The sequence below is a fragment of the Erithacus rubecula genome (genome assembly GCF_903797595.1).
Source record: "Erithacus rubecula genome assembly, chromosome: 3".
NCBI lineage: Eukaryota > Metazoa > Chordata > Aves > Passeriformes > Muscicapidae > Erithacus > Erithacus rubecula.
In genome coordinates this window covers 98,001,769-98,258,519 of record NC_136689.1, presented here as the reverse complement: position 1 = coordinate 98,258,519, position 256,751 = coordinate 98,001,769, and the positions used below count along the sequence as shown (strand labels likewise).

Below are 256,751 nucleotides of genomic sequence, written 5' to 3'. Positions count from 1 at the left end.
GAGGTTCCCACAAAGATATCATTGACCAGGTTTATGGAGTCTGTCTGGGTTTTTAGTATAACTGCAAATAAGTCCAGCCTCATCTACTGAGTCATTCTAAATTTGCAACAGATCATATATTTAGAGAAAGTGCAGGGAAAAGATACAATGCTTGTCCTCTTCACCTATTTGAACTGTGCACTTTTCAGAAAAGAGACATTTTCTTTATAATTTTATAATAAAAAGGGCCCTACTAGCAGTCAGAGTCTTAAAACAATAAATAGAAATAATTAATGAAAAATGTCAAAAAGTGTTGAGGCTCACTGAGAGAGTCTTTTATGTTTGAGAACAGAATTTCAATAAATTGACTTTACTATGAAATCTCTTGCTGTATCAGGAGGGCCCAAACACCTCCCATAGCACAGGGCCCAAGCTGGAATGTTCCTATATCTTTGAGCAGTCCCATGTGTAGCTACACCTGACCATGTGGTGTTGGGCTGATGGTGATAGATATTTTACAATTTCCCTGCCATTCATGGTCCTGATAGTTGGAGTGAGTTGTTGTGAAAGCTAATCCTTCCTGAAGTGCAGAAAATGGTGTGGCAACTTTGTCCTCAATCCACAGCAGGCAAGTGTTGTGCCTCAACAAGAGCCCTTCCCATCTGAGTCCCTCCAGCAGCAGGAACAGGGCTACCCAAAAGCACCACCTCCAGCTTGAAGCTGGAATCTGGCATCACAGTCAGTGCCCACTAATGAGAGCAGCTGGGAGATTCAATATGTGACTGTCCAACAGATCCTCAGGCATCCTTAGGGAAGGAAGCACAGCATGCCAGGTCAGAGAAATCCTTCTGTCACACCTGAATAAGTACCTTCAAAACACTTTCTAAAAGTTCAAAGAATCTTATATAACAGCTCACATCTCAACATGTTATTGCACTGGGAGTTAGTCATTCAGAGCTCTTCCCATTGTTTGTTCATGAACTGGTGGGGACAATACAGGAAAGGCTGCCTGTTCTTAGCAAGGAAAAATATTTTCCTCAATTTCTTTGATTGCAGATAGCTTTCCAGTCACACACTCACAGACTGGCTCTGAGATTCTTCCAAAGTCCTTCTTGTACTCCCTGTGTGCCTTCATACAGCTCCCATGCAAACTGCTGGACTAATGAGATAAAGTGAAGCTTGACATGGTTTATGTAACACTGGTGCTATGCAGCTACTGAAACTGAGATGCAACAGTGAGGTGCTCTAACTGGAGAAGGTAACATTCATTAGTGATGGGAGCAGAATCCATTTATAAAATGTGATTCAGGCCCCTAAATTTAGGTAGGAACAGTGTAGTTGTCTATGATGAGGCAGCTGTCTGTGGCATCATTAAACATAAAGGAGGTTGAAAGTCTGTTCAGCTTCCTAAATCATAGGTGTCATGTGCTGTTTGATACTCTCAAGGGCAGCTATTGCAGAGAGCTCAAAGGGAATTTGTGTCCTGCTGCAGGGCAGAGATCCTGCTGGAGACCAGGCAGGATGACCTTGGCCTAAGGGCTCTGTTTACTCACTCACACGGGAGCATCCACTGCCATTTGAGATGCTCTAGGAAATCCAAGGTGTGCACAAGGCTAGGAGATAAGGCAGAGGACATCTGGGGGACATGAGCCTGTCTGAAATGACAGACAAATATACTTGTGTAGGCAAGACACCTGGCAACCTCAATGGGCACAGGAAAAATATTTGAGGTGATCAAATGATGCTGTGAATGTCCTTGTCCAGTCAAATGGATCACACTCTAGCCATGCAGTTGGCAATGCACATGCTGACATCCATTCAATAATCCTCTAGACCCATCCACTGCAGGGGCAGGTTCCCCAGGAGACACGGAGAGGATGTTTCTTGTGTTTGCACTAGAAGTATCTTATCTTGCCTGGTGTCCTGCTGATGTTCTAGAAGATTAAATGTCTCCTGAGGGTCCTATGTCATACACACACTGCCTGGATGTTCCAGAGACAACAAGACATCTCACTTAGCACCAAGAGCCCATTTTTAGGCAACTGAATCCTGCAGTAGCCCAAATTGGTTATACTGGCACCCTCACCACCAAACTCACACACTGATACTCCCTCTGTAAAGAGCTCATTGTTCAAGCCTGACTGGGATCTTCACCCCCAGCCCTGCTCAGAACCTGCCATGCTGTAACTTTTCAGATTACAGGCTGCTCTCTTACTTTGTGTCTATCACTGTGGCCCCCTGATCTCAGCTTCTTCCCCCAGCTATGCTGAAATAAAACCATTGAACCAAAGAATCAAATCACAGAATATACAGAGCAAGAAGATAGCCACAGGGATCACTGAATCCAACTACTGACTCCACACAGGGCAACCTAGAAGCTAACCCTGTGTATAAAAGAGATGTCTAAATGTTTTGCAAACACTAACTTTGGGGCCATGACCTCTTCTTCTGGGGCACTTGTTCCTGTGACTGACCACCCTGTCATTGAAGAACTATTCCTAATATTCAATCTGAAATTCCCCTGATGATTTAAGCCTTTTCTAGGCATCTTATCAGCAGAGACCAGAGGGAAGAGACCAGCACCTCCCTCTCATTGTGAAGGAAGTCGTAAACAGCAACCTGTGCTGGCTGTGCCTGGTGCCCTGGTTGTCCTGTGTTTGCTGCATGATGGCACTCAGGATGATCTGATGGCACTCAGGATGATCTGATGGCACTCAGGATGATCTGCTCCAGGACCTGCCCTGGCATGGAGGTCAGAGTGACAGGACTGCAGTTCCCTGGATCCTTCTCCCACCCTTCTGGTAGATGGGCATCACATTTGCTGACCTCCAGCCAGCCTGGCTCTCTGGTGAGCCAGGACTGCAGACAAATCATGGAAAGTGACTCAGTGAGCACTGCCACGAACTCCCTCAGTGCCCTTGGGTGGATCCCACCCAGACCTACAAGTTACAATTACTTTAATTTAATTAAAGTAATTAAAACATATCTCACTATTGAGAAAATAACAAGTTTGTTTGTTTGTTTGTTTGTTTGTGGCTGAGCAAATCTACCCTCAAAGAAACTGCCCCTGATCAAATTCCTATTTGTTATTCCAAGTTCCCTGCAACACCCAGGATCACAGTGACACAAAGAAAAGAGATCTTATTTTTTTTCCCCCACTCCCATCTCTTTAATTGCTTCCAAACCTCTTCAAGAGCCTTGTAAGCCTCTCCAGCTGCTGAGTTCCCAACTTTTCCCTGCCTTACAGGTTCAACCAAATCTACCTGAAAATGGATAAAAGTTGGTGAATACCTGGTTCACTGGGTACAGGTTTCAGAGTGTTCTCTGGTCTGGAGAGAGTGTCCTGAGATGGAGTCCTCCGAGTGTCATTAATTCTGCACCTGCTCAGTGTGTCCATGGTATCATCTGATTTTTTATTTTTGTACAATTTCTAACATTTCTCATTATTACCTTGGCACTTGGGGACTGTGATTTGAAGGAAGGGTTCTTTTCCAGGCCAGGCAGAATTATATTACAGTTCCAAGGCATGTTTGGCAACTGCTAATAGAGGCTAGTTATTTTTAGATTTCTTTTTTTTTTTTTTTTTTTGTTCTTTACACAGTTCAGATCTGTCCTATTTACCCCCACCATTTTTTCTTCTTTTTTAAACATAGATTTTAGATCTGTAGTAGTTTTCACCAAATTTTTTGAATATATTTTTACTGCTTTTAAAAAGGTTTTCCTTTAGATTGCTTCCACTTTGATTCCACTGTGGAATAATTATTTTGGACCCAAATCTGTATCTCTTCCATGGTGTAACAGCATCTCTCAGAATAAGGACTGAACTCCCATCTAAATCATTTGTTGACAGGGGATTATATATATATAATCTCCAGTAATACCATGTTTTGAAATCTGAATATGAGGTTTAAATCTTTATTAGGGTCCTGCCCCTCAGTCTTTGCCATTGATTTGCATGTTTTCTGATTGGCACTGTTCTGATTCACAAAGTCGAATTTAGTGACCCCCCCTCAATGTCTGAAAATGCCTGAGGCCATTTGCTGAGCTAAGAGTAGCTGAGGAAGTAGAATTTGGCACCTTCAATACCAGAAGAAATAGGTAGAAAAAAGCTGCTTTCTCAATATTATTTCACCTGAACCCCCATAGGCCCTGTGTGGAGCTAATTTTGTCTGAAACCCATGGTTCTAAAAAATAAGGGAAAAGGCAGGGGTGGGAGGTAATTTGGAGGAAAAATGTACAGTGGATTTTCCAAGGCAGCTGCCAAAGTTTTCACACAGGCATACACAGAGAGGAAAAAATAGTGCAGTAGTGATGCTTGATCCTCTCTCAAGACATTTTTAGCATCTTGCTAAGTGATGACATCCCCAAAGGAAGGGGTTTACTCTTGAATATACATTAAATGTCCCAACAAGATACAAATTATATTAATGTGCTATGAAAATTTGCCTTGCCAAAGCCAAAAACAAAGATCTTACTTACTTTCTATTTCACAGGTATCTCTGCTTTTTGATTATTGCTACAAGCTGATTATAACACTGGGGAATTGTAGACAGGCACTTCACTACGTGATAAATAAAAAAGGATCCATCTGCAACTTGCTGTGTGTCACACATACCAGAGGAATGTCTTCACAGAATATTTTCCCTGGATTATTTTTAAATCTACCTGTCAAAAATCCCCTTTTTTGGCTGCTAGAATTCTCTTTAAAGTTGCTGTGCATTGGAGCACACCAGATGATTAAAAAATCTGACCTGCTTAGTGGAGGAGTTACAGGTAGCACATTAGAAAATGGAACATGCTTTTCTTTTCCTTGGTAACTCACTATTGGAAGCTTCCCCAGTGCTGTGAAAACATTTATAAAGACTAATATTGCTGCAAGTAAATTTGCAGACAGGGGATGAGAAATAGCATGACAACTTTAAGAGGCCTCCTGCTGGAAATGTGAGGCTTAGTTCTTGCCTCTGCTGCACTTGTATAAATCAGGATTAACTTAAATTTTAAAAGAAAGAACTTACCCTGTTTTTAAAATGTGAGATCAGACTCCTGATCTGGATGGAAGAGAAAGATGTAGTCAAAAAAGGATCAACCACAAATAGTATTTACTTAAAATATTAATAAAGTGCATAAGTGCATCCGTTTGAGTGCCTTGCAATAAAGTCAGAAATTCCATACAACAGAAAGGATTGTTGTTGCAATTGTTCTCCATATCCCTGGTAACTCAGGCAGCCTCCTTGTCTGTTCTGTATGGGAGTGCCCATATAGGGCATAAAAGTCTGTGTGGGTATCCCTCAGTGTGGAAACTCAGAAACCTGGAGTTTTGAGCTTTCTCTGCTTTCTGAACTGGAGAACACTGCTTTTGACCTGAGGCCTTGGAGAAGGCTTTCAAAATCTGAGTGATGGATTTAGAGTCATGGGTGTGTAGTTAGAATAGAAGTGTGTGATTTCACATGGTGAAGGGTTTTGAATTTGAGGATTTTGTAATATAGTAATAGGTATGGGACAGGATGGAGGATTTGGGGTGTTGTCTTTTTCTGTCTTCTTCCTTCTTCTTCATGATTGCAGGTAGTAGTTTCTGGTTGGACAGTTAGTGCTGCACTGTGGGTCACAGGAGTTTGGTTATTGGGTTGAAAGCATAAATAACACAGGTGTTACTTCTTTATTGGACTGTTTAGCTTTAAAAAACTTTGTAACTAACTCAATTCATCTCCATTTTGCTCACTTTTTGCTGGTAGCTAGAATTGCTGCAAAACTCTCTGTACTCTAGATAAGATTTCATAAACAAGGCTGAACACTTGAAAATTCATCTCCTTTGTGTTTTTAATCCTGACTCTGTATGAAGACAGAAGAAAATGAAGACAAAGCCACTAATTAAATGGTGCAGTTACTACATTCACCTCAGCATTTGGAGAACCCAAGTGCTGTCAATGTGTTTAAGGGATAATATGAGGAAATCCCATCCCAGCTTTGGCTTTATCTGCTAACCTTGCTTTCCAGCCATGTGTGACACTGTTTGTAAGATGCAAGAGCAAGAGAGGCATTGTATTTCTGCTGAGGTTTCTAACAAGTGGGAACAAGCCAACCACTAGCTGCAGACAAGCAAATGATCAGCCCTGCTGCTTCTTGTTTTAAATATTAGACTACACTGGTCCAGAAACTTGCAGATGCTGCAACTCCAGTATTTGCTGGTTTTGCAACCTTGTTTTCCACCTGGTTCAGGAGAGTTTCTGAGAAATGTTGGCTATCTAGAAGGGCTTGGAAATTTTGCCATGAAATAGGAAGAGTTTGTATCCTGGTGGTGTTTTGCTAGTAAAAGAAAAGAAAAATGGAAAATTTACTTATGTGACACGCCACAGACAGTTGCCACCATTTCCCAGCTACATGTTTGATTTACTTTTTCCAAAATTAGTACTAATCATAACTCATTCTAGTAAGAATTGCCTCAAGAGTACTGTAAGAATTGCTATCTAATGGCCTGGAGAGAAAGAGCCCAAATGGTGGAAACTCAACAAAAAGTGCCACTCACAGCCACGACAGCCAGCTTCACAGGGATCGAAACAGCTAAAAAGCATATCCAGGCCATTGACAAAAAGCATATAGGTTGTTTGCTACCATACCAAGGTTAATGCAAGAAAAAGATTGTCCTTTTAGTATTTTTCTTTTTTTTTTTCTTTTTTTTTTTTTCCTAGTTACAGTCTCTTAGAGAGACTATTAATGGATTTATGTTGGAGCATAATGATGCTTCCTGTTTCACTAGTTTTTCCTTCCATAATAAATCCTGTCATTAGATTTGCCTTTTGCTTTCCACTAATGTTTTAAAAGCAGTAAATGCAGAGACTGCAGGATGTCTTTTCCCGGTGGTAACAGGTAATTAAAAACCTATCATTGTACAAGAATAGGTAGGATTCTTTTTCTCCAAAGCATTACTTTGCTTTCCTCAATTTAATCTAATTTGAACTCATTATGGGTCTTCTTTCTTAGCTCATGGCTCCTGTTTCTTACGTACATATCTGTCTTTCCTTTTCCAGACACAACTGGATATAATAATGTTGGCTTTGACAGATCTTCCTAGCATGGATATTTAAAATACAGGCTTCTTTCCAGCAAAACCAAGGCTTCAGCTGCCACAAATTTCATTGCCAGATTTCTGCCCTGTGCTCCTGGCAGTAGTTTAAAGCACTGGGATGAGATCTTTGTGAAGAGTGCCATCACGAGCAGGGTGTTTTTTTGTTCCTGCTTGTACCAGGTGTCCAGGCACTGACGCACAGCGTAGCTCAGGCAGCAGCCAGGGGTGAGTGCCTCAGCTTTAATGCAACTCTTGAGCCATGGAAAGGAAGATCCTTGGCAAGGCTTCTCATAGCTTATCCACACAGATATTTCACAGCATCCTGGTCCTGAGATACACAGTTAAGCCATATCAGGGCTGGCCCTCAACACACAGACCAGTAAATCCCTGTGGTGGCAAGGGAAAAGCCTGCAGGGCATCTAAACCTCTAAACGCAGTCAGGACCATGAGATTTATAACCTGTTCCTTTACTTCCAAAAGAGGCCCAAAATCACCTGTGTCTTGGGTTGCAGTACAGAATGTGACCAGAAATGTGTGTTCTATCATCATCTATTGAAGTCAGGTGGGGCAGTGACCCTTATCTCCGTGGCACATACTATTTGCTAATGGGCCATCTTTAAAACCAGGTGGGGGAGTCATCTTTATCTTTTCCACAACCCATCCTCCCTTCAGGAAGATATCATCTGCTGCTGGGTCATTGAGTCCCACTGTATGACTGGTAAAATTACATCATCCCACTGGGAGATGCTCCAGCCATGGGGAGAAGCCAGGCCTTTCCTACCTAGATAAAAACAGATTTTGAACACAAAGCAGCCTTTTTCCACTGGATTCCAGAGGAAAATTGTAGCTTTCCTGGACCTTCAGAGGGAAACTGCACCTTCTACAGTAGCACTGCTTCAGTTGAACAACATCTGCCACTGTAGGAGGACTGCAGCCACCATTTAATTGGATTGCTACCAACACCCTGACTGACAGGGTGTCAGGTGTATTCTGACTCTGTCAGTGTTTTGGGATTGTTCCCTGTAATACTGCATTTCTATTTTAATTTTCCTAGTAAATAACTGTTATTCCTATTTCCCATATCTTTGCTTGAGAGCCCCTTAATTTCAAAATTATAATAATAATTTAGAGGAAGGGAGTTTACATTTTCAATTTCAAACAGAAGCTCCTGCTTTTCTTACCAGACACTTGTCCTCCAAACCAGGACAACCTGTGCTCCAAAAGTGGGACTTGAATATAAAACTGCTAATGGACAATGGAAGAGCTTAGGAGGGTCATCAAGTCAGCACTGGAAGAAGTGCCACCAAATTCCTGGGAGAACATAGTCCTTGAATTTTCTGTGTCCTCAGAGCCACTGTACATCATTTATTGGTTCAGACAATTGTAATGGATTTCTCATTCCCTCCTGAAGACTGTATAAAAAGGGAATCTTGGTATCTGGCCAATATTTTGGTCATTATCAGAAGTAATGGAAAAATCTGTATTCCTCTTTGAATGATGAGAAACTGGTCATTTTAGGAGATAATATAAGGTAGATATACATTTTCATGGTCAGAAAAGTAAATTCCTATATTTTTTTCATTTGTCAAGAACTTAAATGCAAAGTACAAGAAACAAAGAATTTTCATGCTTTGTTAGCAAGGATCTATTCAATTAGTATGATTTTCTAAGGAGAAGCCTTTGAGTTTGCACACTCAAAGCACACACATGGAAAAAAGTGCAGAGAGTAGTTATAGGAGTAAACCACTGATTGAACTAAGCAGTTCACAGGGAATGAGATGCTTTGTATTCATTGAACCAGAATCTTTTTGGTACATTCTCCTTATTTTAGACACAATTTCTTTTTGACAGCACAAATAAGATTTTTGAAGCCACTGTGAAAAAACAAGCTGTCCCCCTCTCAGAGAGGGGGTTACTTGAAGTCTAGATCACTATTTTTATGGTACTGGCTTAATTCTTAATAGGTTAACTCTCAGGCAAAGTTATGAGAGGGCTGAACTCAGAATGCATAAAAGTAATCTAACTACTTACATGGAAGTGAACCTATTAGAGCTCCCTCAATATCTTTAAAATGGTTAAATTATGCATGGTGTTGGGATGGGCTGTGCTGACTGAAAGTCAACAGTGGCATTCTGGAGGAGAATAATAATTACTCTGCTGAGTTTATATGTTGACCTTGCTCTCAGAGTGGGAAAGAATGTATGTGGTGTTTGTGAAACTGTATGGAAGGAATGCAGATGCAGGCTGTTGCAATTTTTTTGGCCAAGACTGTGTAATTTCATTTGAAATTCCAAAATAAGGTGACAGTAAATTTTCTGCATCCAAATGTGAGTTGTTTTTTTTTTTTCTCCTGCTTCAGTTTGCCAGAAATGTGAGCAGTTGTAAATTTCCACACAAAGCTGAATCCAAGAAGGACAGTGCAGATTTTCCACTGCACCTGTCAGGCAGGCAGTCACAGTCACTGACTTCAAGAGATAAAAAGCTGTAACACTGAGTGCTTTGGGTATTGACTCTGGTAAGAACAGCAACTAGCCAAGTTTGAGAGTTTTTGACAGTCTCTTCTAGAAAGGATAAAAATACCAGTGAAAGAAGAACTGTTCAGAAAGTACTTAAAAAGACACAGTGGAAGAAAGATTTAAACTGCAGAAGGAAAAAAGATCCATTCTTTTCACACAAGAATTACATATAAACAATACATTCTGTAAAAAACTCTGAGTATGGTGAAATCATGTCATATGAAGTACTTAAGATGACATGTTTGCACCTGCAATTTTCAACTCTGAAAACTATATTTTGATTTTTAGATTTTCGCTCCAGTGAAACTGAAATTTACCATGGAAAAATTATGCCTCTCAGTTACAGGGGATTTTTTGGCTTTCATTGGCTTAGATTACAGCCATAACCTTTCAGGGAAATGAGGCCAGAAAAAAAGATAAGACTGCCCTCTATCAAGTGACCTAATATCTTTATAATTCTCTCTTTATATTTTTCCTTATGGCTAAATGATGAGACTAACAAGCCACTTTGTTGTTTTTCAAAGGCATGATACATTTTGATGGCCATTTATTTATAGCAAGCACCTGACTTTATTCCCAATTGGTCAAGCTAATGCATGTTACAATTTCTTTGGTATTGCTTGATTTGACATACTTGATTTTAACCAGATTTCAGCTGGAACCGTGTTTTGAAAAATACAGAAACAAGACAATGAAAAAATTATGAAAAAAGTATTTTTACCACTACTTTTTAAGAATTTGCTATTTTTTTTTCTCTTGTTTAACTTTTTTAGACACATAGTGCAGTTGAGAGATACAGTAATTAAAAGAAGTTATCATCTCAGATTTCAACAGATCATAGATTTTGATTGAATATCTGATTTAAACATACTCAGAAAATAGGAAATCAAACTCTTTAAACTATTGCTTTCTGAGTAAGAAGGAATTAGAGTTTTGACCTGATACTCCTGCTATCTGAAAACTACATAGATTTTTTTTTTTTTTTTTGATAATTCATGAGCTTATCAGAGTTGGGAGCAAATTCCAAGTTTAAAAAGTAGTTGATTTCCTCAAAAGCTGATTAGGTACCCGTGGCCATGTGACAATCAGGTTCAAGAACACCTGCAGAACCTGAATATACCTAAATCCATGGCACCTGATGAGATGCATCCCAGGATACTGAGGGAATTGACTGATGTAGCTGCTGAGCCACTCTCCATCATATCTCAAAAATCATGGTAGTCAAGCAAGGTCCCCAGGAATGATGGGTGAAAGGAACACCCTGGAAATTACTGACCTTTCAGACTCACCCCATGTGTGGTAAGATCATGGACCAGATCCTCCTAGAAAATCTGCTGAAACTTATGGAAGACAGGAAGTTAATTAAAAACAGCCAACATGGTTTCTCCAGGGACAAATCCTGCCTGCCTAACTTTGTGGCCTTCTCTGATGGACTGACTGCATCAATGGACAAGGGAAGGGCTACAGATGTCACCTACCTGGACATGTGTAAGGCCTTGGATATGGTTCCCCCAACACCATAGTCTCTGAATTGAGGAGATACAGGTTTGATGCATGGACTGCTGGATGGACAAGTATCTGTATGGATGGTTGTGTCCAGAGCTCCAGGCAATGCCTGACTGTTCAGGTGAAAACCCATGACGAGTGGTGTTCCTCTGGGGTCCATACTGGGACTGGTGCTATTTAATCTCCTCACCAATGACATGGACAGTGACTCTGAGTGCACCCTCAGCTAATATGCAGACAGCACCAGGCTGAGTGGTAAAACTGATGCACTTTAGGAAAGGGATCCAGAGGGATCTTGACAGGCTTCAGGAGTGGGCCAACTTTTTACCAAGACATATGTGATAGAACAAGGGGAAATGGTTTTTAACTGAAAGAGGATAGATTTACATTGGTCATAAGGAAGAAATTCTTTACTTCAAGGGTGGTAAGACAATGGAAGAGGTTGCCCAGAGAAACTATGGCTACTCCATCCCTGTAAGAGTTCAAGGCCAGTCTGGATAGGGTTTTGAGCAACCTGATCTAGAGAATGGCATCCTTGCCCAAGGGAGGTAGGTTGAAACTAAATGACCTTTAGACATCCCTTCCAGCCAAAGCCCTACTATGGTCCTCTGATTCTATAAAATTTTTGGCCAGTCAGACATCTCCTGAGATTGGCAAAATTGACCAAGGGATTAGCTGGGTATCTACTCTATGGATTAACAGCTCAAGGGGAAGGAGCCATTACAGCTCCTAGCCTGTCTTTAGGATGACATTTCAGCTCTTACCTTGCACATTAGTCTTAATTGTTCCGGTAAAAGAAATAATCAGTTCTTATGTTCCCTGCAGGCTGGCAGCCTGAAATGTGAGCTGCAGCCCAAGGGTAAAGATCTCATCTGAGTCACCTCTGTACAAGATGAAAACCTAAGGAACTTTGTTTTAAAATCTTCTAGGTGAGTTAAGATAATACCTGCAGGACAGCAGCTTTTTGAGAGCTAATTTCTCAGCACTGACTATATCAAATACGTGTTGGACATTAAAAACAACTTGAGAAGAAAAGCACTGATATAGTTGAGGGGAAGGATTAGGACCCCAATTTTGATCCCCAAATAATGACATCTTCCCTCTTCCTCCTCTGCCAGGTCTCTGATTCCCAATTTGGTGTCACATTGTGATGATGGTTACTCAGGCTGCAGAACCATAATCTGTGCACTGCAGCAGTGTTTACAGCTACATTTGCCAGTCACTCAGGAACCAGGTCTGTCCCTGCTTCAAGCTGTGCAGAAGGCAGGCTTCTCTCTTTCTGGGTCACAGATGATAAACAAGTATGGCCACCTCTTCTCCTGGGAACTCAGGATATTTCTGCCTGTGTCTTCATATGCTCTCACTCTGCAGAAATGATAAAACATCTACAGAGATGTGAATACTTGAATGCATTTTAAAAAAACACTGGTGACTTTCTGAATTAAAAAAAAATAACCAAAAAACAAAACCAAAACCAAACCAAGAAGATTTAATTAACAGTTGTTATAATCAACAGTGTTAGGTAGGGGCTTCAAAATGTCAATTACACTCTAAGCAGTGACTAAAAAGAGAAGATTCATATTCTACAGTAGCTACTCTTCAACAGATTCTACATTTACTCTGATTTACAAAGCAAAATAGGATTATTCTCTCTCCCCTTCCCAAGTGTTAGTTGTTAATCTCAGTATTTCAGAGGTTACAAAGTACAGCCTTTACAAAGTACTCCTCATTTACTGATACCACTCACAGTTATATGAGCAGAACAAACATTAAAAAGGATACTGATTCACCTCTCTGGCCCACCAGCTTCCCACTGTGCATTCCCTACAGTTTCTAAGCAATTGCAGAGTGTGGCAGAATGAAATTTGTCCCAGTGGTTAAAAATCTGATCACTCTGTAGTTCCTTAGAACAAACTCACTCTAAGACCTTCCACAAGTCCCAGGCCTGGATCTTGGGGTATACATTGGATGTTAGCACTTTAGGAGGTTGTAGCTGCACTCCTAAGCATGCTGCCTGCTTCTGAGAGCAGCCTTCATAGTCTGAATGTGACTGTTTCTCCCTTCCTCCTTCCCCTGTCCTTGGAGGACATCCCAACCATTATGAAATCCAGTCTACCTCCCTAGACTGGGCTGAGAAGAATGAAGGAGTACTGGTTCTGAGATGTGAGTTGGAATAGTGAAGGCAGTGGGCAAAGCCTCCACAAGCCAGGAGTTGCAAAGGAGATGGAAAATAATTAATCAGATCTGGAATGTGGAATTGCTTGTAGTGAGACAAAACAAGATGGATAAGGGCTTGAATTAAAAATAAGGTCAAGAACAGATATTTAGATGGGAAAGAGTAAACCATGATTCTGCTGCAGGAGAGGAAAGCCAGACTGAAAATGAGCAGGTAGAAGAGTGAGAAAGTCTGTGTTCAGGTGGCAACCAGTCAAAACCAGATCTACCTTATTTTCACAAACATATAAGAAAAACAGCCTGTGAAAATATCATTCTAGAGACCTAATGTACACACTACACAATACAGATTAATCCTACTTCAAGCATTGTTGTCTTTTGTTTTCATTTGCCAAAGCTAGTTTGGTCACTAGGTTAACAAATCTGTGGACTTACCTCAGTTTTACCCCAAAATAAGCAAAGTGCTGGCTGTTTTTTAAAAAGAAAATTCTTTCTCTTCAGAGGAAGCCAGTACCTGCTGCTAAACTCAAAAGCCAGATGGTGCATTTGGATGCATTTAGACATGACCCACTACACAGGAGGGAGTTCTGCCAATATAGGATGATACCTTTACCCTATAGATTTGCAAGAGGGACCAAACTCCAGCGGGCTGATAAGGCTGAATGCAGAATTATGATGAGCCCAGCACTGTTTACTGCAGGAGACTGATCACACTAGCAGTTCAGCTGGATGCATCAGGAATTTAATGCCTTCCAAGGGGCAGCTTTTTTCCACCTTAGAAGCTAATATTTTGTACAAATGAATAAACTGTAAAAGTATCTTCTTGGTCTGGTTCAGGGAAGAAAGGAAAACAGAGCCAGAGTGGATGAAAGAAGCCTGTCTTTCTTTTCACCCACATTCCTAGCTTCAACCTTTCAGAGCAATTCTTGTACTCAGTTTGGCTCTCCAGCCATATAAAAACATCTGCTCTGAGTCTCTCAAAAGGAACTTGCTAATCTGTAATGTTTCATGCACACAACAAAACAAAGCCTGGAATCCATCCTACGCATCATATGTAGCTGTGTGGAAAGATGCCTGTGGAATTCAGCTGAGCAAGAGACATGTATTTACTTATTCAGAGCAATAAAACACAAATAATGACTCAAAATGTCCGTAAGGACCTTCACATTTCTCAAGCAATGGAGATCACTGGAGTCTGCTCACTTACAGGTATTCACTAAGGTGACAGTGTCTTAGAATCACAGAATGGTCACAAGGGCTAGGTCCCTTTAAAGGACCTTTAAATGTCATCTAGCCCAATTCTCCTGCAGTGACCAGGGACATCTTCAACTAGAACAAGTTGCTCAGGACCCTATCCAACCTCACCTTGAACATCTTCAGAGAAGAGGCATCTACCACTTCTCTGGGCAACCTGCTCCAGTGCTTTACCACCCCAAAAGTTAAAAAAAAATAAAATAAAATAAAAAATCCTTATATCTAGTCTGTATCTACCCTCTTTCAACCTCAAACCATTACCCCTTGTCCTATCACTACAGGACTTGCAGAAAAGTCTGTCCTATAATCTAATCATCCATTAATTTTGAAAGGCCACAATGAGGTCTTACCAGAACATATTATTCTTTCTTTGTTTGCTTTTAAACCTGATACCAAATGATTTCACTGGGTATTCTGTAGCTTTTATATTGTGAGAAATAATGAACAGCTATTCCTCAACTCCCTCTTTGTACTACTTGTGTTATTATAAAATTTAACACATCTCTCCCCCTTCCCTCCCACAGTGTGTTTTCCAAGTTTATGGTCTTGAGATTGCTTACTCTTTTTCTTGTGAGAGTAGCTCCATTTTGCAGATCAGTGTTGCTATTCTTATCAGTACCCTTCCCAGCTCAAGCAAAACCCTTTCTAAATCAATGGCAAGAATTTAATTACATGAAAACTATTTGCAAAAACAGAATGTGAACTCCTACATTTGTTCCCCATTTTTCAACATGATATTCATCCCAAAAGGACCTTCTGGTTTAGCTGATGGTAGTTTTACATGCATTTGATGAGAAATCTTTTTGAAATATTTTTTTAAAATCCATATGTATGAACATCTGCAATTATCTGCTCATTCAAAAGACTGCAATAAACTTGCAACTAAAAAGAAATCTCAGTTGATGTCTCCCCTATATCTCATATTTACATTTTCCCACTTTCTGATTTTGTTAATTAATCAATAATATATACTTCATGCCTGGAAAATAGTTCAAATAGACACTTCATAACTAGTAATTTCAGAAATCTGTCAGACTGGGGAGACCTTTTAGCAGCCCTCCAGTAGCTGAAGAGAGCTTAAAGAAAGAGGGAGAGGAACTTTTCACAAGGGCACAGAGGGACAGGACAAGGGGATATGGTTTTAATTGAAACAGGACAGGTTTAGATGAAACACTCGGAAGAAATCCTTTACTATGAAAGTGGTGACACACCACAACTGTTTCCCAGAGAAGCTGTGGATGGGCCATCCTTGGAAATGTTCAAGGCCAGGCCAGATGGAGCTTTGAGCAACCTGGTCTAGTGGAAAGGAGGTTGTAAGTAGATGATCTTTAAGGTCTCTTCCAACCCAAACCTATGATTCCATGATTGTCTACATTGCCTCCACTTTCTTTTAGACCTCAAATCTTGTATATGGTAGATAAATACTTTCTCAATAAAGTCTGCACACAGAGATTTATTTTCTCTTTAGCAATTTCAGTCTTGAAGGGAAGGTTGCAAACCTTTCTTTCCACGAGAAGATGAGGCCAAATGCCATTTTTCTCTCATGGAAATTGAAAGGTATAAAATGCATCAACATACTGAGAAGCCCATGTCTCTACTGCTGCATTTACCTGCCAAGTCGTGGTAACAAATTTCATTTTATAAAGTTAAAAACACAAGTAAACACTAAAATCTGATCTAAAAATAAAGGATCTGATGAGTTACTGACTGAGAAATTAAGAGGTGTTTCCAAGATGCTTGTAAGGGTGCAAAAATTATGGCTACTCTGCAGTTCTCATTCAGAGGAAAACATCCACAGGACTCTCTATGATTGGAAGCACTAAATGGAAAACTGAGAAACCAGGGAACAATTTTCCTTCTTGCAGACCTCCATAAAAATCTCTTATAATCTACATCTGTGAGTTCTCTGACAGAGCAAAACAGGTGAATAGCGTGAAAGTCTGAAAAAGAAATATTTTTCTCATCTGAGCCAATATGTCATGTATCAATGCCATGCTTTGCAGAAATATTTCAGAGGTTGGCATGAAATATCCACAATTTTACAAGAGTTTTTAGTTAACATTGTCCTGACACTCAGGAACAGAGAGGGGATGAATACACTCAAGATGAAAGGTGCACCTCCAGTAATAAAACCCGTGTAAGTATAAATAAAACCCACTTCTACTTTTATAGAATATTGTATCATCTGACTGATTGGAATAAAAATATCATTGTAGTCCCTGAGATCATCATCTGCAGAATTATGTAACAGCAGAAACTGTTTTTCAGGAAAAATATTAATTGCAGCCTATAATTAGCCATGAAAACATTCTTCAGTGTTATGAGTCATGGTTCTTGTCATCAAGCTAAATGCTGTTGAAATGTATTTCCTAAGAGAAATACCCTTAACTCTACTCAACACAGTGGTTGTGTTAGCATGGTTAAATGTTCACTCTCCAACATTTTATTATGAAATAAAATGGGTACATGTGGAAGGACTTGAATGACATCACATATATTTGGACTTCCAAAGTGGAGGGCTGATGCTGCCATAGCAACAAAGCCTCTGGACTGCTTGAATTTGAAACCACCACAGTTAAACTCCCTGTTGTGAGAGAAAACAGCTGTATTGGTAGCCTGAGGTCACCTTATTTTTGCAACTACAGTTGTTTGCAGTATGGTCCATATTTGTTATTAGGGGCTGCATTTCTCTAGGATTTTGCAGGCAGGCTGGTGCCTCTCTTGTTCTTCCTCCCACCTGCCCAAGAATTTTGTCAAGATCAGATTTTCAGAAGATAGAGCTCCCTGTATATGTATTTATGCACATAGATACCAAAGCTGTGACTGGAGCTGGATGTTTCAATAGAAACATTGTCTTGATGTTGCTATTGTTTGATTGTAAAGTATAATCCCTCTGTTTCATACTTTTGAATCTTACTTTATGTATTTATATGCATATAAATCCTCAATCCCAAACTAGGGGCAGCAAAATAAGTGTTTTGCCAGACATATTTATCTGATACTTCTGTTCTTTCTGAAATCAGCATAGGTCTGGTTTAGGAGCTTGCCTCTCTGCTTCAAAATTTTGATGCTTGAAAGTTTGTTGACGAAATATTTTTAATTTCTGCCTTTTTTGGCATTAGTGTTTACAATATGATGCTTCAGTTTTTCAGGGGGTTTTCATAGTTTTTGAAGTAGTAATTATATTTATCAAATATTGACCTTGTTTCATACACTCAAGTGTTGTAGTTATCTACCTCACAGTCAAATAGCAATAGGAGAATATGCATAAATTTTTAATCCTTTTAATATATTGAGTTCAGCTCCTGGGTTACATCTCTCCATTTCTCAACTGTGAGTACTTTACCAAGTAATTCCATATTTTCTGTATGTGCACCCACTACTACTCTGAACTTGGTTCTCTCTGCTCTCAGGCTGCTTATGTCACACTGGTGGAGTAAGGGCTCTATCTAAAGGTAGATTATATTTTAATCTACCTATTTTCAGGATTTTTTGCATATAGTAATTGCACTGGGTATCTTTGAGCTGAAAGAGAATCAGTTGTTCTGGTGTATTATCTGGCCCTGCTGTAATTTGCAACTGTTCACAGCCACAAATGGTGTATTATGAAAGAGCTGCTACCTATTAAAGTATTTCTGGCGGGAATCCATTAGTGAAAATTTATGTTCCATTAGTGAAATTAGTTATGTAGCCAACATAGCTTTCTACTAAGTGCTGGATGAAAACTCCTCTCCCTCCCCATCTTGTAACTGGCTCACAAGCCATAGCAGAGTTTCCGAACCCTGCTACCCCAGGGAAATAAAATAGGAGTATTTTTGGATATAAAGTCACTGCTACAAAGCAGAAACATCCCTGTGAAGTGAAACTATCCATATAGAGATAGGAATGCAGTTACAGTTACACTGATACTTTTGACAGGGTGTGACAGCTTCTGTTGGTAGTTTCGTGATCTGGAATATTTTCAGCTCAAAGTATGTCTCTTCAAAAGCACTTTAAGCCAAAATAAAAACAAACTTAAAAGCATATAAAGGTTCACAAGACTAAAATTACCTCACTATCAGGGATATAATTAAACTAATGTAGATGAAAAATTTCCCCAGAGGAAACAATCCTTAAACAAGTTTATTAATAAAAAAGGTGGGTGAAACACAAACTCACTGTCACATAAGCTGTTGTATCTCTTGGAAACCCAGGGAATGAGATGGGTAGGCAGTGGGTATGGCATCCACATGACAATCCTGAATACAGGCATCTCAGAGGAACAGTTACCCACTGGCTCACCTTGCAGGGGATTTTTATTTCAGTTCTGGCTCTGAAACTCTGCTGGTGTTTGGGAAGCACTGGGCATCCAGGCTGCTGCATTTTCCCTGGGCAACACCAAAGGTTCCTCGACCTCGGTGCGAGAGTGTGGAAAATAGATTGCAGTGCTCAATCCTCACTCACATTTTTAAAAATAAACACTTTTTAATCTTGTGACCAGAGGCTAGCACAGACTGTTCTACTGCTCTCAATTAATTTTCATTGCCTCTTAAAACTAACCAGCTTGGGAGCTCCTAATATATCATCATCATCATTACATTTGCCTTTGGTAAATTTACCTAAAATGTCTTTCCAGAGGACTAAATTGCAGCATAGCAGGGGAGATGAGAAATTGCTATTCACAAGTTACTGCCTTGCAAAGGTTATCTTATAAAAATGTGTGCTGACTTAGGCAATGTTCTTCATTGCCATTTTTGGGATGAAGATTCAGTTACATTAAGATTTCTTAAGATTAAGAGAGTGTCCTCATACACATGTAAATAAGAGGAACTGCTGAGCTGTGAAAAAAATCACTTAGCTTTGCTTGCAGATTTTTAGGAAACTCTAAGGGCTGTGAAGATAGAAAATTTGCTTAAAATACTTCCATTTGTCTTACAAAATGTCATTTTTGGTACTTTCTCCAAGATATCTTCCAAGGATAGTCAGGACACAACACTGAAGAAACAAGTCAAGTGCCAGATCTCGGTTGACAAGTAATTTGGAAAAATCAGATACCCAACATCTGTGTAGAGATCTTGTCCCACCAGTGGCTGTTCTTCCATGGAATACACAGGATTATCAATAATGGTAACAATAATAATAATCCGTAAAAAAGGGTTGTGACAGCAGGTGGCATTGAAGTCCTTACTTGGCCAGGTTTTAAAGTTTTCTGACAACACTTTGTTTTTCAAAAGATAAAAATCAAATAGACAAAAATCTTCGTAAACTTATAAATCATTAAGTTGTCTGAAGTTGTATGGGTGTATTCAGATGTTATGGATGTTATTAACATTTTACTATGATGAAGAAAGTGCCTAGGAGTTAATCTGGTGATACAGGACTTACACATGATGATAATATGTTCCTATTATTTAGTATGATTCAAAATTTTATTACATGAAGTTGCACATCCCTAGAATTTTACATGCAAATTAGTGCTTCTTAATTCTTCCTCCCATATGAACCAGAGCATTAGCCAGACCACATTTTCAATAAGAGGAGCTCCATATGTGTACATCTGTGCTTACATGTGCAAATCCCAAAGCTCACCTTGCAGCTGAATGTTTTGGTATCTGTTATTTGCATAAAAATTGTTGTTACTAAAGGCAAAAAAATATAATTATGTTTTGCATCAAATTATAGGCTTCAGTTTCCTGGAGAGATTTATGCACATTAATTAATATAAATAATATATTGTCTGATCTGTTATCTCCTTCAGGCTCATAAAAATGGTAGAAATTTACTCTGTATTTGGGAAACAAAGACACCCAAACATCATATGCTGGCCAAAGATATTGCTGCATCATTGCAGTTCCTGAGCCACCAAAGGCATGTAGGATTGTTCAATCATCTAAAGTGGAATTGTCCTATAAAATATCAAATTGCCCTTTTGTTGCCTAATCAGTGTAAAAAAGTGCACACTCTTCCCAAAGAACTGCTGTAAATTATCTTCCTGGTCACAAGGCCAGAAAGATTTCCCTTTCCAAAAGGTAAAGAACATGCTTTACAAACAATTTTTGAGGCACAGCACTTCCTTGAACAGACCAGTTTGTACAAGAGATTATACTTTGCTCTAAGCTCTTCCTGAGCATAAAATCTTGTGCCAGAGTTTAGCAGGTTACAGTAGCATACACACGTTTTTCTTGAAAGTTATGAATTTGGTTGTAATAGTCAGTGATATTTTTAGCTCTTTTTTAGGGCTCTAATTTCCAAGGGCTGCTTTTATGCTCACTTCATTTACACAATATCTCAGCTGTTGCAGATTGTAGAAAAAATTATCTCATTCCATTGGATAAACAAAAGGAAACTAACTTCCATGGCTACATTTAACCTGTTTGAATAGCACTTATTTTTTCAGTAGGGTTTTGGGGGTTTTTTTCTAACATTTCAATTAAAGGAATCATGCTAAATAATGAAAATTATTCTGACAAAGGGAGCCACAAGATCAAGCATAGAGTGTCTGGTATCTGTTCCACTTTATCTTGAATGCTGTCATCAGAGAATAAATTTATAAACAAAGATTTTACAGGATGTAGTCCAGATTTGTGAAGAACAACAGTATCATATGTCATATGATACTGTGTGTCATATGTTCTGTAGGTTGGGAATACTATACACTGTCTACTGCAGAGATGCGTTTTGCACGTTGGGACATGATCTAAAATTTATGTAAGTGGATTTTTGCATTGTGACAATTCTCATTTTTACCAGTGTTTCCTAAGTGCAGAGGAACAGAGAGCCTGAATGAGGTCCTTCTCAAAACACTGCTCCAAGTGGCAGAGAATAAAGCCATCTATTGATTGGGGGGTACAGTAATGTCTCATTCTGACATTCACAATGCTTTGGGAGTTTATGTGCCACCTTCTCAACACCAGCATAGTTTGCACAAGTTTTTATTTTGATAAGTGCCATACTTCACAGCTACATTCTTGAGAAGGGAAAGACCTGACCCCCACAGCTCCCAAGTGTGATTCTTTTAGCTATTAAGCACTGTGATCTAGAAAGCATGTACAGGACTGTATTCCAAATTACTTTGATCCTCTCTAGTATTTAATTAAGTAGCTACCTAACAAAAACGTAGGGGTCATGTAATAAATTGCAAAATACACAACAGAACTGTCTGCTCCAACAGGCTTTATTTATTAAAAATATACAAACAATATCTGTTTATGGTAAGTCTTTATGGAGAATTTATGCTACTACGGTTAGAGTGGAAACACTTTATTACCAATAGCTTAAAAATGCTGTATACAAGGCCATAATATATGCAAAAACAGAAATCACTGGAGAAAATCACAGATTAATGCAAACAGAATCTTTGCACAGTAACAGCTAGCAGACACTCTATTTGATACATGTTATATGAAAATATAACAGTAGTCTCCAGGTTTTTGTTCAATTAGAAAAAAAAAAATTAAAAAAGAAAAAACCCATCCCCAAACTAAAAGAAAATAAAGCTCTGCCAACTCAGAGTGCTTTGATCCTGCAGGTACCTGTGTATTCCCAGCTCCATTCCCGGGTGAGGCAGTCCCCACTGGGTGGCACTCAATACCCGGGTGTGCAGCGAGCACCGACTGTGGGCTCCAGTTCCTCACTTTTTTTGTGTGTGCTTGTGATTTTTCCTGCTAAAACATGGTATCAGCATAGGCCTTGTTTTCCACTTGTATGTTAAAAAATGTAATGTGTGAACTATGGAGCTGGCTGCAGGAGGTCGCACTGAAGACCCATCCAGCCCAGCAGGGGCCAGCAGTATGCCACATTTCAATGGAGCAACCAAATAATGATGACAAATCCTTGCAGTTCCTAGCAGCCTGGAGCTCAGGCACCCACACAGAGGTGATGTTTGTGCTTCATAGCTTTTGGTGGTTTTTTTGTTTATTTGGTGGGTGTACAGATATTGAATTTATTTTATTTCCATTTTCTCAACATGAATACAACTTGCCTTTGGACACTCTGCATGGCAATATGTTTCACATTTATGTACACAGTGCATAAAAGGGGACTATTTCTGTTTGTTTTGAACAAAAAGAATATTGCTGGATGTAAGTATGTGTCAGACACAAGGAGAGAAGTTTGACAGTTTTAAATCAGGTGGGATGTGCCTAACCAAACAGACTTACATATGCTATTTGCATCATATATGATAAAAGAAGTCACAATTATTTTTATATCTTCCCTGAAGTCAGATGACTACAGCATCTGTAAGGCTCAGCTACAAAGGCTATGACCGTCATAACCGAACTAGAACAATGCTTATCCAGGCATAAAGATGCTGTGAGGATAAAGCTCATTATTTCAGGCCTTTCCAGACTGAGGGAGAAGTGTTATATCCATAATGACATATGAGAAGTACAGTGATATAAAGCACAGAGGTGAGATTCTGTGCCATGCCTGAGTCATCTTACAAGATCTTTAGATGTGAAGATGGTTTTACACCTACCCAGTTCTGAGGGTGTCTGTGCCTGAGGAGCTCTGCCTGTTAACTTACACTGTTTAAAATTCTCTCAGGCACTCACAGGGTCACAACACTGCCTCGTATCACCTCCTTCTTCTAAAACTTCTTCTATGACACAAAATACATGTTGTATATTTGAAGTCAGCAAAAGGTTCAGCCTCTTTGAACTGACTCTAGACTAAATCCATCAAGAAGCTCTATGGTTCCTCCTTTTGACAGCTCAGATCTTAGTGTATTGCTTCCTCTAGGAGTCAGGCCAGGGTAATTATGAGTGAACCTGCTCCCTTTAATGGATGGGAGAAAGAACTTTTCTTTGGAAAACAGTTTAAAGACCAGTGGTTGAAAGTTTTTTTAAAATAGAAAATACAATTAAAATCTAATTATAAAGGCCTGGAATTTTTTCACATTTATTCACAAGTGTCATTTTTAACAAGTGAAAAATGGGCCATGGCATTTTCCCATCCTAAGGTCAGCCAGAAAGCTAGGTGCAGACCTAGAGTTTAAAATTAATTTTGAATAAATCTGTAAACAAAACTAACTGGACCACATTCCTTCCAGCTGAACCTATGTGAAGCCTGTTGAATTATGTCAACAAGGAAAAAATGCAACCTATCTTGTTTGTAAAATGTTGCGCAAATACAACAAATACGTTGAGTAAACAGTTCCAGAAAGAGTGCAGCATCATCATCTAAAATATGTTCTAGGAAACATAAGGGTAGATAGTGAGCTGAAGACTTGCATCATGGAACAAAAGCTAAATAAGGATTCAAATCTGTTCTAACAAATTTAGCCTTGCTGTTCTTATTTCCTTCTCTATTTAATTTAGAACAGAAGAAAAATCTACTTATCAATCAGACAGAATCAAATTCACCTCTGGTTTAACTCAGCTGGATTTAAGACCAAGACTGAACGAGTATTTTGATTGCCAGAGGATGACACACAGTGGGCATGGGTAAAGTGCAGGATACAATTCTATCTACAAATATTGAATATCCAAAACCAATGAGAATATTGAGTGTCCAACACATGGATGAAAACACTCCAGTATTTATTTGCACAGGAGACCTGGTCTGCTGGACCCACAAATATCCTGTTCCTGTCCTCAGTTTCTGTGTGGTACTACATCCTCTGGCAGGAGTTTCTTCTTGGGTTCTGCAAATCCTGGTAAACTGGCATTGGTACCAGAATCTGCTTTTTGCCAATTTTGCAACTGAGCCCTGGGGACCACTGTAATGGAAGAGTTCTGAGAGGGTGAGCCAGTTAATACTTTAAGAAGGCATCTGTTTATGCTCAGCTTTTAGGCAAACCTCCTGTTAGCAAACAAAAAATCAAGCAATGCTTAAACATACAGACCTAACCATGAAGCCTTAGATCTACAACACTGTGACAGTGCTGCTGCATTGTGGTTTCTGATGATTACATTATTTGACAATTCTTAGCCTTCAAGGCAGTGGTGGCTGAGCTCTCCAACTTCTCTATGGGAAGCCAGAACTAAAGGGGGCATATTCTCCCTTCCCCAATCTCCACTGTGTATCATTTCTGCTTAACACAGCTTTCCTGTGGGTCAAGACCAGTCTGGTCCAAAGGTATGCTTCCTTTTCCTCTAGGTCAGAGCCAGCCTGTTCCATCTGCCAGACAGATTTTACACCCTTCTGTGTGCAGGTCCAGTCCAGCCTCTCCAGGTGGGTGTTGTGCAGACTGCATGCTGACCATCTGATTCAGGTCTTTGCAGTCTGGGTACGATTATCTCAGCTCTACTATTTTTGTGTAACTATGCTGAGCAAACAGGTATTGCACAATATTTCACTTCCTAAGTCAAACAGTCTTGTGATATGTCTGGGTATAAGGCAAGCAGGACGCCTAATGTTTCTGCTTTAACTCAAGCAGACTTGCAGCATATTTGGGTATAACACAAACAAAATATATTTCTCAAAAGGTCTTCTCACTGCAATGTTATCCCTACTCAGTCTTGCTTCCTGACATTCTGGAGGTAAACTAGGCCATCCTGCAACTGAGCATAGCACAGCATGACTTTCCTTTTTTTGGCCAGATAACCTTTTACTCAGCATGGAGCTACACACTGACTCATCTGAGAACACCCTCTACTCCTCCTCTACCTGAGCCACTGTAAGCTGCCTTTTCCAATCAGTTAAAAGATAAATGTGCATGTAAATATTGGGTTTTCTATAAAAAGGAATAGGTCATTCATATGCTTAAATGTTAAGATGATAATTGTGCACTTCTCTGACTTACAACTTGGTAGCAGTAATGATTACTAGTTTAATGAGGGCTGGATACAAATACTAGAGGGAATTTATAATCTCCTGTTCTTCAGATGTGGACCACAGCAGATGGTTTCAGTCTATGCAGATTAAGAGCACACTACCACATTTTGTATTTCCATAATAAATAAGAATAACTTAACACCAATTACAGCTAGATTGTGCAAAATAGGAAAGACAGCACTCCGAGCAGTGAACATCTACAGATTTGAGCAGATTTTGAGACAATAAATATTACATTTGGCAGTTTAGAATCATCCACACCACAAATTCAGGAGAAACTGTGAGAGAGAATAAAGCATCTGCCAAAGCTGGGATTTGGCTCTTCTTTCCTTTACATCACTCTTTGACTCTAGTCTTTACAGTAATTTCCAATATAGCTTTTTTACATTAGAACTGGTTTGGTCACTGGGACAGTTCCTCTGACTAAAGCCTCTCTTATATCCTATGTTGTCTCCAGGAGGCTAAATCAAAACATTAAACAGGAAAGGACAGATGGGGAAGTGCAAGAAAATGCCACATCAGTACCCATCAGTGTATCTCCTATCAGTTCCAGCAGTCTTAACTGTTGTCATCAGAGCAAAGAAGAACTTTAACAAGGAATATAAAGGTTGTATTAGATATTCATAGACATAGTAAATTTCTTCCTAGTGGGCAGCACAGGGCAAACATGAAACAATTGGGCAATGCATATTGTAATAGATTTTCCACAGAACCTACCTCAACCAGACCTGCACAACAGCCTGCCCAGGAAATCCCATTCACTTGGATTTTGTTCATGACTCCATTCTACAGCCCCAGTGGCTGAACTGATGCCAAATATGAGCTGGCAATTCGAAGCCAGGCAGTCTCTTGTCACTTCCCAAGGACAGTGTACAAGATGGAGAGAGCATCCCTCTGTATGACAACACCTGCAGAGGAGACAGGCCTTTCTGTTGAATTAGTGCCAAGGGAGGTCTGTGCTTACCTTTGAGGAGCTAGCAAGTGCAGTGCAGATTGAACCATGGAAGGGTCCAGGATGCAAAATGATACCTGGTGTCTCTGCTGGTCCCATAGTTTATGATCTCACCCAGTTCTTGGCACAAAATAGCTGTTGTACAATTGAATCAAAATAATTACAGGGGTAAAATAGAAGAAACTGTTCCAAATGCAGCTTGTCTTGAAAGCAAAACCAATTCTTTGGAGAATAAAGGAAAGTCAGAACTTTCCTGTATTTTGTGGCAGAATTTCAGGGAAAAGTGTTTGCAGCAATCTTCTGAATGGTTGTGAATGGGGAAAGTTTGAAATCACAATTTTTTCAAGTGAGAGAAAAGAATGTGAGACTGACAGAAATGCATAATAGAAGGCAGCAAAGCACAAGAGCAGAAGTTGTATTAAAGTGGGAATTTTTTTGATGAAACCCCAGATAGGAACTGAGAGAGGCAAAGAGAAGGGATCATAAAGCACTAAATAGGAAAGGCAGGTGAATTCAAGAGCACTATTTTAAGATAGGAGGGGTTAAATCATGCCTGGATCTGTGAAGAAGACAACCCAAAGAAGAGTGACTAGAAGGGTTGATGATGATTAACGACAGTGTGATGAGTGGGCAACAGAAACTAAAAGAGAGGATGAAATTAAGTTCTTAGGAACATGGCCAGAAGAGGAAGACAAATGGGAAATTTGAAATCTCACTGTCTATTGTGGCAGGAACAGCAAGCTGTAGATGAACAAGGGCATATGTGTTCTTGGGTCTGGAACTATCCTCTGTCTCTTCTCATGCTCTGCAGTGTGAGCATGTATCACTGTGTCAGTTTTCATGATGTTGGCACCCGGGCTGGGTGCTGGGCTCCTGAAAGGGGTGAATGTGTAGGGGACAGTTGTGGGAGGCTCTCGTGTTGCAAGCAGGATCTGTGCACCAGGATGCTCCTGTCAGCAATTTGTTTCACCACAGGTATCACAAGTGTGGAACAGCTGGATTCTAACAAATCACTAAGGTATCAAATCAGCACGTCTGTTCCCAATACACTTAATTACTCTCCAGGCTTTGGATACAAGACAAACCTAATTCCTGTGTTTGTAATTATTACCCATAGAGCTATGAAGGTAGCTCGAGTAGGAATGTATGTTTTGGTTTACATAAGGTAAAACAGATTCCTTCCCTGAGGATCTACTTTGATGAAAGGGAAAGGCAGATGTGACCTGGTGATAGCAAGAGCTATGCCAACAAAAGAATAAAGTCCTGCCAGGATCATCCAAGGTGAAGAGATCAAAGATTAAAGAAAAAATGAAAAACAGCTTCTGATCATCTAGGATAGTGTCTGTGTAATCACACAGGAGAAAAAGTTACTAAAGTACAGTATAATTATTATAATAGACAGGATAGTAGACAAGGAGGGCAGAAACTTACTGTGCCCTAGGATACCTGACAGAATGAGCAGCATTTGTTTTTAGACAAGATACTAATGCATTAGAAAGTCAGTGCCCTGAAAGTCTTACTAGGCAAAGTAAAAACAGCCCTTTAAACTGCATAATAATAACAACTGCATAATAATAATTTGACCAGAAGTCAAATTAATTCCTGGTAGAACTTTGCTGCCTTTAGGGGCAAAATGAAGATGTTGTCTCCTTTCATGCACATATTCATTGTGTTGCATTTTTTGTTACTATTTTTTTGTAATCTCAACCCCAAGAGGTGTAATGCATTTTAATTTCCTTTAAGTAGGTCACTGGTTTTCCTTTTCTGCACTGACCTCTTTCTAAAACAACTTGTAGTCTAAATTTTTATTTATTCTTTTTAAGGGGGTGGGGGGTGGGGGGGCAAGGGAAAAGCTCCACAGAAATTTCAAATCTATTTTGGCAATTCTATTGTATTCAACTTTAACCTCATCTACCCAATACCCACCAGGCTGTTGTCAAGTCCTTGCTTTTCCATCTGCTAGCCCTTCATGGAGAAGAATTTGGGGAAGAAGGCATCCCAGAAAGATTAATCTGAATACTGCAGAAATGAGGAAACTTGTTCTTAAAGACCATAACAAAGCAAGGCAACTTGTTACTAAAGCTGCTAAAGCTGTCACCATTTTGGTCATGCAGGGGTTTTGTAAAAAGGCAGTGTGTTACTGACCATCAGAAGCTTAAAAGAAAACTGCCTAAAACTCCATCCAATTGTGGACTTCCCATATTTGTCTCCACCGAAAATTACAGTTAACTCTTCTCCAATCTCCCAGAAGACTTTCAGAACTTGGTAATACAATAACTCACAAAACAGCAAAACAATAATTTACCCAGCAGGGGGTGGGGAAAGACTTCAGTGGGGGATTGACAAGAATTAGAGTACATGCAGGGAGTAGCTGATTACAGGAGGCTTCATCTCTGCTTGCTTGCCTGAAAGGTGGGGAGAGATTGTCCCAGTAAATTCTGAGCGTGGGATGCCACAGGCTGTACCATCACTGTTGCAGTAGGTCAGCACCCTGAAGCCCAGATTGTAAATCCAGGGCCATGCCACAGGGACCACTGTGTTACTTGGAGCTTGTGGAAGCAACATTCAGACTCCTATCTTTGCCAACACAAGATGTGAGGTTCACAGGCACTGTGGGAGGAAGATATAAATAATAAATGAGCTCAATAATGACAGCTAGCTGTACCTAATTATAGTTCTAGTTGCCCTTTTGAATAAAGAGAGTTCAAAGCTGCTGCAAAAAGATGTTGATCCCTTTCCTGAATGGTGTTTGAACTTCACAGATTATTAACATGAAAAAGTGAGGAGATGCCAATGGAAGCCACACCAGCCTGTCATAGTCTTGTTGAAAAGAGAAGCAGTGTCTCTAACACCAGTTTATTCACACATCAAAACATTCCTCAGCTTAAATTAATATTTAGCCTGAATACAGAAGCAATGCAAGAATTAAAATTAAATTGTGTACGTTATTTGGAAGATGTTCTTCCTTACAGCTTTTGCTTCCTGACTTGGGAGACTAATTTAGGAAAGTAGCTCTGCAGGCTATTTACATAGGGAGCACAAGGGTGGGTGAGTTAACTCCAGAAAGAGTGCAGGTCCTTTGAGTGTCTAATGCAAAGTTTGTGAATGTATTTACCTCCTCATCCCTCTTCATTCATGGAAAAGAATTTGCTCCTAGTGCCCTTCCTATGCTGCAAATCAGGGATTATGAATGCTTGATCACCATGAACTGAATTTCTTTCAGATTAGGAGAAAAACACAGACCACATAATAGGATGCCCAAGGAATTGGTGGGCTTGTGCTCTTTTCCAACTCTTGGTGACTTCTTGTGGCTTACTAGGGGTCAGTACACATTATTCTCACATTTTTCTCTGTGTAAAATAAATTTAATAATTCCTAATCATATTCTGAAATAAATCTTCATCTTTGAGTAACAAAGTTGTAATTACATACTATGATTATTTTATTCCCAGCACAAGTATCTACCTATGGGTACATTTAAATTATCATTTCATATTTCTAAATAATCTGAGTAGTATCTCAAATTAGGATTCTTTTTAAACTTTAAGTACCTTTACACTTCCATACATACTATGAAATGCACTTTTATGTGAAAGTTAAATTTAAACTGCTACAGCATATTGAAACAACTGCATTTGTAGAAATACCAAATACAATCAAAAGACTTATAAAAGTACAATACCTTTGGGCAAATACTTAACAAAAATAATTGTAGGGTGTTTTCATTCCATGTTCCACCTGCCTTCTCATTTTCTTTTCAGTCCCTGTCCTCCTTTAGTTATTTGTCTAAAGAAAAATGCTCTGTGGAAGTGGTTCCATGTACAATCTCTACACCACCCATACAGTCATCTTTTGTTGGAAGAGTTCTGTGATGCTAATAAATACCCATTCTAATTTTCACAGTTCTTTGGTGAGTGTGCTAACAAGCAGACAATTCACTGCCTGATTTGCCTCCACTTTGCTTACAGAAATGGGTCTCAGGTCATATTTCACATTAATTTTGCTCTTAGTACATATAGTTTTTGATTAATTAAAGTACATATAATTTTTTATTTTAATTACTTAATTAAACTAATCTATCAAAAGGATAACAACACTTTTTCATCTGAAACACTCCTAGGTACAGTGGTCAGTTTTCTCTACAGTGCTGCAACGTGAAGATTGTAACAGAGAATATTTTGTTTTCCAATGTTTTATGGTCTTAATTATTTCATATGATCTCTTGTGTTTGTCCCCTGTGTTTTTATGCTTCCTAAAACAGATCTCTGCTGGTTAAATACAAACATATTAATGTATATTAAAAAAAAAAAATGGAAAGACCAGAGAGATCTTAATAGCCTTTATTTTTTCTCTTTTATATAGGCGACAGCAGAGCCAATTCAAGGTGTTTCAATGGGATCAAAAACCTCTGGTACCATTTGATAGACTTTAGGTTCTCTCCAGATGACTTCCAAAGCTGGTGTGGCTTCCAAAAGAATCTCTTCAAATGGCTTGCCAACATTCACAGTGCCCACACTGCAAATTACATACTATTTCTATTCCTTAATGTTAGAGCATGTATTTGTGGATGCCCCATCCCTGGAGGTGTTCCCTGCCCATGGCAGGGGTTGGGACTAGATCATGTTAAAGTTCCTTTTGAAAGGAATGTCGCATTTGTCTTTACAAACAAGCTGTAGATCTGCTGGTAGATAAGGCTAGCACTGAGAGATAAAAGAAACAAGGGGATGGATTCCTCAGATTGATGAATGGGAAAAGATACTTGCCTTTGCAAACAAACTGTAGGTTTGCTGATAAATGAAATTGGATATCGGAAGATGAAAGAAGTAACGGGGGGAAAGTGTGAATTATAAAAGAATTAAAAATTAAAAGGTAGGGTTGTACATTAGAGGGGATTGTCAGGCGTTTCGGGAAGTCTGTGCCTCTCGAGTACCTCAGCCAATGGAGAAACTGGCGACCGGGAAAATAGGATAAAAAGGGAGGCTGCGTCCTCCAAAAATGTGAGAGATCCCAGGAGTATGCCCCATGGCCTCTCCCTCTATTCAAATAAAGCAAAAAGGACTCCTCTGTCTCCTTTTTGGACATAAACCTCTGGTGTTTGTGGATTAATTTTCCTGACACTTTCTAATCCAAACCATTTTGTGATTCTGGGATGTTCAGTTCCAGCATTTGTACTATATTAACTGGATTATGACGTCATACGAGAATATTTATCAGAGGACAAAAAGACAATCAATGTTTATTGTCTTCCCTGAAGGGTGACAAAACATATGTGCAAGAAGTTCACGCATTAAATCCCTCAAAGAACAGAGGGAACAGAACACTATTTTCCTGCTCTTTTCCGCTGTTGGCAGCTCTTGCTAGCGAAGGAACCCGCCGAGCCTCACCCCGAGGCCGGACCTCCGGGACGGCCTCCGCTCCCCAGCGGGCACGCGCGCTGCGGGCGCGCCCCCGCGCATGCGCGCTGCGCGTCTCCTTGGCGCTGCGCGGAGGGCGAGCCCGGGCCTCAAGGAGAGGGATCGGGACGAGGAGGAGCAGCGGGAGCGGGCACCGGCGCTCCTGCCGCCGCCATGCTGCTGTGCGCTGCCCTGCGCGCCGCGGCCGCACGCTCGGTAAGCGCTCCCTGCCCCCGGGAGCCGGAGAGGCCGCGGAAGAGCGGGCAGGCCGCGGCGGGGCGTGGGGAGCGGGGAGGGGTGGGTCGGTGCCTGCAATCCAAGTCTATGGTGCACGGAGCCTATAGACTCCGGCTCTTCTGCAAAGACAGATCAGCTCAGCCTTCTTAGCACCTGCAGTGTCACAGGATGGTTGCAGCCTTTGCCTGTCATACGGCCTGTCCACTGCTGGGAGCGCCCGGGGCCGCTTGGATGGGACTCGGAGCAGCCCGGGCTGGTGGAGGCTGTCCCCGCCCACGGCAGGGGCTTGGAACGACGGGCTTCAGGTCCCTTCCCTGCAAACCATTCTGTCACTCTGCTTTAAGAAATGTCAAAATTGCTCGAGGATTAAGTATAAAACTAAAAGTGATTTAATATAAAGCTAATTCTAACAGAATAAATACTTGCGGTAAAATGATAAAATCTTGCTAATACCGGCCAGAATCTAGAAATCTTGATTTGTTCTGGCATGTCAGAGGGTACAGAGAATAATTGAACAGAACTTGTGTATGGGTCTGTGTTCTGTTCATTCTTCAGGTTTGTGTTTACTTTGCCCTCTTTTTTATGCCATTAAGACACCTTCAATCAGCTCTGCTGTCAAGTATGTAAACGAGGAAAAAAAATGTTATTAAGATCTCTCAGGTCTTTAAAATTTTTTTTTTTTTTAATAGAACTGCAAAATAGTTTTCAGTGTTTGGTTCAAGAAGCTTGTAAATGCTTACTGGAGAAGAACTTAAGTAGTAGTGATGGTTTCTGCAAACCTTATAGCATATAGGATATAAAGTCACAATTTAGGGAATTCTTCATGAAACTTTGGATGAGAATTTGTGTTCCAGGCACTTAAGTATAGCAGTAGCAGAATTAAATCCTTTCATTTTACATTGTTTGAACTGGTCGAGGTGGGAGTTGAGAGATTTGCTCTCCTAATAGTACAGGAGAGACCTTACTAGTCTCTTCTTGACTTATTTTAAATTACTAGTGATGGTAGTAAAATTAATGGTTTGCAGTTAGATTGTAAATCAGATTGGTTCTGAAAGCAGCCACTAGCACTGTGTGCATTATTAATGCTGTATTTTGCTTGTAGGTAAGACAGATCCGATACGTGCACGGAACAGCAGAGCGCAATGCTACTGGAGCCTTGTTTGTGGTAAGTAATCTGCTTTCCTGTGAGAGGGATGGGTCAGAAGAGTTTGGCTTGTGCTTTTTCAAATCTGCTTAAAAACTTCTGATGGGCAGATCTTTTCTATAGAAACCCACTGGCATTTACAAAGAAGAGGGTGTTTTTCTGTAGAATCTTCTAATAGAATTGTAATGGCATATCAAAGGTTTTATTTTAGTGTTTGGCTCTTGTGTTTCTTGCCTTGTATCATGAAAATGCTCCATAATATATATGTGACTGCAAATGAGACTTTGCTTAAACTTTATTTCATAATAGGCCAGTTCTTGTTTCTTTTATTTATTTTAGTTGAGTTTGTAATTGAATCTCATTAAACTACTTGCAGGTGCAGTTTCTTGCTTTCTGAAATTTGCTGCAGAATTACCTGTGGGCTCAGGTCCTAGCTGTGTTTACAGGAGTTGAAAAGTACAGTTGATGTTCATGTTGTGTGTGATACAGAAGGTCATACAATGAGTTGTAATTGAGGCCATTAGGCACTGTCATAAAAGGCATAAACGCCAGTAGTTATTGCAAAAGGTAAAAAGCCCTTGAATTTAAGTGTGTAAAGCAGCTGTGTTGTCTACCTCTGAAGAGAACCTGAAGCATCTCAAGAGAGAGTGTGTATTTTGTCCCATTCTGCTCCATTCAGAGCTTTAGCTGGTCTGCAGTTTAACAGCTGAATAATTTGGCATTTTCCCAACATTTGGTAAAAATCAGCACTTGACTAGAGAATTTGACCACTGTTGAAAACAGGTGCTGAGGATTTTTGGATATGTTGTTGTATTTTCCTTTTTTCTTTTTTCTTTTTTTTTTTTTTTTTTTCTGCAGCTGTCTCTACAGCTTTAATCATAAAATGAAGTTAGTAGGATCTTAGTATATGATTTGTGTCCTTTTCCAGAAATCTGAGCAGGATCTGGTGATTTACAGGGTGAGAGCTGGTGCTCAAGAAGTAGAGGAAATGGTGTAATCTGGCAATTTAGGAAACTTCAAGTGTAGTTGGAGGTTGGTGAAGACAGGCAAATGATGTCTTTGGCACCCTAATGGTTGTTGAGTCTGACATATGAAGCTAGATAGCTTTGTAAATTCAAGATTTATGTAATTGTTTAAAGTATTTGCTGCAGGTAGGAGCCTGATAACAGAAAAAGGCAAGTGGAAAAGCTGGGTGTTTTGCAGATGTTTATATTTAATAGCATCATTGATGACTTATTCCACAGCAGAATTTTTGTGAGAGGAACATAAGAACTTGGTTCTGGAGGGATTATTTTTTTCTTGTTGTTATTGTTTTCTTTCCCTTTAGTTGTTCTTTAATAGGGTAGTATTTGTTCTGCTTTGAAGTAAAAGGTAATGGAAAGAAGATAGTTGGATGTCACTGTATGTGTGTGTAATTGTTTGCCCTAACTACATTCCAGGTGTTATTTAAAATGACAGATTTCAAGGGGAACTTGTCCTGCTGATTTGAGATGAAGGCATTATTTTAATCAACACCAGGTGTTCATATACCATCATAAAATTGGACTCTCCCTGGATTTCTGTAGAGAAAAAAAATGTAGTTTTTGTTTTAATTGCAAGCAGAGGAAGTGTCAAAAGTTTGTTTAAAAACTGCTTGTGCAGGACTAATGAGAATAACTCAAACCTGTTGTAGTGGTCCTCTTAGTATGTCAGTTTACAAACAAGTATCTTGGGTTTGTTTACAAAGCTTATTGCTGCTGCTCTTGCACTTTTTGTATATAAAATCTGTATGTGAGGAAGGCAAATGCATGCAGTGTATGTTGTAACAGCAGAGGACAGGCTAACAAGGGACCTGATTGATAAAATCTAGTATTAAAAGGCATCTCTGATTTACATGCCTATATTTCCCTTTACAGACATGTTACATGTTAGCAGAAATACACAGAAATAAGAGAACTTCTGCTGAAATGCCTTTGTATTCTGAAACACCAAGAAAGAGCCTTTCTCTCAATCATTAAATTCAACTAGGTGCCATCACAGGCTGCCACATCACACTTCCAGTGAGAGGATATCAAGTACAAAGTTAGGTAGATTGTTTGCCTGTAGGAATGTAAGAGCCATGCTCCAAATCTGTAAGTTCTGATGGCTAGGGAAGGCCTGATTCCAGAGATATTTATGATGATCATCTTTCTTCATTGAAACATGCATTCTCTATAATGACTTTTACGTGATTTCTTAACAGCTAAAACTTAGTCCATGTATTGAGAACAATAAAGTAGAAGAGCTGAGTTTCCTTAATACATCAACAGCCCTGATGTGGGCTTTGTCATAGGGCTGCAGGGGGTTCAGCCCAAAAGGTTGAAGAATTGCTGTATTCAAGTTTTAGTTACTTGTGAAGTTGGTCAGTGAGATACTTGGGTTTGAGAGCACTTTCACCACTCTTAAAGTAAGAGGGGTATATCTTGAGTTCTGTTGGAGTAGTGAATGTAGGGTACTTTTCCTTTAGAGGAGGAGTAATGCACATTTTTTCAATGCTGATTTGATATGGATTCTGAACAGTTTGTTGCCCTAAACATCGCCCCTGCAGCCCACCCAGTTCTCTCATTTTTGTTTACAGTGCTTTGGACTGGTGTTTACCATAGGGCATAGGTCAAGTTTCAGGCCAATTTTTTTGCAGTATGCATGGAAATGGAATTATTATAAATATTCTGTTGTAATCCTTCATGCTCTTTAATAATTTTCTGTGTCAAGAAAGACAGATGATTAGATCACTGGAAAAAAAGAAAGCAGAATAATAAAATGGCCCAGGTCAGTGTAGCAAAAAGAATATGAGGTGACCATTCAGCAGCCTTAGTGGCTTCCATGGGAGTGCCCTGGCATGTGTGGCTTGGGTAGCCTTTGCAGTGAAGGTGTTCCTACTTAAATAGGCTCTGTTCTACAATAGAAATGTGGTACAGTCAATGTATGAAAGCTTCACATAAGGCTTCAGGAAATTGGGGAGCACAAGAACAGACTTGGAACATGGAGGGAGAGTGCAGAGAATGGAGCCAGGCTCATTTCAGTGGTGCCAGGCTGGAAGCCCAGAGGCAATGGCCTCAGAGAACATCAGGAAATACTTTTTCACTGTGAGGGTGACAGAGCACTGGCACAGGTTGCCCAGAGAGGTTGTGGAGTCTCCACTATTGGATATATTCAGAAGAAGCCATCTGGACAGTCTTGGGCAAGCAGCTCTGGGTGTCCCTGCTTGAGCAGGGTAGTTTGACCCAGATGACTTCCAGAGGTTCCTTCCAACTTCTACCACTCTGTAATTTAAATGCTCTTTCCAATACTGTGTCCTTATTTCTGAACTTGCTCTCTAGAATCTGTATCCTAAAAAATGTGGAAATGCACCCATATTTAGGAGCATGTTAGTGCATGCAAGTCTAAGATAAATGGCACATTGTTGGACAAATGTAAGACTAGAGAACATATAAATTCCTAACTGCTTAGGAGTCCTAGAACTGTGTAAGCTCTTGATGAAAACTATCAAACTCTGCATGGCCCAGAATTAGACTAAGCCCTTTGAGGAAATCATAAAAGGTGGCATGACTTACTGTTCACCTCTGCTATAGCCTTTACAATATATTGTGGAAACCTTGCTACAACTACACCTGTATCTTCTAATATAAAGTCTTTATTTTTCCTCTTCACATGTAGGGCATTTAATGATATCAGTTTAGAGATGATACACTGAAAAGAACAGCTGCTCCAGACAAAGGGAGATTTTAATAAATCAAAGACATTTATTTGCAAAGGAAATTGAGACAAAGTACAATTGCTAACTATCAAATAGCAATAGAAGGCAAAATAATAGCAAAATAGGCATGCGGATTTGGGAAGGAAGAGCTAAGTTATGGAAATACTTACAATGAATCATGGAATTGATCTGTGCAGCTAAGACATGGAAAGGTCTGTAAGGGAAAAAATAATAAAAGTTGTGCAGTGTTTCCAATCAGTCTCTTTTTGAGAGCTTCTCTTAAAATTGGTAGAAAACACTCACAAAGACTAAATATGAGTCATCACATCCTTTATGTGGAAGGGTCAGTCTAAAATAATGGGAATCATGTTCCTAAAAGCTCTTTCATGTCATTTTGTAAACCCCACAATCAGCAAGAAATTAACATTTAATAAAATATTACTGTATTCAAAGGGCATCAGTCATCTTTCTGTAACTCTGGTGCTTATAGGAAAGTCACCCTTGAAGTATTTATCAATGGTATTTTTATATTGGACTTGAAACTGTGGTGAAGGCACAATGCTTTCAAACTGATGGTGGCAGTCATATTGCCTGCTTTGGGATATGGACAGGATAAGCAAAGGTAGTCCCTGGACAGACAACAGATGTAATTGAAGTATTTGCCCTTGCAATATTTCCATATTAAAATTTCTAAATGCAAGAATAGCTGTGGACCACACATATTCTAAGTTCTTTCTCTGATGATATGTACTTCAGTGTGCAAGTGTCTTGGCAATGTTAAGGTTTTTCATTCAATCCTTTGCTGCTTAGTAAGAAGACTGTAGTGTGGCAACAAACCACCCTCAGTTACTGGAGGAAATTATCCAAGTGGAAGTCAGTGGAGGGGGTTTCTTTGTTCTAAATACATTTCTAAATTTTCAATTTTATTATTGACTAGTTGTGGATTACTTTTAACATCAAGCCTCAAGCATAGCTTGTATTTTCCCACAAACTTTCCATTTAATTTGATATTTTCTCAAATTGAAAACTGTATGAAGTTTAATTCCAAACTTAACTGTAGGTATTTAAAAGGAAGAAAAATGAGCTGCTTAGAGATAGCTAAAAATTTTGTGCGGGAACATTTTCTGCTGGAAAAGTATTTTCATCGGAACTAAGATTTTACTACAGGAAAATACTATTTTTTTCAAGACCTCCAAATTTTTATTTTTTGAATATAGAAGAACTAATTAAAATTTGATGTTTCCCTAGAAGACCACCTTAAAAATAACCTGTTAGAATACCTTATTTTGGAAATACTAATTAAAATTCTGCTCCTTACATTTTGATTCAGAATTGTATAGAAAATGAAAATGTTTATGTTTATATAATGTTATTACAAATCAAAATAATATGTTAAAATGGATTAGTAATGTGTCTGAATGTGCAAATGTTTTAATTCTACCGCAAACTTCTTGGTGAATTGTGATTTTTTTTTTTAATTAATGTTTGATGGTAAAGGGAAAAATGAATTGTTGTTTTAGTGTCTTGTTTATAATGTATTAACCAGAGCATTCTTGCTTTGCCTATTGTAAATTTGAACATAATTCTCAAACTGTTTTAACAGTGTTAAAAATATGTACTTTGATGACACCACCATACTTTTTTTTTAATATAAAATTTGATGTATTTTTCAGTAAATGATTTTTTAATAGGAAGTAATAGGAATAGGTAATGTTTTTTTAAGAATGACGAAATAATTATCGATATTTTTGATAATTTTCCCAAATTTATTGAATCACTTCAGTATTATTGAAATATTTACCTGGAATATATAGTTTTTATACAAGCAGCTCAAATGCAACTGTGTAATGGGAAGGTATTTTACAACAGTAAATACGTCCTGAATCGTTTCCTAACAACACATTTTTACACATTTTTCTTCTTTTCTTGAAGCACAGAGATAGTCCTGAAAACAATCCAGATACTCCATTTGAGTTCACACCTGAAAACCTAAAGGTATGCAGACAAAAAAAAAGTTCAATACACAGACTTTGTCTTTAGAGCAGTAGTGATTTTTTTCCTTCTTTGCCTTTAACAAGCGAATAGAAGCGATCATAAACAACTACCCTGAGGGACACAAGTCTGCAGCTGTCATGGCAGTGCTGGATTTGGCCCAAAGACAGCATGGATGGCTGCCCATATCAGCTATGAACAAGGTATTTAGTACTTAATTATCTTTCAAGCATGATTTTGTTTTCTTTCAATATCTTACTAGAGTATTAACATTAATTAATGAAAACTTAGTAATAAAGGAATTTACGTGTGGCACAGAATTGTGAGAATTTGCTATGAGACTACATTTTTAAAAATAAAATGGAAAACTAAAGCAGAAAACTTAGGGCTCTGTTTACATAATATTAGCCCATATTTTAGAAACCACATACAGAAGAAATCAGAAATTAGATAAAGCCTATTCAGATAGGCTCTTCTCCCAGAATGATCGAGAATTAGAAACAGGAACTTGATTTTGTTCACTGCTGAATGTGGGGAAAGAAAAAAAGGCAATGCCAATGGAGTTTTCTTCCTCCCAGATTAATGGTATTTCACACATTGCCTGGATTATACTTAATCTTTGTAAGGTCTGTAAGGACTCTGCAGAGCAGTGTTAGTGCAGTAGATATCAGGAGTGTTGGGTAACACCTCACAAGAAGTGCCCAGAAGACTTGTCAGGTTAATTATTAAAATTGTTTCAGAATAACCAGGTAAACAACTACACTGCTCCGAAGTGAGAGGCTGCATGATAGTAACCAAATACCAAGAAATAAAAAAAAAAAAAAAATAGTCTGGTTTATATTCATTTGAATAAATCTGTTTAAAGTGTAAAGTTTTAAATTCAGTTTAAGGTGAGGATTGGGAACATTAGAGAAATGACTGAGGATGGTAAATGAGCATTTAAAGAAAGGCACGTCTGCTACAGTTTCTACAGCATGACATAAAGCCTCAAAGCTCCATTAATGCTGGCAGTGTATATTTACATATTTAAGTTTCAGGTTGAAATTATGTTTAAAATTATCTTAAGGCTTTTAAATGAAGAGATACTTTCCATGATTTGTGATTTGCCTGTTAGGGAAACTGGAACATAAAACAGTTTCACTATTGAAACCAGAGCCAGTTCTCAACTTGAGCAGTTTGCCAGGGTTCCAGGTTAATGAGATCAGGGATACTTGCACTAGAACTGGCTCCATGGAGATCATGCTTCATTCCCTGTTTATTAGCTGTGACAGCAATCTGCAGAACCTCAGGGGGACCTGCTCTATATGAATTACCATAAGCACAGTACCAGCTTACAAGTATTCCTTACCAACAGGCTTCCATGGATTAGTGTGGCCAGGTTTGTTCATTCACACAGCCGAGTGCAGTGTGAGCTGGAGCTGACAAGGAAAGCCAAACCCAGCTAACTCCTTGCATCCCCTTGGAGCTGACTCGAGCTCCTCGCTGTGCTGATCCATGGCTTAGTGCAGTTTGTGCTTGAGCAGGGTGATGCCACTCACTGGGATACATTTGTGCTTTGATACCCACCCCATCCCATTACTTACCTGTTACTGCAAACAGCACAGGTGACTTTACTGAAATGGTTTGTAAATGCCTTTACTGCTGCCCTCTGAGAATTCAATATAGCAGGTTTTTCCCGTCACAGGTTGCTGAAGTTTTAGAAATGCCTCCCATGAGAGTCTATGAAGTAGCAACCTTCTACACCATGTACAATCGCAAACCTGTTGGGAAGTACCACATCCAGGTCTGCACCACCACGCCGTGCATGCTGCGAGACTCTGACAGCATTTTAGAAGCCATTAAGAAGAAACTTGGTATGATGCAAATTTGTAATATACCTTTTGGGTTTTTTTTTTTTACTTTAATGATACTGAAGTAAAATACTTCATATAGTGGAAGAAAACACTGGCCTTGTTCAACCTTCATATGGTTCACATGGGCCCACCACATACTTTATGAACTCTCCTTGGGAAAAGTCAATTGAGAATGGTGCATCATGAGATGTAAGGAGTACTCAGGGGGTTTTGTGTGTGGGTTAAGATTTTTTTTCCTGCCTTTTGGTGATTATGGGGAGAAGAGAGGGTAAGATCAGCAACTAACAATTCGTCCCCTTCTATGAAAAGCTGTGTAAACTTTTTCTAAGAATCAGTGATGAGCTGCAAAACAGCTGTCTATTATCTGTAATTTCATATGCTCTGTTGTCTGAAAAAGGCATATTTAGATGAAATATCTTGTTACTGCATAGATAGCTTAATTTCAATTGAAACTCTCAGCTTGAGAAATCAAAGCAGTAAGTAAGTTCTGTAGCTTTTTTCTGACACAGGCTTTACTTACAACTTTTATTTCCAACTCCTTCCTACTAGTAAATGGAGGAAAACTGCTTTTCCTTAGTATTCTTCCTTCCATGGAGTATTTTGTAGAGATCAGACTCTGAGGTGCTACTTGCACTAACTTGCCTCTGGGGAAGGTCTGCATCTCTATCAGAACAGTAAGATGCCATGGATGCTATGTGTACAGTTCACTAAATCATCCTTTGTGCATAAACTTGCAAGTTGTTTATGAATTTGACGCTAACAATTATTGGATTAATTTGGGAATATTCAGTACTGTATATTAATACATTTCCTGTCAGCACATAAAAGCTATGTGTCCCTATTTTTCCATTGTATTGTATTGATAAAATGTTCTTGAGTAGATCTGTTGTGTTTTTTAGAATTGTCATTTCATGGTTATTTTTCAGTGAATCGTACCTGTAAACAAGGTCTCAAAAATGTATCTGTAAATTTACTTAATGGTTTATTAGAAATTTCTGTTTAATGGAAACATTTTGGACTCATTTAAGGGGGTTTAACTTTGCAAATGCTTTTAAGGTCAAAATACAAATAATACAATGCATGGAGTAGATTCATACTTTATTACTCTTGTTCATAACCATTGCTGAGCCTAATTAATTTATTGTTTTAGGTATTAAAGTTGGGGAAACAACACCTGATAAGCTCTTCACACTGATAGAAGTGGAATGTTTAGGTGCTTGTGTAAACGCACCAATGGTACAAATAAATGACAATTACTACGTAAGTACTGCGTCCTCTTTGAAATGATAAAGCTTCTTTGCTGGCTTACCTGTATTTTCCAGTTGCTCCAGATTGTGAAGTTGTGGTCAGTTTTCTAATTCCTCTTGGCAAGAACAAGTCATTACCTACCACATCTTTTAGTTTCTTTGCCTCTTGCTAGAACACTTCATTTGTATCAGTGTATTTTATACAAGAGGAGTGATGCATTTTTGTGATTGTGGTCTGCCCATAAATCTAGAATTTTTAAATAGGTATCTGATAAGCTTTGGAAATCACTTCAAAGCAGTCTGTTGGAAAGTATGGACTAACTTAAGAAGCATTGTTTTGAACTGTTCCCAAGGTTTTTTTGTTGCAGCAGATACCATTCTGCAGTATGTGTCATGGCATGTATGCAGTGGGTAGGCAGAGATCCAGCTCCCTAGTACCAGGAAGCTGAAAACACAACCCTTGGCTTGCATTAGTATTGTTTTAACATAATTTCTATAGCTACACGTGAAACAGATCTCAAAATTAAAATGATAGTAGACTTTTCAATTTTCCTCATTCAAGCCACTGTGTGTCTTAATGGATAGGATCAAAATGACCTGCGCTGGGGCCACACTGATCTGGTCTATTTGAATTGCTGCATTTAGCATAACTGATGTCTTTCTGTTTTGTCAGTGATTTTTTTTTTTTTTTTTTAAACAGGAAGATTTGACACCCAAAGATATTGAAGACATAATTGATGAACTAAAGGCTGGCAAAGTTCCCAAACCAGGCCCAAGGTATGCTGTATTTACAAGCTGTAATAAATAACTGCCTGTATTTATAAATAGTGTATTATATTGGTCACCTACATGAAGGGTGATTCTTCTGAGAAACTAAATTTTCCAGTTACTTGAGTTCAAAGCCTACAGCTAAAAAGCATTAAATAATTTACTGAACAGACATGCATGCATTCAAAGCCAAAACAAACTGGAAAGAACTGAGAATTTTCATGTTCTTCATGACGGACCAGAGGAGCACAAAATGTGAAAACATTAATTCTGATTTGTCTTAGTACTTAGCAGGTATTTGGAATGTTGGAATTTTTGTCTAGATCATTTATACCAACAAATTCCTGTTGGTTGGCTGGTTTGTTGGTTGTGCCGTTTTTCTTTTTGATTTCTGACAAAACCCAAAGATTGTTAAGTTAGTGAGAGGGTTGTTGTTGCTTAATTTTTCTTATCTGTTCTTTGTTAACCCACCTATGTTTCTGTCAATAGGGAAATTAATTTGACTTGGGTGTTATCTATTCCTGTTGTTTCTATAAAGATGTTTTGAATACAAGAACAATAATCTTAAAACAGTTACAGTTTCAAAAAAACACAGGAAAGCATCTATAAAAAAACTATGATAAAATTTGATGCTGCCAACCCATACATGGAATATAAAAGGAAACAAATGCTCCTACCTTGCATTTCAGTTATGAAATTATTTGTCACTACTTGAATTTGGAATCCTTCCATTTTAAGAGCTACATTACACTTTTTCTGAAGGTTGAATGGAAAGAACAAAAAAGAAATAGTGGCTTCAGCCTGAAGTCAGATGTGTGACTGTCTTCTATCCAGCGATTAAACAGAATCTGACTTTAATCAATACCAGCAATAACTAAACTGCTTTCATTTTTTCAGGAGTGGACGTTTTTCGTGTGAGCCAGCTGGTGGCCTTACGTCCCTGACTGAACCACCCAAAGGACCAGGTTTTGGAGTTCGAGATGACCTCTGAGGATTTTTGTAATATAAAATGAACTGTCTGAAAAGAATAAAGTCTCTTCAATCTCAGTAAAATTATGTACATTCTAATGTTTTGGTTTAAAAAAAAAAAAAAGCAACAGCAATTAGACTATCCAACTTACTGTGTTGGATTAAGATTAACTATAGCACAGTTTAATCTAAATTCCAGATTTTAAGAAAAGTGGTCCTGTAGACTGCATAAAGTGACTGCCTGAAAGAGTCCACTTTGGGTCAATGAGAGATGAAAAGTTGTCTCTTTTGATCTGTCAGTGAAAATTCTTTCAGCTTTTTCTAAAGCTCTTTGAAGAAGCAACAAAACTCACTATATTACAAGTCTGGTAAATGCACAAGGAACCAAACTGAAAGGAGTATATCTGACAAAATTTCATCATGTTACTTTTATTGGCAATTTATAAACAAACAAAGAAAGGTTATCTGAGCTGTGTTAAAATTCTCGCAGGTTCAGTTAGAAGAGGTTCTTCTTTAGCTTAGTTCTTCTTAGTATGATTCTGTAATCAGGAAAATGTAAAGCCCCAAAGAGCAGTAGTATTCTACTAAAAGAATAGCAAGAAAAACCAACAAACTTCCTGTGCAAGCTTATGTAGTACAGACAAGATAGTGTTGGGGGAAGACAGAATATATCAGAACAGTTCAACATGTGCCTAAGGGTAATAATATCTGACACTGGTTCTTTGATTCATAGATCCTTCTTTGACCTTATTACTGTGTACCAGCTACTTTCAAGAACTAATCTGTGTGAAATAGAGGAATTTCTTTCAATATAAAAAAGTTGAAGATTAAAAAAAAAAAAAATTGACTGCATACTGACCCTTAACACTTATGCTTATAAAACTGGGCAAATGCTTTAGCTATACGGACATGCGTTTCCATGTAAATTAGGAAATGTGGACACAACAGTCACCTGAGACCACATTGTGTTTGTCTCTTCTAAAATCTGCCATGGAACTTGTATTTGTATTACAATTGATGAGATGGAGCTTTAACTGTATAATTTAGAATTCTGTATTAGTTTGTTGTGATAGTCTGATTAATAGTACTTCACCAAACTATTCTCCCTCTTTGGAAGTAAATTCTGATTTTGCAGATTCTTACAGATTACCTGCATAACGGCTGTCTGACATGGTCTGTTCATGCATCACCATTACTGCAGTAGGCTCTGTGAAATTCCTTCACATGCCATTAAAAAAGCAGTATTACTGTTGGTAGTTCTGGGAACATAATATATCTGTAAATCACTTGTATGAGAAACTTGCTATCTCTTCCATATTACTTTATTTATAAAATGAAATTATTGAATTGCATAGAAATGGAAAAGAAAATTCAATAAATTCATGCAACCCATGAGTGAAGCAGTTTCCAAACAAGCACAAAAAAAAATCTTACATAGAAGTAGTACAGAACATAGGGCACAGGAAAAAATAGTACATGGATTGAAATCCTATCTGTCATTTAAAGTTTCTGAATGCTCTTCTGAAAGGTCACTCCATGTTTGTAATAGCCCCAGGCCTTGTAGCAGGCCAGGCATCTGGCACTATGTGGCACTTCTCTAGAGACATGAAATGAGGCAGACGGCATCTCACATCTTGATGCAAAGACAGACTCATTTTAGTATCCCAGTCTGCCTATGCTGACTGTTCCATTGCAGCAACAAAACTGTATTCTAGTTCTTAGAGCCTTACCTTATTCTAACCTCTCAAGTGTATGTTGAATACAAGTGAGGCTGTTGCATGCATTGTGGAACTATACTGTGCTGCAGTTATTCCTGGTTTTGTAACAGTGAAATCCTATGGTATTGCATAATAGTTTTGAAGGGAAACAAAGTTTTGGACCTGCCAAGCTTGAAACTTCCACCTGTACAAAAAACAAAGCTCTAGAATGCCAGAATCCACCCATTTTTAAAGCCAGACTGAATTTGCATCCCACTTTTCTCAGCAGTTTATTCCATCTGCACATGACAATTCTGATGTCTTATCTCATTAGCAGAACATGGACCTCCACAGCTCCCATATTTTGGAGATTGTTAGTGATGTTCCACAGACAAGCTGTCAGTCATTTTGATGCAACATGTGAGAATCTGCCAATCACTTGACTAGAAAAGGATAATTTACATTACACATACTGCATGGCAGAAATCTGATAAACTGAATATTGGAGGGCAGCTACAGGACTGTGAAATGATGGTAGAGAAATAAGAAAATAACTATTACTTTTCTCTCTCATCTTGCCCACTTCATTCATCAATTGTATGAGGTTTTATGGTCCTGGTTTCTCCCCAAAAACGTTTGGACAATCATTGTATTAAATGGTTAAAAAAAATTCACATTATTTCAGGTTTTGTTTGAACATTTCAAACATCTGAAGTAGAAATATGTATTCTGCATTTGCTACATGTAGCTTTTACTATATACAATAAATTATTTTCATTATTTTCACAATGGTAACTTATGCAGGATTGTGATGAGAATTAACGAGGTGATCATTATGAAAGAATTCTAGAACAGTGCAAGAATTGATACATCCAAGTTTTATGTTTTTGAATAGATAATACCTTGTGCTTGCTTTTACTAGTAGTAAAAAAAATTGTATTTTACTAGTAGTAGGACATTTTTGGTAACAAATATTAACAGGACATAATTTTCATTATCCTCAATAGCAGAGGCTCACTAATACTAATTCTAGGCAGTAGAACTAACCTGTCAAATAATTACACACTTGCAATTCTGCAGTTTTAATTGAGTGGTTAATATCCTGGATTGTAAGAGTACTGGGTGGTGAGTTAAGTAAAAAATGAGTCAATTACAGCACCAGTCAAAACATTCCTGAAACTGGTACTGCAGCAGCAACAGAACTGATTCTGTTTTCAGTAGTCTTGTTTGCCTGTCCTTGAATGAGGGAAAAATTAGCTCACATACTATATTAATTCTCTAAAAGTGGAAGATAAAGAAGCAAAAGAAACTGCACATGCTTTCACCTGGGTGGCATCTTGCAAGTTCTTATGTCAGATTTTTGTATGGCACTCAGAAATTCTCAGTTTTTCAGTTACTAGACTGAATTCAGCAATGACACAGTTCCACCAGTGCTGGACCTGTTTGTCCTAAGATCAGTAGTTCACAGGGCTGGTGACACAGGATGTTCCCCTGTGGAGGGCAGATCAAGGTAAGTCCTATGCACACCAACACCCTGCAGCTACAAAAGCATCTTGCAGCTGTGCCAGATGCAAAAGGGAGGGGCTGCTGGAAACAAGGGCAAGAAAAGAATGCAGAGTAGCAACTAGCAGTCAACTGACTGATGCTTTTCATTAGTCCAAACAGTAGTTGTTACAAAAGGCTTAAGGAACAGTATTTTTTTCCAGTTACTGATAGATATTATTATCAGATCTTAACATCTGCTGCTGCAGATACTGCTCATGAGACTCCTTCCCTGTTATTTTAGTTGCTGGTTGTGAACCTAACACACACCAAATTCCTGGAACTCCACACTACTCGTGCACAAGGACCAAAATGCAGTAACACAGTGCAGGCCACACCTGTAGCCTGTCACGTTTTACAGTGTGGATCCCTGTATAATACCATGAGAAGAAAACTTATTCTGCCTTTGGAAACTGGTCTTACTCCACTTACGCTGACATTCCATATGCTGTCTGCTATTCAATGAGTTTGCCACTGCTACAGATGGTCTCTGCCATCAACCAATTACAAAAGAATAGGAGGAAGGCAACTCCCTTTGTTACATGGTCACTCACACTGACAGTGTGTCCTGGCCACTGGACACCAAAAGAATCAAATGAAAGTGAAGGCAAGTTCCTTAACAACACAAATGATCTGTACCAGCATTTGTACAGGAAGACTGTGAAAGCAAATGAGAGAAGTTTGTCTGAACAATAAACCATGGAGCATGGGAATATGAGGGATTTTTGATGCCATCTTTTATCCATGCTTTATCCATGCATTACTTTATCCAAAGTAATCTTTTAATTCTGAAAAAAACAAAACAAAAAACCCAAAACCAAATCAACACTTTCCCGATGAATAGGAAATATTAAGGAATTTCTACCCAGTAATCCAGCAGCAGAGTGGCCACGGCAATTATGACTATGCTAAAGGATTTTGTTTAGCTGCCATGTCAAAATGCTACACCTGGCAGCCCTTCAGCACCTCCCAGAAGCGATCTGGAGAGCATTACTCGAAAACCCACGAGGACGGCACCAGTGTTCCTTAAGTCCTGCCGTATACTACTGCTGTTACAAGCAAATGCAAAACCTTCCACGAGTGCAGATGAATGACCCCTTTCCAAGGCTGCCAACTAGGGCGACATCACCAGTCAATTCCGTAACCCCTGAGATGTGTCTGACGTCTGGCTCATTGGTGCAATCAGGGCACCCCCAAAAATCTAGTCCGGAAACCCAGAGGTTGTCTTGTCCTGCTAACGCAGGCGTGTCTGAGCGGGGGGGATTGTGTCTGAGCGGGGGGGAAGGGGGATGCAGCAAGGACCAGACCCCCAGGCGCGGCGGGATCGGCATCCCACAGCCTTTCGCGACAGCCAGTGGCCACCCCGGGCTTTCTGGCGCTGCGCCACACGCACCTGCGTCCGGGGGCTTCTCCCAAACACTGCGGGGCCTTTAGCCGCAGCCCCTCCGTACCCGCTAGCGCCCGCGGATGGGATCGGATGGAAGAGGATGGGATGGAAAGAGATGGGCTGCGCCCGCCGCGCACGCGCACTACGCCGGAGAGTTAAAACTCACTGCGCCATCACCGCCGGAAAAACCCCTCCCCGGGGAGGGGGCGGCAGCGACAGGACGGGGCGAGGCAAAGCGGGGCGCTCTGGTGCCTGTAGGTCGTCTCCCGTCCCGCGGCAGGGACCGGAATAGCTCTCGTCCGCCACCTCGCCCCGTGACCAGGACCGCCGCCGCCATTTCCAGAAGGTTCCAGCGGCCGCAGCCCAAGAGGATGCGCGGCTGCCCCGGCAAACCCCCCTCGCGCATGCGCACTGCTCGCGCCTATTCCCCGTCTCAGCCCCGTCCGTCCGTGGCATCCCGCGAGCCCGTTATTTCCCGTCGCCCTGCGGGCGTCCGCGCCCGTCTCCTTCGGGATAGGGACGGCGCTGGGAATGGCGAGAAGAGGTGCGGTGCCCACCCCGCCCCGAGCGCTCTGTCGTTGGCAGCGGCACCGCTCGCCCGCGTCCCGAGCCGTGCGCGATGCCCACGTGGGCGGCGCGCGGCCAATGGGAGCGCCGCTGGGAGGGGGGCGGGGGGAGCCGAGCGGCGGCGCGGGGTGTGAGGAAAGGAGGGAGGGAGAGAGAGAGAGCGAAGGAGGGAGAGAGAGAGGGCTAGGGAGGGAGGGAGGGAGGGAGAGAAGGAAGGAGGCAGTGAAGGAAGGAAGGAAAGAAAGAAGGGCGGGCGGGGTGTTAGCAATCCCCGACAGCCCCAGCCCTCGGAGCCGCGGCTGAGCCTCAGCCCCTGGGCACTGCGAGCGGCACTCGCTGCCCTGCCCGATTCCCCGCGGCCGCGCCGTCCACAGACCCAGGAGCAGCAGGAGGAGAAGGACGCGTCCCGCTGCCGCGCTCCCGGGAGAAGGTAAGGGCTGGAGCGCACCTTCGGGGACCCCCGGCCCCACCCGGTGCCCGCGGGATGCCGCCCCCTCGTCCCCCAGCCCGGGGAGCGCCCACCCGGTGCCCGCCTCAGCGGTGTCACCGCTGCCGCCGTGTCCCCCCGGGCAGCGGGCACCGCGCCTCACGCCCGGCTCCGTCCGGCCGCGCTGTCAGCCCGTCAGCGCCGCGGCGGGAGCCATGGCCGCCGCTGTCACCGCCTGGCCCGCCGAGCCCGGCCGCTGCCCCGCCGCCCGGCGTGAGGGGCCCGGCGCCTGCGGGGGGTTCCCGCGGGAGGCCGGGCCGGGAATGTGCGGGGAAGCTGGGGAGGCGGCACGGGCGAGCGGCACGCGGGTGCCGAGCGCGGCATGGCAGTGTACACACACAGGGCACACACAGCGCACAGACACACACGCACATTACACACACGCCCCGCCTCCGTGTCGGGAATTTCGGCTGCTCCCTGCAGCCTCGGGAGTTGCTCCGCCGGTGCCGGCCCTGCCGGGCTGCTCGACAGGAGAACGCGTTCCCTGCCTTCGTTGCCAGCGCCAGGCAGCCGCCGCTGGGGATGGAGCGCGGCAACTCGCGCTGCACAGGTGACAGCAGGCAACAAAGGAAGGGCAGAGAATGAGAGGATGCAGGCTCACTTGCTCAGTTCTTCATTCTAGTTCCTGTCAGACTCTCGAGGTATCATTGATAATGTTCAGTCTTGTTTGGTTGGGTTTTTTTGTTCTGGTTTGGAGGATTTTGGGGAGGGTTTTTCTTTTTGGTTTTTTTTTTTTGTTGTTGTTTTTTTTTTTTTTTTTTTTTTTTCCTAAAGACTATGTATGCAATAAGAAATTAAAGGTTTGGGGTTTTTTTCTTTTACTTTAAACTCCGAAATAAAATAAGTATTTTGCAGAATCATAGAATCAATTAGGTTGTGAAAGACCTCTGAGGTCCTTGAGTCCAACCTAGGACCAAGCAGTGTCATGTCAAGTAGACTGTAGCACTAAATGCCATGTCCTGTCTTCTCTTAAACACCTTCAGGGGTGTTGATTCCACCACCTCCCTAAGCAGCACATTCCAGTATCAGTATTATTATTTAGTATCGGTATTATTAGCTAGAGCTCCTATGGAAATTGCCTGGACATTGTCACTGTGTTCCATGCCTTTCTTCTGCAGCCCATATGATATGGAAGAAAGGGAATCCTATGCCTCTGAATTTTCAAGGTAGTTCATGGGATCAAACAAATCTTTAATAGAGAGAAGTGAATGAGTGGTGATGCTTATAGGAACAAAAAGCTATTGGACAGATGTGGAGCCATCCAAACGTACTTATGTTCCAGGAAAAAACTGTCTAATCTTGGAATGCTAGGAAAGGGTGAGATCATGATGTCTATAAGAAATCATTAACTATTATTAAAATAATTGTTTATTGACAAGCCATGATTTGGAGGTTGGGGGCACCTCCTCTCTTAATTTTGAAACAGCAAGGGTATGGCTGTTTTTCAGTATGCAAGTTGAAGGTAGTGTGGTTGTCCTCAAGTATTGGTTGCTGTAGGTAAGGGACGTGGGTGAGCTGCTGTGCAGGTGCTGTGTAGCTGCAAGGAACCTGTGCTTTCTTTCCTTCTTTTTTCTGTAATCCTTAGTATAGTTCAGTTTGCTGGGTAAAAATCCCCAGAGCAACACATCTTCAGCATTATCTGAGGTGCCAAGGTATTTCAGCTGCTCTTACTGTTTGAGGTCTGTGCAGGTGTTTTTCTTCATTCTTTGAGATGGAAATTCAGACTCCCTGCTGACCTTGTGACTTGATCACCTGGGGACCTTAATCTCACCCTCTGTGAATTTAGTAGGTTTCTGTGCAAGCTTGAGAAACGGTCTATTCAAATAAAATTGTAGGGTTTGAGGTACATCAGAGTATTTCTTTGGGAAGGTAATGGTGAAACCATTGACTGACTGTGTCTTTTTGCACTCCACCTCCTCCCTTAATAGTTCTACTTTTCTGTATGTGTTGTGCAAGCTAAAATGTCAAGGAGTAACATTGTTTTTCTTGGCACCCAGAGGGCCATGATGGCTTTCTTGTGGCAATGTCCATTTTTCAGTGTGGTGTGGGAGTCCCTTTTCCTATTTCCTGGCTTTTCTGTAGCAATCACTGAGTGTGGGCTGTTGATCACAGTGTCTTTGAATCTTTCAGAAAGATGACAGCTCAGTCTTTCAAATATAAATATTTCTGCCTTTCTATTGCCATCACTCTGTGTGTTCTTCTCCCACCCAGAGGATTATTCAAAATTGTTTGTGAACTCAGAATACTACAGACATTAAAGCTTAGGACAGATGTTGTGTAAGAAAGCAAACTCCACTCCACAAACTGAAGTCTGTGTGTAGTTTCTTCTAACAGGCTTGCACAATAGGTGACTTCTTAGAGGAAAGGGCCTTTTAATAAGCAGGCTGCATGAGTGCTTGTGTGAAGCTTCTGTGTTTGCTTGTCAATAGATGCAGGAGGTACTGCTATGTTACCACTTAACCGTATGATTTAAAGCATACACTGAAAGTTGAATATCTGTTTATAAATCAGTGGTCATCAGTCATTCTCAAAAAACAAGTTCTTTGCACCCTTAGATGTCTGCTTAAATTGCTAGTAACTCCATAAGCTGTTGCAGCTTTAACTTAAGTCTTGGGTATCCTTTTTAGTGGAAATATAGGCACCTAGAAATGACTGATTTAGAACTTCTTCCTTGGTATGCACAACTTCTTCCTCAGTTTTGGGCATACAGGCAGGAAAACGAATTGTATTTGTTGAACTGATTGACCATGTTTAGACAATCTTAGGCCGATGAAATTGCCTGAGAGTCTAGTGGAGTTGGTCCTCTTTAAAACTGGAAAAAACTATTGATCACAAAATATGTAATGATTAACCTGCTACCACACTGTTAATATAAACACTCAGTACAACCTACTTATATTTTTTTGGATCCTGTTAACAAATTGATGGGCTGGGCATGGCTGGTGTTTCTTCTTTTCCGTATTCTATTGCAGATGGAGTATTACAAATGTTGATTGGTCATTTAGTCTCCAAATCAAACTATTTTTTAACTACATCATTAGACTCTACTTAGACTCTAGTGACAGATGGTATGAAATAAATATTAGCACAAACTAAGTCTTGCATTTTGTGTTATTACACTGAATGATTTTATTAACAGAAGTCAGAGCTCTGCTAACATTTATGTTTTTTTCTTGTCAGTTCATTATTATTCCAGAACCTAGAAAAGTCTTAAAAGTTCTGTAAGCTTACGGAGGCAGTTGAGGATCTTTATTGCCACCCTGCTTAAAGACTAAATATTCATGTAGAGACATGAAGCCCTTGAGAGTATAACTTTGCCTTTGTTTATTTTAGATTATTTCCCTGGATCTGATGAAGCATCCTTATGTCTGCTGCAACTGCTTTTGTCTTTTGCAAGCAACAGATGAATAAATGCTCATAATTTTCATAGCTTCTACACAGAGTGCTCTAGGTAGTGTTAATGTCACAAGAGGGTTGATTTTACACTGGTTTATGTTAAGAAAAGCCATTAGCAACATTAGAGACAGAATTACTGGCTATATTAGAGGCAAAAACTGAAAATGTACTCTGAGGAGGGAAACTATGCATTTTCTTCTCTGGTCCTGTCATCTGCTTTCTACCCATGAGTAGCCTGCTGGAGCTAGAGTGTAGTGGAACAGCTCTTTCTTTGCATTGTGTCTTAGATTCATGAGGCTGGAAAGCATCAGAGGTAGAAAGCACTTCCCCCCCTTCCTTTCTGGGCTTCAGAATGTATTCAGTGCAACAAACCCCAAATAACTCTTACATATTTTCAAGTGTTCTGTGGTAGATCTTGTTTCATGACAGCAGAAATGAGCTTGTGTATAAAGACATTTCCTATGGTTTCCCTTCTCTTTCCAAGCCTTTTGCATCAGTTCTTTTAAAGAGGTATCTGGCTATCAAACCTTTCAAGCTCTGTTGGCCAGGTAACTATCTTAGCTGGTTTGTGGAAATGTCTTCCTCTTGTTTGCTTCCTTCAATGGTCTGTGCAACAAACACCTAACTGAGAGAAGTCAACTTTCTGTGGTGCTTTGTGCTCTTCAGCAACCTGCTAATATGGGTTCATACTACTAGTTTAATTATTAAGGAAAAATGGGCCTTTCATTTAGTGTTATTCTCTTTCATGTGTGGGTAATGCTAATCTATTGATCTTTTGACTTCAAGAAGAAACGGGTGTTTTGACACGTTTTACCTTTTTAAAGCAAATTTAAAAAATAATCCTGGTTTTTATCTTGAAAATAATGGCTGTTTGCTTTCCAGTTCCTTCTATTCTCCAGATGACACAGTAAAACTTCAATGAAAGTTAACTGCAGTATTCACTGTAGTTTTACAGCCCTAAATAGTTATACTTGTCTTCAAACAGTATTCTGCTTGTTCTGTTTCCTCTCCATCTGTTCCCTCGCTGTCTCTTTTTCCCTGAAGAAAGATTATTTCTGTAGGAGATGACAGATGATTTTGTTGTTATTTTTGTGAGATTTAGTGATGGCCAAGAGGTGGCAATAAAGCATGTTGAATATGTTGCATGTTTTCACAACTCAACCTGGACAGAAACCTCTGTTATCCAGTTGGTAACCCACGAGTAAGCCAAGATTGCTTTCTGTCCTGCATCTTCTGCTTTAGATTCTTCTTATGAATGGTAGCACTCCAGCTACCTGTTTTACCTGTCCTGAATCCTGCTATAGCTGAAGGACTGTGAGTAGGTGTTGGCAGTTCATCTGTTCTTAGCCTGTGAAGGGCCTTTGTGTGTGTTTTAAATAATGCTCTTTGTGGCAGTGCTGCACATAAGTTGTGGGTTTTCTTGAGCTTAGATTGACAAATTAATCATTAGTTTATGAAGACTTAAACATAAATTACTGAGGTTCTAGTAATAGTGTATGGCATAGTTATGAAATATCTTGTCCTGGAGATCTGTAAGTTTCCAGAGAGAAAGTATGTTCCTGTGGCAGGAGTTGAAAATTGCTTGGCAGTAGGTTTGCTTATCTTAGGTTTGTCTAAGTACTATGTACTGATAAAAAGGCTTTTAAGTTTTATTCTGGTTGATTCTGCATATGCAATAGTCTTTCTTAATTGAAAAATACTTATTTAGTTGCATCTTTAAGTAATAACCAGTAGATCAAACCTGACGTTTACAGCTCCACTTCTCCAAGTAATTTAAAGAGTGTATCATATTAAGCTGAACTGTGCAGGTGTTTCCTTTGAACCCATAGCTCATCCTAAAAAAGACTCAAGAGGAAGCACCTGTGAACATTCAAGTTTATAGACTTGTAGCTTTAAAGGGAGGAGTAATGGATTTTGCAATAAGTGCCTTTGGCTCCTAAGAGCCAGAGTTCTTGGGCTAGCATATTTTTATTTCCTTGGGATAGAATTCCTCTTTGTAGAATGAAGGATCTCCTTTATTTTGAGAGACTATTGAGAATAAAGGGCAATCCCTTTAGGCACTCCAGAGACTCTGTGTCTTATTCTAAGAGGTGAGGTTGTTTTTCCATGTAAAAGTTTATTTTGACACCCAGGTCTTTCCCTCAGTAGGGATATAATGTTTGCATTCTACATAGTTGTCCTAATACAGTTGGGGTGTGACACCCATACTCACATGATGCACTGGTTCTTCTGGCCCCTATGTGAGGATTTGTTAGAATAGAAGCTGTCCTGACTACATAGCAGAAGTTTCTGGAGAAGACAGAAGGCACAGACCTTGTCCTATGCTGAAGGTGTCAGCAGGAGGAGAGAACAACCTGTAGCCATTCTGTTGCTGAGGTAAAGATCATCTGCATTTCTGATTCATGGGACAGAATCACAGACTGGCTGAGGTCAGAAGGCCCCTCTGACCCTCTCATCTATTCCCTCCCAGGCTCCCTGCAGGCTCAGCTAGAGCAGTGTGCCTATGGTCACGGCCAGTTGAACCTGGAATTTTGCCCAAGTAAAATATTATGTTCTAATTTTACTTAGTCTGTTGGGATTCTTTGAACTTATTGTGGAAGGCTTGATAAATTATAAAACTGTCAAACTTTTTTATTATTCAAATATGTAATACAGCTTTTTTTCAGCTGTTGTAGTTAGTGTGTTTTTCCTGCCTAATTTAATTTTTAATAATCAAAGGATGCATTCTTCCTGTACTGCCTCTGTGTGGTAGTCTTGTAAAGCTGTGGTACATTCTACTATAGTTCTGCTATGCAGATTCTTAATTAAGTAATTTATTTAAAACTATTTTAATTACTAATTAGCTGGTTGCATAGTAGGACTTCTTTGCATTTCATTTCTCCTGTTAAAAATGCAGATTCTGATATTTATTTTTGAAGAAAGAAATGTCTTCTGTACACTACTTGTGCTATAACTTAATGGAAAAAGTCTTTTCCAGTGCTTGACTCTGAGTAAGCTTATGAGTGAGAAACTGAAAGTGAAACAATCTTATTTTCAGTTGCCGAAGGAGAAATATGAAAAGTAGCTGAAGTATAGTTAGCAATAAGAGAATTTATTCAGAAATTATTATTTGAATATTGAGTCTGTCTGCAAAGGAAGTTAGTCCTTTTTTATGATCCTTTGGAATTCTTTAAAAAAGAAAAACAATTATTTATTCAATCTGTTCAGTTTGTACTGGTTCGTTCTGTTAGTTTCTTTCCAGTGATTCCTTGCAGAACAGCCAGACTGTGTGAGAACAATAATGCTAGTATCCTCCTTGAAAAGACAAAGGTTTAATCTGAGAATAGAGAAATGCACTTGAGAATAATACAATACTGACAAGTGTCCTTCAGATTCATCTTGAATTCTGGCACTGGTTCAGTTCCTTATTGGCTCACATGAAGGAATGCTGTAGAAATAGTATAAGTGGTTCAGAAGGAATGATGCCTCTTGTCACTATGCAGGAGCCACTCCTGCCACACTGAAATGAGGGTTGATGTCTGACTTCTGAAAGGAAGATTTGTCACCATTCTGGGAGAGGCAGTGGGTTTTTTTGTTTGTTTGTTTGTTTCTGTTTGTTGATAATGCCAGGAGATTACCAGAGATAACCCTATTCCTAAACATTAATTTCTTACATCTTATCCTTCCCATTTTGTGGTAGGGTGTGTGTATCTATATGCATAAAGAGAAGCTTCAACACAAGTCTCTCAGAATCAGGGAGGAGTTTCTGCTTTTAAATAGTTCCTAACCATTCTTTAAGGAAAATATCATCTGGTTTATGTTATGTAAGTTCCACAAACTTGCAGTTTTTGTACTTTAAGCTGTTCAATTTAAAATCAGTGTTTTCATAAAATGTAAATGCTTTCAATGCAGCACTTTTCCTGGTTATTGGGAGGAAATTATATGAATGGATAGTGGTAGTAGAATGGTCTGCCTTTTTTTTGCAAGATAATACCAGCTTATTGATAAAGGTTGTGCCATTCCTGTGCAATCTGGGATGCCATTGTGATATCAAGCATCCTACTGTTCTATGCTTTTCTAGAAAGTCACCTTTTTCCAAGCCTGTTGTGAAAGTTACTAATTACTTAAGACTATGGGTTTGCAAGTTCACTTGTAATATGTGTCCAGTGTACATGCTTCACTATTAAGCAATCCCACAGCCTTCAAAAACTTTTCTGAAATATTGAAGGATCTCATAATCTTAAACTGGTAGAACTGCTGTTCTGAAAGTCTGTCCTGAATATAGACATCTGTACTGTTTCTGTATAAAATCAGAGAGTACTTACTGTAAAGAGAGTTCTTTGGCCCTATGTGTTCCTTCTACTAAACAATGAATAAACAACTAATATGTAGGATTTCAGACTTGTGACACTATTTCTGATCAAAAATTAAAAAAATAACTCATAGTATTTGATACCTGTTCCTTCAGGTACCTTCTCAACTCTCTGTTTATATCAAGTATTTTTTAGGGATCCCTGTTGCAAAGCACCATCCTCCCTACTCACCTGTTTTCAAACTTGTGCCATCCTGTCTGTCCAGGTCATGTTTGTCAACATTGTTTTTCACCCTAAATAACATTATGTAAACAGATTAATTCCAAAGGCTTTTTTTTTTTTTTTTTTTTTTTTAGTATGGAAGAGAGAGAGTCATTTGGGAAAAGTATTCATCTTTTCCCTCCTTTTGCTTTTCACCTTTTTTCAGCACCTTACAGGGCTTTGCTGGCAGTTTCTTGGTGTCTTATTTTGGATGGATCTTGATGCAGTTTGGTTTACACAGATTTAGGGTCCATGAATCTAAATAATTATTTGAGAGTGTCCCATCCTTTAAAAATTGTCTTTTTGGATACTTGGTCTGCAATAATCAGTATACTGCTGTGAGATGTTGAAGTAAAGCCTACCACACTTTGTTGGCTTTTTTTCAGTTCTTCCCTGTTCAGTTATCCATGTGGAAGAATTTAAAGGCCATTTATAGATACCTGAGATCCTCCTCATTTTCCTCTGTCGTGCTCTGCTGGTAATTTTTAGGTCTTACATGCCAAACAATATTTAGTTGGTTGACATAGCACCTGCAAGGATATTTTGACAAAATGTTAGTTTTTATGCATTTTTTGCAGTTCCTTGGAAAGACATAAGCAGTAATTAATTCCATATAAGTTTACAATTGTGATACCAACAGACTGCTTTCATTTTTTATTTTTTTTAAATAATCTTGATATGTGTAGTGACATTTGCAGTGGGAGGATCTCAGAATCTGTTTGAGACTGGAAACTTCAGAGAAAGTAAAGGAAGGAAATGGGAGGAGTATGTTGCAAAAGAAGTGAAACAAGTGCTTCTTGTCTATATTTGCATGACTTCTTGCTGTGTTCTACAGTGTGGCTAACCTTCACCTTCTGCTGTACCAGAAATGCTGTCTGCTGTATATAAGAGCAGCACTGCTCTTTTGCCCCACTGCAGACAGCAGAATTCCATGATGAGTTGATGGCCCTTTGTTGACATTCCACATTAAATTGTAAACTGTATGAATCTCTGGGGTTAAATGCATTTGTGCAGTCTAGGTCACTGCTCCAAGAAGAGTCCTGTGGCAGAAGCTGTAATCAGTTCTCTAACTTAGGAGAAGATTATGGGAATAGAAGGTCCATGTTGAAGGAAGTTGAAAGCTGAGCCTGAAAATCACCTATTTTTCCAGTCTGTTTTGGAATTTGTGTGTGCTGTGGGCTTTTTATGAGCACATGCTAAGTGCTTTCCTCACATGAGGATACCTGCTTTGAGACTGACCTTTTTCCTTCTGCAGTGGAAGGACTCATTGCTGCAGAAGTTGAAAATTAAGTCAATAGTAGCTATGGTATAACCAAGTATTAATTACTGTCTAATGCAAAATAATCTGAAAAATAAAATCTTTCATGTTACAAGTGTGGCAAATTGGTCAAACTCCTCACTTCATTTTTTCTTCCCATCATTATTTCTGTCAATTTGCCATCTGTGAAATGAAGGAAGTAATTTATTTTCATCTTCCAGCAATATTGTGAAAATAAATTAATATTTGTGAAGGGAGGTGTAGTTTTGATTTATGAATAGTAATTTCTTTGAAGTAGTCTGGGATAGGTACTGCTCTCTATTTAAGATGTTGTTGGGGTTTTTTTTTAAAACAAAAGGTGAAGTAGACATTTTCTTCCCTTTAAGAAAGTAGAAATCAAGACAAGTTGAAATAGCAGGAATCATGTTAAGAGTGAGAAATAGAAATGTCTTTCTCTAGGAGCAGGTGAAGCCACGTGCTGCAGCTTTTTGTGGTCATTGGTTCCTCAAAACCTTCACCAGGTTGTCAGCATGTTGGTTTCATGCTGACAGGTAGATTTTGGAATTTTAGTTGAGAATTTATGAGGCAGGAAATGTCCAACTTACCCCAGTAAAAGTTTCAGTTAAAGTTTGGCTGACATTTAATGTAGTTGCAAGAAAACCTTTGGGAAGATGCTCAGGGGTATTTCTAATACCAAGCTGTGACATGGAAGAGGAGCTCTCTTGCTCAGCTACAGCTGTTACTGCAGCATCATCTCTCTAAAGAGACATGTGTATGAACCCATAGTATCTTTAAACTTCAAGTCAGTCCATGTAACACATCTCAAAGACATACTGGGTTGTGGTGCTTTCAATCAGTGAATAGGATTTTGTAGATTAAATCTAGAGCCAAGGTTTTTTTCTTCTTCCACAGTATGCTGCTTGAGAAGTGTTGCTGCATGATTTATAGGTGCCTACAGTCAGGAAGTTTTGTACTTTCCATATTTCTTTTACTATGTTTTCCTGCTCAAGTAACAAACCCAGACTGGTCTGTATAAAGTTCAACTACAGCTGAAAATATCTGACTGGCTATATAACAGAGACTTAAATGGACCTCTGAATATCTCTTCACCTCAACTATTCTTTAATTCTATGTACAAGGAAGTTCTTATATTCTCTGATAAGCATGTGTTTAGTTAAAATAAAATATCTTACTAAAGGTTAATCAGAATGCTGTAGATTTAGTCATGCTCTTTAATAGAGAATATTTGTTATAAAGAATTTGAGAAGTCTAGGTGCTACTACTACCACAGAAATCAATTGAAGAGTGTTGTGAAATTTGTGGAACTTGACACTTCAAGCACAGGTAAACTCAAGCTCTTAAAATAGGCATTATCAGTAGGAGCCCACAGTGCTATATAGGCAAATGCAACAAAACCACTGCAAAAGTTTTGTTTGTTTTCTGCATAGGAGAGAGTTGCATGTCCTCTCATTTTTTTCTCTTCCTAGTAGAAATTCCTAGACTATGAGATATGTTCCTTATTTTGGTAGGAACTAGTGGTAAGTTCCAGCTGAAGTATTGGAAAATCTCTCTTGCTGCCTGAGTGTTGGCTGTTTTTTAGGGACTTCATCCTATCCCTTTATAGTGTAGTCTGGCATGCAATGAGTCGGTACTTCAGAGTACATTAAAAGCTGTTCTGGAGATTGTGAGTAGTCACTGCCCATGCCTGTTTTACTGTTATACTTTATTTTATAAAGGACATCTTCATAAAATGGAATTCAAATAAGTAGTTTATTTTGCTTATTGCAGAAGGATTTGTACAATTCTTACATTTGGATCTCGATATCTGAACATTTGAAATTCAAATGTTGAAATGCTCTCTGATAGGACAATAAGTCTGTTCCATATGTTAACTAGTATCTGAGGAGTCTCCAGAGTAATTATGTATATGTCCAATTTATCTCATGGCACATATTTCTGATATATATGTTTATTAGGCTGATGCTTTTTTTTCTTCAATTTTTTTGATATATTGGCTAAAATTTGGTAGAGCAAACTGCTGCAGGGGAGAGGTAAGGCACTGTTTCTGTGATTGCACAATAGGTATAGCAAAGGACTAGAACTAATCCCAGCATTGCAAGTTCTAGGCACAAAGTTGTCTCAAGTATTGTGCAAATCTTAAAAAAAAATTGTAATAGAAAAGAATTTCTCACTTCTGAACCAAGAATGTTTTGTCATATTTTTATCGTCAAATGCTGTAGAATCTGCCAAATTTGTGAGTCATGTCTGTGATGGGTACTGCATTTGCACTTAATACAGCAACAGACTGTTGCCTTAGGCACATTAGTTTGAGGCTGTGTTGGAGCTTAGTTCTTTCATCATAACCCTGACACTGGAATGTGCACGCACTGAACCGTCGCAATTGTGTGAAAAGACCTTGTGAATATTTTCCAAATAAAAATGTTCTTGTCACCTTTCATCTGCAAAAGCCACTGCATGTCTCATTCAGACAGTGTTCTCTCTAACATACTAAATTGCTGTGCTACCTAAAGTCAGTAGTGGTTAGTAATTTATTTGCTGGTTACTTCCAGAGAACTGAATTGGGAGTACAATGAGACACCATGGAGTGCAGGGCAAAAAGAGTCTGGTAAATTGTTCTGTTCATTGTATTTGAAGGAATTATAGTGTGTACCACGTTGAGGAAGTGGTGATGGAAAATGTACACAAATAGCCTTTTATTTAATCTTTTCTTATGCAGAGTGTGTTTTCCCCTGAGCTTGTAAAGAATAATATGGTTCTAGCCTGCAGCAGGAAGCAGGCTTGCCAGAAGGGATGTACTGTGGTGCATATTTAGTCCATTATAGCTGCATATATCTAATGTATTATCAGGTTTTTAGAAAAAATGTTCTACTATCTAGATTTCATGCCTTTTAAACTTTTACTTTAGCACCTAAGGAGTTAAAATGTTCCCTAATCCTACTTGGCAGTAATATGTGCTGGACTACAGCAGCATCCTCAGCTGCTAAATGATTGAGAAGAAGTCTTTTTTGGTTGATCCATGTAATACTGCTTTCATAGGACTTTGTACAAGAAATCTAGAACTATTTCTGCTCAAGTAAAACCTTTAATGACCTTTTCAGTGTGTTCATTGTAAAGTCAAATAAACTGTTTTAATGATTATGGAATAGCTGTGTTGATAGAGTTTTCTGCAGTGAAGACCTTGGTACAAATGTTTTTCTGACTGCAGTCATTGAAATTTTGACCTTTCAGAACAGTATTTTGTATGATGTTCTGATGAGATTAAGTGCTTGCTCTCAGCAGATCTTTTACCATCGTTTTGACATTTTCATGAGACATCAGCAATGTTTGAGACTTCATTTCTGCAAGTATGTCTGTCCAAGGAGGTAGTGGGAAATGGACCACAGGGATAAGCTGGTCATTCTCCATTCAAGCAAAAAGGATGTGGAATGCTGGTGCTTTTTTACAAGGGGTAGCAGTGGCAAGACTACAGGTTTTTGTAACACAGGAAAAAAAACAGTATTCTGAGGAAAAATATTTGTGTGTTGATCATGGAGTCCTCTGTGCTTTCCTCCCAGAGACATTCCCTTGGCATTGTCTTCTCAAGTCTCTCTCTGCTGCCTCCTTGTCACAGCTGCATTGTCATTTGGCTAATCTGAAGCTTTAGACATATTTCTGTATGGGAGATACCAGGTTAAGATACAGACAGATGTTCTTTTTGTAGACATCATGTTTAAATTGCAACCCAGAAGAGCTTGGCCTTGTACTACTGGACTTCCCTGCTCTCTTACTGTGTTGTAACCTGAATGGTCTCTTTCTACACATTCCCCAGCCTCTAACTGAAATACCCTGAATAATCTCTTCTGTCTGAAGCCCTTTCTTCTTACTGGAAGGTGAAAAGGTAGATGCTTCTCACTGTAGGTGAAAAGGTAGATGCTGATCTGATAACATGTTCATTTACCTGAAGGCTTTTCATTCCATAGCAGTTGGTCCTGGTTGGGTAACTGTGTAGAAGGCACTGAGTTCCATAAGAAGAAAATAATTGGCAGTGCTGTTACATCTCCCATCACGCATTTCATGTAGCATTAATAATTAGTTAACCTTTCTTTTGGAAAGAAATCACTTCTCTGAGCTGTTAGCTGAAGGATGCTTTTGTTGTGAAATAAAATACTGAAGTCATTTGCACTTTCCTGATAAGAAGAGGAAAAAAGAACACAGAGTGTTAAACTTAGTTAAATGAACATCTTTTTGCTAAAGCTCTGCTTCTTACAGGATTTAAAAATACCAGTTTTCTGTAGCATTTTGGTCCTTTGTACTATACCCATTCCCTTTCTCCCAGTGTGTTAACCTCATCTGTCTTTGACACACTCCCACCAGAATGCAGATAACATTTGGTATGGCTAGGCGTGAGCTACCTACATACTTCTTAATTAGCCAGTGTGTACATACGGCTTGGCCAGCTGGCTTTCTCTGAACAGAATATGTAATGTTGGCTTTTGCCTGCCTTTCCCTCAGTTCAGCTGTTCTTAGACATTTCTTTTGTACTCATCCACTAACTTTTTTTCCTTTGGTAGACTCTTAATAGCTTTGAGATCTAGATCATGCCAGTCATTTCAAAATAAACTTAGAAGAGACAAATTTCTAGGGCTGGGAAGGAGGAGATTCCAAAGACAAAATCAGGTCAGTCTTAGTTTAAATCAGTAACTATCCTTTCTTGTCACTGTAGTTTAGTTTGCTGTGTAGTGTTTTCAGAGCTTGATTCCTCCTGGTTTAAGCTGAGAGTTGTGTTTAGGAATTTGTTGAATGTGGTCCAACCTTTAATGTGCATTTAGTACATGGAACTGCACTGGAAATAGTTCAGAGCAAATCTGCTAAATGTGACTACTGTGTATTTGGGATTTTTGTTACCAGCTGTTCCACTCTACAGATCTGCTCTTGATAATTCTTTACTTCTTGCTAATTTAGATGTAGCCATAGCCATAGTTGTCATTTTCAGAAGTTTAATTTTATTAAAACATTCTGAAACATTCCTGTCAACTATTTATAGCAGAAACTTGGTACAGTTGTTTCCCAGTCTGGAGTAAATCCTTATTGGAAGAGATTTTTTTGTTGTTGTTGTTTTTGTTGGTATTTGGTTTTGTTTTTCTTCTTCCCTGCAGATGCAGAAATGGGAAGTACAGGAAAACAGAGGTAGTTGAGAAGATTGCTTTACTCTAGACCCCTTCTTTTCTAAATGCAAATGCTTTCTAGAGCAGGAGAATAGATGGAAATCAACTCATCTCCTACTGGTACTCTCATAAAAGGTTAAATCTCATGTCCCCTTGCTTTGATGGAGTACTAGCAGTCAGCTAACCTTCAAGATTAGCTATACAACAGGGCTCCCAAAGAAAACCTTCCTGAAGCATCCTGTAACATTTTGCTGTGGGTATTACAGGGAAGACACTGAACCAGAAAGGAAACAAGTAATTCAGTGAGCTCTGGAATTAATGCTGCTTAATTTTGTAGCAATTTGTGTCTTGACTGACTCTAGTAATGTGCTGGTCTCAGCTGAAACTTCCCCCCTCATAACTAAGAGAAAAAAGGAAAATGGTTCAGAAAGGCCATCTCATGTGGAGTTTTCTTACAGGCACTATGTGATGAAGCTGGTATTGAAGCCTTCCCATGCAAAAAACAGTGATAGATTTTGTTATTCTTGTTATCCACTGGCCACGTTTTCCCCAAGAAATTTGTGAGTGCTTAATATATTTGAAAATTTCTGCTGCTGTCAAATTCAGAGAAAATCCATCTACAGTTTTGGAAGTCTCATTAGTGAATCATACATATGCATCTAACACAAACACGTGGGCCTTAATTTCTCAGAAGATCAGGATGAAAGATGTAAGGGGGTGAATGACAGTGACAGCAGCACTGTTGTTGTACTACATGAATTCCCTGATTTTTACATAGGTAAAGACAAGCTTTATCATCAGTGCTAGATATAAGCTTATACAAATTAGTACAGTAACTTGTTGGCATCAGAGATTTATTATATCACTGATTTTCTGTAGCTAATTATATCCGAAATTCTGGTGGTTGGTGGATTTTTTGGGGATTGTTTTTTATGTCCAAGGTTATTTATATGAAATAATCCTGGCATTTTATGTCACTGCCCATAGATCTGTCTAAATGCTTGCTTTTGTTACTTCAAGCAGAATTTTTAGTTCCTTAGTTGAAAAATGACTGAGAGAAGAGTTCAACAGTATTTCCAGTAGTATGACTCATGATTGGTAATGACTGTGCAGAAAAGATGTCCAAACATAATAACATCTGATTTTGTTACATACAGAGAAGTTTCTTTAGTAGGAAGCAGATTCTATTGTATTGAAAAGCTTGAAATCTGTTTGAGGGAAAGCACAGCTGTGCCTGTGTGTCAGATGAAAAGCGAGGACACTGCTTGTTGTGACAGAGGAGAATAATTTGAATGTAAAGAGTTTAACTTTTAATTTAGGGTTCTGGTTTAAAATGTGCCATCGAGATTGCCTAATAAACCAGTAATTGCATTAAGAAATGGCACTGAGGAAAACCGGCAGACCCTGTTAATGTTCTACATTTTCACTATGGATGTGAAAATTTGTGTTTAGACCTTCAGTTGAAATCACATTGAACTCCAGACAAATAAAAATAAAATGTCAGTAAAATCACTTTTTCCGCAGAAAATTTTAATGTTTTGTATACTGTGTAATCACTGTTTGAATAGTTTGCCTAATTTATGGGCCACCATAGTGATATTTTAATATTTTTTTTAAATCTATCCTTTATGAAAAATATTTTTTCTCCAATATGTGAAGCATTTATGTCTGTTTTAAATTTTGCACAGTGATTGTGCAACAGCAATCAGGTACTTGAAACCCTTTATGGAAATAGTGCCGTTGGTTAGTCTTAGTGTGGTGGTTCTGCTTTGATAACCCAGTATGTGACACTCAGTTTTAGTGAAGTTCCAAAACAGGTTTTTTTCCAAAGCATATTTGGCTTGGGTCAAGAATTTAATGAATTCATGTTTACTTTTGATCATACAGTCACAGACTAGGTCAGATACCACGGTGAGTCATCTGCACCAGCCTCCCTGCTCAAGCAGGGCCATCCCAGAGCCCACAGCACAGGACTGTGTCCAGAGGGTTTTTGAATACCTCCAGTGAGGGAGATTCCACAGCCTCTCTGGGTGATCTGTCCCAGTGCTCACCTGCACAGTAAAGTTCTTCTCATATTCAGGTGGAGCTTCCTGCACATCTGCTTCTGCCTGTTGATCGTTCCGTAAGGAAAATGGAAACATCCTATGCTTTCTGTTTTCATTTACTTCTATTTGTATTCTAAGCCAACTGTATTATTAAAAATACCTTCAATTGAAATCTATTTTGAAAGTGTTTTTATAATCCTCTTATCCCTACACAATACTTGAGGCTGGGTTTTTTTGTTCTATCATTTTGAAAAATAAACTGTTGCTCTCCAGGTAAGACAGGGAGTCTGGGCCTTTTGCAAAGGGCAACTCTTGTTCATGTGGTGTAACCCCTGCTGGTGAGGCAAATGAGATCAGGGGAGCCAAGCTTAAGCTAATAAATTTTACTAAGCTCATGAGGTTTGGCTTCATACACCAGGGAATAGTATATGAAAACAGGAAAGGAAGAGAAGCAAAGCAGGAATGAAGGTAGTTTCAGGGAGCCAGGTAGCAGTAAAAAAGGAAGGAAAGGAAACAGCAGCATATGCAATGCGAAATATTCAGATTAAAATAATAAAGAAAACTTTGACCTGTTGGTTTTTAAAAGTAGTTGTAATCATGATATATATACAATGGGAATTGATACAAATGAAACTTAGAGAGAAGATTTGAGAAGCTAAATGTGCAAAAGCAGATTTATGACTTGTCACTTTTTAAACCCATGGAAAAAGATATTTGCTGCTGTAGTAATACACTATGTTTGATCTAATCAGCACAGTAGTATTCTGTGAAGTTAGTTGTTGCTTCTTTTAGGATTAGGCAAAGTTGTTTGTTTTAATTACGGGACACACAGCGTAGTGTTTCTTTATCTTCTTCGAACTGATAACCATTTTTTGTTCCTGCAGCTGTTATAAAAAGCTACTAAAAACAAAAGGCTGATAACTGTGTGCTTTCATGTTCATTAAAATTGGACAATTACTCTCTGTATCAGTAGGACTGCATAAATTCTGTTAAGACTCCATAAATGAAGGGAATATGCTAATGTTTCTTTTGTCTTAGGTAAGAATAGCACCATACGAGTTTCACAATATTGTACAATGTATCATAGTGGAGACAAGATCCTAGTTATACAATGTGAGATTGTTTCTAATTAATCTCTTCCTGTTTTTCATAAGCTTGTGGTTAGTGTTAAACCCCAGCAAAATAAAAAAGCCTCATCAAGTGTAGGGGAAAGGGAGGAAAATCGCCAGACCTTAGTGCAGCATTTCCTACTTCTCTATCTCAAGGATTTAGCTTTTTCAACTTTTCTTCCCCTCCTATCTGGATGATTGAGAAAATAGCATGTTAAATTACTGTGTGCAACAGTGTTAATCTTATACAAGTATTCCTATTTTCCTTAGTTTAAGCCTTGTGGGGGATGGATGCGTGGGCAGGATGTAGAAATTTGTTTGGATATCAGTGTCTCATGTGTCAAGTGTAGTGTGCAAAATGGTTTTCTCAAACTCATCTGCACCAGATTTCTTGTCATTTAACTGTATCAAACCACCATAGTGGCCATGGTCCTAAAACAGCAACAAATTCTCTACATGGTGATCTCAAAATCTTAATGGTAAAGCAACTATAGAAGTGTTGCACCTGAAATGATGACTTGATCAGGAATAAAATTATGACAACTCAGTAAGATTGTGATCACATAAATACTTGTAACAGAATACATCGATTCAAAAAGACCCATAAAAAGTCACCAGCTCTAAAGTGCTGTCAAATGCAGTTTTACCTTTTGTGTGACCTTTCCTCTCAAAAAAAGGTGACTTTTCCTTCTGTGGAAGAGGCAAGTTGGACCTCTTCCATTATGTGAATCTGTAATGACACTTGTTTGGTATACTGTGGAGATGAAACACCACACAGCTCTTGGAGCTTTATATAGATATAAATATATATCTGTCTCTAGTGGTGGCTTATGTAATTGATTTGATAGACAGTGGAAATTAAGGTTTCTAGTTCCAAGTGTAAGCTTTAGAAGATTTTTCTTCTAGCAGGCATCTCTTGATCCAACAGAAAGCATAATAAATCACAAGACTAGATTTCTTCTCCATACTACTTTGAATATATAATATTTCAGTTTCCCAGGCTAGGAAGCTTAATTTCTTTTTGTTGCTATAAACCTTGTTCATTTTTCTAAGCCTTAGAATGTTTAACACGAAGTGAGATATTGAACCTGTGAACCTATTAAAATAGCCAAAAATGTTCAGTCTTCCAAAAAGGTAAACTAGAGGGATGAGGCAGTTTAGCAGCTGACTTGGTACTTTTTGTCATGACACTGTCCCCAGCAACAGCCATGTTAGACCTTTTGGGGTTTTGCCCCAAGATTTGAGCTGCATGAGGAAGATGCGTGAAGCCAGGTGTCATTACTTGTCATCTTTTTTGGGGTACAATTGAGCTCTGCTACCATCTGCAGTAACATTTGTCCTGAAATGACACTGCAGTGTGTATATTTATGTAATGTTGTTTGTTTGTTTTTCAGACACAGGATGAACCCACTGATACAAGATACAACTAGCTAAACAGCTATAAAATGCCCAAATTTGGGTCTACAAAAACAGTTCAAGTTGAAAATTCTGACAGCAATAGCACCATGGTGGAAAAAACAACTGCAAGAAAGGTAAAATTATTATAATGTCCATTTAATTTCAGTAAAAGCATATTTAATGATTTTTGCTGCTATAATTGGAGGAAATAAATATGAATCTGTGGTCTGGTATCTTCAGTATTAAAAAACATTGATTTAACTGTTCTACTGTGGGACAGAATTTTACTTTTATTGCTAACTTGCTAGTAAATTTAAAAGGAAGCTGGATACTTTAGTTTTATTTGATGTAAGTTAGTATATAGTCTCCATATCTTAGCTAATATGAAGTCTTCATATACTCACAAGAACAACAATCCTATTTTATTTTATTTTACAGTGTATTACTGTAACAAACACACAAAACGTTTGTGAAGGCCTGTGACAGAGCACAGACCAAAGAAATATATGTTTCCAATATTCCTTTATTACACAGGGACTTGTTCCCTCTGTGAGGGAGGAATTAAAAGATAAATTCTGTATAAAGCTTAAGAGTAGCCCCTGTACAAGGGAGACCCATCTAAAAATTGTACAGTCTACTTTTGAGTGTTGGAGAATAAAGGAATATGGGAAGTGCAGTCATGCTGAAGGGTGGTTTGTTGTTTATAAATGTGAAGTATCCCATGATTTTCAGGGTTCTGGAGACAAGTTTCAAATCACCCAGTTCTCCAGTTTGTCTGCTAAGTACACTTGTACAACAGACCACGAGCTTATCTGCACTACTAATGAATAACAGAAGCTGGAATAATACTCTGCATTGAGAAAGATGAGTGACATGTATATTGCCCTAAGGAGAGAGAATCTATTTGTTTCCCAGCAATCTTCAGAACTGTCTTCTCTAGAAAAGGATTTTGTGTGTGTGGTCATACTCGTTTATTGAAATTTATATTCTCTGCAAGGCCGTTTGATGAATGGATATAAGACAGGAAGAGGTTAAAAAAAAGGAAGATTAGAAGATTCAGAATCAACTTGTAACTTTTTGAATTCCAAAAAATTCATAGAAACCTTTAGACCTTTTAGTCTTTCTAGTTTGTTTCATTGGTCCCAGTAAAGTGAGGCAAAGGTAATTCTTTCTGCTCACTCTGATGAACTACTTAGATAAGAAGAGGAAGATAACAGAGTAAAGTGGGGAAAGGAAATTGGCATACCTAGTAAAGGGATGAAATAATGGTAGGTTTTTTTTTCCTGTTTATTCTGATCCTTGTTTGGGACAGGGTCAAGTTAATTGTAGTGTCATTCAGTAATTTAGAGGAAATGTAGAGAATGGAAGTATGACAAAGGCTGTGAATATGGAATCCCAGTGATGGACTGATTAAGCTGATAAACTGCTTGCACTGTCCAGTGTTGCTCACTGTCCACCCTCATACAGTGTACAGTTTGAGATTAGAAAAATGTAGGGTTTGGTTTGAATTTTATGATATAAAACAATGTATAATATAAGATCCTAAATAAAAACTGAGAATTATTATTAATGGAGTGTTAAGTGGTTCAGTTAATCTTCCTGTATTCAGTTTTTTAGCATAATAAACAGCGTTGTCATATTTTGAGAAGAACTGGGTATGTGGTTATGTTAAATAGTCACTTAAACTGTCACATACCTGTTCTCTAACATCTCTCAATGGATGATTGTCAGAAGTGTTCAGCTGGCCTTTGACTAATCTGCACTCTTCAGAGTGGATTAGAAAAGATAGAGGAAATATTGCCAAAATGTCATAATTTAGATTCAGACAAGAAAATTGCTGTAAATTTGACAGGCAATGGGCCAAGAGTAAAATGTGAGTTTGAACAACAAAAGGTCATGAGGGCGAATCTGTACTACATACACAGACATAGAACTCTGAAGTAAAGATTGACCAGGCCAAATCAATAGATAATTTTAGTGAAATATGTTTAAAAGGTAATGAAAATATCTGTAAAATAAATAAGGATTTTTCTCAATGCATAAAATGCATTAATTTTAAGGTAATAGTTTTTAAAGCATTAGAAGTATGAAAAATGTTAATGATTAATTAGCTAGTGTAATTGATGTTAGGAAGTCCTAAGCCCTGGTGTGAAATAATGTTCATAAAAAAAGTGCCTCTTACAAGTGAACAGTAATGCTAAAGGAAACCACTCCATTAAAAAAATCCTCATTCTTCACAAAATAAAGACTAATTACCTAAATGGCTTAAGACTATTCCAATGATTAACATAAGGTAAAAGAAAAAAAACCACTTGCAGGATTTTATTTCCATTTCATAGTTTTTACACTGTTTAACTAGTTTGGATTGTGCACTCTTAGCTGTTGACAGAGAAATGTAGTGAAGTTACTATTGTTATTATTAGACATAATCTTTCATATTTGTCCAGAAATTAATGCTTAATATGCAGCATATATTTTATATATACCATATTTTTCTGAGAACTCAAAAAAACCCCTTTAGAAATAGCATGGCTGTTAATAAGTTGAATCTATATAATGTATGCATTAGGGCACATGTATTTTTATTTCAGTTACTCATCTGGCAAGCATAAAAAAAATAGTACAAGTGTATACAGCAGCTAGACCATCTAATGTTTGCATGAGATATTTTGTAAACATATGAACATAGTGAAATTTTAATTTATCTGAATTTATACTTCATATGGCCAAACTCAGAAAGTAAACTATGGATATGTCATCCAAAGGAGAAACACATTGGAGTTTGTAAGAATTAATTCTCTCCTTGGAAGACTCCAACAATAGTGCCCAAAACCATTTAATACCATACAGAACACGCTTCAGTATGTAATTATCTTTGATAGGCAGAAAAAGAATGCTTGTTCTCCCAGGGCTTAGTACATCTGCTAGATTATATAGCTCTCTGTTGTCTCCTTTTGTGTCTTGTCATTGATTGTAGCAGTACCAGACAATAGAGCTGGAATGGGATATCAAGAAATTGTCCAGACTGCTGTTTGTTAGTCTTCTGAGACAGTTCCCGTTGTACAGATTAAAAATGTGTTCCTCATCACAGCACACTAGTATGGTTTTGTTGACAGAGAAAATTTTTCCTTGTTACTACATCCTCCAGTGAGGCATGCATTAAATGTCGAGACGTGCAGATCCAGTTCATCCATTTGCCCCAGAGTAGAATAAGCTGTACTCAGTTCCTGACAGATGTTTGCCAGACCTTTTCTTTAAAGGCTTGCCTGCTGGAAATTCCTGTCTCCTTGGGCAGTTTATTCTGATACTTAATTATGCTGACTGGCATAGAGTTAGATACTTAGTAAAGGATAAATAACCTTTGCTAGTCTGTTGCAGTCTGAAGCCATTAAACGTTCTCTAGCTGTAGTGGAAATGGAAAGTATGTAATGCTTTTCACTTTGCAGTAGTACTTGAGTTTTCTGAACATCAACACGTCTTCAGTGTTTTATCTGGTTAGCAGTTTTCACTTCAGGTTAATCAACCTTTTTAAAAAGACAACAGGATTTACAGGTTATTTTATAAAAAATGTCAACTTCATTTTAGATTGCTTCCATGGGTCACATTAAAGTAATGTAGCAGACCTGTTGATGCTGAGTTGTAAACCTTGGCTTGGACCCTGAAAAAGAGATGTTCTTGCCATTGCAGTGACCAGGAACAATTGGAGCAGTGAATGCTCACTCCTTAAAATGGAATGCCTGGTCTAGCCTGCAGGGTTTCTGCTTCCTACTTCTACTTCCTCTACTTCCTTTACTTGAAGTTGAACCCAGAATGCCATTAAGAGTTGTCTATCTTTTAACACAGCATTTTGTAATTGTTCAGTCAATTAATCCATTTGTAGGACCTTGGTTTTATCCTGGCTTTCCCTATTCTGTTTTGTATTAATACTGCTTTTCAAATCAGTCAGTTATGTTACATTCCCAGTGCCAGGACTCTTTGCTTCTCCCTCTCTTTCAGTTGTGATGATGTCTGCATATCTGATTGTATCTCTATTTCAGTATTGTCACTGAAAATAATAAATAGCATCAACTTTGTACAGACTTCTCAGACACCCTGTTTGTTGCATCTTTTGTATTGGAAAGTCCACCAGTGAATGATGAATGCTTATTTCCACAGTCGATAAGAAACAAAATAGTCCTTTTTTTTTTTCAGTTTGTGTGTATTCTATGTGTAGCCTTCCTTTTTTTATTTTCAATGTGTGCATTTTGAGCTCTCTCCCCTAATTAGATTATCACAAAATTAATTTTCAGTCATTATTCAAAAACTAGTGATAATATTTAACATTATACATATAAGCAATTTAAGAATAAATGTAAGACTATCAAATTACTTAAGTAGCTTGTGCCTCTTTGTGAGCACCTACTGATGTATTTTAATGAGGAGTGCCCCCAAAAAAGGAATTATTTTTAAAGATTACCAACTGCAAAAAGTTGTGGGTTTTTTTTTTTTTACAAAACGAGTTGAAACCAATGTTTTCTGTTTATTTTAGTTCATCCTTTCTATTGCATATAAGATAATATTCTAGAGAAAGAATTAAAATTTTGATGCCACTTCATCATATTGTGGGAAGTTCACATACATGGATAGGAGGAATAATTGGCTTGTTAGAAACAAGGGATGAGAAAGCTCTTGGTGAGGTGGGCTCAGGTGGGTAACGTGTGTGTTGTGTGGTGGAAGAGATGGGAAAAGGCTTAATGGAGTCTGGATGTGCTCTTGCCATCTTAGGGATGTATTTGGAAATGATGACTTGAGTTCCTTCATAACTAATACCACAGGCACTGTATATTCCAAGAGCTTGGGGGAGTCTTAAGGGGTTTGGGATTTTAGATTTTCATGTTTGAACATGTTAAAATAAAAAAAAAGAGCAGGGAGGGTGTTTCTTTTGGGGTGTTGAAGGAGGGTTGGCTTTTATTTTGGTGTGTAGGTTTTATTCTGCATTTTGTTTTTTTATTTTGGGTTTCTAAACTTTCAGTGAAGAAGGTAGGTGTTCTCTGAGGGTAGCAACGTTTAAACTTCAGGAATTTTGTTGACATAGACTAATGCCTTCTTTGTCATTTCCCTTGTACAGATATTTGTCTTCTGAAGGTTGTAGGATTTGTTTACAGGTTCTTTTTCTAATCAGTTCTGCTTAATTTTGTCAACATTTTAAACTCGGCATGTCAGATGATATCTTCCTACCTGAATTAGTTTGTTTTTTGTGTATTTTTGCTTTTAAAGAAAAAAAAAGGAAAGGTGTCTTTGAGAACAGTACATTTACTTAAAGTTATTTTTTAATTTTCCTGCAATCAATAAATCTTTAGATGTACCAAGGACCAGCCTTTTGGTTTTCAGTGATTGGCAAGGCTATGTATGTTGTTCTTCTACCTTTGGGAAGTTAATCTATTAGTAATTTCATCTGATCATGTGTTAACAATGATATAAAGCTGTGGAATTGTGATAACTGACTGAACTGGATAATGTGTTTGTGCAGCATGTAATGAACAGAGAACAAGATGTCTCTGCATTGCATCTCAATTGCTAGGCTAAGATACTGTGGTTTGCAGAGGGTTCTCTCAAGCAGTTTTTACACTGGTATCTTTCACATTCTTTCCTCCTGTATTAGTGAATTATCAAGTGTAAGTTAATAGTGAGCCTGTTTAGGTTTTTCTCTGTCTGTTTGAAATATGACCTATAAGGCAAAATATCTAGATTTATACATCTCAAGAATCCCAATAGATTGTACCTGTTTTTTCTAAATTTGATGTCAGTTTGAAGTTTCTTCATAGATTTTTTTCTCTAATGAAACATTGCACTGTTGAAATAGAAAGGGAGTTCAGTATTGATGGATTACCGGGTGGGAGTGAAAGCAGGGGAGGGTAATTAGAGGGGTTTTGGGGGGTTTACAATTCACAGTCTAAATTGCAGTGTGGGCTTTTATTGTGCTTTTAGTGGGATTGTTGTGGGCAGGGAAGGAAATGGGGTGGTCATCAAGACTTGGCAAATTCTTGTTCAGTTTGTGTTGTTCCTTTGCTAATTAAGCCTGTAATAGTGAACAGCATTTCTGCAGTGATGTTTCTGAAAGTAGAAATGACATAGAAGTTAGTAATTTAAAAAAGAAATGACAATTTATTATTTTGTTTATTCAAAAAATTTTGTAATACACTTACATATACACAAGCACATACATGCTCACATATCAGTCTTCTCAGTATGTGTACATTATAAGACTATCCTGCTTTATGCAAAAGTTACTTAGTATACTTTTTATTTATATTAGAGCAAGGACAAGATTGCATCCTACAGCAAAACTCCAAAGGTGGATAGGAGTGATGTGGGGAAGGAGATGAAAGAAAAGTCTTCCATGAAACGTAAACTTCCTTTTACTATTAGTCCCTCCAGAAATGAAGATCGCAATTCAGACACAGGTAGAAACTTTTTATTTCCTTAACTAATTATTTGTTGGTAAAATATGTCCTAACTTAATTAATATTCTATGTTTTTACATTGATTTTTTTTCTCTCTCTTTAAAAAGAATACTAAGTATAAGAGTTGCTTGCTTGCTTGCTTCTGATTGTTGCATCTCAGCCTGATAGGCTTTCATCCTGTCATTAGCAATGGCCAGCATGCCACCATAGTTGATCTGTATTCTCCAATTGTTTCCTAATCTCAGTCTTTCCTTCTGTTTCAGTAACAAATCATTCTTTGTATTGTCATCTCTAGAGGTCCATTTGTTTAAAGGAGTAAACAGATGAAAAAACATGTGATTTGATTTGAGACACAGCTGTCAGCCTTTCGTAACCTTTTTTGGGGAGGGAGGGAGCGTCGGGTAGATTGATAGATGTACTGTCCCTCATAGAAAAGGTTACTGAGGTGACAGAGCTAACTAAACTAGCCATGGAGAGCATACTTTCCTTTCAGTTTAAGTTCTTATGATCTATATCTTTTCTGCACAGGCTAAGTAGTTCTTCCCAGCTTAAGCTTATTTATATTTTAACTGATTTCAGGGCTTCTCTTCTTAACAATGTTCTTTTCAAATCAAGATGGAGGGAACTGGATACATTCCAAGAGATACAGTTATCTCTGGGTTTAGGTAATTAATTAATGTGTCATTGTGCAATAGTAGTCCAGTAATAGTTCACTTGATAACCAAACAGAATCCATGGCCAGCTGAATGCATTGAAATTCCTCAAATTTCTCAAAGGCTCAGCGCTACAGTTTTTTATGCATTGTTTATTGTACATTTGAATATTTCCATGACTAGGTCGTTCACTTAATATGCTTAGATTTAAATGCAAAGTAGAAGTATATACCTCAATGTGTGTTTAATTTTTGTTCAGGATTGATTTCATGCAGGAGATGTGACTCCTTGATAATACATATTTTAATTACTGTAAAGAAACTGTAGTATGAAATCCGTATTTGAAATAGTCACATTACAAAACAATGCTCTTGGCTTTAGTTCTGTTTCCAGTGGTTTTACAGCATTCTTGAGTCTTACACTATTCACGATACCATTTGATTCTGAAAAGACCATGTCTAAATTAGAAGTATGCTCCCAGCAGCTGCTTTATTGAATTTTTTGCTTGATATTAAACCATAACTGTTTTTTCATAATGGAAATAAACGTATTTAGATGTAATTATTGGTATTTATCAAAAGTTCTCTGTATTGAAAATCTTTTTTCATGTCTCCCCACCCCCATCAACTTTAAGTAAGTCATTGTCTCAAGCATCTCATAAAGTAGCAGAACTTTCTGTATGTTTTTTGCTATAGCATCTGTTGTCACAGTTACCACAAGCAAGATTGATTACTTCAGACACTTAGACATGTACAAGACAATGCTCATGCTAAAAATTTTTTTTGTCTGAAGTTGTAGCAGGGAGGTGAAATAGACAGTTCAAGTAGGGGCAAGTAAAAGTAGAAAGCACATGTTTTTTAACTATGGCAGCAAACATCAGAGCTCGGTGAACATTTCATCTTGGCTGAGGTAAGGAGACTAGAGCAACTGCCCTTTTGCAGGTGGGAAACTTGGTACATAAACCTTCCAGAAACTTTAGAGCAGGAGCATTACTAGGATGAAAAAACCGTTCCTGTAATGCAGGTTCTGTGCCTAACCAATTAGATTAGGCCACTGGGAATTAGACACTTACAGTGGTGCCAAGTTTGACATGGATTAGGACTGACATCAGTGATCATGAAATGCAGTGCTGCTTCTGGCACAAACTTGGCATTATTACATGGAAAAGGTTTGCTCTCACGGAGCTAAGTGGTTACCTCTGACAGAAGTGTCTCTCTGATAGCTGTGTACAGAGAATGGCGAATGTTCAGAAGGAAGAAAGTAAGTTTTTGGGGATAAGAGTGTAATTAGACACAGAGGAGGAAAAAGAAAAGGTAATGAAAAGCTTCTTATCAGTTTCAAGGTCTTTAAAAATACAGAGTTAAAATCCACCAAAACGTTGAAGTAGCTAGAGATACTTTAAAAATTTAATGGCTTCATAAGTGGTTTGTCCCCAAGATACATTATAGGGTCATTCCATGATAATTGGACTTCATCCTGTTTAGGCATCCTGTAAATGAGTCAAAGAATGGGAATACCTAATTTTTAAGAGTTTTTTTTAGAGCTTTCTTGGTTCTAGCTCCAGGGTGTTCTTTAAACTAAAATTTTGTCATTTTTTACTGATTTGTGTAAAGATTGATCCTTTATTCTTTTTCCTGGTGGTCTTTTTTTTTTTTTTTTTTTTTTTTTAGGTATTGTCTAAGTATTGCAAGTGATAATGAACATAGACAGCTAAAATGAATGTTGACATAGCACAGAAATGTTTTGGAGGATTTTTTCATTTGATTTCTGCAACACTATACACAAAGAGCATTCTACACCCAGTTAGTTTTGGCAAGATTGAAACCAAACAACATTTGTAGAGTACTATAGGAGTGTAGAACAATTATAACCCACCTCTTTATTTAAATTTAATTTTTTTTTTTTTTTAAGAAAATGCTGCAGTAAATTTGTATTCAGTATTTTAAGATTGAGCCTTTTAGTTACTTTCTTAATAATTTAATACCCATGAAGATTGCATCCAGTTGCATAAAGGCAGTCCTGCAATGCCAGTTGAGATGGCTGCAGGAGCTGTAAAGATAATGTGAGTCCCAGGAGAGCTGTGGCCTTCTGAGGAGGCCCCTGGGAACAGGACACACCTGGAAGGACACTCTGTCCCTGTCTTTATCAGCAGCATCCTGTTGTGTTTCTTCTGATGTTCTTCTTTGGCTGTGCCACTCCCCTGGCTGTGGTGGCTTCCCAAAACTGAGGGCCCTGTTGTGACATCCCCATTCTTGGTCAGAGCAACTACAAAACAATAATACAATGTATACATCCTGCAGGCAAATTCATTTATACTGCAATATAGCTAATTTATAAGTAAATCTTAAGGAGGAGTCTACATGCAAGCTTTGATTCATACAGCTGGATTGGATGGTCAAAGCAGAACTATTTTTCATATCTTTTGAAATAAATTCTATGATTTTAAGTCTCCCAATCCAAACCCATAAGTTGATGGAAAAGCCATCAGTTATTTAGACTACTTAAATAGAGTTATTTAAATTTTCTTAATTTATTTAAGTAATCTGGTTAGTTTTAAATAACCTCTGATGTGGTTATTGGAATAAGAACAATAGAAGTGTTGATTTTGCAGAGCTCAGATTTATTTTGCTTTCTCCAGCTTACTAGTCTGAAGAGAGAAATTTGAATTTTTCATAATAATTAAATATAACTGCAGATCCTAAAAATCTTTTCATTGTAAAGAGGGTCTTGTTACAGAATTGATTACTCAGGAACAACAGTGAGTTGCAATTACACTGAATGTGGTAATTTGATCTTTCTTGGAAATCACCTTCTCCAGATTTACTGTTAATAGCAGGATCTTGGTTTTGTTTTCTGACCCCTTCAATTTGAGTCTTTAAAGTTGTCCAGACATGGCACAGTCATATTTCTTTTAGCACTTAGTTGACATCCAGAAGAGAAAAACAACTGACCTCTTCATGTTGCATGGGTGCATCACAGTAACCCAAATTCCTGTGCTCGTGATTTCTGTAGTTAGTGAGGATGTTGGAGGGACTGTTCACACACTGCTTGCTGGATTTGGGCTTATTGTTCAACTATAACAAGTTTATTTAACTGCTTGGGCTACAGGCAGGAAAGTGGAGGTGGTTTTGTGTGTTGATTTCATTAAATAAATATGTCATAAACTTGATTAATTAGGTATCACAATAGTACCTTGAAATCTCCGCATTGTTAAATGCACTATGGGGTCTCTACATCACATTCTATGCTTTCTCTTTCCCTGAGGCTAGGAAACACAGCCAGCCATGATTTGTTTCTCTTGGAAATAACTTCAGTCAGGTTGCAGTGATAGCAGAGCTATCAGAGCAGAGCTCAGTGAACTGTGTTGCTGAACTTCGAGTTGGTCTTGACCTAAATTAATTTTGCATAGTCCTATATTTTGATCCTCTTATTCTTTAGGATTTGGACTATAATGGGAGTCTTTTACATGAAAACAGACTATCATGAGCCCTGAAGTTTGAATTTGGGGTTGTTTTTTGTTTTTGGTTAGGTTTTTTTTTGCTTAATTTCCTTTATTCAATGAGGTGATTATTTTACCAAATTAAATACTCTGTTATTTTGGCATGATTTGTTTTGAGAAATCCACTTGTTACATAACTTAATAATTTAATTTTCCAAAACATTAAAAATTACTTGAGTGGATATTTGTAAGTTATCCAATTGGAAAAAAAAAAAAGCAAGCAAACAAAAAACCAGATACATTATTGTTTGCCTTGGGACAAAATCTGTCATGCGTAAATTATCCTAAATAATCACCAGTGTCTCTGATGTTCCTCTTGCCAGTAGGTTTTAAGTATTGTGAGTGGATCTCATTGAGCTCCTTTACAAGTAAGTGCTCAGATGCTCCTGAATTCCCATTTCACATAACTTGACTAATTTAAAATAATTTTTTAAGTGTTCAGTGATAAGCTTGTGTTGCCAAGGGAAAATCTTACAGATGTTGTCTTAAGGGATTGTCCACCTTCAGCCAATAAAAGTGGTTGAACATGAAGCCACTTGAAGAGTTCTGATTTTTATTTTTTTATTAAAAGTGAAAAAAATCTCTTACGTTTTATTTCTAACCCTTATGTTTATTTCTAACTGCTGAAGAAGAGTAGAAAGTGATAAGAATGTGAATGTAAAAGAAGATATTTGTATTCCATAGAACCTGAAAACAAAAGGCTTAAAATGTAAAAAAACAAAAAAAAACCCTCCAACTGATTGTTTAATAGTTAATTTTATACATTAAATTCTACCTAAACTTAAGATATTAAACTTTCTTTCACCCCTCTTGTCAGAACCAGGTTGTATCCATGAAATCTTGGGGGGATTATCAGGTGCACCTACTATAATTTGGGACTTTTCTAGGGTTGTTGTTCTTCATACTCATTTTTGTTTATTAAGCTGTTTAGATTTACTGAAAACATATATGAAGTCTTATATCCATTTTAATAAAATTGTGTCTCTTTTTTGAGCAGTAGGTGCATAATTATAGTATAATTTGATGAGGACAGTTGTGTTCTTATTTGGTGATTTTAATTGGTAAGATCTAGAAATGCTTTGCAAACACTGTGTTAATGAAATGTAATAGAAGAATAATTTACCTCACCAGTGAAAAGAGCACTGAACATGAGGCAGGAATAATTTGTGCTGATTAAAATAAAAAGGTGAAACCCAAAAAATCAGAAAACCCCAATGTATAAAAAAGTAAAACCTAGATAATCAAAAACTTTATTTCATTTTTTTATATATTATTTTCTCAAGCTAAAAATAGCTATAAAATAGTAAGGAATAATTCAGAATGAAAAGAAATGTGTTTTTCAAGGAAAGAATCATGAGCAGCAAACAGCATATGCTAAGAAATAGCTGATTTTGCTGGTCAATCTGAAATATGTTATTTTGATGGAAGTACTAAATTAGTCAAGAGTATGCTATATATTATCTTTGCAGAGAGAACAGCATGCTGCAGTGAAAAGTTGAAAGTACAATTTTGTTGTAAAGGTTTTTTTAAATTTTCCTATGCAGATGTTTTTACCAATAGGGCACAACACAAATAGTGTTGATTTGGATATTGAATTAATTTTTTAGATATCCAAGATGGGGAGTTACCTGCCGTTTAGGAAAAAACCCCATTATTTTATTCTGTAAAAGGGATCCTGTTTCCTTTTTAAATATGATGGATAAATTTATAGAGGTTTTTAAAATCTATACATGGGTCTGTAGCTTTCCATTCTTAAATACTCTTGCTGACAATTTTTTCGCCCATGAAATAATGTATTTCTCATGGGTCAGTATGAAATTCAAGATATGAACTGTTGCTGTGCCTTCCTGTGCCTCAAGAGCATGGCATTACTAGAGCTTGTGTCTGTAATCAGGCCTAGAAAATGAGATTTACAGAAGGCTAGGAAGGCAGAGAATAAGTTGAGAGGAAACGAATGGAATGAGAAGGCAGAATTGTAGAAAGTGAAAAGACAGCTAGGAACCTCAAAGGGACTTAAACTTCTAATTTTACCTCTCCCAAAGTTCAGTGAAGTCTTCCTCAGTGTAGTCCTCTGTTTTAAGGTTTTCTGCTTTTGCAGAGGACAGAGTTTCTTGGTTTTGGTGGGAGTTTTGTTTGTTTTGTTTTTGATGTGTTTACTCAGATGTGTAATTTTAGCTCCTGGTTTAAAACATGGAGATGAAATATTAAACAACTTCCGTAAATATTGATAAAAGGGAAGAAGTTATGTATATAAAACAGCTGTATGTTTTTGAAGGATATGAATTATGGAGAAGAAATTACTTTAAGATAACAGCATGAGTTTGGGAGAAACAATCTTTTAACCAATTACTTAGCAGATGCCAATATTAAATAGTCTTTGCATAATTTTTAACATGATGTCTTGAGAGAAGTAGAAGAAAGCATAACCTCAGATCTGTATTCAATGTTGGAAGTTGACCAGCTGATTTTACAGAAATTTTAAGTTCCTGACTTTAATCTCTGAGAATTAAAGTTGTGACACAGCATTCCTTCTATGACACGGGTTTTTCATCTGTTAGAATATTTTGTTAATCCTGCTTGCAGCTTTAAGTGCTTTATCTCAGTAACTTGTTATCCTAATGTGATTAGAACAGGTAACCAACACTAATGCAAATGCAGTAAGTTAGAGGTGTAATTTCTGATTTTCATCATCTCCCGCTAATCATGAGTTTACAGACCTTAAGAGGATGGTTTTATTTTTAGAAAAATATATTGATGGAGCTCCAGTATGAGTCTTGAAATGTTCCTATTTCTAGAGAAGGAAGGTCCGGAGAAAAAGAAAATGAAGAAGGATGCTGGGAATAAGAAGTCAGCACCCGTTAGCATTCTCTTTGGTTACCCTCTGTCAGAGCGCAAACAGATGGCACTTCTCATGCAGATGACAGCAAGAGACAACAGTCCAGGTGATCTTAGAGTTAACAGCTTTCTTCCTCCTGCCTGTTTAATTCTGTCCTAGTCAGAATATTCTGAACACTGATGTTTTTCAACAGTCTTTGATATTTTTTTCCCATATTTTAAATCATGATTACTTCTGCTAAAATTTATTTCATGTGGATGATTAATCTGATGAAAAATTCTTGATCTTCTATATTTATGTGAAAGGCTTTGCACTGTGACATCTCTAAAAATTGAAAATTTAATTTCTTGCTTCATTTATTTTTGCCTCTCAGACACTGTTCTGTATGGATTATTTAAAGCCTGAATTACTTTTTTTTAAATTTTATTTTATTGAAGCTTAACTATTATCTCATTCTCTTACTTTGTAGCAGGGTTTTAATTTAGAGGAAATGGTACCATTTCCTTCAGATTTAATGGGAGAGGGAAGACTTCTTGTTTTTAATTCACCATTTCAAACTGTTCTTGGACCAGCTGCATTTAAAAAAATCTTTACATATATTTATGTTCTACAGGTGTAAAGTTTTTACAAAATTGCTATTTAGAAGCAAATGACTGGGTTTCCTTAAGGAACTATCCAGTTCACCCAGCTGTGTTGGTACAGCTGAGGATTTGTATGTAGTACAATACAGAGACTGTAATTCCTTAAACTAGCATTCCACTACATAAAAATATAGTGGAATTTTGCTGGAGGAAGGGGAAGCAGGGTAGATACTGATCTGCATGATCTCACCTTGTCATGATTCAGGAGAATTTATACCAGAGTATGTGAACTTTGTAGTTTGGATAGACTTCATCTGTGTTAGAAACTTGCTTAAAACAGTAAGATTTTACAAAATGCCCGTTTTCACATTGAAAGTCAGCATTGTGCTGACATGTGTAAGGGGTAAAATGTCTTTTATTTGAATATAATTTTTCATTGGTCATTATCATCTTTGATGGCAAGTGTTGGCAATCTCTTTAATTAACTCAACAGCGATAATTTAAAAACTTGTTTTGTAGATGGCACCTTAAATCATTCGTTACAAACAACACCAACACAAAAGAAAACTCCAAACTCTTCTTCAAGACAGAAAGACAAAGTTAACAAGAGAAATGAACGAGGGGAAACTCCTCTACATATGGCAGCAATTCGAGGCGATGTTAAGCAGGTCAAGGAGCTAATCAGATTAGGTGCAAATGTAAATGTGAAAGATTTTGCAGGTAAGTTAATTCAAGTACTCTTTCCTCTTTATAAATTAAAAGTAACACTGAAGTTGTTAACAGAGGTTTCCTTTTGTTTCATGTTGTATGCAAATGAAAAAGTATAGCTTCACAGGAATTCCCAAAATTGTGTTTTTCATTTCTATTGGTCGTGGTAGTACTGGGATGCTGTAGTACATAGCGTGTTATTACAACAGTGTTTTCATACCTAGAGGTTTCGGTTGTGTCCAGGGCCTTTGTGCAGTAGGTATTTACAGAAATCTCTGCACATTTGCTGAACTTGGTAGAGTTATGCTGGGCAGAGTTAAATGGTGAGACTGTGGGTTGTGTGAGGAGATGCAGAGTTTAGTAATGGTGGAGGTGGTGATGTGCACTGTCTTCACTGGGACAGTTGATATGTACTAAGGCAGATGAGAGTGGTATGGTTGCAGTTGTCATCTAGTCCTGCTGTATTAATGACAGCTTTGACATGTCAGTATTTGCTGTGATTTAAGCAATGATTGATGAGCTTTGTTAAGTTGTAACATATACGATATTTTTAGGTTTCTGGGTTTTCGTTTATGGGTGTGAATTATGTTCTCAGTGGGAATGTCAGAGAGGAGTTGAGGTAGCAGGCCCCTGTGGGAGAAACTAAGAACTATATAGCACAGTAAGTTGTCAGTTCAAACTTGACATCAAGAGAAGATATTAATGGGATGAACTGAAATCTTGACTTTAGGTAAGAAATAGATTGGTAATTTCTTGGTTTGAAGAGGGTAGCTGAATTTGTATTTGAACGTGAAGCTGCCCTGGACTGGCATGTAGAGGAAGAGAAGACAAGCAGAAGTAGAACACTCTGAGATCTTCAAAGAAGTTGAGAGGGGACATGAGAAGAACTTGTTGACAAGAGCAATTTTAGAAAAGGAGGGGGAGGTTCAGGGGGAGACAGGCCCATAGAAATCACTGGGAGAATAATAGAAACACTTGAAGAAGGAGATGTAGTGGGTTGACCTTGGCAGGTTGCCAGACACCCACCCAGCTGCTCTTTCACTTCCCTTCCTCAACTTGGTATGGGGAGAAAATAAGATAGAAAAAAAGCCCTTGTGGGTCGTGTTAAAGACCATTTAATAAGAATAGCAGAAGCTGTATGTGCAAGTAAAGGAAGAAGAGGAATTCATTCCCTGCTTTCCATCGTCAGGCAAATGCTCAGTCCCTTCCCAGGAAGCAGGATCTCAGCTTGGAAAGACAAATGTACAAACTATCCTCCTTCCTTCTTCTTTCAATAAGCTCTTAGTGTATGGCATGCTATGGTATGGAATATACATTTTGGTCAGCTGTCCTGGCTTATGTCCTCTCCCAATCTCTTGTGCAGTAGGAGGGAAAGAGACTTCACAAGCCCTGTTCAGCAGTAGCCAAACACCTGTATGCTGTGAGTACTGGTGTAGCTTCAAATGCAGTGCATATTACTGTATGGGTTGCTATGAAGGAAGTTAACTTGACAGCTTCATCCCAGTCTGACCTAGGGCAGATACTTAATTTTAAAGGCAGATGAAAGGAAAAGGACAATGGATGAGAGCTGATTCTGAGAATCAGTTGGAAACAAGTATCTTGGAGACTTCATTCAAAATTCTGGAGGAGGTGTTTGGGATCAAGTGAGACTTTTTTTTTATTGGTAATCTGAAGTGAGAAGCAGAGATGGCTGAACTTCAAAACACTGTGCAGAGGGATAAGTCAAGAAGAGGGGGAGGACTGAAGCCGTGAGTCACGAGTGGAGAAAAGTAGGATGCAATGTAGTTTAGAGAATTAGAGGTTTTTTTAGCTGAGGATTTGGCAGAACTAAAGGAGCAGAAAATGAATTAGTAATGGAGGAAGTAACCCTGCTCATGGAATGTATGCCAAAATGATACTGCCATGTGAGAACAAGAGTAAAGGAAACAGATATTGACAGCAAGCCAGCTCTAGAGTTAGCAGTCTGAGCATTGTGAAAGGATGAAAAAGCAAAGCAGTACAACATGGAGAAAAATAAATTATGAAGATAATTAGTACAGAGAATAAAAGATCAGAGGGCTGAGAGCAGAAAAGTGCTATCATGTTGGGTGAGTGTGAAAGGGGCAAATGGCAAGAAAATGGAAAGAAGGAGGTGGTAGCCAGACAGTGCTGGAAGTGAGTAACCCAAATGATGATTGAAGAGGAAATTTAGTGTGTAGAGAACAGAAAGAAGTGTTTTGCTTTAGAATAACTTAGATGCTTTTTTCTTTTTTCCCTTTTTTTCTTTCTTAAAATATTTTTTAACTTATTTTAAAATTTAAATGAGTGACAACTTGGAATTTGAGTGAAAGATGATGGTGAGAAATCCCATCACTGAGGGATTAGATAAGTTAGAAGTTTCTTGTACCTCCTCTTCATGGATGTACAAGGCTGCTACTGATTAGACACTGGGTTCATGTGATTAAACTCTTCTACTGTTTGTTGGAAACAAAAGTTGAATGCCTCCCCAGAACTGGGCTTTGAGAAGGCATCAACAGCAGTTCAGGTCAGGTATGAAGTGGAAGTCATCAAGCTGGGGAGAGGAAATTGAGATAAGGAATATAGCATGTGTGGGTTGCCATCTTCAGTTGGCACTCTGCTACAGAAAATGAGCAGGGAGCTTGTGGAAATCAAAATTGCAAACAATAACTAGTGGTCTGGGAAATATCAGAATAAATTCTCTGCCATTATTAATAGCTTATTATCAAGCTGCTAATGCTGTTAATGATTGCTTGTACATGTTCAGTAACTCTAAAGGAGCACTGGCTATGGTAATTTGCCACACTTACTGTTTCCAATAGTGTGGTTTTCAAATGGTTTCTATGTATTATAATATTATTTATGTCTACATCTAACACAGTTTAAACATTTACCAGTCAAAGTATCTCTAGCATGTCTACCCTAGGGATTTTTTGCCAGATATTGTCACTTTTTGATTCATGATTCCTGTATTCAGTTTAATCTCGGAAAAACTTGGAATTTGATGGGAGGTTGGAATTTGATAACGCATGTGTTGTTCGTCAGACGGGTGGCATTGCTGTTCTGCCAAGTACTGTGTGTGAGAGTCTGTTTTGAAATGTTTGGAGGCAATAGAGATCTATAGCACAGGAATGAAGAACCAGTCTTTGCTCCTTGCCCTAAACCTACCGTTCTTCACTCTAGGTTGGACACCACTGCATGAAGCTTGTAATGTTGGTTACTATGATGTTGCTAAAGTTCTGATAGCAGCGGGAGCAGATGTGAACACGCAGGGCTTGGATGATGATACCCCACTTCATGATTCTGCTAGCAGTGGACATAGAAACGTGAGTGTTCTGGGAAAGTGGGAGGGGGATAAATACTTGGTTTAAAGGCTGAAGCTTCAGAACAAATCCTAACTGTCCTCATTGCAGTTGTATGGTCTTGTAGTTCTGCTGTTTTGGGAGCATCCTAATTTTTATGATTGTCTTTGTTTCATCTGACTTCTGTTGCCAAATACTTTCTACCAGTATCTGTTTTCTTAAATAGTTAAAAGTTTCACCTTTTACTTTCTTAGTAAATAAGCACTTAAGTGATTCTTTTTGAGAAACTTTTACTGTGTAGAATTGTCAAAAGAAAAATGTTTTCTAACAGTATACTGTGATTTTGTGTATATTATACATATATGTTTATAAATATATAAAGGTATATATCCTCTATTTATTTTAAAATATTATTTATTGCATTGAAATAGAGAATTGATATGTAGATATATTCTGATTATTTTTTTAATTTACCAATCAACACTTAGTGGAGAAGATAAATGGAGCTCTATAGGTACTTTACATTAACTTACAAATTTGTTCTTGATACAAATAAGATGCAGAAATTACTCTGCTTTCCCTTTATATCTTATTTATTTCATTACTCTGTGTGTGGTCTGTTGTATAAAGCAGAAGATAGAATAAATACATCCTTAAATCAAGTACACCTTGCAAGCAAGATGTTGAGTTTGAAAGGTTTTTCTGGAAAAGCCAGAGAAATTAATTATAATCGCCTGTTAGGAATTTTCTTTTAGCTGTTTAGTAATTGCTTTTTATAGATCTCTAAACAAAGATCTTAGGTCTTTAGATCAAGTTTTCACAGAGTTGTAGTAGAGTCTTGGAGAATAGGACCTCTTGCTTATCTGGTATCAGTACAGGTACCTGTGGCCATCTCAATGACATTATGTACCATAATAATTCTGAAGCTTCCTGTTAAGGTATCACTGTCTGCTGAATTTCCACATTCTTTACACATAGGAAAAAAAAGTAATTTATACTGGACACTGTGCTGAAAATGCAGTGGCCTTGGTATCACTATAACATTAACAAATTGTTGCTCTTGTTGATGGAGAAGTTGATGATTTTGATGTATTGTGTGCAGTTGCAGGTGGTGGTTGTTTGTTCCTCCAGTAAGATACTTGGATCTCTCTCAGGGCTTTTTGGAACTGCTGGGGAAATCAGTAGTACTGTGACTTGTAAAACTTGAGTTGTTCCTTATTTAAGTGTAATAAAATTTGGAGCAAGAGGGTAGATAAAGTGCAGAGGAGTGGAGACCCTGGGGAACTAGATAAATTGTGTGAAGAAATGCTAGAACAGCAAGAACAAAAGGCCCCTGTTTCTTTCTTGTATAATGATGCTGTGTCTGTGTAACAGAGAGCAGCTGTCTCTAGTCCTCCCCTTCACTTCCTTCACAGAACAGACTATGTATATACAATCTGGACTTTGCATTTTAGTTGCTGAAGTCTTGCTTTCCAATCTCAGTATCATAGATAGGATTTAGAATCGCATATCATGTTACTCATATTTTATGTGTAACAGGGAATTTTTATTTTCCTGCTGATCAAGCAATATGTTGTGGATAACCTAAAAGTTGCTTTATTTAATGCTGCAGATTGTGAAGCTGTTGCTTCGACACGGTGGAAATCCATTTCAAGCGAATAAGCACGGGGAAAGACCTGTTGATGTTGCTGAAACAGAAGAGTTGGAAATGCTGTTGAAAAGAGAGGTGCCCATCTCTGATGATGACAGTTGCTCAGGTAAAAGTAGCTATTTAATTGCATACTTAAATGCATCATTTCACCTAAGGTTAAGTGGTCTTAATCTTTTGTGGAGTGTTAGCTATTAAGATTTGCTGCAGGTAACAGTTGATACTGCTAAGGTTGTCTTCCACTTTTATTTTTAGAAGTAATTTGTTAAATTTTTCAATTGAATTGTCTGAAGTGTAAATTCTGAAGGTTTTTTAAAATTTTTCTCTGTGTCTTTAATAAGTCATTCCCACTTTGCAGATCAGCTCTATATTGGAAGGGTGGTTTTACCAGAGAAAGATACAGAGGAAAATACTTTATTTGTTATGATATAGCATGTTTCTGAGATGGTTTGTTTCATGGTGAAAATTATCCCCAAAGTCTCTTATTTCCCACCTTCAGTAGATGAATCAGGAGTCAGTGTTTCAGATGGGTCTAACTTTATTACTCAGTGTAGAAATTTCCTGCCAGTGGGGGTACCACTGGTGTCTGTGGATGACCAGGTAACTTGCTGAAGTGGTGGCAGTAATTCTTGGTCCCTCCTGTGTTTCTGCCAATTGAGGAGTATGTAACACCTCTTGGAGCACAGAGAAAATTGTTGCCTCCTCAGAAGCAAAAGATTCTTAACCATGAGCAACTTACTTGAGTGCCAGACAGGAACTTTTCATTTGGCTTCATTTGACAGAGTCTTTTAAGTAAAAGAAATGAGGTGGATTGATAAGACTGAACACCTAGGCCAGAAAGGTGGTGATTAGTGGCACAAAGTTTATTTGGAGGCCAGTAACTGTCACTGTAGCTTGGATTAATACTGTTTAGCACCTTCATTAATAATTGGGATTGGTTTCCTAATGGCACAGAACCGGGGGTTCTGAGGAGGAGTGAGTGGTGCATCAGAGTTGTGCTGCCATCCAGAGGAACCTCACTGTGTTGGACTAGTGGGCTCGTGGGAGTATTATGTAGTTCAACAAGGAGAAGTGCAAAGTCCTGCAGCCAGGCAGGAGCAACCATGCAACAGCAGTGCAGGCTGGGACCTGACCAGCTGGGAAAGCAGCTTTGCAGAAAGAGCCCTAGGTCATGGTGAACAACACCAGCTTGACCATGAGCCAGCAATGTGCCTTTGCTGCAAAGGCCAGTGGTGTCCCAGGCTGCATTAGGAGCAATGTTGCTAGCAGGCTGAGGGAGGTGATCCTTTGCCTCTGCTCAGCACTGGTGAGGCCACAGCTGAGTGCTGGGTCCAGTTCTGGGCTCCCCAGTGCAGGAGAGACATTGACATAATGGAGAGAGTCCAGGGAAGGACCAGGAAGATGATGAAGAGCCTGGAAAAGCAAAGGCTCTGGGGAATCTTTTGGATGCATAAAAATAGCCAAGGGATGTTGTGAAGAAGGCAGAGCTGGGCTCTTGTCAGCTGTGCACAGTGACAGGACCAGAGGCAATGGGCACAACAGTGAAACACAGGAAGTTCCCTCTGAACAGCAGGAAACATTTTTTCATGGTGAGGATGACCAAGAAGTGGCACAGTCCAGGGAGACTGTGGGTCTCCCTCCTTGGAAATAATTTAAAAGCTTTCTGAGCAGGGTCCTGGGCAGCTGGCTCTTGGTGCCCCTGCTTGAGCAGGGCAGGTTGAACTAGATGGTCTCCAAAGGTCCATTCCAACCTCAATCATTCTGTGATCTGTGAAAAGCACATGAATTAGACAATCATGTCACATGATTATTAAAGTTGGTTTCTCTTTCCCAAACAAATAAATAAAATCTACCCCCAGGAATGTTTTCTATTCAAAATTTCACTATACTTCAAGGAAAAAAGTAATCTTGCCTTGTGTTATAATGTAGCATTAACACTTTTGGCATTAGAATAACCTGAGATACAGTGTGTGGCCCTTCTGTTCTAAGGGACAGTTGTGGCATCACTTCACAGAATCAACTTCAGCTTGGTTGAAAGCATTAATCTTCAGACAAATATTTTTACATACATGCAATAGAAACTTGTTGCTATTTAGTAGTTGATTCCTCAACAGTCTCTCTGTGCAGGGTATTTTAAGAGTCAGGTTGTACATGAATTATGCACAATGGGTGAGCTTTTCAAAGTTTAGTGTGTGTTACTTTTATTAGATATAAATGTTAATTGGTATTTATACATGCCTAAGTGAGAGCTGTAAAGGGAGGGGAAAACTTTTATTTCATTACCTTTTTTCTGTTTTTTTCTTAAAAAGCTTAATTCTAGTAAGAAGTTCTGTTGTGTGTTTAAAGTAGGTTTTGTTATTTTTTCATTTGTTAAGAGGTGATGGCTCTTTTGTCCTGATTGTGACAGTTGTCCCTGGGTCTTCAATTAATTTTCGGTTTCCTTACTCTAGATTCTGAAGAAACTCCATCTGTAAATCCTTCCAGTGTAGATGGGAATGTTGATTCAGAAGCAGAAAAAGACTCTGTAGCCAATAAGAGCAAACAAACAGTCTCTAGTAAGGCACCACTTCCATCTGCTCTAGATGAGTATGAGTTCAAAGATGATGATGAAGATGAAATGAAAAAAATGATTGATGACAAGCATATTCTTAGGAAAGACCCAAGGAAAGAAGATGAGACTGAAGTTGAAAAGACCAGCTTATTTGTGAAACAAGAAAAAGTTGTCCTTTCAAAATCATTCAAAAACAAAAAGCAGAAACCCTCTAGAGTTTTGTATTCAAGTTCTGAAAGTTCAGACGAAGAAATACTTCAGGACAAGAAAATGGTCTCTCCTTGCTCTGTTTCAGAGACATCAAATTCTGATGTCAGAATGAAGAAAGAATATATGGTTACAAATGAACACAAGCAAAAGGGCAAAGTTAAAAGGAAAGTAAAAAATCAAAGCAAAAATAAAGAGAATCAAGAAGTAAAGCAAGAAAAAGAAAATGCTAGAGTAACAAATATAGCTACTTCTGGGTTAGATTCTTTAGATAAAGCTAGAGAAGAAGAAACCTTTAAGAAGTCTTTCACCTCAAAAGAAGATTCTTCTTTACAACTGTTTCATATCACTGCTGGAAAATCTCCAAAGCATCCCTGTGGGTTAAGTGAAAAGCAGTCAACGCCATTAAAGCAAGAAAACACCAAAACTTGCTTATCACCAGGAGGTTCTGAGATAACATTGCAGCCTGAATTAGTTCGGTATGATCACAACACTGACTCTGATTATCTGGTAGAAAGTTCTAGTGGCAAGTCTTGCAAGCACAAAGAAAAAAGCAAGCATCATCAAAAGGATTTTCACTTGGAATTCGGTGAAAAATCTAGTCCTAAAATTAAAGAGGAAGATAATGGCTCAGCATTTGAAAATTCAGAATATACTTTGAGAAAAATTGACAAGGAAGGTAAAACACTTAAAAAGCATAAATTAAAGCACAAAGAAAGAGAAAAGGAAAAGCACAAAAAGGAACAGGATGGGGAGAGGGAGAAACACAAACATAAAGATAATGTTAAAGAGGTTCAAAGAAGTATTGAGTTTGACAGAGAATTTTGGAAAGAGAACTTTTTCAAAAGTGATGAAAATGATGATACATTGATAAATACAGAACATGAGTCTCTTTCTTCAGAAAGAAAATCAAAGCTAGAAAAATCTGTGGCAAAAGAAGATAAGTTAGTTAAGGAGAAACAGTTCCAGAAAGAGAGAAGTATTAAAGATGAGAGAGAAAAAGAGAAGAACAAAAAGGAAAATGAGAAGTTTCTTAAGGACGAAAAAACAAAAGATACAAAAGAAGAAAAAGAACTTACACTTGCAGAAAAAGAAGTAGAATTGTTCTGTTTTGGTGTTAAAGATGAGGCAGCCAGCGTGCATGTAGTAGAAGCAGATACTGAAAAGCAGGAAAAGAATTTAAAGGAAAATAAAGAAAAGACAGAAAAGCGATTCTCAATCAAAGAAAAAGATGTTGAGAAGGTAGAAAGAAAATATGGAGAAAAAGAGAAAAAGTTAAAGCATGAGTACAAGGTGGAGAAAGAAAAAGCAGAAGTAAATGAAAATACAGAGAAAGTAAAGGAGAAATCCAATTTTCAGCAAGCAGAAAGGTGCCATAAGGAAAATGATAAAGTAAAAAGCATGACTGCTCTTAAAAAAGTTGATGACAAGGAAAGAAATAAAGAAAAAACTGATAAGAAGCATGATAAAGAAAAGGCTGATAAAGACAGACATTGGGCTGAAAGCAAAGAAAAACACTGTACTGAAAGAAAAGTCAAACAGTCCGAGAAAGAATCTGAATATACTAAATCAGAAAAAAATAGAAGTAAAGAAAAGGAATTTGAAAAAAAAGACAAATCCAAAGACAAGGAGACCTCATCATTAGCAAGCTCAAAACATGTGCAAGAGGAAAGGAGATGCACTGTTACTGAAAGTAATAAAACGGTTCATGACAAACTATCATCTTTGAAAGAAAAACCAAAAGATGATTTGTTGAAAATTCCAGATGGTAGAGAGAAAGATAAAAAAGATAAAGATATAGACAGATACAAAGAGAGAGACAAGCACAAAGATAAACTGCATCAGAGTAGTTTGCTTAAACTAAAACTTGAACATGAAAAACTTAAGCCTAAACCAGCTCCTGCACCGAAGGATGCTCGGCCTAAAGAAAAAAGATTAGTCAATGATGATTTAATGCAAACAAGTTTCGAAAGGATGCTTAGCCTTAAAGATCTGGAAATAGAGCAGTGGCACAGAAAGCATAAAGAAAAAATAAAACAGAAAGAGAAGGAACGTTTAAGAAACCGCACTTGTTCAGAACATAACAAAATGAAGGAAAAACCCAAACACTCAATAGCTGAAGTAAAAGGCAAAGAACTGATTCGTTCAAAAAGTTCAGAGTTGCCAGATGTTTGTGTGAAGGAAAAACAGCAGAAAGATGCTACAAGTAACAGATCACAGTCAGTAGATACGAGAAGTGTCAGTGTTGCGAAGCCTTCCTTGGCTCTAGATAATTCAAATAGATCCCCCAAATCAGAAAGTGAAAAGATAGGGCTGAGCTCCAGGTCAGTGTCCATGGTTTCTGTTGCAAGCTCTGAGGATTCTTGCCATACCACAGTAACTACTCCAAGGCCTGTAATCGAATATGATTCGGACTTTATGCCAGAAGGTTCTGATTCCCAAATGTCTTTTTCACAGTCACCATTTTTGGCAAGTGCCAAATCACCAGCCCTTGTGGAAAAAGAGTCCGATGCTCTTGCTGAGTTGCCAGATCGCATTAAGCCACCTTTCACCAACAGGCTCCCACAAATGTATGTTAGATCAGCATCTGCTGAAGATGTTAAGTTGGTTTTAAATGACTGTAGGCCTGTTATAGAGGTTCGAAGGTGCAGCATGCCTGCTGCAGTTTCTGAGAATAGCAAACAGCCTCGAACATCAGAAGAAAACAGCCAGAACGCTCTGCCATCAGCTCAGACTCAAGGTAGCACTTCTCCTAAACCAGAACTACTGTGCAGCACACTTGAAAGAGATTTTCAAAGCAGTGTGACTGTTCTGCAGTCAAACTTCGCATCATCTCCAAATAGACCTGTTAGCAACAAGCAGGCAACAATGGGGACAAGTACCATTAAAGATACTGCTCAGATGAGCCCTTCAGACGACTCTAACATGCATTTAGAGCCATGTAGTCAAAGTGGTGTGGCTCAGCAAACCAAACCATGGGATGTGCCTTTTGACAGACTTAATTTGTTAAACAGTGACTTCAACAGCTCAGGTTGTGGTGTATCAGAGCAAGATCCTAAAAGCATTATAGCAATGCATAATTCTGAGAGCAGGACATTAAAAGAGCAACAAGTATCTGAATTTTTGCCTCAGCACCCTGAAATTAAGGGAGGTTCCAGTTCTCAAGAGTCTGCATCATTTTTGTCTTCACAGTCACCTTGTTCTTTACCTATCCAGCCACTTCCAGTTGTGTCAAAACATGTTTCTTTACCAGGCATGGTGAGTCAAGATTCAGCATTGGTACAGCAGCAAAATGTAATTCAGACTCCAACTTCTGCTTTGGATACAGATGCTATTAGTACCAGAGAACTGGAAAATGCTTTCTTCCCATCAAACATTAAGACGACTGATGCATCCATGGCTGTATATTCTGAGAGCTCTGTAAAAGATATTTCACAGAACTATGAAAGAGTGAATGATTTGCCAGTGGTACCATTAGAGAAAGATACTCCTGAAAGTGATAGCAGTTCACAGTTTAATGTGAATTCATACTCATCCAGTAAAGTTGTTTGCAAGAATGCCGTGGGTGAAGTGGATGGTAACACAACAGATACTTCAGATATTAGGAATGAAAAAGACCAACAAGAAAAGTTGGTCTCTGTGCATGTTGTTGATAGTAGAGCCAATGCTGATCTTTGTGAGCTAAGTTCAGGAATGTCAAAGGGAATTACAAATGAATTGGTTAATAAAAGCCCCTGTACTGCAGACAGAGAAAATGGGTTGGCAGGTGATCCACCGCAGTGCTCCTCTGTGTCCAATTTGGAAAATAGTTCACAACAGATTGCACAGGAAGAGGTGCATAAATGCAGCCAGACAGTTAAAGTAGAAGAAGAAGTTGCTGACGATCAGAAGATGGAACAGCAAGAAGTACCTCAAAGAATCACGAGGAACAGAGCAAATTTGCTTGCTAACCAGGGCAAGCAAAATCCTCTTGGCTATACACAAACATCAGAAAAAGAGTCTGAATCATTAGCATCTATGAAAGCAAGAATTAGATTAACTGAAGATGATGATGCTCAGGTACATCATCCACGTAAAAGGAAAGTGTCACGTGTGCCTCAGCCTGTGCAAGCGAACCCTTCTTTGCTGCAGGCCAAGGAGAAGACACAGCAGTCACTGGCAGCTATTGTTGATTCTTTGAAACTTGAAGAGATTCAGCCATACAGTTCTGAGAGAGCAAACCCCTATTTTGAATACTTGCACATAAGGAAGAAAATAGAAGAGAAGCGTAAATTGCTGTGCAGTGTTATTCCTCAGGCACCTCAGTATTATGATGAATATGTGACCTTCAATGGTTCCTACTTGCTGGATGGCAATCCCCTGAGCAAGATATGCATCCCAACTGTAAGTAACATGGTCTTTCAATTTACAGTGCAATGAAGGGCATGTTTTGGTTTTATTTTTGTAACTTCCATATTCTTTCTAAGTTGATCTGAATATTCTGCTGGAAGCAGTAAGTTGACATATGTCAAATTAATATTGATTAATAGCATCACATTTAAAAGCCCCATTCACTGGGAATACAAACAGTGATTTCACAGTCACTGGAAGACAAACTATGTATGACACCTGTCAAGGACATACAGACAAATACTGTATTTCAAAGTATGTGAAGCCTACTCTTTCAGAAGTGAAGTCAATTACTGAGAGCTTCTCTGAATTTCTGCTGTCAATAATTTTATTAAAACTTTGTATTCAAAGCTGTTTCATTTGCAGAGGGGTAGAAGTGCAGTGCTTCAAAATACTAAGTCCATTGCCAAATGTTCTAAGTAGAAGAGTGCCTCCCAGCTATCTCAAAAGCAGCAAGTATAATCTGCTGTGTCCTGGCATTTATAATCCATCAATCTCAAGTGTTCATAATTTCATTAAATAATGCCAGGGTTTTTTTTCCTTTTTACTGAAGCACATCTGTAGTTCAGAGACACTTGTTTAGATCTAAGTTCTCCATTTCTGAATAGATAAGTTATTATGTCAGCTCATCTAAGATAACTCACTCACCCTTACTTGAGAGTAAAAAGGCTTTAGCTGTTTCCATTAGTTGAGGATTTTTTTGATGAAGCAATGAATAGAAGTTTAATGTGTGAATTTAAAACTCCTTTGTTACACAGCTAGTCTTAATTCATTGTATGAGCTGTTTGTTCTCAGTTTTTTGGAATTAGTAGGCCAATTATAGTCTGAGGAAAGATGTGGATAAGATGACCTTTTTACAAGGTCTGTAAGTGAACTAGGGTGTATGGTAAGCTTCACCACAATGTAACAGGCTGTCAGTCTTCCCAAGTCTACAAATATTTCTCAGTAGCTGTTGAAGCTTCTGTAACATCTATCACTGGAGACATAGATTTCTTTTCTTTACTTTTTTTTTTTTTTTTTTTTAAGGCTGCTGCTAGTGAAGTACATACTGTTTCCAAGCTACAGTTTACTGCTTTGGTATCACACTTCAGTGCTTAATGTAGGATAAGTGGGAAGTAGAGAAGCATGGCATATATTTTTCCCTGGCCCATCTCCTACTTGAGCAATAGAATTCAATTCTGATCATAAATGGCAATGTGTGTAGACACTGTAAGGAGGGCAGAGTTTTTGGCTTATAATTCCTTCCTGTCTCTGTTGATGTGTGTAATAGGGACTCTGCAGTTAATGAAAATAAATTTAGCCATTGGAGAGCAAAATCTCAGGTAACAGGTTCAGAAAATACCAGAGATGGATGTTTGCTTCCTGTTCTCAATGACTTTTAATTAATTATTGAAAAGAAATACTGTTTAAAATGTGAATATGTAATCAAAGGATTACAGTCACTGATTTTGTCTCATTTAGATTTCTGGTTTGCTTCCTTATGCATACATGTTCTGATGGTAATTATGTTTTAAACATTTAATTGTTTTGTATATACTTTGATGATTCTGGTACTCTACAGATGTAGAGAGAACAGATGGAACTTCTTATTTCAAGCTTCTAGAAGCGAAAAGGAAGAAGATAAATTTTGAGAAGCCAAAGTGAATTATTAGGAAATTGGTGGCTATTTTCATTAGAGCTAAAGTGTAAGAAAAAGCATGAGTTTTCTTCTAAATAAGAAGATACTCTAAGCAACTCAGTTTTATTTGTGTGAAAAATCTCCAATGTGGCTTAGTGCTTTATTTAATTGCTATCACTTGTATAGATGTAAAATTGTGATAAAACCTTGCATGTTTCCTTTCAGAAAAAATAAATGTTTAAAAAATGACTAATAGTTCAGATTTAACATATTGGCAGTATTTGCTTGTGTACACAATTTAATAATTTTACTTTGTCACCATTGAAAATCACAATCATAATTCCTGTTAGAAATATCATAAAAAGGAGTATTGCTAAACCAAGGATCATTTCATTCTCAGAAAGGAGTGTTTGTTTATTGTAGACATTGTCCAACAAAGTGAAAATAGAGGCTATGCCTAGTCTGTCTGAAATTGTGAAATATTGATAGCATGTTGTAATGCCTATAATGCAGAATTGAATAAGTAATTGTAAAATTATGTTTTTGTTGAGTTTGTTTTACATATTTTTTCTTTGATTTTCTAGTGATTCTCCGTTAACCAAATTTTTGCTTCATCAATTTACATAGAGAGAAAGTAGATCCTCTTTCTTTAATTATTCCAGTGTTACAGATATCCTTTGTGTAGGTCTATGTGAAGACCATATATTTAGCTCTGAGACTCAGAATGGTTGGTGTAACATACTGTTCTCTGTATTGGAATTTTAATGATGCACTGTAGTTTATCTGATGAACTTCAAATGTGCTCTAGCTGGGAACCAGGAGATGGTGTGCTAAAACCTTGTTTCCACTGCCTTGTTTATATATTGTAATTTACAGCCCTGATCACCTAAGGCTGTGAGAGTATTCACGTACGGATTATGGCTTCCCTCTCACCAATACAAATACAAAACATAAGGTAGGAGACATCAGGTCAGTTCGAAGTAGAAGGAAACAAATCTGAATCTTCTAACAGAGTAAATTTCAATTGTACTTGGCTCTGTTGCCTGTCAGATTGTTCCATGTTCTACAGAGTTCAGTCATCTTTATCTGTATTGTCTCCTGAGAGGAGGTACCAGGATGATTCACTGCCAGCCTCCAATGGCTGTCTAGCAGATGTGTTTCTAGTAAAGTCTGATCTCCCTGGCATTGCTGTAGAAACTCAAGTGGTAAAATCTAATTTTAGGGATATTACCAGAAACTTGATTTCAAAATGTGTGAAATAGAGCATTAGAGCAGGCCAGTTGTTTGGATGACATAGAAGAGTGGAGGTTGGTAGCAGGCACAAATGGGGATTGAAGGTTTTATAGAGTGAAGAGTTGATGCTGTTGTAGTTGCTTTGAAGCATGCAAGGCCTGCAGGAAAGTTGCTGATGGATTTTGATGTTGGAGATGGGAAGGGCATGTCTTGTACATGAGCTCTTGCCAATCAAACCTGCTCTCATGGCTGGCTTCAGGTGAGCTGGAGCAGAGGCACAAGGCCAAGTTATGTCTGGCTTTTCTGGGTCATTTCTCAGACTGGGAACAGAAAATTGTCTGAAGCAGGCAGGGCCCGTTTATTTCCCTCTATTCTGTATGGAGTGTGGGCCCTTAAGAAAATAGCTTGATGTTTTGGTTATGCAAAAAAAGAGGGCACCTTTTTTTGTGGTGTTCAGTTTCATGCTCTGTTCTTGCAACCTATGTGTTCGTATTTTCCCTATGCAATTTTTTTGTATTCTCTTTAGCAGCAGTTTCCTTGACTAAAGGTCCCAGAGGCTCCTCTGGCTATTGCTCTCTCAAAACCTTTAAGTTAGACTTTCTGGTCTCAGAGAAACCAATTTCCTTTGTCTGAGTCCAGTGCTGGTTCACAAGCTGGGATTTCCAGCAGGTGGTGTACGACTGCCCGAATCCTGTGTTCAGGCATCTGAGGCTCACTCTTCCCAGGTTTCCAAGAAGAGAGGAAAAACCTGATCATTCCATAAATAACTGTAACCAAACCTAGTATTTAGCTACATTTTGGCAGGTGATGCTGGGCTGGGCAAGAGTGAAGAGTTTGTGGATGTATCTAGTGGCAATAGGGATTCTGGGGTCATGGATATTTGTCAGTGTCACACAAGTCTGAACATGATCTGTGTTCAGGGCTGAACATAATCTGCTAAAACAGAGTTTTACATGTTTAAATAAAAGTCTACACAGGTCTGCTGTCTAGGTGATCAGCTCCTTGTCAGGTTATTTCTATGGTGTTGATCCTTGTTTCTCTTGTGCAGTTAAACTATCTGTAAATTTAAGGGAATAACATGGTAAAATATTTGTCACAGGACAAGGGTGAATGGCTTCCAACTGAGAGGGAAAATTTAGATTAGGTATTAGGAAAAAATTCTTCACTGTGAGTGTGGTGAGACACTGGAGCAGGTTGCCAAGAGAAACTGTGGATGTCCCATGCCTGGAAGTGTTAAGTGTCAGATTGGATGGGGCCTTGAGTTACCTGGTCTAGTGGGTGGCATCCCTGCACATGGCAGGGGTCTTGGATGACCCCTAAGGTCCCTTCCTACCCAGACCATTTTGTCATTCTGTGAAGTTGTTCAGGTGGTATGGATGCTTGCCAGCTCTGAAATTTGTATTTCCGGAAAATGTAGGTCCATAAACCCAAAGCTTATCTATAGACAGAGTCTTAATCTTGCTTCTTATCTGTGTGCTTTTCTGTAAGCTAAAGAACAGAGATTTTGGGAGATATATTGGCTATATTAAAATTAAAGATTGATATTACTTACAGGCATCTTGTCTTTTTTTAATTGAAAGACTGTGACAGTACTATTGTACTATACCATGAATGCAAAGTTTTCAGGAAGAACTAGACTATATGAGGGTATATTTGTTTTAATACTGATGTTTTACATGAAATGGCATATGCCATAAACATTACTGGTTTGAGAGCCAAACTGTTTTCACTGAGAAAAATGAAGTGTATCTTATTCTGTAGTTTGAAATGTGAAGGAGTTGAATGTCATTTTATACCATATAATAATGTAAGAAAAGAAATGCAATTGGATATTCATATGATGTTCTATAATTCCAGAGACACTGGCTAACTTACAATTGGGGAAAAAATTGTCCCAAAATAATTTTCCAATATAGTAATAATAATTCAGGCATTTCTGGTAAATAAATCACTACTGGAATGTATAGGTGCAAGATTGATACTAATAATCTAGTTTAATCTACAGTGTGTCTGTATGTCCATAATGGATTTATTACTTCTTGACAGTTGAAGGATCTATTTTATTGAAGAGTTATTTATCTTCCTGTTTGTATTAGGTAGGAGGTAGGGTATAGTTACTATAGTTACATATAGCAGGTATGTATTTGAGCTGTGGTTTTTGAGTATCAGAGATAGTAGTTACTGTTTCATGTAGATTGAATGGGTCTTTCCAAAGCAGTGCCAGTGTTAAAGTCCATGCTGAACTGTCAGGTAGAACTGGCATAAAGAAAAGTAAACTCTGGATGGAGCCTTAAAACTGCCAAGATGTTTATTAGGTACTTCTCAAAAAGCATCTGATTTCTGCAGTTGCCAGGAAGGTTCCAGGTGCCTTGTCAATGTTTTTCTTACAGCTCAGACCAGACAGTAATTCTGGTTCCTTGTCCTAGGTGACTGTAGATGCAGAATGCTTATAGTGTAGCAAATCAGCAACAACATTGGTATGTCACTCAAGTCTATTTGATTTTTTAAAATTATTTTCTTTTTTAAGGAGTAAGGTTTTTTGAAAACTTGTTTGAATAACTGACAGGAAGAAACACTTTTTCAAGCTCCTGTCTGGGTCTCTAGTCTACTTTTTGTGTTTGCCTGTGTTCTGCATGATTGCAAGATCAGGAGTATGGTTGATTATCTTTTGTGCAGTATAAAATGCTCTTGCCATTGTATGAATATATCAAGTAGTTTGGGGGTATTTTTAGCAATATTTTTTTTTGCTTTGCTCTTGCATTTTGCTAGTCAGTTTTTATCTTCTCACAATGGACAGCTGTGCTTTAAAAAGTCTTTAAAACTCAAAGCAAGTTGTATTCTTACTGTATTCGACAGTATAGCATTTTAAAAAGAAAACTACGGAATGGTCTTAATGACTGATTAAAAACACCGAACAGCTTGGAACATTTTCAGTTGGGTTTATTAATTTTATGGTATGGAATCCTTAAAACCTTTTACTGCAAACACATTGAATTCACATAATTAATGCAAAGTGAAAAGCTCATATTTTTCTTTAAAAATGCCTTTCTTTTAGTTTCTTGGGGTTTTTTTTGATACATCACATAAGCAATGCTAAACGTTATATACATGTTCACTCTACTATTTTTAAAACTTTTCCCACAGATTACACCACCTCCATCACTGTCAGACCCACTTAAGGAACTATTTAAACAACAGGAGGTTGTAAGGATGAAACTACGTTTACAGCACAGTATTGAAAGGGTAAGACTAATTTAATTTTATGTCCTGGATTTAAGCTTTAGGAGTTTTTGCCTTTTCACTGAAAAGACTACATTTTTCTCAATTAAACAATGTTTAGAAGTAATCTTCTTTCTATACAAGTTTATTAATTGGAGAAACTTCTAAGCAGAGGGGGGAAATGGTTTTAACAGCTGTTAGCAGAACCCTCAAGTTGGTAAGAGAACAGCTTTTTCCTGTTAATTGCTCTGAGTTGTGTCCCAGATTTATCCTAGAGGCAATGGGAAGGAAGCTTCACACTGTAGTTTTGAAAGCTAATGATAGTTGTAGACTTACAGTTGTTGTAAGTTGTACAAGAGAGTTGTAGATAGTTGTAGAACCAAATGAGTTAAAAGAATTGAAGACATAGTAAATTCTGTATTGAGAGGATAGATGTGTGGCTCTAAGACTGAAATGTGCTTGGCAATATTCTGCTTAGAAACTGCCTAAAATTATACTGCATCTGTAGGCACCACTGATTTTGAGCACAGAAATAGAGAAAATATTCCTGCTTTAGGAGTATTCTTTATTTTTAGGTTGCCCTTTTTCCTTGGTAACCTAGCTTTAGATGCCAGATAGCTTGTGGGCACAGGCAGAACCCCTTTCTGGGACAGATGTATAAGGATTTCCACATAGTTATACAAGGAGCTGCCACATCAAACCTAGTGTGATGCTTTTTCAATTGACAGTTTCAATGTGACTTAACAAACCCATCTGAGGGAGGGCTTTTACCTGAATTTAGTATTTCAGTGAAAAGTATAAAAGAAGAAGCACCAAGATGGTAAACATGGTTCAAGTTTTGACTGAAAAGAATCAGTTGCAACTAAAAACATTGTGGCCAGCAGAGCAAGGGAGGTGATTCTGTCCCTCTACTCTGCTCTGGTGAGACCCCCTGCCCCCCAGAGTGCTGCATCCAGCTCTGGGATCCCCAGTAGAAGGAGGACATGGAACTGTTGGAGAGAGTCCAGAGGAGGGCCATGAAACTGATGAAAGGGCTGGAGCACCCCTCCTATGGGAAACAGACTGAGAGAGCTGGGGGTGTTCAGCCTGGAAAAGAGAAGGGGAACTCCATTGGGGCATTTCAGTATGTAAAGGGGCTTATATAAAAGGGAGAAAATGACTTTTAACACAGGCAAATAGTGATAAGACATGGGGAGGTAGTTGTAAATCAAAACAAGAGAGATTTAGATTAGAATATTAAGAAGAAATTCTTCATTGTGAGGGAGGTGAGGCACTGGAACAGGTTGCCCAGAAAAGCTGTGGATGCCCCATTCCTGGCAGTGTTCAAGGTTGTGTGGAGCCATGAGCAAACTGTTCTAGTGGAAGGTTCTTGCCCATGGCTGAGGGTTTGTAACTAGGTAATTTTCCAACCCAGACTCTATGGTTCTAATCAAAGAAAAGGTACTCCTTTTCCTGTTTTCTGAAAAATGGGAAATACATTATAATATAATGATCCACCTTATTTTATTTTGATACAAATTAGAGCCATTTTATTGTAGAGCAGTAAACACATACAAACATTCTTCTATGTCTTAAAAAATTGTGCTTATTCATAGTTATTTTTTTCATATGGGATGTTCTTCAGATGAAATCAGCTTTATACAACTGTAAGTCAAGCTTTGTCAAGTGAGTTGTATTTTTCTTATCTCAGTTTAGGAAAGAATATTTATGCAACTGTGAATTTGGGGAGTTAGTTTTTTTAAAAAATGTGCAGTATCCTGCAAATTACATTTCTGCTTCAGTTTGCTTGGCCACTGTGCCTGGAATAAAAATCTTTACACAGTTAACATGCACAAATCTGTATCCCAACCCTCTGCTCCTCCTAGCTTTCATCTTCCATCACCCTCATTGACCAGAACTTGCCTCAATAAGTGGAAACATTCAGCCATCAGTGGAGGCTGGGGCTAAGGAGATGTTTGCAGTTCTGACATCTAAGGGACACTCTTTGCATCATTAAATTGAAGTTTTGGATTTGATTAGAAGAACAACCCCTCCTACCTTCAGCTGACTATTTCTCACACTGTTCAAAAGCATAAGCCCTAAAAAGAAATGTTTAAATTAGTGGTCATTTTTATAAATGCTTAACTTACTAAATGTGTATTTATATGTTGATATGTTACTTAGGAAAAGCTTATTGTCTCTAATGAGCAAGAGGTTCTACGTGTTCACTACCGAGCAGCCAGGACTTTGGCTAATCAGACTCTGCCCTTCAGTGCCTGCACTGTGCTGCTGGATGCTGAGGTGTACAACGTGCCTCTGGATGCTCAGGTAAAGATTTGTCCTCCACAGCTTCAGACAAAAAGGTCTGGCTAGCCTGGTTCAAGCTGACAATTCAAGGTGACAATTCTGTACCCATAGAAAAATTGTCATTGATTTGCCTGGAATTAAAATTATACCCACTGCAGGTTGTTGCTTATATTGGGATTCAATTGGGTGTACAGTAATAGGAAGATATGGGTGTGTGTACGTGGTTTTTCTGTTTTGTACCATGTCTGGTTTTGTTTTACCTCCTGGAATTATGGGATGGATAGAATAAGAAAATTCCTATGCTGATTTTTTTTTTTATAGAAAACAGATTTCAGTCATAAACAGAACATGTTTTTGAAGCTTACAGTTTAAACAAGAGCAAAGAAATTATCAGCATAGATCACATTGATCAGTAATCCAGATAATTGGAATGCTGTAGTGTGTGAAGTGATGAAATTTGTTTATGAAATTTGGAAATGTTTTCTGGATGTATCTACATTATACTTCCTTCCTCTGTACAAGGCAGTCACTAGAACTGTACCTTAAAGAAAAGATGGCCAACAGTGAAATGTTGAATGCTACCAGATTAAATAACCTCTTTCAAAATTATGTCAGGCTGCATATGACTTGACTTGTGCTATGTTCTTTACATGTACAATGTGGGTATTTAGTGCTGATTAAAACATAAAATAAGCAGTGTGCTTCACTGGCTGCAGCTGTATCTCTAAGAAAAAATCATCTTGGGGGGTTGGTATTTTGTAGGCAGTTTTTTCAACTAACAAACATGGAACCAGCATTCGACACCTGTCACAGTGACTGTGAGAAGCACATAATGCAAGGAGGAAATGTTGATGTTTTGGGTGGAATAAAAGTGTTGATGCATTGATTGTTGGGTGTTTTAAAATGAAGCATATGCATTTCCAACATATGAGAGATTTTGCATTAGTTTTGGAGCCCTTTTTAGAATTATTGCAGTTTCCAGTGTTTCTTCAGTCTGTAACTACGTTTTCCCCCCAGTCTTTAAAGGACTAGAGCTATGCCCAACAAGGTGATTCAGCAGGAGATAGCAGTTTATGGAGACTATATTGTTATCTCATTTTAAGCTTCATATTGATAAATTTTTAGAGCATCATTTACTTAGTACTTCTAACTGATGGGCAAAAACTCTTCTTTTCCAAAATTCTGAATATCCTTTGCTTTATTTCTACTCCAGTTCATAGGCCTTGAGCTTTTTAGAGATAAAGAATACATGAGTTGTGCACATAACTGCATTTTTGTAGTTAAAATCTTACCTAAAAAGAATTGTAAAATGATCCTGTATTTAAATTTTGTGAAGCAAAAGGAATCTTTGTTCAGGGAAAAGTTGAGGTGTTGTGTGTGCCCCCCAAGTATTGCCATTTTTTTTACCATATATAAAATAAAAAGAGCAGTAATAAAATGCCTCTCCTTCCCCCTCACTGCTTCAACAGCTTTCTATTTCAGTCTGTGATAATTTTTCTTAGGAAATTACTTTGCATATAATGTTCAGCAAATTATGAAATAAATTATGTAATTGAAATCAATGTTTTATACTACCAACTTGATGGTTTGATTTAAATTTGTTTAATGAGAAGAATGTAGATACATAGGAAAACATTTTCCTGTTAGCCCATTAGCAAATACTAATTTTCTTCTCTAGAAAGGTCAGTCTTTGCACATTTGGTTGGACTTCTTTTTGTTCTTCTGCTGCAGTGTACAAATTCCTGCAATGTCTTCTTCCAGAACAGCAGCTTGTTGTATTTAGTGGTTATTGTTTAAATGTTAGATTGGCACAGTCTGGCTTTAGCACTATGTATATCTAGTTTCTCACAGTGGGCAGATGTGACATTCTAATCCTTATGAAATAATTTGAATTTAAAAAACAACAAAAAAAACCCTATTTCATTAAGCAGGATGTAAGACAGGTCTGCTCAAATTTTTTAATCTCCTTTTGGGGATTGTAATGGCAAAAATATTTTTTAAATTGCATTCAGTACTTGCGTAGTCAGTTAAATCAGGCTGTTTAAGTTTTCCTTTATTAAAGTTTCTGTTTTTCCCTGAGGGATATTGATTTGATTTGTTACTGAATTTTAAAGAGAAGAAAGAGAGACAATCGTTTTTGTGGAAGGATCTATCTTTTATTAGTTAAGACTTTAGGGTATAAATCTTTAAGCCTGCCACTCTAAATTTCAAAACCAGAGCACAGTAAATAGCTTGAGGGAATCTGAAAATACCCATTTTTAGTGAGTAGCTGGCTCACAGTGGAAGTGCTGGTCAACATTTATGTGCCTTTGTACTTTGAATCTGTTTTTTTCCCTGGGAAGCAGTTTGTGGGATTGTTTATTGTTATGTCCCACAGAGTAGGTTTTGTTTTTTAAAGTATGTTTAGGATTGAATCATCAAGTTTGAGTAACTTTTTATTTTGCAGACTGATGACAGCAAAACATCGGTGAGGGATCGATTCAATGCAAGACAGTTCATGTCATGGCTGCAGGACGTTGATGATAAGTTTGACAAATTAAAGGTACACTTCTTGGTTTTTCCACTTGAAAAAGAAAAATGAAAATTAATGTGATTATGAAGATGAGATAAATAAACAGCAGATTTTTGTGCAGTGTCATGGGCTTTTGTGAAGGCAGCATGAAGGAAGGTCTATCAGTATAGAAAAAGCTAACTTTTGTTGCCATGTAGTGTAATGGAATATTTTGCAAATTTCTGAATACATACTGAGGGAATTATTTACAATTACCAGAGAGGCTCTTAGAGATATTTCCTGTGTTCAAACTTGTTGCAGTCATATTTTTTCAAACATTTCAATAACTTCTTTCTCGATTTTAAACCAGACGTGCCTTTTGATGAGGCAGCAGCACGAAGCAGCAGCACTGAACGCAGTGCAGAGACTGGAATGGCAGCTGAAACTGCAAGAGCTTGATCCTGCTACATACAAATCTATCAGCATTTATGAAATTCAGGAGTTTTATGTTCCTCTTGTTGATGTTAATGATGACTTTGAATTGACACCCATATGACAACCAGTCTGGCTCACCCCTCCCCATGGACAGCTAGAGACTGAGGTGCAGTGATGCACAAAGGTCTTTTTCTTTTGAGACAGAGCACTTAATTCTGTGGAATACTACCTTTCTCAATAATTTAGGTGTTCCTACAGAGAAGTGTGGCACAGACACTTGTTCAGACACAGAAGATGGATGCTAATTTCAAATTCAGATTCCTTGTAACTGCTGTTATCTGTATTTTAAAATTGCCTGTAGCTTTAGAGCTTGTTGCTGAAAAATATGACAAAACCTGGTGAGTTTACAGCGCTGGAAGCTGTTAATAACTAAAACATCCACCAAAAAGCAAATGATACTTAAAATCTGCTATAAAGCTTTGTATTATGAAACTTCAGTAACAGTTGAACTCCCACAGAAAAATGAGAAAGCCTGTGGAAGAATGTGGAAGACTTGGAGAAAAATAATCAGTCTTATTATGTTGTGTAAATTACTGTACAGATTTCTTTTTGGAAAAAGATGTAATATTGTCTTCATTTTTAAATAATTTATTTTATACATATTGTGCAAATGTAAATAGTCTTGTAATTAATGTTCAAACCTGTATAAAATAGATATTTTAACTGTAAAACTGTTTTTGTCTAATGTTTTATTGGACCAAAGTTGTCATTTTTATTAAGTGTAGTGTGTTCCTGGTTGGCAGTTCCTCTTTGTATGGCATGCATTTGATTTAGCTGCTTGTTTCATCACCATAACTGTAAAAGGACTGAACTGTATTGCATGCTCCACAGGACTCTGAACTCCTTCCCTTCAATAACTGATACCTAAACTGTTGTAATATTTACAAAATCATACTTCATATTAGTCTGCTGTTGTAATGCCATACCTATGACTTCCTATACTGAAAATATTTTTGTGTAAAACAAAAAAACCCTTTTGCTCTTATATGGTGGTCTCGTAATAGAGCCTATTTTTTCCAACAAAATGCCTTTGAATTAAAATTCTTAAATTGTATATTGTCTATTTTAATATTAATCTATGGAAGGGATATGTAAATAGTTGTAAATATAATACTTAATAAATTTTATTGGTAATGTTATTAGTTGAATTTCTTAATATCAGAACACTTGATACATCAAACCTTACCATTCCTGGAATATATAAGGAGACTCAATGGAAAAGTTAAACTATCCGTGTTGTGAAATTTAATGCTTTTTTTATTCTTAGTACTGTTAATGAGCAGACTGTTAATTATTTATTAGTAGGAGGTTACAGATATTCATGAAAAAGATTTCTTACCCTCCAGGCCATAAATAATTCAAAAGTGCTTGGGATCTGATGTCTGTGAAATTATTTCTGAAGGAAATGAGGCTTGGACAGGACAGCTGGTTACTCAGAATAAGAGATTTTAAATCCTTGGTTTGAACTGATTTTTAATGACTAGGTGAGCTACCAGAGAAAATTTATTCCTTGCGCTTGTGTGAATGCCCAGGGGGCATTTCCTGGGGCAGAGGGCAAACAGGCAGTGAACAAAAGACTCTGTGGATAGCAGGCTCCTTCCATCTGCACATCACTGCTAGTAGAACAAACAGTAATTCAAGCACAGTAAAAGCAATTAATATGTAGTTCCTGCCCTATAACTTTTTTATCACTTTTGTTAGGTACCAGTGGAAGGAGAAGTTGTTCCTGCTTTTATTACAGGAATACCTTCCTGGCCTCATTCTGAATTTAAACTATTGAGGAAAAAGCACATTTCTTCTCAAAGTTAAATACTCTTCTGAACATAGCTGTAAAATCTTAAAATGCTGCAGAAATCTGTATTATCTGCTTGAAAAGATGAGGAAAAATGGATAAAGCTGCAAGATGTTAACTAGTAAGTGGGTACAAGTTATTTCTATCAGATACTTATAAGAGTAGTAAAAAGTAACAGACATGACTGGAAGTGGCAGAAATATGAGATAGGAGTAATTAAGAGGCTAGCAAAAAGAGCCAGAAAAGAAACTGGGTTGCAGGAGTCTTAGCTGTGTTAGAAAAGAAGTGTGTGACAAAAATACTTGGTATGCAGGAGACAAGAAAAAATATCTTGTAAAGAGATCTGAAGACAGATGTTTCTTAGCATTAGCCTGTGTCTTCTTTATGAGAAAAGATTTCCCAGTATCATGGTCCGTGCAATAATTTTAGTCACGACTCTTCGTAAGTTTTATTGCTCCAAATGTTTCAATCGCATAGATAATGATGTTTTGTCTTCTCTGATTTGAATCCAGGGTTTGTTCCGGTTTTTTTCTTTTTCCCCGAGTTTACTCTGTGGGGTGATACCTCATGTGTTGTTTAAGGAGACCGGGCTTGGGTTTCCCTGAACAGAATGGGAACTGGGAAGAAGCAATGAGACGAAATACGGTAGTAACTTGGCATGATGGCCCTATTTCCTCGCCAGGGTCTAGCTGCTTCCTGGGAAGCCCGAGTAAGTTTCTGGGTACCCAGTCAGGATCCTCTTGTTTTTCTTCCAGGGACCCAACTTGTTACCTTGGTCGGTCGGAGCTTGGCCCGTGGGAGGATAAAGCCGCCGCCCAGCAGTGTTTAGGGGTCTTGGGAGAGGCGGTCCGGACGCCCAGGGTCCCCTCCCAAGCAGGCGGCTCCTGCCCTCCCCGGGCACCTGCAGCTCCTCAGCCTTCGGGGAAGCTCATCGCCTTCCCCGCTGCCGCTTCCAGCGGCGCTGCCCCCCGGTTCCTTTTCTCCCGGCTGCCCTGTGCTCCTCTCGCCCCGGCTTCCCCGGGCTGCCCTTCCTGCCCGCAGAACCCCCGAGTGTCTCCCTGCTCGCACTCGGGTTGTAGGGGGATATTCCCTCGTCCTCCCCTGAGGAAGCCCCTCCGGAGGCAGTGGCCGGGCCGTGCCCCCGTCCCATCCCGCTAGGCACGGTCCGGCCGCACTCCCACCCCCCGGCCCTTCCTCCTCCTCCTCCTCGCGGCCCGCTCCGCGCAGCCGCCGCCCGCCGGGGCGGAGGGTCCCGGGGGGAGGGTCCCGGCGCCTGACGGTGCCCCGAGGCGGGGCGATGATGCGAGGCCGCCGCCTCCGCGCTGCCTGCGGCCGAGGGGGGAGCAGTGGGACGAGGCGCGGGGTTGCTGCTGCCGCCTCCGGAGCAGCGAGAGCCGCCGGCAGAGCGCGGGGTGCCCGGCCCGGGGCCGCCCGGTGAGCGCCGTGGGGGAACGGGCGGGGGGCGCAGGGATGGAGCCGGTGCCCGGCCAGGAGGAGGCGGAGGAGGCGGCGAAGCCGCGGCTGCTTCTTTGTGGCAGGAAAGTTTCGGTGCGGCTCGGCGCGGCCGCCCCGCTGCCTGCGTGCCTGCCGGGGGAGGAGGAGGAGGAGACCCGCTCCCCGTGCGGGGCCCCGCCTGCCCCGGGCCACTTCGGCGGGGGCTGTTCTCCCACATCGCCCTCCCTGTCACCGGCCTCCCGGCCCCTGGCAGTGCCATCTATGGGGCCCGGGCCTCTCGGGAGCTGCGGCGGGTCGATCGGCCGGAGCGGGTTTTTGGGGTGTTTTCCGCCGAGGGTGCGATCCCGGCGGGGCGGGGAGCGATGCTGTGCCGGTGCCGCCGGGGTGGGCTGTGGGAGAGGAGAGCGGCGGGCGGGGGTCCTGCTCCGGGGGGATAAAAGCCTGGGAAAGCAGCGGTCGGTGGCTCGGAACGGGAGCGGCGGGGGGGGGGCCGGGAAGGGGCCCCCTCATGAGGGGCAGCCCCGCGGCCGAGCCGGGCCGGAGGGAGGGAGCCCGGATCGCTCCCCTGGCAGGCAGCGTGCTCGCCTCGGCTCCCGGCCCGGGATGCGGCTCCCGGGTCCGGCCGGCAGCCGGGGCTCTGAGGGGAGCGCCCTGGGCTCCGGAGAGCGCTGAGGGAAGGGATCCCGCGGTCTCCGTGCGGGGCCCGGGCCGTGCAGGGCGGTCTCCCCAGCCCTGCTGGGTACCGATGGCGGCGTGCCCAGCGCAGCCAGAGTCATAGGCATTTAACAACCATTGTGAGAAGGACTAATCGGTCGCAGACTTTCCATGTCCAGATCGTGCCTTCTTTACCACTTCTTTGCTCATTGAGGGTGTTGGGTTTTGTAGTTCATAAAACAGAAAAACATTTCTAGATACCAAAAGAAAGCAATCCAGTGCTCCATTAGCATTCTTTCTCTCTTAGGAGAACAATACAGGCTCACTGTAAGCTTGCCCAAACATGGGCTGCCTTTTATTATATATTGGTACAGTGCCTGGTGCAATAGATCCTCTTTTGGCCGGGATCATACGCAAACACAAGTAAAAACTGAGCGGCACCCTGCTACTCGTGATATATTTATTGCAAATACCACCTGCCGACAGGCTGGGTTTTCACAAAGGGAGAAAGGTGGAATGCTTTGAACAAACCCGGTTCCCCTGTGTGTTTGATGTAGCAGATGCTTGTCGTCTCTGGTTGACCTCAGACACTTGCTTGACTCTTGGAAGTTATGTTGTTCAAAGTGTCTGGTACTTTTCTTTTCTTTTCTTTCTTCTTTTTTTTTTTTTGGTTTTTTTTTTTTGGTTTTTTTTTTTTTTTTTTTTTTTTGTCTATATATTTTAAAAAAGAAGTTAAGACCTTTGTGTTTGGGTTGAAAGCCTGTGTGACATCTAAGGGTCCATGTGAAAACAACTGCCTGTCTGCATTAAAGATGACAGGGACAAGTTAGCTTGTTGTCAAAGGTTGCTGTATGGCCTTGGTCCTACAGACCTGTGTGTACCTTAGGCTGAGGAGATACTACACAAAACTCATCTGTCTGCTTTGGGCATTTGCAAAACTAGATCTCCTTTGGTGGGTTTTCTCATCCGAGGCATTTTTTTATCATCGCTGCTTATAGGATGTCATATTTGATACTGCAAACTTGAGATTGCTCACCTCAAGTTTATTGCAGTTTTGATCAAAAGGTGCAATAGCAGAAAGCTTTGTATAAACAAGATAGCTGGAGGAGGAGCTGTTGTGTTTGTTGTTAAGTACCCCAATTTGAATTTTTTAAAAAATATTCATATTTATTGAAGGAATTGCAAGAGAGGAATGGAATAGAATTTAACTTGTGTTCCAATAGCCTTTTTGGTCGCTGGTTCTCGTTTCAGTGCTGGTTGAAGTCCTTGTGAAAATTGCTCACCTGCAGGAACCATGAGGTCACAGTACATCACGGCTCCCACGGTCACTGTCCTTCTGTTCCTGTTGTGGATCCCACCATCAACAGGCTGCAACAAGGCTCTCTGTGCCAGCGACGTCAGCAAGTGCCTGATACAGGTACGAGTCCTGTGCCCTTTGTCTGCTTTGCAGTGTTCAAAAACCAGTCCTGAAACGATACAAATAATAATAATACTGCTATTTTGTGTTAAGTAGTGTCTCTTTAGAGAGGTTGATTTGGTCTCCTACCCATGTAAGTACAGATTAACAACCATTTTCTAGACAGAGAAGACCAAGTGCATATTTATATGGGCATATTTCTTTTTTTTTAATTGAAACTTTTTCAAGCCAAGGATTATGTCTGTCTGAGATGTCCCCCTTAACTTCCAATTTGTCCAGTTCCTTAAATCTCAAGCAGAGGGTCAGAAGTTGACACCTGATGCTCTCCATAGCACTGGGTTTGTACAGTGAATTAAAGATGCCTGAAAACCAACCCAAATACTTATGAGCCAAACTGGTAGGAAATGGATGTTAAATTCTGATGTTACTTTTGACTCACTCCCTGTCTCTACAGTGAAAGAAACAGAGTGAGATCAGGTTGCTCTTCTTAGAGCAGGAATTAAGAGGTGTGGTGTGCAGCAGAACAAAAGCTAATTTCTAGCAAAACAACAAGCGGTTCTAGTAGCTTGTATTGTTTTTTTTTGGTAATGGTAAACAGAGCATGCTTCTTGTCTCCAGACTGAAAAAGGAGGCTTCATGTGGTCAGCTGCAGCTTCTTTAAAACCAACTGTTTCCTACTGACTCTTTGTAGATTGGAAACGCAATAACAGAGAGCACCAACATCATATGGCAGTAACATGTGAGTGTGCTTACTGTAAATGCATGGCCACAGCCCAAAAGAGTCATCTCTTTCAGAGAAGTGGCCTCAAGCATTTCCATGTTTACTTCATTTTGTTGCCTTCTGTTTAAAATTTGTCTGGGCTACAAATAAAGACACTTGCCAGGTTCACAAATCCATCCTGTGGAAGGAAGACTGACTGTAGGCTGAAGCATCTTCTTTCTGGGTTCTGCACTGCCTTTGCTTTAAATGTAAGAAAAAGAAATTGCTGCTTCTTCCAGCCCCACCACAGTCTGTGGACTTGTTAAACAGGGGTGCAAGAATGAGGTTTCTGATTTTTACCTTTTCAAACACGTTGGACACGTTGGACAATGTGCACTGTTACAAAATGATGCACTTATAAGTCCCTTCTCTAATTGTGGCATTGGATGTATGTGGCACTTAAATAGTAAATCCAGTGGTACAGATTTGTTCATTCAGCAGGAAGTTTTTGGTCCAGGTGCTGGATTTCAGTCCTGGAAACTATTGGCCTCCTGCTTTTTCTGCAAGCAAAGGGGAGAACAGGGAAGATGTGTCTTCTTTTCTGGTTCCACTGATGGAGTTCACCATCTATGAAAGAACAGCTATCTCCTCCTTGAGTATCCATCTCTTATCAAGTCAAGCTTGAGACAGCAAGCATTTAAACTATATTTTTATGGGCTAGTCTGAATAGAGCACAGCCCAGGAGGGGTGGAGTTAATGCTACTGGAGTCCTTACTCAGCTGGCAATAAATGGCTGAGGTTCAGCAGTGCATGGAAATGGCTCATGCAACTGTGCTTTCCTTGGACTGTGTTGGCATCTCTGTAGCAATACAGCCCTGTGCATGCAGAGAAGCCATTGAACTGCTTTGCTTGTGGTAGGTGTGTTCTCTCTTACTTTGTACAGGTGATGTGGAGTCCCTTTCTAAAGCATTTCCTAAAATCAAAATCATATGCAATTCTCTGAGACCCTAAAGTAGCCTAGGCTGTGAGTTGTGTGCAGTTGCGGGGTAATTACACTGGTCATTTCCACCATCTGGCTGCTGCCTTCCTGCACGTGGGCCTGACTTACCAGTCAGTATTCATTCTTTATAGAAGACCAGATCAGGTCAGACTAGTCTGATTGTGGATAGGAAGTATCCTAAAACTTTGACTTAAAACAATTTTCATCTTTCTTCTTGGCTTTTTTGTTTGTTGTAAAACTTCAGTGCTCTTGTAGCAAAAGTGCTGCACTGGTATATGAAATTCATGTTCTTTCCTGGATAGGTATGCAAGTAGGGTATATCCATGTAGTTTTTTCCCCCTCTAAACTCTTCTGGAGTAATCTGAACTTAAAAATAAAATGCCATGTTGAAGGACTTTGCTTGACTATCGCATGACATTTTTCCCTCACCAACTCTTATCACTGTTCAAGTTTGGCAAAATCCGTATCTTGAAGCCAAGATAATGTCACTGGGAGACAACTGGGGGAGCAAACAGATTGTGAATGTTTGTCATCTGCATGTGTGTGGAGAAAGCAAGGCTGCCTGTCCTGGAGGCAGAGAGACAAGAGACCTGCTCTCTCAAAAAGCATATGGTTAACATAAATATTTTTGCCAGCATGGCTAGAAGTCAGTACAGTCATTGCTGCCACTTCTTAGAAGCTGCTCTGCTTAAGGGTGGTCCCTACATAAATATTTATTTTGTTAGATCCAGAACAGTGCGTGAGATCAGCAACTCACATGGATTCAGCTATCCCTTTGCATCTTGGGCTCTAGCTTCATTGGTGATCCTCTTTTTTCCATAAGCAAAGGCCTGTAAGAAAATAGCTTGAGGCATCTCTACATAATCTCAGCCTTTGCTAGGAAACTTTGTGGCTTCCTGTAGTTGTTGAGAGAGTTGTGGGTAAGACTTGGGAGTGTAGAGAGTGAGTCCACAAAATTAGTCCCCTCCAAGGCTCTGGCCATAGCTCCTTCCCCTGTCCCTGGGACTGGAGAATAGCAGTCCATGAGCTGTGCATTCCAGGTGGAGCCCTGGGTTACATGTGCTGCAGTGTTTATTGCAGCACATCTGCTGTTGACTTGGCTGTGTGGGCTGTTTTGATGTTTCCATGTGTGGAGGAGATGAAAAGGCCAGGCTGGGCGGAGGGGAGGCACATATTGTGTCCTTGCAGCATGGAGGAAATCCTTGAAGGCAGAAACCTCGAGGATGAGATGTTCCCACAATTGTTTCTAGCAAACGGGTTTGAGGCAGGTCCCAGGTTGCCTCTTGAGGTGCAGAGCTCCCGGCAGGAGTCAGGCTCAAGTGGAAAGTTGGTGTTAAACTGGAAGCTGAGCTTTGCTGCCTCATCTGCAACACTGCTTTGAACTGTTGCTCTGCATAGGAAACAAATGCTGTTACAATTCAGGCATAGTTTTATAATCCTTCTAAAGAGAGGTTGTTTTGTGAATAAAACAGGATTTTCTATTACGAGCTCTACAGACCTGTAGCCACCTCACCTGGTGTGGTATCGTTCCAATTAAAATATCTTTTCATGTCTTTTTTTGCCTCCTGTTAATCTTGTGTACAAGCTTGTCAGCCTGAAAGGATTTCCAAGACATTTTAGCCTTGTGGTATGAAATAAATGCCACTCCTTAACTTCAGGGCTTCAACATCTAAAAATTACTTCCAGTGTGTGTGTTGTAGCTGCAGTACGTAACCCGGTTGGGTTAACAAAACAGTTCTGGTTGGTTCACTTCCAGGAGATTTTCTGTTATTAAACTGTTCTAGGAAAAAATAGCTCTCTTTCTTTCACTCCCCCTTCCAGTTTGCAGAGAGGTTTCCAATGCCTTCAGGTCCTGCTTCTCCCTGCACCAAGAAAATGCTCTCCGGAATTTCAAGAAAACTTTGAATAAAACTTCCAAACAATTTTATTTGCTCTCTGGAGCAGGAGTATCTTTATTGTACAAACATTCCTACTTCCTATTTCATGCTGTATTTTTAAACTGTGAGGCTTATTTCTTGCCTAGAAAAATACATTCTCCAATGCACCTTCAGTAGTTCAGCTTGGGAAGATGCCAAGTTGACTTATGAGTAATATTTTCTTCCACTGACGCCTCACCACCCCCAGCTATCAACAAGGAACGTTTCTTATTCTGCCTTGCTTCACCCACGTCTCATGTAAGCATTCTTTTAAAAAGATGTATCCTGTACCAGTATCCAGTGTGGATGAGTCAGGCAGGAGGACTCAAAACATGGTTAAGGAAACCATGGATGTGCAAAGAAATATATGAAAAAAAAAAATACAGTTATTGCCCTGAAGTGGCAGAAGACCAATTAATTAGCTTGTTCTTTCTTCCTTCCTCTTCCTCCAACTTTAAATAAAGAAATAATAATTCAAAAAAACAAACAAACAAACAAACAAAAAAAACAAACTGCAACCAAAAAAACCCCTATAATATTGCATTGCTCATAAGCCCTTCCTGTAAAAACAGACTTGTTACAATACAGATGGGTGTAATGATGCTGTCCCCAAGTCAGTGCTTACACACATAGATGCTAAGCAGAATTTTTTTAACAGGTTGCAAGTGTTGAATTTAAGGTAAATTCAATTCTCTGAGAATACTCTTCCATAAAACTGAAATAACTTTAGTTTAGTGAACTTTCTGGCTTCTATTCATGCATTACATGTAATAGTTCAGTGAGAATTGCCTCCTCCCACATGATGGCCTGTTGGTGTCTTTAAAATGTAGAAGTTGTTTACCCGGTTTTACTGTTGAAGAATAAATTGGATATTTTTAATGCTAATATGCATTAATACTATTCTCTGGCCAAAGTAACAGTAATCATGGTTATTTTTAAAGTTGTTTTATTCAGGCTTTTTTATTCTAAAGGCTGACAAAACCTGTTTATCAAACAGTAAGGTAAATATTTTAGAAAAGCATCATTAATTCAAATAAGTCATCTTTCTAAGTTTGTGGTGTGTCCTCTTGTGGAAAAATGTACATATTTTGTTAATCAGCCTATTTTTCATCTTTTTCTTGGAAACAGCACAGTTTGTGTGGAAACAGTGATAGATGCCATTCATAAATTTTGAGGATGAAAAAGTAATAAATCTTAGTAGTTTTCCACTGTGTAAGTTAAAATTCAATACTTATGAGGGCTGCCTATTGCAGAAATGTGTGTGGAGAATGAGTTCCCTCTCAATCAGACAGTGGGGCAAACAGGTCATAATAAACTGCAGGCCACAGCTTTTCTCACCATTAGGTATCACAAACAATAGTTGGTGAATTTTGTTTCTTTGCTGGATTCAAGATGACTTGTGATCTGGGATGATGTGAAGGGAAAAATAAGGAATCAGTGGATTTATACTGCATTAGTACATTGTTGCTTGTCTGCAGCACATTCTAGGGTTTGTTCAGTGTCAGTCCAGACCTGGGAGCCTTGTAGCTCCTGTCCCTAGACAGTCTTTGTTCTGGCCTCCCTGTCTGAAGTGCACTCCTTGATCTTGTGTGCCCACATGAGTTGGTGTGAGCGAGGAGTGGCCATTGTGCAGCTCAGCAGGCTGTGGATATTTGCAGTTGCCACTTTTGCAGAGGAAAGAGAGAACAGGGGTCATACATGATCAGGTGCAAAACTGTACCTTGCCTTGCCTTGCCTTGCAAACATGCTCCTGACATTTGGTATAAAAATGCCTCCTTTCTCCCCTACCTTGTGCTTCTTAACAGTAGCAAGCAAAGAATTATTTAAAAAGTGGAATTTTACCCCATGAGCTTCTTCCCAGGGTGCTTCAGAAAGAAACCTCACTTTGCAGGTGACATTGGTGCCTGCCTGTAAAGAGATGTGCCCCTGACCCAGCTGGCCTGGAACCATGGGTGGAGACTTTAGGATAGGAGAATTGCAAACCAAACCACCTTCCTGCCCTTCTCTCCTGTCCATGAGCATCTCCTGCAGTGTGTGTCCCCTCTGCCTCTGGATAATGGGATCAAAGAGATGGGATGGGCATCTTCTTCCTGGCCTGATGTGTAACAGCTTTGCCAGGGGTGGAAAGATCCAGTGGTCAGTGTTTCCAGTAGTGGGATTTTGTTTTCCCCCCAGTTGTGTGTAATGTGATAGTTAGACAGACGTCATCAAAACCAAATTCGTAGACAGCTCAACCAAAGGGACTTCTTGGCTTGTCTGTGTTTTGCACTATGATGTAATTCAAGGCTGGGAATTATTGTCATGTAGCCACACTCTTTTGGCCAAACCGGAATTACTAGTATGGATTTGAGTTAGAGGGAAGGAGACTGCCTGGTTTTTAGATTTTCTTCATCCATGTAGGCTTTTCCCATGCTTTGAGGTCTGCAAGTGTGTGTCTCCAGCAGGACTGCTAAACCAGTGTTTTTGAGTTCAGGTAGTAAGGAAAGAAATATTTGTCTTCATGCTTCAATGCCTTTTCCATCTTTTTAGGTTATTAATGGTTAAAGAAAAATATGTATATAGAAGTCTTGTAGGCATCCCAAGATCTCAGTTTGGAAGGATGAAGCATAGGGTTGTTTTCATAATAGCAAAAATGAATCATCTAGACCTATGGCAGGTGGGAGTGGGGGAAAATCTGGTCACTAATGTTGCAAACAGAGAGCAACATGTAACAAGTACTTGGAGATGCAGAAAATTCTGCAGTCTGAGGACTTAAATGAATAAGTTCCTCTTAGAATCCAGAGATAGGTGTGATGGCAGACATCATGCATGTCTTGAGTGGGCACATGTGGCTTTTAGTAGCTTTCTTTTTTAGCTAAATTATAATGTACAGTCACTATTTCTATATAAAGAAGCATCCTTCTCCAAGTTTCCTGTTATGATGAGAAAAACATTCAAAGAACTTGTAGATTTAGGCATGCACATGCACAGAAGTTCACACACCTTTCCCATTAATAGGTTTTTTTGTCTTTTAAATGCTTGCTCCAGATTTCTTTTCAGAATGTCACCTTTAAGGAAGAAAAAAGCAAACTTGCAAAAGATGGTTTTGTAAACTTGGATCAGTTTTTGGCTGGAGTTGTTTCACCGTTTACTCACTGTATAAGTGTACTAAGCTTTTTTAATGCCCTAATTTGAGTTGTGGCTTGAGGAAAAATCACTCTGCTGTGTAGTTATTTTACATCTGGGATTGCTGCAGTGTAATGAGTGTCTGTTGATTCTAGGAGCTGTGTCAGTGCCGCCCTGGGGAAGGGAACTGTTCCTGCTGTAAGGAGTGTATGCTCTGCCTGGGCACACTTTGGGATGAGTGCTGTGACTGTGTTGGTAAGTTTGCATTTTTGGGGGGGTCTTCTTGCATTTTTTTACATTGCTTTCTCCTACCACATGCTGAGCTCACAGTCTTAAAATAGAAATAAAACACTGGGACAAAATCTGTGCTTTATGAATCTTACAGCTCTTTGTGTGGGTATGGAATAAATTACTGTGGAGACCTAAACATCTGAAGGCTGTGTCTGCTCTTTGGAGCTGGGGATGGCAGTAGTCTAGGTCTTGCTTGTTAAATGTCATCATAGATGATTATTAATTTTGTCTCTCAAACACAAAACTCCTGTTTGAATTATCATATTGGGGAAACTCCACAGTGGGGTTTTTAGTGGGGTTGGATGCTGTGTGAAGGCTTCTGCCTGTAAAGGGTGCATTGACAGGTACAGCACTGGGACATCTTTAGGATTAAGTTGGGACTACTACTAAATATGCATGTCCCAGTGCTTCTACTGTTCTTTTATTTACAAAAAGAACTCTTTGTGAAGGGTAAGAAAGAAGCAGACAGCATCTTACTGTAGGACTAGATGACAGTCTTAAAAAGAACCCATTGCTGATGACAGGGGTTGTTTAGAGTGCCCAGATCTTTGTGAGTGCTGTAAGCTGAACCTGCTTGAGGAGGTTGCATTCTAGTTCTGTTTCTTGTTTTATATTTAACAAAAGCTTCATCTTCCTGTGGTTGTAAGTCTCCCTGTGCTGCCATCCAAAATCCTGGCTTTCATGGAGGGAGATGCATCTTGAGTGTTGTGCCTGCTCTCAGGTTTTCTAGGTCAGTTTTCTCTGAATTCATGAAGGTAATTAGTGTCAAAATGCCAATTTTCAGTGCGGGTTATTTCCATAGTTTAGAATCATTATCCGCTGTAGGAAGCAAGGCATAGTGTACTGATCTCTAAGGAGAGGAAGAACCTACCTCTTGGGATTGTGAAGTCCACACATGAACTTCTTTTCATAAATCTGCAGGTGACTCACTGTTCTGCAGCTTTTTCCCATAGTGTTTTCCAGGAAAGGAGTTAACAATGTTTCAGGTTCAGTTTCCCAGTACTGAGCAAGCTAAAACTTCTCCTGATAGTTCTTTGGGTGCCTCGGACCTTTTTGGATTCTATGACATGGTCCTGTTCTCTTCACTGTAGGATCATCCTTGCTGTAGCCTTATTCAAATGAGGAAACAGGAATACATGCCATACCTGACTCCCTGGACACAGTTCTTCGCTGATACCTGAGCTGATATTTAAGTTTCTTTATAAACTGATCACATCTAATGTAAAAGCAGACAGATTGTTGTGTCTTATAGATCATGTCTGCCTTGGGGTCAGGAATTACCTCCTGTCCTCCATCACTAACTGTACTGGTGCTCAGTTGGTGCCTCCATGTTTTATGTATGTCCTCCCTTCTCTGACAGGGAAAAACGTGCTGGCAGAGGGAGAGCAGCAGCAGCAAGACCCCATTGCCTTGAGTTAAGCTCTTCCAGTCCCTTGTGTAAAGGCTTGTCTGCTTCCATCATTTTAATAGCCCATTTCTGCATCTTCTCATCCATTCCAAAGAAGTAGTGTAGACACGTTTGAACTTTATGATAAAACTTTTTAATTTTCTTTTTAACCAAAGCAGCTATTTTGTAATATTTACTATATAAAAATGTTATTATAATTCAAATGCTTTTAAAAACAGTAAGAGTGAAGGATCTTTGTGGATGAGCATTTACCCATTAGAGGCCCACTGGTTTCTGTTTCACAACATTAATACAATGACATCAACTAAAACATACATCCCTTGATGTGTCTGTACAAAACTCTTTTCTGGTTTGTTGCCTTCCTAGCTGATTTTCATGTGGTCATCCTTTATTCAATGCTTGTTAAAGTGTTGTTAATATTAGTGCTTTTCAAATTGTGGTAAGAAAGGTATAGAAATTTTATTAAAGCTGTGAATGTAAAAAGGTCCATGACAAACAAACCTAATTGAGAGAAACAATCATTTACAGTAGGATGTTTGTGTAAGTGGAATTAATTTTTAGCATGACCCAATGTTGTTTGGAAAAGAGGCTTTTTTTTTTTTTTTCTACTCTGTACTTGGCTCACATTTTTATAGGAGCAGACTGTCATGGAGTGTTCCTATAATCAAATGCTGGTAATGCTAACCACTTGCTTAAGATTTTCTAGATCTCATGCTAATCACCATGGACAAACTTCCCTCTACTTTGCTCACTATGGAAATCCATCTAATTAGGTTGAGAAGATTATGGGTTTGTATAAGGCTCTAGTTAAGCACAATTATTTGTGAAGCTGGAGTCCTAGTGGATCTACAGGGCAGGTAATACTTTTCTGACTGTGTGAGGCAGGTAGACTTTCATGTCTCATATCACTTTTATACTTCAGGAATTGGTGTGCTTTGCAGCTGTAGCTGTCTAAACCTGTGTCTGTGAAACTTCCCAAAATTATATCCAGATGTACGAGGAAAACGGATTTGCCTGTCTCTTGACAGGTGACTTCTATCAGTATTTTATGGCTCCTGAGTTTAAAATACCTATGCAGACCCAAATTTTCTTTTTAATCTTGGTAGTTCCCATGGATTGGATTTAAATTGAGATGCCCTTCATTGCTAGTAATAAATGTTAGTGTTCAAATGGTTAACAAAAATCTGGCATTGCATATCACAAAAACATTTTGTAGGAATTGGCAGAGTGAAAACAGATTACAAGGTTTCAAAAAAGATACTGCAGATGATGTTGAAAAATAAGGAAGAGCTAACCTAGAAATGAGGATTTTGTCTGTTGTGGCCCCTCCAGCTAAGTAGCAAAATGAGGTTCATCTTGGCTGTCTTTACACAAGTAAAGTAATTCAGACTCATGCTCTGTCCTGATAGTGATCTTTCCATCTCTGGCAGATTACTAAAAAGATCTACTGCACTGCTGCAGTAGATGAGATGGAATACTTGAATTGTGATCAAAAGTTTCATGTACCTCAGACTTATGAAGATACTCCCTTTGTTCAGTCCTAACCTTGCATTCCAGGTTTATCCTCCTATTGATTATACTGTGCTTTCTCTCTTCTCCTAGGGAAAACAAATCTTCCACTTAACCTTTCATTTTCTTAGCTGTAATGCTAATACTGAAAGGGAAGCAAAGTGCTCTTTAGATGGAGTTTTTCTTCAGTCACAGGTGTATTTTGTAGGAGTCTGAGCTATCTAAAACCTGCTGTTATAGAAAGCTTGTCCTGCTATATTTGATAGCACTTCTGCTATTGGGCTGAGGAGTGGAATCAATATGAAGGAGTTCTGTTCTGTTCAGGAAAAAAAGAAGCCATTTTAATTCTCTAAATATTCTTGCCTGTGTCAAGAAGAAGAATTTAGGGAGTTCTGTATAATTTTGTTTCCTTCCTCTGCAGGTATGTGCAATCCTCGCAATTACAGTGACACACCTCCAACGTCCAAGAGCACTGTTGAGGAGTTGCATGAACCAATTCCTTCCCTTTTCCGGGCTCTGACAGAAGGGGATACTCAGCTGAACTGGAATATTGTTTCCTTCCCTGTGGCAGAAGAACTGTCACACCATGAGAACCTCGTCTCCTTTTTAGAAACAGTGAACCAGCCACAGCATCAGAACGTCTCTGTTCCAAACAACAATGTTCACACACCTTACTCTAGTGACAAAGGTAATAAGTGTAGTGTCTAAATCCCTAGCATTTCCTCTTATCTCTTCCAGGAGCCTTCTTGGTGCATAGACTATGCTTCTCTGTGCTTGCTTCTTCTTTTCCTGTAAGAAAAACCTGTGAAAGGTTCAGCCTAATTTTGAGCATGACATAACAGAAGGACTGAGGCAAAGGTGTTAAGGAGCATGGAAGATGATGTTTAAATGATTGATGCTCTTATGAGACACTGAACCACGTGAGTTTATCTCTATAATTACTCCTGTGGCATGAAGCAGTTTGTTCATGTTGTTTCATGCGCACTGACATGGTGTGCTCTCTGACCTAGAAACAGTTACCTGTAGCTTAGGAGACAGGAGAGACCAGAAACTGAATCCAAATCATGTATCCGTGCAGAGGTAGGCAACTGAAGCATGGCTTAAGAGGTCTGAGAAAACTGTGCCATAAGCACTTATATCTGTAACAGTTGTTTATTTCTTTCATCTGAGCTGGTGGAACTTGAAATCTTTAGAGATTTTATATGAAATCCAGGATTAATAGTAAACCTAAGCAAAATTAGAAGGATTGATGAAGGAAGGATATGACAGACTGTCTTCAAAATAAGTAACTAAAATAGGGGTTCAGTTACAGGTTAATTCCTCCTGTTTTATATGAAATATTTTATATTCTTACCTTAGTTTAGACAAGAGACTTCAGCATACTGTTTGCTGTGAGGGGAGGGAGGATGAGAAGTTGGAGGTAATGTTAATAGTGGTATAAAGAAAATATTGTGTTTCTTGGTTTCCATACTAAACCTGGAACACTTTTCCCCACAAATCATTACGTCAGACTTTAAAGAATTTCAAAAACAGTTCATCGTGAAATTGCTGCTTAATATGGGAAAAAGAGCATCTGATTTATTTTATTAGTGCAATTAATGCTTTGCTTCCCTCCCAACATAAACTTCAAATATTTTTAACCCCATATGTTGCTTTTGTGATGGCCCTTTCATCTTATCAATAAAAGATACCCTAATTGGTGGACATGCTGCTTTTCCATACCAGTGTGAACCATTGACCTAGTTGTGTTTCTGAGTAGGACTGCTGCTGATTAAATGGAACTGTAATGGCAACTTTTCTAATTTCCTTTGGCTAAGGCACATTAGAAAAATAAATTAATTCCAGAACTAGGAAACCAGATGGGCAGAAAGCATCTCATTCATATGTCTTTGATGTTATTAAAATGCTTGCTTGCTGTTATGAGAATAATGTACAAAGCCATGTAAAATGGAAAGCCACAAAAAACCCTGTGTGCAAAGACTACAGTACTTACAGTTATAAATTCAACTCAGGGAAAAATTTTTGTTTAGTGCAGCCTTGAATATATCCCACTGTACTTAGCTACTGCAACCCAGATGGCTGTTCCCTGACAGCCCTTTACTACTGTACCAACAGGATGGGCTAATGATAGTTTTGGATTAAACTTGGAATTTGAATTGCATCTCAAGGGTGTGGAGCAGTTTTGAGTTCAACAACACAGACAAATACATAACACTGCCATTTTTTCTTAGTCAAAAGTCTCCTTCATTTCTTTTACTAGGAACATATTAGAGATTAGGTTGAGAGTGCTCTTACTGGAATGATGACAGTCCAAAAACAACAATTTTATTTGGAAATAGTTACTAAATGCCACTGGCTTTCAGGCCTCAGCAGACACTTAAAGCAGAAATAAATGTCAGAGCTGTTCTTGTAATCACTGGCTATGCCTTCTTCATCTTAGTGACCAGCGAATAACTGGAAAAGATAGAAAATTATTTTCCACATCCTATTCCTATACTTTCAAGTATCTAAATATGTAAGCCAGCCAAAGAATCTCTTTTCTTGGACACAGTATAGATAACTTTGTAGTGCTCTGCTTTCTCAAAAGTGATTTAAATCTTGCTTATAAAAACATTGATGATTTGAGCATTGAGAACAGAGGAGGTGGAAAGAAAAATTAGCTTCTGGCCTTGGTCAGTTGATGTTTATTTGGGGTGGAAGCAGGACAGCTGGGGAATAGTGCTGGATGTTGTGTGAGCCATGGGTAGCACTGTTTCTAATGCTGTTTTGCTGAGCTCATTGGGGAAGCCATAATCAAAAGGTGGAGGGGTAGTAGGTTGGGACTGAAGAGCCTTGTGAGCATGGGCAAAGTGAGGTAGCTAAGGAAGTTCCTGATGGCTTCTGCCCATAGAGAGTTCAGTCACACAATCAGGTCGCTGCTTTAACAAGCTGGCAAGTGTTAGAGCCACTGAAAGAGAGAGAGGGTTTGTGACTGTTTATGTGTGTGCTCAGTGGCAGTGAGCACAAGCATAGCCTGCAGTGGGAAAAACAGACCATGTCTTTACCCTTTCCTTCTCCCCAAAAATGCTGCTAGGCTTGAGGGCAGGTCTTGCAAGTGCAGGTATCCCTAAGGTGACTTGCTAAATAGTTGTCTTCGGGACTGTGACAATCAGGGATTTGAAAGAATATTCATGTGAGCAGGAACACAGATGACTTATGTTTTCTTTACAGTGCTGTGCCTCCTCCATTTTGTAGTTCTGTGGTTCCTTGCATGCTTCCCTGCAACATGGTGGGCTGGCAGCAGCTTAGCATGGCTTGTAAAGGGAGAGGGGCTAATGAGAGGTAGATTTTGTAGGGGGCAGTGGTCTCTGTGCTATCTTCTGGAATATATTCCAAAATTTGGAAATGCTCTGTTTACAAATACCCCTTGTCACATAGTGTAACACAGCTCTGATTTTAGCTTTACTGCGCATTCTCGCAGGGATCACCATTAAGCTGGCCCAGGGTGCCAGACTTGCTTGATGCAGTTCTGGGTGGGTGCCAGGAAAAGCAGCACCAGCCACGGGAACCACGAGCTTTGTGCCTGAGTGGCGTGGAGCCACCACCAGGAAGGGCAGCTGTGGATCTGGGAGGAGGTGGGGTGCGGTGGGATGAAGCATTCCTTTCTCACCCCAGCCTACTCTGAACCCAGCGCCAGACCTCGAACTTGCCCGTTATTGTCCTAATGAGTGTCTTCCCTTTCCTCCTGTGAACTGACTTGTAATGTTTTAGCTGCCAAAGTTATGCATGTGCTGCTGGAGCTGCTGTAGTTCTTTTTATCAGTTGTTTCTGGCACTTGGGCCTCTACTTCAGAAAGGATTGCGATGGTTATTAATCTGGACCTGCATTTGTACTTCATTCTCTTTGCTTTACTTCTAGCTGATACCCTCAGAACTCCGAACTGCGAGTTCAGAGGTTTAAATAAGCTTAGTTGTTTCAGACGATGACAGGATGTTGGCGAGAGGGAGAGGGGAACTAGATAATTTTTTTTGGCAGTTGATAAAACAAAATCTGTGTTGTAGTTAAGGGTTTCTGACTTACACTGCTTGGTGACACAGGGGATGGTGTCTGCTCTGCAATTCTGCTCCCCTCCAGTGCAACAATGAGAGGATAGTTAGAATTCCACTGAAGAGACATCTATCTCTGTAGGTAGTCTAGGAAGGTTTTTTTTAAAACATTTATTTTTATAAATTGATTGACATAAAATTGACTTGTCTAAAAGTAGTAGATTATGTAAATTATTTGTTCATAGTCAGTTGCAGATTAATCTCCTTGTTCTTGTTTTCCCCTCTTCTCACTACTGCACTAGACTGGTGTATTTTCCAACCGAAGGTGGTTGGAACTAGATGATCTTTAAGGTCCCTTCCAACCCAGACCATTCTATGATAAAATGGTGTGACTGCTGAATGGACAGTTACCTTTTTAAAGAACTTTTAGAGCTACCAATAAACTGGCTAGCAGACAGCTGAAGTTACATAGCACATTTAGCTTCAAAGATCCCATACAGCAAATTATCATTAACTGGGAAGGTTCTCTAAGTTGCTAAATTCTTAGATATTACACAAATACAGGTATTTTTACAGCAAAGACTGGTAGTTTCTTCTGTTCATTTTTAATTTAGAATTGGTTGTTGTTTCTCCTGCTGTTTCACTGAGTATGAAGGTTGAGGGGGAAAAAGGTGAGAAATTAGTCTTCCAGGAGAAAAAGTTTACTGCTGCACCCTTCTCTCTCCCTGCATTTGCAGTGTGTGGTCCATAGTGTGTGAAAATTGTCAAAATGCAAACGAGAAAGCTGTTACTGCACTAAGTAATATTTTTTTATCTACACTGAGGGAGCCAAGTGATGACTCTGTAATTAGGTTTGTGAAACAGTTTAAGTATTCTCCCAGATCCCAGCTGAGGCTGTAGGTATGTATTTTGTTCCCCTGTGTAACTCTCTGCAGTTTATAGAACAGGATTTAGTGCTTGAGTGGAGGAGGGAACTCTCCTGCTTTCAGTAATTCAGCCTCTACATGAGCACAGAGGCATAGCTGAAGAGGGGGACCAGGAGTGCCTTGTAACATACAAAAAGTGAATCCTGAACAATCGGACTTGTTCAGGCCTGGCAAGTCTTTCAGTGAGCAAGACATCGGAAACAATTTAGTAACATCTACATGGGGCATGTCCTCCAGCTGCTTACAAGAGCTACTTGGGACCAGATGGATCTACTGCTGGCTCTGGCCTGACACATGCAGTCTGCTCTCTGCCCTTTGCAGTATTTTTATGCTCATCATCAAGAACCTAATCCTCCTGACTTGTGGGCAGGTGGAAGCAAACTTCCTTCTCCACTCCAGTCACTCCAGATTAATGTCCTTGGTTGTTGCTGCCACCATAATAAGGTTGAATTTTGACTTTGGTCTTGGGAGAGTGATTCAGGAGACCAATCTCTGCAGTCTCAGAGGAGCTGACTGATGCCACCTAGTTTTGCCAGAGTTACAGGCACCTTTACTAGGAGAGATGTCTCCCTATTAAGTGTCATCCATCTTTACATCCTAGAAATCACAGGCTCTCCTTTCCAAGGAAATTTATTTCATTTCTGCAGGAATTATCTGATTAACTGTGGATTTCACCAGGTCTTGTGAAGCAGTACTAGCACTGCTGAGGCTGTCAGAGATGAGGTTAACATGAAGGTGTGCACAGATGTCTCCTTACACAGAAGGGACTGGACATTCTCTGGTGTGAAGGCACTCTGTAAGTGCTGGGAGCAGTTAGCGCACCTCAGTCTTCCCATCAACTTCCCTGAGCTACCTTAGGCTTTTCTTTGTGCGTTGCAAGTTGGAGTGTCACAATCAACAGAGAGCGAGCACTTCTGGTGACCCCTTGGATGGTTGCTTCCTTTAAAGAGCTGTTTCACTCCAATCTGGAGATAGCCATGAATCATTTTACCTTCTCAGGACTAAGTCAGTTGGCTGGAGATGGCTTCCCAAATGGTGAATTTGCAGGAAGAAATCTTTGTAGATTAGCCAGGATTGCTCGTTTTGATGCAGAGGCTCTGTGCCTCCAGCTGACACCTTCTAAGACTATGTATGGAATTTAAGATCAAACTTAATGTAGTAACACTTCAGTAGAAAACTACTAAAAAGGTATCAAAGGACTGAATAGAGATTAATCAAAAGGATATAAAGAGTGCAACAGAGGTTTCTGTAAGGTTCTTGTCCTTGAACCCCAGCACTGACTTGGATGACTGATGGGACATGAGAGTACTGCCTTCTACTTTCTCATCCCTACCCTTCCACTAAAAACTTCCTGGGAGGGGTGAAGGGAACAGATACCTGGGTCTATCTCAGCCTTCTGGGAATGGATGGTGTGTGCTTCTTCTTGGGACTATGACCATCTGAGCTTTTTGTCACTGGTGATTAAATGTTGCCAAGTCCTTGTGCATTCCCCATAGAAGTTGGAGGTGCTGTCTGGTCTCTGAATGCCTCCTTGCCTTTGAGGCTGTGGTGGCTGCATCTCCCTACTGCTTTTCAGCTTTGGTTGAGCACTTTAGGTGTATACCTATGACTCTGCACATGGTGCCATAGCATACACTTCTGTTCAGCTCTTTCCTCTTCCTCTCTGTGAATCAAACATCCTTACTGAAGCTGTAGATATGTTGGTTGTTTTCAGGTAGAAGTTTTGTTCTTTGAGAACTCTATTCCTCTGGTTTCTGTGCCTCAGGATTATTATAAGGGCTCATAGAAATAAAAGTGCTGAGAATGGAACTGGACTCACATAGCTACAGTGCAGTTTTTTGATGTTCCCAGCAGTACTTCAGGTACTGCAACATTTTTTGGACAATAGTAGCCTTACTTGCAGCACAGCTTTTCTGGGAGCAGAAACAGCTTCAGCTCTGGGTTCTGCTTCTCCTGACCAAGATCCCTGTTGTCTGTTGCACTGTATATGGTGTCTGCAAGGCATGTGCATCAGTCTGGAGCCTGACCAGTGCAATGATGCTCTGTTGCTTTCAGTGGGCTGGCAGCACATCCTCTGACCTTCTTGCAGCTGTTTTGGTAGTAACAAAATCATTTGACAGTGGTCAAAATAGGTCATTACAAAAACCCAAACCAATCCCACTGTCTTGATTTACTATTTAAATTTGGATTACTTTTTTCTAATCCTCATTCAATGTAGACCAGTGGTTTTCTCTTAGGTGCACCATGAGTAGTAATAGGCTAGAAAGCCCTTTGACATCTCCTGCTCACAAGTTGGTCTGATGTGCATGAGAGAGACTGCTGTTTGCAGACAGCTGCCAGTTGTGCATTCCCCAAAGTGTGCCAAGTTATGCTCTGGGTAAATGTCATGTAATCATGGTCCTTTGGAGGATGAACAAAGTTTTAAAGTGTCAAAGTTTTAAGCTGATCAGTACAGAAGAAAGATGGTGGAATCTGCCAGCTTGGAGAATTGGAAGTGGATTGGGCGGGGGGTTGTGTTTGTTTTATAGTTGTGGTGGATGCCTTACCTCCATTTTGATGTTGCAACACTAAATTTCATGGCATTTCAAGTAATTGCATGAGTGTTAGAAGCATGAAATCAATACTTAGGCAGAAGGGGTTTCTTAAGATTAGTAGTAAAGCTGGTGATTGATAAAGAAAAGGAAGAAGGTTTTGTGCTGATGAAAAAAGCATTCTCTAGGTCTGCGATTTAATCTAGCTAAAGATTATTGTGGAGTTTTGGGTGGGGGAGAGAAAGAAACATTTACATCCAAATGAGTGGGTTTTCATGGTTTTTTAAAATAACTTCTCTAAACCTGAAGTTTTTTGTGGCAGCATATTATCTTCAGAGGACACATTCCTGCTTGTAATTTTGGTGTAGCTCATCCTTACACTCTCATAACTGGGGGACAAAACTCAAAAACATTCTGACCTGTGAATATAGAAGTAAGTTAATCCAGAAGAAAATCAGACACCAGGTTGAGTTGTAGATGCTGAAAAATTGAAGTTGCTAGATTTTGCCTTGCCTCTCTGCTTTTACTATTCACCTTTCTTTCTTATACCTCATAGTCCTGTCAGTTTGCAATCATACTTCTAAAGCTGCTCATTTAATTAATTTCTAACTAACATTTAAAAACACTTTAAGACCTTTTAAACCATTTTTCCCCCTCTTGGTTTAGAACACATGTGTACTGTGGTGTATTTTGATGACTGCATGTCAATACATCAGTGCAAGATCTCTTGTGAGTCCATGGGAGCTTCCAAATACCGATGGTTTCACAACGCCTGCTGCGAATGTATTGGGCCAGAATGCATCGACTACGGCAGTAAAACTGTCAAATGCATGAACTGCATGTTCTGAAGCAGGAAAACTGTAATACAGCAATACTGAGGCCAAAGTAATCTCTCTCGGTTAAAGAGACTGGGATTGCAAATACTGCATTTTGGTGGAGTGCCTGCTGGTTGCAATTAAATGTACCTGGTTGAAAAGAGGATGTATAAAATCAGAGAACTTTTTTTTCTTATTTTTTTTTCTTTTTTTAAATTCATGTAACTAGTAGATGTTTAAACACTATGTTTTAAACTTATTTTTCTTTATTTCTGCTCAGATGGTACAGTCGTGCTCATTGCTATTCTGATTGTTTTCCTTTGATTTGAAAGTATTGGCTATACTGGTTTTCAGAATGTAATACTCTATCTTGTAGTTTAGAGTAGGGAAACTTTTAGAATATGTAATGAGATTTCCATTATCTAAATTCAACAAATAAATAAATGGCTGCTAGGTTGGAGGGAGGGTGGATGTTGTTTAGGGGCTGGGTTTTTGGGATTTGGCTTCTGGTTTTGTTTTTTAACTTTATTATCTTCCAGGTTTTGAGGTTAGCTTTTTATTGTGGAAGTGTATTTGGAGAAAAATAAAAATTCATGCTTTCTCTTCAGGTTCAAACTATGGGCTGTCATGGATAAAATCCTAACTTCTTAGAAGGGCTGCCCAAAAAAACACAATGAATGGAACACTTTTCCTCCAAGTTTCATTTGCCCTGCTCTCTTTTCATTGGGGTCTATGATGTATAATTTATGTGTTACACAGAATAATCTTTTCAGTCTTCTCTTAGATCCCAAAATAAAGCTGTTAAGTGCAGTTGCATTTCCCACCTTTTGCACTGTTATCTAGGGTTATTACACCCTGTACATTTAGTCCAGTAAAGGGAACATGAAAGGCTATGATGGATTTAATGACTAAAGGAATAAAGAATGAAATGACAGGAACAAGCAAGCGGTACAGGTCTGAGCAGCAGGCAGCAAACATGTTCCCATTTAGTAATTTCCTGTGAATATTTATTCCAAAATATTTTTATTATTAAATTTTGTTTTTTCCCCCCTCATAAATTTTTGTCCATGAAGAAGGGAATATGTGTCTGCAAAGGCAAAGTTAAAGTCTTTTGAGTTTAGAACATTGTCCATTTTTCTAAGTAAGAGTTTTTATGTGTTGACAGTTACATAGCAGTTACTATGACCCATTTAAGGGCTCCAGATAATGGTACTAAGTACAAGAATAAAGTGTATGAGTAGTTAATGATCAGCTTTTTATATTTATAATAATGTGGGTTTTAACTCCTTGAAACTCCTCAGTCTAGAGGGATTAAACTGTTTTCTAGTTACACCTGTCTATCTGTACCATGTACAAATGAAAGCAGTCATATTACATTTATTTTGTTGAAAAATTTGCCTGAATGTTTTTAATTTTTTTTCTTCTCATGATACAGTTCTTTCAATAAGATGGAATAATAATAATATTAATGATAATAATAAAACAAAAAGCTACACTTGTTAAATAATGTTACTTTCTTCATTGTCTTTTACAGCTATAAAGATGTACTTGAAAGATGAATGTTATTAATTTGAACTAGTGGTTAATGGAATGTCTTCATACTTAAAACTTACAGTTAAATGATAAAAGATCATAGACAAGAATAGAAAAACTTAGCTCATAATGGAGGAGTTCTTCTTCCTATATTTTACAATTCATGTTATATTTTGTTCTGCTAGAATTTCTTAAAATGAATGGAAGGGAAGAATAAGTTAGAGTAGCTGTGACTGTTTGTAGCTGGAGGATGATGCATCAACATTCCTGACCAAGACAGGAGACACATTGCAATCAAGCAAGCAGCAGGTCACTAGCATCCTTAGGATTTTTGCAATCTTAAATTATTGGAAATATGAGGGTAGCTCAGAATCTTCTTGGGGGAGGAACAGGGCTGATGTTTCTGATCAGGCACCTGCTGCCCCATGGATCTGTGACACTGTTTCCATTTACATCCTCAGAATTTCACTGTGAGGTCAAATCAAGGGGGGGTGGGAGGGATGGGGGAGTGGCCTAACAGGTGTCCAGGAAATGCTGTGGGGAATGGCATAAAAATGTAAACACAGTTATCTGTAGTGGCCTGAGAGAAGGTAGTGCACACCTTCTGGGGCTTGCCTTACTTTTTGTAATTTCTGATGCTGTCTAGAGTTTGCTGAAAGTGTTGTGTGTACACAAATGTCATGCAGCAATACCCATTGTATTTTATGATGATGAGTGTTTTAAGAGGTATTTTAATAAAAAGACATTACTGGTTTTTGTGTTTGCTTTCTCAAGAGTTTCTCAGGGAAACATTACCAGGAAGCATATTGTAAAAGTTACTGATCTAGTTGGATAGAATAATACAGAGAATTAACTCTCCAGCAATTTTTTTCTGTACCTAAAAGTGTTGCTTTGAAGTATTTTTCTGTACATAAATAATTAGTACTCAGAATGTTCTTTCTGCAAAACCTAACCATTTTAGAAAGTTGTTTATTTAGTGTTATCAATTTTGCAGGAAAAGTCATAATTTATTTTGGGGTCTCTTATTTCACCCTACATCTTAATAACCAGCAAACCACCACCTATAGAAGAACATGTTTTTATAGCTTCTTTTAGTTAGGAATGTTCCCCAGGTAAAGCATTGGCCACTTTTATCACTGTCCTTTGGGACAGAATTGAAAATCTCTGAAGGTAAAGGGAAGCAAAGAGGGAATTCATACAGTGAGAAATTATACAAATCCCTAGTGTGTTGGGGGTCTGACTGAAAAGGGATGGAGCGCCTTTTATTATTCTTTCTTTAAAAGTAAAAAAAAAGGTTTTGTTTAGTTGCTTTAGGGTTTGGGTTTGTTTTGTTGGGTTTTTTTTTTGGTTTTTTCTGCACAGGCACTTGAGTACAAAGGTCATAATATGACATTGTTTTCCTGCCATTTCTTAAGGTTCCTGGCTTGCTTATAGCATGCTTCATGGATTTCTCATCTAATTCCCAAAAAGTAAATATAAGAACACCTGCTTGTATCTTTAATAATAAATCTATGATCACTCCAGTGTCCCTCTCAAAATTATGGCTATTCTGATACCTGGGTCCCAAGCCCCTCATCCTGCTGGCTGGAGTGACTTGGAAGTTTGCTGGTGATTGCACAGTGACACTGAGCCCACACAACACAGATACACTCCAGTCTCTCCAGCCCTGTGACCTATGGTGCCCTGTCCATGGCTGGCACTTACACCTGCATGGGCAAAGCATGGAGACCCAAAGAGAGGACAGACTGTGCTGATGAGGCACCTGCAGAGCACAGCCAAACAGCAACCTCACATTTTGCTGTTAGATTGTAATGTCTGTTGGGCTGGGCAAAAGAACACCTTTACCAAGATTTGACATGTTCCCTTGGCATGACAACTTTGACAAATCACCAGTACATCATTAAAATTTGTGCTACTTGTATGTGAAAACACACTTAGATACAAAATCTTCCTAGAAACAGCAAACCTGATTCAGACAAATATATTTAAGATGTAAGGGTGGCCAAGGCTCAAGATTTCTTACACCCTTTTCATTGCTTAAGCATTTATAAATTTTCTTCCTACCACAGAGAACTAGGAATTATTTGGCTCCGAGCCAAACCTGTTCTAGGGAAAGATGTTCCTGCCCAGGGCAGAGGGGTTGGAAATAGATGGTCTTTAAGGGCCCTTCCATCCCAAACCACTCTGTGATTCTATGGCTCCATAATACTGCTCATAGGAGTTGCTTAGGCAGAGTTCAGCATCATACACATTTTTTGGCTTTGTTCTCCTACTCTGTTGTAATTTCTATGAACAACATACCCCAAAGGCATTACCTAATTTACTACTTCTAGGTTTTCCTGTTGTATCTTCAGGGTCTCATTGTTTCACTTGTTTGTTTCAATATATGGCCAACTGATTTCTTTCCTAAGCTAAATCTTTTTATGTCTGCTGTGTATTCCTTTGTTGCTAAGAAGAATTACACAGCATATCTAAAGTTATCCCAGAATGGTACAGCCCATGTAGACTCCCATCCTTCCAAGACAAACTCAACCCTAGAACTGGCTTTCTTGAAGTAGTGGAAGGAGGAAGGAATTATTCATTAACACAGCTTTGCCTTTTCCCTTTCCCTGACCAAATGCTTTCTGAAGCTCCCCTCCATTATTATTTTAGTATTTTTATGAAGCTCAGGTACATCAGTGAAACTGATTTTCCAAGCAGAGTGTTTGCCCACCTCAGAATCTTTGCTTCACTTTTTCTTTAAAGGAGTAAGAATTTACTGAGTGAATGTGGGGCAAGCTGAGGGTGTAAGAAAGTGCCTCTGTCTGTGTAAGTTTGCCCCAGGCCACTGAATTTTGCAAGTCAGAAATCATCCAAATGTGTTTCACATGGCAGTAAATTGGTATAGTCAGCACTGCACACAATCACTTGTTTGTCCTCAAAATCTGGGAGAAGATTCATTCTGGGTTCATTAGCTGATGGACCCATTGTGTGTGAACTTTTGTTAGCAGTGGCCTCTAAAAATACACATTCTTCAGAGCTGAGAGCCTCTGGCCACTGTCACTTCAAGTGGAGATCCTCATGGGCAACCATCTCCAATTACTATGGGATGTTACAGAACTAACCCTTGTCTCTTCTTTTGCCAGGAGTGAGGTGGCCTTTATATACATCGATAAAAGAAACACATTAGCTGTGATGTTAAATTAAATAGTCTGGTGAGCCCTTGCTGTTACACTGTTTCTTCTGGAGAGGAGCAGGAAGACTGGAAGTTGCGAGGTTATGTAATACGCGGTGAAGACAATACCCCTGTGCTCCAACACTAATCGGAGTGTTTACAACCCTCCCTTTTGTAGCTGCCACTGAATAGCACGAATTCCTGTGGGGGACCTTTTACATTACCGCAGGAGGTGGCACAAAGAGCTCATTCGACGGGGACTAAGCAGCATTGAGTCTCAAGTGAATAAATGGAGCAGGTGGCACGCTGCCACAGTATTAATGTGTCCAATAGGCCGGGGATTATGCTTGAGGCTGTGGGAATGAATCGGCCCTGCTTCTGACTGAAACAAATTCCCCTGTTGATGAGCAATCCTGAAAGGGATTCAAATTATGCAGGTGCTCGACGTAACAGAAACTTGCATTGTAAGAGACAAAATAACCCCACAAAATTCCTTATAACATCACTGTAAACAGGATGCATCTTGAGATGGGGATGTGTTCCTTGGCACAGGTCACCTCCAGCAGCATCCAGAGCATTTCTCCATTTCCCTCGCATTCCAGAAAGCACTAGAGAGGAATGGGTAACTCCTCTCAGGCGGTCAGGTTTGTTATGCAGAATGCAGCTGAAGCCAGGGCTGTTCTCATGTGAACTGAGGATGTGAAATTCTGTCAGCAGTAATATCACATGGAAGGTGGCCCAGGTAGAGTCCTGTGGAGCTGTGTCAGCTCCCACACCAAGACTGATGGCTTGTGGTGTTTGCTGACCTCCCACTCCAAGTGTAATCTCACAACTCATTCGGCCATACCCATCTTTAATCACTGCCAAAAGAATCTCAAAATCACAGAATGGGTCAGGTTGGAAGGGACCACAGTGAGTTACCTGGTCCAACCTCTGCTCAAGAAGGACCATCCCAGAACACACAGCACAGGACTGTGTCCAGATGCTGCTGGAGTATCTCCAGCAAGGGAGACTCCACAACCTCTCTGGGCAATCTGTTCCAGTGCATGGTCACTCACATGGTGAAGTTCTTCCACATATCCACGTGGAACTTCCTGTCAATCTGTTTCTGCTGTTGCCTCTTAGCCTATTGTTTGACACCACTGAGAAGAGCCTGGCTTCATCCTCTCGGCATTCTCCCTCCTTCAGATACTTATAGACATTGATGATGTCCCCTCCCAGACGTCCCTTGTCAAGGCTGAACAGCTCCCTCAGTGTTCCCTTGTAACAGAGATGCTCCAGCCCCTTTATTATCTTTGTTGCCCTTCACTGGAGCTGCTACAGGAGCTTCATGTCTCTTTTGTACTGAGGAGCCCAAAACTGGACACAGCACTCCAGATGCAGCTTCATCAGGGCTGAATAGAGGGGCACGATCACCTCCCTCGACCTGCTGACAACGCTCTTCCTACTGCAGCCCAGGATCTCATTGGCGTTCTTGGCCACAAAGGCCACTGCCGGCTCATGGCTTAGGGATGCTTACGTTCTTTGAGCTCCCAGAGCAGCGACCTACTGCCGGCCGGCTCTCGGCGTCTGCTGAGGGAGCTTCACATACGTTTCTCGCCGGGATCCTCTCAGCAGCCGGACCCCGCTCCCGCGGGTCTGGGGGCTTCTACAGCGATGAGGGGCAGAGGAGCTGCAATCCCCCGGCGGCGCGCTGGCCGCTGGGAGCTGTAGTGCAGGGCCGGCAGCGACCTGTAGTCCCTTTACCGGCAGCGTTCCCCCGGGAGAACTACATCTCCCGTCGTGCTCCGCGCGAGGGAAGACCGGGCCCGCCCTCCTTACCTCCCCCGCCCTCGCGGCGCGCGGAGGGAGGCAGCGGCGCGTGCGCGGTGGCGTGAGCTCGCGCCGCTCCCCGCCCGTCCCTGCGAGCGCCGGGCGGCGGCGGCGGCGGGATGGGGCGCGAGGCGGGGCGTGCCCGCCGCGAGTGAGGCCGAGGCGGAGCCGCTGCGCGGGCGAGCGGGACCCCCCGACGGTCAGTGCGGGGGCGCGGGGGGCGGGCGGGCGGCCCGGCCCGACACCCCGGTGAGGGGCGCGGGGCCGTTCCGGGTCCGGGCGGGCGGGCGGGCGGGGGCGGAGGAAGGCGTGGGGGGGGGCACACAACTGGCGGCGCGAGGCGCCATCGCCCCGCGGCGCGAGCGGCTGCCGGGTGGGGGAGGGGCCGGCACGGGCTGCTCAAGCGGGAGGGGCGGGGCCTGGGGCGGCCACGCCCATTCCCCCTCAGGTCGCTGCTCGCCCTGCCTCCCTCTGCGCTACTTTACCTACCTCCTTCCTTTCCTCTCTGCTCCCTCTTTCCTTCTTTCCTTTCTTCCTTTCCTCCCCGTTCCGCGCTCGGGCGGCTGTCCGTGTGCTATGCTTAGGGGCCGTGTTGTCCCTCCTGCCCTTACGGGAACAGGCACCGGGCACCTTGTGCGCCCTGTTTCCTTAGGCGTTTACTCCCTTTGGATGCGGGGTTCGCTGCAGCTCGGTCTGGGCTGTGGGTTGGCTCTTTGCAAGGTCAAAGGGTTGGTTTTGGGTTTTTTTGTGGGGAGGGAGAGGTCGGGGATTCTTATTCATTTACCTTCACCTAGAGGTCTCATCTTAAAACCCAGAAAATTTACTGTTATTGTAATTTTTCTGCATCTAGTATGTTTAGCAGGTTCTGAGGATGTCGTGTTTCCTACCTGATAATGTTTAGAAAGTGTGTGTTACTGTTCATCATAGAATGGTTTGGAAGGAACCTCAGGGGCCATGTAGTTCTAACCCTTCTGCCATGAGCAGGGACACCTTTCACCAGACCAGGTTGCTCAGAGCCCCATCCAGGATGGCCTTGGAACACTTCCAAGGATATGTTAGTGGGTGATGTATGAGCAAATACATCTTAATTTTAAGTGCTAACAGATGTTCAAACAAGTGACAAAGAAAATGTCAGCAATCCACACCAAAAGTATCTGTTCATGAGAATGGTGTGGTTCGGATTTCCTCCACCCTGATGTTCCTGAGGTTAATGATGAATGTTGATGGGAAATAATAATTTTAAAAAATAGGCTAAGGCCTTTTTGCCAGCTGCATAAACCAGGGTGATTTGTGCAAGTCCTTTGCTCCAGAACAGGAAGACAGCCCTAACTGTGTCCTTAAATAAGTGTTTGATCTGGAAACAGCTTGAAGTGCTTACCATGCGTGCTCTGCATTGCCATAACCCACCATTTCAGGGATGGTGTTAAGGCTCCCTTGGATAAGACAGGATGGTAATGGATGTAAATTTATTAATAAGCTTACAGGAGAATGGCAGAGAGATCCATTCAGTCCCTTAGGTTTGGGTTTTGATGTTACTTGAGGTGTTGCATACAGGTCATGGTGAATAGTGCTGTGCTTCAGTTCATTTCAGTGCAGTCTGTGTATAATCCAGTCAGTGTGACGAGCTCTTGGGTGGCTCTTTTCTACAGAGAAATAAATAGGAATTTTAAAAAGCCCTTCCAGATTTTTGTAGTTATGGGCATTTAGGACTTCCAAGTGTGGAAATTTATTAACCCTCTTGCTGTGATGTTCTAGCTAGCTACATCAAGAATAGAGTTATTTTGAAGTAGGGAACTCTACATACCTGTCCTAGGGATCTCATTTCTAACTTAGAGAAGGTAAGTTTTCTTCACACATCTTCAGATCTTAATACTCCATGTGCAACTTTGGCATTGTTCTGTCTTAGTTAAGGTGTATTCAGGGGTAGGAGGTCATATTTTGTAGTTTGATGGTTTTTTTCCCCAAAGTAAGGATTTCACAGTGAAATCCCTGGTGTGATTGTAGTTATGTGGGAAAGAAAGTTCTTTTTCTGTAGGGCAGATTATTTCTATATGTGCACATCTACACTGGACTATATTGTTCTGGAATTGCAATGACTGTGCTCCTGCTTCAGAGCTGCACAACTCGGTTCTGCAGATGTCCTTGAGGCAAAGCTGACATGCACAAGCACTACATCTAGCTCTTTGGGCTTCTCATCTCCACTGTGCCCTTCAGGCACTCCTCCCAGTAAGTGTTAGCTGCATTTTCTTACAGAAAAGGTTTGCATATTTCCTGAGTAAACAGTGCTGTTTCTTAATGGTAGTTTTTAGACTAATATGGAAGATGCTGCTGTTGAGCAATAAATACTACCAAATGCTAATTTACTTTGGTGTCATGTAGCTAACCTCAAAAGGCCAAAATGTACTATGGTATTTATCTTCAGTGTATAGCAGTATAGTGTAGCATAATCTACCAAGCTTGTCTCTGAACCAGTGTGTCTGATCATGTTGAATCAGTGCATGATTCACTACCCTTACAACTAGTCATGGTTTGCTATGTGCATGGTTTACTATCCTTCATCAACTTCTCCTGCTGTTCCCCAGAGCCTCATGGATCATAGTTTTCAAATTGTTGCTCAAAAAACAATTAAAAATGTATTAAATGGGGCTGGAAGTACATTATGGAGTAGGAAGTTTTGCTTGGGCTGCGTCCCCAGGGGTGGTGGTGTTGAGGGGTGACTGCTGTCCAGATAACGTTTACATCTTCTGCTTGTCATGGCTAAAACCAGAAGGGCAAGGATTCAGAATGAGTTTAGAAAAAGGAAGGGTATGACTCCTTTCCTGTCTATACTTGCCCTTCTCATCCCAACCATCCCTCACCTTTTGGGCTTGACATGAGGGAATACAAACCTGCTTGAGGGTGTGGAGGTAGAGTGAAACAGGCTTTGATGGTGGCAGCAACAGCAAGTCTGCAAAACTGAGTAGCAGCAGGGATCCAATGCTCCCTGCTTCATTTTTCTTTAGGCTGCAGTAAAAACTAGGAAATGGCTGCTTACTTGGGATAGCTACTGGGAATTAAGGATTTATATGGTATTACCCAAGTAAGGAGTGATGAATCCAGTAAGTTGGCTCATTCAGTAAATTGGCTCAAATATGTCCAAGGAGTTTCTAGTTTATTCTGCCCCGTTACTAGCAGATAATGTGCTAGGAAAAGAATTATTTAGTTTTCATCAGGAAAGTGCTGTGACAATTTTAAACTAGTAAGGAAGAATTTGTGAAAATTATAAATACGAGGTACAGTGACTTCAGTGGATAATAAGGTAAAAAACTCCACTTAATACCTGAATTAGGTACATCTGACCAAAAATATTTGGAAAGTATGACTGGGTCTTGGTGTTGTTTATTATTAGTTGTGCATTAAAAAAGCTCAGAAAACATCTCTTTTTCTTATTTAATGACAAATTCCACATATACATCAGGGTAACGATGAATTCCACATATACATCAGAGACTGAAATCTGCAAATTCAAAACCATGAGATCACAGCATTTAGAGCAATCATTTCCTACGAGCAGTATTTCCTTTGATTATTAATTAAGATGTGTTTAAATAGAGAACATGATTTGGTATTTTTTCCTTGTCTAGTTCCTGTGATACTAAGTAAACAAAAGTACAGATAATTAAGGTGTCCCAGTTTCTTTCAGAAGCAGCTTGGAGTAGTATCCTGACTAAAAAATAGCAACTGATTATTTACTAAGCATATAATTTTATAATAATAAAGGAAACATGCTTGCCAGATCTGAAATAGTAATAATGTAACATGTAGTGAATTGTTAATGTGTGTTAATAGTAATGTGATATTTAGGGCAGTTTAAAAATATTTGTAGAGAAAATGTTATATTTTAAATAAGCAAATTCAGTATTATTTTCTACAGAAATAGGAAACAGTGTAGAATTAAATAATGCAATTATTCTGATAAAATACTAATAATTGAAGAATGTGATGTAAGTCACTTCATCTGTGCTGGTGTGCTCTTAATTGTTAATAGCTTGTTGTCTGTCCATTTGTTTTAAGTGCTAGGAAGATGGGCAGGAATATAGACCTTGTGAAATCGATGCAAAGAGAAAATTTCTGTAAAAGAAGGATTATGATCCTTGGTGTTACACATTAATTTGTGATATGACCTGTAGGTGATCCCTGGCTTGCTTCCACCCAGTCTTCCCTGGAGGCAGCAGGGAATGGTTAATGATTCTCGCCAGGAGCAGCTGACAGGAGCACAGCACTGGGGCAGACCCTGTGTGAAGGTGCAGAGGTGCTCTGTTTTGGCTGCTGGGCACTATATTTTTCATAGGAATAGGTCAACCCTTCAGTGCAGTGGAAGGGTCAGCTTGCCAAACAGTAGGAGCAGATTCCTCATATCCACTCTGCCATCATTATTCTCTTTCTCACCCACAAGGAGCAGAGCTTTTTTAGGCTGGCTATTCTGGTCTCTGGAGCACACAAGAAAAGCTGGGGATGAGTGATGGCTGTTTGCATGAGGTGGGAAGGGCCAGATGGTTGCTGGAGAGGAAGAAAGAGGAGTGAATGCTGGGTGGTAAGGTTTAACATTCCAAATCAGAATGCAAGTTTGGACCAAACTGAAAATTATTTTAAGGAATATAAATTTAGTTTCATGTTCTTTGTTTTGTACATTTCTTAGCAGTGACTAACTCTTGAGTCAATTCCTATAGTTATGTATAGATAAAATATATTTTTTGTACATTTTTGTCCTCTCTAGTATGAATCCTTTGCAGGTTTCTGTTATCTAGGTGAAGGCAGCTCATGAAGCTTGCTTCCTGTTTCACAGTTTAGTAGGATCTCTGGGCTTTTTCTATTACTAAAGGACAAGACATCTGGCAGAAAGGAGTTCATGGAACTGATGATAGAACTCTATTACCAGAGCTCAAAGAAGGATTTTTGAAAACACAATATATGATGATAGTTCTGTTAACTTGACACTAGTGGAAAAAAAGATATCATAATGACAAAAATTGCAGCTTCTCTTTCCCATTAAAAAATAAGTAAGAATTCTTCAAAGGTATTATTTCTCTTTAAAATCATACCTAACTTTGGAAAACAGGAGTTACACCTATGAGTTTGAAGCAATGATTTAATGTTTATCCTCTTAATGGCTTTTGTGAAATTTAACATTTAGCTCACCCTGATAATGAGGCTTGTTGCTAGTTTAACATTTCTAGCCTGCCCAGTTGTGTTTTGTAAATACAAGGATCAGCAGTCAGGTGCAAAATTTTTCTGGATATTGCTGTGAAAATAAATTTTCAGTGAGTTTTATTAGCATGATTTAAATTGAGTGCTAAAAGTAAATTTTAGTGCTAAACATGCCAGCAATTAAACTCTCTCATTTCATGGTAGTAATAGTGGTTTTCTACCATGAACACTGTGGAAGTTCTTAATTCTCAGTTATTGTTTTCCTATATCCAATATACTGCTTTTGCATACTTAATACTGAGTGTATTAATGTAGTGTATAATTACTGATAGAAGGTAATTAAGTTGGCAGCTATTTTACTGTATTTGTACTACTCCAGTAGATTTTAATATTGTGAACCAAATGCTGTATATGAAAGTGTAATGCTAATCTGTACAAAACCCAAAATTCAATTTTTTTAAAAAAATTGGATTCAAAGAAAAGCATCGTTTCCTCTTAAAACTTTCAATTATGGTGGCTTCAAAGGAGATACCATTCTTTTAAGAGCTTTTCATATTTTATGGGATATTTTTAATCGATTGAACGTACTAAAAATGTTAGAGCTTGGGAGGGAAAATGCCAAGTGATTGAACAGATTTACCCAGAAACTCCTTGGATTATTTCAGTCCAGTTTTTAGCTTTCCTTGTTCTTTAGGTGTTTTAATCTTTACAAATTCTTTAAGTTTTCTTTGTGCTGACCACTTGTAGATTCTAGATGCAAAGATCTTTCAGAGGCCATGCTTCTGAAGTTTTTCATCCTGAAATTTGGAGTTGCAGTTCTCCAAAATTCATGCACTGTGTACCGCTGGTGAGCAGATGTGTTTTAAGCAGTCAGGTTTTGAATCATTGTTAGAGGAAACGAATTTCATCTTTCCAGCTGAAAGAGGAAGTGATGAACCTGTATAGTTCTTTCCTGGTTCTGTAAATTACTGTGACTGATATACTAGGATGTGTATTTAAATGTGTTTTCCTTGCCAAAGATAATTAAGAACTAATTTTCTGGCAATGACTTTCACAAATGTGCCTTTGAATATGCCAGAACCTGTATACACCACCAAAAAGCAGTGGAGAAGGCACATCTGTTTTACCTGTGTCCCTCATTTTGTGCTGCAATTTCATATTTTATTTGATCTATCATCAAATTTGTTTGCAGTTTTCTATGGGCTTCTTTTGCTATGCTATGTAAGTTGTGCTATATAAATCCTTTAGGAAGTAAGTTTTTAATGTTATTTCAGTCAAACTTCAAAGACATCTAAAAGATACACAAACATGTCAAAGAAGTTTGCAGTTAGTGTGAATTATTAGAACAGTCAGTTCTTGGTGGATTTTTCAACACGGTAATTCCATTTGATGGGTTTTAGTACTTATGTGGAAGGATTTCAACACTCTTAAAATTGCCTTAGACTGATGGAGGCAGTTTATCTTCTTTTGAGGGAGGGATGTGGCTGCCATTAAACTATCTGCTCTAATTTTAATTAAAGCAGCATGACTTACATTTAGACAAGGCAGCACAACAGATTTGGGAATGGCAGTCAGAACTTGTTCAGTCCTGTACTATTAAATATCAAACTTTTCTTCCATGTGTGAAGCATACAGTATTTTTAATGTCGTATTTGTGTTATCATTCCATTGATTTTTATTATATTTGGCAAGTAAGTTGAAAACATCAGTGTATTTCTTAAGGTGTGGGGGATTTTTTGTGATATTCTCAAGATGTAGGATTGCTGAAAATTGCTGCAGTAGATGCTACAGACTGAGCTAAATGAAGCCTGTTTTAGGAAATATACATTAATTTAATTTTAAATTCTAAGGATGTTTATACATTTTTCTAGAAGGCTGGTGTTTCTAAGGCTGTTTGACTAGGTAAATTGGCATAGAAGACAAGACAAATACTGTGAATTTGTCCTGCTGCTGTTCCAGTAATTGGCATTTTAATGGATAACAGTCTCCTGCTTTCTCTGGAGATACCAACATTCTGTCCCATGGTGGGTGGTGCCACACCTTGCCTATTTGTGAATATTTTCTGTGTTCACATGCGTGACATTTTGCAACATCTGAGCCCTGGAGGTGGTGACGTTAATCATAATTAATAATCTGCTGAGCTTGTAAATATTTAAATTGACTTTCCCCTTGGGTATTGAGTGAATCTGGGGCAGACATGGAAAACAGAACTTGTTAATTGCATCTCTACACATGGTACTGAAAAAAACCCCTAAAAATTCAGAAATTTGCTGAAAGGCTAAGTCCTTTGTGTGGTGTTGATGATGAGTTGTCACTGGCATTAATGGGAATATGTCTGGGAAGAAGAGATGGTACAGCCCTACTCTTGTACAGAAACTTGCAATGCTAAAAATAAAAATTTTCTTTTTCATATAACATGAGTTTGAAAAACATTGACATCTATTCCCGCAGGTTCCTGCTGCAGACATAACATGGATCAGCAAAACAATTATTTTGTTGGCATGTCTCAAAACAGATCTCGAAATAAAACAAGCTACATCAGAAAAAACCTTTTGGTGGGTAGAACTGCATCTACAATAAGGCTGTGCTAAAAACTGCTGTGCTGGGAGCACAGAAATGTTAAACATCAATCCATTATTGTTAAGTTGGGAAAACATTTGTGTGCAGCCCAGTCTGTGCTTGATTTTACTCAAATTGGGCTCAATAAAGCAACCAGTGGAGGCTGATTTCCAGGTCAATAGCCATTGATGTTAGCTTGATAATAAACAGGGCTCTTAAACCAAAAGCAAAGGTGATGCAAATAGACATAGTTATCAAATAATCAGCTGATAGACATAGTTATTCAATAATCACTAAAAATAATCTGAGAAGCTGTTATATAAACAATGTTACTGGATCAAAGTGTCTTTACTTTTCCTTTCTGCTGTTATGGTAAAATGGGTTTTATCTCAACTGCCATAGTTCCACTTAATATTCATTAGAAGCTCAGCATGTTTTGCCATTGTTGCACAGGAATATGCAGGGTTTTAAACATGAAAAGAATCATACATGGAAATTGATCATCTGTGTCATGTATCACGCTATCAAGAGATCAAGCAAAACTTTTCTTTGCTTCCTCTTATGTTAGAGAGTTGTCAGTTCAAGTGACATCCTATAATTGATAGATCTTTTCATCTGTTTTCAATACATGGTGGCAAAAATTCAGTGTAAGACATAAGAATGTTAATTTTCACAGTTCAAGCCCCAAAGGTTTGTGTATCATTCATACACTTTCAGAAATTGCTTTTTTCTGGGAATAATAAGGCCATAGAATTGAATGTTCTTTGCTTTTGGTAAGGTAAACTGGATTGTTTGTACTGATTTCCCAGTGAGAGGATTATGAAGTGACTTCTGCAAAGTTAATGCTGTTTGAAAATTCTATGAATAAAATAATGATCACCTTTCACCCAATTCAGTAAAGAAGCATGTTGCTTCTAATTGTTTTTTTTCTATATCCAGTCTGAAAGATGGTATCTCAATACTGGGTTAAAAAGCCATGCTGTCTGGACTCAGCATGCAGCTTTCTGTGCTCTGCAGCAGCACCCGTGCTCTGCTGTTCCCTCTCCATGTTAAACAGGTTTATGCAGTTGCCCGAGTGTGGCCAGGCTCTGTCCCTGTGGCACTCTGTGTTTGAGGGTGGCAGCAGGTGGCTCTCGAAGGGCAAACCAGCAAATACCAGTGAAGTGATGTTTGTAGAGGGGCACACACCTCCCCTGCTTTCGCTGTAATTGGCACAGGTACAAAGAGGATGGTGGTGCAGCAGCAGTGACACCTGCCTGCACATGTCAGCTCAGTGTGATCCCAAGAGTTCCACAGAGCTTTAAGTCTACTGCTGGCAGGAGCCTCAAAATGCCTTACTACATCTCCACTGCTGCTGTTGAATTTGCCAAGTGAATTACTGCTGTTACAGAAAGGCCAGTGCATTATACTGCACATTTCTGGTGTGTGGGCATTCCCAGATTTGTTGCCACTGTTAAATCCAAAGCAAAGAGTCTCTGGTAATTGCTGTTACCCTTGCCATTTCTAGTATTCTAGCATGTGTTGGCTAAGACACTCTTAAAAACACCCCACAAAACCCAAAAAATAGAGTTTTTATAGGCTTAGTTGTTTTTTACTGGGTGTTGGAACTGAGTGTGCAGATCTCTGGCCTCACTGGAAAACTAGATTCTGTTCTCTGTTGTTTGATCTGTCACAGGAAGTCTGCAGATGCTCTTGAAAGAACAGCAGAAATGCTTAAAACTCCTGTAAAATATTTTATGCCGAATCCATTGAGGTTTTTTTCTGCTTCATTTTGCATTTTTTACTCTGAATAGCACTTGCTTTTTTAAGAGCATTTGTAGTACATTCAGCTCAACCAGTCATGGGTTTAAGATGGTTTTTTTTCCCTGACTCCACTGAATTGACAGCTGTGCTCAAGCTGGCTGCATTCAGGTAGAGGAGTGTTACTGAACAGTGCTGTAGTTTAAATCTCTGCTCGGGGAATTTATCATTAAATAAATCCAGCCCAGGAACTGATTAAAATATAGCAATCAATATTAATTTGCTAAATCATAATTGTTGTACAACTTGCTGCAGACCTTTGGGACTAGGCAACTCTTTGAAAGACTTATCAGAAAATGTGAATTGTAAAAAAACATATACAGTCCTGAGGGCAAACAAAACCAGAGGTGATACTATGTTTATAGTGATTTTTAGGAAACTAAACTGCTCGCCTTTTGTTGTATATTCCTGCCTTCTGTTAAGCAGTAAAACTTCTTGTTCTGTTTTACAAGCATTAGTGCTGGTACAAGTGAGAATTTGGAGAAGTGGACAAGAGAGGGCAGGATTGTCACACCAGGAATAATTCCAAGGCCAGTCTAAGCATTAGTGGCTATTATATATGCTGCACAATGTGGTGGTTTTAAGAAGTATAGGATGGTTCAATATGTTAGCAAGACAGTTGTAATATTCAGTTCAACTCAGTAATTCAGCTCTTATCCAAAACTACCATATTTTAATTTGGACTGAAAAGTTTTGTTTCAGAGGCTGGCACTTAATTTTTTAATTTTTTTTGAAAAGCACTAACCAAATTCTTCAAACTGTTTCTCTGAATTCAGCTAGCAATAAAAAAAAAAAATCTCTTTTCTATAATAATGAGTATTTTGGTAATCAGGCAAACCTTTTTAGTGCTACTTTTAATTTAGAGGGAAAACCTAAATTTGGTTGGAGAAGACCTCCCAGATTGCTTTGCTTATGTGTGGCCCATAATTTGCAGAAGTTTTAATGAGAACTGAGTGTGGGAGAAATAGAAGGTGGTGAGGGAAACCTGGGAAGCAGTGAGCAGCCAAGAGATGAGGTTAGATGAGACACTGGGTGTGGAGAACAGGAATGGTGAAACTGGTGTTGCACAGGTCCAGGTTGTGAGCACCTGCTTGGTGAGGAAAACATTGTGAGATAGATGATGTGCAGTCCTGATTGTGGAGGAACTGGACTGCAGGAAAGGGAATGAGGAAACAAATGGAGAGAGCCTGGGGAAGAGTGTGACTAAACCATGTACTGGGCTTGAGTACTCTTACTGGAGGTGTTGGATTACTTTGTGCTGACAAGACCATGGGAACTAAGAGCAAGATTTTCTGGGGGTAAAAACAGAGAATCCTGAACAGGGGAGTTGAAGTTTGAACATTGCCAATAAGTTTGGAGAATGAGAATTTTTTCTCAAGGTGGGCAGTAGCAGCTGCAATGCAGGGGGCTGATTAGTCAAGATACTCCTGCAGAAGTCTGCTCTGGGTGCAGTGTCTGCCTTGTGGTGCAGAGTTTAGCTTTCTGCTTGTTACTTGAGAAAGCTGCCATGCAGAGCAATTAAACAGCTTGTTAGCTGGACAGTTATTTGCAAGAATGCCTCTTACATATTTGGTTGTGATCATAATGTAGTGCACTGCTTTGAAATTGCTTCCATGGCAGTTGATTCAGATGGGGAAAGACAGGTGGGAGGACTTGCTGGGATATCCCTGAAGGATGGAATGAGCTACATGTGGGGCATAGTTTGTGTACCCTCTGTATAGGGCTTTGGTTGTTGCCCTGTAACAAAGATCTGTGCTCAGACTTTTCTTGTAGACTACTTGCTTTGGAGAGTTAGTGGGATGTAAATGGTCACAGTCTGCCTCTCCAGGGAAGTGGGATGTTACAGCAAAACAGAAGTGTGATGGTATAGTCAGTGCAAAAGGCAGCACCATGAAACGGGCTTTTTCTAGGCAGTTCTGGTCCGTCTGTTTTCAGTGTGCTCTTTCCTGGAGCAAAGCATTCAGCCATCCATCCTCTTCCAGGGATCCAATTTTTGTTTTTCCCAAAATGTGTCTCTTGGAAACAGCCTGTGAATTGCATCATGATGGGGCTTTACAGAATTTTGTAGGCATGGGGCTGTAATAGTGTTTTCCCTGAAGTGAACCAAACTGGAAAGCATGTGCTGCCAAGTATCTGGAGATTTTATCTTCATGCAATTGCAAGACTTTGTCATAATGAGATTGGAAACCTTGTTTTTGATTTTTCTGAAATGTCTGGGGTATTACTTAATTATTTAAGACTGGCTCCCTACTGATTAGATTATTGAAGAGCTGAAATACCCTCAGTTATAGGGTGTATTCTGGATGCAACTGCATATTCTAACTGTGAGCTGGCTCCTCCAAGAGCCCACTCAGGTATGGATGTGGTCTGTAGGTCACTGATTGTTGAGAGCTGAATAGTTTTGTCTGTTTGTATATCACTTCTGAGCTGGAATGGACTCTCAGAGCAGAACTTGAAATGCTTTAGATGGTGCTGTAACTGGCAGACTTTATCCATGTACAGGTAAATAAGAAACCACACCAAAACTGGTTTTGTTGCTTTTACAGGTGATTTGATGCTGGTGATTTGATTATTTGAAAAATGTACAGCTTGGTCCAATGTGACTTCAACTGTACATCCTCCTTTTGAAATGACTTTTCCAGCATTCTCATGGCATCACATATCTTGTAAAGTAATCTGATGTTTAGGAGCTGAATTCCACTAAACATTTTATATTTTATTCTTTTTATCAAAAAGATTCTGTGAAGTCCGTTCTTGAGGCTTTAATTTTTGCCAGTTATGAAGTGTGTGACTCACAGGGGAGTTACTTAATGCTGTGTTTGTGTGATTACTTGTGACTTGTGAAATTTTAAACTTGCTTTGCCTGTCTACATGAAGTACTTCCCTATTCCTTCTCCTTTCATGGCTGTGTTGCCTTATTAAGAAAGGAAAGGGCACTGATTTTGTACCTGGCCACTGGTTATTAAATGAAACAGACTGAAATGCTGCCATGCAGTCAAATTCAAAATTACATCAGAGTCCATCTAATAAGTATTCAAATGAAAAGAGTAATCTGTATTAAGCTTCTCAATGTGTTGTAAAAAATGCAATAGATACGGAACTTAGATGTGACACAGACCTTGTATAGTCTTGGTAAATAAATTCTAACTCAATCTTCTCATCTTATTCAAAATTCTTAACAGTTATATGAGTGAGTGCCACTGAAGTGTTTTGACATACTTAGCCCACAAGTCATAGCTTTTATTTTTTCTTCTTATAGTTCATTACTATCCAAAATGGAGCTGTGTTTGTTACTAGGATATTTTTTGTCCAAAAATGATGTGCCTCATTTCTGCAAGTGTCAGGGCCCTTCACGCATGTCCAGATCTTTTGGGCTGAAAGTCTGTGATGGTGAGTGAGGTACTGCTGTGCTCTCTGTCTTGCTTTTGGATAATTGTGATAGAGCAGGTACTGGTAGCTGAGTGAGTGTCCTCACTCTGCCTCCATCCTTTGATTAGTGACTTCTTGGGGCTGTTTTGAGTGTAACACCCAGGTATTCAGAAGGTGTCTGTTTGTGGCCAGATGGAATGACCAGGGGACACCCACTGTGCTTCAGATGTGGTCTTGCATAATACTTGTTGCAGAAAAATTCCACATCCTTCATTCCACCCTGAAGCTTTACAAAATACCATCTGTGCATGCAATCACCTGCTCTAATTTGCTTTTGCTGTTGCAATTATTTCCAAGGCACAAAGTCACAGTACAGACTCAGTGCAAAACAGAAATAATGGAGCCTTCTGTACTGAATGAAAGACCTGTGAATTTGGTCTTTCAGACTGTGCCTCTCTTTAATGTGTCTGTGCCCACTTAGATGATACACTGTTGAAAGTGAGGTCCATTAAAGCTGGCTGTCATGTCTCTCTGTCTTCCCTTTTCTATAGTTTTTCTTTATTTATTCAATATGTAGCTCAGACTGAATTTTTTAGGAAAGAGTTCAGTTATTTTAAAAAATGAGGCTTGAAAAACTGCATTATTTTGCCTGTGCAGGCATCTTCCTTTCTTTCCCCAGCCCACTTTCCTGTGCTTAGTCTATGGTCTAGAAAGGTGATGATGGCATGGTGGCTAGGAGATTTTGTGATAATGATGTACATTCTTTCTATGTTTAAAATCTCTTATAAAGAAATTTCATATAAAAATCTCTTATAGTCTTTCCTTGGGAGATAGAGGAAAGGTCACAATTCTGCCCATGTTCAGTGAAGGCTTCTATTTGACATTCAGTTTTTCTGAAGGCTTGACTCAATGGTGAGCAGGAAGATGGTTCAAGAAAAACTCCATTTTGGGAATACTGAAAAAAGTAGCTAGATCAAAGCAGGTGCTTGAACTGTGAGAAGCTCTGATGCTGTCATGTAACAGCATTTGTGGCTCCTGTGGAAGAAGAGTCAAATGTCAAGTGAACGAGAAGTGGTGGGAGTGAAGGAGCCTGCTGTTGGCAGTGAGGTAAGAAGGAACTTCTTGTGATACTGGGGAGAGACTGAGAGCCAGTGGGACAAATGGGGACAAGGTGAAAAGATGAGGTAGATAATCATGAGGTAACAAAAAACAGCAGCAGAGAACATTCAGGAAGAAATGGGAACTAGTAACTAATCAGATAGAAGAAACAGAGGTAGAAGAGGGAGAACTTTGTCTGCAAGAAAGTGGTGTGCAGCAGGAAAGTAGGAACTACCCAAATAAAAAACAAGATGAGGGGAAAATGGGCCACTGAGCTTAAAACAGAGTAGTAAGTCACGGCAGGAGCTATGGGAGCACCGACACTGGGTGGTAAAGGAATCAAAGCTTGAAGTTATAAACACTAAGAAATAATTAAAATCTGAGGAGATGAGGCTGTGTGTGTGGTATGACAGAACAGAGGTGCCCAGAGAGGTTGCACTCCTGTCATCGTGGTTCTGCCACTTCTCTGCTTTTCATTGTTAGTGCTTGTTGAGCTCTTCCACAAGCCAGCTCAGCAGCAGAAGCCTGTTGGAGCAGCTAGCAGCTTGAATCATCTCAAAAAGAGCAAACTGCTGTAATTGGAGGCAGAGGAGAGTTAATGGGGGGAGTAGTGTGGCCTTCCTTATGTGGCAGCAGTGAGTTATTGAATCTGACAAATGGGAACTGCACAGGTGAAGAGAAGCAGTTTGAGGGAAGGGACCTGCTGCAGAAGAGAAGCAGGACTGAAGCAGTTACAGGCTGGGAAGAAAAAGTCTGAGAGGGAGAAATTGGCAGAAGAGCAAGTCTGATAGAAATATTCCTTCTCAAAATGCCTAGAAGGTCCATGATTCTTTCAGTCTTGCCTTTTACTGCTGTCAGAAAAAAATGGTAAAAGCTAGAGGAAATGTAAAGATTTATCTGGCAGTAGAACATTAACATCCATTAGCAAAAGTGGAAGAGGTTTTTTAGTAGGCTTAAAAGCTCTCTTATGCTGATAAGTCTTGATGTAATTTGAACATCATAGAATTTCTCCCTTATTTAAAGGACTAGGAAATGATACATATAGGAAAGTAATGCTTTCTTGAAGTTGTAAAATTAAAAAATAAGAAACGTAAGTCTAGTCTTAATTTGTTACATTTGCAAATATACCCTATTGTTTTAATTTTTAGCCAGTGACTCTGCTTTGGTCAGAATAAGGAATGAACAGTATTAAATAAAGATTTCATGAATATTTTCTCATCATAATTCTACGTCTTACTGTGTCCTATTCAAATTCTGATCTGAGTAACTGGTAATTTCCATAAAGACTGTGAGTGATCTCCTGTAGGGAGATACTGTTGCATACATACTCTAAAATTTCACTCTGATCTGCATACAGTGAGTTGAAGGATGAGAATTAAAAATATTTTTAAAAAAAATTAAAATTCCAACCCCCGAAAAAGTGAAGAAACCACCCTCCCCAAAACCCACTTAGTTCATCTATAATTATTAACTGGGTAGAATAAAATATCATGTCATATTTTTTCTGTATGTTACCAGTCTGTAAATAAAAACCCAGGAGTTGAGTGATACTGCTGAAAAGTGTTGTGGAATGTATCCTTTGTGACCATTTAGACACAAGGGACCAAATCCAGCCAAGTGGACTCTGGAGGTGTGGTGTCCCATACAGCATATCCATTCTGTGGAATTTCTGGAATGTATTTGTGCTAGGAAGAGCTTTTTACTTGCGAGTTCCACTGCTGAGAATTTATGCATTGGCTTCCTTTAGCAATTTTTGTATAAGTTTTTATTTGGCCATAACACCCAAGCAAACAATGTACCAGCATCTGGGTGCAGATGACCTGATACAGCCTCTTCAAAGGGGAAATTGTTGTATACCAGAAAAGCACAATCATTATTATTTTACCTTCTTTAATTTGCAGTAGCATAATTAAAAGATGGATTTGCTTTAGCTGTATTTATTTTATTTTTCCTTCTTATTGCAACAGGCTAGGCAAGTTCTTATTTGCATCTATAAAATATGCTTGGGAAAGAAGAAAATGATCTTTGCCTTAAGGGCAGAGCCCACAAACACTCTAAGCTTCCAGGCAAATCTATTTGATGCCAAAAAAAATTAAAGTTGGCAAAACTAATTTGTAGTAAATACTACCAATCAGTATATGCAAGCTGCCTATGAATTTTGTAAGAATTATTTCAACAGCTAAAATTTTCAGATACTTTATATACATGTTTTATGTATCATAAAGTAGAAATAGCTAAAATGGCACATCTCATGTTAATATGACTCAAGAGTTAATGAACAAATCCTGCAAACACTGAGCTTAAGACGCGATGTTATGTTACTGTGTCTTGACAGAAATTGGAACTCTCATTGTTGAAAGTATTGCTGTTTATGATTTCAGGGTAGAGCTCTAAACAAAGTGTTCTGAAACCCAATGCTTAAAATTGTGTGGGTTTTCTTTTTGTTTTCTTCTGATGCAGGTGTGATGGACAGGTAGCAGAAGATTTCACTTTGATATCCAGGTGTCAGAATGACCGAGTGCTTCCTGCCTCCCACGAGCAGCCCCAGTGAACACCGTCGGGTAGAACACAGTGGGGGACTTGCTCGTACTCCCAGTTCTGAAGAAATCAGTCCTACAAAATTCCCGGGATTGTACCGCACCGGTGAGCCTTCACCACCTCACGACAGCTTACATGAGCCTCCAGATATAGTATCTGATGATGAAAAGGAGCATGGGAAGAAGAAAGGAAAATTTAAGAAAAAAGAAAAAAGAAGTGAGTAGACAACTTGTCTTTTTAATTCAACGCTTTCAAGTTCTCTTTCCTTTTTTTCTCTCTCAAAATTGCTAAGTATTCCCAGTGGGTTCTTTTAAATTTGTTTCCATAACTTGCTACAAACAGACTTTGTGCCACACCTGTTGCTTCTGCAAAAAAACTCCACACCTTAACTTTCTTTTGTTGTACAGGTACAGTGCCAAGCATGTGCCCAGAATTATTAATAAACACATTTATCCAAAATCGTTCATGATGCATTGGTAAATCCTGGCATCGGGTTCTTCTTCACATTCAAAGTGGAGGTTTTCAAATGTGTTTCCAAATACATCCATTTTTAATCCTAGCTGAGATGCTAGCTAGAATAAAACTGTATGTCTGATCTGAATTGTACATTTGTGCATTTGGAAGAAGCAGTTTCAACAACTGTAGCCCTTTTCCCATGTGTCTCCCTTATTCAGTGTTTGCTTTTGTGTACCATCCCAAGTTTTCCTGTGCACACTGCACCATTATTCAATCAGTCAAAATCTCTGTCCCCTTTTTTCTCTAGCTTCTCAGTTTAGTCCGATCATGCATTTTCCTCCAGCAGTGCCAAAGTATTATTGCAGAGGTCAAAAATGTGCAAACCAACACTGAGATCTGAATTTTCCAGAACTCACAGAGCACAGGTTAGAAGAAAGTAAAGCTTTGACTATAGAATCCTTTGTCAGTGTAACAGTGTCTGGAGTGGGAATTTCATTTAAAAAAACCTACCTCTCCTCCAAAATAACAGAACTATTACTTTCCACCTTTACATTTCTGCAGAAGATTTTTGAAGCATGTAGTAGTTTTTATTCAAGAAAGTTTTTTATATGTTCTGAAAGAGCAAAGCACTTGGAAATACTAGGCTAGCACTGAGCACTCTCAGTGCCAGAAAGACCTTTCCTGTCCAGGTCTCTGAAACCTAAATATCACAGCCCAATATCACAGTGCTAGTACATTGTAAGTGACATTTGTTCTAGCAAAATTTCAAAATGCCAGCATATCCTGCTGCTTCTTATATGTGGAATTTGGAAGATCAGAAACAGTGAGACAGCACACATTCTGTTAGAATTAATGTGGTGACTATTTGTAATATGCATGCACATATTTAAATAATGACTCCTTAAGAATCTGCTGTCGCTGCACTGCTTTTAATCAAAGCAGTTTCCTGGAATGCAAGAATTGTTTCTACCACAGTTAAGAAGGACTATTGCTATTTTAACTAAAAACAGTGTGCCTAAAGAATACTAACTCAAAAATGCATCCTCAAGTTAAAACCTGAAGATATTTCAACTGTTGGTTTTAGGAAAAGTGATTCCGTAGTGATTTTCTATAATGTAAACAACATTGACCTAATACAGATTGCTGGATTGGCAATGAAAATTTGGTATTGATTGGGTAGGTCTAAATTCAGGCCATCAGTAGTGACTTTTTTAGCTTTCTGTTAGAGCTCTGCATTGCACAGCTTTAAATCTGGAACTGGTAGGTGCCAACATTTTGCATAGTGTGGATTTCTATGTATGGAATTCAGGATGTCTCGTGGTGATAGTGTCGCTGAAGGCTGTTGTTTAGGAGGAAAAATGCTACTTCAGCCAATCCTGTGCACACTGGCACTGCTTCTGTTTTTTCACACAAGAGATTGCAACACATTTTATAGCTGATGTAAAGCAATTTCTGTTTCTTAAAAGAAACTTTGAAGGTATGAAAAAATCCTTAAAGAACACAAAAATGCAAAACATGGGAAGAAGAAACTAATCTCTTGCAGTGCTACAGTAAAAAGCATTCATCATTTTTTGGCCCTAATACATGTCTGTCATATAACTGACAGTCAGATAGAAGAGTAAGTTATATACCAAGCTTTCAGTACATCTCATACACTCCAAAAATAATCAATATTGTAAATATACCCTCAACAGACATTTTACCTGTCTAAATTGCAGGTGTTCTGTACACTTGCTTATCATGGTTGATTTTAAAAGAGTTTTCCTTTCAGAGTTGGCCTTTGTTATTCCTCCCATCCTTTTGATTCTTCGTTTTATTTTGTCTCTTCAATTCTGTTTTATGTCTTCAGATTGTTTCTTTTCATTTTTTCTGGCTACCTGCTTTGGATTTGAACAGTGCACCACTTGCTATGATCATGCAGTTTGAAGTATAAACAAATATAACCAAACATGTCAGTCAAAAAAAGAGACACCATTTTAACATTACATTATGATAGAGTGAGTGTTTGGTGAACTTGCAATATTAGTGAATTAATGACAAGGTCATTCTAACACCTAAAACTGTATCTAAATTAAATCCCACAAAAATCTTGAGCTATTTTGATAATTCTCTAAATGTAACTTCAGAAGTACTTGAAGAGCAGCAGGGAAGGGAAGGATAAAAATCCCAAAATTACTCAGTTTGGTTCTTCAGGTAAATCATTTCTGCAAAGCACTTCATTATTATTACCTATATCAAAAAAACATTTTTGTATGCTAGCAAAATACCCTTTTCTATATTTTTATATAGATATAGTTATTTAACAATTTGATTTTTTTTTAGGTTAGTGTCAGTAATCTCATAATACACAGCAATTATTCTGGGGGAAAGTTCTAAAAATGGTTTGGAGCTAATAGAAAATTCCATGGAATATTGTTTTTTATGTGGAATATCAGCTACTGGAAAAATGTTTCAGGCACTAATTTCTCCCCTTTTCTGTGACAGACTGGGTGTTGGTTGGCTGTAGAGTGAGTTAGATTAGGGGATTTACTAGGGATTAAAAGGAATTTTCTTTTTACTGGCATAGTTTTAAATTACATCTGTTCCCTGACTCAAACAGAACTTGTCCTGTGGCAGCAGGAGAACAAAAATGGATCTGTGTTAAGCAGTAATGGATTATCTGAGACAGCAACCACTGTAATTGATGTTTGAAAATGTTTAACCACCTGCCTCTAATCACCTGTTGATAAAGCCATAAAATACGCAGTTCCTTGCAGAAGAAAAATGTGATGATAAAGTACTTCTGAAGAAACTCCTCTACCCATTAGAATTTCTGTAGATAAAGAGTCTGTATGTAGTAGATCTTACTCTGCTTATTCATTTTACTTCTGAGATTGATGCTGGTGGGCAGGATGGGTTCAATATGCAGCTAGGATTTTTTTTGTTTACAAGAATCTTGGGTTTCTTTGTACAATTCTCAGGAAAATGGAGAATTGGTTGAATTTTACTAAGCTATCACAAGGAAGGTTAATAGGAACATTGGTATGAACTCTTTGAAATTTCAGGAAATATTTTTGAAGACCAGATCCTCAGTGTATTGCACAGGGGATCCAGTATGTTCCTTTGGAATGTAGATGAGGACTGAAACCAAACCACTGCTATTGCAAACAAAACATTATTTTACTGTCTGGTGTGTGGAGAAGCTCTGAATACAGTTTTCAGATCTACAGACTAAGAAGTTATTAGAATTTTCTACACCTGATAAAGGTTAAAGGCTTTTCCTATCAGGGTTTATCATTGGGATAAAGAGTGTGTTGCTATATCCTGTTCTGCTGACAAATCACTGTGTATCTCTATATACCACTGTGTGTTTATCTAGTAAAGCACCATTTGCAGATACTTTAAAAGTCTGCCTTTCAATGTCAGTGATTATTTTAACTCAAAATAAAGTGAGACGAATTTCTTCTTTCTGCTTCATTTGCTCTGCTGGCACTGTGCTGTAGAGTAATCTGAAAGCAGAATTTGTTTGCGAGTGCTGTGCTGACATCAGTGAGTCAAGTGAATATTAAAGACAAACTGATCTCATTGAAAGTTGGACAGTGCGTGTTGATAGTGTCTGTAAGGTGGAAGTTTCTGTTGATAATAAAAATGCATCTTGTGGGCAAGGAGAGGAAGTAGAAGCCATCTATCAAGGTTTCATTGTGCATTTGTTTGTCTTATTTTACTTAGAAATGCTTTACAATCTGATGACAATCCTCTGAAAAACTGACATCAGGTAACTAATGCTTGCATTGCACTTCAGTCATATTTGACCTACTAATTCTTTCATATGTAAAAGCCATCCATGTTTTCTTTCAGTGAATTAATTACAGATGCTGCAGATTTCCCTGGGGAGCCAAATCAGCTGTAGAGTTATAAATTGCTTAAAAATCCATCAAAGACCCAATGGACAAAATGTCTCTTGCAGTAGATTTGATAAGTGGCAGTTCTGAATAATGCTACCCATGGAGTTAATAAATACTAATAGCATGATTTTAGTGCTTTGTTGTGAGAACACAGGAGAAATATTTCCAAGTATGCAGATTGATAGCAACAGTGGACTCACTGCATGACAAAGATTATAATCCTGTATACTAGATTTTTCCAGAGTAACACTGGACTTTTTTAGAGGGTTTTTCATAATTCTCACTAAGATTAGGGCTATACCTGAAGCACTATATTTAAAATAACTGCAATGAAAGCATGCTTATGGAAGGAAGGTCTAACAAAAGGAACTGGCAGATTATGCTGTGTCATTATGCTGGTGAAACTGGAGTATTTATTACATTAGTAGTGTTGTCATAGATGGAGGAAAATGTCAGTGACGTAGAGTAATGGGAAAATGGGGACTGTTAGTATTGGAAGTCTTGAGGAAACAGTGAACAGAAATGCCAGTTTACTGTACTCTTGGTAATATTCTTTCCATATTTAAAACTACCTGATTTGTCAAGCACTTTTGGTCATTTTTCTTCTGTATAAATTTAGGTTGTTTATATTTCAATATATTGTATCACTGATGAAAGGGATACATCAATTTTATAAACAAAAGTATAGTAAAGAGAATTGGGCTGTTCTTGAGAGACATGCAAACCCCCTCTTGGTATGGGTGGATATTCTGCGTGAATCTGTATTAGTATATATTTCTAAACTTTGTTGACTTATGTAACTGAGACAAATTTTAAAAGGCTGGATTCGTATTTAATTTGCTCCTTCATGTCTTCTCGTGAATTCAAGAAATACCAGTTTCAGTAATGTTCTCTTGCTGGTGTTACATTAGCACGGATTTAGGAAGGCACTGGGGCTTGTGTTGCAGTGTGGAGTGTTGGGACATGTGAGCAGCGGTGGCACCGACCTCCCAGCTTGGGTCCCAGTGCTGACACGTCCTGATGTGCACATGGGAACCCCACGCTGTGTGACTGGGAGCTGTCACAGCTACCCAAGAGGAAAGACTGAGGGCAGATTGTTCTGGGAGCATCTGGCTTTCTGTTTGCAAATTACATCTCTGAAGTTCATCTTGAACCTTGTTGCCAGCCCCATCTCATTCTCATAAAATACAGTGAAGATGTGTGCTCCTGCTTTGTCCTGTAGCTGGTTGATCTGCATTGTTTCTGTACCAGAGTGAGGTTTGAATCCTTATCCATTTCTGGGTTTTGTTTACAAAAACCAGTAAATGACATAGCCAGTAAGCAAGGAGGAGATGACCTGGCTGTTGGTTGTCCTCCTGCTGTTTGCATTTTTGTGTTAAAATCTACATGGACAGGAACAATTCTACAGTCTTTTTCAGTCTTCTAGGAAAGTGTGTGTTTGGCAGTCCTAGGAAGACTATCAGCTGCAAAGACTGAGCTGATCCAACAATTTAATTATTTCATAGTAGTTCCATGCTTTAATAAATGTCTTATATTTGTTTGACTATTACAAGCTATCTTCTACAGAGCAGTCAAGGAGACTTCAAAATAGACATTCTTTTATATGCTGAAATAATGCTGAGAAATTCTGCAGTCTGCTATAGTTTGGAATTGGAAGGATGAAAGACTGAATGCCCCCTGGTTATTCTGCAGATATTTCACTTGGAAAAAATTATAGCCTGTAGTCTCTTGCATGATGTGCTCACATCTTAGATAAGGGGGTAATTTTCCTCTACCCTAAACTATTCAGGCAGCAAAAGCACTTGGCTGTCGGTGCTGCCTCACTCGAGCAGAGGCTCTGCCTGTAGGTAGTGGAAGAGCTTCCAAGGGTCTCTGGAATGGGGGCTTGCTGCCCACTGCCTTGGGGAACCTGGCTGGCACAGGTGGTGTGTCAAATGTTGCCTTTGTTGACCAGGTTTCGGGCTTACTTTTCTTATATGGGGTACTGTGTATGCAAAATTAAAATTAGTGGACTTGAAAGTTGTGTTGGATTGCATGTTGCTGGGTTTGTTTGGGGGTTGGTTTTTTTTGTTGGTGTGTTTGTTGGGGTTTTTTTTGTAATCCACCTTTAAAGACTTTTGTGTTCTTGCCTGAAGGTGAGGCAGGGCCAGCTGCAGAGGCGTAGTGACTTAAAAGCACCTGATGCATGTTTTAGACGGCACTTGGACTTTTGCTGCTGGAATGGTGTGCTCAGCCCAGGGACTTGTTTGAATCTCTCCCATGAGCTTTTTAAGGCAGATCTGCACTTTCATGGGCAGGTATTGTTCTAGTGTTACAGGAATTTTGTTTTTCATCTAGTGAAAAGTAAGTGCTAGTGCTTCTTTGGTTTTGGTTGGGGGCGGGTTTTTGTATTTTATTTGAGGCTGAAACTTTATTAACTTCATACTTGTCTTTAAATTCATAATATTCTGGAAAAAGATTGGGGCTTTAAGTGGCTGGAGTTTAGTTTTGTTAATTGAAGTTTGTTAGACTTCTGTGTATGCAGTAGATGATCCTTAACAGCAACTCTTATACTGTTGATTACAGGAACATAGAGAAGTTGCCAGACAGTTGTTTTTATTTTGCATTTCCTTGACTATTAGATGGGAATCTAGCCCATAAGATGGACATTGCCATTATGAGTAAGTATATAAAGTATTCATTGTTTAGATCGTTCAGGAGCTCTGTGGCTTATCTTTGATATAATTGCACAACTTGATGTAATCCTCGACCACTCAAGTGTGTAACAACTAAAGAAAACCTTCTGAGGAGTCAAATGGGAAGTATTTTCTAATTCATGTTTCTTCTTCCCTCTCCTCCTTACGTGCAACCTCTTGTTGCTGTCTGGAAAGTGAACAGACTCACAGCTGTCCCCTTCCCTTGTCCTGCTTTGCCCAACAGCGGAAGGTTACGCTGCGTTTCAAGAGGACAGTTCCGGTGATGAGGCGGAAAGCCCTTCCAAGTTGAAGCGGTCCAAGGGAATACATGTCTTCAAGAAACCCAGCTTTTCCAAAAAGAAGGAGAAGGATTTTAAAATAAAAGAGAAGCCCAAAGATGAAAAACACAAGGAAGAGAAACATAAGGAAGACAAACACAAAGAGAAAAAGTCAAAAGACTTAACTGCAGCAGATGTTGTAAAACAGTGGAAAGAGAAGAAGAAAAAGAAAAAGCCAATTCAAGAGACAGAGATACCTCAAGTGGATGTTCCAAGTCACAGACCCGTGTTTGGCATTCCTTTGTCTGATGCAGTAGACAGGACCATGATGTACGACGGCATCCGCCTGCCAGCCGTTTTCCGTGAATGTATAGATTACGTAGAGAAGTATGGCATGAAATGTGAAGGCATCTACAGAGTTTCAGGTACTCTGAGCACACTGACATGCAGGTTCCTAAGGGCTTACTTGCAATTTTGTTACTATTTTATCACTTCCAACATCTAGATACAGTGTTTATAGCTCCATTAATTATCCAAAAAATAATCAGGTAGCCAAAGTTAAGTCAACTTGTAGGTTTGAAGTACCAGAAAAAATTGGTAATGTGATGGTACTGCTTATTGGCAGTAAAAAGACACCTCTTTTGGTCTTTTGTCATGGGATGGTGGCAATGAATAAAACGTGTTAGTATGGACAACTTACATTATTTTTCTTGTGCTTTAGAAATACAATGGTAGCTGATTGCAAAAGCAAAGATAAGCTATAACTATTTTATTGTTGTGCTTCCCACTAAGTTGCTTTTCCCAGTCACTCCCATTGTATATTTTTTCTTGAAAACATCTTTTGTTTCAACAAGTTTGCTAATAAGCAGAAAATGCAAGCTTCACTGTTTAAGCTTAGCAAGAGCAGCTAATTAGCTGTGGTAGTTGTGTAACACCAGCTTACATAAGTGAAACCTCTGTTTTAGTCACGTTAGACAAAACAGCACCTTTATTTGTGAGCTGCACCAGAAATGCAGCTCTTGTAAGTACATCTGTGGGTACATTGGAGGGGACAAGAGCAAGCAAGGAAAGGAATTTCAGGAAAAGCATTTTGAATCAAGTTACCCAGCACTGTAAACCAGTAATGAAATATTCTAAAGGCTTCATTAGCTGTCCGTCTGCATGGTGTTTGGCAGGCACACAGAAATACTGCAGCACCTTAAACAGTTGCTTAGTCCTGCCTAGTGAAACATTTTGGTTGCTTGTTTTTTTACACACAATGTGTTGGAAGTTTTCACAGGTGTGTTTTCCTTAATTTCTGCTGTGCCCTTTGAAGGTGTTGTCCAGTGCAACAGCTCCCTCTTGTGTGTGTAGGATTGTTTAAATTGGGAGCTCAGAGAGAGCATTGCCGTGCCTCAGCAGCCTGCAGCTGTTGTGATGGCTCATTTTGGCCATGAAACTGAGCATGTTTTCCTGGCATTTTCCAGGGGCTGAGTGTGCCCAGTTGTGCTTATTGAGTATGAGCCAAGCCAGGGTGGTGCACCAAGTTGGTGTAACCCAAGTGTGGGTGTTTGAGCTGCAAGAATAAAATTTCCCCAAGCTTAGGAAGATTGGAACGTCACTAAGTTTATACAAATACCTTGTAGAAAATCTTGGCTGGGTTAAATAATCATGTGAACACACTTTTATTCATGTGGTGCCTCAAATCAATGATCCTGTGTGAGATTCCTCCACTGAGGAGAGCCAGCTGGAAATTTGGAAACTAAAAAGTATGGAGTTTGTTTTGACAGAGGAAAGCTGTTATAGGTAGAGCTGTTGCCCAGCATCTCAACAAAAATAATATTTGCTGCCTGGCTTAAGGATGGATAATTGAACAGACAGAAAGAAACTTAATGCAAATATACAATTGATCTTGAGTTTCCCAATCTTTCCTCACCCTGTTTTATGTTCCCTGATGACAAGGAATGCTGGCACTGGTTCTGATTCAGAGCTCTGTCAGTGCTTTGGTTTTGCTTCATAGGATTGAATAGTCAGTGCTTTTAGAACCAGTGGTCATCTAATTTTGAGTCACAATTTTCACTTTGTTACATGTGGATAAATTTTAAAAGGTATTTCTCAATTATGTTCAATTGTGAGGAGAGGTGAAACGCATCTCAAAAAAAAAAGTTTAATTATAACTGTTAGATATTTACAGTCAAAATTTCTCTTAAATCTTGATCTAACTATTTTAAGGAATTAAATCAAAAGTTGATGAGCTGAAGGCAGCCTATGATCGCGAAGAATCTCCAAACCTAGAAGAATATGAGCCCAATACAGTGGCCAGCTTGCTCAAACAGTACCTGCGGGAACTGCCCGAAAATCTGCTTACCAAAGAGCTCATGCCCCGCTTTGAAGATGCTTGTGGAAAGAGCACAGAAGCTGAGAAAGTTCAGGAGTGCCAGAGGCTGCTGAAAGAGCTGCCAGAGTGTAACCATCTCCTGATTTCTTGGCTGATTGTGCATATGGACCACGTTATTGCAAAGGAACTGGAAACAAAGATGAACATCCAGAATATTTCTATAGTGCTCAGCCCTACTGTTCAGGTACGTGCACCACACTGCAAGGCTTAGAGCAGCCCAAGAAGGAGTTCTTTGTAGGAATTCTTTTGCAGGTGGCAATTGGGTATTTTCTGATACAGTTTAGCTAAATTACAGCTCCTCTATGCCTCAGGAACCCAAAATGCTAGCAAAGGGGGAACAAAAGACTTTCTGCATGTGGGCTTGCATACTGTGGGTCTGATATTTGGGTTATCATCAGAGTGTTACAAAGACTGCTACCTTTCAATTCTGTCATGAGGAGAAGTCATTTAATGTTGAATTTCTTCAATAATTCATGCAGATACACAGTTTCTGTGGGGTTTTGATTCAGTGATAGTTTAGTGAAAATATTGTTGCTTAATTTTAATATCAAGCTAATGAACCCTGTCCTGCACACAGATCTTCCTGGTGCAGTAGTGACTTAAGTAAAATGGCTTTGTTGTCTGCAGCCAAATGGCTGAGGAATAAAAACTGGCTTGGTTTTCCAGTAAGGTTTTGTGGTTTCTGGATTGCTCGATTCCTTAATAGACATATTGGAAATATTTAATTAAATACAGCTCAGAATTAGTCCTGTGCATGATGAAAACATGGCATTATTGGGTGTGGGTCTTTTAGAACAAACCCCACAAGTAAGAAAAGCCTGACTTTGTAATTAAGGGTCCAGGTGGAACCCCAGTAGCAAAAGGGCCAGGTGTTATTCCTGGATCTTTTGCTGTGCCAGACACCTCTCTAGCTAGGAAAAGAAATAACAATTAGGGTAAAACAATGCAGGCCAAATCACATTTTGTTGGTAACTAGATCTTAACAATTGAAGTGCAGCTAGTGACAGAACTCTAATATTTGTTTCAGGATAATTTTTAAAATTTTAATGAAAGATAAAATATCAAAATAAATATGCTTGCTTCTGTCTCAGGTTAAAACAGGGAATATAGTGAAAGATGCTTTCATACTACTTTTTTCTGCTATATTAGGTCATCTGAGAGAGAAGCTATAGAGAATACTTAAAGGTTGGGGGAAGAGAGACAAAGTGTAGCCAGTCACCAGGTATAATACAGTAGGGTTGATGTTCCTTCTTACTAACTGCCTTTACCTGAGTACAAAGAGATTTAAAGTATTTCTATGTCTACCAGTGATAGAAATAATTCTGGCAGGTTAAGAGATGTGAAGATGCTGAGTTTAGTCTGAAAATGCCTCAGATGCACAGGTAAGAGAAACAGTGAAGTGACCTCTTGAGGCCAGCACTGCATTGTTGAAAGTAAAGGCAATTTTCAATCTAGATTTTAATCTCTAAAGATACAGTGACATGTCTGTGGCTCACAGAAAGGTTTACTAAAGGCTGCTGTTTCTGGAGGACACTGTGCTTTGTAGATAAAGATGACGTGAATAAATCATCCTAACCAACATCCTGTCTGTCCTTTGCAGATCAGCAACCGTGTCCTGTATGTGTTTTTTACACACGTTCAAGAGTTCTTTGGAAATGTGACCCTCAAGCAGGTGACAAAACCTCTTCGCTGGTCAAATATGGCAACAATGCCAGCACTTCCAGAAACACAAGAGAGCATCAAAGAAGAAATCAGGCGACAGGTTGGCAATTACTTGAGTGTTTTTCTGTTTATCTTTGCCCTGGCTTTTATACATTCAGTAGAAAATTCTCCTAAGTTTGTAACATACTCTTTAATTCCATCACAATATCATATCAGTGGAGACCACTGGGAAGAGCTTGATGATTTCCTTTCCTTTTTCATGTGTGGAAAGTTGTTATGGTCTTGTGACGTTCGTAGTTGTGTCATTTGTGGAGTGCTTTGCTATGTAGGTCAATACTTTTGTTGTGGGAGGAAGGTCAGGAGAGCCCATTAGGGAGGGTGGTTTCTTTAGCACTGCTCTTCAGCTGGCTCTGGATCTGTGCTGGGTGTGTGTTAACACTTGCTCATGGACATGTCACGGTTTGAAAGCCACAACTCCCAGCCCATTGCTACAAAGCCAATCCTTTTCAATCTGACCTGGTACAATATATATAAAGACAATTTCTTTGGCAATCTTTCTAGGAGTTCCTTCTGAACTGTTTACACAGAGACTTGCAGGCAGGGATAAAAGACTTATCCAAAGAAGAGAGACTCTGGGAGGTGCAGAGAATCTTAACAGCTCTTAAGAGGAAACTAAGAGAAGCTAAGAGACAGGTGGGTAACTTTCCTGTTTATAGGCCAGACAGCTAAATCATAGATCCTAATTCATAACAATGCAGAGACACCCAGATCAAAACACTTTTCAATCTTCTTTGCTGCTGATTTTCTCATTTTAACGTTATGTGCCTGACAAGCAATTGTGTTTTCTGCTTAGCTGGCTCTCCCTACGGACAGGGAGATCTTCACAGCTGTTCACAAAAAGATGTGTGATGAAAACCTGGTGTTTGCTAGGGCACATGCTTATTACTTGCTTAAAACATCCAAGTCCTAGAGTACCAAGAGGACTTTCTGGAAGACTTGAGCTTAACAAATCTGAGATGTGTTTTTTAAACTAGTTTATGTCCCACACATGGACAGACCATGCTCAAAATTTGGAAGGCAACTGTGATTGTGCTTCTAAATTTGAAAGATAATGCAATTTAAAAAAATCTTTCTTAGAGTAAATACAGTGACCAGGAAAGCTGTCCTTTTAAATGTTGTTTTCTTTCTCTGGCAGGAGTGTGAAACAAAGATTGCACAAGAAATTGCTAGCCTTTCAAAGGAGGATGTCTCCAAAGAAGAAATGAATGAGAATGAAGAAGTCATAAATATTCTGCTTGCACAGGTAGCTGGCAGGCACTTACCTGTTTGCCTGATGGTATTTTATATTTCATATCTATTAAACACTCCTCTGTCCTTTTGATGCAGAGGGGACATTGCAGGCTCAGAGGGGTCTCTGTGTCCATTAAAACCACAAGGCTTTGTTTTAATGGTCAGTGAAGCAGGGAAGGAGTGCTGACTGCAGGAGTGAGCCCAGAGCTGAGGAGACTCTTGTTAACAGCAGAAAGGAGACACCATAAAAGAAAAAAAGTGACCCTTGTTGTTCATGTACATAGCAACCAGTACTTCCAATGTAGCCAGCTTCAGTACTGTTAACTGCTTTCCTGCTGATCAAAGGAAATAAGGCAACTGTTTTGGCTTTTTTGCCTTCTGCAGCTTTAAAAGTGAATGCAAGGAGGAAAGTACAGAAGGGAGAAGATGAAAGACATATAATTCTGTTTTTCTAGTTGTTTTACTGGTTGGCCAGAGCTTTCCCCTGTGATTTAAGGAAAGGCAGCCAAACATACCAGAATTTGGTGTGTCATCTGCACAATATTCAGTGTGGTGATTATCTTGAGGATTTAGAACAGACATTGTTGGGTTTGAACTTTTTATTTGCTTTGAGATCTTGATGGATCAAAGTTCAAAGCAGACATGCTAACCACTGCCACTGAAAGTATTTCAGAGAACAGCATCATTGCATACTTACTGTATGTTTCTGTGGGAAATAAAGTCAAGGCTTTAAGTGAACTAACTGATCATTGCAGGAGAATGAGATTTTAACAGAACAAGAAGAGCTGCTGGCCATGGAGCAGTTTCTGAGGAGACAAATCGCCTCCGAGAAGGAGGAAATAGATCGGCTCCGAGCAGAAATAGCTGAAATACAAAGGTAAAGGGGACAGCACACTGTGATTAAAAGTACATAAATGTTTTGCTGAAAGACCACACTTAAAATCTCACCCAGTAAACATCACAGTAGAAAGCCACTTGTTTTTATTGAATTCTCAACAAATTCAAATCTTGCAGAATCTTTTCTATTGTTTTAACAATATGATCTAAAAGAAACTTGACCCCGTGCTCTAAAAGAATCCCCCTAGGAAATCACTGCTTTATTAAATTAAGCTTTGAAAGGAAAGTCTGATTTTGCTCTTTAAACCATTGGCAGATAATTGAGAGGGTGCAAGTTAAGTCCCTTATGTTGCCACAGTCGTGGCAGACTCAAGGAAGTGTTTAAAGCAGAGCTTGCCCTTGGTCTTTCAGTCGCCAGCAGCACGGCCGCAGTGAAACTGAGGAATACTCTTCTGAGAGTGAAAGTGAGAGTGAAGATGAGGAGGAGCTGCAGGTCATCCTGGAGGATTTGCAGAGACAGAACGAGGAACTGGAGGTAAGATTTGGTTCTTAGCATTCACTGGTTCTCTCCCGTGGTGGTTTTGTGATTGCACAGGTGCAAACTGGTTGGGTGCATCAGTTTTGCCCAGGCTTGTGACCCACACGCAGTTTTTAAATCACTGCTGTGTGCAAGTCCCTGTTGCTGTCTGGGCCAGCAGTGCTAAACACCCCTGAGCTACCCCTGACATTTGTTTCCCTTCTGTAAAAGATCAAGAACAATCACCTGAACCAGGCGATTCACGAGGAGCGCGAGGCCATCATCGAGCTGCGGGTGCAGCTCCGCCTGCTGCAGCGCGCGAAATGCGAGCAGCAGGGGCAGGAGGAGGAGGAGCCGGAGAAGCGCGGGGGCGTTTCCCAGCAGCAGAGAGACACTGTCCTGGAGACAAAAGCAGCCAAAGAGCAGCCAAAAGCAAGCAAGGAGCAGCAGGTCAAGCCATCGCCAAGTAAAGACAGGAAAGAAACTCCAATTTGATCCGGCTCCTTGGCTATGCATAAAATCAACCGAACTGTGCAAATTACTGTAATTTGAGTCAAACTGCACAAATTATTGGTGGCTGTGTACATTCTGTAAAGAAACTTTTCTTTTAAGCCCTGGAGACTTTTGTCTCCAATACTTGTGGCTTCTACTCATCAGACTCAGGTGAGTTTGGAGAGGCCAGAAGAGTTTTCCAGTTAGTATCAGATTATTTCAAGACTGGTTTCCTTCAGGTGATCCAAAATAATTCAGTAACAGTTTTGTTTCAAACCAAAATCATTATTTACATTCACTGGAGCAGAATTGGAAGATCTCATTTTCAGTAAACAAACAAAACCCACCCACACTTACTAATGATTTGCCTTGTGGATCTGTTCATCCTCATTCACCATTATTTCTGCTTATTAACCTAGTCACTTCTTGCTTGTGCCTTTGATACCTTTCTGATGCAGATTATATACAAGGGAGCTTTAAATTTATTCTGGGTTGGCTGAAACGGTGGGAGACTGCGGGGTATCGTGTTTACCTAACATGCCCTTAAGCTTCATTTCTGTTCTGAGCTGTACTGAATAAGTGTAAAAACTTGAGAGATGTTATTTATGTCCCCGTGTGATGGAAATGTCCACGTCCTTTAGCAGTGTAGGTAACCCACTGACTCATCATCAACCATCCTCATCACACCTGTTTGAGACAGGCCCTGTTCACACTGCTGCCATGTAGGCCAAGAGCTTTGTCTTCATCCATTTTAAATGTCTCCATCTCTTGGAAAAAGCCACTGCTTGTAGGCAGGGACGGGAGTGGTTATGTCTTTAGGACGTATCTGCCTGACCAAGCAATACAGCATTTCCCTGCACTAATCCAGCCACTTGTGATTCCAAACGAGCCCGAAGAGCGACGCCAGCAGGAGGCACCGGGGGCTCAGCAAGAGCCTCTTTCTGTTGGTGTGTCACAAACCAACCACCTCTGCCTGGGACTTGGGTTTGGTTTGGCTGTTCCTAATGCTTCTGCCCTGCAAAATCCTCCACCCACACTGGCACTTAAGGGCCCTTTAATGTTTCGGATACGCTCATTGGACTCAGCCCTTAATCCATATATAGACAGAAACTCCACAGAGTGCATATAGGCTATCTTATTTTTTAATCTGGATATTTATTTTCAGCACCTGTTGGATGTGGTTGTATTCTTTATCTATTGCACTGTTGTGAATCATTGGCCATGATTTGATTTTTGTACAAATAATGCTTTGATATGTTATAGAAAAAAACAGCATAGTATTTTTTTAAAATTTGGAAAAAAGTTTATAAACACAGAAAATGTGATCAGATTACAAATGTAAACTAAAGCATTCTCCCTTGCCTTCGTTACATACATTTTATATTTGCTGGCAATATTTAAACTTTTTGTTTGTTTAATTCACACTAATTCCTATTGAATTGTCATGAATTTTTCTAATGTTCTTCAGACAAATCTCTTAATATTGGTTAACTTTTATTTTGTTAGGATTGTATTTATCAAGCAAATAAATTCAACAGCCATTTGAAAGTGGTTTCTCCTTCATCTACTTCATAATGCAGATCACAGTTACTTTTCTTGGGTGGGTGTCTGCAGCTGAGAAGTTTCTATGAAAAATTACTCAAAGTAAGGTCTGAAACAGAGGTTACTGTTTCACTAACCCTGCAGCAATGCAGCTCCTGTAAACAGAAACTTGGTGTCAAAGCACCTGAGAGATGTTTCTTTGAATTGTTGCTGGGGCTGGGCACCTGCTCTTACTCTGCAGAGGAGCCTGACAACCCCAAGCACAGAAGCAGCTTTCTCACCCCAGTGCCTGCAGTGAAAAGCCACAGAGCAGCAGCCTTTTGAGAGCCTGCGTGTGGAGTTGTGAATCACTAGCCAAAAAAAGACAAAGCTAATTTCAAATAAAGGGGAAATTAATTACAGCACAATAATCTGAGTGTGCTGTTCAGAGCACAATATAAATTTCTCAAGCCCAAGGGACACAGAACAAAACCTGAGCAACCTGGCCACCTGCACGAAGCACATACATGTCCTGAAGGACCAGGTTATCTAAATCAAGGTATCGTTTCAGCTGACAAAGGAAGCCTCTTTCCAACACCTCAGAGCCTCTATGTGCCAAGTGCAGCAGCAGCAGAATCCCTGTCAAACCCTCTGGACAAAATACCAGACTGATTTACATTTACTGAAAAGGGGCAAGAACAGGCTCACAGCGTTAATTCCACTGTTCTGGACTTAACATTTGTGAGAGTCATTGGCTCGTTGGCTTCCTTCTTGAAACTCTGAGCCCTTCCACTAGTGAAGGGGTGACAGTGACACACCTTGCTTGTTTTGACAGCCCCTTCCAGCACAGGCCTGGAACAGACCAGTCACATCAGTCAGAAGCCCAAGGGCTCAGGAGGCACCATATGAACAAATCATTGGGATTCCTGTGCCAATGTGAGCTGTGACACAAAGCTGGGGTTTGCCCACAGCAGGTTACTGAAATCATGACAGCATTTATACCCATTGAAATGCTGCAGCTATGCTTGGAACAGCCTCAGACATTTGGCACACCAAGCAGGATTCTTCCCTCCCAAGAACTTTTTACCCTGAAAAACGGCAGCCTGAAATGAATTGATACTGGCTGAACAGCTGAAAAGAACTGAGATTGTTTTATTTTCTGAAAGATCAGAAAAAATAAACAATGAGCAGTGCTGCTCTCATCCCCACCACAAGTCTAAAAGCAAGAGCCCTGGTGGGTAACACAGGGAATCACAGACAGACCTCCAGAAATTTACTGTCCTTTAGCAGGGACATTCAAGACTCCTGTACAGGTTTCCACCTCTATTCAACATTCCTACACCAGCACTGGGGGGGATTTTTATCTCTCTGTCCCCTCAGATTAATGAGTTAAGTAGTAAATTTTAAAATCTATGTACTGAAGCAAAGAATTTGACAGCTGACCATCTAAAGCTGACTTCTTTTAATTAAAAAAGAATAGATAACAATTAATGCCTCAACCTGAACCTCTGCCAGAAAGGTTTGACAGAGCTTCATCTGTCAAGGTTTTAATTTCTCAGCAAGCAGCTCTTACTCCCCCAGTGCTTCATCTGCAGAGGGAAAATGCCTCATCCAGACCAAACACGGCTTATATCCAACAGCACAAGTTAAAACGCTCCAACAGCAGAAGCCACAGCACTGTGCCCTGTGCCAGAGCATGGCTGTCTGTCCTTCTGTCCCTCGGACCGAGCCCTCTGCTGCGGCCCCGCCCCCTCACAGAGCTGGAGATCACAGCACTGTCAGGACAGGCCCCTCCCAGGGCACTCAGCGCTGACACCAAGGACTCGCTGCCACGTTTCCTCTGGAGTTTCTTGTGTTGCTGCCTTAACAGCGTGAGCTGGAAGGTCTGCCAAAGGATCACACTGCACAAACGTGATTTTAAACCAGACAACCCCACTCCCACTCCCTGGAAGAATTCCCCATCAGAACCACAGGAGTTCTCAGTCTGGTCGTGAGCAATGTACTGACACCACTGGAGGCAGAGCAACCCTACAAACTGAGCTACTCAGCCCTTCCCAAATCCCTCTTCTCCCTGAACTCCCTAGTCCAGGAGAGGAAGCACAGCTGCTCCTAAGGCTCCCTGTTGGAGGAGGAAGGGAGCCTTGAGCACAGCCGTAGCCCTGTTCACCTACAGCTCAGCAGACACCATGGAAGTCTGCAATCCCAGCATTTTGATTTGAGAGATGGGAATAGTGCATCCCAGATCACTGCACCAATGAACACCACTTGCTGACACACAGGAGATGTGCCTGGGAGTCCTGATGAGCCCCTGCTGCTGCACTCCCACTCTGAGAGCCACTGCCTGGTGTTATCCCAGTGCAGAGCCTTGAGGAAGATGGGGGAAGGACATTTCTGCTGACAGCACGGCCTATAAGAAGCAATGTCAGACACAAAGATCCAGAGGGTGACTGGAAAAAAATTAAAAAAAAAAAAACCAAAAAAACAAAAAAACAAAACAAAACAAAAAAAAACAAAAAAAAAAAAAACCAAAAAAACCCCAAAACCCTCAGTAAAGAGACCAGAAGAAGCAACCAAGAGATCATGACCAGTACAAGAGAAATGGCCTGGCCCCCATTTGTGCCTTTGTTGGCACCTTACTCAAATTGAGTTTATTTGGGTTTTTCTCACACTACAAACCCAGACTGACTGAAAAATAATTGAAATTCCTTTTGATGTTCAAACAGTGCATCTCTCCTCCTCTCAGCCTTACTAGAAGACATGCAGAGAAGTGAGCTCAGCACCTTCACTTGTCACAATCCCAAAGCACCTGCAGGTAATCCTTTAAAGCATTTCCCACACAGAGACATTACTACATGTCTGCAGAAGTGGGTCATGGATTTAAAGCAGACAATGATCAGAGTGCTGTAAGATATTTAAACATTTCATTATTTATCTCTGCTAAGGGTATTTTGATCAGCTAGACATAGTCCAACCTCAACAGTAACCGAACCCTAAAATAATCCCATTAACTTGGGCTCTTTATTTATTTTTTCCAATCTAAACAGAACATTAATTAAAACTAACAGACAGAATCTGAAGGCACTCAGGTGGGGGGAGAAGATCATGCACATTTTAAATGAGGTTTTCTGTCATACTTTCATATTTTAAGGCAGTCTATCAGTAAGTCATAACTCTGCACATAGAAAGTGATTAATCACTTTAAATATCCTTTCCATGCTGGCACAGAGAGGCAGGCCAGCCTTCCCCATCAGTGTCAGGGAGGGCAGAGTAAGTGCAATACAAAACCCCTGCCCACTTGCCTGCCTCAGACTCCTCTTCCCGTCCTTCACAACAGAGCTGAAACCAGGTCAGAAAATGCTGCTGCACATCAGCTTCCCCAGCAAAAGACAAGGGACCAACAGGAGACTGCCAGGAGGAGGGAGCTCAATCAGAGAGTGCCTGAACCATGGGACAGACTTTGCCCTCCTGCCCCCTCCACTACCAATTGCAATCAGGCACCTCTGCAGCCCGACCCTGTGGCAGTGCAGGGACAAAGGGGTGAGCACTAACAAGGATGGAACAAGTACCCTGCTGTTCTGCTGTCCTAATGAACCCACAGGGCCAGGAATTTGTGCAGCAGCCATCTGGGAAATTCAGAGCAGTAAAAAAAAAACCACAAAGTCTCCAAGCCTTGCTCATGCCTTGATTATAAACAAACCTCCCAGACATTTGCCAGTTCTATTGGCATGAAATCTGCAGGAAAGTGTGGCGAGGAAATTGCCCTACCAAATCCTGTGGAAAACAGCAAGGCAGTGCTGCAACCAGGACATGGGAATAAAAGGGATTTCCTGTGAAGAATTCTCATGAAGAAGATGCAAGGTAAGTAAGCCAAAAGATTAAATGGCAAACAATGAAAATTGCCTGTAAGAATCAATCTGGTATTCTACCAAACAGGTGGAGGTTGAGTGATGATAAAGCTTTTGAAAACCATGAACCAACAGATGACAACTCAGGAGCTCAGGAAATCCTGACCAAAAGAGAAATGAACTGAAGTGCAGAGCTCAAATCTTTCCTCAGGCAAGGCACCCAAGAAACAGCACCCTTTAGAAGTGCTCAGAACAAGGATGCACATTTCCCCCAAGCCCACATCCTTAGAGACACAAAGAAAATTTAATTATTAACACTGCTGGCATGAGAAAAATCCCCTATCAGAGTTAAGCAATAGAGTTGAGCAATCCCTCAGGCTGTAGATCAAGTGCTCTTGGGAAATGCTGAGAATAATGCCAGCCTTTCCTTCCCCTCTGCTTCTTGGGAATCATCAAATGGAGCAGAAAAGAAGGGGATGGATCCATGACACAAAGCCACTTCACTGAAGATGATCTTCAGTTGTTACATGAAAGGGGAATCCAAGCACTCAAACTGAAAACATTTGAATCTTCCTTAGGAAAAGCTTTAAATTCTCCCTCAAATTCCTAGCCTGCACCACTGTATAAATAAAGAACCCTGAAGTTCTGTCTTATTTTTCAACATAGAAGTGTTTTACCTTTAAGTAACTAGAAAATACCTAAAGGGATCTGATATAACCTTCATTTTACTGGACTAGTGGAAGAGTACATCAGTACAGTATAGAATTAGGCTGGGCCATGTTAATTCCTTAAATCCCAAACACTGGGATTTAAGCCCCAGTACTCCTCTAGCAAATACTTGCTCCATTCAGTCAAGAGGATGACCTGAACCATCCTCTGGTCTCAGCAAGTCCTGCTCACCTCAGGAACTGCACACAATTCAACTAAAATTTAACCATCATGACACTCAGGCAAAAAATCCCTCAGATGAAGGGATTTATGTTCCCTGAACAAATTGCATATTGTTAAAATGGGAATCATCTGGTCTGGGAGAAGATGAGTCACTTTCAGGTGCTTTCCTTGGGGCAGCAAGGAGAGCTGCACTGCTCCCTGCTTCCACACCCACCACTGTCACCCTGCCCAGTCCTCCAGGGATTTTGCCAATTTTGAAAAGGTACATACATGGAAAAAAAAAATTTATATATATATATATATATATATATATATATATATATATATATATATATATAATTTATATATATATAAAATCCACACCAAAAAAAAGAACCAGATTAAAATCCCACACCTACAAAAAGTAATTAATAAAGAAATCCCACAAAAATCCTCAAGCTTAAAAGAAAAAACCCTGCAATTTAAACAATTAAACTTACCCCAAACCCACCACACTTTAAGCAGAGAGAGATGACTCTGAATCTTTACCACCTTCATGGCTGTGCTAAGGAGTACAAAAACAGCCTCTGGGGAGTAAGTAGCAACTTTCTGTTTACAAGAGAAGAAACTGCAGAATAATCTATTTTCCCAAAAAACAGGAGATGAAAAAAAGATATCCCCCTAAGGCTCAGCTGCCAGGACATCAGGTACCTGACTGATAAGTGACAATGTTCTGCTAAAATACATCAAAGATAAGCTGCCACAGCCATTTCTATCTCCTCAGGGAAAAAAAACTTTGCACAGTTTGGGTTCCTCAGGCTGGAAGAAAGGTGATTTAAATAAGTTGTCCCTGAAAGACACACAAGAGATACTGGATCAGTAATTTTAAATGAGGGAAAAGGAAAGCAGTCAATGGACTGCAGGCAGGTTAAGGGCAGTTTGAACTCACAGTTTTCTGAAAATCTGACTGAAGTGGATGTTCAGACTCACTTCCAGCCAAGATGCCATTTCACACTGGAAGGAACAGGTTCCCAAACAAAAGGGACACTTGGAAGAATCCAGCAAAACCTCAACAACATAGTCAAAGTAAATCTGTGCTGCAGCATATTCCATCTCAAAATGCAGAATTCTTCATGGTCATTAAGCAAACCCCTTGCCCCTGAAACAGCCACCAAAGTGCAGAAAACTGAAAGAAAAACTCCACTTACATTTCAAACTTGTTTTTTTAATGTCTTAAAAAGGTCACAAGATTTCTTTCAATCTTATTAATAAACTTTATTTGGACAAGTAGAGAACAACTTGTATCACAACAGCTTTTAAACAACATGATTAAAGACTGCAGCACTCCAAGGAGGCTCACAGATATGTACAGTATATGAAGAAAAAAGTTGCACCTTCAGAGCTGATCATGATCAAGTTAAAAATACCTGACTTAAAGTACATGTGCTAATAAATTTCCTTTAGGTCATGACCAGCATGAAAATAATTAGGACACAGGTACTCAGCAAAGTTTTCTGCTAATGGGTACAGCAATATGCTGCATTTAAGGATTAAAATCAGATTCTAGTTTAGTGTTAGCACTGAGCCCTTAAGAGAAATCCAAATTTCTACTTTTTCCCATTTACAAACATCAAAGCTATTCCCACTTAAGGGTGTGCCCAGCTGCACACAAATCAAGTCCTTGACTGATAAAAACTTTAGGCTAATACTGGAGGTCTCAGTCCCTGTACAAACTCGCCTCTCTGGCCATCCTGCCTATCAGCTGCTACAGAAAATACTTGCTAAGTTAACTCCTCAGGAGAAACAATGCAGGTCTCTGGAAATCATCACATCCTTTCTACAATGAAAATGATCTGCCAATTCAAGTTTCATTTGTTCAGGAAGACAGAAGATTTAAGGCTTCGGTGGCAAAAATAATCCTCTGAGCAGTGTTTTCTAAAGTCAAGCTGACACAGGTATGTTTACTTTGCCTTGACTTAAAATCCCTGGTTATCAGGTTTAGATAACATCCACCTGTTAAATCTGGCAAGAAATCCCTCCTTCCAAAGAGGTTGCTCTAAATCAACCATTTTAGAAGCATTTGAGGATAGCTTAATTTTTTTTTTTAATTATAGCAACATTCAGAACTTAGTAAGTTGATGAAGCAGTGCTCATGGCATCATCTGCAATTTTGGTACTGGCAGGGTGGATGCTTGCAAAATACTTGACATCACTGTCAACATCCATTTGAAGAGCCATAATTGTTTGTTCCACAGCTTCTTGGTGAGAGCTGGCAGAATTCAGAAAATACTCTGTAAGAGAAAATGCACAAAACTTAGGGGAAGAAAGGACAGCAGATTCTTCAATGCTAAACTCAGGGTATGCTGTGAGATACAAAATTTCAGAGGACGGTGCACTCTTACAGTCCAACTGGAATATATGAGCAGACACACAAGACACTTCCAAATATATCTATGAATTCACCTTTAAAAAAATCATTCCATGTTTCACAGCACATTTGCACTAATGATGCTGTTCAAGTACAGGATTTCTCCAGCCCTTCAGTATAACAGGGTGACAAACTCCATGGCCAAAGAGGAAGGAAAAGCCTGGAAGCAACTCCAGATAAGAGAACTCGTATTTGTGACACAGGAAAGATACCATCAACCCATGGCTGTACCACTCCATTTCCCTGCCAGCCTTGCCAAGTAATTATCAGACAGAGCTAAGATAACATGAAATAAGAGTGGAAGAAGTTCCAGCATTTGACAGTTTTGATGAACAGCAGAACAAAAGGTGCACAAAAGCAGTGTAACTATCAATGGCTCACAGGAAGATTAGTTCAGATCTGAGGTTTAAAAACTCCTGAATTGATTTTCTAAATCTGCCTTTCCCAATCTATCCACTCTGCCTAATCATACACAGAACACCTCTGAAGCACAGACTACCTGTGCCTTAAGCTTATGTAGTGGCAATGCAGAATAGAGGGGCACCATCCATGAGGGGGACACAAAAACACCAATGCCACACGAGAGCAGGAACAACAGTGACATCCTTGGCACAGTTAACAGAGGATAAACCACTGCCCATTAGCTGAGCCATCTCAACTGTCTCCATATGCTTCCTCAGAGTCAGCATGCACAAGGCAGCTCCCAATATCCTAGTGCTCTCTGGGATCCTTGGCAGTCCTCAAGGCACTGCACAGTGTTGAGAGAAGTGGATGAAGTATTCCAAGCATGGGCACTCTGCTGGTTTACAAAATAGCCCAATACTTCTAATGCTCTTTTCCCTTACAGTGCTTTGGACTCCAAGCACTGCTGACTCCTCTGGTACCTGTGATGCACAGGGATGCTTTCCTAAGCACAGTCTGCAGTATGAGAACTGCATGTCTTATTTCCCTGAAGAGAATCCAGAGAAGCTTTCTTCTCACTGCTGCCATAAAATAGAAAGCTCGAACAACATCTTCTCCCCCAGTGAGAAAACAAATGCTGGTTTGCATTTCTTTTTTTTTTTTTTTTTCTAATTTTTATTACACAGAACATCAACTTTGTTTTTTTAACTAGACAAAGGACACTGTTTAACAAGTTGCTTACTTGTGCTTTCTGATGGCACCTCTATGAAGTAGCTCACTCATGGAAAATGAGTGAAAAACCAAAAAGAGTGAAAAAACCAAAAGAACAGGCTGGCATATAAGCAAGAACTCATTTCCTCAGCATTACACAGCAGCAGGTCAGATATCACAACACAGTCATGGCTTTATGTCAGCCAAGGCAATATCTCACACCAAAGAGATGGTAAAAACAACCCACATCTGATGGTGTTTCTTCTTTCCCAGCTGAATTAAAGAAAACTGAGGGACAAAAAACCCCATGCAGTCAGCCCATTGCAACTCCTTCTGCCACTTACCTTTCTCCAAAAGGGTTTGCTTCAATGTTTTTGCGAGCAGGACTCGAACATTTGGAACCTTGTCAGATGCCAAGTGTAGTAAATGTGGCAACAGATGCTCAGCAAACTGGTCCATGGGCAGGCAGTCATCTTCAATGACAGTCTGGCAGGAACACAGAGGCCATTTCATTAAATTTCAGCACAGGGAGGATGAAATCTCAACACAAAATCACAGGTAACAGATCTTATACCTTAATCGCACCTATGCAGTAGGTAATGCCCACAAAATTTTAACATACAGTACAGCACTTTCTAGCACAAACCCAGACACAATGAAACAAACTAGAGTTGAGGAAATTCAGGCTCAGTTAGAAGCCTGCTTTATTTTATATAAAATCTGGAACTCCCTTTTCCCCTGCTTTTTTTTTTTTTTTTTAATCACTGTACCACTTGAAAACAGGTGAGAAAAACAGACGACCTTTTCAATCCTTCTCACAATTAATTTAGTCTTGTTTAAACTAGATACTATGTTGAGAGAAAAATGGTTCATCTCAATAAACCTCTCTTACACCAGAACATGTTTCTCTAAATAAGCTCAAAGCTCACATTTCTCCAAACACTTAAAAGAACTGTCCACCTGGGCAGCAGCCATGGTGGCTCCCAGTCTGCATCTCTGCTACACCTCCAAATTTGGCCATTTCCTTGGGATCTCAGCTTGTTTCAACTCCTGTTTGTTTTGCTGAGAATGCATCGGTTTTGACCAAGCTGGCTAAAGAGGAACAGGCAGCACCTACTTTATTTCTAAAAATTTATTATACAAATCTCACTTCATGCTGAGCAACAAAGCAGTTTCCCAACTCAGAGATTATTTTGCTACATTTGTGTTTTATATTTAATATCAGATTTGATGACCTGGTGCTAATAAGCTGAGCTAAAGATGCATTCAAGCTCATCTATGGAGAAACAGAGAAAAAAACAGCCAGGAAATTATTCCCTTGGAAACAAAGTTCTCAAATATTCACCAATATAGTGTCAGTAGACAGGTGGAGAGTTCCAGTCCCCTTAGTTCAGATCACCAACGCTCCTCAAACAGAAACAAAACCAAACAAACAACAAACAAACAAACCAACCTCCCCAAAACCCCCAGAATATAAATGAAGACATTTCACCTGGCAAATAAAGACAAAAGTCTGACGACCAGACCATTTGTGGCATCTACAGAACTTTTCAACAAGTTCATTCATGAGGTCCACCACGAACGTTGGTGTTGAAGCCATGTACAGCTTTTTTACCATTTCACTAACCTTGAAGAAATGAGAACAAAAAAAAGGTAAATACAAAAGTGACTCCTGACCACCACCCCTAAGAAATCTGACATCCTAAACTGGTTTAGATTGCTTTACCAGCCTGTAGGAGATCCAGCGGACAGAGGACACTTTGTCTGAACAGAGGGTGAAACCAAGAGGCCGCAGGTAGTCATAGATGTCCCTGGCACTGTACAGGTCCAGAAGCAAAATCAGCTGCCTACAGGATAGAAGAAGAACCAAAGAGAGTACATCACAGTCAGAAAAAAGGCAGCTTACTGAGTACCATCATTTATATGGCAATACTTATCAATATGCAGTGTGGTCATAATGAAGTTACTGGGAAGCACAAAATCTTCTGTTTTTCAGTGCCATCACCTTGACTGTGGGTCTCTTGCAAATATTAAAACTGCCACTTATTCACAATAATGACAATACAACTAATGTGAATTTTTAAGCAAGGGGGACATGTAGAGGAGAAGGACCATCTACTATCAAAAATGAAATTAAGAATATCACTGCAAAACATCTATTATCTGATTTTCACATTTTTAAATATCCACATAAATAAAAAAAAATCATTTAGAAAACCACATACTCAGCCAGCTCAGCACGGAAACGCCAGTTCCTAGTGTTATCAGTCACCAGGAATTCCTGAAGCTGATAAAGATACTCTCGTCTTTTGTCAACATGAAGAAGCTGTAACAGTAAATACAAACTTACATAAAGAACTGCAGGCTACTATCAGCAGATAGAACAAGAGCTTTAAATGTAACTAATGAAACACTTTTTTATTTAAAAAAACCTTAAATCTTTAACAATAGTGTTGCTTTCTTGGACTGTAATGCTTAAGACTGTAAAATCACATGGACCACTACTGCAAGGAAAATGTGATGAAGAAAGGAGGCGTAAACAGAAAAGATAGTTTTAGAATTTCTGTCTCTCAGCTTCAGAAATGAGGCACTTACAGTGAAACTTCTCCAGAAATTTGACAAGTAAGTTGTGTAGGCAGATTAGATCCCTCAAAAAAACAAAAAAAAAATTCCCCCAACCCGTTCATATACTGAATAAACATGAAAAAAGTTCTTCAGAAAAAAAAAAAAAGTAGAAGTAACACAGATCTCCTGCAACATATATTCCAGTATTCAACAGATATCTGCAGAGGTTCCCAGAGTTACATGGGTGTTATGCTAAAAAGGCAGGTGCATGCAAAGAAACAAAGCAAAATCTGTCACTGCACTTGATCAGAGCTGAACACAGACATACCTTCAGGAAGTCATGCAAGTGCTTAAGCACACCTATCCTCACTTCATCTAGGTCCTTCAAGAAGCCATTGAAGACAGGAACCAAATCTCCAGCTGTAAGCTGGTCTCCAAGGATGACAGCAAGTTCATGGATAGAAAACGCCAGCGTCCGCCGAACCTTCCACTGCAACATCAGTAAATCAGTGTGATTGATCCAAAGTGCTCCATGGAACCTGAGGGTCTGTATCCGAGCCAGACTCCCAGCAAATTCCACTACTTACAAATATCTTTACAGTGTGCCTCATGTAACAACTGAAAATTGCACTGGAAATTTTAAATTTAAAAAAGGAAAATGGAAGAGAAGACAAATGATAAGGTATCATTTCTTCCACCTGAGTACCAACGAACTATTCAAATATAAGTCATCAAAATATTTTAATCTTCTAGGTGCTAGGAAGCAAAATAGTATTCCTGACATCAGTGCTCTTGCACACATTACTTTTTGCTTTAAATTCTTTTGCATAAATTAGTTTCATGCTACCACTCTCTTGTTCTGTTTTTAATATTAAATGAGTAAGATATATATCCACAATATTTTAGCTGGGATATTTTAGCTTCCATAATAGGTAAAGCTTCTTCCAGCTTGGTCCCAGCAGCCTAAGGACCAGTGGAGTTTTTCAAATACCCTAAATTGAGGGCACATTGTTTTATTTGAGTAATTATTTCAAGTAAGCATTTTAAAAATAAAATAGTGTTTATTCTTTAGCCAGCACTTTCCAATTAGCATGGGCAGTGTTCCGTTGCCCTTTTGGTGATCCAATCTTAATTCAGATTAGACTGGTGATAAATCCTGGACACTTTTGAACACAGGGTAATTTGTTTTTACTTGTGTTTTAAATTTATTAGCTGGTTGTTTTTAATGGCTGTAAAGGAGCCTGGAAAACATGAGCAACAGGCATGTATAAAATTACTCACTATGCATCACTGAGAACTGCTGCTCTGACAGAGCAAGCAGCAAGTTCAAGAGAGGTGAAACAGTCTGAGAATATTTTAAAAAATAAAAAGAGCATCTCCAAAAAAGGAAATAAAGGAGGTCTGGGAAACAACTGTAAACTAACAGCAAATTGCAAAAGGCTCCTTACCACCTGACAACAAGGAAAATGTTGCTATTTCCAGGATTTGCTTTTAAAGCAGCAGTGCTGCTGCATGGTGATAGCAATGTTATTCCTGTATGACTAACTGGATGTGGCACCAAGGCCTGGTGTGAGGCTGACTCACTGAGCTCCAGACATGCCTGCAGGGACACGTCTGCTCACACAGCAGCACGGCCCAAATTCTCAAACCTAGGAGACTCCCAGACACTGTCATAAGATCTCAAGCATGCACAGAAATCAGAAACCTCTCCTCATTGTCCTACTGGAGATCCATCTCCCACTCTAACCAGTCCATTTCTTTACTACCTGAGCACCACACACCCCTGGATTCCTCTGAAACAACCACTGCACCTTCATTCCTTATAGGGTAACACCAGCAATGGAAGGCTCTGTGTAGAAAGCACAGCAGCCTAACACCCAATAAACAAGCGAAACCACTAGAGAGGTTCCAACTAGTCTTTGCCACATCACAGGATTTCAGAGTGTCCACTGCTCCAGCTCACCTGCATGTCAGATGCCAGAGTCTCGTAGGTGTCTTTCAGACAGTGCCAGTTCTGCCTGCCCAGGGTCAGTGCCACGCCGGGCAGGCTGTAGGCGCAGTGCTTGGCAATCTCGGTGTCCACTGTTTGTGCGCGGGACGGATCAGTCATGGACAAGTACTGATCCAGCAAGGCTTGAGGTACAACATCCTGCAGCAACAGAAAGGCAGAGCAGCCACACTGTTTTCATTTACTCCTCATAAGGCTCCCTGTAATTCCAGGGCACATTTTTTTCCCCACTTTTTTTTCCCCAGAACTATAAAGTATTATTTAATTACAATGTCTTAATAAAGGCACAACTGTTTTGTATCTGCAAAGTTCCACCAAAAGGCTCCAAAGAAACAATAACATGACTGGGCGCTACCTGAAAATAAACAGATCAACATAAGAGAGAAGCAAGTGGATCAGTCTTCTTAGGGAGCCCAGGAAATGGAAAGACTGTATTCTACCTTTCTGCAAACATTCAGATTCATGTGAGTTGCAAATTGACCATTTTATGTCATCCATAAAGACAGAAGGAACAACAAACGTGACTTGCTCAAAAAACCTGTCCTAAATCTCTCAAAATCTTGAGAAGGTGGAGAGAAGAAAACTAAATTAAAATGCCTTGGGGAGGCAGGGAAGGGGAGGGAGCAGAGTACAGTGTGTTCAGTATTGCTTCCAAACTCCTTGAACAGTCAATAGGGAGGAAGAGGCTTCTCCAGGCACAAAGAGATCCCTGATGAAGACCAATCCCTTCTGTCCACTGAGGAAATAAAGCATCTGAACCAAAATTCCCTGAAAATCTCTCAGTGCAGGCATCACTACTGCTTTTGCTTCAGCTGTGCCAGGGACTGACTCTATTAAGGAGTGCACAAGAGCTGTTTCCTAACACAGCTCAACTGACAAGAACAAGCAAGGGCTGAGGTTTCCACTCAAGGAATCACACTGATGCACTGTGGCAACGTAATACTGGACTATGGAACAGCAAACATTCAATTCCTTTTGGAAAAAAATACCAGAGGCAGTTCCAGCTTAATGCAACACTCTCAAAACTGTTCTGCAAAAAGCTATCAAGGGGTGGGGGTGGTTTCTCTCAAAACATGCAATTAAAAAAACATCCCATTTCCTCAATAATCTAATTCCCAGCATGGTTTCCATAGAAAACTAAACCAAATGAAACAGAACCTAAAGATCTATGACAACTGTTATCTCATGTCAAAATAATATTGTCATCTCTCATGCATAAATGTAACAGAAGCAACTGCTAAATGAAGCCATTAACTCTGGAAACAAGGAGTATTTTAAAACTGCTTAATTAAAAGGTATTTAATAGAAACTATATTATGTCAGAAATCACTGAATGAAAAAAGGGCATAAAGGAAATCCCTATACACATTTAATAAATTTCACTTATCTGCAACATATAAGAAAACCAGAAGTCACTGTCATTTACCTGTACTTTGGATTTTCTTTCTTCTTCAGGGCTGAAACTACTGTTAGTACTCAAATCTGAATCATTATGAATATAGTGAAGTGTAGAATCCATACTCTTTGAAAAAAAAAGAAAATAAAAGGTCACACAAAACACACTCTAAGATTAAACAAAGAAGAAATACCAGCATCAAGAAGTGCTTTCCTTGCCTCCAAGTCTATTTCTTAGATTAGAGGAATACATATTTTAATATCAAATACAATTTTGCTGCAGCCCAAAATCAAAAGGTCCGCAAGACAAATCTGCTTTCAATTTCAAACAGAAGCTCCTCTTACTCTGCTCCATTTTGGTTCCTATGAAATGAAAATCACAGGAGAGGAGTACCTCTGAGACTGCATTAAGGAAAATATAACCAACATATGGGTCCCACTGCTTCTCCCCAAATGGAAAATGAGAAAACACCTGCAGGTGATTTTGCTGGATTTGTTGCTTTGGATTTGTGCTAGAAAAAGGTCAAAACAAAGCCACCCTCACACTGAAGAGTAGAACCTGATGAGACTCATGCTGTTGCACCCTTCCTGGGGGTGATTATTCTATAATCTTCTCTGGGTAAGCTTCACCTTATGAAACTGTGTCCTACTTGGCCTCAGCTGCTGGCAAGAGTCATCACCTCTCTCAGCAGTCCAATTAAAATAATTTTCAGCAATCATTTTGGCACCCTGGCTAGACATCTGGGCCTTGAGGATAAGGGCTGAGATGCTGTTTGAGAACAGTGCAGAGGTGTGATGGGCTGCAATGAACTGTGCTGCTGGTGGGTGCAGCACCGAGGCTTTGGTTACAAGTGCAGCTCCCCAAATACAGTGGGCTTCATGTAAAAAAAAACCCATGAATTTTAAGCAATATGTGATGAGTATCTGAAAAGCAGATCAGGCTTTTTGTGGTGGAACAGGACAAAGACATTTTTACTAGATTTGAGCCAAGGTATATATCTATTCACATATGCTACAGGGGGAGCTCCTAGGATCAACACAAACAAGAAGAATATGCCTACTTCCACCAGCTGTTCAGATCATTTTGACAATGAGAAATTTCCAGCAAACTACAAACTTCTTCTAAAAAAAGCCTCCAGGATACAATCTGTCTTCCTTGGTTTGACTTCAGACAGTTGCTTTTTCCTTCTCCATGAGCTGCTTTCATCTGAGCACTGGGCTGTAATTTTAGCTGCTGAGGTATAATTACAGGTGATAAAGAATAGGCAGAGCTGTGAGACAATTGCTTATCTCTGGCACAGCAGTCCATGTCACCTGTCAGGCTTAGGAAGCAGTAGCATGAAGGTAGTAAAGAGCCAAGGAAAGAACAGATTTGCAAGCAGCACCATAACTGTGTCCAGCAGCACACAGCTTCAACTATAAAACCTCCAGAGGCTCTGAAAACTACCTGTGCAGGATTTTTAGCTTGACAGTCAATTCCTCCTTCACTCTTTTTTAGCTTTTTGTCTGTTTGGGGATTTTTTTTCCCCCCTGAAAAAGAGATTATTTTCAGCATTGCCAGTCACCAGCTTTGATGTCTTGCAAATCAAGGAATTCTGAGGCAGCCAGCACACCCTAGCCACAGTGCTTTCCATGAGTTGTCAGTTTGCATGGGACCCAGAGGTTAGTAATCCATTCTGTTACAATAAAAATGAAAGGACTCCATCTTACATTCTCTGCTACCTCAGTTACAAAAGCTTAAGCTTAAAAAAAATCATACTTTATGGATTGAAGTAAGTCAAACAACTGAATATAATGGAGGGTGTCACAGATGGGAATGCTTTTACCCAGCCACTTTAAAAGTCAAATATGCATTTCAGAGAGGAAGAGCTTCAGTAGAGAAGAACGAAAGCCATCAGTCAGTATTTAGGCTATGCAGTATCTCTATCCCTGAAAATGAAGTTCCATCTGTACTTCTTCCATGCACACACCAAACTGAGCATTGCAGAGAGCCTGGATATGAAAATTCAGCAGGGTTCAGCCTGAGAGCTTCTTGTGTACCAAATGCAAAATCTTTGTCAAGGCCTTACAGGTCTCTGAGTTAAGCTTCCCTTGGCTGTGTAACAAGAGCTCCGGGGTTGTGCTCCCAGGATCTCTGCTCTGTGCCAAGGGCTGCACACCAGGACAGGTGGTGCTGGTGTTTCCTGACAGGGCAACTGGCCCAAACAAAGAAGAAGCCAGTGTCAGGGGTCCATCTCCTCCTGGCATCCATCCTGTTCTTAGAGAGAGCCAGACAGGAGTGGGAAGGTTTTAGCCCAGTTTCTTTTCTTCCTCTACCTCAAAATAAAAACAGACTCCAGTATTCATCCCCTTATCAAACCTTATAGAGAACATACAACCTGAAGAAAATAAAAACAGTGCCTCTTGAGAAAAAATAAACAGCTACCCTCAACAAGCAACCTTCATCATGTCCCAAAAATCTTACTGGTCCATTCTACTACACCATTTATTTTCATTTGAATAGAGAATCTCTTTCTAACATGCAGCATTAACTCCTTCATGAGCCAATACAGCTGCCAAAGAACAAGCAAACTGTGGTTTTGCTTAATGGTCTAGGTGCACAACTGTGAAGGCTGCATTCAAATACAAAATGCTGGACAGTTTGATTTCTCTCAAATGTCCAGTACCCCATTGACACACTGCTATGCTGAGACTTAAAAAACCCAAGAAAAGACAAGAAGAAAAAAATCAGCACAACAACAAAACCCCCATTAAACTAAAAAACCTGAACAACCACCTGTGAAAATCAGGTCTCTTCACTGCTAGGGGCAACAGGCTACCTGCTCAACAGCTTGATCACAGCTTGATTGCCAGAATTCTAGGTCACCTCTATAATATCCACTCACTTGTAAAACGAGGACTTGACTCAGTGCCAGTAACAAACAAGAACTGACAGATTAAGAGCATCCTTTTAAAGCATAAAGCTGAAAGATGTAAAATCAACATATACCAGCTATGTGACTGGTTCTTAAATTTTCTGTCAGCACTATACTCTGTATACAAAAACATAAAATGCAGGACAGGTCCCTCAAAACACCCTCCACCCCCCAAAATTCTTAAGAATAGAAGCTAAATGTATGCTGTTATCTTAGGTTAGCATTAGAAAGAAAAGATCCCATAATAAAAAAAAGCATATTGAGCCTGACATAAAGGAATTGGGGGCAGGCTGGTGTTTTTGAAACAAACCACATCTGTAGAGTTAAATTAGGATTGTGTATTATCAGCAGTATCCAAGTAAATGTCACATTCCTGAACTCCTCATATGTTTTTGGTCTAGATGGTAACCGAACAGCTTAGAGAAAAAGTTAATTAAATGTCATCAAGAAACACTGCCCTAACTAAAGAAGGATAAAAATGTTTGCACTGAACTGATATTAACTTCTAGACATTTCAAAGATGTTTGTCAAAATTTCATCTGGAAAACACAATTTCAGTAGTATGATTCAACAAATCACTTGCTCTGGTTTTATGGAGCCTATTTTGGATCCATTGTTTTCTGCAACAGCAACAGCATTTAATACCATCTGAGCCTGTGGCATTATATGCAGTGAATGCAGTGAGTTTGGCCTGACACAGCAAAAAACAGATAAGAGGATCAAATGCCAGAACTACAGTCAGGCAGGCAATGGAGACAGGGATGAAGAAGTAAGTGCAAAAAACTTCAAGATGTTCCTGATTGCTAGAGTAACTTTCTCTTTCAGCAGTCCACACAACATCCCAATTGCAAGTCCTCAACTTCTCTGATGCAGACCAGCAAACCACAATAAATCAATTCAACAGAGAGCAAAGGGAGCAAAGTATCTCCTTCTCAAGATTCAGGGAAGGGCACTGGAGAAGAAGATTCACTCATTATCAGCAGGGGCTCTGTTTTAAGAAAGGCAATTTCACATTAATAAAATGTCGGAGCATTTAAACATCTTCAAATGTAACAGTCACAACAGAGATTTTAACTAACAGTTTCAAGAATTTAGATGGACAAGCACAGAACTGACAAAAACAAAGGCACCCAACACAACTCATTTTATTTTAGTAGCTAGCACTTCAGTACCATCCAACAAAAGGGAAAAAAGTATAAAGCATTTGGTTGCAACCCTAACATGAATGCAAATTACAGCTCTGTTACTGGAGCCCTGGAAATCCTAATGGGAAAAAAATAAAAGTACAAAACTCTTTCTTACCTCAACAGTGTCACCAATTAAAGGCACAATATCACCCAGTATAGGCTTAAAACTTTGCTGGTCATTGATGGTTAGTTCAGTCTGTGAATCTGCTCCCTTGCCAACACTAGCCATTGTCTCTTCTTGTGGATCCAAACTGGATGCTCTGAGTGCAGCAGACAACACCTCCACTTGTGCTGCAGTACATGAAATAGAAATACATGAGAGGCTAAACTGCAATAAAACTTTGAGCAAGTCCACAGATCAACTTTTAGACAGAGACTAATTAACTGAATGACGGCAGGAAAGACCACAGGAAAGGTACCAACTCAAGATGATTAGCTGTTGGCAAATCCCAAACTAGGGACCAACTAAGTGCTAGATTAACATCCCTATCTCTTCCTAGGGTACTCAACCAAACCACAGTTCAGTGAAATTTCTACCTAAAGCTAAAATAAATAAACAAACAAACAAACAAACAAATCCCATAACCTAAGAGGAATATGGAGACGGCTGTTATAGCAGGATTGGTTCTTCAACAATTTTAGTAAATATTAATGGTGCAAACACTTTTTTGGGGGGCAGAACAGCCCATGAATATTCAGTTACAGACTGGGCCATTTATGGGATGTGAGACTAAGAGAAAGAGGGACAAAGTAATTAAAATAAAGATTGAGAACACGTTTAGGAATGCACAAAGGATTTCAGTTCTGAGAGGCTGTTTCTCCCTCTATACATGTTCATTAAATTCTTACATTTTAAAAGCAACTCTGAAGCAAGATCTATATAGAAAGATGCCAGATCTGATACTTCAGCCTCCTTGGATCCTCCAAACAAATAAGAAGGTTGTGCTGTCTGATGTTCTCTCACTCATTAAAGAAGGCATTAGCACTTCATACACTGTTACCCACTCTTTTGGAAAAGATCCAAAGATTCAGTTCTGAGGCTGCTCTGCTTTCCATCCCTCTGTTTACTGCCAATTAGAAAAAGCTTTGTTGAGCAATGCTCCTTGGATATAGCCTGACCTGAGATCAGGTATCAGAGGCAATCTCAGCTGCAAGTGACACACAATTCAATGCAGATTAATCTACCCTGCCACTCTCCTCCTCCACTTCTTTCCAAGAAGGCAAGGAGGAATAATCTCCTCACTTATTAAATTTACTCAGCCATGCAAAGATCTATTCCTCATAGATTTTGTCTCTTCCAAGGTTTCTTAGATGTTCACTGTGAAATTACATGACAAACCATATGCTTGCTTTTAATCTCATATTGCCATACTAAACTACAGAATTCTCAATTTCTCCCTCTAGCTTTTTGAATATGGTTGTTAACAAGAACTAAACAAAGAAAGTTGGACTCATCTGTAGATACATGTGAAATGCAACTGTTACAAGAAACAAAAATTGTTAACTCAGCAAAATCTTATATCAGAAGCCTTAGCAAAATCTAGCAAAAACTGCAAAACACACTGTGGGTTTCACTGGTTTGTTTGTAGAGTCAGATGAGCAGGAATAAGACAATTCTTTACAACATGCAATTCTAAATCTCTGTGTCCAATTTCTGATAAAATAACCCAAAGATATTCTTGCTGTATTACTGCATTTCTCAAAAAGAAATAGGAAAGACACATTGTTAAAAACTTAAAAGTATAACCAACATTATACTAATACTTCCACTATAAAACATGTGAAATCCACAGTTTAAATATATACAATATATACTATAATTTACATAGAAATATATAAAAATAATGAATTTTACCATTTTTAATATTAATAAGAGACTGCTACAACCTTACTTTTCAAGTATTACTTCACTGACAATAAACTTATGTACTTTAAGACCCTTTAAGACTATTTGAGAATAAAAAAGATCAAGATTAATAAATTTCTCCAAAACTTAAATGTTAAATAAATCACCCTCAAAAACAGGCAAAAAATAGGTGGCTATGCTAGGGCAATAAATGTCTGGCTTATTTTCAAACTATTTTCATTTTGAGAAATCAAGCAAGAAAATTAAAAATCATTTTATTCTGCTGCACATTAAGGTGACATTTTTCTTTCATGAGTGACAACTTAATGAAAAATATGCATTTCTCTCACCTTCACTTAAAAGTCCAGAAAGCTTGCCCTGACTAGGTAAATATATACTGCTTCAACACTGTTTATATATTTTCTGAAAAATCCACACAGAGCTCCAAAGATTACTTCTAGTAACAAAAGTATCTACAGCAGTAATTGGGAATTTTCCCAGACCCATTCCCCACCCATGCCCTGCTGTCAGTCTGCACACCTGGGACCACCCTTGCTTAGGGGCTTAACAGGGTGGAGACAACACCAATGCTGGTTTCTTCTCCCTGCCCGAGAAGAAACATGACAAAAATGTGCATTTCCTCAGCTTCTGTCAATTCTACAATGTCAAGATATGGGCATGAAGGAGAAGTCAAACTCCCAAGAATTTCACTGACTGGCAAGTGCCCTCTTTCTTTCACTCCTTATTCATGGCTTCAGTGCTGCCATTCATGGAAAGGTGGATGACCTGAAGTCCACAAACATCTTAAGGTTCTAGCTGAAAGAAGAGCCAAGCATTGCTGCTGCTCTTCATCTCTCATGAAGACATTTCCTACTGACATGAGACAGGCAATGGTTTTCAGAAAATCATTTGAAATTCAAGTAAAAGATAAGGCTCCTATTTCACGAGGGACAGAGAAATGCTTCAATAAGGGAATCTGCTGGATAGCCAGCTTTCACAACTACCATCAGTAAAAACTGGAGTGTAAAGGTCAGTTTTGCACACAGCACAGAACTCAGGTAACTGCATTGCTCAGATAAAGTCAATGCTCACTACATCTTAGACCATGAATTAACTCATTCTCCACCTTTTACTTCAGGTGAGATGTATTTTTAAACAAGAAAGTATTTAGCCTTGGCTACTGTACCTGCATCCTAAAATAACTGGTACAATCTGTAAAATCTAAACCACATTTTATCTGGTCGTACTGAATTTCCTGGTTTTGAGGAGTCTCTGTCCTTTCAATAAACCTTACTGTTGTTTTCTGTTTCTCCTAATGTTCCACTAGAAGACATTGATGTTTCTTTTTTTTTCCTTTTTCCTTTCTTTCTTCTAAATGAGCTACCTTCCTTACCCTCACTTCTTACTCAGAGGCAAAAGCTATGGGCTGCAGTAATAGGTATAGAGATGAAGTAACTGAAACATCAGAACAGAGTTTCTTTTCCACTTACTCCTCACCTGTTCCATTGACAACATACTTTAGACTTTTACTGCAGGCAGTGCCAGTAACCTAGCTTATAAACATAGTTCTTTTAAGGGAATGGGATCAGTAGACCCCACATTTGGGCTGGTTTGTCCCTGTTAGGTCTCATTCTGGCAAAGCAGCTATAACTGGCTTAAGCCACAGCTAGCCTCAGTAGCCTGCAAGTCAGGCTTCCTCTATTCCCCCAAGTAATATTAAGGAAAGCTGACATTACATGATTTAGCCTTTTCTATACAGAACCTAAGATAAAGCCAGTTGAAGAAAGTGTCTGTGGAAAGAAAAATAAATAAAAACATCTGAGGAAAGAAAACAATCTTTGAAAGAAGTGAAGAAAGCAACAGCCTCAAGGAACTGGAAAAATGTGACCTGAAAAAAGACCCTGTGGTAATTTTTAAAAAGCTGGCATATTCACAGGAACGTGCAGGTTCCCATCTCCCAGTCTGAGACCTTCCAGATGTCTGGCCAGTGGATTGGAAAGGTCCTTTTAACATTACTGGGATTACAATACCAGTGCTTCACTTTGCACAACCCCTGTAGATCTGCTAGCCAGCAGTTTGACTGTGAGAAGACAGGCTGTCTATCTCAGTTGCTGACTGCTCAACCACCTATTACTCACTCAGATTTATTACTCTGGCAATAAAGCAGTTCTGGAAGGAAAGCCTCAAGGTAAAGAGTGAGATTCAGGTGAAGCAGTTTGTCCTTTTTTGAGAATGAGATTAGGGAAAAAAATATTCTACGATGGTTATTCTATGGATTTCTGTTAAAAAAAATGTTTTTGCTGGAGATCTCATCAGTCTCCATGCCTTGAAGCAGAATCTAAAGCTTGAAACAGAAACTGCCCTACTGAGGTGCACTGCAGAAAACCCCAAACAAACCAATACTACCACCCTCAAAAAAAAAACCAAAAACCAACACAAAACACCAAACCAAAACTGCTTAACCATGACCAGTGTGTATGCAAACGGTAAACTCTTAGTGTTTGGCATCCAAGATATCTGGAAGATGGAGATATGCACTGAACATGCCATAGTCTAGGCTGCACGACCTGGTGATGACTTTCCTTCGACTCTTCCCATTGGCAGGGCACATTCAGGTACTCCTCAGATAAAAACTGAGTTATTCTTTCTCAATACTTCTACTATAATGATGCAAGCAGGTGAGGGGAGAAGCAACTCACACAACAGAGAAGGGTGTAGTGAGATGTGAAGTAGAGGAATGCCAAACCCAGTAAGAAAGAAACGAAAATAAAAAAGGAAATAGGAGAGGGAATACATGTGGAGAGAAGGGGACAGGGATACAAAAGCAGAGTAGCTGCTAGGGATGAACAGAGAGTGCAAAGCAGAGGGTGGGTGGAAGGAAGGAAGAACAACAACAAAAAGAAAACCACTGAGAAAACCTCAACAAAACTGTGTTTTTCTGACTCAGAAAGAATCATTGCTTGAACTTCAATACCAAATTTCCACATGTGCCTGAGCTGTCAGGGACTGGCTCAGAAACCAACTCGCAAAATACGAATCATCAACCTCTCTGACTGAACAGTGAAGAACAGCACCTTACTGCCATCACTAGATATTCTGCAGAGTCAAATAATAAAAATTCAGTGTGATCTTAAGAAACTTCAAAAACCCTGTGCCATTATGGTTCCACACAACAGGAATTCATTTTCTTCTCTTCCTCATAAATTCTTAAAATGTTTTAAAAAAAGAAAAAACACAACAAACAATGAAAAACCCGTGTCAAGAGAAGGCTGCTGAATTTGCACAGTCAAGCATGGAGAGGCAAGGTACAGCCAAAGTCATCTGAACAACTTAATCTTATTGACACATGCAAAACATCATACACTACAGTCTCATTCCCAAACCACACTTCATCACTTCATCTTGTCATGCCTTCAGGATGCTTGGCCAATTTGCTACAGAAGCCAGAAGATGTGTACCCATGGAAGCTCTCCAGTATGGCAGGCCTCCACTTACCCACCACAGAGAACACAGCATCTTCCACTCCCATCCCTTGGCTGGGAATGCAGCAATAAAGACAGGAGCACAGCATGGAAGCAGGAGTCCAGGACTTAGGTGACAGCAAGCCAATGAAGAAAATAAGTGCAAGAAAAAGATCACAGGGATTTAAAAAGAAATAAAGAAAGGAAAAAAACCCTCCTAGCTTGCACAGTCATTGCTGTCAAAGCAAAGCCTACTCACACTACAAGACTCAAAAACATAATGGCCAGCTTTGCAGAGAGGGGAAGTGCAGGCAGGGAAAGAGCTATGGACCATTTGGGACCAGAGCTGTTTGGCATACATCTGTTAGCCATGTATATTGGAGACAATCTGTGAAATTAGGTAGTTTCATAAAATTTCTATGAAAACAAATTAAGATAAGCTTTTGACTGAATATTTATGCCATCATTTTGTAACAACAGTTTGAGATTATACTGCTACGAGCAAAGAGACAGTCAGGGCTCTGATCTTTTAGGTTACCCCCAGAGCAAGCCTACCTTTTGTCACAATTTAGGAAGTGCAAGATTCAAAACACAGGCATTAAGTCAGCTCCTCAAAGACTAAAGTCTGAATATCTACCACTTCTATGTGTGCCACAGTGTGTGAGACAAGCATGCAAAATTAATTCTACTTGCACTTTGCACAAAATTAAACTTGCAATGTTACTAAATCAAAACAGGTATGTTGTTAAATTCCAGCTTCTCAAGTATTTAGACCAAGTAATGAGAGTACAGGCAAGAGGGAGAAGAGTAGATTTAGGAGGAGTGTTTAATGGGGCTTCACTGCACAGCCTTGATCAAGTCAGAGCGGGGAAATCCATGGTATTGACAACCTAGTAACAGTTTTCCTCTACTGAAATGCACAAATGTTGGTCAACAACTCCGCAGAAAACCTCCTGACACTGGCAAGAGAACTACAAACAAACAAACAAAAAGAATTCCAAAAACCTGCTCTGAAACAAGACATGAACACACATGATAAACAAACTCGTAACACAGGACAACTCTGGATGTATAACTACATGCTTACATGAACCACTGTAATTTATGTGTTAAGGTATGTTCTCTAACTATAGACAGAACACTTTAACAAAATAAACCTTAACAGCAGTGCAAGCTTCTGCAGTTGGCTTCAGAGATGGGTTATATGAAGACTGAAGTCATTAGCAAGGGTGAAATTTTTTTCTTACCTCTCTCCTTAGTGCCCAAAGCACTCCTAAAGCAAAGTTTTATCTGCTGACTTCACAAGCGATTAAATAAAAGTACAAAATGGATTTAAGAAAAGTTATTAGCATATCAACCTACTAACAATAAAAACCAGTTGAAAGCAGTATCAGTTTATCCTAAAATGTTTTTTCCCAACTTGCCCCTTCTTTTCCTCATATTTTTTCTGGTATTGAGGCATGCTTCCCCCCTAGAGATCCTTCATCTCCAAAATAACATGGCTTCTTCCTTAGGGGTAGCTCCAAACTTTCTAATTGTGACACCTGAGCCCGATGTGCCTCAGAATTTATTCAGCATATGAATACCAAGAAAAACCTATTTCCAGTAAATATATGTAGAAGAGCCAAGTCCTTTTAGCTCAGGAGGTGTCTCTGAAGTCTTGCCCTACCACCTCATCATACTTATGAAAACCTTCTCCATTCTTCAAGAGCTTTTAAAATGGAGAATGTGTGCTCACTTCAAGAACTCAGCTTGCATCAATTATCAGCCTGATCCGACAAACTTGTCTCATTACAGCTGCCAACAAGTGACTGCAGTAACAAAGCCCTTGCGGAAAAAAAGGAGACTATTTCATCCAAAATCAAACATATTTTGTGTATAAAGAAAACCATTATTCACAGTGATAATTTAAAAAAACACCCTCTTAATTTGCCTTATTTTGCATGTATGCTAATTAAAGTTGCTTATCAACAGCTTATGCCTTTCAACCATCTATTTGATTATAATGTCAAAACAGGCAGTCAGAACTTCATACTGCTAGCTGCATACACATTCAGTTTATAAAAGGAATTCTACTCCTTTTAAACATCTTTAAACAAATGCAAATTCCCTTTTAGTTCACTATCAATTTTCCTCAATCTCTTTGAGGTCCAGAAGCAAACAGTACTTCTGACTTTTAAAACAACTAAGATGTTGAAGCCCAAACTGCTGAAGCAACACATGCATATCTCCACACATTAAAAATGCTTCAGTTTTTTTACCATACCTTTAACATCTGGATCATCTATATGGGGTTCCAAATTTTCTATCATTTCTTCTAATTCTTTCCTTGTTGCCATAGGAATGCTTGGAGACACTGGCATAGTGAGTTGCTGAATTTCTCTATCGAGTTTTATATCAGAAGTCTGCTGAAGCTCAAAGTCAATATCTATTTCAGGAAGTGGAGTCCTCCAGAAATGGAAAGAGTTGTATAACTCCTGCTCTGAAAGAGAGGTTTCCTGTGGAATCAGCCCAGCCTCCTGCAGATCTGTTGTACAGCAGTGAGAACTTCGCTCGTTCTCATCCGCCATTTCCCCACAAGATTCTGAAGGCAAAGTGCAATGTAAGGATGATTCAGTCTGGAAATCACTTTCCCCCTTGGAGTTATTCGACACTGTAATTTGATCTTCCATAACATTTTCAAGTTTCGTTGCAAAATCATCACTATCATCACTATGTGAAGACAGATCCTCTGTCCTGTTGTGCTCTTCATCTGTTGTGACATCTTCTGTGGTCCTGACTTGTTCACTGTTGAGTGACAAAGAAAATGGACATTAAAAAAACCAAAATAGACATGTTATGCTCTTGAAAATTCACACGCTTGCTGTCAACTTGTTATCTGTCAAAGCAAGTTTACTTACACTGTAACAAAACACAAATCATACAATCACAGATGGGTCAAGGTTGGAAGGGACCTCTAAAAGCCACCTGGGCCAACCTCCTTGTTCAAGTAGGGAAAACCAGAACCAGCTGCCCAGGACCTGTGTCCACACAGGTTTTGAGTATTTCAGAGGATGGATACTCCACATCCATGGACAACATTTGCCAGTGCTTAGTCATCCTTACAGTAAAAAAAGAAGTGGGTTTTGATGCTCAGAGGGGATCTCCTGTGTTTGAGGTTGTGGCCATTGACTCTGGTCCTGCCACTGGGCTTCACTGAAGAGAGCCCAGCTTCTTCCTCTTTTCACTCTGCCCTTAGGTATTTATGAACATTGGTAAGACCCCCCCAGTGAGCCCTCTCTTCTCCAGTCTGAAGCCCCAGCTCTCTTAGACTCTCCTCACAGGAGAGATTCTACAGTCTGTCATTCTGTGGCCCTTCACTGCACTCTCTCCAGTGTGTCCAGGTCTCCCTCTGGATGGCAGCATGACCCTGTGGGTGAAGCAGCCACTCCTCCCTCCCAGTTCTGTGTCACCAGCAGACCTGCTGAGGCTGCACCCTGCTCCACCATTCAGATCACTAAAGAGGATGTTAAACAGGACTGGACCCAACAGTGACTCCTCTCATACATGATCAGTTAGTTACCGTCACTACTTCACGCAATTACCTGCGTGCTGCTGATCAGTGCCCGTGGGCCCAGCCAGGCAGGCACTCCTCAGTCCACCTCACTATCTCCTTATCCAACCCAAACTTCAGCAGCTTTTCCATAAGGATCTTACAGGACACCATGTCAAAAGCCTTCCTGAAATCCAGGTGCAGTACACACTGCTCCCCCTTGTCTATCAAGTCAGTCATCTCAACAGAGAACACCCTAATTCTATCACCACAGAAAATGCTAATTCTGGTCTACAAAGATGAGAAGATCCAAATCTTTCCATTTACCAAATACTCAATTTATCCAGGAAAGTTAGATTTTTAAAGGTGCAGTTCGTGTAGAAGAAGGACAAGGAGGTAAAAATAACTTGTAGATGTAGCAAATTTACCTGTTTTCCTGTGCAGAATCACCATCTTCTGGGTTTTTACCATCTTCTTCTTTAAAGTACTGGCCACTGCTGGATGGATTAGCAAAAGTTGATATGAAAGGCCCCAGAGACTGAAAAGCTGCTTGGCGAACCTAGTGGAAAGGGTCCAAGGTGAAAAACAAAATTATATATATAAATCTTGCTGTCCTATAGATCATAAAATGCCTGCTACAGGAATTGAAAGGGTCATAAGCCTACTAAGGAAATCAAGAGCAGAGGCTCTTATCTGGAAAGAATCAGCCAGATGTATACAGACTGCCAAGTTTAGAAAAAATTTTAAGAAAAATGAAAAAGCAGGGTGAAACAGTACAATCACAGGTAACCAAACTAATAGGCTTATTCCCCAGAACCAAAGGAGGAAGAATCTGTTTAGATAATAGAAACAGGTAAATTTGAGAGCTCAGATCAGAATATTAAGAACTTGAAAGGAAAAAAATAATGTACAGTAAACAAAAATTTCCCTTTCATGAATTTTAATGATAAGCATATTTCTTTCCCTTTCCTATTTAGCTCTGCTGTGCATTTGCTCTTCCTTTCACCTATTATTTATTCTTCTCTTCTCAACAATTCTCTATATCAATTTTTATTATTTGGACTACAACTTGCATGACCTTCCAAGACCCCAAGCTCACGCTTCTGTGCAGATATCCTTGGCTCTTGGAAGTAGTCTGCTCAGTAACAAACTTAAGGTTTAGAGTAAATCTTTAAGATCTACAAATAATAAGAATTATAAAAATAATTAAAAAAACCCAAACAAACAAAAAACCAACCCAACCCTTCCCCAAACAACAACAACAAAAAAAATTCCACCCGACCCCCCCCCCAAAAAAACCCCAATCACTTAAGAAACAATAAAAATTGTATTAATAAAAAATTTCCCAACACCAACATCCAAAACACACACAAAACCAATCAGCCTCCAAACCAACCACAAATTCCACCTCCCCTCCCCCCAAAAATGTCATGGCAGTAGAAAACCTGAAGTACATCATAATTAATTTTCCAGTTCCGTTAATGATTCTCAGCAATGTTAAGTCACAGGCAATTCTGTAGCTAAAAAAAAAGCTACTCCACTGACAGAGATCTTTTCTTCTCATGCTGCAGTGAAAATGTGAGGAACTCTCTACACCCATCAATGAACTAACCAGTGTAAGAATAATTTTGCTTGAGGTGCATGGAACAGGTTAGATTATCCACACCCATAAGAAGTTCTACATGGAGCAGTAAAATCCTTCAAATATGACATTAAAAAAAAAAAAAAAAAAAAAAAAAAAAAACAATTCTTACCCATCGTGAAGGATCACTAATCAAATTAATAAAAAGGGTTGACAGTTTTGTCCTCCGGACTTCCTGTGATGTTGCACAAGAAACTGCCATGAAGCACTCAGCACAGGCTTTCCTAACTCCCCACACATTATCAGAGCAGAGCTGGAAAAACCTCGGCAGCTGTTAGGAATATAGGGAGTGAGTTTGCAAGTCTTAATAGGCAGCACTTGTTTCAAAACCAGTTCTCTTTTCACATTCATTTTCTTCACCTGGTTGTGCACCTTAATACTCAGATGCACAGTTTAACATTTGTAACACAGAGAACACACATTCAGTATCACCATGCTTCTAATCTGCTGCTTTTGTATTACTACAGGAAAATTAATCTGTCTGAAGAATAGCAATAAAACCTTATTTATACCCCTAAAAAAAATACTCCCAAAAAGCCTAACTTCAAAAACATCCCCAAGAGTAACAAAGCTATCATAAGACAAGGTCTCCTATCTACACCAATCTTTTAAAGCAGGGACAAGAAAAATAATACTAGTGTATTATTAGGAAGCAATTCTTTACTGCGAGGCTGGTGAGGAACTGGAATTGTGTGGACACTGCTGAAGGCCTAGGCACATTTTAGCTAGGCTGCCTTCTCAAGTTCTAAGTATTTTTCTCAGGCCACGAAACTTTCTCAGCCTCAGCTAGGATTTTTCCCAAGCTAGAGACTCCTCTACTGTAAACATAAGACAAGGACATAAACATCTGCAAGGTCCCTGAGAAAGCCAGGGAGAAGAGGTGTCTCCTTCTCTGACCAATAATCTGTCTGTATTGTGTTTTGCAAGAAATGCCTTATTTAAAGCAATGGCTTCTTTCAACAAATTGCTCTTGCTCTTTCCTGCACCAAGCAAGAGAGTGTCTTGTTGCTGTTTTTTCGCTGCTCCATAATCTTTCTCATGGCAACACACATTGCCCAGGCATATCATGGATGCCCAAAGACTGGAAGTGTTCAAGGCAGGTAGATAAGGCCTTGAATAACCTGATCTAGTGGAAGGCATCCCTGCCCATGACAGGGGAGGTTGGAATTAGATAGTCTTTAAGGTCCCTTCCAAACCTTAACATTTTTGATTCTATGATTAATATTTTACCTTTCAGAGACCACTTCCATTTTTTTGTACGATTCTTAGTGAAATGCAAAGGAATAGCATATTCAGAAAGAAAAAACTTCCTTTTCTACCTACACTTCTCATTGTTAGATTTATCAACTTCTGTCATCCTCTATCCTACAATGCAGGACATGAACTGCAAAGAAGAGCAGAGGAATGAGAGAAAGACAACCTAACCAAGAGAAAACATGTTTGAACAGAGCAGTGGTTTTACTAATAAAACTGAAGCATTTTGAAGGTGCTCAGATGCTTGGGGTTTTTGAAAACAGTAATGGTGGACAGAGTGCAGGTGAGGCACAGACATGCATGGCTGCCTTGGCTTGCAACAGGCAAAGTGACAAAATATGAGTAATCCAATGGCGGTGCTACAGCCTTGTTCACAGTTATTGATGCTCAGCTGTTCCTACTCTCTGTAGCCAAGTTTTTTGGGTTTTGCCTCTAATTAAAAAAAGCTTTTAGATTAGAAAATGAAGTTTTATCATTCAGCTTTTTATACCTCTCCTTTTTCCTAACAATCATCCAAGAGTAAAAAATGGCCTTTTCTGTTATAGAAAGAGAATCCCAGCTGTCCTGCCACAAGTTATTGCTTTCAAATGAAATAATCAACACTTTTTTATTTCATAGTAGTTCTAATTGCACCCTCTACAAAGTTTTAATCCAAATTCATTATGCTAATCACTAAAAAGGCAATTATATGAGAGAAATCAATTTACATCCCAAACTAGGCAGCATACGGGATTGTAAATCCACATAACTAAACTTTACTGTCAAATGACTTGAATCACTCAATAGCTAGAGAAAAATGTAACAAATGCTTTAAGAGCATAAGAAATGGCATGAGAACCACCATAGGCCTATGAGTCCCAACACCACAACTGGAAAAAGCTGCAGAGCCTCTGACTGAAGTAATTTACACTCTGCATATAAGTCTTGCATTTACACTCTGTCCATATAAGTCCCTCACTAATTCAGTGAATTGATTCATCAGCCTCTGCTGGCCCTCAACAAGCTCACTATCCATATTCCCAAGAGGAGAAAGTTTGAAAAGAGATCCCAGAGACTGCCAAGCTGATTTGTGTCTCCAAATCTATCAACATCCACCAGCTCCCGGGACCCACCATGGGAATGTGGGCACTTCTCACCACTCCATCAAGTTCCCTGCTTTTCCATTTTCAATTTGTCTCTCTTCCTTTTACTTCCCGTTGTTATTTCCAAGATTCACTTAGTTCTTTTACCTCTCCTTCTCTCCTTTCCTGCTGTTTGCAGCAGGAAAACTGACTTGAAAAGATAAAATCAATACATAAGCCTCACCACTCCCAGCACTTTATCCCCCCTGCCACATCCCTCTGTATCTGCAATCTCTCATGAACTGCCCTTCTTCTGTAGCTTGTCTGGCTCCACTCCTGAATTGTATTAAGAAGAAAAGCCCTTTAAGAAATGGCTTACCAGCATTTCTTCGGTGGCTTGCTGTCCAACCACACTGCAGATATCTCCAAAATTGGCTGCACACACCTTGCAGACAAAATGCAACAAATAAAGACTAAGATCACAGATTTCAATACAGCAAAATACAAGGCGAAAAAAACTCCCCAGCTTTTAAAATCAGAAAAATGTGTTTTGGTGCTACTTTCCATGTTTTTTAAAAACAAATAAATTTCTTTTTCTTCCAAATTAGTCAATCTCTTTTAATCACAGAAGAACCCCAGAACTTAAATAAAAAGAGGATAAAATTTGAAGGATAAAATTTGAAGAGCTATCAAAGTAAAGAGCATATGCAGCTATCAAGAGAAATAACCTATTCAGCAGCAGGATGAGACCGAAGTACAGCCTCTACACCTAAACATCATGATGGAATACTGGCTTACTTCATCTTTAATGAAGATGAACATCTTTAATTCCATCTGTGCACAGAGATATGAGCTCAGGTGGCTGATGATCTATCAGCCACAGCTGGCTCATGTATTCCTGGCTACCAACACAACCTTAAGGACATATACCCAACCACACTGCAACTGTCTATAGCATAAGGACAAGCAGATTCTTTCTTTGTTTCTAGTAATAGGGATCATGATTCTGAAAAAAAATCTCAGTGTCAAATATTAAAATCTGTGGAAATGCAAACTACAAAAGCCCCCACAGCTTTCACTCATAGAAGTCACAATTGAGATCTACCAGGAAAGTTTCTTAGTCACATTCAAGTTGCAAGCACATGACACGTTTTTCACAGATAATCTAGACCAGCTGCTCCTAATTCATACCTTACGGACATGGAACATCCTGCAGTCACAGCACATCTCGCAGAACCTGGGAAGCACAAGCCTTTCTGTGATGTCCTTTCCAACCATGGAGGCCATTTTGCACATAATCTAGTGACAGGACAGACACCAATCAGAGATGTTAGCATAACACACCGTTCTGTGTCAGCTAAGCACAGGCTTTTTACATCTGTTCTTCATCCTGATGAACATAATTTTACCAAAAACTGTGAAAAATATTGAAAACAAAACCCCATTTGAATTGAAAAGGTTTGGCCACTTTTGCAAAGAACTGTGTTTCCCATTTCCTTGTTGTGACACAACACAGGTGTAGAAGATGACATTGACCTTCCAATAAACTGAATCAAATTCCCAACTAACAAAGGTAACTAGACTCTTAGAAATTATTCTCCTGTTACCCAACAGACCTCTAAAAAAAAAAAGGACATGATTCTTATACTATTTCAATATGAAATGTATATATGTACAATAAACAGAAAATTATTGACAATTAACATGCGTAAGAGACTTCTGAGTCCTGTATGGTTTAAAATTAATTACAACACTACACTGCATATATGCAACTCCCAAACATAAAATTCCTAAAGAAATGTATCTCACCAAAAAAAGAACTCTTCTCTCTAACTGCTCTTTCATTCTAATTTGTACTAAAACTTAAAAAAAAAAAAAAAGCTTTAAAAAGCAGAAAGAATTTTATGTTTACCTTTCCCAATCATGTCAGTAGAACCATTTACATGCACCCCCCTATAATAACAAATTATGGCTTTTCTAACCTCTAGGAGGTTAATGAGGTACAAAAATTTCTGTCAACTTTCAATACCTTCCAAACTATAAAGACAGAAAAAACTAATCTACTTATACTTTGTTCCCTTATGTAGTTGTAAGCTTCATCAAGAAGCAGTGAAATTTGGTGCCAAATACAATAGTGCTGGAGCCTTTTTATAGTTTATCAGTGCAGTCACTGTAGGAAAGTAAATTGTTAAATGAGGTCCCTCTCAAGCAAAAAGAAAAGAAAAAAACTCACCCAGCAGAAAGTATCAGTATAAATTGCAAAAAACTCGAAGAAAACAAAAGGGCATACATCTGCCATTTCTCCATCATAAATTAACTAATGTGCTCACTATTTTAATTCAACACATACATTTTAATTACAAAGGTTGTGTCTAATGCAAAAAAAACCCCCAGCAATCAACCAACCATGAGTTAATCAACTCAGATGTTTATTACTTTGTCCAATAAAAGAACAAAATCAATAGAGAACAGACAAACAGGAAGGAGCAACAGAACTGAGGCATTAAAGCTTTTGAACTGATGGAAATTTTCCACACAGGCAATTTAAACTTCCATAAAATAAACAGGCAAACATTCAAAAAACTAAAAAGCCAACACAGCAGATGCTTTAGGAGTCAATAAAATGAATCCCCTGCACTGCCTTGTCCAGCCGGGCATTTTTTTTTTTTTACAATATATATAAGCTATTGAATTTAAATCTTAACTTGATCAGAGTACAACACTGACACAGCACAGAAGTTACAGATTTGTTATGGAGAGGGAATATAAGGCTTTCTTCTTAGCAATGGCTGTGCAACTTGGAAACACACCATCACTGTACTATCAAGCATTCAGGCAAACTTTTGGCAGTGTGATTTGATACTTCTGTTACTTACAGCCACAGCTTCTGTCTTCACATCGTCGTTGCTGTCTGGAGCTGTCAGATCTATCAGCACAGGGCACACTTTGGTCTCCACATCGTATCTCTCAATGAGTTCTTGCTCCAACAGCACTAACAAAGCTGCCTGGCTTGTTTTTCTTACCTGCCATAAAAAGACAAAAATTGAACCAAGAAATTCAAACAGAGCATTATTTGGTGAAATACATGTGTCCTGCATTTCGGAAGCTGTACCTATATACCAACACACAGCAGTACTAACTGCACACAGTGAGAAGACAAGTGCTCCACGAGTGCTTTTGCAAGCACTTCATGTTTGCTGTCCTGTGTTTTGGGAATTATGGAGGTGGACACCTGCCCTGGTTGACAATGTGTGGGTGTTTCTTGGGTTCACATGCAATTTGTTTTCATGTCAAAAAGAGCAGTCATGGCAAATCTCATGCAAATGCATGAGAAAAAAGCAGCGCGATTAATGGAGAGCAACAAATTTCTAAGGAAGATCAATTTTCCTAAACAAATCCTTTTTTTCTGAGATTACCAAGCAATAGGTTGGCAAGGAGAAATTGTGTTTATTTCCAATGCTTTTAAATTCTGAGACAATTTTGCTTAGTCACATTTTTTTAAAAAATTGTACAAAAATAAGATACCCATTATTGACTTCTTAGCTGCCTAACCCTTGCCTCTAAAAGGAGTAATTTCATCAGAAGAGAAAACATTGCATACAGCAAGAGACTACATATACTGCAATGCAGCAATTTTAGAAACACCTTTGAGCTCTTTGTTTCAGAGATCCACAGCCCAATGAACTATTCAACAGAAGTTAAAACAATGAAAATAATCACTGAATCTTCTAGCAGGAGAATATCAAACAAAAGTAGTGTTGTTGCATTATATGTGAATTAGTAAAACAACTACTAAGAAAAACAGGTTTGGCTAGTTATTTTTAACAAGGCAAACTTTAAAAAGGGCAAGGGAAAAAGTTACAAACTCAAGAAGCCTAAAATACTGAAAATAATGTATCAACTAGCATTAGTCTAGTCTGAAATGACTGGAGAAGCCTCAAGAAAGCTTTGGACAAGCTAACTTAGCAGGCAGAGAAATAAACTACCAGTTCAATCCAAATATTGGATTGATATACAAACACCTGATAATGAAGGTACATCATAGTGCTAAAAAACTGAATCATACAAAGGACTCCATTTTTCATTACTATCATTCCTTTTTCCAGAATTTAAATTATATAGGCTTGTCTAAATGACTGACTTTGTCCATACAATACCAGATAAAAGGCCCCAAATCAGGACAGATCACATTAGATATAAAAAACTGTCATTACATTTTCTTTAGAAGTTTTTAATACTTTTTTAAAATAAATTCATAGTACTATGTATTTCATGTCCATTCCAAATCCTTATATCCCAAAATACAACACACTTGTATGATACTAAATTTAAATAATCTGGCATCACAAAAGTAGTGAACTACAGCTAATGAACTACAAGAAACTTACCTGGTTATTCTGGTCTGCAAGGTATCGCACCACAATAGGCAGCAGGTATTTGGAAAAAGCGTAAGGGATGGAAGGTCTGTTTTCTTGACAGAACATAGCAATATGAGGCACCTGTTCCATCAGTTCTGCCCGCACTGTTGGCTCTGTAAGGGTCAAAACAAAACCAAAAAAAGGCACAATATATGTTTACAAGCATGCTCCCAGATCCTGCCAGAGTAAGCTTCTTACAGTATTCTACATACGCAGTATGTTCTCGTGTTCATGTCAGTGTGTTTGTCAAGCTTCATTTTGACCATCTTTTCACAAAACCAGGTAAAATAACATCCTGTGCTGCCAAACTACTAAAAAGTCACATCTCACACTCTTAGTAATAAAACAGGACAGTCAGCCACCAAATGTTATGAGTATCAGAATTGTCCAAACTCCCTACAAGCACCACCTACTTCACAGAAACCTCCTGCGCAGAAAGTCAGCCCAGAACTGGTATTACTGTGAGAAGAAAGGAATTGAGATGAACACAGCCTCTGGGATGGGAAAGATTCCACTGAGCAGGACAACCAGCCATAACCACAGATGCTGCTCTTCATTCTTTGCTTTTCAAGGCTACTGATGTCACTGTTAGATGGAAAAGGCCCCGCATCTTTTCGGCTGCTCCTGTTCAACCTCTGAGATTAATTTCTCACCAAAGTTGGTGATTATTTTAAAAATACTTAATTCAGTTTTTAAATTCAAGAAATGAAGCACTGCCTGGATGAATCCTAATCTCCACAGAACATGCACAAGCATCTGAGGGATGAGAGAAGAAGCAAGAAAAACAATACAGGAGTGGATTAAATTCCAACTATTAGAAAAACAGATTCAGTTTAAGAAGCAGGACCTTATTACGTGCCTAACTTCTCCATGAGGATAAAAAAAAAAAAAAACAGAACTAAGTACTTCTCCCCTTCCAGGATTTGCTGACATATGCAGTTACCACTGGTCTACTGATCACCTACAGAAAGACATAACAAAACCCAACAATTACTCCCAAATTATACTAATTTAATTTACAATATTTTAAATAGTAAGATATGTATGTCACAGGATACATATGCCTTACTGAATTTTTACCTAAAAGTTGTTCAGGTAAAACTTAATGGTATAACCTGAACCATCTTCTTGGAATATTTGTAATTAAGATGATTCATTAAAAATACAACCTTTTGTTAAACAGAAGAATGCAACATGCATCTGTATTTAACATGGCAAATGTGTGCAGCACTTGGCTTTCTTGAACACTGGCTATAAGTGCAAACTCATGTCTGAATAAAACATAACAAAGACAAAGCAAGTCCCCTGCTGTGTGCAGTCTTTTCTTCACTGAGGACAATCAGAACAGAAAAGATCACTGCACACAAAGTAATTAAATGCCTATGGGCTCCAATTCTTTCACTATAGACTTAAATTACTTTTCCTACAGAAAAACACACCAGAATCAGAGATGGAGGGGGGCCTTACAGATCATCTAGTTTCAACCCCTGGGGGTAGGTGTTCCACCAGACCAGGTTGCTCAAAGCCCCATCCAGCCAGGCCTTGAACACTACCAGGGATCCTCTGGAAAGTTTATGAGCTGCTGACCAAGTTGCAAAACATAAAATGAAGTCTGAAATAAATCAATATTGTATAGGCTTTCTGTTCATGACAATAAAGTAAAAAAACATCTTCAATCTGCTCTGTATCTCTTCCCAAATGTTATTAGGAGCACACAGGAGAAAAACGTCTTTATTTAAACTTCAGATGTTCTGAAACACGTGCAGGTTGAACTCCATAAGCAACACAGGCATCCTGAGGTTTGTATTGAACAAGTTAGATCCCAAAGAACACTACACAAACTATGTGCAAGTTTTAGCAGATCTAACAAAAATGCACACCTTAGCAAAATGCTGAACTCTAGTCTAGTGATCCAACACTAATATTTGTAGCACTAAATTTAACAGCTGACTAAAATACGCACCAATAACTAGGACAAACTAATAGCTAATGACATTATTAATTCTGAAAGTTGAAGTCTCCATATCATACTAAGGCAAAAAAAAGAAAATATTCCTATCATAGCAACTCATCTTTTGCTTCCTTATAAACATTTGCCAGAGCAGTCCTTTGAACACAAGTAAGAGAAGGTGCGTTAGGATGAAGTGTTGGGGAGGGGGTAAAGCAAAGTAGATTAGGCGCTTTCAAGAGTTAAGCTGGTAAAAATATCTATTTTACACTTAATTTAGTTCTGGTCCTTTTATCTGACTAGGCCTGGCTTCTTCAGTTATGGAAGATGGGCTTGAAGTATGTCTGAGAAAGGAACCCTTTTACATGCCGACTTTGACACATTGGTGTGTTTTTTTCCAACTGTGTAACAACCTGCCCAAAGGTGGTCGAGTTAAAAAAGCCTTGCAAACACCCTCCATTTGCAATTGCACAGTATACACAGAAAGCAGAGCAACTACAAATGAAAGAGTCCTTCCTTGCTGAGTACATTTTGAGATAAAGAAAGACATTATCTCTGCAAACAGGCTGTACACAGTCCATGTACCAAGAGCAATTTGTTTGGAAAGGGTGTAGATGACAAACAGAGCAAGAGAAACTACCAGGCTGGGCAAGGAGGATGGAAACTTAATGGATAAGAAATGGGAACCAGTGCCCAAAGCCAGGGCTGGAAGACCTCGTGCCCACCTTTCCCATAAGGCTGTTATTTCAAGACATGCCCAGGACATGATCTAGTGGTACAAGAGACTTTTGTAATACCACTTATCCCTAGGATCTTGTTCTCCCATGTTAGGACCCAAGCCTTGTTTTTTGTGGCAGACAGAAAATGACTGGGGGCAGGGAGGGAAGGCAGAGGTTAAAGGGGATAAAGAGTAAGCAAAATCAATCTGACTGAGGCTGCCTGTTTGGCAGCAGTGCTTCTTAAATGGCTTCTAAATTTGCTTCAGGCAGTTCCCACCCTCCCAGACACAAAACCCACAGCTTCCATTTATGCCAATGCTACTGTTCATGCAGCCAGACAATAAACCCTATCAAAGAACTGATCTAGCTGATGCAGCTTTTGCCTCGCCACAGCAGCATCATTAAACAGCAAGAACTGGCACTTAATATTGATCTCCCTGTGCAATCACACAATTCTCTCAAGTAGCAGAACTGCCTGATGATGGAAGCAAGCGATGGTAAAAGAAGGTCCTAGAACTGAGGGGGAAAGAAACAAAAATGCTGAGAAAGCAAATTTATTCCTTTGCTTAGTGTGAAGCTGTATAAAATGTTCAAGCCAGGCTCTTCACAGAGTTAACTGCACACTACTCATTTGATTGCAGTCTGAACTCTGTCTTGATGCTGAAGAAGTACCTCTGCAATCAAAGCGAACAAAAACTCTGTATTAAGCACATCAAGAGCTGTGCACATACTTTGGACAATAAGTACTCAAAATGGGGAGACTGTTTCCATAACTCTTTGACACCTCTACAGTTTGCCCACCCACTGGTAAAGCAATGGCAACACTCCCTTTCCCCAAATTGATGAGGTTTGCTGTGAAACTGGATTCATACATTTCTTCATGAAGCACTTCAGCAAGAGTGCAGGATGTAGCAAAACACAAGATCCTCTTCCTTCAGAACAGGGTTCATCTATTATGCAGCACTTATGTCAGCCGCCTGACAGTACTAAAGACCTGCAGATGTAAAGTGAGCCCCTTTCTTCCTGAGCTACTAAGCCCTGGCTTTGTGAAGAACACAGATGAGAGGATGCAATTAAAGATTTGAAACATTCATGCCCAGGAATGAATTAGAACTGTAAAGTCACCTTAGTTCTTACATTCCCTAACTTTTAAGTACACGGCTCTGGAATCTTAGTAAGGTCGATTCAAAGCAACAAACAAGGAGCGCTGTGTAGGGAACTGGCTGTGTAACACAACACCGTAATTCGCCATCAAAAGGCGTTTGTGCTGTTCTGGGGAATTACTGCTGCTATGCAAGAACCTGAACCTTAAGCTTACCAATTTAGATAAGAGCTCAATTCTTCCAAAGGCTGAAGCATATGTTCCAGTGTGTACTGAATAGAGCCTAATCTCACAGTCTGATGCAGTTACAGTAGAGCTTTTTTTTGCATTATGTTTCCTTAAGACCCAAGCAACAATGCCAAAAACATCCACTGAAGTCACAGAGCTTTCTTATTCCCTCCATCTATTCCTCAGCTTTGCCTTTAGCTTGAATAGGTGGCAGCTCCAAGCAGGGATTCCAGCAGGCTTCAATACACAACAGTGTCTGCCATTTCAGTTTACACTCCGTGTTGTTTAAAACCAAATTTACAGCTTGGTTCATTGCGCTGGTTTTGGCCAGGACAGCATTAATTTTCTTCATGGTAAGCTGGTTTGGGGCCATGTTTTTGATTTTTGCAGGAAACACTGTTGATAACTCAGGGATGTTTTAGTTACTGCTGAGCAGTACTTACACAGAGCCAGGGCCTCTTCTGCCTTTCACCCCACCTCACCAGCAACTGGCAAGCATTGCACCAAGAGGAGACACAGCCAGGATCCCAACTGACCACAGGGACATCCCAGACTATGGTGTCATATTCATCATATAGAGCTGAGGGAAGAAGGAGCAATGGGGGGAATTTTGGAATGGTAATATTTATTGTCCCAAGTCACTGTCAGGCACGATGGAGCCCTGTTCTCCTGGAGACAGCTGAACAGTTGCTTGCCCATGGGAAGTGATGTGTGAGTTACTCCCACACTTGCAGTGAAGATGTGAGCACTGCCCTGCATTGTTTTGTTCCCTGCTCATAAATTTAAGGCAGCTTAAACACTGTTTCCAGCACAAATCCAAAACATGGCCCAACATTAGTTACTATGAAGAAAATTAATTCTAACTCTGCCAAAACCAGCCCAGTTATCAACACAGTGAATAGTACACAGCAGTTACGTGTTGCTTCCTAAAAGCATAAGCACATCCAGCTGGGGAACATGCCTGCATTCTGGTTTTTTTTTTGCACTGTACAGTGTAGTCAAGGAGCAGGCTTTCACACAGCATAAACAAAATCCATGAGGAGAATTTCGCTTCGTGTCAAGTTTCTATTTTAGGCAGCCTGGAAAAATCTCTGTGTACAGCTAGGTTCTACATAACATTTGCCTGGAACAGTATTTTTCCGTTTGGCAGAGAAAGTATTTTTAAATGCTGATCTTCTGAAACTATCTTTTGAAAGTACATGTCTATCTGTTCCTTAAAGTAGCAATCTACTAAAAAAAAAAGCCTGCAATTTGTTAGAACAAAAAACATTAAAATAAATACTAATAAAAGACTAGATTTACTTACTCAGTAGCATCTCATTTCATTCTATCATATCTTGTATATTATCTAGGTACAGAATTACGCTGAACTGAATTTTAGGAATCAAGCAAAACTAAGAGAATGACAGAAGGCAGTGAAAATAGCTTCCATTTCTTCTGTTCATTAAATAATTTTGAAAAGAAGTTTCCAGAATAAAATGGCACAGTTCTACCTCTCTTCATTTCCAGACCACACAAAACCATCCCTATGTTCAAATCAGCGTCTCCAAAACCTGTGCAGACCTTTTTTCTGCATAAATAAACTCTCACTTTTAGCTATTTCACAAATGACAATTCAAATCAATATCCTAAACTGACTCCAAAATCATAGAAGTTATTAATTATTTCTTCTTCAACCATGAAAAAAATACATTTCCACTAAAATCCCTCACCATGTCTCATGTAAAGTGCCAGCATGCTCACTCGGCTGCTAGCACATGCACTCAGCTTGGATACATAAATGTGTAATGTTTACTTCAACCCTGCTGAGGCTTCAGTTCACTCTGTATTCCACTTCAGCTATGAGGAAGCAAAGTACCACCATCAGCTGCATACTGGAAATTAAAAGGGGATTAATTTAGAACTGCAGAGTATAATACCAACTAATTGCCTCAGAGCAGTTATTTATAAATCGAGTCATTATTCCAGAGCCACCTCACAACTGGATTTATTTCACAATGCTTTACACAGCAACATACAGTATTTAGAAAAAAGTAAGCAATGCTTTCATTATCCCACTATGACCATATAACTGACTGAAATATAAGCAGCAGTGAATTTCCACTATATTTGTGAGGAGCTGAAAGGTTTTTGTAAAACTGCGTATGAAGAACAACAACTGACGATGTTAAAGCTGCTTTAACTGACAATTTTTATGAATGTTTTAAGTATATCTGAATATTAATAATATTGCCCTTTGCTCTTATTAGGGGTTGTGAGCAACAGGGAAAGGTGTAACTGCATGGCTTTTCATTAACATTTCCATCCTACAAAAGAGTAATTCACAGAATCATAGAATGTCCTGAGTTGGAAGGGATCCAGAAGGATCACCAAAGTACAACTCCTGGCCCCGCAGAGGACCACCCCAAGGAATCACATCATGCCCTGAAAGCATTGTCCAAATGCTATGAGCACTTCCCTGGGGAGCCTGTTCCAGTGCCCAGACACTCTCTGGGTGAAGAACCTTTTGTTAATATCCAACCTAAACCTCCCTGACACAGCTTTATCTATCCTCTTCTTTTCCCAATGGTAACTTTCCACTTCCTTCTTTTTTTCCTTCTACAAACATATGTATTTTCCCTTTTGATTTCTACCATTTCCCATTTCATCTTTCCCTCTGACTTTGCTAACTCTTTCAGAGATAAAAGAAAAGCTAGACAAGTGGAAATACACTGGAACCAGACTGTCCCTTTTAGCTTAGGAGTCCAGCAGAAAGGCTGGTGTGTCTGATGCACGTGCTGCTTCAGCAGTCAGGCTCTTTTCTCCTACTAACCAGAAATGGATTTCATTACTGACTGGCAGAGCAATGAGTGAAACACAGACTAATGAGGGAGGGTAAAGTCACCGTTAGTCACTCATCAGATGCATGGAGAGACAAAAGAGGTTTACATCAAGCACAGGAAAAAATTCTTAGCATAGTGAGTGATGAGGTATGGAAAATCCTGAAACATGAAGATGGGGAAGGGAAGAAAATAGTGGTGGAGATATTAGTAGCTGAGAAAGGCAAATATTAGCATTCCCATTAATATTGCTTACATATGAAGATTTTTCTTAAATGAAATGCTGCAGTATGTGCTGTTTGACAGGTAATGTTGGCATGTCTCAAAATACCAACAGCAGTAATTGAAGCTACATTAATAAAACCATTTAAGCACACTATTAAGTAATGAGGGTTGCGAGGCCATCCACATTAAGCCTGATTACAGAGCTTCAAAACTTAAAGACCAATTAGCCTAATAATTGTTTTCAAAATCAGATTGTTTTGGAAACTGCATTTACAACTGGTTCTTTGCAGTAAAGAGATTACTTTTCATTCAGAAGAAAAACATCCTAGTTGGCTATATACAGACAAATAAGCATCATCCCTTCAGGATGTAATTTTATTTTTCCCCATCATTTCTTTAAAAAGATACCTATGTATATCTATTTCTTAGTAAACCAGATTACACATGTATTTTAGAGACGAAGATACGGACTCTCACTTTTAAAGAAACTTCAGAAAATAAGATTTAAAGATTCTGGAGCCTCTTGCACGCTAAGCAAAATGCCAATAATGCAGTAATTGTGGCTGAGGCTAACTTCCAAAGCCAGTTAATCACACTTCAGCACACAATGACGAAATCTTCTATCATCTACACCACTCACAAGCTGGTACCAAAAAAAAAAAAAAAAAAAAAAAAAAAAAAAAAAAGAGTTTGAATTATACTAATTTACTTAAGTGAAAAACTCAGACATAAGGCCCCTGTTCAAGTTCTCACAAGCCTGTGGCTAGTCTATATTTGAGAACAAAAAAGACCCAGCTGTCTTAATACAAAGATAAGCACATTTAACCTAAACAGGGGTTTATGGGGGATAATTTAAGATTTGCCAAGCACTGGGCTTATATGCCAAACTACTTCTTGGCTTGTACAGGTTCAAAGATACCATAAAAAACATCCAAGTTGGAAGTCATACCTAACATCCCTAAAAAACAGAGAAATTACAAAAAGTGACTGAACAGCAGATTCAAAAGCAGTACAAGGTATCTTTCTTAGCAGTCAGTACTCTAGGAAACTCAGTACCAAAGACAGCAGGGAAGTCCAATTTAGGACTGAAAAATACCTAAATTCCACAGCACAGTCAGAGATTTAACAGCAACACCCAACTACAGCAATGAAGACAAACACTACAGTCTTCCAAAGAACTCCTATTTGGAGAATATATTTCTTTAGCAAGCAAAGGTCTCGGGGGCAGTAAATTATTCCCCCAACGCCACTGATGGGTTTCCTGCATGGAACTGCTATTCTCTCCTGCCATGTACATACAACAGACACACACAACACCAGGGCAGAGCAAATCCTGGGTTCTGCCAGCACTTGGGAGCAGCTCATTTCCTGTACCACCTGAAGTGGGTACTTTTTCCCAGTAAAAACACAACAGTGATTTTAAGGCAACAAGCGCAAACTGGAACGAATTGATTACTCACACATAAACTGGAATTAATTCATTAGAAAGAGTCCAAACTCTTCAAAGGAAAAGCCACACTTTATATCATTTGTATGTGCAAACACAATAGTAATCAAAACTCTTTCACAAAATACAATTCACTATAACTCACTCAAAGGGTCCAAATGAGTTTCCATCAAAAGCTATTTCTTCCATTTTTTTTTTATTTTTGACAAAAAGTTTTTACAATACCAGTTTTAGAGCTGATATTTGCTTTTGCCATGATGCTTCAAAAAATGTGTCTTTGCTAACCAGCTGGTATCTCAAGACAAGTATCAATCATAGCACACCATATTCCCATAATTTTCTTCCATCCTACAATCATATATTTGGACACAGATATTTTTCTAGTAAAGATTAATTTTTATTCTATATTAATACTGTATTTAGCGCAACCAAGACGACATTTAGGTTCTTAAAGTTTTATCACATTGGATGTAGAATGAAAATGATCAGAAATTCTCCTGCTTTCAAACATGGAAATGGCTGTCTCAGCATAGCCCCAGCTTATTAAAAGGTATTAAAAACAACCAAAACAAACCTGAAAAAAAGTGGGGGGAAAAAGCCAAACCCAAAGGTGCAAACCACAAACACAAAGAATTTAAAAATAACATGTCTGCAAAACATCAACCCAACTACAAGACTTCTGAAATTGCAAGGTATTAACAGGACAGAGGACTCCCTTGGCAACTTTACAATAGCTGGCATTTCTTGATCCCTGCTTCACCTCTATTATTGAAATCAGCATCAGCAGCCCAGAAAGAGAAGAGATATTCTGCATCTTGGGTATATTCTTCAATCCCAACCTCATTATACCAACTACTGAGAAAAAGAAAAAAATGCGCAAGACTGACAACAATTAGAAATGAAGAGACTTAAACTTAGTCATAGTTTAATTTGACTTCCAAGTTTGTTTTTTATTTATTTATTTAAACGTGAAGGTTTGCTTCAGGATGGCTCTAACCATACAAATATCTTCCTCTAACCAAGCAAATGAAAACACACTTTACAATGTTTCCTTATTCCGAATTCAGAGGCTTTTACGTTTTACAGACAAATTGGAAAAAAATATATTGCAAATGGAAAGAAGCAAGACAAAAATTAACAAGCCTAATAGTAATAACCTTAAACATATACACACAGAAACCAAAACCCCTGCAACAAAACCAAAATGCCAAAACAAAAAACATAAAAACCACTGTGCTACAGTATGAATAATAGTCAAGCTCATCTATTAAGCAGACACAAAGCAGATCTAGTTCCCTAATGAATTTTTCACATGGTTTAAAACACAAGGATATTCTAATAACCTGTCTTACCGAAACCAGCCAAGTCCAATACAGCAACTGCTCGAGGCACAAGACTCACAGTTAAGTTGCAGAAATTTAATTTGCGGGGCAGCTGCAGAATCCAGTGCTACGAGTTTGGCAGATCTGAGACAACTTCTACAATGCAGGAAAAGCCTGAACTGCTGCTTTTACTGACACTGAGAAAATATCAGCCCTGACTAAAAATGTACCCCACCCTTGTTAAAGGCAACAAATTGATTTGAGCTCAACTCTTGGCTTCCACTACATTTCTGCCTAAATAAACTTCAATTTGACACACTTAGTTGGTCACCAATGAAAAGCCTAAGGCTACAAGTTGCTGCAAGAGGCCATGTTCCCTTGGCACATCTGTCCTATTTTCTAAACTGAAGTGGAGCTTCACAAAGTTTCTGGTGCTTGAAACCATTCACAGGGCCACACAAACAGGCAACTGTATAGGCAGATTTCAGAAGCAGAGCTTTGCTAGGAAAGCACTCTATAAACAGTAGCATGCCACTATTCTCAATTAAAGACACACTTCATTGTAAGTGAATAGTGACTTCTTTTCCCTTTTAAAGAATCCTTGGAGAAGTACTCAATACAATTATGTAATGCTTACAACAGGCTACTTTTCCTGGCTGAACAACGACATTCCCTCAGAAAAAAAAAAATAAACCCAAGCATTTTAAATTAAGACAGTAATGACAGAATAACAGAACTCAGCAGAATATATTTTTGCCCTTGGAAGGCATTATCTTCTGTAGTTCCAGAAGAAGGGAGAAAAACTAACAGACATTAAATAGAATACACATTTTCCTCTCATTTGAGATTTAATAGAAATTTCTCTCCATATCATTCCAACAATAACAAAGAATGACCAGATCTCTTCTGATTTTTTGCTGCTAGACCTTCTTCCTCCCGGTGTGTCAAATGTATCAGCTATGTAGAAATCAAGCCCTTAATTCTTTCTAGAGCATGTTTAAGCCAGAATTTTGTCACAGCTCTGTTCACACAATTTCTCCCTTCATCTACTCCCCCATCACTTTTTAAGCACTCCTTTTCTTTCACATGTTTTCATTCTTTTGCTTTTGCCTTTTATTCCAAACACTCAGCAGTCCCAATATATTGACTAGCAACAGACACACTGGATCTACAGAGCCCTCCAACTCATAGCAAAGAGGGTGCACAGCAAGCTGCACTGGACTTCAAGAGCAGACTTTTAGCATCACCACTTGGTAGAGTACCATGGGATAAAGCCCTGCAGGGAACAGGTGCCCAAGAAAGTTAATATCCAAGGATCACCTACTTCAAGGGCAGGAGCAATGTAGCCCAACAAAGAAGTAGTCAAGCAAAAACACCAGGAGGCCTGCATGGATGTACAAGAAGCTCCTGGACAAACTCTAGCAAAAAAAGGAAGCCTACAGAGGGTGCAAGCAAGGACTGGTAGCCTAGGAGGAATAACAGAAAAATTGTCTGACCTCCAGGGATTGGAAAACTAAAGCCCTCAAAGAATTAAAACTGGTCAGGAATGTCAAGGGCAACCAGAAAAGGTTCTATGGGTACACCAGTGATAAAAAGAAGACTAGGGAAAATATGAGCCCACTCTAGAAGAAAGTGGGAGATAGGGTTACCCTGAACATGAAGAAGGCTAAGGTGATGCGAGGTGAAGAACTCAATTATATTTTTCCCTCAGTCTCCAGTGGTAAGATTTCTACCTGAGTCCCAGAATGTAAAGGTAGGGATTGGGAGAATGAAGAACTGCCCACAGAAGAAGATCAGGTTCAAGATCCTCTAAGGAACCTGAAGGTGCACAAGCCCACAGGACCTGATGCATGCATCTGCAGGTCCTCAGGGAACTAGTGGAAGAAGTGGCTAAGCCACTATCCATCGTATTTGAGAACTGTGGCAGTCCAGTGAAGCTCCCACCAAACTGAAAAGGGAAAACAAACCTCTCATTTTCCAAAAGAGAAAAAAAGAAGACACAGGGCCAGTCTCACCTCGGTGCCTTAGCAAGATCATGGTGCAGATCTCCCTGGAAACTGTGAGAAGGCACATGGAAAACAAGGAGGTGACGTGTAAGAGCTAACACAACTTCACTAAGCTCAAATCACTCCTGGCAAATTTGTTGGCTTTATACAATGGGGTTAAAATGTTGGTGGATAAGGAAGAGCAACTAACATCACATACCTGGACTTATGCAAAACATTTGACACTATCTCCTTATGTCCTTGTTTTTAAATTGGAGAGACATGGATTTCACATATGGCAACCCACAGCAGATAAACAGCTGGCTGGATGGCTGCACTCCAACACTTGTCCTCAACAGCTTGACATGCAAGGGGAGACCAGTGCCAACTGGAGCTCCTTAGGGGTCAATACTGAGACCAGCACTGTTCAACATCTTGATTGGTGACATGGACAGTGGGATGGAGAGCTTGACATGCCTGAGAAGTGGGCCCATGTGAACCTCATGAAGTTCAATAAGGCTAAGAATGAGGTCCTGAACCTGGGTGGGACAAACCTTGGTACCAATACAGGGTTAGTAGAGAATGGACTGGGAGCAGCCCAGACAAGGAAGATTCGGAGGTGTGTTGGTTTATGAGAAGTTCAACGTGACCCAGCAATGTGAAGCTGCAGCCCAGAAAGTCAAACACATTCTGAACTGCATCCAAAGCAGCATGGCCAGCAGGGCAGGGGAGGGGATTCTGCCCCTCCCCTCTGTTCTCCATGTGACCCCCACATGGAGTGCTGCAACCAGCTTGGGGATCCCAAGATAAGAAGGAAGCAGACCTGTAGCAGTGAATCCAGAGGAGGGCCATGAAACTGATCAGAGAGAGAATCTCTCCTAGGAGAGGAGGTTGATGGAGCTGGGGTTGTTCAGCCTGGAGAAGGCTCTGGGGAGACCTTACTGAAGCCTTCTAGTACCTGAGGAGGCCTGAAAGAAAGCTGGAGAGGGACTTTTTACAAGGCAATGCAGTGTGTTGATAAGAGGTAATGGCTTCAAACTGAAAGAAAGCAGGTTTAGATTAGATACAAAGCTGAAATTCTTCACTAGGAGAATGATGAGGCACTGGAACAGGTTACCCAGGAGTTGTGGATGCCTCATCTCTGGAAGTGTTCAAGTTCAGGCCTGGATGGGGCTTTAAACAACCTAGTTTTGTGGAAGGTGCCCCTGTCCATGGCAGGTCCAACCTAAACGTTCTCTGATTCCATATTTGCACCTTTCCCAATTCTTGCTGATTCTCTTACCTTCACACCAGGCTGACCAAAAAGGTCTAATGGAACAACTTCAGCATTTAAATTCTATCAAAACCTTATGGAATTTTTGCACAGATGGTTTCCAAGTTTATTTTCAAGGCAAGAAACTAATTTTGATCTACAAATCAAAAATAATCACGTAGATCTCTTGAGTAGCAAAAGTACATAATAAAAGTTACTAAAAAGTTACTGCTGGAAAGCTGCAGTACTACCTTTTGAAGGGGTGTAAATCTGTTGATGAAAAGCATAAGAAAAAAAGTCATCTTTGTGGGATGATTAAGAAAAATTACATTTTACACTATTGTATTGAATTTGCAGAAGCTTAGTTTGAATACTGGAGAAAGAACATACTGCTCCTGTCTAAACACAGGTTCAGCACCTCTGACTTGCCCACATCAACCCAGTAAAATGTTTAGGGCTACCTACCTGAATCATCAGCTAATCTGCTGATTCTCTCCAACACAGCAATACAATCTCTTTCATCATCACTGACTTCCTTCAAAGTGTCCAGCAAACTTCGAGCCACCATTTGCCTAGTTTACAAGAAAGATTAAAAATCAGCATTATCAGCATTACGGTGTCCAGAAATACAGATAAATCAAAAAGTTGTGCAATCATACAAGTTTCTTACACCAAAGAGAATTTTATATATATTCACTTTAAAGTCAGTAAATTTAGTTAGCCCTGCTTTGGGAATTCTTACTTCTGATACCTGGCATAATCTCAAAGAACTGTAAGCTTTAAATGTAACATTAAAGTATACCTTTCATTTACAAGGATAAGAGAAACCAGTCACCAAGACCAGAAATAGTTATCATCTGCTAAGTGGGCAAACAGGAGCTCAATGTTAGGAAGTCAGAATCAGCCTTCCATCCTCATCTATGATGTCCCTAACTTGCTCCATACAAAGCAAAGTAACACTAGTATCATTAAAATGTTTCTAAACAGAATTCTGAATTTATTTCACAAAAGCATGAACACTCAAGCTGAAGATTTTCATACCAATGGTGACATTCAAGTCAAAACTTCATTTGAATGCTATGGGTATACACTGTGAGCAGTGGGTACATACTGTGAAAATAACATACTACCCAACCCATGTATACCTGAGACACACATTAAGCAAACAGAAACATTAAGAAAATATCAAATAATCATAGTCAACTCAGTTACTACTTTGAATGCACAAGAAAATTTTCTATGGATTAATCTTACCCTATTGGATAATGTGGGTTACACATCAGTTCAGAGAGCTAGCAGAATTATCCCTGGATAATGGAATGAGCCAATGAACAGCATCCAAGACACTGGTAAATCTGTTAATGCCCTGGAGCAACTCAACAAAATGCTGAAGCAGCAAGTGTCAAGTGCCAGGTATTTCCAGAACTGAGGCACAGAAACACTCCTAGGGTGCAGCCTGGTAGAAGCACTGCTGACAAACAGCAGTGCTGTAGACAAGAGCAGAGGCATACCTAAACTTTATTGTGTTCCCTACAAGTACTGAATATGAGCAGAGGTCAAAAACTGATAAGGAAACAGATGGTTACATTCCTAGCGCACAAGAGAAGCTCAAGAACTTCACAATTCCATGCAATCAGAGAAAGGCAGGAGGTTTCCATGAATTCCCAAAGATAAGCACACATTTTCTCCCACTGAAAATCAGTAATTTAAATATTTCACATTGGCCACTTGCAGAACTATCTTAAAGTAAACTGTTTTGACATAGAGATGTATAAAATCTTCTAAAAAACAAACTGAAGAAACAGTTTGCCTTTAATAAATTTCTTCTTGCTCACTCTTTTCAACTCAGCAGAAGTACATCTCCCAGCAGAGATCTTGATATACAGTTAAAATGCAGCTACCAAAACCCTAGTGTAGCAAAACAGACTGCATGACACACTAACCTAGAAGCAGAGTAGACTTGGTCTTTTAAAGGGCTGGACACCTCTGAAAAGAGAAGAGGAACAGATGAAGCAATTTCATACACCAGCCTGTGTGGACACGTGTCTCCTACATGTTAAATGTAGTCTTGGAAAATGAGAGACAAGTAAACTAAACCACTGAGTCTCAGTAAGTAAGGAACCACAGTAAATGGCACTACAACCCATCTAATAAACAGCTCAAAATCCTATCTGACTCCTGGGGACTATGGAATGGCTCTCTGCTATGCTGGGAGTTTTGAGAAGACTCTCATCTCCCCATAGAGCTGGACTGTAGTGGCTGAATCTCACAGTGTCTTCACTGGTTCCTGTGGGCTGGACATGTGGCTATGCAGAAAGCCATAAACCAGCTCAAGAGGAGGAGATGAAAACAGAAATCCTAACCTGAAACAGAATTGACCTATCTATTAAACCCATTCAACTTATTCCATGGACTAAATGTAGGATGGTCCCCACCTGCATGCAGATGACATTTCTCTGTTTAGCTTGCAAAGGAATCAATGGACCTACTTTTACAACAAGCAAATTCTGGTAAAAAAGCAAAACAACAAAGGGCACTGGAGTAAGCTAAATTCACTTTAGCAAACCTAACTGGGTAAGCAGCCAGTAAACACAGAGCAAACAAAAACATCACTCCATCCATCCATCCATCCATCCATCCATCCATCCATCCATCCATCCATCCATCCATCCATCCATCCATCCATCCATCCATCCATCCATCCCTCTGGGAGATGATGGCCACTCATGTTCTCCAAACATTATAGGCTGTGATTTAGTTCTGCCAAGGTGTGCTTGCTCTATGACTGCCACCTAAGCAGCAATACATCAATTTATTCATTAAATACTTTACACACCAAAAAAGGCCAGAGGTCAAATGCTGCAACTGTAGCATGCAGTACAAGCACTTCCAGTATTATGTGCAGAAGTGTAGGACATTTACCAAAATTCAAAATTCTGTGAGCTTGTCCTACATTAGGAAAAACTGCAAGTAGCAGCAGGTTAAAATGGGAGTAGATTACAAACACTCTGCCTTTATGCCCACATGCAGGTGACAGGTATTTTGAAGACTGTACACACAGACATAATACAGGATGAGAGAATATACTCTGAGAAAAACTATAAATATCTTTGCTTTGCTTATTCAAACTCCTTCTACATCACTGGCTCTTTAATAAATTTCTACTTTAGAATTTAGCTTACTTCTGCACAAGGAGTGCATTTAGATAATAAGCATATGTTTAAAAAACTGAAACAAAACCAGAGAAAAATAAAAGGAAAAAAGATTATTTTTTTCCTTAGCCCATTTTTTCAGAACCTGTAAATCAAAATTTCACAGAATATGCTGAGTTGGAAGGGATCCATAAGGATCACTGAGTCCAACTCTCAGCCCTGCACAAAATATTCTGAAGAGTCACAGCATGTGCCTGAGACCACCCATGACATTTTGTGTTTAAATTAATACTGACAGCAGTAACTGAGTTTGGCAAGCTCAGAGAATACTCAGAAAAAAGCTCCCAATTTCAAAATCAACATGCAGGCTAAACATGCAGAGGTACATTCAAGCATTGTTGAAGTAATTATGACTTTTCTAAGTGCCTTGGGAAAGTTCCGTCCTTTGTTAGTTCAGCTTAAATTATTTTAACATTTAAAAGGTAAAATTTCTCAAGCTATACTGTTGCATTTAAGTAATTTATTTGTATACACAGACCTGAAAATTTATATGCAAAAAAATCTGTTTTGAAGTTTGTTCCATTTTTTACTACATTTTAATTTTTGACATACAGTAGGATCAGGAACACTGAGACTAAAACAGAGGAAAGTAAGAGATCAGGATAAATAGCATACTTTGTACCAAAATGATGAGAAATGTCCCTGTCAAAACAAAGCCAGTATAGTTTCACCTGCATGTCTACAGCATGAGTTTAGCATTTCCTTACTGTCAGTACTCAAATACCCAAAAAGAAACTGCACTGGGCTAGGCTGCAGAGACAGAAGGGAAGAGAAAAACAACTGAGTTGTGGAAAATCAAATTATCAATTCACTTTAATCTGATCATACCTAAATGAAAGTAACGCAAGGTAGTCTTGGTATCCCACAAAACTGTCATAGAGAGGTTTTTTACATACATTACAGCAGGGATCCTGTAATTACAGCATTCCTCTGTTTTAGTGGGGGTGCTTCATGCATGTAAGTCCCATTTTTCAAATACACAGTTAAATGAAGTTCCTGTGAAAGTGTTACTTATAAGCTGTGAGTACACACATGTGCTCAATCCCTCTATGAGATCCAGTACACCCTCACTTACTGTTGTTTCATGAGTATTTGAAATTTGACTGTTGCCAAAAAACTTTTTTCAAAGGACATCAGGTATTCTCCCAAGGGAAAAGCAAAGATTTACTTCTACACACAAAGAAGTCTGGCAAGAGGATAGCTTCAAATTATCCACATCAATGTGCAGATACAGTCTTGACAGCCGAGACTGACCATACCCGTGAACAAGTCTCCTGCCAAGATGTGCTTTGGTCTGAAGAGAAAAAGCAGCAAATAATTCCTCATAGGATTAGGAAAATGAAGGATCTGTGTTCAGGAACTGCCTCACTATTTAAACAGATTTATTGTTGAGTGCTCTACACTCCTGAGCCTTCTTAATGAGGAATGGAAACAAGTTCATGGCAATAAAGATTAGAAAAACCCACAAGGGATTTTAACATGAAAAAAGAAAAGAGACAAAAGCCATGCTCCAAACTGCACCAGCAACCAGCAATCGGCTTTTAAAGCAAGTAGCAAAAGGGAATCATCAGCCCTGTATGTATGTACACACAACAGTGCTAGACACAAGAAGATCCTGTGTTTTAGGGTGATGGCTCTGGCTTTCTGCTCAACATCTGTTCTTGCTGCAATGTGATGCATGTTGGATTATTAAGGCATATGAGATCTTTCTCAAACTTGGTCTGGAAGCTGCTTCTTCAGTAATCACATCACAGCCAGACTCCCACTTGCCTTATTTTACAGACACAACAAGGGAAATTTATTGCAATACTTGTCAGGTTCCCCTCCATTCTGATAGACTAAGGCAACATCGGAGGTACTCATGAGCAACACCTAAGCCAGTAAAAATGTAAACCCTAACATACCAAAAGTTGTCACAAAGCAACTCCTTCCACTTGGGAAACTGTAAAAGGATTCCCTATCTCTGTCTCTCTCTCTCCTTTTCAGTTAATCCTATCAAAAATCTTACATATTTAAACAAAGAAGACATTCCAATTTCCAAGCCCCATCTCCTGAAATTTTTCAGGACACAGACACTGATCCATTTCCATCTCAAAACAAGTGGCTGAGAAACAATGAGTGCTCAAGGAATCCACTCAAAGGAGACTACACTTTTGCAGCAGTTGTTAAAAATCCCTTCACTTTAATCATTCAATACAGACATTCATCTGCACAGACTGCAAATATGCTGCACTAGTTGATGATTAACCAGACACAAAACAGTAATAAAACCAAATGCAGAGAGAAGCAATACATAAAATGAAACTTGAAGATAAGAAACTGTCATACTAAAAGCAAATTCATCCAATTAAAGGGAAAAAAAAATCTTACCCTACTTTACCCAGATTTAATGATTATGTTACAAGAGTTTGGAATGTGTAACATGAAGCTTCCACAGAAATGCAGGTTCCAGGTCACAGAAACAGCCAAAACATTATTAACTCAATCATAGTATTTTAAAACTTTTAAACTACTCATTAGTAATTTTATGTGCTGATACCATACTACAACATAGGAATAAACAAATTAATTTAATTAACCTTTTCCTATTAAATGCTCCAGTTCCTCTGCTTCGCAGAAACCCCTCCTATATTCTGAAACTGACTAATGCTGAATCATAATATATTGACTGCAGTAGTCACTATCATTTATTGTGATCTAAGTGTTACTCACAGTTACACCACTAAAAATTATCATTTGCTATTTCCTATATTTTCTTATGCTACATAACAAAATAGGCCTACGCAGACAGCTAGGATTAAGAAAACATGTTTGTACCAGCAAAAATAATTCAAACAAGCAAACACAGGAGGAAAAGAAAAATTCAGGACTACTCCAACCACCTTCCCCTGCAGGAAAGCACAGAATGCATAAAGCTGGACAGAGCAATTACAAAGATTCCAAGTTTATGCATGTCTGATATCGAGTGCAATCCATACTGAGAAATCAGACAAAGTTTTTTCTTAGGTGGGCAAGTAAAATACTAGGACCAGCATTCTTGATTAAAATTCAAGATACACAACTTGAGTTTCTCAGTTTGTTCTCCTCCCTACTGGCTTTTATTACATAACTGTCATCTGGAGCCCTCCCTGAAGGCTACTCTTCTCTCCTTCCCCATGAAAAGCCAAAACATGCAAAAAGTTAAAAAATACTAAATTGTAAAATACAGCAAACTTTGGATTTTTGGAAAAAAACAAAATCTGGAAATGAAGTGTATTTCAGTACTCATCTGTGCATACAGGTCTATGCAGGTTATAACAAGAGAAACCATTCTGCAATTTTCAGCTTCCATTCAATGGTATGTTCACACACGTAGTGTGGAATTTTAAGTACAGTTCATGTGACTAAAATTAAGAACAGGGATAAATCCTTTATGAACCCAGGCCATGAACAACAAAACAGAGGCTATCCTATTGGGTGGCTGATCACAAACATTGCTTCTGCATATTACTCTACTAAGAATTCAACATTAAAGCAAACACACTTCATTAAAAGCTTACTTGAAGCCCAAACTAAACCCTGTTCAAATAAAATACCAGAAAAATCTCAATGTTAACAGATTTCATACATTTTTGTGATTCTGTTACTGTTTACAGTTCCAATTAAAATAATCCATGGGTTTGAATTTCTTCGAGTGCAAGGGGATGGGGTGGGATGTGTGTCTGTCTATGTTACAATACCTGTGCTTTCAAATGAAACAACCATCTCAGTGGCATTGCAGAAAAAAGAAGGGGAAAATGCAGAACACAGTGTTAACTGGGCAAGTTTACCTTCAATAACCAGAAGCAGCAATACTCAAACTGTAAACTACAGAGGAGACTGATTCTGTAATAAAGTTCTTGGGTTCCTCTTGGCAATCTCTTGCCAATTCATTATGCTCTCCTGACCTTTCATGAAGTATTTTCTTAAACTCACTGTCACACAGTTATGGATGGAGTTTAGTATCACCTTACAGTCCTGTGCCAACAGGAATTTTAGCATCTGCACAAAAACCTTAACAATGTGCTCCAATTAATGAAGAAGTTCAAGAGGTCTTGTACTACAGTCACTTAAAAGGTGAACTTACGTATTTCTGTTATCATTAATAGTTTGCTCTCTCTAAGTAGGAGGTGCATGAGCAAACAGAAGGAGAGGTGGAAACTGAAGAGTTTCGTAAAGGTGTTGGGTTTTTTGAAATTATTTGTATTCCATGCAAATTAACTTCAGTCAGATTTGAATCAGATTAATAGTTTGCATAACATTAGCCAGACAGGACATTTAAAAAGCATACCTGTTAAATATGTTCTCACTTGCAGCGTACTTGTCCAATCTTCCCAAAGGCGTCAACATTTCATCTTGTGAGACAAAGTCCAGGGCTGAAGGTATAATAATCACATCAGACTCTGAGCTGTAGTCATCCACACCAACTATCAGAGACATCAGAAATATTCCTTATAATCACAGTAGTTTGACACTAAAATGATGTCTGTTGTTGGTCTGAAATACAGATTCTAGGCAAGGTCCCATTTAACAACGTATTTAGTAACTGCATCACATTGCTCCCACCAGCTTCCCCAGCCCCCATAAAGTCCTTTCTATACAAGTATGACTGATGATGTATAAATGGATTTTGAGTCACTTTCTCTAAGTTTCCAAAGTAAGATTCATCACTAAACTTGCTGAGTATTTTTATACCTTATGTTTTTCTCAAGCAAATGACTTTTATCTAATTGTAAAGTCAATCTTTTAAAGACACATACTTAAACCATAGTTGCAGGTAGCCCAGAGTTTATACATGATATAACAGACCAAAAAGACCTTGTTCTAGAACAGAAGAATATAAGCACGTAAAAAAAAAATTAAAATCAGTGTGTTGCTAGATCTGACTACTAAATAAAATGGGCACAATTCACCTACTGCGTAATTATTAACCAGCAAATCATCAGAGAACTTCACATACTGACCGCTTTATCAACACAGAACCAAAGAAGTGGAAAGAAGTCCAATCTGTTCTGCAGAGCTGTTTAATAATTAGGATTTGAATTACCACCTTTTCAGTTTTCATATGCCCTCAAAACTGCTCTAAAACTCAGTCCCATAGCAAAGACACAATTCTGGCTGCAAATAAGATCACCTGTTTGAAAAGTCACTTCCATTAGTCCTGAAAACACAACACTACAATAGACTACCCCTACTCTGCAGTCTAGCCAAATCTCTCTGAAACACCTCCTCATAACTTGCAAATAGAGAAGATCAGAAGACAGGTCTACAAGCCAAACAATTACCTTTTTTAAATGAACTCTACAAAAGGAAGAAAAAAATATTATTGTCCTCTTACTTTGCATACAATTACGCTGTGCTATATAAATTGCTTGCCAAAAAGTGTGTCATTATTTTCAACATTCAGAATACATAAACAGCAGATGCATTAACATCTTCCTTACTGTACTTCACATGTCAAAAGACAAAGACTGAGCTCTGGGAGAGTTATATTTTTAGTCATAAACTAAGTTAATGGCATCCTTCTACCAACAAAGTAATTTTCCCATTTTCTACATAGAAAATCCATGGGCATCAACTGGTCCCATCTTGCACAAGGCACCAGATTTTGCAGTTGCCGATAGGACATGGAATTCTTGCCAGAAATCAAATGAAAAAGTGATGGGGAAAGAGCAAGTGTGTAAGAACAATCTGAGATGGGAGAAAGGAAGACAGTGTACTAGGAGCCAAAGGAAATGGAAGAGCAATCTGAGAAGAGGAATTATTGGTGTTAGGTATGTCTAAGGTAGAGAACAGAATAACAAACTGCAGAGGGAGGAAGGGAAGGTTGAAAATAAAGATCAGCTGCAAAAAGCTATTGCAACACAAAGGGAAAGTGTTTAGCAACTCCAGGTTTACATAACTGTTTGAACTTGTGTTTGGTTTGGGTTTGTGGGTTTGTTTGGGTTTAATTTTTGTTGTTTAGTTTGGGCTTTTTGCAAGAATCAGTTTTATTTTCACAGGAAGTGGGAGGCGAGTGAAAACGAACTCCTAATGCAAGCTTGGACTTTATGCCAGGTTAAGTTAACAAGGAACAGGCTACACCCTTTCTTCCACAGGCTCCTAGGCCTTTAATTCAACCCATCAATCCAACTGAGACCAAGGATTTTTCTGTGTTTTTAGTTCTGCCACCTCACACCTAGACTATTTCAGTTGAAGTTATCTTCAGCTACCATCCAGTCCAAATGCCCAACCAACTCAGGGCTGACCAAAAGTTACATCACTTCCCTCTACACTTCCCATTCTCAGGAATCTACAGAAAGTGATGAAGTCACTCCTCAGCCTCCTTCTCTCCAAACTCAACACTGAAATTAATTCTGTAACAGGGTCCTATTTTTCTTTTTCAGTGTCTGTTAATCATACTGTAAATTTAAAAAAATTAATTTAAGGAACTATGTTAAAATACTGACATAAAAATAACTATACTGTGGACAAAAATTATTTAACTATCAAACTCATGAATACAAAAAAATAAAATGCTGACCATTATATGCACCACCAATTTTACTCACTCCATTTCTTTCTTCTCAAACTTAGCTTTGTTCTATGTTCCTCCTTGTACCCTCTACATTTATTTTCCTACATTTTTTTGCCTCATTAAACCAGTTAAGTCAACCCTCCTGCTAAATCCACTCTATATCAAATGTAAATACCAATGATAAAAATATGAGCATCTGCTTACAATTTATCTGTTTGATGCCTCCTACTAGCTCAAACAGAGAGTTGTGTAGATTTGGCTCTACTGATTTTATGAATTGTAAAATCAGGCTTAGCACTATACTGAGCTTAATGTGCCCCTGCTACCAAACAACATTCATTATTTAAATAATTCCAGCATCTCAGCTCATAGGTCATTCAGATGACAGCACCTTGATTAACACAACTATAATACAAGGAAAAAAAGGGTGGTAAAAATCAATCAATCAGCACATGAACAGTTCATAGTTCTAGTAAAGTGCTGTTACAGTTACATATTCATTTTCACTTTCATGACACCTATCCAAGTCAAAAGATATAGTCCATTCTAACAAAGAACTCCCATTCCAACAAAACCCTTCAAGTGGATGTGTGTCTGCAACTTGCCACAAACACAATTCACCAACATCTAACCACTCCTCATGTAAAATGCTAAAGGACACACTTGGCATTATTCAATAAACCAAGTCACTTTGCTGTTCCCTTCACATTATACCAAAACAGCTACCAAAAAGACTGTTAACTGAATATTGTATTGCCTCTTCAGCCCTACTCTGCTTTCCATCCAACTTTGAACACTTGACTAAGTACCACAGAACCTTCTGTGAATTTTACAAATGCAAAACACACCCTTAAACAACACAAGTGTACTGGCTGGGACAGAGTTGAAGTTCTTCATAGTAGCTACTCAACACTGGGAGGGCACCATGAGGAATAGAAAAGGCCATGACAATGTTTAAGCCCTGTCTTCAACAGTAACACATCAGTGATTTACCAATACTAGTTTCAGCACAAATCCAAAACATTGTTGCATACAAGGTATAATGGAGAAATTGAACTCCCTGCCAGTCAGAATCAGTACAAATTTTTGCTAATTCAAATGCAGAACACACAAATTTTGTCCCACTTCAGAATGTGGACCAGACAACAGGACCACATATTACTTATCTACTGCAGAAAAACTATGGGTCAATTTTCTTGTTTTTCTCAACTTTTTCAAACAGGTACAAGCATGGACGAAATCTACAGAAAGCACGTAAGCTACAAGACACCAATGAAAACTAATGCAAGTGCAGAGTCTTAACTACCTTCTAATCTGGTCTTACATGGTCACACCAGCATGCAAAAGCAGGGCCAGAGAAAACAGGAGTTTCCATAAGAACACACTACCCCAGGAGTTCAAAGTCACTAGTGGTGCCAGAAGGAGAAACAGCAAATGCACAATGATGCCACAAGGAAACATCAACAAGACAGGCACTATCTTTTGCTTCCAATCTGTTATATTACAGAAGCCAAGTAACTTCTCCTCTGTGTACCTTTATTTTCCTGTCAAACAATTTTTGAATGATTTTTGGTAGAAGCTCTTCAAGCTTGCCTATCTTGCATCTGGTCCATACTGCACCGTGTGAAAATATATATTAACATTCACTGCTTTAATCTCTCCTGTTTCCTTTAAGCTCTCCTCTGTTTTATGGCAAAGATACAACAGTAACTTGACACAATTATTAACTAACATGAACTATAGTGCAATCTTGCTGAGGCAGACTATGTTTGGAGGTGTTTAGTCAACCACTGCCAAGCTTGGCTGAGCATACAACAACAAAACAGAGGTCCATTTAAAACTCAGTCCCCTATAAAACCACAGCCTCTAGGCCAATTTTCAAGGGAGTTGGTTTTTCTACTACATATCTCATCCTCACAGTATCTTTCACACAGACCTCTCATACTGAATCTTTTACAGAGAGGTACACAAAATCACATTTGAAAAAAAATGACTATTTCTTTCTTTTTTAATAGTGCAGGAACAATTCTCTACTATAGACTGTTCAATAACAAGGCCTATATGTATTCTTTTTGTTCTTCTGTATTTGGTGTGAGCTCCATGGCAGAAACATATTCTTCTTTGTTTTGGTATAGAAACTCAGTGACAAGAAATGTATTTTCAAAAAATAAGCAATTTTCAATTCTGAAAGCTGAACAATAGACAACTTTAAGAATTCAAGATTTCTAGCTAATTTTAACAGTTCTCTCATTTTATCTTCTGCATCCCCAAAGAGTCCTCTTTCAAAGATATACTGCAAAATCTATATGGCAGATAGATCTGCTAAATTTGACAAATTTTATTCCATTTTAGTGTAAGTTTACTGATCACACTCTACATTGATTGTTATCTATATGGATGTTCAGGATAATACAGCACTCATATGTAGAAAAACTGAGTTCTGTTCTGCTGTTCAGGTAAGTTTTCTGCTTAACTGTAAAGCAAGAATTGTAATCTTATGAGCTCAGACATTTGCTATCATGACCACAAAATAACAGCAGCAGGTTTTGTTCCAAATTACTGCCCTCCATGCTACAAAAGAATAAATTCACCTTAGATTCAGAGTTCTGCAGAATACAAGTAGTATTCTCAGCCCTTCAATATTGCAAACACATTCATTTCTATATAACTTTCTGTAAGAAACATCACTTTGCATCTGGTGTGTTGTAAAGAGAAATTCACCTCAGCATGAGCACTACTAATGCTTAAATATCTTCATTTGTTCACAGCTGAACTCACTAATCTTTACCCCTTCCTATTGCACAATGTCTCAGCTCTTGTTCTGTGGTGACAACACAGACTAAAGCATCCATGACACTATTTCAGATTCATTTGCTACCACATATTTACTGCACTGCTTCAGTAACATTAACCAACAGCTATTTGAATGGCAATCACACAAATTTTATAGAATGTGCTTGCCATGCCAAATCCTACCACCCTGCCTGCCCAATCCAGGCATCACTCACTGGAAATCACAAAACCCACCATCAGTAAGTAGGAGGTGTTTTTTCCAAGGGACACTTATGAACTACTTTTTCTGTTTTCCTCCTGCTGTGGCCGGAGACTGGAAATGCAACTGAGATGCAACAAGGTATGAGACTCTACTCAGCAAAAGTCATCACTGCAAGTGATAATCCTAGAATCCACCCTACCTACCATATTAGCAGAAACAAGAACCACCCTTCTTCTGTGTTCCTCCCCTAAATTTGCCCTTCAAACCATGGAACACTATTGGACTTGAGCCTCTTATGAATGTCAAGTTACCACACCTGTATGCACAGACTTTCCTGTCTGAACTCCAAGTTTGGTGGGACTGGGTTTGGGGGTGGAGCAGAAGGAGTAGAGAGCCAGGAAGAAGATAAGAAAGGTGGAAATGCAATGCAGCTCTGATGCAATTACTACATTAGCCCCTAAGTAGCACTTTGACAGCAGAGTTTGCTAACAGCTGGAAGCAGAGACACAGCAAATCCTTTAAAATAAACCTTCAGTAAAAGTTTGGAGGGCTAGGGGCAGGGAACATTTAGCAGATGAAAGTCACATGAATCAAAAAATCAGCAGCTGTTTACACACAGAACTAATGCAAGTATGGCATGGCAAATTTAAAAGACCCAGTAGTCTAAATGAAACAGGCTATGAGAATATTTTCATTTAGTAAAAGCCTTCATATAAAGATAGCTATCAAGCTGCCACACAAGTCACATTTCTCACCAAGCATCAGAGGAAACAAGGGGCAGTACAAAATTCTTTAATCAAGGAGAAGAGGCACAGCTATACACAAGTTTGTTTCTCACAGCATACACAAGCAGCATTGAAAATTCTGATTTGCTCTGAAAAAAAGGAATAGTTCTATCTCATATTGCTCACTAGTCATTTATTTGCACAACAGATGAATGTACCTTCTACCGGTTAACAGTTTCACTGGAAACAAACGCTGCTCCAGAGGAAACTGAAACAAAGAGAAGGACATCCAAGCTACCAGTTGAAACAACAGTTTATATCCTGCCTGCCTATTTCCTGTAGGGAGCATGTGACGCCCATCACCAAAGCACTCAAGCTCCCTGCTATTTAAGTCCCTGTCTTCTACCCCTTCCTAACAACTGCAGCACTTAAGAATTGTGGAAAGAGGCTGGAGTGAAGCAAAAGCCAGTTACTGCAAGTAGGAACCTCCTCTAAGGTACTTTTTCTCCTCTGCAAGGTCATTACCACCAAAGAAAGGCATCCCTTTTCTCTCTGCAGAGCACTGCTGTTCATGGGATTTTTAACTGACCTCATGACTGACTGAGAATTTTGTAGCACTGGGAGAAAAATCCTACTTCCATCTACAACCAACCTACCACATGGTCCTACCACAACAGGACACATGCATTCACTGTGCTCGGGGCAATGCTCAAATTCTGCCACAAGACTGGGTACAGACAAAAACACCAAGTTCCAACTGTATGTGCCTTAACACTGGACTAACTAGAAGGAAGAGAGATAGGAAGCAAGCAGCTGAAGCTCAAACACTCAAAAGACTTGTGCAAGCTTTGCAATGCTTGATGTAACACCATGAATGATGGTATATCAGCTACCAAGTGTTGCTCCACTGTGCAGTGACTTCAACAGCATCATCACAGTAACTAAAATACACTCACTTAGGCTAAACACTGCAGAGAAGGCAAGCTCTACAACTAGTACATCCATAAGTTATAAAACATGTCTTTGCAACATAAATCCCTTTTAACTTCCTAACTGCATTTTTCTTCTCTCTGCCTAAATCCCAGATAATGTTCTTGAGGTGCTGCTTGACAGCTTTCAAAACTCTTGGTGGCATAAAACTCTGTGTTTTCTGGGTATGTAGATAAATTCTTGCTGCAACTCTCCACACTCTTCCTGTCTGTGCTCAGTATAAAGTATAAAACTGGTCTATGGGAGAAGGTTGAGCAGTACAGAATGCAGTGGACTCACTCTTAGAACAAAGAACAGTCATGGGTGCTCATTTCAATGCAATTTAATGTTTACATTATTTGCACAAGCAAGCATCCCTACAGACTAATCAAACTATTCCTCCTGTAGGCTAGAGAGGAAGGAAAAGGTAGCCTCTCCCCTATTCAAATATTTGGGAACATTTCAGGCACTATAGCAACACCACAAAAAAAAAATTCCCTAAGCAGATTAGTTTATCAGAGAAAAATGCTTCAACGGTCTGCAATATTATTCATATACCATATCCATTTTATACATTAATCTATTTAGTTGTCCAGAAACTGTACAGAGAATAACACATATTTATGGTACTATTTGCCTATTTTCTTTACCATAAAAACAGTGAGAAAAACCCACCAAACCAGTGGTCTCAACTGTCAGCACACTTGTTCTGCTGTTGCAAACAAACACCCTTCACAAACATACTCTGACACTTTCAATCTACCCAGCAGGGTTTTAACACCCTACTGCCAGAAAGAACTGTAGTATCCCTCTCAAACCAAACAATAGCCACATTTTTCTCTTACACTGTACCTTCTAAAGCAGACAGAGGAGCCCTGATATTCTGGCAACCTTTAGGGGCAGCTGTCCCTGCCTCACTCTTCCAAAGAGAAAACTGTTCCTCCAGCTCTGAAAGCAGAAGCTATCCTTTCATCCAGTTCTGCTCATGTTGTAACTCTTGCAATGAAAACTTCCTGCCCACACAGAGGGAAAGTCTTAGCAGCAAAAGGCACACACAGGAAAGAAAAGCATTTTATCTTTAAGACACTACAGTCTGCCACCTCCACAATAGGTCAGCAGCCATAAATGACTGCAAGCACCAAGGTTTCACTATCTTGACTCTAGGATTTTGAACATTTCCAGCTCCTTCGTCATGACTCTTTCACTCCCTCTGTTTTTCAGCTGCAAGTGGAAGCGAAAGGGAGAAGGAGGAGAATACCCAAAGCCCTAGAAGGTAAATCATGAGACAAAGCAAAAAAAAAAAAAAAAAAAAAAAAAAAAGCTGGCAACCTTAATTGAGGATCCCTGCAAGAGCTGGGATAAAAGGTGGCTGGTGAAAAGCACATTCCCAGTGCTTTTCAGAAGTGGTGCTAGTGGCCTCAGAAAGCTGAAAGCCTAGAAAATTACTTCTTCAATCCTCTAGGTGTAAGAGAAAAAATGTGCAGCTGCATGAGGAAGGCTCATTAGCCTACATCAAATCAAGCACAATCCTTTCCCCACATCATTTTCTTTTCTCTAGGATCCTAAGAGGTTGCTGGAGAAAGAGAGACTAAGCATTACCCACCTGAGACCTCTAACACCAGAATTCCATGGGGAGACAACCATCCACCTGAGTCTCCCAGTTTCTATGAGGGTCAATCATCACATTAAAAGACAAAAAATGAACTGAAGTGTTGGGAGAATTAAACCCTGATCTCCAGGGAAAAAAAACAGACTTAACACGTGTGCTTCATTAGCATTAAGGAATGGTTATTGGATTCCCAAAGGAGCAGAATCTCAGTCACACCAGAGAACTGATTCCAATCACTACAGAAAGTCTGCCATTAATTTCTGTTATTACTCCTTTTGCAATGCTGAAATGCCAACCCAGTAACTCAAACTATCTCAGCACTCTTTCACCAGAGCTCAGACACTGATGGGACCAAAAGGTCAGTACTGCAACAGGGCATTTGAACATCATGCTGGAAATTGAGCTATACCCAAAGCTGGAATTAAGTCTAAGAAGTGACACAATGTGCAGCCTTATACAAAACAACTACCACCATAATAAAATCTGTTAATTCTTATTCTGTGATGAAGGAACAAAGAAACCACAGTGCAAAAGCTTCTGGTATTACTATGTACAGCTGTGGGAAAGGGAAGGTGAATTTTAACATACTGAACACATGTTAAGCCAGCATAATTCACTGGCAGAGAATAAAAACTACAACACAGCATCAAGCTGTGACTGTGATTTGACACCACAGGGAAATACAGACTGATTTTATATAAACAAAACAACAACAAAGAAATAAACAATTTTTTTTTTACTTAAACCATCATTTTAAAAGGCTTAAAAAATAAATTTAAATTGGCTTCCATTTGGAAAAAGACTTGTGCCCTAGTCAAAGTCTAACAGAATAATTTAATTGAAAGCATTCAACCAGCACAAGTCACTGCTAATGCCAGATGATTTGCTCATCACCTGGAAAAAGAACATAGCATCAATGATAAAACAGCTTTTGACATCTGCAGATGCACAAAGAGAATTTTCTTCAGCTCAGCTAAATAAGTGTTTCACTCACTGAGAAGCCTGTTGGGAGGAGTGGCTAGAAGACCTGTCCTCCCTCTTTAATCCATAGAAAAGAACTTAGTAATAAAAAAAGAGCAATGTTGGATCAACACTACTGTTTTTAGTTTTTAGAACTTTTTCATCCACTACTAAAACCCAAAGAGTAACATTAGATTTGCCAATTGTAAAAACTACCTTATTGCTGAATTTTAAATCGATCATATCATTAAACACTTGTGTTAAAGAAAACAAGTTTACACACAGATGTGTGTATATATATGTACAAACTCACGTAACAGTTCTAATCTAAAACTGTCTAAACAATGTGTAGATATTGAAAGTCTGTTTTCTGCATTTTTAGTTAAAACATCTGGACACTAAGTGTACAGAAAAGGAAATTCACTATTGTCAGCATGACAAAAGGTAAAGTTTCAAAATCTGAGTAAGCTACATAACCAAAGTATGCATGTATACTTGCAACTACCAGAAGTCCTGCTGTTGCATGGAAATGCAGCTGTCAGCTATCACTAACAAAGACTTTTCCCCCCCCCCCCAAAAAAACCCAAACAAAACAAAAAAGTAAAAATATTAAAACCAGATATGAGATCAAAATTGTTCTCTCCTGATTTCAATCACAAATAAAATAATGAGTTGAATAAAGCTATCCCCTTTCCAAATCTGAATTCTAATTGCAGATGGCTCTATTTTTTAGAGCACACATCCTGCACACATCAGTGGTCAGACTGAAAGACGTCAGCATCATGGTACGTTTCATTTCATCTATCTGCACTGATCAGTTCAGCCTTCAGAAACAGCCAGGGGAGGGAAGAACACTGTCTGGCAAGAGTCATAAAGAACACTTTATTTTCCACAAGCCCACGTTTGCTTTTCAACCATTTTTGCTGCCTATCTTCTTTTTTGTTCTATACTTATCTTAGACAGTTATACTATTCTATTTCGATTGTGTATGCACAAAACAAAAGATCTGAAAAAATGCCAGATTTTCCTGACTTGTTATATACTGTATAAGATTTTAGACAGAAGAACAAGGAAGCCAACAATCCAAGCAATGGCATGGAGATTCTTCTTAAAGCTTCCACTTTGAATTTTTAAATTTTCACTCTATTGTTTTTAGAGTAAGGTGCCTTTATTTCTTTTTTTCTTTAATGGATAATTTCACACAAGGATTTCTCTTAGGTTTATCTTCACATACATGAAGCGCAATTTTATGTTCCTTATTTGGGGAGATTAGAGTCAATTAAGTTGTCTTTCATGATAAGAATTCATATCTAGGAATTAATTTTTCTTTTATAGCCTTCAGTACATTCAGCCAGGGTACACTCACTGTCTTGGTTTTGAGTTATTTTTCCATTTACTTCAAACAAGCAAATAAGGAAAAGCCACTGGCTAAAAAATTCTGGAAGAACCAGAATTTCTTCAATTATTATCACAGCCTTTGACATCAGGAGCTATATCTACAGAAGTGAAATATCAGCTAAAATGAAAATACTGAAATGCTATTTGCAAGCTATGTAACTACTTAAAGCAATCAACTGTTTCATGTACCAGGTGTAAAGTATGCATTCACCTCAAGGAAAAAAAAATCAGAGCTTTCCAGTGGTTACCAAGCAACCAAGAGCAGAAAAATAATACGAAGCTTTCAAAATAGAAATGCAAACCAAAGCTGAAATTAATTATTTAAAAGTCAGTCCAGCTGGTTTATCAACCCTTCTCTGAAAGCCTTTCTTATAAAAGCTCTTGTTTAATCTCTGACCTCTTAAACAAATCAACAAAAGGAAGGTTATTTTTTTTAAATAAATGCCTTTCACAGTATAAATTCTGAAGGTCTCCACTACTCCAACAGCAGATTTACTGCTCTCTGTTGAAATCTAGGAATGTTTCATTAACCTAAATATTCATCAAGTTTTCTCCAGAGAAAAGGTAAACTTTGTTTCACAAGCAGCTATTAAAACAGTACTCCAAAACCATAATATTTTACTGTTCTATATTTCAAGTTAATTAGCATCCAGCAAGTTGGCATAATGAATGAGGAGAAGAACAAATTGTACAGTTGTACAAGTTGTTGATTAAACTCCAACTTCCCAGTAAAACACTTGACTCCAGAAACCTTAAAAGACAAAGATCATAAAACAGCTGTTCTTCACTCTGCCTATCTAAAATATGCACAGATGCTTGGTTCATTACTTTCAGCAGGAACTGTGTATGGCTGTTTGCTCAGCTCCAGGCCTTTCTCCTAATGCTTTAGAACATGAGCAACAAAAGGTATCTCTTAAGTCACCTTAATGATTCCTTCCTTAAGGGGAAACATTGAATTACACTGAAAATTCTCATTACAAAAGGGAAAAAAAACCAAAACAAACTATATGGCAATAACATGATTCAGACTCAAACCTAGGCTCACTGATGAGCTCCAGAAGAGCTCACTACCTAATCCAGTGAAATCTTCTAAGCCATATGCACAAAGACTCAGCTTCAGATGTCCAACCCAGACCTGACACATGCATCCAGTCTTAAACACTCCTGATTTCTCCAACACACCCTCACACATCTCTTGCTATTGCTTGGTATCAGATCAGTTAAAAGCCCAAAAATTTTACTGAAAACATAGTTCACTTTTCAAAATAACCAGTCAATCAATCATACTCTTTCACATTTATCTAATTCCTCCTCCTAAATTATACAACCAGGGCTAAAAGTATGCCTGCAAGTGTTTCTCTCTTACTTGTCCTTAAATATAGCTTAAAACACTTAATAGCAAGAATGCAGCTGGCAGAATCACACAGGCATAAAGCTGCCCATAACTTCCAGTTTTATCACTATTGCAACTCTACTGCTTCAGTAATACACTCTAAACCAGTGTCTAACTTGAAAGAGCTGAAAACATTTGAAATATTTACAACAGAGAGATACTGTAGGGTGGGGTTCAGGCAGGAGTTGCAACTTTCTGTCTTATTTAATTGTCTGTTTCATAGGTGCAACCAATCAATTGGAAATACTTTCATAATTACGTAAAACATGTTCTATATATGCATAAAACGCAGCTATTTCAAATAATACTGCACAATAATCAGTATTTTTTACTAGATACGTACAGTCTCCTTGATCTGTATTATTTTTGCTTGGCTTAGACACCACCCAAGAACAAAATCACATACAATTTAGAACCATGAAATCAACTGTGAGACTGAACTACATCGAGACAACACATATTGATTCATACACAGTCCTGGCTTTTTTCTCTTAAAATACCAAGAATGTAAGTATTGAGACATTTGCTTTTATCTACTTCCATCAAAACCTCAGTAATTTTTAATGAGGTTTCAAATCTTTATATTTCGATGGCTTCTGCCTTCAGGATGCTCTCATCTGGACTGACTCATATCTCCAAGCATAATTTTTTTCATTTTTTAAGACCATAACATTAAGACCAGCACCAGGAACCCACAGCTTCAGTCTCTCCTTCAATGACTACAGATCATTTCAATTCCTGTCCTACAGTCAACTCAAACTATAATCTAAGTGGAAACATAAGAATGCTTTTTTTTTTTTTTTTGTGAAGTGTGTCCCTTCTGAAAAAGTCCTCTGTAATCGCAGAGAGTTTTCAAACAGTGACTTATCACGCTGAATTTAAAAAAAAAAAAAAAAAAAAAAAAAAAAAAAAAAAAAAAAAAAAGCCTGAGGGAAAGACTCCCTCTTTGTGCAAGGCAAAGCACAATAGGAGCCTTCTAAGTGTCAGCTGACAAAAGTGAAAAAGAAGATGTATCAGTTAAATCCTAAAAAGTTTAAATAGCTCTCCTCTAAAAATGTAAGGCACAAAACACAAGGTTTTTTTCCTGCACTCCAGCCCTGGTGAGGGAATGCCCTGCAGACTGCACAGCAGACAAAACACCTTCAGGCAGCAACCAGGGGTCTGCATACCCACAGCAGGCACCTGCCTCCACCCCCATTTTCACTTTCTACCCAAAATTCATCCTCCTCTGCTTCCAAGAAGCTCCCTCAGTATCAGCACGATCAACAGACACCTTCTCACGTCAGTAACATCTCAGTCTGCCATGCTAAGGCTTCTCAGCCCTGTGTTAGTAATTTTTGCACCACCCCAGTCGCAGTTCTGCTACTTTGCACCCCGACATTAACTCTTCTCCAGATCTCTCCAGCAGGGTCAGGACTCTCTGAACCAACAAGGCGTGAAAAGACTCCTGAGACCATCACCTCCAGCCTGTGATGGAACATCACCTTGCCAACTGGACCATGCCACTGACTGCCAGATGCACTTTCCTTAAACACCTCCGGTAACAGCGACTCCACCACTTCCCGGGCAGTGAATTCCAGTATCTAATCGCCCTTTCTGAGGACAAATCCCTCCTGCTGTCCAGCCTGAACCTCCCCTGGCGCAGCCTGAGGCAATGTCCGCTCTCCTGTCTCTGGCTGCCTGGGAGAGACCGACCCCCACCCGACCACAACCTCCTTTCAGGCAGCTGTAAGGAGCAATAATGTCCCTCCTTGAGCCTCTTTTCTCCAGGCTAAGCATTCCCAGCTCCCACAGCCGCTCCTCACAGGACATGTGCTCCAGACCCTTCACAAGGAAGGGAGCCTGAGAGGGAGGGATGGGGGGGGGGGGAAGATGAGGCACAAAAAAAAGGTATACAAAATAAAGAGATATAAAAGGAACGAGCAACCCACATGCCGCTGCAGATGCAGCAGCCTTAGCCTCCTCCTGCTCCTCCCCGACGACGCCCTGCCGTGCCCGGGCCATGAGGGGACGCCGCCCCGCAGGCACAGCCTCCCCGGCTTCTATACCTCCTTCCATCCCTACCTCCCTCGCTCCCTCGGGGCGGCCGCTAACGGCGCCCCCGCCCCGCCCGCCGCCCAACGCACCCCGCGGGACCGCCCGGCGCAGCCCCACGCGCGACCGGGACCGGGTCATGGACACCGGGAAGCGCGGAGCATGGCCATGGCTTCCTCCTCCTCCTCCTCCTCCTCCCGCCGCCTCCCGCAATGCACCCTGGGCGCTCCCCCGCGGAAGCCACTTCCTCGCCCGAAAGCCGCCCCGCCGCTCCCCCCCGTCCCCACTCACATCCGTCGATCTCCTCCTGCAGGTCCTCCTGGAGCAGCGACAGATCTGCGGTGGGGGAGACAAACACACACACGCACCATGTGCCAACGCGCCCGCTGACCCACGGTGCCACGCGTGACCCTGCCCCGCCCGCGGGCTGCGCCCCCCCGACGCGACCCACCCCGCAGCCCCTGCGCTCCGAGCCCGGACAGCGGCGGGCAGCGCTCCCGAAGCCGGGGCGGGGGAGAGGAGAAGGAGGGGGGACAGAGGAGGGAGGGCTGGCGCCTCGCCGGGGAGGCGGCGTGTGCGGGAAGGGGGAGGGGGGCGATGCCTACCCGCCATCTTGCTGCTGCAGCCCCCGCGGGGCGCCCGGCTACATCCAGCCCGCGGCCGGGCGGTGGGAGCGGCGGTGGGAGAGGGCGGGCACCGTGCGGTCCAGGCCCCGGGCCCGGCGGCGCCGCTCCGCGTCCCCGGGAGAGCCGCGCAGGGTGGGAGGGAGGAGGGAGCGGGCGGAGGAAGGCGGGAGGAGGGGTCTGGGCCGGACACGCTGCCCCCGCCTCCACCCGCCGGAGCCGCTCTCGCTCGCTCGCTGCTCGCTCGCTCGGGCGGCCGCGCCTCCCCTCGCCGCGCTCTGACTCACGGCCGGAGCCGCCCGGGCTGGCCCTGGGCTGGAGAACGCCCGGGCTCGGCCGCACGCCCCGGCCCGCTGACCTGCCCTCCGCTCAACCGCGGCCGGGGATCGGGCTCCTCCTGCCGCCCGCCGACGGGCTGAGGCGAGGCGCGGAGCTTCCCCTGCCCTGAAGTTTGGGTGTTGTGGGCTCACCTGGAGGGAGGGCCCCGAAGGTGCTCCTGGTCTTCCTAGGGTCGCTTCCAGACGCGATAGCCGAGCCGCAGAAATCCTTGCTGCCGGCGTCGTGGGGTTACCTGGGGAGAAGGGTTCCGTGACCTACCAGAGCAGTGTGTCCAACTGGTCCAGGGAGGGGATCCTCCTCCTCTGTGAGCCCCGGTGAGGCCACATGTGCAGTGCTGTGTCCAGTTCTGGGCTCCTCAGTGCAAGAGAGACAAGGAGCTACTGCAGAGGGTCCGGCGGAGAGCCACAAAGATTATCAGGAGTCTGGAGCATCTCTCACAGGAGAGGCTGCAGAGCTGAGTATGTTTAGTCTAAAGAAGAGAAAATAGAGGGATTCTCATTAATGCATGTATAAATATCTCAAAGGCAGGTGGTAAGAGAGTGATTCCAGACTCTTTCTGGTGGTTCCCTATGACAGGATGGGGAGCAATGGCTATAAACTAAAACACAAGAAGTTTCGCTTCATGAACCTCACTTCACTTCTTTACCTTGAGGGTGGCAGAGCACTGAGCAGGCTGTGCAGGGAGATCGGGAGTCTCCCTCTCTGGAGACATTCAAACTCCAGCCGGAAGTGTTCCTGTCTCACCTGCCCTAGAGACCCTGCCTTGGCAAAGGGTTTGGAGCAGATGATCTCCAGAGGTCCCTTCCAACTCTAAGGATTCTGTGACAGGCAGCCATGCCACCACCACCGTGCAGCCCATGAGCATCTTCCTCACGTGAATTGCCAAGTTTGTGCAGCTGAGATCCCACGGATTAAACACACTGCACTGCTGTGCCTTCTGCCTTAAAAACAGGTTTTGGTTTTATTTGTTCAATAGTTCAGTGATTAAAATCTCCATAGTCATTCATTCTCTTTGCCATGGTGAATGAAAATGTGTAATCTTTTAAAACCCATACATCCCTTTCCTTACAATCATGGAGAACAAGCTCTGTCCTATTTCACACCTGTTCAATCTGCACGAGCCACTGGGGCCTACTGGATAATGATTGTTTAACATTTTCTATTGTTCAGATATATAACCTCAAAATCGGAGTAAATCAAGCAAATTCACCATGACTAGGTTATATGAACCATGCTATTCTCTGCCAGTGTAATTGAAGAAGAGATTCAGGGGAAATATTTGACATCACAAATCTCTGACAATGCTGGATGGGATAGCAATAGACTTAGAACAGAGAAGTTAGGTGTACTTCAAGATCCTATTTTATCTTTATTACTGCCGGTTATTTCCAGGAAGTTTTCTCCCACCTCCTCTCCATTCTTCACCACAATCAGTTTTGCTCCCTCTGAATTCAGTAGAATGAATCTAAGAATCTTTCTCACAATTAAAATTGGATGCACTTTATTTTACTGAATGAATCAAGGTGTCTGACATGTTTTTCCAACCATTAGGAAAAGACACTAATGCCCACAAGCCATAGATTACTGTGGTCTGAGAGCACCAAAGCTACCTTAAGCATTATTAAGAGTTGTCATCATAAGGAGAACTTAATGAGATACATCTAACTGGGTTTACAATGACCAGAATTACTGCTCTTAAAAGTGTATTAATAGTGTTAACTATCACCAATTAATTACTGTCCCATATATAATTGTCTCTAGACTATTTAGGAATATATTATGTGTGTATTTGTTTAAAGAGAGGAAGTAAAATTTATTGAATAAAGCAATGAAAATTGCAAGCAGTCATATTGAACATAAGATCATATAAATTAATTTTGAATCTTCCTATGTGCTTGTGAACTTCAGTGGTTGGTTCTTTCTCTGTAGGCAGGACTGTGTGGTATTTAAATAGCACATAACAAGCATCAGTGTGTTATAAATTATAATTGTTCAGGAATTGCAGGGCTTTTTGTGCTTGGTGTTACCTGTAGAACATCAGACTTTGCTCTTCAGGTACAGATGGTTCCAGCACCATCACTAGGAGCCATCAGGAAAGGTCTCATCTTCCCTGAGTAGGAACTCTGGCAAAACCTTGGCTCATACAATGACATATGCTTGGTAGTGGTGAAAAATAATTGCATTTTTAAAAACTGGCTTTGTGCCAACACACTATAAAAAATCATATTTAATAAATAAGTAACCAGGTATTTCTAAATTTGTGGGCCTCAGTAAATCCAGAGGTACTCTTTCAGGGCCTGATCCAAAGTTCAAGTTGATGATAAGATTCCATGCCACTGGTCATGGATGAGGCAGACAGAGAGCCTTCTAAGTGTAGGACAGATGCTGACTCTTGCAGATGAGTTGCCATTCCAAACCAGCACACCTAATTATGGAAGAAAATTTTCATGACAGATTTGCTTTATTAAATGAGATGTGTTAAGGAGCAAGGAATATAACCCTGCCAAAACATTCTAACAGAGTTTGTGCTGGAAGTCTCATAGTCAGCTTAAGTACCCTTACAGGCACTGGGAAGTAAAGAACTGAAGAATGATGAACTCACATTCTCACACTCTGTCTCAAGGAAAAAACACACTACAAGCACCACGCCACTGCTTCAAGCTAGGGATGGAAGGATACAAATGGAAGTCTCCTTGACAAGATCCTTTGCATGTGATAAAAGACACCTGCATTGTTATCTACAAGATGTATATCAGAAAAGTCCATAGCAATCAACAAGACATTTCCATAAAGTATAAGTGTAGTATTTACATAAAGGACCACATAAATCCTTGCAAACTTGCACGTTCAACACAAGATATCCACCTAGACATACTTACAACAAGTTATTCTGTAGTTTGATTTGTGACATCTTTCCAGTTAAAACTGTTATGGGTGTAAGGACCTCAGGTTCAAAAAGACTGCTGCACATGGAACTCACCCATGTTTATTTATTATCTAAGGTATTATTATCTATTTTTGTTCATTTGCTTGAAGAAGCAGGTCTGATCAGATAGTATCAGCTTTCAATGTCCATATATTAACTCGCTTTGCATTTCTCCCAGGCTACCTTCATGTGTGGGAAGTGCTTCCCATAAACATCTCTCAGCCATCTCTCTATCCTCCTTTGGATTCCTTTGCAAAACTCTCTTTTCCTGTAAAGCCTATCAAGAAATGGATCAGGGTTAGACTGCTGGTGCATCAAGGCAACTGCTTATCCTCTTGAGTAATCCTTACTCATCATCTTCTTGGCCACCCCCAGGATTCTGCCTGCATGTGTTGTCCTTGATGTTCCAGCCAGTTACTCTTTGCTTTGTGGACCATTGTTTTGTTCTTTGCAGTGTTTAACCAAATTTGGCCCATATCTAAATATACAGATTAAGATACATATACACACATAAACACACACATACCTTTTATATGTATGGATACATATGAAAACCCAGTAGCTGAAGTCAGGGATTTGCTGTTGATTTTCATTTGAAAATATAGTAAAGCATCTCTGCTAAAAAGAGGTGTTCGTCACAAAATGTTTCCTTTCTTCTCCCTTCCCTTTGCCTTCTCTTCTTCCCTTCCCTACTCCTTTTTTTCCCTCTCCAGTAAAAATACTGGAGAGCGTTCGTTAGGGTTTTGTTTAGTTTGAGTAATTTTTTTAAAATATATTTATATTCCTTTATTGCAAAAACCTTTAATTGTGTATCACTCAGCTTTATTTAATTTTTCCTGTTTCCTGGGCAAGAGTTTGAGCTGGTGACTACTGGCAATCTTCAGCATTAAAGTTCAGTTACCACTGCTCTCAGATAAGGCCTTGAAGAAGGATTTAAAACACACAGTATGCCAGTCATTAATAAATTAACACCTAAATTTGCTGAGAAAAAGCCTGGTTAATATAAATTTTGCCTTGTGGGTTCCTCATGTCATTCCAGGTCAGCAGCAAATTCTGTAGCAAGTTCAAGTGACGCTCAAACCTTTTAAAACTGGGAAATATCCACCTGAGGTACATCCCAGTGTGGAATTCAGGCTGCACCTGGAGCTTGCAGTGGCTCTTGGCATTAATTTGCAAGCAAATCTCTTGCACTGGTGGCATGGAGATGGAAGCTGTGTGGGCAAAAGGAAGAGAGGCATGCAAGTCATGAGACAAGTCCTGATGCCTCTTTTTTCAATTAAGACAATGACCAGTGGTGATATTCACATCTCCTTTGGCCAAAGACCAAAGGGAGAGTGGTCTGTTGTCTCAATAGCAGTGACATTAAAGTCACTGTCTGTATCTGACCCTTCAGGTGCTGAAGTTGATGGTGAAAAAACACAAAGAATTACTGCATCAGAGACTGTTTCAAAGAGATGGGTCTCAGAGTTTGACTGCAGCACATGTGCAGGACTCCTCATTTAGTAGCACTCACCTAGACACAAGTTTTCCTATAAGAATATTTAAAAGAAAGTTTTCCTTTAAGAGCACTTAAAGTGCTGCAGCTCTGAGATGTTCTGCTTCAGGAGTCATGATGTCATGAATATGTATGTTACAGGAAAACTGAATCACTGATCAAACAATGTGGAGTTCAGGTTGTACTGCCCTACCTTAGCTCTGGATTTCCTGCTTCTCAGAGCTGTCTATCTCACAGTCATATCAGAAGGGAACAAGACTGAGCAACAAGAAACTGAATCTTCTCCTCACTGAATTCCCTGAGGAGGGAATTTGTTGGGTTTATTTTTTAGGGGCGGGGGGGAGGGGGGGAAGAAGCATTTGTTTGTTTGTGTTTGTTTTATTATTTTGATTTTATTTGCTTTGGTAAGAGAAAAAAAGGTGAATTTGGCATTTTCAAGAAATTCCAGCAACCATCTATATATGCAGCTGGGACACTATTGCAGTAGATACATTTATCCTTCAACCTTTCATCCTAGATCTCCAAATCATTTTGAAAGGAAATAAGTTATTCTCATCTTACAGGTAAAGAAACAGAGAACAAAAAAAGCAAAGTGATCTGCTTGATACTGCTTGACGCCCAGGATGGCAATTAGTGCATAAAATAAAATAAACAAAAAAAAATCTGTGCTATTTTTTGCTATCTGATACAATTACATATATGACAGTAGCAATCTGATGCATGGTTCCTAATGTGCCCACTCTCAGTTATGTCCCTGTTAGATTAGCCCTCAGGCCAGCCAGGATCTCCAGCCTTTTCTCAGCCCACGCAGTCTCCCTTCCCCACCCAACTAGTCCCTGCCCGGAAATACCTAACCTGATATTCAAATTAATATATTTGCATTTATTCACTCCTTTGCTTCCTGGTCTACTGAGTTTAAATTTGCATCTCTTTAGATCTACTTAGATATTGGCACATGTAAGCTGATGGCTTGCATTCTTCTGAACCAGAGATGAGTCACCGAGATCCCAGAATGTATCTCAAAGGGACAAATGGAACTGAATTATCACTACCCCTAGACCTCCTTTTCCATGAGTTTCACATCCCTCCAACTGGTCCCTTCCTAAGATCCTTTTTCTTCTTAATTTAGCACTAGCTCTACCCACTCTCTTCCATCCCAAACTGCTCTCAGCAAGCTGCTGTGTACAGCACATTTAATTCTGTCCTTGTCGACAGTTTTTGAACCTTCTTGCTTATTTTCTTATACTCACATCGCATTTTTCCAAAATAAAACAGAAACAAAACCTAAATCCTGGCAGAAGTGGAGTCTGGCACCTTGTCTGCAGACCCTTGTCATATTTTAACTGGACTTGGGTCAGACTCAGGAGTGGCACTCTTTCATAACCCCCATGAATACGAGCTGGCTGCAAGTCTTCTTGGCACCCTGTGCAGCCAACAACGGTGTAATCCATTTAGTCAGGGAGGACTGGGTACATACATGCCTGTGCAGGCAGCCAAGCTCTTTTTTTGCTGATCTGAAAGGTGGTAGGTGCCAGTAGGAAGCATGTTGGGAGAATGATTGTTTTGGGACACGGCTTGTTATCCTGGTCTGTGCAATCACTAGGACCTGTCAATCCTTAAAAATGTGAGGGGTGGAGAAGTCAAGAGGTTACTTCCTAAGAACCCTTTGTTTAGATAACCCTGGCTCTTGCAGGAAGAGCACTGAATTTCAGGGTCAGTAACACACGTGTATTTTAGACCTCTGGAGGAGGCAGCCTTCAGATGTGTGTGTTTGTACAGTCTTTTGAGGGCAAATGTGAACTCATTCTGGTTCTGCTCCAACTCAATCAGCAACTGTGTAATTACATGTCATGTAGCACTGAGCCCAGACAGAGGTACGGACAGACTGTGGCACAACATTTGGAGACTAGTCAAATATATATCTGCAAAATATAGCAGAGGTCCTTTCACTGAAGAAATAATTAAAACTGAGACTGTTGTTCCTCTCAAAGTGGAGGCTGACAGTATCCAAAAAGACTCAATGCTTATCTTATTTACAGTGTTAGAAAAGGATTACAGACTATGAGGAAAGGATTATGTAACAGAGGAAACAACCACCAAAAAACTACCCAAAATAAAGAGAAGAACTGAATGATGGTTCTTGACTTGTACTGGTTCCTACACAAAAATCTTCAGCTATTGAACTGGGAGGGAATCCAAAGAATTAAGTTTTTTATCTGAAATGAATATACGCCAGACTAGAGGAGCTACAACTACACACAAAACCCCATGTATAATTTCTGAAGAAGACAGTGATAAAGTATGAGTTAAGAAATCTGGCTGGGTACAAGGACATATGGTTTATAATAGAAGGTACCAAAAGTTTAAAGAGCTGTCTGGTCCAAAAATAGTTTCTCTGTTTAATTAAATTAGCTAAGATGTGAAAGAGCAATTACAGCCCTAAAGCAGCTTCTGACTAGGCTGATTCTCTCAATAATTTCCAAATCAGCTTTGCTCACTTGATATAAAAATGATTATTTCCTTTTCTTTTACCATCATATAGGGCTTGACCTCCTGGGTGCGGTACAAATGTAAGCTGTAATATTTTTTACCTGTGGGAACATTTAAAGGGTGTCAGGTATATTAAGAAGCTTTACATTATGCATTTCAAATTCTTCTTGGATTCAAGCACTGGCAACATTCCAGGTTCCAAGGTTTCTGCTTAAAATGAGATTTAATGTACATATACTGTGGCATTGCCAGTAATATATTGAACTGGGTGTGTTTTATTGAGTGATTCATAAAGTAAGCCTGACAAAGTATGCTCAGTGGTATTGAAATTTGGGTGGGATCAAAGTACTGATTTAGTGTAATATGCTTGTCAAGCACAGCATACAGGAAATCTTCTTTCTGAATGAAGATGGATTCAGCCCTTGAGAACCTCAGTGTATTTCCAACTGTCATTTATTCCAGTGAACCCCCCTTTGAAAATATTAAAGTAAAACTAAAAAAGTTGCATCACTCACCCTCAGATATTCCATTGGCAACGTGACTACAGTCAGACTTGTTGGAAGTAAAGGACAGGAAAACCATTAAAATTAATAAAAATAACATTGATTTAAAGGGACGCTGTCTACAGTTGCAACATAGAAGAAAATTCTATCAGTTTCCTAACAGAGTGGGGCAGCAACATTTTTATTTAAATGCAGTTTTGTTGTTAATTGAGCATCCATAAGCATACTGAGCTGGGTATGCTGTGATTGTACATTTGCATGCATGTACCTCACCCTCCCTACACTCTTCCTGTTTGCATCTCCTTCCAGGCAGTGTTTTGAAAACCACAGTGCTGATTTTGTTTCTGAGACTAAGAAGCCACTCGTGCTGAGAACAAGGAGCTCTAACACTGAGAAACTGAGCCCTGCTTAGAGGGCTGCATACTGGTAGGAGGGAAAATCCTGTCCTGAATTTCGTTATTAAAAATCAAGCTGTTTAAATACATTATGTTTGATTCTTCTTTGACTCCTGATCAAGAATTATGTCTTTTTACATCATATACTGCTTGCTAAACAGTAGGAACAGAGTATTCTGCCTTTATCCCTGCTTTCTCCACTTGGATGCACTTGGACGACATAACCACCTTGTTAGTCTGGCCCTGCCTAGTCCTGCTTCCCTTGGCAAAATCCATGCATTTGTGAGGTAGGACAGCTCACTGAAATAAAAGGGAAACTAGTGAAAGGAAGGCTGTGCATGCCCTGTTTCACAAGGAAGAGTTTTGTGGAGGAGAAGAAGCTTGCAAGACTCGTACAGAATGGACAGAATGGGACAAGGTGAATTCCCCTGGTATCAGGAGCAAAAATGACTCCAGGTCTGCCCCTAGCGCTGGAAAGGACTCAGTACAGCAATCAGTGCAGATACAATGCTTTCAGAGGGCTTTCCATCTTTCACTTTGAAAAGTAGCCTGCTGTTTTGCAAGACCTGTGTATAGAGAACTAATATTCCAAATATGTTATTTAGTTCTCAGACTTTCCTACCAACCGTGATTTTTTAGGGTATGAATGCTATTAACCTATAGGTTAATGGATTAGCTTTAAATAACATAGTACATCCTTTCCCTCAATTGTATTTCAACATTTATATTAGATTAAATACACAGGGAAGATTTTAGTTTGTAATTTGCCTCAGTGAAAAATAGATTAAATAGAAGGCTGTGCTTGCTGTGTGTGGTGTCCTTCAGCTACCCATGAAAAAGTTAATCTGTAAAGTTGTCAGAAAATGGTCATGGAACAAAATTTCAGAATATTAAGAACTTGAGAATAAAGGAAAAATTCTTTCTCCTGGAAAGCTCTAGTTTATATGCATTAATTATCTCATGATACCTTTTGATAAGCAAACACAAAAGCAAGAAGTCTATAGCATGCCAGTGCAAGTTAGAGGAGAGGCAGTGAAAATTTGGCTTATCTTGAAAAAAAGAAGCTGTAGCATGATTTTGTTCCTTTGATCTGCAGACAGATCCTTCATGAAGATAAGAGCAGGGAGCAGCATGTCTTGCTTTAAGGTAGGATTTAGGTAATCTTATCTCCAAAAATCTTTGCATTCTTTTTTCTTCCCCATTTTGCTTCTGATATGCCACTAACACAGCATATGTACATTGAGCCTGATTACTTGCCTATCACACTTCATCCCTTGGACTAGATAAACCAATCAACCAGCTCTCAGTGTGAGCTTATTTGTTGGGTGACAAGTCCAAGAATAGGTGTGCCATAGGTATCCTCCTCAAAGACATCTTTACATCCTTGTTCCTGTGCTGGAGTAAATAAGACATTATGAACTTTCTGTTGCTGTGGGATAACACACCCAGGCAGCTCTGCATCTGGATGGAAGTCTTTGAACTCAGTACTGTTAACCTTATCTTCCTGCATGATAAAGCCAGACTAGTTCAATTTTTTTTTTCCCGTCCTCTGTGCAAATCATTTGGGACCCAGCTTCCCAGATCCTTTCTTATTTCCAGTGCTCTGATTTCCTTACTTTCCAGGCTATTGGAAATTGCTGTGACCTAGGTCACCTAGAAGCCCAAGTGCTCCCATTCTCCATGTAGGAGCCAAAGGGGATATTCCCATCAAAATGCAGTTCAGCTAAGCTTTTTCAGCAGAGGAATTACAGTCAAGTCACATGCCCAGAAGGTAGGTGAACAATAGTGGCTCACATGAAGTCCAAATTGCTCCCAAGCTATGCTCTTCCCTCCCTTGCTAATGACTGCATGAACACCTGGATCAGAGGGTCAGGGACCACATCACCATTCCGGCCACCTTACTGAAAGGAATTACTTGGCACTACTAGCTCAAAATCACTTCAATCAAGAGTTGAATTAGAATTTTTTTATATGTTCTAACATCAAAATGAGACTTACTACTCTTTCTGGGTTTTGGTGAAATGATATTTTATCTCTGCCAGAGCATCAGATTTATTTTCTAATCCATTTTACTACCCTCCTGATATCAGAAGAAAGATCATGACCATGGTAGCTTCTCTTTAAGGTTGTTCTGCAGTTAGACCATCACTTGGCTGATTCCTTTACTAAAGATAATTAGTACTAATTCTCTTAAGCTATACCTTCACAACTTACTACTTTTTTACTTTTTTTTTTATTCTCACCTATTCTTAAAACTTTTCTAACTGTGAAAGGGAGATATATGATTCTGTGATCTGTGTGTGATGAAGGTATGTCTGCAGACCCTTAGAGTGCAGACCTAGTATAGAATTTTTCTTTGCATTTAATTGCCCTAAAAAATAACATTTAAAGCCTCTCGGTGTACTGCAGGATTTTTGGACCCAATACACCCATCATCTTTAAAGAAACCACAAGAACTGATTGAGAAGGAGGGTAAAATAGTGAGACAGATAAAATAGACTGCACTGTGCATATTTGCAGTTTCTGCTGCTCAATACTGTTTCTTAACTATTAGTTATGTCAGGGTAATCAGCATCTCTTGGTGCAGTTAAGGTCCTGTCAAGTTACTGCTTATTTGAAGAGATTACTATATTATTACACCTCATTAGGAAATTAAAGCTGTTGATCAAGTAGTGCATTTTTTCCCCCTTGTAAAATATTTTATTAATATAGATCTAAAAACCTACCAACCAAAGCACGCTAACTTTTTGTTTATTTTTAGGTTTGAACAAAGTCAAATTATCTGTTTTGGAGCCAGATTCTGAGGTCCATCAACAGGCAGTACTACCACTGCTCTACAAGGAAATTGGAACAAATATTAAGGAAAGAGTTGTCCTGAAATAAAAAGTGTCATCATCATTAACAGCAATAATTATAAATTGTGTGGTCAAAACTTGCAAAACTGCAGTTTCTTTAAGGGTTAATTTATCCCCATAAAGGGCATAGATCCAAAAAAGGAATTTGGAATTTACGTCAAACATCCTTTGCATTTCAGGGCTGTTTAGACTATTGGTGGGAAGAGGTCACAGTCCCAAAGTCAGACTTAAGCTCATTTCAACACACAAAAAAGGTTACTCATAACAGAAACAAAACAAAAGGGGAAAAAGCAAACAAAACTCTGTTCTATGATGTAGATTTTTTTGATTTATGAGAATTTCTTTCTCTAATCAAAATGATCAGATTTTTCTCCCTCTGAAATTCCTTTCTCATATTGTTTTCCTGGTTTCTTGGGAGTGAAAAGATCTCTCTCACTGTTAAATCTAAACAAAGGGATCAACTTTAGTATATAAGACTAAAGACTAAGACATAAGATAAGTCTCCTCTGTCCACCTAGCTTACAAATGGATTTTAATTTCTCCTTTGCAGTTGCCTCATGATTTTTCCTAATGAATACCCAGTTCCACTGATGCAGATAAAAAGATAGGAGTGACACCACAATCTGGCTGTAGACACCCTTCTCACTGCCTAAACTACCATAAGATCAGGATGGATAGATGCATTTTCGTTTGAAAATTTTCATTTGAGCTTTGTTTGGAAGGTCCCTGTTTGGGTCTTCTGTAACCAGAGGAAGCACCCATCAATGTGCATTCACTGCCTGTGGGTTTAATGAGAAAAATCAATGTGAGCTTCAAACCTTCTCTGGCTGGCAGCACATGCTGGGTATGTTTTAGACAAACCTGATGCTCACTTGGCAGGACAAATTTCTGAGAGTATAAGAGCCCTGTTATCTCTCCTTGGCAGTATGCACAATAAAAGCCTGCTTGCTTGACAGTAGAACTTTGGCATATATATAAAACCCTTTTCATAGTTTATAAGGCTAAGCTTAATTAAAAGGAGAATTGTGTATGCTCTCCTTTCATTTGGTAGTAAACACCCCATACAAAGCTAATGGTAGTAAACCAGATACTGCACCACTTTATACAAGAATAGTGTCTGTGGAATATACTGCTAGAAGGAAACAGCATGTCTATTCAGTAAATCCAGTTTTAATTTATGAGGACCTCCCTGGGCTGCCCCTGCAGAGAGCTGGAAGGCAAGAAGGCATCACTGACCTGCTGCAAAGACTCCCTGAATTTTGAAGATCTCCACTTATCACTCCCACCAGACAACTGACAGTTGGGTGAAGCTGATCTTCACATTCCCTTTCCAAGTAGCAAGTAACAGGTGTCACCTATGCCAGAAGCACGATAAGAACCAAGTAAACCAATGTCAGCATCACCAAAGTAAACTGAGACAGTTCTTGTCATCTCCAGGGACTCATTCAGAACAATCATCACTTTGTCTTTACAAACTGCTCTCAAAACTGGCAGCCCAAAATGAGTACCTTCAAAACAGAACATGTTACAAGAGCTACAGACATGACAAAATTGCAACCTTGAATATCCTCCAGTCAGTGACCCCTGTTTTGAACTGTGCCTTGGTACAGGAAATCACAATGGCCTTTTGTTTGGATTGGTGTTTACACTGCAAACACCTGCATGCTCAGGCATGGCTTTGTATGGAATGATACATGGCAAAGGACTTGTGCATCTTTGTGGGTTCACATTAGTATTTTCATAAGATTCATGTGGAAAGTGAGTTTGATAATTAGATACAGAGCTTTCATCGAGAACTGCCTGTATAAATTCATCCAGTATAAAGAACTTACAGGATTCATCAACTGGATTGATTTTGCTGGACTGATTTAATAAAATCACACAGATTATTTCAATCTCAGCAGAATGAGCTCTAACTTGATTCCTTTGTGACCCAATGTCCAGCTTCAATAGTCAGTGTTGACTGTCTGTCATGGTTTAACCACAGCCAGCAACCAAGCCCCAGGCAGCCACTTACTTTCTCCCCCACCAGGGGGACTGGGGAGAGAATCAGAAGGGTAAAAGCTGGAAAACTCATGAGATCACATAAAGACCATTTAATAGGGAAAACAAAAGCTGTGTACACAATCAAACCAAAAAGGGGAATGAATTCACTGGTTCCCATGGGCAGGCAGGTGTTCAGCACTTCCAGGAGAACAGGGCTCCATCATGCATGGCAGTGACTTGGGAAGACAACCTGCATCACTCCAGTTGTCTCTTCCTTCCTCCTTATTCCCACACTTTATATACTGAGCATGATGTCATATAATCATTCCTTTGGTCAGCTGGTGTCAGCTGCCCCAGACATGTCTCGTCCCAGTTTCCCACATGCTCCCAGCCTCCTCCCCAGCGTGGCAGTACGAAAACAAGGCCTTGGATCTGTGTAAGCCCTGTTCAGCAATAAGAACATGTCTACATTACCAACCCTAGTAATTTGTGCTCAGCACAAATCCAAAACACAGCCCCATCCCAGCCACTGGGAAGAAAATTATCTCTACCCCAGCCAAACCCAGTCTACCGGCCAATTTACTTAGCAATATGGCCAAATAGTCTGTTGGATCACTGAGTCTTGACTTCTGCTTTTACAGGATATCTCAGAATTTTCTTTTTACCTGTATAAGGCTGTACCTTTAAATTAGTTTCCTTTTCATTTGTTGCCCTGACTGAGCTTTTCAAAGCCTTAGAAAGCCCTACTCCTAACTTACAGACTAAATCCATTTGAAGCCGATTTATGTCTATTTTCTAATTGAGCCAATATTTTGCTTTAGCTAGTTCTTGTCCCTCCTTGGTGCTTAATTTGCTATGGTATATTTTTTTTTATTCTAAGCTGTACCTCAACTTCTTTTTTTCCGATGTAAGCAAAAACCTCTTTTTTTAGTTCTTTTCCCATCTATCAGTGGAGAAATGTTGCACTATCACCAGCTTGAGGCTATGGGGCATCATTTGCGAAGAATAAGCAGTCATACATCACTTTTCACTCCTTCCATAGGAGATTGCCTTGGGGATTAGCAGTGAATAAGCAGAGTAAACTTGACCCTTTTGACAAATATACATCTCTACTGCCAGAGATGTCAAATGTTTCCAAAGAACTTTAGGAACAGTGCATCTGTTACAAGGTCCAACACGCAGCACGCTGGTAAGCTTTACACAAGCAACTCCCAAGTTTCACTCAACAGCAATAACACTGCTTTTCAAAGTTCTTGGCAGTCAAAGCTGCAAGTAGGATCTTGCAGAGGTTTACTCCCCTCTAAACTTTTCCAGCAGATTTTTCTCTTCAGAAGGGAGTGACTGGACCATCCAACTGCCATAAACAGGAGATGTTAAAACATGAAGCAACACTACAACAAAATGAAGTAGCAGCCAGCTACATAGTCTCCTGGCATTATTGCTGGAACTAGTGGGTTATAAAGAACCTAATTCACTTTTTGCATGTGCAATGAAGTGGAATAACCCTTCTCAAGCTAAAAAAACCCAATAAAAATCAAAGTGGCTTAAGACCTGTGTAGCTGAAATCAGAATCATACTCTTATTTCCACCAGGTCATTGCTGTACTTCTCTGGTTTTCATGCCTCAGGACACTCATGATGCTTTTCCAGGGCAGTCCTTTTCTAGCCTTTAAGTAAGCAAACTTTGATTAAATAAACATTTATTTTGATCAAGTAAACAAACAAACAGAAATAGAATCTCCCAGAATTTTAGCCATTTCATAACCACTGGATTTTGCATGGAATCTAGGAGCTGGAAGCTGCTTCTCCCACTCAAGGAACAGCTTGCTCAGCAGCAGCTGCTTTCCTTTTAAGAGATTTTGGCAGTTTCTTGGGCAAGCACCAGAAAGATTTCTGTGGTGGCAGTCATTACTGTACTGCAAGTTTGTGTTGTCCAAGGGATGCAGAGGCATTTCTTCCTAGGCAGCAGGGAGTTAACTTGCCTCGTGTTCCCTGCCTTGGGAATAAGAGCTGGGATAGCAGCCCACAGTAGGAGGATCTGGATTGAATTCACCAGTGAAGAGGAGGGATAACATTTTTGTGTGAGAAAGATGCTTGCCAAGAACTCGAGAAGGGAAGTAACATGGAGAAAGGAAGTAACTCATCAGTGTTTGGGACAGACAGCAGCAGTTTCAGGATCTGGGTACACATCAGGGTCTTGGATGGATCTTTCTCTACCTACGTCACTCACAGAGAAAGAAAGCAGGAGGAGGAAGTGTAGATGCCTTCATAAGCTTGCAAACACTGCCAGAACCTCAAAAGCATCCAGTTTTCTACAAATACAAGCTTACTAAATACCACTACACCACTTCTAGAGAGGAGGAGACTGAGGTCATAGAAAATTTTTAAACACAGCACTAGTTTTCTACACATTGGGGCAGACACATGTGAGCAGGGGCAAAGAGAAGGGCAGCAGCATCCCCAGCTGCCATTTTTCCAGACCACTGGAGGACACCATGCCAGGACATGAAGCTCTAGAGGAAGGCTGCTGAAAACCAAAGTCACTTGGCATTGTACTTCCCAAAACCAAAATACAGTTGGGTAGAAAGAAGTGAGGTACACCATAGCTTCAAAACTTAAAATTATTGATTGAATAAAATGCTACAAAAGGAAGGGGGGGAAAAAAAGAAAGAAAGAAAAGTCCTGGTATGCAAAGACTTGTTTTCCTTTATTTCTAATCAGTGATTGAAAAACACTGCAACATGACCAATTCTGCAAAAATGTTTTCCTGACCACTGTCTTTCATGCAGACAAACACAAAGATGATGCCAGTTCCTGGAAGAAGCGTCAGTAGCTTTTTTAAATACTGGAACATGTCTGTTTGTTGTTTTTCTCTCTTCTTATCTCCCTAATTTTGGGGATACCTTTTTTGTTGTTTTTGTTGTTCATAGGCTCTTTGTTTAAACAAATACTATATGTTACTTTCCTTTCTGGTTAATTTTGTTTGGCTCTTTAGATTTTTGACTGTACAATAAAATTGCCCTTAACAACCTCTCTTCTGCTACTTCAGCCTGAACAACTTCCACTGGATCATCTTTGTGCTACTGTTTTAAACAGTTTGCTTGTTTGTACCTAGCTAATTAGTTATTTTTTCTATTCAACAAAAAATTTTTGAGGTCTGGGATGTAACTTATTTTAGTGAGAGCTCTTGTTTCACCAGTGTGTATTTTAGAAATTTCCCCAGGTAAATAAAATATGGGAATCTGACTTGCTTTCCTGGGCAAATATCTCAAGCACTGTTTTGCATTTTGGTGGCACTGAGTCATGACAGCAAGTGGACATGCAGTAATATGGCTTTGAAGTTGGTGAGATGTATTAATGTCTGAAAAATGGAAAGGTATCCCTGCCCATGGCAGTGGGGCTTGGGACTGGTTGATCTTTCAGGACCATTCCAACCCAAGCCATTCTATTATTCTATGATATAGTAACTCCAGTGCGTCTTGCTGAAATTAATTCAGATGGTATAATGTTTCACGTATACAGAAATGAAAAACTCCCAGACCTCAAGAATTACAAAATCTGGACCAAAGGAAAGGGATAGATGACTAATGGGATACATGAAAGACATAGAATTTTTTTAAAACATCATGAAACCCCCAAAAGAATCTATTGAAAGGTGATCCTGAACCACAGCTCTTTCTGTGAAAGAACGGAGTGGGACAATGTAAAACCCTAAAAATTTGTATCTCCTGTCAATTTCTAGAACTAATTACTGACTGAAATTTGTAAAACTAATTAGAAGCTGCTTTAAACTGAATGTTCTGAGTGCGAACTGTAATTTTTCTACATCAGAAAGTGTATCCCGTTTGCTTATTGAAAT

At 39.6% G+C, this 256,751-nt stretch overlaps 5 protein-coding genes across 13 annotated transcripts; 4 read left to right on the top strand and 1 right to left on the bottom strand.

Annotated features, from left to right (window-relative positions):
* Window positions 1–31,657: 31,657 nt before the first annotated feature.
* NDUFV2 (NADH:ubiquinone oxidoreductase core subunit V2) lies at window positions 31,658–43,605 on the top strand (the record flags this gene model as incomplete). Its single annotated transcript, XM_079300134.1, is given in 9 exon segments — window positions 31,658–31,742; window positions 31,745–31,812; window positions 32,936–32,998; window positions 38,625–38,687; window positions 38,771–38,887; window positions 40,369–40,537; window positions 41,688–41,797; window positions 42,485–42,561; window positions 43,450–43,605. Coding segments are annotated over 9 exon segments (846 nt in total). The 3' UTR covers window positions 43,544–43,605.
* A 5,229-nt stretch (window positions 43,606–48,834) lies between these two features.
* TWSG1 (twisted gastrulation BMP signaling modulator 1) lies at window positions 48,835–132,112 on the top strand. The gene is made up of 6 exons (XM_079299677.1): window positions 48,835–48,844; window positions 109,430–109,505; window positions 111,433–111,599; window positions 118,476–118,575; window positions 121,950–122,216; window positions 129,677–132,112. The coding sequence occupies exons 3-6, from the start codon at window positions 111,477–111,479 to the stop codon at window positions 129,856–129,858; spliced, it is 672 nt and encodes a 223-aa protein (XP_079155803.1). The 5' UTR covers window positions 48,835–48,844; window positions 109,430–109,505; window positions 111,433–111,476; the 3' UTR covers window positions 129,859–132,112.
* ANKRD12 (ankyrin repeat domain 12) lies at window positions 48,865–107,420 on the top strand. Its single transcript, XM_079299676.1, has 12 exons — window positions 48,865–49,144; window positions 68,122–68,259; window positions 74,421–74,568; window positions 81,516–81,662; window positions 82,657–82,857; window positions 86,026–86,168; window positions 87,757–87,901; window positions 90,243–94,933; window positions 100,935–101,033; window positions 103,173–103,316; window positions 105,742–105,837; window positions 106,157–107,420. The coding sequence occupies exons 2-12, from the start codon at window positions 68,173–68,175 to the stop codon at window positions 106,340–106,342; spliced, it is 6,087 nt and encodes a 2,028-aa protein (XP_079155802.1). The 5' UTR covers window positions 48,865–49,144; window positions 68,122–68,172; the 3' UTR covers window positions 106,343–107,420.
* Window positions 132,113–136,359: 4,247 nt separating the features above from the next.
* Window positions 136,360–168,893, top strand: RALBP1 (ralA binding protein 1). Of its 3 annotated transcripts, none has more exons than XM_079300292.1 (10): window positions 136,360–136,523; window positions 152,798–153,091; window positions 160,135–160,593; window positions 162,380–162,729; window positions 164,146–164,307; window positions 164,769–164,900; window positions 165,403–165,510; window positions 166,253–166,374; window positions 166,746–166,869; window positions 167,083–168,893. In XM_079300292.1, exons 2-10 carry the CDS (start codon window positions 152,848–152,850, stop codon window positions 167,344–167,346), a joined length of 1,965 nt encoding a protein of 654 aa, XP_079156418.1. In that variant the 5' UTR covers window positions 136,360–136,523; window positions 152,798–152,847; the 3' UTR covers window positions 167,347–168,893. The 3 variants fall into 3 exon arrangements, with proteins under 3 accessions (XP_079156418.1, XP_079156420.1, XP_079156419.1); XM_079300294.1 differs by lacking the exon at window positions 136,360–136,523 and adding an exon at window positions 159,781–159,875 and having other exon boundaries at window positions 152,952–153,091; XM_079300293.1 differs by lacking the exons at window positions 136,360–136,523; window positions 152,798–153,091 and adding exons at window positions 159,417–159,558; window positions 159,781–159,875.
* A 5,890-nt stretch (window positions 168,894–174,783) lies between these two features.
* PPP4R1 (protein phosphatase 4 regulatory subunit 1) lies at window positions 174,784–240,185 on the bottom strand. Of its 7 annotated transcripts, none has more exons than XM_079300132.1 (20): window positions 239,887–240,185; window positions 239,573–239,617; window positions 224,973–225,108; window positions 217,917–218,023; window positions 204,375–204,517; window positions 202,863–203,009; window positions 201,178–201,285; window positions 200,366–200,431; window positions 197,784–197,942; window positions 196,458–196,588; window positions 194,764–195,284; window positions 187,306–187,481; window positions 183,120–183,215; window positions 181,649–181,834; window positions 180,014–180,175; window positions 179,346–179,446; window positions 178,847–178,967; window positions 178,613–178,747; window positions 177,465–177,606; window positions 174,784–175,870 (listed from the first exon to the last, which is right to left on the bottom strand). In XM_079300132.1, exons 1-20 carry the CDS (start codon window positions 239,891–239,893, stop codon window positions 175,707–175,709), a joined length of 2,853 nt encoding a protein of 950 aa, XP_079156258.1. In that variant the 5' UTR covers window positions 239,894–240,185; the 3' UTR covers window positions 174,784–175,706. The 7 variants fall into 7 exon arrangements, with proteins under 7 accessions (XP_079156258.1, XP_079156255.1, XP_079156257.1 ...); XM_079300129.1 differs by having other exon boundaries at window positions 224,973–225,057; window positions 239,887–240,135; XM_079300131.1 differs by lacking the exon at window positions 239,887–240,185 and adding an exon at window positions 219,395–219,437 and having other exon boundaries at window positions 224,973–225,057; window positions 239,573–239,588.
* Window positions 240,186–256,751: the final 16,566 nt, after the last annotated feature.

What these genes read in the sequence shown, in the direction of transcription:
- RALBP1 (XM_079300292.1), top strand. Translation starts at nt 152,848, where the DNA reads ATGACCGAGTGCTTCCTGCCTCCCACGAGCAGCCCCAGTGAACACCGT. An exon ending in TGCTCAGCCCTACTGTTCAG is followed by an intron (nt 162,730 to 164,145) that starts GTACGTGCACCA and finishes TGTCCTTTGCAG; the next exon opens with ATCAGCAACCGTGTCCTGTA. An exon ending in AAGAAGAAATCAGGCGACAG is followed by an intron (nt 164,308 to 164,768) that starts GTTGGCAATTAC and finishes CAATCTTTCTAG; the next exon opens with GAGTTCCTTCTGAACTGTTT.
- PPP4R1 (XM_079300126.1), bottom strand. Translation starts at nt 239,305, where the DNA reads ATGGAAGGAGGTATAGAAGCCGGGGAGGCTGTGCCTGCGGGGCGGCGT. An exon ending in CTCTGGCATCTGACATGCAG is followed by an intron (nt 180,176 to 181,648) that starts GTGAGCTGGAGC and finishes CTGATGTTGCAG; the next exon opens with TGGAAGGTTCGGCGGACGCT. An exon ending in CTTTTGTCTTTATTTGCCAG is followed by an intron (nt 177,607 to 178,612) that starts GTGAAATGTCTT and finishes TGTTCCTGCCAG; the next exon opens with ACTGTCATTGAAGATGACTG.
- ANKRD12 (XM_079299676.1), top strand. Translation starts at nt 68,173, where the DNA reads ATGCCCAAATTTGGGTCTACAAAAACAGTTCAAGTTGAAAATTCTGAC. An exon ending in TGATGATGACAGTTGCTCAG is followed by an intron (nt 87,902 to 90,242) that starts GTAAAAGTAGCT and finishes TCCTTACTCTAG; the next exon opens with ATTCTGAAGAAACTCCATCT. An exon ending in TACAGCACAGTATTGAAAGG is followed by an intron (nt 101,034 to 103,172) that starts GTAAGACTAATT and finishes TATGTTACTTAG; the next exon opens with GAAAAGCTTATTGTCTCTAA.
- TWSG1 (XM_079299677.1), top strand. Translation starts at nt 111,477, where the DNA reads ATGAGGTCACAGTACATCACGGCTCCCACGGTCACTGTCCTTCTGTTC. An exon ending in TGAGTGCTGTGACTGTGTTG is followed by an intron (nt 118,576 to 121,949) that starts GTAAGTTTGCAT and finishes CTTCCTCTGCAG; the next exon opens with GTATGTGCAATCCTCGCAAT. An exon ending in ACCTTACTCTAGTGACAAAG is followed by an intron (nt 122,217 to 129,676) that starts GTAATAAGTGTA and finishes CTCTTGGTTTAG; the next exon opens with AACACATGTGTACTGTGGTG.